The sequence below is a fragment of the Patagioenas fasciata genome, chromosome 2 (genome assembly GCF_037038585.1).
Source record: "Patagioenas fasciata isolate bPatFas1 chromosome 2, bPatFas1.hap1, whole genome shotgun sequence".
NCBI lineage: Eukaryota > Metazoa > Chordata > Aves > Columbiformes > Columbidae > Patagioenas > Patagioenas fasciata.
The window spans coordinates 95,276,088-95,564,445 of record NC_092521.1 but is presented as its reverse complement, the minus strand read 5'-3'; the positions used below and the strand labels follow the sequence as shown (position 1 = coordinate 95,564,445).

Sequence of the window (288,358 nt, the reverse complement as noted above, 5' to 3'; positions counted from 1 at the left end):
ATGCCCCCTTGTCCTATTGCTAACTGCCTGGGAGAAGAGACCAATCCCCACCTGGCTATAACTTCCCTTCAGGTAGTTATAGAGAGTGATGAGGTCACCTCTAAGCCTCCTCTTCTCCAGACTGAACAACCCCAGCTCCCTCAGCCTCTCCCCATAGGTCTTATGTTCAAGTCCCTTCACCAGTCTTGTTGCTCTTCTCTGGACCCGCTCCAGCACTTCAATGTCTTTCCTGAACTGAGGGGCCCAGAACTGAACACAATACTCCAGGTGTGGCCTCACCAATGCAGAGTACAAGGGAAGGATCACTTCCCTTGTCCTGCTGACCACGCTGTTTTTGATACAGGACAGGATACCATTGGCCTTCTTGGCCACCTGGGCACACTGTTGGCTCATATTGAGCTTCTTGTCAATTAGTACCCCCAGGTCCCTTTCTGCCTTACTGCTCTCCAGCCACTCTGCGCCCAGCCTGTAGCACTGCAGGGGGTTGTTGTGGCCAAAGTGCGTTGTTGATACAGGTACATTTAAAAAAATGACAATAAACTAAATAGTAAAGAGTCAAATAGCAATATTAGTATTTGCACCGCCCCAGCAGTGCTGTGACTTCTCTACTGCATACTGAAAATCAACTGCTGACAAGAAAAACATTTGTGCAAAATTGCTTCTTAAACCCAGTATTATCCTCTCTTTACATGTGTAGGTTGAACTGACAATTGATTCTTGGGATTTTCCAGGCTAGAAATGATGGATCAAGTTCAGGTGCAAGCTTGCATCCAAGTTTGAACGCAAACACTGTGGGGAGAAGGGGGTATGGTCTGACCTGGTAGAGTCTGGTTTGTCATGTGGTGAAATTCTCATGCAATGTCATGTCATTCAGTGATTTGCTGACAAAAAGTCATCAGCTGGTATGGAGGCAACTCCAGAAGTTCATTTTTGCGGAGTCCTTCTTGGCCCAAATACTTCTGCAATGATGCACTATTGCATTTCTTTCTTTATCTGGAAATATAAATCCTCATTTATCACTTACATTGGTGTTTGGTCTAGTAACTTTTGGACAATCCTGGTAAATCAGTTTATGCCCCATCAAGACAAAGGACTTCTACCCCCTCAATCTGAGATGAGGAGGCCAAGTAGCCAGGCTGTCTAATGATTTTAGAGGACAATGGATGCAAGAACATGGGCATGCATGAGGCTCCAGGGCCAAAGCAAGATTCAGAAGGAGGAATATGAGAGGCCCGAGAAATGCCCACCCCTCCCAAAAGGAGTCCAAGGAGCCACGATTGCCACATCAAGGAACTTCTTCAGAGATGCAGGGAAAAAGAATATATAGGGTCAATAGTCAGAGAGCCCCCTCCCCTACTGGGCTTTGTGGTGTTGTGGATAACCACATAGGGCGAGGCTAGGAAGAAGCTAATGAAGTGACGTCGTGGGCCTGCAGGCAACATGTATACAACACATGGAGAAAACCTCATGGGAGCAGAGGAGAAGCTTGAACATAGAGTATGATATGAGGTTCTGCCACGCTGAACACACCCTGAGGTGATAGTTGAGAACTCCTTTTTGGTTTCAGTACCAACCCTAAAAATGACCCTCTGTATGATTTTGGCCATGAAGGTTTACAACTCAAGGCCAAATTTCACCACGTTTTGGTGGTAACAAATCCTAATTATGCTAATGGCAGCGAGTCCACTGTATTTGTTGCCTGAAGTCAATTTGCTATAAATGCCAAATCAATACAGGCTATGGCACTTTGCCACTTGTCTCTGATTAGTTTACTCCACAGTCTGTTTCTCTCTACAGTGGTATTAAGTAGGGACAACTCCACTGAAGTCAGTAGAAATTTACTGCAATAAAGCCAGTGCAAGATCATAATCAGAGTTCTGATGTGTAACTTTGATAGGATTTAGCTTCATCCCTGAATTTGTCTTTCCATGCCTTTCTCTTACATAAATGAGCTTTAATAATGCTTATGACCATCAAATAAACTATTTAATTACTGGAATTTTTAAAGCCCTTTGAGATCTTTCAAAGGAAGATACTATGTAGTGACAATGTAATGTACAGAACCACTGAATCACAGAGTGATTGAGGTTTGTAGGGATCTCTCAAGATCATGCAGTCCAACTCCTGCTCAGCCAAGGCAGGTTGCCCAGGACCGTGTCCAGTTGGGTTTTGAACATCTCCAAGGGCAGAGCAATCTGTGCCAGTTTTCCACCACCCTCAAATGAAAAAAAAAGTGTTTTCTTACGTTCAGGCGGAATTTAATGTGTTTCAGTTTGTACCCATTGCCTCTCGTCTTGCCAGTGGGCACCCCTGAGGAGAGGCTGGCTCTGTAAACAAAGCTCTGTAGCAGCACCAGAATCCCTGTTCCATCCTGTGAGATGGCTTACAATTTCCACTGAAAGAATGTCACTTTCTTTTACAGACTTGGATATAATTTACAGAAATATCAGTTCACAGTGGATATATACAACAGCTTTTGTCCCATTTAAATAAAACCTACAGATCTTTTTTGTAACAGTGAAGCCCTATAGTAAACTGAACTGGACCAGTGCATGGCCACACACTCTGCCATGCAATGGTCTGTACTCTTTAATTAGTATCACACTCCCTTGGACAACCTGGTGAGCTAGCATTCCACCATGTAATCCGAATGCATTTCAGGGAACGGCACCAGACTGTTTCCAATATGCAGCATGAGTGAAACCCCTTGAATCTCACATATGGCATCTAAATGGATGCCACGTGTGAGTAACACTCTGTCCCTTGCTTTGCAGGACAAAGTTTGGGCTTGGTCCATTTTATTCCTCAGCACAAACAGGCTCTAAACATGTTTCGTAAGGCAAGGAAGGTCAGAGTCCATTAATTATTAATTGCTGTGATTGCTTCTAATTATTATAGCGTTTGAAACCGCTGAAATCAAATGGGAATGGATGCTGTCACTCCAAAGTAAATTGTACCTTCAATGAGAGATTGTCCTAGTGAATTCAGTGTGGGCCTGGGATTCAGCCTACGATTAGTTGTCTACTCTAAGACCTTTGAATTTAATGAAAATACAGCATACAAGTCTCTTCGCTTCATAATAAGTGATCTTTATGCATGTGGGCGAAGTCTGCTTGGCACAGCTGTGTAGGTCAGGGGTGTTAGCCCCACTCCTCCCATTTCTGGTGTTTATCAAGGCCAGCAAAAGCCCTAGATGCCGTAGATGCCGTAATACTAGCGATAGTTCAGAGAAACCCCATTATCTCCACAACCAAAAGAAATCTTCTGCCTGCATTTGCAGGGTTTGCTGAGTTAGGTCTCCTGATCCATCTACTGGGAAATGCTATTCAGTGTAGACAAGACCCAAACTCAAACAGAATAATGAAAGTGATTTAAATTTCTCATAAGAAAAATAAGGCTCTTTTCCCAAATGTACTACTTCTGCTTAACAGTGAAAGATCTTCATCACACATGTCCTGCAGCACGTTGTTCTTTCCAGTTAAGGAATTTTGCTGGGAAGTTGTGACACAGTTTGCAGGAGCACTTGCCAGCTGAGCAATGCTTTCACTACTGCTCACGACACTCCTCAAACACGCATGCTAATTATGTTACAGGCTGTCTGTATGGAGCTATATGAGGCTATAGTATTTTCCTATGAACCACAGTAAGGCAGTCAGCATGTGCCTTCAGTTGTGTCAGCTGTGCATCTGCTGTGACCATCTCACTACTGGCTTCTGTTGAAAAATAATGACAACCTCATTACGCATTCACTCTAGAGGTGTTTCTGGCCCTCAGAAGTGCTCATACTTTAAGATTATCACTGAACACCTTTATCAGTACCAAGGAGTTAGTGAGGAAAGTGTTCCTCTTTAAATTAGAAGAAAACTGAGCATGGATAAAAAAGTATGTTTTTAATGACATTTACAATTAACCTGCTACACCACAAATGGCTGATGTCCCGCTGGACTTCATGTCACTGATCACAACCCTTTGATCCTAGAAGTTCAGTCAGTTTTCAATCTGCTTCATTATCTTTTTAGCTAGTCTGCACTTCATCAGTTTTCTATGAAGATGTTGTTGGGACTCTGTCAAAAGCCTTGCCAAAGCAAAAATAACTTCTGTTGCTCTCCCCTCATCCACCAAACCAGTCATTTCATTGTGGAAGGTAATCAGGTTAGCAGAGCATGATTTTGTCTTTGTAAATTCATGCCAACTACCTTCAATCACCCTCTTGTCCTTCATGCATTTGGAAATGGTTTCCGGGATTATTTGCTCCATCATCTTCCCAGGCATCAAAGTGAGGTTGACTGGCCTGTAGTTGCCTAGATCCTTCCTCCTTCTTGCTCTTCTCAAAGACAGGACTGACATTTGCTTTTTCTCGTCCTCAGAAACAAGCTCCCCATGCCCCCATGGGTCTCAGAGGCTTGGGATTCCTGAGGCAAATCTCAGCAGGGAAGACCAAAGTGAAGAAGTCAATGAGTACCTCAGCCTCTTCTGAAGGAAAGTAACTGAAATAATTTACATATGCTAATTTCGGAAAAATCAGTGATTGCACCTACAGGATAAATACCAGGCATAAAGCCTGGCTGAACAACTCTTTCTTTCGTAACACAAAAGGATAATATGGCATCACTGCAGCTGTAAAAGGGAATAGCAAAGATACATAATGAGGTGATCTTAATTTCTGGCATTCTTTTGGTGCCGGTACTTCAGAATGGACACTAAGAAAGACAGAGGTGGCTCAGCAAGAAACCACAACTTCAATTACAGAAAATAGATCTTGAAGTAAGAAACTAGAGGATTTTGTAAATTTTCAAGATGACCAGAGTTGATCTGAGAGTCTGGCCTAGTCTGTTGGTACGTGTACATGGGGAAAATATTGCATATTAGCAGATACTGTAATGCACAGAAAAATAGCATAGTGAGCTCTGTGCGTGGAAACTAAAATTAAAATACTGGAAATGGGAAACACAGCATCAAGCATGGATGTTCCGGGGCTCACAAGTATCACAGCTAGCCTCCATCTCCTACTCCCCATGACAGTGCTGACCTTTTGAATTCAAAGTGCAGTGCAGTAGCTTCTTCCTTTCTTCTCAGCATCACATGCCTGCCACGAGGGCAAAAAGAAGACATCGTGCCAGGCACAGACAGAAGGCATTTGTTTTTGCTTCATTCTCAGTCCTCTGCTACAGGCATGCCACTTTCACAGGACCCATTCTCATCAGTACCTTCTGCTTCTGAGCAAAATGTTAATTATTACTGAACAGTAAACGGTGGGAGATGCAGCTATCTGTCTGAAGAATAAATTTTAATTGTTCTATTACACTGTTGAATCAAGTAGAAAAACCACCAAGTGAATTGTCTCTGTTACGCATATGAGAGTCATTACGAAGGGTCCTGTTTCATCTGAATATTTCTGTGGGAAATACCCACAGTGGCAAGGATCTCCTGGAACATCATCTGGAGTTCTAAAGCCTCAAGGCTTCCTGGAAACCAGACTCAAGGCCTCTCAACCTGGACATTCAAAACTGCAAGCACTCAAATGCTCTGCCTGCTGTGTAAAAACTGGGCCTCACACTCAGTCATACTGAATTATCTGGGACACTTGGGCAAAGAGATGTCTAAGAGCTCTGCTGGAGGCAGGGTGTTGACCAGATGTGTGCAACTTTCAGATAAAGAAGAGAGGCACTACCTCATCCTGCAATGTGTTTGAGGAGGGGAAGCCAGCCATGATCCTCCAGTGCTTCAGCTTCCAGTCACTAACAAGGCTTAGCTCATCTGTCTTCCAAAGAAGTCCATATCTTACAATCCACTGACTTCATAATTAAACAGACTTTCAGGCTCACATCTCCTGTGAAAGTCACCTCATATGATATATGATAATCCTGTACTGATCACTATGCCAGCAGATGTAGATGGACCCAACATGCATAATTCTGTTGTTAGAGGAGGTTTGCAACTGTGTGTTGAACAGCAGCTAGCCATTGAAAACATATCATATGAAGTCACAAATCAGTCTCATCTTTGCTATGGAGGGCAAAAAAAGAGAAGCTCCTTGTTACTTCTCTACATATACTAAAATTGGAAATTATTATGCAGAGCAGCTCCAGGTGGCTGGTACTGTGATTGCTCTCCTGTGACCAACCAGCTGCACATTTCTGACCATTTCTAACGCTGAAAACACACACCAGCCCTTTGCTCTGCATTCAGATGGGGAACCAGCTCAGAGGGTCCCAGGAGGGTGACAACATCAGTTTTACTGGGGGATGATGGGCAGGGAGGAGGCCAAGTATGGGCTCAGAGCTGAGCACCCCAGAAAGTCAAATTTCCACCAGAGCCCAGTGATACCAAAGGCTAGTGCTTTATAAGGAAGGAAGCATGACGTTTTGGGCCATGCCACATCCACTTGAAAAACGTTGGGGAGCATACAATCATAGAATCATTTTGGTTGGAAGAGACACCTAAGACCATTAAGTCCATCCATAACCTAACTCTAGCACTAAACCATGTCCCCAAGAATGTCGTCTATGCGTCTTTTAAACACCTCCAGGGATGGTGACTCCACCCCTTCCCTGGGCAGACTGTTCCAATGCCTCACAACCCTTTCTATGAAGAAATGTTGGCCAATATCCAATCTAAACCTGCCCTGGCACAACATGAAGACATTTCCTCTTGTCCTATCACTTGCTACTAGGGAGAAGAAACCAACACCCTCCATGCTACAACCTCCTTTCAGGTAGTTGTAGACAGCACTGAGGTCTCCCCTCAGCCTCCTTTTCTCCAGGATAAACAGCCCCAGTTCCCTCAGCTGCTCCTCATCAGACTTGTGCACCGCCAGCGCCGGGCGGCGGTTGATCCGCAGCCACCAACCAGGGCAGTGGAGGGGCTGGCGGGGCCGCGCAAGATGTCAGCTCAGCAGCTCAGCGGCCGCCTGGCAGCGGCGAGCTCCCACACGCTGCAGCGGCGCCGGGCTCGGCGGCCGCCCGCTCGGTCACATGGAGGCGCCATTTCCTCTGCCCTTGCTTTGACCTTAAGGCCGCTGTGCCGCCGGCGGTGCTGTTGCCGTGCCCGGCGCGGGCAGCTGCGGGAGGCCACAGCGTCCCTGTTTCCTACCGCTCTCCCGCCACACACAGAGCGTCCAGCCTGGCGCAGAAAGAGGGGTGGCTACGGCGGGAGAAAGGGCAGAGGGCGGCCAACTGCCCGGCTAAAAACAACCCTCTCCTAATAAAGCGATGGGGCCCGGGCCGCCCCGCGCCCTATAAATAAGCTCCGTGCGCAGCCCGCAGGCTTTGGCCGGCGCGGCTCTGCAGGCGGCGCGGTGCAGCGGAGCGGAGAGAGCGCAGCGGGCCCGCCACTGTCGCCGCCGCCGCCAGGAGAGCCCAGGCCCCCGCATCCCGCCGCCCCAGCAAGATGCCCCGGGTAGACGCAGACCTCAAACTGGACTTTAAAGATGTCCTGCTCAGACCTAAAAGAAGCAGCCTCAAAAGCAGATCAGAGGTGGGGGCATTGGAACCCAGCATGCTTTTTCTCTGCTCTCAGCGCCTAACTTCCCTAACCCTACCTACCTCCTTGCTTTATTTTTATTCCCCAGTCTAACGTAGCAATGCCCTCGCCGACCGAAACGCCCTTTGCGTGGCGGGGCGGGGGGGAGATGCCGCTGCTTCTGGGAGAAGGGGGCCGGGGTTAGGGAGCCTGCGGCGTTTCCCCCTCCCTTGGCGAGACGAGCCCCGTCCCCGGCGGAGCAGGGGGTGGAGGGCGCTGCAAGCTGATGCCCCGCCGTCCTCCCCGCTCCTCAGCAAAAATAAAAAGCGGGGGGGGGGGAGGGAAAATGTTTGCTCCTAACAGATGCCTCTGCGGATTTCTGCGGCGCTGAGCGGGGTGGGGGGTGAACTCCGGTTTTTTTTGGGGGCGGGGGGAGCTGCCTGCAGTAGGGGCAGCGATGAGCCGACAGCTCTGCCAAGGGGCGAGCTGGTTTGTAGTTCCGCAGCCTGGCCCGGCAAAAGCCGGCCGTGTGCACCGGCCGGCATTTTCACCCTCAGCCTCGGCGGTTGTGGGCGGTGCTGTTACCGAGTAACTGACATGCTCTTTTAAAAGAAAATAGTACTAATAAAATAATTAAGAAACCAAACCAAAAAAAAAAACAAACCACAAACCAAAAAACAAACAGCTGGCGAAGATGCTGGGGAGCACTTCCCATGGCAGAGAGTGCCCCGGACAGGGATCCCATTCCGGTGGAAACCTGGGGTGGTGGGGTGCGTTTCACCCTCACTGATGTCAGCCCCTGTGACCTGCCTACTGCTGCTGTGTGACCTGTGCCGGCAGAGCCCAGCCATCTACCTGTCACCCGGGCTGCCCAGGGTTCCGTGTCCCTTCGTTGGCCCAGGGCCACTGTTAGCTGAGATAGTAGTTATTTCTCAGCAGGGATTAGGAAAGACCCCAGGAAATCCTGCGAGGATTGTCTCTACAGAAAAGATGGCTGCCTCTGGCCTGAAGGTGCCTTCTTGTTTACCTCACATAACCTCAAGGTTAACAAAGGATTTAGTTTGACTAATAAAAGAATTACATTGTGCTGAGGGATGGAAAGAGGATTAAGCTTTTCTCCAGGGGAAGTGAAGTTGTGAGAGACTGAGACAAATCAAGTGAGGTAGAAAGACAAGACTGGGAAGGGAAGCGAGGTGGCCGTGTTTATTACGGGGCTACGGCCAGGGATTTTGTGGGCAACAACCAGGCAAAACTTTTTCCTTTTATGAAGGTCTAAGATTGGACAGCCCCCCTCAGTAGAAAGGTAATCTCTGGCTAGTCATTTTTAAGTTACAAAGAACGGTGTCCAGGCTGAGCAATTCCTCATCGTGTGCAATTACTGCTCAGAAGGCCTGTAGGCCCTTTCCGGCCATTTGCTTGGGGACCTACACCCTCTTTAAAATTCATTGTGCTGGCCTGGCAAACAGGTGGAGCTGTGCTCCAGTGAGTGACACATGGCTCCTTGAAGCGCGGTGTTTTGTATATTTAGCTTAGTGCAGTCTGTGGAAAGAAGGGCTGCTGGGAAGGGAAAATGATAGGAGGAACGCGAGCTGATATGGCAAGGTTGTAATGGGTGGCTCTGATGAACTGTTAAAAACATATCACATGAGAAAAAGTGCATGTCATCAGGGGGGTCAGTGGAAACCAGTGAAGGTTAAGAAATTGGACACCATCACTGAGGCTGTAGCAACAGGAATAAACAGTGTCTGTGCAAGCCAGATCTGAAATGGACAGCCCCAGCCTGCTTCAAAACAAGAATATAAATAAATAGTTCTGGCAGAAGAACAGAGGCAGCATACTACAGAGCCTGTTACCCAGCAAGCTGCTGCTTTGAAGCTTATATCAGCAAGCGTCTGCTCCTCTGGTGTGAATGCCTCCTTTTGCGCAAGGGTAGCTTTTTATGTAGTAACTGGGATTAAGTCAGCTTCTTAGAGAGGCACTTTGGAATGTTTGCAGCTCTTCGTGTAGGTCTGCTATGTTGGCACTTGGTTTTGATTCCTTGCACTGTCTTCATTTTCCACAATTGCTTTCTCTTTTTGAAAAGATATCATAAAATGTGAAGCTTGAATTCAGGTGTCAAAACTGGTTGAAGCAATGATTGGAGTGGGAGCAGCATTGTCTGTCTGTGCGGTCTTGGTACTCACGTAACCTGCTATTCTTGCCTTTGCTGGACTTGTCTCTCCAGGCTGTCCATTTTGTGTTCACCAGACAAGGACCCTGTAGGAAGTCCAGACATTAATTTAAATTTGTAAATTCAAATAAGTCCAGGGAGCTTTAACACAACAGTCACAGTCTATGTCCTAGTACTTTCATCTGTGGAAGGTCTACGTAGGAGTTAAAAAATCCATTTAATGATTTTCTTTCTAAAGAAACTTTTGCTATTGTTGAGTGATGGTGAGCAACCCTAGAGTCAGAAGTTATTTTGTTATAATGCATAGAACAATAAGCTATAAATTATCTGTTACCACTCAGGAAAGCGACAAAGAGATGGTCAGAAGTGCTACTAGAGGAACTAAGGAAAACCAGTTAGCTTTGCGATCCTCCTTGGTGTGTTCATCTTGAGTACACACCCCTGGTGATCCCTTCACAAGAACAGCATAATATGCTAGAACAGGTACAGAGAATGGTAGCCAGGATGATCAGCAGTATTGAGTGGTTTCCACATGAGAAGAAAACTAAGCGTACTAGGACTGTTCAGTATGGAGAAGAAACAGCTGTGGAGGATAGGCTAGAAGTCTGCGAAGTGAGGATTGGAATGGGAAAGGTGAAACTGGGAAGTGGCTGTTGATTTTTCTCTTACAAAATAAGAAGCAGGAAGCACAGAATGTCGTTATCAAGCAAAGGTCATAGTTTTTATGTAATGTATAATTAGTCTTTGACATTTATTGCTATGGGATATTGGAGAGGCTGGAGGTGTGAAGAGTTAAAAAAATTACAAGGTGAATTCTTTCTCCATGAGTGGCTATTTACCAGAATGGATGGGAGAAGACCTTTGTCTTCAAAGCATCAGCTTCTTAGGACCTGAGAAGGTAGGCTAGGGAAATAATCTTTCAAAACTTGTCTTGTTCTTATGTTACCTTCCCAGACATCTGATTCTACTGGCCGTTTGGAGAACTAGGGCACCACATAAACGTGTCCAACCCAGTGTGCCATTTCTTACAGAGCAAAAGCCTCATTAGGGGAAGCCCTGCAATTATCCCTCATAAATTTATACCTCATAAATGCCTTCCATTACAGTATTATCAGTTGTGTGGGTAATTGCATGAGGTCCATCTGGCTGACTGGCTAAAGGAAGTCATATGTGAAAAATCCCAGGAAGTAGAGGTGAGAATCACTGAAAGAGTAATGACCTTGTGTTCCCCTTGTAGTTTTGCATCTTGCCTCAGTCTTTTCTTCTTAAACATACTGTTCTTCTCTTCTTCTTTCTTAAGTTCATTTGAAAGAGACATTTTTCCTGTGGAAAACTGTAAAGCAGTGGTTCTGGTACATAGTCTGTATGTGATACTCTGTCCTTTTTCCCCTGGTTCTAGTTAATAAATTGCATTAAAAGTGAATAAAATACATTAAATTTTCATATTTATACCTACCTTCTTCATACAATTTTCTCATGTTATCTGCAGCTGAAATTCCCATAAGGACATTATATCATTAGTGATGGGTAGAGAATTAGGCCTCTCTGATAGTAAATGACAAGAAGGGTGAGTCTCCGTTAAGATGTATCTTAGCTTGTTCACCCAAGTGACCCTTCCTTTATACAAAATGAGAACCTGTTTCACAAAATACCACTGAGTCACCAAGTTCTTTCTCTTAACAAATCAGCAATAAACCCCCACCACATGAATCAATCAGAATGTAGCCTGCAATATGACAGTGCTCAAAGAATGTTGTCAATAAATAATCAAAGTCCTGTACTTTTTTATATTGCTTCCTTTCTGGTGATAGATTTCAGTTCAGGTCTGTAAATGTTCCTGGGCTAAGACTGAAGTAAGGAGTAATGAAAACTGTGAAAGAGCCTACCTTTTCACTGTTAGTAAAGAGATGAACCTTTTAACAGTTGTGTGGATTTCTAGATTTTTATTTCCCTTTTGCAAGATGCTAAGTAGAGCAGTGGGAAATGATCTAAATTTGGTATTACCTCTTGCAAATAAATGGGAGGAGCAAAATGCCCGATGTTACCATGATCATTTGAGGATGCTGAAGAAGGAATAACTTTGAAAGTGAAGGCTGACACAACTGTAAGAAATTAACTTAGAAACTAGCAGCATCATGGTTTAGTAAGCAAGGGTATGATTGCTTATATTGTATGGCAAGAGTACTGGTAACCATAGCCAAAGGTAAGAGCTGGATTTTGAATATTATGTTGTCATTTACATCAAAGATTGGGACGAAGCCCTCTATCCCCTGGAGACAGAGGGAGTTCCAGTTCTGACTTCTGCAGAATTAGGACTTCAGCTTGGGTTTCTCAGGCAGCCAAACAAGCAGCTAAGGTTACTTCTGTGGAAAATAATCCACGCTCCTCATTGCCCTTTCCTTTCCAACCACTTCTGCCTTGTTTGGTTTTGTTTTTAATTTTTATTTTTTAATATACATAATTTCTATTCTCTTTCTTGAGCAAAAATGCTCTTAAACACAAAAAATGTTATTTTACTTTTATATTTTCTTTCCTAGTTGTAAGGCAGAAGTTGTAACAAGGTAAATAAAATGAGGTAATAGTGAAATGAAAGGAGGAAGAACAGGAAATGTGAGGAAAATTAAGGAGCAGTGTGCAAGCCTGCTGTAACTGAAGTCAGTGGCAAAACTCTTGCTAGGCTATGATCAATTACTTAAGCGGAATGTGTGCCTATTCATTGCAGGTCGACCTCACGCGTACCTTCACCTTCCGCAACTCCAAGCAGACATACACAGGAATTCCCATTATAGTGGCAAACATGGACACTGTGGGGACATTTGAAATGGCTGTGGTTATGGCAAAAGTAAGTCTTGATTCTTATTTCTACAACAACTGGGGAGACACTGGGTGACAGTGAGCAGCCTTTGTTAATTTTTAGCTATGTTTGTTAGAGACCAGGGGGACATGAGTTAAAAATCCAGAACAAGAGATTGTAGTTTCACTGTGAAGCAGCTGTGCTTTTCCAGCAATACAGTTACTGGAGCCAGGGCACCAGATATAAGATAGTTTCAGCGAAGATGCTTGAGAAGCTTCTGTCGTGGATGTAGCTCAGCTTCAAGTGGAGCATCTAGAGCTTAGTTTTTCAGGTGTATATTGTGCTTCCTATCAAAAAAAAAACCAACCAACAATTAGTTGACAACAGTTTTTAAAACATAGGTTACTGGATAAAGCTGCAGCAGTCAGGAGTTGCTAGTTAATTAGCCTCTGGCCTCAAATCTCTCCTTAATCTCTTGCAGTGCTTAAGCACATTCAAAATATTGGCCATAACTTCATCAAACCCATCAGAAATCTGATCCTGAAAGGTTGGCTAAGTATGCCAAGTTACCTTTGAATAGCCATTTGGAGTTGCCTGGTCTGTTATTCACTGTTACTATTTCTTTCAAGTAGGATGAGCCTATACTTAAAATGGGAATTTCTGGTAACTTGCTAGTCCACAGCTGAGGGGAAATACAACTAACTTGGACATTAATATCAGTTTTCTTATTTTTGCTAGCATGCAATGTTCACTGCAATTCACAAGCATTATTCTTTGGAAGAATGGAAACTGTTTGCTGCCAATCACCCAGAATGCCTTGAGGTACATTTTCATACTGTAAATTATTATGGTTTATTGCTTTGTTCTGAACTCACATACACTAGGATCTCTTGGGAATACTGTTGTCAAGTGTGTTTTGGGGAATGAAGGTATTTGCTGTGCTTAAATGCATCAAGAGAAGTGGCTTGTCCTTGTTTAAAATGAATAGCTGTGTGAGTCCATTATGAAACTGCTTATATTAAGATGCAAAAAAGCAAAGTTTATATATGGCTGCAATAGAAGCAGAGAAGTACCCTGAACAAAGAAGGAAATACTTGGAAATAGCCTCTGTTGTTGTTAGGAGCTGTGATAGTGCTGGTGAGGGAGAAGCCCAAGACCGCAAGTGTCAGTAGCCTCAAGTAACCCAACCACGGGTTGCCCCTGCACACCCCTGAGCTAGGCAGGGTCTTTGCTATCAGGTGTGCTAGCAGATCCAGAGTCTGCAGGCACATATGTATCCTTCATCTACCTCCTTGGATTGGAGCTCACTCTGTGCTACTACTAGCTGTGCTGCCTCAGTTGTTTGCAGGGTCCTAGCCTAAGCCATTACAGAGAAACACCATTTACTAGATTTAAACATTGACTTAGATTCCAACTTTTTCATACGCAGATTTCTTCTGTGTTCTTCTGGCATGCCCCTACACCAGGAGAAGCAGTATAAGAGTGTGCTTGGCTGTCTCCCCTCCTCCTTGGAGTTCAGTTCAGTTTTGAAACTTTTTCTGTGTGGAAAAGACACACAGCTGTATTGTATCTTTACTTCTGGCACATTTTAGAATTATATTACAAAGACTATTGATTACAGGATTGTCTGAAAGCCAGCCTATCACTTAGGTTCATCAGGGTTGCTTATATGCCACTACAGGGTAGAAAATGCTCCCAGGAATATCCTGTGTCTGAACACTTCGGCACTTAGCTCATTTGTGGTTCCTAATCACTGGAGTAGGATCTTCTAGTGATTAAATACTGACTCGTGCTGTGACCCTGGATCTCTGCAGAGGTTTTGTGGGCCAACAGCTGTGGAAACTATTTCTCTATTGGAAAGAATTCATAGAAACACAAAGGAGGAAGTAATCTGCTTGTTTTCAATGGTAGCTGACCCTAGTTGAGCAAGGCAGTTGGACTATGCAGTCACCAGAGGTCCTTTCCAAACTCAACTATTCTGTGATACTCTAGATCAAGGGAGTGTTTGGTGAACTTAAAGATCCATATCCCACTCTCTCACAGTGCCCCAGGTTTTGCCAGTCTGCCTTTCTGGAAATATACCAAGTTAGGGCTTGTTTGTCTTCATGTGAGTAGGACTGAGCTCTCATCTGTCTCAGGTGATTATATTTGCCTATGAGAATCCACTTGTGAATGAAGAGCTGATAAAATGCTAATTTTGCTTTATTTTAGAGCCTTTAAACAAAATAGAAGTAACAAATTGATATTCCCATGAAGATATTTGTTTAATATTATATTGTATGATTTTCACTAGTTTCTAGCATAAATCCTCCCAAGCCTATGCAGAAAAAAACATACAAAGTATGTGTTTATCTCCGTTTTTACCAACTGCTACTCCATTTTGCTCTCCCTGTCTTTCTAGCATGTAGCAGCAAGCTCAGGTAGTGGAAAAGCTGATTTGGACAAGCTAACAAGTATTCTAGAGGCCATTCCACTTGTCAGATACATCTGCCTGGATGTGGCAAATGGCTATTCAGAACACTTTGTGGAGTTTGTGAAGTCTGTCCGTGCCCTGTTCCCACATCACACCATTATGGTAAGTGTGTAGAAAGGGCAGAGGGTGTGTCTGGGGGTATAATCTTGTGCAAACACAAGGGCCAGAGGTTTCTTGGTAGGCATCAGAAGCTCTGTGGTAATTCCATCAATTTCTGAGTCCTCATTTAAAAAAATGAAAAAGAGAGGGAAAGAAAGAAGGAAAGAAAGAAAGAAAGAGTCTGACTCAAACCTCTTGTCTTCCAGACAAATACATATGGACAGATACCCTTCTGAGAATAGAGGGCAGCTCTATTCATCTGCCCTTTCAGTCCAGCAAGATGTTGACTTTGAGCTAAATGATGACTGTTTAATAACATATTGGAATTGTCAGACTTCCGTTGTTGATAATTTATCTGGGAATGTTCACTGTGTGCTCTGATACAGCAGTTCGATGTGGGCATGACAGGGTGGGTGAATCTAATTTTTTTCCTGCTCACATCGTCTTTCCCACAGCAGATGTGACCTCTAATCATAAAGTGTGTAGGTTTATTTTGGTGATTCCAAGCTGAGGTTTGCTGTGGGAATGCGCCAACATTTCTGGCCAACTGAGGCAAATTACTTTTTCCACCTATCAGATCACTATGAAAGACAGCTGAATATAGGCTAATCTTTGCCTGTGATAAGAATTGTAGGGGTGCTGTGCAATTGTGGATGGGGTCGTCAGGGAGAAAAACAGTCAATTCAGGGGCTTTTCATCCCCTTCTGTGATGTTACTGTCACTTCTCACAACACTAATGCCACACTTCCTTCAGCCCTTTTGCACTGAGAGTAGGATGTTTGCATTGGCACACGGGACTCCTTGCAGTAGAGCCCTACTGCTCCTACTTGTTTCCCAGGGCCCTTGAAGAAATGAGTCTGAATTTGTTTCTGTGAGAACAGCAGGAATTCTTAATCAGGCAACAGATTCTTAATGAGGCTACCAGCCTTTCTTCAAGCCAGTGCCACAAAAAATCATGTGTTTAAGCAACACTTTCTCACTCTTTCATTCCAGGCACAAAGCTTTGCATATGTAAAATAAACATGGAGTATAAATGGTCATAAATGCCCGCTCTGACTTGGTTCAGTAGAAAACTGCACATTCAGGCAGCTCAGGGGAGACTATGTTTCTTCCTTCCATGCTGGAGGAAGGTGGTGTTCTTGCCTCTTAATGATGGTGCACTGGAAAATGGCAGTGGGCTGGAATGCTTGTGGGGTTCTGGGTTTCCATAGGCTAATTAATAGGCATCCTTCAACAGCTCCCAGCAGACATGAGAATCTTTTTGGTATGGCCATATTTCCTGTGGCTTTGGGGAGAGCTTTTGGAAGTGTGAAATGATAGATGTGGGCTTTTTGAGCTTCCTGCTCCGTGTTCACTGCAGTGAGGGAAGGAGCTGTTTCCTTGCTTTGGATCAGAAGTGTTGTCCCTAGTGATGTGATTACTCCAGTGTATTTGGCTTGAAGAGTTGTGGGAGGAAGGGAGCTTAAACCACACAGTTTAAAAAATTATATATATATATATATAAAAATAATCTTCTCTATCAGGAGTGGAAAGAACATTGTGTGTCATACCCTCCTCCACCTCCCCACAGAGTGCTGACTTTGCTGACTGAGGAGGGAACTCAACTGGTTAAGATGAATTGCCCAGAAGGTACAGGAGGTCAAATGTCAAAGTCAGGTATCAAGCACAGATTTTAGTCCAAGGTCCTTAAACCAGTCTCATCCACCTCCCATATCTGTTAAGCTACCTGCTTAGTTTCTCTGCTTCTGTGACTAAGGTTATAATTACTTCAAGTCTTATTGTCCTGACAGCACCACCTGTTTGAACACACATACAGACCTGACCTGTTCAGTTGCCTTCTCTGATTGTAGCTCCTTTCTCTTAACATGGTTTAGTATGGCTTATATTTTTTGTCTCCTGTGCGGGGATAATTTCCATTCCTAAAAGCATGCTAATAAACTTGGGGTGTTCAAAAACTTTTTATTTTCCAAAGCTTTCAGGGTCTGTGCAGTCCTTGAAAGTCTGATTCCGTTAGGGACACACACCTCTACCCTGCCTCCAAATGGGTTTACTTTACAGTGTTTGCCAAAATGGCCTTTTGAAGCTATTCCTGGCTGAAATGCAGGAGCTCGTCTAGGCTTCTTTTTATGGTACTCTGAAAGACATGTTCTGCATCTACCTGTTCTGTCCTCTTTGATGTCTCTGTGCTATGCCTGCAGTGTGTTCTCTGCTGTTGTGTCTTTCAAACAAAAGGATTAGCAGTTAAATAGAAGGCATAAAAATAAAGGAGCTTTCTTATACCTCAAAGTGATCTCCAGGACCTTGCAGACTGTCTTGTTTGCTTTCCTCAGCTTGACCATTCATTCCACAGTCAGCTGCAGTGCAGTACATAACAGTAACCCAATCCCGGGTCTCAGGGAACATGTATTTGCAGGGGCCATGTAACGGGTTCAGCTCTGAGGCTGAAAGGTGATGTGCAAAGCAACTGTGATTAACAGAGTACTCTGTGGCTGGTGCTCCAGTGCAGATGGAGGATATCTCTTGTGTAACAACCTTACAAATGCAGGTTTTTGCCTTTTAAAATATTTGCTTTTATAATCACATTACTATTTTCTTCTGCCTGGCTCAGACACAAGCTCTTTTCACTCCTGCCTTTCATATTAATTTACAAAGACCAGTTTCTCTGTGAAACACAAAGGATAGGGAAGACAAACAAGAGCAGAACAGTACAACATGATTTGCCTCAAACCACTCATTAGATGGAGGATGGAGGAAGAAGCAGTATTCAAATCTCCCGAGTGTCTCACCAATGCAGCACTGCCTCCCAGAATCAAGAGTAATGGTGGGGTGTTTTGTTGTAGTACAGCATTACGTGCTTGGGTTGTGCCTACTCACTGAAGTCTAAAGCAAAATTCAGTTCACCTTCAGGACGGAGGGTCAGATCCTTTATATTACAGTAAGCATAGTCCTTATTTATTAGTGTAATTGCAGACATTAGGGTTCTTCTGTTTAGCAAGGTAAGATATCTTTGCCAGCAAGCTTTGCCAAGTTTTTATCATGAATTTTTCTTTTTGTAGTGTTCTCTGTTCATTATACAGAAGAAGCCCAAGAGAAGGGAGCAGGGAGTGTGGCAGAAAGGAAAAGACTGGGGAGGGAGCACACTTGCAGATGCAGTAGTGCCCACAAGATGTGGGCCAGAGAGGAAGGCAAGCAGAATCGCAATGTAGGAGCAGAGGAAAACAGCAAGGGCCAGAAACTGTTGCTCCTCTTGAAGTCAATAGCAGAACTTCTCAGGAGCTTATTGGAGGCAGAATTCAGTCAGAGAAAGCCGTGCAGACTGCTCCCAGTTTATATCTGGAACAAGCAGCCATCATTGCAGTCATGGCATGTCCACCCTTGCTGGGGTCTCAGAGCAGGAGTCAGCTGGGATCTCAGGGGAGGAGACAGTGATGCTGCTGAGGCTGTCTTCGGTCAGGCACAATGCTAAGTGCAAATATCCACCTGATATGGCTCGGCCTTACAAAGGGCATAATCTCTCCGTCTTACGGTAAAGCACCTCTTGCATTGGTGGGTGGGAAGTGTCCTTTGGCAGTGTTCCTTTTAGTGTGGAGGCACAGACTGTGCTTTCCTCTAGGATACAAGAGGAAAGTTTGAGAACTGTTATCACAGACACTTCTCCCCAGCTTGATCCATTGCCATTTGCCAGCAGCTTTCAATCAGTGCAGCAGTGTTCCTGTCTTAGTCACTGTGAGTCGACATTTATAGCAGGCTTTTATGAGGCACAGTATCAAATGCCTGACTGAAATTCAGAGGCACTGCCCTACTGTGTTCACTGATTTTTGCATCTCTGTCAGAGAAGCTGAAGCTTTTATATTCCTGCTAGATGAAATCTTGATCCCATTAAAGTCAGTAGTGAAACTCCCTTTGACTTTTCTGAGCTCAGGACTTCCCTCAGGATTGACCCACAGTGCAGTCACCCTGGATAATGCCAGGGTGGACCAGGGTGACTTTCACTTGAAACCTCAAATGGTACAGCTGAATGTCACTCTGAGTGTATAAAGCCAGGCCCGCAGCCAGGGTAATTTGTTGTAGCCCCTAATAACTGACTGCATTGAAAGCATCATAGTTTATCTGAGCTGCAGGGACTTATCTGTTCTTACTGATGCTATTATTTTACTACCAAGGGTAGCAAAGTTAGATTAGCAGTAAGGTAGTTACAGGGGTATATCTCTTTCAAGAAAGGCAGCTCTGCAGCAAATTAGAAATGTATTGGTACCTAGGCTCATCATTAAGATGAACATGGTTTTCACTAATGCAATACTGCCAACAATTACTATGTTCCTTGACCACTTGCCCAAATACACTACAAAATGTATTGTCTGCAATATTGTCCATCTTCTTTGTACAAGTTCCAATTACTTTACTTGCTTTATGATCTTAGTTAATTTTAAGGGGGTTTCATCTCTGTAGTCTCAGTCTTTCTGTATTCACTTTCTCAGATTTTTTTTTTAGTTGATGTAATCTGGTTTTACCGTACATGTGTGGCTTTCAAAAGCCCTTTTGCCTCTATTTAGCTGTCATACAGGCATCAGTGTAAAGCAGGCATTGGTTTCAGTGCAAGTACAGCTCAGCTGGATGTGAGGAAACAGCTTTCCCTGCTCTTCAGCTGTCATACTAGGGTCTCTTCACACACAGATAGCTGTTTCTCTCGCAGTGTTTTTTGTCCTCTCTGAGGTCTGGAAAAGGTACCTAAAATAAGCAAGCCTGGCATCAGCAGGTTGAAGTCTGCTATGTAGAGCTCCACATTTTCCCTGAAAATTTGTTAAGGATCTGCAGATTCAGGAAGACAGAAACCACTGATGTGCGTACATGCATTCCAGGAAAAAAATGTATGCTGGGGACATAAGTGCTTTTCCCTGCTAGGATGAGCATTTTGAATCAACATATGCAGTTCCAGCATTCTCTAGTAGTAACTTAACATTAAACGTCTGGTTAGCATTTCTGAAGAGACAGTTTGACAACCCACTGTGCTCTGCTAATCAGAAGACACTACTGTTTAAGTTAAATACATATTTGATCCCAAATCTTGTGGAGCCACTGACTTGAATACTTGTTAGGTCCTATTTATGAATCTGTTGCATGAACTCCAGTATTTCCCCAAGTTGTAGTGCACTGAGTATCATACTGCACAGGTAGTCATCTGCCTTTCAGATAGAAAATGCTTCCTTAGTGTTGTAAGCAGCATGCTCACTGTCACCCCACCTTGGAGTGTACAACACTTAATATAACAAATTGCCACTGAGCAGAAAGGAAGCAGCACTTAGCTGGAAACACTATACCTTTTAAATATTCCTTATTTCCCATCTGTTCTATTTTATTTTATTTTAAATCAATATAATGCAGTTTTGAGCAAAGTTAAGTGGTCCTGTGTAATAGACCACAAATTGCTGCCTGACAGTATCATTGTTTTTATAAGTGCCTCAGGTGGTGGCTTATCAGCCGGTTCAGGCTAATAAAAGGGGGAAGTAAAATTTGTTAAAAATAAATAAATGGTGAAATAGGAGCCAAAAATCAGTAAGTGGAGAACAGGCCTTGCCCAGCATTCCCTGAGTACATTCTGTTGACTTCAGCAGGAGTTTTGTTTCAATAAAAAAAAATACAAAAATATTAAGGATTTTAGGATTTGCCTCCTGCTCTGCCCACATCAGTGCTACTATAAACACTCAATAAGTCCCAGAATATCATTATGTAAGAGGTTTGCTAAACATGTCTAGATCCTAAATTCAGATCTCCACAAATGAATAGCCCATCTCAGCACAAGTACAAAACAGATGATGTGGGCAACTTGACTTGTGCTTCATGCAAGTTTATTTTGTGCAGTTTTTCTAGTTAGGAACATGCCGTAGACATGAGACAAGCCACAAAGCTGAAATCCAAACCAAACTTGGTTTTCAAATGTCTGATGATGGGTCTGATGGGATTAATCCCAAAGTACTGAAGAAGCTAGCAGATGTTACAGCAGGACCCTTCTTAGTCCCCTACCAAAGGTCTTGGGAGTGTCGGGAGGTCTCTGCTGACAGAAGGCTAGTCAGCATTATTCAAATTTCCAAGAAGGGCATGAGGGAAGACCCAGGAAACTGCAGACCTTTTAGTCTAACCCAAGTAGCTGGAAAAATTATGGAGAAGATCATACTTGATGCTGTTGAAAGACATTTAAAGAACAATGCAATGTTCAGGCATAGTCAACACAAGTTCACAAAAGGAAAGTCCTGTTTCATCTCCTTCCACAATAAGGTCACCTGCCTAGTAGATGAAGGGGAGGTGATGGGTGTAGTTTTTCTGGATTTTAGTGAGGCTTTTGATACTATCCCTCACAGCATCCTTCTGGACAAGTTGTCCGGTGGTGAGATGAGCAGGTAGACAATGCACTGGCTGAAGGGCAGAGCTCAAAGTGTTGTATTGAATGGGTCTACATCTTGCTGGTGACCGATCACCAGCGGTGTTCCTCAGGGCCCAATTCCAGGCCCAGATCTGTTCAGTATTTTCATCAAAGATCTGGGGGCAGAAGTTGAATGCGCCATTAGCAAGTTTGCTGATGATACCAAACTGGCAGGTGCTGTTGACTCTTCTGAGGGATAAGAGGCCTTGCAGAGGGATCTAAAGAGATTGGAGCATTGGACAATCATCAGTGGCATGAAACTGAACCAGAACAAATGCCACATTCTGCACCTGGGATGAAGTAACGCTGTGCACCAGTATAAATTGGGAGAGGAGTGGCTGGAGAACAGCCCTGCGGAAGGGGACCTGGGGGTGCTGGGTGATAGCAGGGACAGTGTGAGTCAGCAGGTGTGCCCTGGCAGCCAGGCGGGCAAACTCCATCCTGGGGTGCATCAAAGACAGCGTCACCAGCTGGGCAAAGAGGTGATTGTCCTGCTGGATTCAGCGTTAGTGCGGCCTCACCTTGAGCACTGTGTGCAGTTCTGGGCCCCACCATTTCAGAAGGATGTGAAGGTAGTTGAATGTGTCCAGAGGAGAGCAGCAAAGCTGGGGAAGGGGCTGGAAGGCATGTCCTCTGAGGAGTGGCTGAGGACACTGGGCTTGTCCAGCTTGGAGAGGAGGTTGAAGCATGATCTCATTGCTCTCTCCGGCTTCCTGAGGAGAAGAAGTGGAGAGGGGGGTGCTGGGCTCTGTTCCTTGGGATCCAGTGCCAGGATGTGTGGGAATGGCTCAAAGCTGCATCAGTCAGGGGAAGTTCCAACTTGACATTCAGAAGCATTTCTTTACTGAGAAGGTGGTCAAACCCTGGAACAGGCTTCCCTTATAGGTGGTTAATGCCCCAAGCCTGTCAGTATTTGAGAGGTATCTGAGCAACGCCCTTAACACCTTGCTTTAACCTCTGGTCAGCCCTCAAGTGGTCAGGCAGTTAGATTAGATGATCATTGTAGGTCCAACACAACCTCTCCTCTCACTTTTCTCCTCTCTCCCCTCTCCCGTTCCCCCACCCCATCCCCCCCATGGACTCAGGTGGTTTCAGGTGAACATATAAATAGCAGAAATCTTCAGTCCTTCTTTGCAGCTATCTTGCAGGCACATAGGGACTCTTAGAGAGATGCATTTGCCTTTCAGTGGTAGATGGCCATCTAGCCAGCCAGCTCCTTGCCCACATCAGCATGATCAGCAACAACCTTCCTATTCTCTAAACGCTTCCACACTTCATTTAAAAACTCTGAGACCTGTATTCACACAGATCAGGGTAAAGCTGATCCCCACAGACAGCAGTGCCACTAACTGCATCACACTGACCCACCAATGTTTCATCTCTTGGAGCTTTTTCAGTGACAAATGAGCAGATTTGGCACTTTCTGCAATTAAACTTCCAAAATGGAAGCTCAGTTAGTGCCAGCTGTGGTTATTACCTTTCCTAGGAGGCAGATATGCATTGCTAAATTGACAAGACTGACACTATCAGCTTCCTGTTGAGAACCCACCTACACAGTGTGTCCGTTGCTTTCCTGGCTAGTGGCGGGCTGGATCTCCTGGTCATAAAAGCATGGAGCTGGACTCCAGCAGGTTACTGATGGGTGAAAGCCTCCTTAACACATCTCTCAGGTTCCACCCTTCATGCTTTGATGCTGTCAAATGTATGAAACAGTGAAGTTCATGGTGAGGTCTTTTGAATTTAGACTGCAGAAAACCATGGTTCAAGAAATGTAGGTTTCCTTGTCCACATCATATTCTGGATTTCATGACATCTGTGAGCCAGAAAAAGCTGTATCTCATGGTGTGTTTCTATAGCTGTTATACTCCTTACTGGTTGAAGCCCTGATAGAAAAGATGGCCCCTATGTCAATAAAGCATGCAAGAAAAACTGCAGAGTAGAAATAGGTAACACAAGGTCAGGTGGGAGTTTCTGCTCCAGTTTGGAAATGTGGGAGTAGGCAAATGTTCCTGGAGGCATGAGTAGATCACAGGGTGACTACAACCCACCAGTGTAATACAGACAAATGCATTCTTGTGTGTTAGGCAAGATATTTCCATAGGAAAGGCAAGAATTGTGCAAAGCCCTGGTGAGAACTCATTTGTACCAGTTATGGACAGTTGTCATTCCTCAGGTTCAAGAACTATAAATTCTGTCTTGGATGAAGGCACACAAAGATTAAGAAGTTGATTAGGAGTGTGGAAGGCCTACAGAAGAAATTGATGACTTGAAGGAGCAAAACAAAGGCTGAAAGGTCTGGCATCACTTTCAAGAAAGGTATCGAGGATGAAGGCCAGAGGAGGAGAAGGGCTATGGAAGTGCAAGGGAAAATGTGGTAAAGAACACAGAACAATTCAGGACTTCTTTCTGAGGTCTTACCATAAACAGCATGCCTTCTACATCTCTTCAAAGTTCATGCAGAGGGAAACAAACCCCTTTCACCTTTGGCATCTTTACAACCAATTAATGTATATAGTATAAATACCCTTATTTACGTAGTTTGAATGTACATACCAGTTTTGGCACCGAAGTACAAAATGGCAGAAATAAAAACGTTCCTTATTATTTCATTACTCAAAATACTAAATCTGGAAAAAGAAAATTTGTTGGGGTTTTAGATAAGATCTGAACATCTTCGCACAAAGTGAGGTAGGCAGATGGGATGGAGGGCTACAGACTGTTCAGGAGGGATAGGCAGGGCAGGAGAGGTGGAGGAGTTGCACTGTACGTAAGGGAGAGGTTTGACTGTATAGCCCCTATGGTTACAGATGATGTGGTTGAGAGCTGCTCGGTGAAGATTAGAGGGATGGCAGACAAAGCAGATATCCTGATGAGATCCTAAGGATCAGGGTTTTCCTGGGTCAATCATGAAATTCATTTGACTTGGAAATGTACCCGTATGATTTGTTTAATCTGTGTGGCATACACAATGGACATTATGGTGAACTATTTTCTTCCTGACTCTGTGTAGTTCAACTTATAAAATCTCTGGATAAAACTCTACATTATCACTGTTAGTCTTTACTGCAGTAGTCTTGAAATCTCCCATGTGTGTGATATTGTTCCTTCTGTCTAGGCAGGCAATGTGGTGACAGGAGAGATGGTAGAAGAACTTATTCTTTCTGGAGCAGATATTATTAAAGTGGGCATCGGACCAGGTAAGTCAAATCCAGGGAAATTAGGGTGACTTATGGTAATGTTGGTGGGGGAGTTGTCCAGATGAACCAGTGTATAATGCTGTTTGCTTGCCCATTGGGATGCCCAAACCCATGAAGGTCAATAAGATAACAGTGCCCTTGCACACAGTATATTTAAGAAATACAAGGACAGGGTGCTAGTGTTTCATGCTGCAAAGTGTTAAATATTCCATCTTCTGGCGGTGAAGATGACTATTATTGGAAGCACTGAGTTGCTGACAGTATCTGTGGTTATGTGTTGTGTTTAGGAACACTTTTTCTAGCCTATTGAGAAGGGGCTGAATCATCCCAGCCCAAAGGATACTGTGTTAAGGTATCTATTTCTATCAAGGAAAGATAGTTTTCTGAACAGCTTTATGATTTGTGTCCTGAGGTTGACCATCTTGTCATTGTCTTCAAAAATGAAATGGCATTAATCATGAAGCATGCATGACATTGCCTCTACCTGTTACTATTGCCTGGGAGCTATAATACTTACATTAATGCTATAGTAATGCTATAAAACTTACACTAATGCACTCCCTATCACTGTAATGTTCCCAGGTTAAATGGGAGGACCCTAAACTTCTTACAGGTTTTTTCCTACCTTCCCTACCCTAATATTGTCGTCTGGCATACATTGCCATATTGTCTTCCCTTTTTTCTTTCCCACTCTTGTGCATTTGTTCAAGTGCTCCTTCCTCTTGCTGTTTTCTTTATAGACTGCAGCTGGGGTCACCGCGCATAGGCTCAATTTTAAACTCGGTAACACAACTGCCACTGACAGTATAGCTGTGATCAGCCAGTGCAGGCTGGTCGTTTACTATACAGTGCCATATAGTTACAGTTCACGAATTAATTAATTTGAGCGTAGAAAACAATGTAATAAAGGTTGCAGTAGCACTCAGAAGACAGCAAACGACGAAATACTGCAAAAGCGGTGAAGAATAAACAATAGAGATCTGGTGCAATTGTCACAGGCAAATTCAGAATATAAAAGAAGAAATATTATACTTTGTAGCCTTGGAATGGACATAGGAGTAAATGCTGTGTAGCTCCCTCTGGAGATCTTCCTGAACAGATCTGTACAAGTTGAGCATGCAAAACCACAAGTAACAAATGTTCTTCACAGAAGATCAGATATTGAGGCTCTTTTCCAGATAATGGTCCATTCTGTGAAAATGGTCCAGATAATGGTCCATGCTGTGGTTTATTATAAAGCATTAGATATATAAGTGCATACCCTGTGGAGATTATTTTAAAACTAATCTTCTTCCTGCTTTGCAGAAATACTTCTCGGTGTTTTCACCTTGTCAGTTCTTTAAAATACCTTTGGAAACTTTTACTTTACTGGTAGGTCTAGTATACCCAGATATGAGCTGCATGAAGGGATCCAGATTTCACTGTATTTGGTTTAGAATCTGTTTTGAAATTCTTGTTATAATGCAGACGTTTGTGGTCTCTATCCTAAAATATAAGACTGGGACTGGCAAAAGCAGTCCTCATTTTGACTTTTAATTTGAGGAGAGAAATAGAGAAGGTATTCCAAAAGATCTATACCCATGTTACTATGTTGAACTATAACTGAAGTGATCAGATATAGCTAGTATATTTCCTGTAATATTACACTATGCAGCTTTCTGATGATTACTTATCTCACTTTTTAAGTGCTGTGTGCTGATTTTCTTGTGTTCCCAACTATTGTAATCAAACAAATATTTCTGTTTTAAGAACTAGGCAAAAGATGGGTTTCTCTCCCTTGTGGAAAATCTCCAGAAAAAAAAAAAAGAAAGAAAATAAGAGCACAAATTTTCCATCAGAATTATTTTCAAAACTGTATGTAGAAAAGAGATATATTTATTGGAAGAAATATTCAATTATTAAATGCTGCTGCTGAGTCTTATGGGTTGCGACTCTGGTCTCTGTTCCTTCTGTCCCCATTCCCTTCAGGCAGCTCAGTCAGATTCACATTTTGTGATATAGTAATTCCCTCACAGGGAAGCATTACTGATGAGACCTACACTGAGAATTGTGGCCCTGCAGAAGAACGGAGGGAAATCAGTCACCTCAATTACAGCTCTCATGAAGTGGTGTGATAGCATTTCAAAACTTAAGTTCCTATGTGTTCCTTTTATCCACGAGAAGCCAACACTGGCAATAGGGACTTCCTGAGGGAAACATAATACAGGTAGAAACACATTTTTTCCACAAGAGGAAGAAAACAAGCTGTATCTTTTCTGGCAGCTTAATGGGCCGTGTTTTTTTCCTTTCATTCTCTGTCCAGGTTCCGTCTGTACCACTCGGATTAAGACGGGGGTGGGCTATCCACAGCTAAGTGCTGTTATTGAGTGTGCAGACTCAGCACATGGCTTGAAAGGACATATCATCTCTGTAAGTAAATATCACCTACTCTCAGATTCCTACTGTGCAAATCGTTGTGGAACAGGTGAATCAAACGGTCCAGTACCCCACATGTTAAAGGCTATCCTGTCATCTCCAGCTGACCCCTATACTCCTGTTTGTGCCTTTGCAAAGCTGCTTCTGGCTCACTGAATGGAGTAAGCTGTTATGTGAACAGAATAGGAAGCCTGATAGTGTTTTCACATTGAAGCAAATAGTCATTCCTACAAAAGATTTCTGAAAAGTGAGTGAAATGTAACATGACTTTCCCCAGAGACTGGCACCGAAGGACAGGCAGGCAGTAGAAGGGAGTACAAGGTAAAACAATATGAGCTTATCTGTGCCCTAGTAGCTGGACTGATTCAGATAGCATCTTCACAGAGCTCTCTGTGCAGGGGCAGGAGTTTTTCAGAGCTGGCTCTGTAGAACACAGCTGGCACGTGAGCCACTTACGCTCTCACAAAGATCTGGGGGAATAATGGGCCTTTGGAGAAAAAAAAAGTATGTACCTGTATTGCCTGCTAATGACAGCTTTCACTTCACCAGCAAGATCAGATTCACCTCGCATAGAAAAAGTAAATCTGCACACATGGCCTCAGACTGAGCTAGGCTGCAGCCTGCAGCTCCCAAAGCTCCTGTGTGCTCAGGTTTACCCAGCCAGTCAGTGTGCCACTGCCTGCATCAGGCTAGCACAGTCTCTGCAGGCTGGCTGTGAGGTACTCAGGGAGGTACAGGGGCTAACCAGTGTGCTGTGCTCACAGGTACTCTCACAGCCAGCAGCCTCCCTCTGTGGTCCTAGAAGAGACTCCACACTGAATTTTAGATCTACTGCCAAGTGAAATCACTGGAAAGCCTGGATTTGTTCAAACCAGTTGTGACTAGTATCTGTGTAAGGAAGGGGATGTGTTGTGTTGTTGAGGAAAGAGGGGAGAGGAGAACAAACTGTGGATGGGCAAAGGGCTTGACTGTATTTCTTGGAGCTGTGGATATAATGGAACAGGAGAACCAGTATGTGTTACAGTCACATCTCTTTTGCTCTTTATTGTTAATGCATATGCATTCTCTCCTTTCCATGGCTCCCCTATTTGAATTTTGCAGAAAAAAAAGAAAAGCAGTCTGTGATTTTTATGACTTGGGCAGTATTACAAATGTTTATGCCTATAGCAGACAGCAGAACATGTGTGCAATAGAGCATGAAAGACTGACTCATTACTATGAAGGCTGGATATCTGTAGGTGTCATCCTAACAGTAGTGCTCAGAGACCTATCCTAGTTTTGCAATCATCGTTTTCTGCTAGCAACTCTCAGAGGAATGTTATTATCCTGATTTTACAAGAAAACAGGGGGTGTGTATTTAGACTGTTGAAAAATCAGACAGTTCTGTACTGTTCTTCCTCTTCTTTGCTGCTTTGTGGAAGTATCAGTTCCTGACCTGCTTAAATCATGTTGGCTTCAGTGAGCCCATGCCTATCAACCCCCTAGCCATTACAGGGGGAGCACAGGAGGGCAATTTAATACCTGTCTGCTACAACATCTGGGCCTTCAGGTGTAGCTGGGTCTCTAACACCACTGCAATTACACTCCGTCACCCAAGCTAAGGAGACTAAAGCAAGGCTGAGGACATTATGCCTGAATTCTGCAGCATTCTGAGAGGTATCGGTATGTTGATTGGAGAAAGAAAAGGCTGGACTGTATGGTCGTTGCCGAAGCTCTTGTAAGAGTATGACAAAAGAGAGATATCCTCCTGAGGGGAAAAAACCATATGGGAGAAAGCCTAAGTATTTAATTTTGTCTAGTGGCAACAAGTATGCATGGCATCCCTTAAAATGTCTCACTACTGTCATTATGTAGATTCAGGAAGGGGCACACCTTACCTGAGCCAAAGGAGACCCCTAAAGTCAGAGTATTAGCACATCTATGTCATTTTGGCAGGAGAAAATAGCAGTTTTTTATTACATTGATATGGAAGTGGCAGGAAGGATATGGGAAGATTCAAAGCCTACCAGCTATCTTCATGTAGACTGTAGCTGATGGTGTGATATGGGTTAGTCTCTTGGGACGCTTTCTTACATCCACTTCTGTCTCATCCGGTACCTTCATCGAATTGTTCCTCTTTTTTGTTGTCTCAGCTTAGGTGTGAAGGGAAAGGAGCCCCACTCATGAATGAGACAGTGATGGTGCTGAGCACAGTACAGGCACTACAAGGAACACAGCACACTGGAAGCCCATTCTCCAGTAGCTCTGCTAGGATGGCAGCACAATCTGGGATTTTAAACATGTTTTTATTGCTGAAGTGATCATGTATGATTTTTGGAGCTGATACATTGACAAAGAAGGTGACAGTTTTTAGGCAAACATGATAGTCCAAGTGAACGCCTGGTGTCTCTCTAGAGTCACACAGAGCAAGCGGAGGTGAAATTGCACTATTAATAGTTACATTCCTCATGCTAAATTATCTTTAAGACTCAAAACTCACCTCAGAAATGAATCTTTCATGACTCACTGAAAGAGGAGAGGAAAGCCTTGTCTAAGCTACAGGCACTGTTTCCCTCCTATGCTATTTGTCTGGGAGCCAATGGTCTCATTTTTCATTCCTGCTAATCCATTGGCCTCGGCAAGTTGCAGCAGTAAGTTACAGTGGAGAGACCATTTAGCAGGAGAGCTCCTTCAGAAACGCCCTACTTGAGATAAAGTTTCTATTTCTTGTAGGTCAGAGAACTGCTTTGCTGGATAGAGAGGCAGTCACGTATTCTAGTAAGCCAGCAATGTGGGGAATGGAGAGCAGCCTTCCATGTGTCCTCTCTCATTTGACTATCATTTGACAGAGATCCCTATTTCCCCTTCACCCTGTCTGCATGATGGCCACCAGCTTTCAGTGGAAAGGATGACTAAGAGGTTCTTCACCCAGCTACTGCCATACCATCTCTTCCTCCAGACAGAACACTTTCAACACAGAAGTATACCCAGCATATGTAGTTCAGAATTAAGCACCATATGTATTGTTTCTACTGCTGTATATGCCACATACTTTATATATCTTCTGCATTAAAAATACTATATTTGCTAATACTGTAGGAAGGGCTGGTTATACAGTGTATTATTATAAAGGTTGCTTGAAACACAGATCATAGTTACAAGCTTATTATAATTTGCATATAATATTAAATAGTCAACCAGTTCACACTGGTTTTCCATACTGTATTTTTTTTCCTCAGGCTAAATTTTGTTGTTAAATGATTTATCTGTTCTGAGAACAAGATTGGGGAAAATAACATTATTTTAGTCACATTAAAATAATTACGTTGATTGGAAAGCTATTTTCCTCCCTCCTCCAGCTTAGCACCCAGTTATCTCAGAATCATGCCCTCTGCAGTCCCCAAGGCCAACCTTTCCAGTAGGCTTACTTCAGGATAGTGCCAGTTCTGCCAAATTCACAGGGGATTTGTGCACATACATTTCCCTTGGGCTCTGAGGTAGAGGCTGAGCCTGCAACAAGCTCCATGACGGTAGCCCACCAGTTGGGCAAGTCATTTTGAGTCCACACCCAGGCCTCTCTTGGGACTAGCTGAATGCAGCAGAAGCACAATCTTATGTTCTAGACGGAGTGCTTGATTTTTCACATGGAATTAAGTAATTTAATACATAGAACTTTATTATATAGCATTTTCTGGCATTACTGCTTAGTATGTCCCCTTTTTGTTTCCCTTTCTGTGAATCATTAAAATTACCTGTTTATGTGAAGTAAGTGAACACATCTATGGATAAAGAAGTGCTGTGAATCATCATCATCAGTTCCTTTTATCTTAAGTGGTAACTCATGAGCTTTTGGGAAGTCTCTTAATCTGCTCAGCATTTTGTAATTTGTTGACCTTCAAAAGGATATTTTTTGAAGCTGATGATTAATGATTACACAGTAAGGCCTCCATCCTCATGGTACTTCTGAAAGCATAAAGCCTCCACGACTGCCACAGCTGGCTTAATTATAAAAGTCAGACACTGAGCCACCCAACAAGAGCAGAGTGAAACCCATCTACCAGAGAATATTCGTAGCCAGCCTGTCTCAGTCAGATAGTAAGAGTCAGGCAAATTCCTGACACTGCTCTTTGAAGATTGTTAGATCTCTCTACCTCAGGTCTTTCTCCCTTGACACGTGCACATACACTCACACCCTCCTCCAGGCTCTGACAGACCTGTCAGAGGGAAAGAAGTGCACAAGCGTAGCCCTTAGCAGGAGAGATTCAGCTGTCAGCCCAGCACCCCTTTCTGGAGCTGACAGCCAGAGTGTCTAGCTCAACAAAAGGCATAATATGCTAGAGGTTACCAGTAAAGGGAATAAAAGCCTTTGAAGTTCTACCACGCACTGTTTGCGGTGGGATCCCCTTTGAAAAGCCACTCACTTTTGGATCCAGCTGCTTAGTTTGTGTCTGAATCCTTTTCTGTGCACAGAGAGGTTCTATCACTCGGCTCTGCTGCCAGCTGCCTGCGAAAGCCATCTCTGAAATGGCTGATGGTGGGGGTGTCTGCCTGTGCTCAGGTGCAGGTCATACACAGGCATGTGTTTGTGCCAGCAGGGAGGTGAGATGAAGTAAAATAGCCACACGAGTCTGGGGAGTAGCTTCAAACACAGGATAACTGTTGTCAGTCTGTAGTGGACCCTGGGCGTCAAATGAATGGGGGAGCACTCTTGGTACAATGGATGTGTAGAGTAGAAGGATCTTTCGTCTGATGCTCAGACCTTTAAAAACCTAAAGAACCCCAGCAAGTGATGAGTTCTGCTATGTGCCATCCCTTTTTTATAGCCCTATCACACATACATAATTTCCCTCCCCTCAACTGAAACCTTGTGATCAGCCACTTCTTTGCTATGCTCTGAAACTGAAACGCACAGTTCTAAGATGTTAAAGATCTCAAAATGCTGTTTCTTAATCAAACCGATAGCCAACAATGAGGAGTATGAGAGATTCATTTTCGCTTAAGAAGGATTAGATTACCCAATTTGCTTAGAGATTATCAGATCAAAATCCAACATAGCTGATGGTATATTTCCTCACCCCTCCCACTGTGACCTTTTAATATATTGTAAACTGCTGAGAAAGTTATTTTAAAAGTCTTTGGTGGTTTAAGGTAGGGGTTTGTGGTACCTCTGCGTCACATAGCCTTTCATTAAAATGTCAGGGAATGATTCAGATCATCAGAGGAGTTTTTGTTTTCTACTTTATGGGACTTAGGAAATTACAGTCAGGAATTTGCATTTCTGCTGTTACAAGTGGTATTATCAGTAGACTATATGGTAGAGTAAATGAGCCTAAAGAAGAAAAGCAATAGAAAGGACAATATGGATTCCCTAAAAACTCAGCCAAGATGATGTGTGCCAGTGGAGCACAATCAGCTCTTGACATGCTGTTCCTCTGTTCAGGGGGCCATTCTGGGGCAGGTCTCAGAGCACCAGTGCTCACTTTGTCCCTGAGTGGGCTCGTTACCACTCACTGTCACCTTTTCTTTGTGCAGGACGGAGGATGCAGCTGCCCAGGAGATGTCGCCAAAGCGTTTGGTAAGGACGGCGCGTGGTGCCACCCGTTACTCCCCGCACAGCTCCAGCACCGTCAGCAGTGATGCAGGAGTCGATGTCACCCTGAATGCCTAATCAGCAGTAGGTTACATTCGTCCCCGTGGGTGACTCCAGTGAAATTAATACACGAGACATGAATTTGCTCTTTGGACCAGGCAGTCCAAATTCTACAGCACAAAATGTACAGTGGCCAAAGTCCTATTTAGAAACTATCTGCCAGGTGTGCATGGGATACAGCCTCTGGGACAGTAATACAAAGAAAACTGATAAGAGTTTCTTCTGAGTAGGGTTCAAAGATGCCTGTAACATTACCAGATGAGGCTGACCTGGGCCTTGAATGGATAAGAGATGGTGGAATGTGTGTTGGACAGAAGAACAAAAAAAAAAGGCAGGCCAGATCCCTGGAGATGTTCTTGGGATCAGCTGTCCACTTGAAGGGATGAAATTTTATTTATACTGTATCCCCTAGAGCTCAGCAGATACCTAAAACATCTGAGTTAATAATTAACAGATTTTGCTCTCATGCCAAGAGCTTCAGTGAATTGCACCCGCTCTCGCTAATAGAACAGAGAATTTAATCTGTAGGTATTCTTTGTTGGGCATGAAAGTTACATTGGTGTGGGTGGTCAAGGTCAGGATTGTCACTTAGCCATAACCTTGCAGCACCATATGTGAACCAGGCACTAAACACATCCTGGACTGACAGGGTATTTAAAGGCCTCCGCAAAATGCCAGACCCTTTGGAGATGTCACAGCGAGGTAGTACCTGGAATACAGTGGGAGAGCACAGTCTCATTGGGATTTCAGGGTGGTACAATACAAGAGCTAGCACATTATGCTACAGCATGTCTGCTTGGCAGGAGGCTTTGCAAGTATGGAAAATGGGGAGCAGGCCTAAACTCAGATTACAGGCCTGCCAAGAAAAACTCCAGGCCTCCTGGAAAGGTTGAAACCAAAATCTGTCTTCTAAGTTTGCAGACAGCTCCTCTTTTCAGACAGGTCAGATGACAAGGAAGGCTTAATTAGAGAATTCTAAGCATAGCTGTGGAGTGATTGCTACCAGCAAGGCATCTGCTTAGTCACAGGATTTCACAGCACCCTTGTATTACCCAGTGGGGAATGTGACATGGGGAATAGATACTTCCAGTTGGGGGATTCTGACATAGGTGAACAGTGGCATCCACCCTTTTTGACAACAAGGCTGTATTAAAAAAACACCCGACTCAGCCCAGCCCTTGCTGACATCATGCTGCCTGCAATGAGGCCTTTGTTCTGCCTGGCTTTTGCTGGCTCCATCACTTCGCTGATTATTGCTGGCATTGTTGTTGAGAGCTTGTGAACTGGGACTGTGACCCCACTGCATTCCCAGCTGCCTGCACAGAAATCTGGCCTGTGGAAAAGGTCTTTCTTCAACAAGTGTTTCCAGAAGTTAGAACAACAAGAACCAACTTCAAAGTGTTTCAGGTGTTTTCCTTTGTGACATTTATAGCAGGTCTGAAGGGTCCTTGTTGTCTCTTTGAGCTAACTGAACAGAAACTTGCATGAAACCTGTGAAAGGGCATATTCTGGCCTTACTGATTGTCAGGAAGCGCTGGGATTCACAGTGGTATGTGTTTGAAGGCTACCACGGGTTGTCCCTGGGACAGAGGAGCATCAGAAAGCTGAGATTATACAGGCAGTAGTTCTACCCTGACAGCAGGCCAGACAGATCAGTCTGACCCATGTGTCACAGGTACAGGGCTGGAACTGGTAGAGTTTACCCTGAGGCAATAAACTTACCATATCTGGTTACATATAATTGAGATAGACATACTGTCAACATCTGACTAGCTGGAGCCAGGTGTGCATTAGTTAAAGGTGGGTGGCAAAATAAGCTTCTAGATACTGTTATTACTATCGATGTTTATTGAATGCTGTTGAGGTGATTGGCTATGTAAGCCATGTAGAAGATAGCCTCCATGCCCAGCTTCTACAGGTCAAAGCCTCAATACCGATACTGAATTGTCTAGCACAGACCTCTGCACTTGCTGAGAGCCTCTTGGGGGCAAGGAATTGCATAAATATATTGGATAGCAGAAACTGTGTGTGAAAACACACAGGTGTACAGTTTCACCTGAGGATGGGAGGCCTGGACATAGCATGGACAAGGCACACAGAGAGGACTTTAGGTTAAAGTGATTATGCTATCTGGTTTTGAGGAGTCATTGTGAAGTCTTCACAAACAGGATGTTGATGTGTTCATAAAGCAGTGACACAACAGCCATCTGAATCATAAAAAGTGTAAGGGAGTCCCAGATGTGAAGACTAGCATGGAAAAACAGCTGAAGATGTGACTGGAGGAGGCAAGTTTGTGGGCACAGAAGGAGTAGAGGGTACTGAGTGCAAGTGAAGAGTTGTGAAGAACCATGAAGGAGATGCTGAGAGGCTTTACAAGTGGCAGGTGACACCGCTGACTGGTGTCCGGAGTCAGAGGCAGACTGGGTGTTTTGACAGGGGAAACAAGGTAGTCTAAAGCTGGCGGACAAAAATGCAGGAGTTACAGATACTTTGGGAGAGATTGCTAGAATTCTGGAACAGGTGGATGGGAACTTTGGATGGATTTGGGAAACTGAAGATGTCACTGCCATCTGGATATTGGAGATGATAGTGGAAAAGATGTAGGTTGATTAAGAAGAAAAGAGGTGTTTTGATGCAGAAATGAGAGAAAGCATCAAATAACTGTGTTGGGCTCTTGGATAGCTCCCATAATTGCACCTTTGGAAAGGCTGATAACATTAACACGTTTCTCAGAATGCCCCAAAGCAGCACTACTGTCTCCTTGTTTAAAGATGAGAAGTCAAAGCACAGAAATACTGAGTTCAGTTCCATGAGGTCACATACATTTTTGTGACACAGACAGGAACAGAATGTGCCTTTTGAATCCTATGCCAGCATCTTAAACACAACACTGCTGCTCCTTACAGCAGTGGTGAGAAGAGATAGAGGAGCAGGGAAGTAAAAGGAAGGAAAAATTGAGTGGAAAGGTCAACTGGGGACATATACTGGTTCCAAAAGATATGTAACAGATCATACTTTTTTTGTGTGTATTTTCAATAGCTGTGTGTGTGCATCTACTGTTGCAAATGCTTGCAGGCTCAGCTGGAGCACAGGTGAATGTTGATTCCAGGGTGAGCTGTGGTCCAGGCAAACTGACACTGCATCTGTGTGGAGGGCTGCTCAGGCTACAAATCCAGGCTGACTCCAGCTGAATTTGTGCAGAGCCTATCTGGTTATCGGTAACTTGTATTATCAGGTGTACAAAAGACATCTGAGGGACTCCATCCAGATCCAGCAGAAATGTGTGAGTGCTGCAAGATTGGGCTGGCGTCAGCACACATGTCCTGTAATGGCTTCAAAGAGAAGACACTGAGAAGTGCTAATGAGCAAAATCTGCCCATATGCAGCGAAGACCTCCCCAGCATCAGTGCATTGAAGTGTCATTGTGTAGAGAGAGTACAGGTCTTCCAAACAGGGTGAGCTGCGATGCTTGTATGCAACACACCCCATCCCATCCTGTATTATCTAGGGGGCTGTTGCCAGGTGTTCCTGGTCTCCTACAATCTAAAATAATGGCACATTGTCTATCTGTACTTGAAAATGAAAGACTGCAGGTGGGTGTTGCAAATGTCATACGGAATACCATGCAGAAATGAAGAAAGACCATGCTAAAAACCAGGGCTTCCTGGTTGGATGTTAACTGGTAGAAAAGCAGTGGAACAGACTTGAAACTTTCGGACATCTTTGCAACACTGAAGCAGGGTGGAAAGTTCTGGAGAGCATTGGAAAAATGTATCTAATGCAAGCTTGTCATTGCTGGAGCTGCAGGGCAGTATGCATGTGTCATTCCAGTGTTTAGACGTGCTGTGTCTGCTGTGACATGGCTGCTATCTTCTGGAAGAGCTTGATGAATTATGTTGTAGTTTGCAGAAGTTACTCAAGTTGGATGTGTTTCAATCCTGTAATCTAAACATACTTGCTTTCCTCCCAAAATACGCAATCAAAAGAAAAATAATAAATAGACATTTAAGTGCACAGGAAGCAAGTTCTGTGATTCTGAAGTGTAGATTTCATGTGACTGTTTTGCATGAATAATTTGGAGGCTATGAGACCCATAACCAGAGCCGAGACTAGAACTGGGAATCGAGGGGATAGTATTGACAAAGCAAAGAGTCCAGAGTGTCCTTTGGCGAGCCTGTGACTTATTCAAAGCCCCTCCTTGAAACCTTGATCGCAAATCTGTCCCTCCTTCCTCATGTTTTCTTCTACCCATAAAGGGGACGTAAACTAGGTTTCCCAGATTGTGCCAGGCAACAACAGGAACTCCTCACCAGTAATTAAGAATGTCTTAAAGGATGAGTGGTCCCTTCGTTTTTGGCAGGTTAATAGTAGTATCAGATGTGACTCAAACTGAGGCTTTAAAACTCAGCCACCTGAAACAGGAAAGCTCAGGAAAAATCTGCCAGGTAGCTGGCATGATAGGATGCCTGAATGGGTGCGTGGCTATAAATATTGCCTGTGATGTGCTCAGCAGTTTTGCACAAGCCTCATTTTTAATATCGCTTTACCATGGCCATATTGTTCCTTTCAAACAACAACTGGGCAAAGGGAGGTGAGATCAGCAGAGCAGCTGGGTGCTCTGCTCCCAGGCATCACTGCTAGGTCTGCTCTTTGGCAAAGGGATGGAGGGAGGGAGCTGACTTTTATAAATCAGTGCGCACTCCACAGTTGCCATGTATTCTGAGATCAAAATATTCCCAAATTCAGGTTTGTCTTTTCAACAGATGGCAGAAGCTGAGCAGATTGGATAATGATTTCACTTAGTCTTTGGATTTCAAGGCTATTGTTTGGATAGTGAAAGAGATCGGAGCAAATCCTAATTCCAGACTTTACCTAGCCTGGGCTCTCCCCAGAGTTCGAACATGTTCATAACAGGGTGTGGTTAGTTTGGGCTCATCTGCTTTCTGTGAAGTGAGGTTTATAGCCCTGGTTTTTTGCCAGTTCTGTGAAGAAGCTGAGCAGAGGGGAGGCCTGTTCTGACACATAAACATTGAAGAAGCAGAGAGTCTGAACAGGAAAGTGCTTTGTTTGAGGGATGGGTCACCACAGGCTCATAAAAGAGTAAAAGCCAAACTTTTCCAAGCAAGACGAGATATGCCAGAATATCACAGCAAAAGCTGCTGGTGGAGTAGTTCCAGCCCAGCTGGAAATATTGGAAATCAGAGTAGAAAATCGACAGTGATTCCAAAAACCATCTTCCTGATCTTAATTCCAGTGGAACTGACTTCATGAATTGCAAAGCCAAGGGAGATGGACAGACTGAACAGGTATTGTTGAGTATTCAGTGTTGTTATTCAGTATCTGCAACCTATTTAGGAGTTGTAGCTATGAGTTAGACCTCCTGTGTGGTACACACTGAGTACCACAGAACCCAGGGGTGATGGGCCTTAGCCCAGAGATGTTAAACAACAGAAACCAAATGCAGACCCATCCAGATCTCTTGGACAAGGGATCACGCAGACCTGCACTGAATGCATGTGGCTGATGGCTTGTTTTATGTCAGTCTTGGGAGGTGTACATTATATTCATTAGTATGCTTTCCTTCAGGATACATTCCTACTCACAGCTTGTAGCCTAGAAAGGTCTTGAAGTAGGAGCTGTCTTCTCTCTACAGCACTGAGCTCAAAAGATCTTAGCCCTGGGAATTAGGGCTTATGAGTACCGCACTCACAATGGTAGTTAATAAGGAACTGTGCTCAGATACTGTATGAGTAAAGGGTTAAAACTGAATTTGAAAATAAAGCATGTGTGGTGGAGGGGAATAATCTATATCTTTGTCATCACAACAGGAGAGGATTCTTTGCATTTTAAATACCAGAGAAATACAATTCAGCATGTGTCGGTTCTTCAGTAAAGCATTTATTGCAAGTTTGCTGCATGTATTACAGGAGGGGACTCTCTGTACGGAACTATTTAGGCCTGGCTATTTGTTTTGGAGGCCACTGTGTTCTTGCATTGTCTTTCAGCCTCTTCTCCCTTCCCTGCCTCCTTACCTGTCACTTTGCTGATCACAGGAGCTGGTGCTGATTTTGTCATGCTTGGAGGGATGTTTGCGGGCCATGACCAATGCGCTGGAGAGATTATAGAAAAGAATGGCAAGAAGGTGAAACTCTTCTATGGAATGAGCTCTGATACGGCCATGAAGAAGCATTCAGGAGGTGTTGCTGAATACAGGTATGAATTCCACACAGGCTCAGTTGCAGTGAGCCAGCCATCCAGTAATTTCTGGAGCAGAATTGTGCAAAAGGCATCTGTTGGAAACAGGTCCATGCCTCTGTTCCTGTTTAGGAAGCTGTTACCAACACTTATGACAGCAGATTTGAGGGAGGGCTGACATCAAGGGGGAGACAGGGATAAGGAGCTGGAGGTGACTATCATGAGAGAGAACAACCATGTTCACGTGGTTGCAGCCAGTGCAACATTATGTCACTGCAGCACTAGTGGTCTGGGAAGTCGTTAGGCACTGTTCTGACTTATGGAGTCTCTCGGGATGTGCATGAGTTAAATACTGGAACGTGGCATACCAAACTGCAGTTTCTGGCTCTCTGCTTATTCAAGTTGGGTGTCCTGGTGGTTGGTGTATGGGTTCCTCCTGGCCCATATGCTCCCTTCTGTTTGCAAAAAGTGGATGCCTGGTCAATTGGCAAAGCTCAGCTGGGGTTTCCCCAGTAGGGAGTTCATTTAGAGCTGTGACACTAATGAGGGCGGTAGCCTCAAGAGTCCCGTGTTTGTTGGGCAGTCTTCTTAGGCAGCAGAATCGTTCTGTACAGATTTCCCACCCCTTTTTGGGTAAGAGAGCACCAGAGTAGCCCCAGTTCATGCAGCATGTGAGAGCTTAGGTTTTAAGCTAAAATCCTCAGCAGTGGAGAAGGGAAGACAGGCCTTGCAAAGGAATCTCTTGTCCATTGCTATTTTACTCCAGAATGCACTGAGAATTTTGACTTTTTGACAAAACAGATGACTCGAGAAAACCTCTTTCTCTTATTAGTGGCAGGTACCGTCACTGCCTGTAGCACGGTTCATGCATACTTTGTTAGATAATGTTTCCTGTCTTACAGTATACACTGGTTTATTGAGGGGTCGCTTTTGATTCTTCTCTTTTGAGGTAGCTTGAGACTCTGGTCCCATCTGATAAGCTGCTGTTTGTTAGGGTCTTGGAGCCAGTGATCTTACCTACTGTTCAGACATTCAGGATTGATGGGTTTTCTTGCCCTTGTTCTGCTACAACTACTCCAGCATGTGGGTTCATCCCAGTGTGTCCAGCTGCTGCCATGAGTAAGAGTTGCAGCACTGTGAAGGTGACAGTGCAGAATGTGAAGTGGAATGGAATCCACAAAACAAAACACAACTCACACTTTGACACAGAGGCATGCTCATAGAACCATGACAATCCCATACATCATGCTAGATAGAAGGCATCTTTGATCCTGCCTCTTGTCCTTCACCCTGACATTAGGTCTTGTCGTGGTCTTTGTCTGAGATTTCTGAAGAGTTAAAATGTACTATAAAAATGTTCACTAGTTCACCTAGCACTTTACAAAGTGATAAGACCTGTCACTTTTGGCCTAAATTCCCCAAGCTATTTATTATGAGCACCTAGGCTGCAATAATGCTGGAGACTACGGAAGGCTAGTGGTAGATGTTGTGCAGGAGAGAAGCCTTTAGCTTTCCTGCTCTGGCAGAAAACCTAGGCTCTTTGAAAGAGAAGCCTATGTGAAAATGGGGAAACTGAGAGCTTGTGGACGCCACACTTAACTGATAGTCTGTGCCTACTAGACACAGTCTAGTTCAAGACTACTTTCTGAGGATGAGTTCTGAGGAAAAGAAAATCAGTTGGACATAGGGATGAGACATGATAGTAAAGAGTTTTTCAAGGGCAAAAAAGCTTGTGATGAGTTTTGTCAAGATCTAACATTCTCACCTTCATGATGACTGAAGTCTTTTTGCATATCTCTCAGCTCACTTGTAGAAAAGGATCGAGTGGTCACTTCCTCTCCTCCTTGTGTTGATGATGATACCCCTTGGCCATCATCTGCAGCATAAGTAGTCCTTCTTGTGACTCTCTTACAACCAGCAACTGATGCTGACATGGGCTCACCATCTCTTGATTTATTTCCAGAGTCTAAATGACTGTCACCAGCATTGGCATAATTACAGTGGCTGTTGTGGTTGCGGCAGCAGCAGTGGTGCACAGTGTGGGTGTGGTACAGTAGTTGCTTTGTTAGTCTTTGAGGCTGGAGAAGCAACAGTGTCTGCAGTCGGGGAGGCAGTGCCTTTGGCAGCTTTGCTCTGTGTGGGAGCTGGAGGTGCCTTGGCAGTTGCTGAGGCTGAAGAAGCAGCAGTCGGGGGGCAGTGGCTACGGGCACTGTAGCCGTAGCTTTTGCTGCCTTCCTCTGTGTGGAGCCGCCAACTGTGCGTCTTGCTGAGGCTTCAGCAGATGCCACGTAAGTCTCAGGAGTAAAAAAAGACACAATCCTATTTAACCTCGTCTCTCTTATCACTAGCACGAACTGACACACATTCAGCAAACCTGACAATACCAACAAAGTACGATCAAAGCTCCAGGGGTATTCAAAGCTCTCAAAAAACATCTGTAATCTGTCCCAATGTAAAAGGAAAAGGTATTGTTAGTCAGCTTTTCTATAGATTGGGTTATCCAATTAGAAAACACATAGGTGTATTTCTCTTTAATCTCTACTAGAGGTTTCTCTAGATACAACAATAACAAGTATAAATTCATTATCAGTTGGAGTATAATAAAATAAACCGTTATCAGCTGGAGTATAATAAAATAAACCAGTGCCAAATCACACAGTAAAATCATCACCATCGTCCAGTTTCCAGATGTAATAGAATGCACAAACCTATTAGTGAAATATGCCCAGCACAAATAAGGTACTGCAGAACACACTGTGGAGAGTAACTGATACAACTTAGGCCACAGCATCTTTAAACCAATGTAATTCAATCTGCTTTAATACTACTAGATAATGTCCAAAGCACACAGACCTGTATCTCAACCCTATGAGCTGGCACCATGCCAAGAAAATTCAAAGTCTATCACAGCAGTAAGAACACCAAAATCTCCAAATTTTACCCCTTTTTAGTGCCAAATTTTAATGCTTTTGAGCCCCACATTGGACGCCAATCAATCTGTCAGCGTTTACTGCAGGATGACAATAAACCGTGGCAGATGCTCTCTCTTCACCTGGCTCCCCACCCACCCAGCCCTCCCCACCAAGGAAAGGGAATAGGAGGAAAAGAGAAGAGAGAGACTTGCAAGTGGGAAAAAAGTTTAAAAATGCTTTACTAATGGTACTAATAAAATAGAGAAAATAATACAAAATATACAAAACAAATCTTGAATTTCCTGGGGCCGCTCAGCCAGCTCCGGCAGCTGCAGGGCAGGCACCCGGAAGTCCTGAGCTGGACTCTGCAGCAAACCGGAACTGGATTCAGGGATTCAGGGTCTGGAGCCAGGCCTCAGATCACAGAGACGGTAGGCAGGGTCCTCTTCAGATGCCGGCCATAGTCGAAGAGAGCGAGACCCTTGTGATCTCCCACTTTTATGTATGACGTGGATGGGATGGAATACTCAGTCAGTTTTAGTCACCTGTTCTGTTCGCCCCTCCTTGCAAATATGCCCCTCTCACTTACAAGATGTGCATTTTTATCAGTGACCTTGCATACCATTTATGTTATCAGCTCCTGTCTGCAAACACATGCATTCAAGTTCAGAAAACTGCAGTTACTTAGAAGAACTTAGCTGAAAGGAATATTCACTAAAAGAGAAACTGGTCTTGTTTTCAACAAAACCAGGACACCAGTAGATTGCTTAGGGAAGCAAACTGTGTGACTGGCTCCCCACCTGGCTGGCTTGCAAGGCTCTTTTGGCATTGTAGGCTGTGCTTGTGTTTTCAAGCACAAGTGCTTATTTGCAGAAGAAAGAGCTGCACAAGAATCTGTCTGCATCTGAGACAAGCTTAAACAGTGCACCAGAAAGATGTGCTGCATACGTCTGAGCTTTGATTCCCTTTGGCTTCATATGCCAGTTCCCAGAAGCAGTGCACAGTTTTGGGACCTTTTTTGTCCCCCAGCGAATCTGCTTGTCATCAAAACCTCTGAACAAATGGTCTGAGTAGATAGCACTGGTAGTTATCTCATAATTTAAAGGTTGCAACTGCCAGTGACATAGAGGTGCTGGCAACCTTTTATCTGTATTACGATAACTCACTGTCCCATGCTACCCTCTGCTTGTTTCAGCTGGAGCGATGGAAAGGCCTGATGCTGGTCAGGCAGGCAGTTAATGGCAACTCCCTGAGAGAACACAGAGCAGCACAAGCAAGCTGCATGGATCTCTGTGCAGCGTAGTCATTTAGGGCCTGGCCACCACAGAGCTAGTGAAAGTTGCAAGAAAGGTTTGAGAAAGCTTGTTATCCAGTGGGCCAAAGGACTAAGGCAGCTATTAAACTCTGCTCCACCTAGTTAGCTGTCTGTGTGATCTGGCAACAAACTTTTTGGCCAGCAGGAGAATTAGTTCACACTGGTCCCCCCTTAAAAATGAGATATAGTACAAGTCTTATGTATTGAGGAATAAAGGATGTACAAAAAGGTGCTGTATTTGACTCAGTCTAGACGCTTTCAATTCCTTTTTGACAATGCTGCACAAATTCTGCTTGTTTCATAGCTGTGTTTTCATTTGCATCCCGGTGCCCTGGGGATGAAGTTCTGAAACCTCAGCAACAAGGCAGTGGAAGCACCATCTGAAATTTTTAGTCCCTCTTGAGTTACTGCTGTTTTGTGCCACTAAAATGTAACGTGGAAGGAGCCCCAGACTGCAGCTCGCTACAACAGCTCCAAGCGTTAAATCTGTAAGCCTTGGCTGTTAACTGTGAAGGAGCTGATACTCATCTTGTTCATGTTGCACCACAACTCAGAGCTGACCATACCAACCTTAGTCTTGGTCTTGCTTGGCCTGTCCCAGCACGATGAGTGACACTGTAGTGTAAAAATAGCAACAGCTGGTTATGCAGCACTGTAAATGTGCTGGGCATTGAAGGGACAATTGGAAAGAGGGCAAGGCTTGGCTTTTAATTACTCTTGTAGGAAAAGCTACATGAAATTTAGTCACTCACTAGTTTAGCTCACAACAAACTTGAACCAAAAGGATTCGAACTCAACATTTTAAATGCTGCATACCCCAAATGGGTCAAGTCAGTGAGGCTTCTCTATGTGCATTTTAAAAGCGCAGCTGTAAATCTGTATTGGTGACCCCAATAAGCTGTTTTGCCTTTAGAAGAGCCCGAGCACTCACAATGTTCTATTCAAACAGTGGGGAGCTCAGTGTGGTCAGCCCCCCACAGAATCAGACTACTTGTCACTTAACTTCCTCTTCTCAAAATTACACATTTTGGCTGGAGACTCTGAGCCTCCAGCAAACAGTTGAATTAAAATTGACATGCTGTAGCCTAAAATTGAGGTGACTGTAGCAGGGAATAAAGTCATGAGAGTAATTGTTTTTGTAATGAATATGTCAAATTGATCCCATTTAATTTTGTATGAAATCTGTGTACCCAGTTTCATTACTTTTATGTCATTTATGTATTGGTTTATTTTTACCTCCTTCCATGAGGAACACAGATGGGAATTTCTGAAAGGCAATTATTAAGCTGCTTTTATGGGAGAAAAGAAAGAAGGCAAGCAGGAACAGAGACCACAGGCAGTATTGTTCAGTTAGAGCCAATTTGCTTTTGTTAACCCTTCTGAGATTTCACAAGTTTTGTGTGAACACCACAGTTCTGCTGTGGTCACTCAGCAATTCACAGTTGCTACTGAGTTTTGGCACTTCATAGTAGCTGTAGGGTAGAATTTGGGCCACAGAGGCAGAATAGCACGAGCAGCTGGCTGCTACTTACTGTCTTTTTCTGTATCCCAAATGATGGCCTGGAAGACCTGCCCCCAATTTCTGCCACTTCTTAAATGCTCTACTTCCATGGTTGCCTCAGGCCAGGGCAGCCTGACCCCTCTCTCCTGACCCACATTTGGTGGGCTCACAGAGCATAATCCCAGGGCTTCACCCCATCCACCCTACCAGGATTCCCACCCACTACGTACATCTCTCCATGCCAGCAGCAGGCTTGAGCTGACCAGGATGCTGCAGATTGGACCCTGAGTGAAAAATCTAAAGCAAATAGTTCTCTCTTTCTGGTCACATTCCCTGGCTAGTGAGAGACACAGAGTCTTTGCTGAGAGCAGGTGAGCACACCTTTCCCAGCTGTTGAGAGTCCCAGTTGTTCCATCTTCACCTTTCTGCAAATCCCTCAACAGTTTCTGCCGACTTGCTGATGCAGCCCTCTGCCAAATGTGCCAGCTTTTGTGATGCCCCTTGTAATCCACGCACAGCCAGCACACAGGCATTTTTTACTGGCAAAACAGTCTCAACTTGGGGATTTTTTACTTAGTTTCATTTATTGCCAACTCACACAAACTTCAGATCACTGGATAAGTAAACATATAAGGAAACACCTTTCTTCCCCCGCTTCTAGACTCCACTTAAGCCAGACACCTCTCTTCGCCCCTCCATCTCTCAACTACCCTTTTACCACAGGTCACACTGTCCCAGTTCCTCCAGTGAAGAAGGGGGTGGCACAAGACATTGTGGTCACATGTGTAGTGGTTTCTGTCTGCCACTCTTTCTTACTGTGTTTGCTCGTCATGGGTCACCCACAGACCACGGTTCCTTTGTGATTATCCCTGCTTTGGCATGGATCACCCAGGGCCTACTACTGTCCCTTTGGGAGTGCACACTTTTGGCATGGAGCACCTCCTTTTGGGAATGCATCTCCAGCTGCATGTCTTCTCAAGTGTGTCTCCTCTCCCAATGGCTGCTGCTATTTCTTAAATACACTTGAGCAGAGGTGTTATGTGCTTCCCCTGACTGCCTGAAGTCTTGGTGGTTCACACCGTTGTCAGAGCCAGGTGGAACTGTCTCTGTGACTGTCATGAAGCAGATTACGGCCTTCTCCCACACAGGTCATGCCAGCAGCCAAACTCTACCATATATGCCCAACACAGCACCCATATGTGTAACAACTGGGTGCCTATATGTAAATTAACTGGGTGCCCATGCATTAACAAGTTGGACACATGTGTGTGTACTAACAAGGTGCTTGGGCATAAGTTATGTAGGCATGAACTAATTGCATGCTTATGCAACAGTTAACTGGGCACTCATGCATGGATTTGTTCAGTGCTCATGCATGAATTAATTTGGCAGTCACACAAGAATGCAGTAAGCCCAGCAATTTCTGGCCTATGTGGCACTCCTCACCTCTGCAAAGCACACATCTTTGAATGTTAATCCATTGTGAACCCTTTCAACATCCTCACAATCTTAATGTATATAAGTTATAAACTCCACTCTTCCTCCCTTTGGACCAGGCAGTAGGGATTCATCCTGCGATAGTACACGTACTGAAATGTCACTCCTCCAGCATGGGCACCACGTTACAGGGGTTAACATCACAGTTTGGTTATATACTTATCACAGACCCCACCCCTGGACCAGACTACATCTTTGTTGCCCTGCACTGGACTCTCTCCAGCAGTTCCCTGTCCTTCTTGAACTGAGGGGCCCAGAACTGGACGCAGTATTCCAGATGCGGTCTCACCAGGGCAGAGTAGAGGGGAAGGAGAACCTCTCTCGACCTACTGACCACCCCCCTTCTGATACACCTCAGGATACCATTGGCCTTCTTGGTCACAAGGGCACAGTGCTGGCTCATGGTCATCCTGCTGTCCACCAGGACCCCCACGGCTATTTCCCTTACACTGCTCACTGACAGGTCATTCCCCAACTTATACTGGAACCTGGGGTTGTGCAAGACTCTACACTTACCCTTGTTATATTTCATTAAATTTTTCCCCACCCAACTCTCCAGCCTGTCCAAGTCTCGCTGGATGGCAGCACAGCCTTCTGGCGTGTCAGCCACTCCTCCTAGCTTGGTGTCATCAGCAAACTTGCTGACAGTGCACTATCACAGTTGCTTAACTCACAGCTCTGTTATTTCTGTCCCACTTCCATCCTATACTACTCCTTTTCCATCTGGAGCATCTTTTATTCCCAATATGTAGGGTGGGAGCATGGAGAATTTTCGGCCCTTTTTGACACTTTTTTTCAAGGATGAACTTAAAACTGAACTCTCGGCATTTTCTGTGAATCTCACACCTCTCTTCCAGCATGCTTCCCCTGGTATGGTATATATAGGTCACTCCTTGATCAGCAGGACATCACACCAGCTTAGATGTTACCAGAAGAGCTATAGCAGCTGTCTAGCTCTCAGAGCTTTGGGGGTGTGACATTAGTGTTCACCACTTTTGTAGGTTTTGATCTCCAAAGCCAATAGTGGCATCCCACAAACTCCAGCTTCCTAACACCACCATGGCCACTACAGGGACATCTCCCAGGGGCAGTGGGTGTAAGTGTTCCACATTTCTGTAATTCTTCTCTGAAAAAAGGACCTCCAAGTGTTTGTACTTTTGGGAGCAATGTTCCCATCTCTGGAGATCTGTTGAACCACTGTAACTGGGGCTGCTTATGTTTGCAATCAGCTGTCTGATATCAAAACACTGTAACTTAAGCCCAATATGCTGCTTGTGCAGAAATTAACGGGGCACTCAAGTTTGAACAGATGAGGCATTCAAGCATAAATTAAGTGGACACTCATGCATGAACTGAATGGGCAGTCATGCACAAATGCAGTAAACCCTGCTTTTCTTGCCCAATACAGCATGCAGAACTCTTCAGACAGCAGGATCTGGTAGATAAAATTTGAACTGGATTCCCCAATTCCCAGATGTGCGATGTCTCTCAGTCTCACAGGAAGGTTCCCAGAGGCCAAGCAGAACCTCCCAACTTGGACTGGAGGAGGTGGGCATGGCCAAAAACCAAGCTGCAGAATGGTAGTGTCATTACTTTCATGTTGTTTTGTGGACCAGGCCTTCTCTTCTGATGGCACTGGAGCTGAAAATAAAAACGTGTGAACTCCCAGCAGCACAGGCCATGCAACACACCAGTGAGCCTTACGCAGTCTTTGAGGGCAGTGGTACATACATTTTCCACTGGCTGCTTATTACAGCATTTAAGAGTTTCAAGAAAAGAGTCAGTTACTCATCAGATGTAGGGAGATTAATCATGGTTCCTTTTTCACATGGCATATTATCACTTCTCCTTTATTGTGTCCCCAGGGCTTTGACCTCACATTTAAACGAACAAGATGAAATATAGCCAGGCTCACACTGAAGTACCTCCACATAGCCACTGTTGCTGTTGTTAATAATTTGCCTCTAAACAGGCACGCCCGTTCTTTCTTGCCCTATTCCCTAGACAACTCGTTTAAGGGAGAAGTAAATAAAGCCACATTTACAATGATGACAGATCCCTGCCGTGATTTCTGCCTCTGTTTTGTAGGGGAGAAGAAAAGCAACCCACTCCCCACTTCCCAAACCTACCTCTCCAAAGAAGCCAGCATGCTGGGCAGAACAAGCTTACTCTAAAGCATCCTCGATGATCCTTGTGGGTCCCTTCCAATTCAGGACATACTATGATTCTATGAGATCTGCTGGTGACTGGGGAGCTTGGCTGCAGGAGGAATTGCTGAGCATGAGGCTGGAAGAAGCTGAAGGGGAAGGAGTGAAAGTTATTTGCCTATATTCTTCCATCATTTAGCTCTTCAGATGTGCTTTTGGGAACAGTGAAATCTGAGCTGGCATGTGCCCATACTTGACAGTATTGACAGCACTGCTGTTTTTTCTGGTCTTTTTGCCTGGCTCTGAACTGTGGTAGCTCACCTATAGCTTCAGGGGACAGCTTTGCAGTGGGTTTCCATAACAGGTTTCCTACTCCATCTCTGTGATCTCTGGAGAATCAAAGGTAGGAGACAGTGTCTGGTCAGTGACATGGGACAGAGCCCGGGGGCTGTGAAGCCTCTGTAGAGCTGTGCTGAGGGGTGCCTGCTGAGAACCAGCTCCAATATTTCTGCCAGTTGCCTGAGCCTGGCCATTCCTTTTACTTAAAACCTTGCAGTTCTCAAGGTCAAATTTACCTTTGGATAAACGGGAAGCTTGGCTTGCTTATAGACAGATAGTGGAAGGAAGGAAGGGGCAGATCTATACAGAAACTCATGGGCTTTTGGAGCATCTACAAGATTTGTCTGCCTCTGGTTCCCAGTATTAGTGGTGACTGGAGCTGAAACATTTCAGTGCTTGAGAGCTCCAGGAAGCAACAGGGAAACAAGCAGTAAAGCTGGGGCAATGTTTGTAAACTGCAGCATGCGGATTATTAAGCTCCACATTGCTCCAGTGAACACACTGTTATATTTTGCCTCTGGACACAAATGCAGTAACCAATCTCTTCTCCAGGGCTTCAGAGGGCAGAACTGTGGAGGTACCGTACAGAGGAGATGTGGAACTCACCATCCTGGACATCCTCGGGGGGCTGCGCTCCACCTGCACCTACGTGGGAGCTGCCAAACTCAAGGAACTGAGCAGGAGAACAACGTTTATCAGGGTCACCCAGCAGCACAGCCAGGTCTTCTCTTAGCCCAGGTCTGGGGGGAACTGGAGAGAGAGGGGCAGAGGAAAGGAGTAGGAAGGGCTACTGTTGTGTTTTGCCTTCTCCTCCATGTTCTGTTAGTGGCAAACTCTCCTCTCTCTCAGGATGGCAGCGTCATAGCCATTGGAGGGGCTATGGCTGGGATTTGGAAGGGGAAGGCTGTGCTATTAACCCAGTGCCATTGGTTCAAAATGCAATAGCCTCATCTTTTGTTGTTGTGCCTATTTTATTTTTCGATCATCATTTCTTCACCCGTTTTTTTCTCCCTCTGATAAATAGCTGCTGAAACATGGCTTCAACAGACATGGCTGTTATGCCTGCACACATAACACACATTCCCTTTTTTAAGACTGACTTGTCAGCTACCACCGTTTTTGGTGGTGCATCCTCCTGAAATTGCAGGCTGGGAGAAAAAAAGATTCAAGGAATTGTGTAGCGAAATAAAAAAATCAAATTCTGTTCATTTTTGTTCTGGCAAAAGCATAGATGTTTGTGGCATGTCTGCCAGCCTGCAGAGTGCCAGAGGTGGATAGTGGATGAGGCCTGGTTGCTGGTGACTTTACTGTGAGGATAAAAATGCCAGATCTTTTTCACACTCAGTTCACAGGGCTGGTTCTGCCATTTTTACTTCAGTCTCTCTATTCAATGTTTTTTGCCTTCTCAGAGAAGCTGGCATTGAATGTAGCCAACTTGTGCTGTCCCCCTTGCCCTCATCTGTGGAGATCATTCAGGAGACAAAAGCTCAGAGCTTGCCTGCTTTTTCGTGCATGCAATTATTGAATTACTTGGGTTCCTGCCTTTACCTGCTCTCTGTGAACAGATTTTTAAGACATTGAAACTCAACAACAGTAATCCACCAAAGGGAGGCTTCTCTGCAGCCCTTCCTGTTCCCTAGCCTCTTCATACGCATTTAACAAAGACATAAAAATGCTGCGACATGCATTGCCTGTGGCCAGGTGGCTGGGGCCAGAGGCATCAAATTTACTTTTGGTTATTTGGTACCACTCTTCTGCAGTCCTTGACACCATGAAAAGCAATATAGAGCTTGTGGCAGAATAGCCTGATTGCAAGACACTGGTAGGCTGAGATGGAGTTAAAGCATTTGCTCTAAAGGCAGTAATGAATGTTTAAGACTCTGGGTAACACTTTAATAAAGTGTAATGGCCCGCTAATTAATTGATAAATCACGAAGAAATTTCTTTGGAAATACACATTGCATCCACATGAATACCACAGTAGCTCGTTATAAATGATGTAAAAGTGAGCACCAATGAATTAATAATGCCTGCCCACTTACTTTAAACTGCTGCTGAGATCGTAACAAACACAGCAGATGTTACTTCAGTACTTCAGAGCCTTACTTTCCTCTCCCGTAGATACCTGTGGAAAGAGGCAGGCTTCCTTTGAAAAGCAAAAGAGTGATCTGTAGGAAGAGGAATAGCAAAGAAACTCTAGAATTAAATTTGTATGCTGGACTGCTCAAAAAGCTATGCACAAGGAGTGGTACAACTGACCATGCTGAGGAGCAAATCTAGGCCACAGGCTGATCCCTGCTGATTTTGAAGTATGTTGTGCACATTAGAAAAAGCACAGAACGTCTTCCAAATAGCCTGGTATTCTAAATGTCTTCCATTTTAACATGTAGGACATAATTCTTAATTGTGATATAACCCCTTCCTCTCCTTCGGAGGTGAATAATGGCCTTAATGTGAGCACAGGTGATGCTTGTGCTGGCTTTAAGGACCATTTGTGCTGTGCACATACCATAAAGCGACCTGAACACAGAAGAGAAGCAGGCCCTAAGAGCAAAATATTGGATCTCTATTCCCTCCAGCCTGAAAGCATCATGTTAAGAAGATGCCAGGCTGCTTTATCACAAACCCCAACGTGGGCCACACCCTGCTCTTACCTGCACTAAGCCCAGAGTATTAGTAACAGGCAGTATTACTACTCTGCATTGGTACAGCTGTAGGAGGTCACCGTTCCTTTATTTATGTGAGGTAAAGGGTTAAGGTACAAAGGCAAATGAACACCTCGGTCAGGAGTGGGGTTAGACCATCACACTGCAGGCCTGACCAGAGCTGTCTCTCCACACTCGTGCCTTCACATGTGGGAAGTGCAGCAGTCTGCTGGTCTCACGCCTACTCTCGCTAGTGCTTTTCTACATTTTTAGCTACATTTCTAAACAGAATTTAAGAATACATATACATATCTACAAATATATATATTTGTAAACATTTTTTTTAAAAAGATCATACGCACACTGAACAGAGCAGCTTCATGACATGTCTCTGGAATGGTTTCTTTTCCGAAGGGCAGGTGCTGGGGACAAGGGGGGCTGCCTCTCCACAGGTGTGGCACATGTGGAGTCTCTTCCCCAGGCGGGTTGCACCCTTACACAGCCAGCCTGGCCTGGGGCCTCTTTTAGACACACACTTTCCTTCCTCTTGCACACTTAACTCTGACTGACTGGTGATTCATAGGAATGGGTGGGGATAAGCTAATCTTATTTTGTCCCCCCAAATTCTCCAGGCTGTGAATGACATTAATGCTAAAAATAATTACTGATAAAGCTTTGAATTAAGGTATTTGGTTTTTCTAAATGGCAGCTCTTACCATAATCTGGATAAGCAGCATGTTTTCTTCTCCTCCCTCTAAAGCAAATGGGAGATAGAAATCAGCTGCATCTCACCTGTCTCACATTATATGCCAGTTTTATTCAGGGATAACCCTCAACTATGTCAGCGCTCACCATTTACACTGCACGTGTCCAGCTGTCAGACAGGATGGAAAATGGAAAAACAAAAAAAAAGATGAGCTGGAGCTCTCCTTTAACACCCAGTCCTGTGCTCTAGTAGTTGCTCTGATCTTCACTTAGCCCCAGGTGCTGAGCCCTGCTCAAGTCCGCTGCCACTCTCGCAAGGAACTGGGGGCAGAGAGGGGGCAGAGGGCATGGTATGCCTGCCAGGATGGTCCCTGCAGAAACCACAACTACTGATAAATGCCACGTGCCATTTGTAGATCTACCTCACCTCATTTAACCAGGTTCTTTATTACTTGGTGTCCTTCTGTGGGAAGTGTCATTCGTAAAAGCTTAGTGTTAGGTGATTGTGCATGAACTGGTCTTCTTTAATCCTACCACCCCAACCCCATCCTGTCTAGAGGAACACTGTGAACGTGACAATCTACGCCATAGGCTGAGCTCATGCCTGCTTCTCCCAGCCAGGCAACTGTTGAGCACTCGAGCAATACTGAGGTTCGGCCCACTGGCTCTGCAGTGATTTGGTTTAATGTACCAAAACCCAACAAGCAGGGTGCTGAAAGGGCCAGGTTGCATCATCAAAGCAATATCTGCTGAGTGAGTCCATCGCTGGCTTCTTGAAACATAAGGACTTGTAAAACACCCGCCTTCATTCTGGAGTCCCCTTGCTGCAGCACGTTGTGCAGGGTGGGCTGGCTGGTCCCTGTACTAGTGCAGCCCGGCTTACCTGAACACTCCTTGGGGAGGGAGTGCTTGGCACGGCAGCAGCCTCGCTCACGCCCAAGTGACTGTGTGGAGCACACCTGTAGACCTCCTCATGGGCATAAGTCCAGCCTGTTTAAGGAGTGGGCCTTTAGCCAGCATCCTGCATGCTGCCACACAAGCCAGGCAGGTCTCTTTGCTCTGAAAGAAACAAGTCCAGCGAGTGCAGGCCTCCCCCTCTGCTCATTAGCACAGCTGCCTCACCCCCATCAGCCGTGGGACAGGGGCTTTGGCGGCGCTCTTCTGTGCAGCTTTCTACTCACCTTAGGGCATTGCAGGGGATGGGGAGGAGTGGGGTGTGTGTGAATGCAGGATGAGCTCACCCTGTAAATGTGAAGAGTTGTCAGCAGAGCAGGAAGAGTCTCTGCTTACATTTGGAGGAGCTTTTTCCCATATGAAGTGTGCCTGTGTGTTCTTTTCTAGCTAGTCAACAGAGGGGGAGAAAGGATGGGGGTGAGCAAGAAACACAGCAGCAATTAGCCAAGCCCCACCGTGCTGGGACAGGGGGCTGGTGTTCTCCAGTCACGGACACATTGAGTTTTCTGAACCAAGCACTCCCTAGGTAATACCTGTTGAGCTCCACTGTCTTGAACAGACTTGCTGCTACAGCTTTTGGCCAGTGTACATACAGCATCTGTCCATCACCGCCTTCCACCTCTCCACCCTGGGGAGGTGTTGCTTTCTAGTTGCTAGTATCTGTTTTATACCGAAAGTTGTTTGTTGGACCCAGGAGGGCCTCTGCAACCAGTGCCAGGTTTGGCCTTGCTTGTATAGAATAAACCCCAAAAACCAAGGCCCGAGAAGAGCAGAGTGCTCTCTGCAGCAGCCAGAGCCAGCAGGCAGGAGAGGGCCAAGTGCTCCCCTGTGGGCTGCCCAGGTGCAAAGGGGCCGCAGCACATCTGGGTTAGATGCTGGCACAGCTCCACACTCCTAAACACAGCACGGACCTCCCCCTGCAGCCTTCGCTTTGCTTGCGGTCATGCAGATGTTAAAGTAAGCCCTCCCCAGCATTTACTTGACACAGTGTTTACCGGTTGAAGTTTTCGTACATTAATAAATCAGAGTCCAAAACTCCTTGGTGTTGCCTGTGATATCTGTCAAGCACTTCTGTGCAATCGGCCAAAAAAGAGCTGATGAGTGTTTGCTGTTTTCTGGCCCTGCTCAGCCCTGCCGAGGTGGCAACTGCGTGTGCACGGCACCTCTGGCACACGTGGCACCATCATTTAAAGTGTTTGAAAGTTGAAAATGGAAAGTTTTGTTACGCAATAAAGAGCTTCACTCTGGAAGTTTGCAGAGGGTTTTATGGCCCTGGCTGGGTTGCATGCGTTTCCACATTGTGACAAATAAAGGCAAACGCTCTAAAATGCACTGCTGATGGGGGAGCGGGGGGGAATTAAATTGGACAAATTACTTCCCTAGGAAAGCTCTCACACAGTTATAACTCATAACGACAAAACACGCATTTGCAATTGGCACTGTTATTTTATTAGTACGAGTATACTGAAACAATAAACTTGTACTGGTATACAGACAATTTCTTTAAAACAATTTTGTTCAAATTTTGAATCAAACATTGTTTTATTATAATAATGAAATAATTTCTACCTAGAAAACCTGCAAGCACCATCAAAGAAAGGGACCATAAAATTCAATAAACAGACGCGAGTGTATCCTACAAATAGACACACCACCATTAGAAAATAGAATATGAATTCTTCCATTTTTTTTTAATATTTGTTTTAAAAAAGCTAGTGCAAGTACAATATTTTACACTGGAATTACAGAGAGTATGCACGCATATGGAAAAAAGTTCTCCTGTCACAATAAAAGCTCTTAACTATGTCTGTATGCACTTAAAATCTTCTCCTCTTTTCAATAAGGTGCAAAACGTTATTCCCTCCCTATTTCTCCTTTGTACTGGCCATGTCAGCTCAATTTCTCCCCAACACAAAGCTGCGATATCCCTTTTACTGGGCCTACACTAAGGAACTACACTGGAAGTGTGATTTGCAACAACCAGACCATTTAAGAAAAATAAAAAAAAACACCAAAAAAAAAAAAAAGGAAAAAAAACACACTTTAAAAAACTACTGCTGTAGAATGGCTAAACCTTCACCCGGCACAGCCCCACGCCAAGCGCTGCCGCTGGCTGCTGGGAGCGGTGACATAGCTAGTACAAAATGATTTTCAGTAGCTCACCCAAACTGAAAAAGGTTGGGAAATCCTCCCCCCCTCCCCTCCCTCCCCGTTTTGTAACACTGTGAAAAGAACAGTGTTTGACAAGTTAATATATTATCCAAAAAAAAAAAAAAAAAAAAGCAAATACATACATTAGTGAGTTTCAACATTAGCTGACTGCTGTGAAGAGTAGCATCTATGCCTTAACAGATGAGTGACTTCGCCAAGAGGCCAGCCCGACGGCCAGGCAGAAGACACAGACCGAGCCCCCCGCAGCTGCCCCAGGCCCCTTTTTGCCCTTGGTTACCCAGACCCCAACACGACTGCCTCGGACAGGAGTGCCGCACAGCATGTTCAAAGGGTGAATACGTGGGTCCTGGACTTTTTAAAGCAAACACCAGGACAGGATGGCTGTGAGGGGGCAGAGTGGGGCTGCCCGGGGAGCCTGGTGGTCCCACACCAGCTCCATGCCGGTCAAGGATCTGGGCCCTGAAGTTTCTGCTCGTCAGCAATCCTGTAGTACAGCCATGGTGGCTTCAACAACTGCCTGACTAACGCTCGCCGTGAACAACACTTCCAATGCATACCTACTGCATGGTCAAGGCAAAGGGCACAGGAGCTTTGACCGCTCAAAATAGAAGCGAACAAAAAAGAAACTATCTTGGATGAAGCCTCCATAAAATCCTCAGTGGAAGACTTGAGTCCTTTCAGCTAACAAGAAAAAAAAATCCTACAGAAACCTTAGAGACTGTTATTGTATAAATACTACCTGTTGGCTGAATGCACTTCATTTGTAACACAACTGGGGCTGGTTTTCTGAGCGCCCCGGGGGGGTCACTTGGACAGGGCGAGTATTTTCTGTCCCCTGTGCTTGCGGGAGCCGAAGCTTGGGTTACCTCTGGGGAGGGGGACGGGTACAGCCTGAAACTTCACACCCTCCGCCCTGCCACTGGCTCCCAGCTGCCCAGCTCAATCTTTGGACTGGAAAAGGACCCTCTCCTCAGAAACTGCTTCAGGATCCTCTCCTTTTGGCTTCTGAAAAAACACTGGTCTCATCATCTGTCAAGACCACCACTGGAAACATGCTCAATGTGACTGACTGCTCCCCGGCAGCTCCAAAAGCGGAGTCTGGGGGAGAGGGGGCAGTGACGGGGCTCAGAAGGCCAGGTCGCCCGGAGTATCGCTCTGCTGTTAGCGCTGGGCTAGGATCCCTTGTTAGAAGCACTTCTTGCTCAGGGTTATACTCTTTGGATTTCGTCTGCAACAGGAAGTGCTGAAAAAACATGGAACAGCATCCCGGAGGGAGGAAAAAAAACGGGACCGAAAGGCTTCAGCAGGAACCAAGCAGGTTGCGCTCAACAGCCAAGGGCACGACCAAGGCCTCCCTCAAAACCAGCCTTGCCCTGTGGGCTGCCAGGGGCCTCCCTGGTGCAGGCAGGAGAGACTTAAAGCCAAAACGCAGCTGGAGAGCAAGACTCTGGTTTTGCACAGTAGCCACCCTTTGAAGTGCCTGGTAGCCGCACTGGAGAACTGCTGCTCCAGGGTGTATTTTCAGCACAGGAATAAACAAGTGTGAAGCGTGACTCCATTCCCCAGAAATGGGACCCATGTAATACGAACAGAAAATTAAGCACAGTTGTTCTTTAAGAGCCTTTTAAGTAATAATTCTTCCTGGCCAAGGCCAATACAAATCAGATCATCTAGACATGACATTTTCTATATACAAAAAACATGTAACTTTTCAACCTTTCTCTGCTTTTGTATTTAAAAACTTTTTTTTTTTTTTACAAACAAGGTATGAAACTCACTGTTCAAACAGAGCCATCTCTTTTTCAAACACTGAATGAATCATTCCAACATTCATTTTTCTTTTGTGCAATTTTTTAAAACATTACCTGTACTCCTCAATGTGAGTGCTTCAAAAAAAGTTTCTATTTTTAATAAGCTTCTCAAATTAGGTTTACATCAAAAAATATTCCCACAAGGTATAGTGCTACAAGAAAAGATCCTATCAGTAAAGGTAACACATCTGAAGCGAGGTCGTCTATGTAAAAGAAATTGAACTCTGGAGTAGAGGTGTGCAACGCGTTTGGAATTTCCCTATTGACACAAAGCAAGGCTGTCCTCAGGACAGGGAATCAAGTAGACATGTAGGCATACGTGTAAAAAAAACTCCACACATAGTTATTTGTGTGCAAACAGACACTCCCGTCTGTGTGTGCACGTATGCGTATCTGCATCAACAAATTCTCATTTTGCCATGTATTTTAGGATTGGGGGGGTGGGAGGGTTGGATAAACCAGAGGAAAGGAGATTACTGCCTGCACTCTGGTGGTGCACTCATCCCCCTTGCTTTTCACATCAGCACTGGCCAGAGCCCGGAGCAGGCTCTGCTGTCACCTGTGATGATCAGGAGGGAAGAAATGGAAATTATTTGTATGAGTGCATGTCCCATTTTGCCATTTGTTGAGTTTCTGGGACAGCAGAAGTGTTTCAACGGGCCAGATCCCCACCACCCACCTGGGACTTTCGCCCTGGTGAACCTGGACATCACCCAAGATTTTTCCAGCCGCCTGGTTAAGGTCAGGACGCGGCCCCAACTGAACCGAGCTGCGATTTCACAAAGATTTATACACGTGCTTCTCAGTGAGCTCCTGAGCAGCCTTTGCCAGCCAGCCCAGTCCTCCTGCAAGCACATGCATAAGTTTTTGCAGAACTGGGTTCCAGACACGCAGAGCACTGCGCCGAGAGACCCCCCCGTCTTTGAAATAACACTATTAGTGTTTAAAAATACTGAGGATTCGCTCTCCTTGATACAGGATTTTTTTTTTTTTTCAGCAGCTGCAAGTATTAACAGAATTTCACCATTTCCATTTTACTACAACAGACTTTAAAGTAAAATAAATCTCCAAATTTTCACGATAACCAACAGCTACAGTTTGCGCTGAGCATGCTGCTTTTGTATTGCCATCTAAATGAGATCTACAAAGTTTAAACCACAAGATGCAGGAAATCCAAACTTGTCTGTAACATTGTACATCCCTACTCCGGAGCAGTAAAAGTGCTGCTTCTGGTCACATCAGTGTACCACACATATGCCAGCCCCATCCCTGAGTAAAAGGTGTGAAAGGTTTCTAAATGTTCCTTGATTTAAGGGAAATGAGAGTAGTGATGTCACTTCCCCACGCCGAGAAAATGACGGGAACGACAGGTCAAACGAAGCGACAGCGGCATGAAGGAATTAAAGGAATAAAAAGAAAAAGGAACGCGTGTGTCCCCCCCCTCCTCCCGAGGTCTGCGTTTTTGAGGGAAAGCGAGCCCAAGGGCAACGCACAAAATGGTAAAATAGGTCAACTGCGACTCTGATTTGGGTCTCGATCAGAGGACTTGAGGTAAGTGACATCAAACTCAAATTCCCCATGATGTGGCCCAGACAAACTGAAACAATGCCTAAGTTAAACACTATAAGGAACAGTCACTTTATATATATAGATATATAGATAGATTAGATAGATGGACAGATAGCTTTATTTTTTTTTTAGAAATCCCTATAAAGAGGTTCTTGTTTTATTTTTCTTCGCCCTGACTAATTTCTTGGTGATTGTATGCATTTCGTTGTAAACTAAATAGGCCTGCTGAAAAGAAAGAAGAAAAAAAAAAGACAGAAAGAAAAACTACTGTCAGTTACTATTGCCAAGTGGACGCCGGTGCAGCAGCAGCAGCGTCTAAACCTCCTCCTTCAGCTTGGCCTCAGCATCTCCGTGCCCGCGAGTGGCACTTTTGCCTATGCCCGGGGACTGACGGTGCTTCCCGGGCGGGGGACTCGCTTCAAGGGATGCTCAGTGCCGGGGGGAGAGGCAAAACATCCCCCTTTTGCAAAGGACTTGGTCCCGGGGGGCATCTTTCTCTCCTCGGGGGGAGTCAGGTCTTGTCTGTGTGCTGCCCTCCGCCTGGTCTGCACACAGACGTTAATACATCTTTTTTTTCCTTTTTTTCCTTCCTGGATCTTTCTTAACATCAGATACACAAAGGGTTGGTTTTTCCCGGGGCAAGGGATGCTTCACCCTTAACACGTTATTTTGGATGGGAGGGGTAGGAGGACAGGCAGCTACTAATAGTGAAAAAAAGAACTAAAAAATAAAAAAAAGAAGGAACAAAGAAAAAAACTATTAAAAAAACAAACAAACAAACAAAAAAAACCAACAAAACAAACAACAAAACAAAGCCAGGGGAAATCAGAAGTGGGTATGAGATCCAGCGAACACCGCACGGGTGAGTCTAAGTTGGCACATAAAGTATTGCACATCCTACCAAAGCCAAAGCATGGAAAGGGACAATTGTTTGCAAAGAAGCAGTTATTTCAGAATTCCCCGGTCTGAAATACAAGCACAGAACTAATACATTCCTATTGCTCCAAACGTATTTTTTTATTATTATTATTTTTTTAGTGTTAGTTGAATAGATCCAGTCAGTTTAATAGCCGCTGCTTCCTTATTAACCACAAATGTGTATGCGTATGGTTTCACTTGAGATTTTTTTTTCGAGTATGCATGAAGTACAGAAATAGTGGTACGACTGTGAACTAAAATCTGTAATTCTTTCTATTCCTTTACCATCAAAGCTTAAAAACAAAACAGGAAACAAAACGAAACAATAAATTGCAAGTGCCCTGAGCAGAGTATATGGAAGATTAAGCAACTTCTCTGAGCAGAAATATTAACAGATAAGCACTAACTAAGCAGTGTGACTGTGAGAAGAAACCCACTCAGCTATTTGGTAGCCCGCCGAGAGGTTAATAAAATTCAAGGAAATTCAAGAATAGTTTCAAGCTATTTTAAATGTATTTCAACTTTTTGGTACACCCCAGAATATGGTATAAAAACAATTAGTTCTGGTGTGAGCTAATTTCAAGTAACAGAGTCAAAACTGGGGTTCGGGGTTAACATTTCTTCTCTTAAATAAAAGGACTGTATTTTAGGGGAGAGGGAAAACAAGACTTTAAATAACTTTTGTTTACTTTAGGTCGCTGCGTTTCTAATGACGGGACTTTTATATTTCCTCTTCTCCCCATCCGTACAGCTTCTCCAGAGCTACCCCAAGGATGTCGAGCTTGCCCACCAAAGCCAGGCCTGAGCGCCATCCCCGGGGCTGGGGATCCCGCCAAAGGGATCTTTCCAGGGGCAGTAACAAGACTCCAGCGCTCGGCCCCGCGGTGCTTCATCCCCGCACCTCCCCGGGGCTCCCGCAGGAGGGGGGTGCACAGCACCCCAAAGGATCCGGCCCCAACCTGGGGAAAAGGAAAGACTGAACGGCGTGAATCCCTCCCTCCCCACCCCCACCCCCCCATCCCCATCCTACTTGGTTTGTACCAAACTCTTGAGATCTCGCCTTTCCAATGGAAAACCATGCAATTAAAATAACAAATAATAATAATAATAAAATAACAATAGGTTTGTTTTCAAAACAAACAAACACCTTGCTTACGTATAGAAATGTTTCTTGTGGAAAACTCTCTCAGCAAGTCTGAAGAAAAATTCTCAGAGCTGTCCCAGTAGGACCTGGTTCTGTGTGGTAGATATGGTAGAAAGACCAAAAATGAACTCTGAAAGTAACGTAACCCTATGAAATGGCCTAGAGCATAGGCAGGTTAGTGAGTAATTGCTACATTTGTTTATGCTCTTTCAGACCCCCCCTAACCCACAACATTATTAGGTAAAAACTGCAGGAATACCACACAAATGATAAACTCAAGATGTGCAAATTGCAAGATTCTTTAAAGTCCATCTTTTTCAAAAACACTGGACAATGATTTTTTTTTCCTCTTTCCTTTTTCCTTTCTCTTATTTTTTTTTAATTATCTGTCAGCTCACATATGCCTTTAACTCTTTCTCAAGCATTAAAGTTTAAAAAGTGCCTCCTATTAAGTAGTCCTTTGTGGACAATGACTGTCACATACTAGTTCAATAATTCACATTCATCCCTTTGAAACCACATTAAAACTTTCAGCATCTTGCCTGTGAGAAAACTTTACATAGTTGCATGTAGTTACAGTGTTGAAGAGATTTGTTTGTTGTTGTTGTTGTTGTTGCTTTCTGAGCAGATTAAAGTGAGATACAGTACGTACTGAGTGCTAGACCAGGATGCTCAGTAATAAAGTGTGAACAGCATTTTAAGTGCTTAAAGACATTCTAGGTTCATCTCCAACAGCGGATTCCTGTGTCACACTGAAATCTGAAAAAAAGTGGCACCAGTTGTCCATAATCATGAACTCAAAACAGTACTAAAGACAAAGGATTTGCAACCTAACTGCGAACAATGGATGCCTGTGATCTCCCAGGGGCAGTACGTGTCTACCTTGTGGAAGCAAATGTCAATGGCGTAACCCGGTCGGTTTGTCTAACACTGCACAGAAACAGGAGCGAGCCTGAGCCAGGCGCATCTGAGGAGCTGGAGGCCTCCTCACCCACACCCACGCACACCCACGACACACGCACCCACCCACCCACCCCATCGCCGGCAAGGAAAACCTTGCAGGGCGACCGGAGCAGAAGCCTGTACAGCCTCCCCGTCTGCTGACTCCGGGCAATGGAACTGCACTAGCAAGCAGAAAGGAAATGTTGGTGTGGCAGTTGCTTTAGGAATAAAAATCAGTGCAGTCAGACCCCATGGGGGGAAAAATATATATATACATATACACACACACAAATATATATATATATATATATATATACTGTAGAGCCTTGATTAAGTGTTGGCTTGTTGTTGAAAACATCCGATCCTTTTCAAGATGACCCGTGGGTGGTGTCCTCAACATCCACCTTGGGTGAGGAAACCTCTTCACCGACCAGACACAGAACGCCAGTCCCTCCTTGGGACTGGTGTGCGCACACACACACACACGCACACGCACACACACCCCACGCCTGACACGCACCTCTGCTACAGTTCCCTTCTCCTCACCTCCCTCCAGAAAAAAACTAGAATGGGAACCAAAACAACAAAACGAAAACAAAAGAAACAGCGACAAAAAGGAAACATAAATCACAGCTGGACCCTGTCCTACACGAGGTGTTAGAAAACAGGAGCCATGACAACACATTCATTTCCACTAAGGGTGTGTGAAGCAGATACTGCCCCTTCCGTAGCTCTCGATAAACCTAGTCACTGACAAACACTTGTGGAAAAACATATGCACCAGTCTCCTGCATAATACCAGCTGCAACTATAACAACAAGGTTATAACATAAACCTAAAATAAGATGATAACATGTAAATACTGGGTTATTTAGTCTACAGTACAGTAATCTGGATAAAAATGACAAGGGATAGCCTAATTTCCTTTCCCCAAACAACTTTTACTTTCCTACGTTGGATCGACCTTCAATGCAAATCTTAACCTCCTGAGGAATAAAAGAAGGCTTGGGAAGAGTCAAAGGTGGCTCCTCTTCTGATTTCTCTAGTTTTCGTGTTTCGGGGGCTGACCACCTCCTCTTCCTCGTTGCCGGGGGCTTGCTGGGTTCTGTTTTGGTGAGCAAAGGTGCTGCAGGCAATCCTATTTTGTCCGGAAACTTCAGTTCACCATTCTCAGCTAACATCTGTGCGCTTCCCTGATTAATCCCGTTTTCCTGCTCCACACACCTGTGTCTACTTCCAGCTAGACTGTCATTCTTTGAATGCTTCAGCAAGATGCTAGCTGAGTCCACGGGCTGGCCCTTTTTAATAGAGCCATTCTTCAGGTTCTTGAGCGTGAGAGATATGCAGACGTCCCCCACCGAGAGTTTGGAGCATGGCAAATCAAAGAGATGGCTGGTTCTCTCGGGGCAGCAGGATGACCAGCCTTGTCCAAATACAAAAAAAGGGTATTCTACCAAGACTTCCACGCTGACCTGCAGAAAGAGAGGGGACAACAGAGAGAGAGACAGAGGGAGAGAGAAGGGAGAGCATGAGATCACCCCTACACCCTCACACACGTTGTGCGGCAGACGGCGCTCGCTGCGGGGGAGAGGGATGAAACCAAAATTGCAAAAGCGCTGCTCAGTTTCTGCGAAATCAGTGCATTGACCGGTGGACTTCACGCCTGTCCTTGTCAATCGAGTGTTAACGATTTCTCTGAGCTCGATGTTTCTTAGCACAAGACCTTGGCGGGAATCGAGTTTTACCTTTATCCAGCTGCTCAGAGAGGCATAAGAGGCAAAAAGGCTTTGGTGTCTGACAAACTCCTTTCCCCACTGTACCCTTGTGGTACCTAGAGTCTGTCATCTACACCTAAAGACACTTTCCAACCAGAGGATGGTTTAAGGGAAGCTCCCCAAGGCTGCAAGAGGCTCTGGCTCCTGCTCCCAGCTCTGACACACCATTTCCTAAACGACCACAGAAACATCATCCTGATCTCCACCCATACAAGCATATACTTACCAGCCTGAAACACATGAAGCATGCTGATGGGAACCATGAGCATGTACAGAGTTGCAGACGTAAGAGCAGTGAGTATGAACCCACCATCCCCCAGCAGTCCTGTTCCCAGTCCAGTTTCTTCCTTCTCACACCTGCTGTCCCACCCTACATCTGAGTTCACCTCCTTGCCCTCCCTCAGGGAAAGGATCGTATGTCCTCCTCCTCCTGCAGCTCCTGCACTGAGTCTCCTTTTCTGCCCTGTCTCCTCTGCCCCCCCCCACTCCAACAGCACATCTGGTTACGAACCCTATCGAACAGGGAGCTGCAACAGCCAGGAGAACAGACCACCAACAGCTACTCGCTGCTCCTTGACCTTGCAGATGCCAGGCCCTGAGGTCCCAAAACCATAAAGCACCTAAACACCCACTTATCTTTGCAGATGTCAGCACTGCAGTGCTCGCTGCACAGCACTGCATCTGCAGGCTCCGTCAGTTGATGTGGGCCCAGGCAAGCCACAGCCCAGGGGACCAAGCCCGCACTCGGTACCCACCCACGAAGGCTGGAAATTACGACTAATACTTTAAAAAAATTTAACACGCGTTTTTAACTTGCTGTGCATAACACCAATAAGGTCTGCACCTCCAAGAGGGTGGCTTATGCTGAAGGCAGGATCCTGGTCTGATGGTGTAACCACCTCCTGCCACTCAACCCGCCCAGCACAGCAAGCCACTGTACAAGGAATTTTGAAAGGAGTGGCTTAGAGGCACAAGATACTCCCCAAAACATCAATTTCTGTCATATTAAACCTCTTCTGACCAGATCTGTCTGCCAACAGCCAACTACACACATGGCAAGAGTGGAACGGGAACTGACTCTAGGCCTGGTTTATGCTTCGAAGTATAAGTGGGGTGAGGTAACCATCAAAGACCCATCCTTCAGTGTTGTTAGGTAGAAACACTTAAGTGCCAGGATTTGCAGAAATATTTGGCCAGAGCTTGGGACCCTATTCCATACATATTCCTCTCAGTAAGGCATCTGACTGGGACAAGTGGTGAATATCCAGTATCTCCCATGGACTTAAATGGAAACTGCTGTCTACACAGAGTTGTAGGCTTCTCTCCAGGCTTGGATCATCTGGTGGACACAGTTTTCTCCTTTATATTACTATGTCTCGCCCCTTTCTTTTTTCCTTCCTGCCTCCTATATCTTTTTCTTTCTTTTTATACTTCCCCATCCTTGTCGAAAGCTATTTGTATCTGTGGGAATCATGCATGCTTGTGTGCATTATCCTCACCGACACACAAGTTCCTCTTGATGCGAACACACTTCCACAGCACGTTACTTTTTTTTTTTTTTTAATGTGGCACCCAAAACACTTGCCTGAACTGTCAGTCACTGAAACAAATCCTGGAATTGCTGGTGGTGATCATGAATAATCCCAAGTAATAAAGACGGTGAAATGCTGTATTTTCCACAATCTGGTCACAGTCTACATGTACTACTACCAATTTGAAATGGCTTCTCTCGAAGATTATCAGGCGCTTTTTCAGCTGGTCGCTTCTGGATTCAGCTAACTTGGGATTTAAGGCAACCACTCTCTACAAGCAATAGCAGTTGAAGACCTTTTAAGTATGAAAGTTCAGTAAAAACACCCCCACATAAATTTTTTCTGTCCATTGCATTAAAACACAATTAATTTGAAAAGCTCCTTCCCTCAATATCTTGTCATGATTATTGTAGGAGAGAAAGAAGTGTGGAACTTGTTTTCCAACTACTAAGACAATGAAACAAGAAACCAAAATGCTGGTCCCTCTTCAAGCACACTGAGGCTCTACTGCAAGCTACATTTGTATTTCTTTTTCTTAAGAATGATTAGTGAAAATCCCCCAAACTCTTCAGTGCAGCCACTGAATATCTGCAATTTTTTATAACCCTTTATAACTGTATTTCTTAGTCAAACCCAGTAGATAAGGCAGGCAATTCAGACTGCTCAGGCAACTGTGGATGGAGCTGGAACACGGATGCTAAGTGCTGGAAGATCTGATACCCAAGAAATACCTTTTCCATCATTCAGAAACAGGGCAACGTTAGTCTCGGGGCTTGCTGCTGCAAACAACGTGACAAGCACTAAACCAAAAGGTACTTAATAGTAGTGGTTCATGTGAACTGTATTTCAATAAATGTAAATATACATTTTTCAATTGCTTTTCTCTCTGATATTATTAAAATGTGATGAAACTAGGAGTGGCAGGCTGGAAACAAAGGGGAGGAAGGAGTTCTAGAAACCACGTGCAATTAAGTGGTGGAGCTCTCTGCTGAAGGCAGCTTTCCTGTGGGTGCTGAGAGACTCCTCAGGTCCAAAACACAACTGTGTGGATTCGTGGAAGAGAAGCTCTCCCTCCAGCAGAGAGAAGACTCTGCAGTGCCGTCTTCCCACACAACCTCCCTTACTCTGAGACTTCAGGACTCCTGATCTTCCCACCACCCCACAAAACACCAGAGCTCTTATCTGCTGCACTCCCAGAATTCAGTAACATGCATCTGAAGACAGATCACAGCTGCCCCATCACTTGGAGGAGCAAGGATTTACTGCCCCTGTGACAAGGGGACACGGAGACCACATGAGGGAAAAGCTGGGAGAGATGTCCATCTGCAGCAGCAAACCGAGTCAACATCTTTCTTTCTGTGCCTGTTACAGTGCCAAAGATAATGAGCACTGAGTAAAAGAAAAAGTAACTGGTCTGCATGCATGCAGAGATATAAGGGGAAATCTAAGCTAGCTGATGATCTAAAAAAATATGCACTAAACTGAACTAGTTAGGGCTACTAACTACATGATCTAATAGGCCTTTTCCATCTCTGGTGTCTACGATACTGTTTTTTTAAAAAAGAAAAATTAAGAACCGTATAATGATATTTCCTTTTTAAGATGTACTTTAGGGACTGAATTGCAGGGATGAAAGCACACATTTCAGTAAACTTATTTTGTATCTCCTGTGTGTTTTGACCTTAACATCAATGGAGGCAAATGGCTTCCGCTTGTTCCTGGCAGCAAAAGAAAGGACAAGTAATAATGATGAACATGTTACTACAAGAATAATATGTGGAATTGCAAAGAGATGCAGATCTGTAGCTTTTTTCCTTTAGGCAACCTGAATGCAGATGAATAACAGCTGGACTTTGCGTTCTCATCCAGTTGATACTTGACTTCTTGCTAATCCAGAGTAGGGATGCTGTGAAATGGAAACCTGCCTCCCTCCAGTTATTTCAATGAAAAGGCATGTAGCTTTAGGTCAATTAACTTTCCTCTAGGTTTCCACACCTGGAAGAGTGTTGGATTCACGAAGTGACTGGAAGATGGGGAAAGGAGGGAGGACAACCTCTTTCAGCCCAAGTGCTGTGCTGGGTGGAGGGGCAGCTGTGGGCTTGCAGTGACACGATACAATAGCAGCTGTGCGGTGCCTCCCTGTTTACATTACAGTTGTATATACTGAGCTAAAAATAATCTCCTACCTATGTCCCTCAACTGGCAAGAAGATTAGCTAACGTTTGCAGAGTCTGAAAATACAAATTCATCAATATTATAATGACTTCCCAGAGATGGCTGGGAGGAGTACATAAGTGAGCCAAAGCTAATGATAACAATGCTATTTTTGATACGGCACTTACTCTTTACAACTTACAGTTCCTTGCTAATACTGTTTGAAAAGCTCCCTCCTTCCAGAAGCAAGCATGCAACTGAAACCTGATTGTAATGAAATACCTTGTGAAGCTACACGTGCAGATATATCCCCGCTGTACTCCGGAGTCAAGATATATTTAAGTGCAGCAGCACCGCAGTGCCACTGCTCAAAGCAGCACCACTGAATACTGTTCTTTCAACAAGGAGACTAAGCCCTCTTCGTGCAGTCAGTTTTTTAACGAGCAATGACTGCCACATGCCTGCTAATAAGACTAAATGCTTTCTTATGGCCACGTCAGGCTGAGGGTGAGGTCAGTGGAGGCTTCAAGCATGGAGAAATGATCTCTCTCTCTCAACTCAGGCAAGGAAAAAACAGCAGAGCTGTCCCCGCTATGCAGGGCCACAGCTGATCTGGGAAGAGACCCAAGTCCTGGAATCTACAGGAAACCTAAATTAAACCCCTGTTTCTAATCATATCTCTATGTGACTCGCCCTCCATTCTGGAAGCATCCCCCGTGGGAAACACAGCTGGGGAGTATTTTGGCAGCGATGATGTCAGCCTACTCCTGATAGGCAGAATCCTCCGTAAGGTGACACTTTGCTGGGTGAGACCCGTGGCCCTGGATTTTTACAGCCTCAGACTCGGTTTGCTTTCTGCCAGAGGATGGCAGTCCACCCCCTTGCAAAAGGCACTCCTCCCGAAGCCTGGAACTGCAACACATCCCCTGCGCTGACAGATCTGCGAACGAGACATGACACAAATGCTACCTGCTAATTTGTACCTCTTCTGCTGGTGCAGAGACCGGTGGCCCAGCTGCAGGGAGAGAAACGAGAGCAAGATGAAAATTGCAGATGGGAGATTGCTGCCTTTGAAATCTCATTATTCAAGGCACCGGGGCAAATTATAGGAACTGGTCCCGATCCAAGGACGGTTCCTCTAATAATGAAGCCTGAGATGCACCAAAATACAGTTGAGCAGTGGGGAAAAAATCACGTCTTTATATTGAAAGCACCAGAGGCCCAACTTCTATCAGCTGTGCAGATGCACAAATGTACATGAACAAAACCACACAGGGAATGTGCACATTTGACATGAGAAAGGCGATCTGTCACATGTAGTAATATACCATGTGTGCGCAACGGGGGAAGGACTGGCCACAGACTGCTGTGACTGTAAAGAATTTTTCGTGTCATCTGCTTCTTGGTACCACTGCTGTTTGTTTTTCTTCTTCAAACTGTCAGCCTGAGGTGCTTTACTACATGTGTCAGCGTCCAGTTCCTCCCTCCCTCTCATTCTGGTTCTCCAGCACTGAGAGTGCAGTATCGGAGTTGCAGATGCTGCAGTTCCCAGCATTCAAACCACACCAAACAGATTTGCAACAAGATTAGTTAAAATGAGTACCTCTAGGAGGCAAAATGCTATCCAGTGTATCTGAACTGCTCCAGCCTTACCACAGCAGAATCTAAATTGCTCAGAAAATAGACAGCATCAGGATAATAATGCTTTATGATCAGTATGTACTCACGCTCAACCTAAAAATACCTTTGGAAAGTTATAGGTTTTCTTCCTACATTTGGAACCAACGAGAAACAAAGGTCAGAAGCACCGCCTGCCCAGCTACCTAGATAAGTTTTTCTTTCCAAACTACCCTCAAACAAACAGTTTATGTTAACTGTGCAGTGTTTAAACTACTCACAACAGAAGCCTCAGTAAAACTCTGTAGTGCACATCAGTAACTTACATGTGTGATGGAGCCCTTCCCAGGCAGCTGCAAGTTTTTAAGCCATGGAAATTCACTGCCTTGTGCCCTACCTGTCTCTCAAGGGTAGGACTTGAGTTGAATCTAACCTGAGCTTTCTAGTGTGGAAGGTAAAAATCAACTATCAAAATGCAAAATATATCCTCTTGTACTGCTTATATAATTTTATATTTTAATGAAAAAACACGAAGAGCACGTAATTCTTCCTGTGGGTTCTCTGGCTATAAGAAAGACCCGGGTTATATCCAAGAGACTAAATTTATCATCAGTGTGACCTGATGGCACCCCTGGCATGTTGAGAGGGATGATTTTGGGACCAGAGTTGGTCTCATGGGTGGATGTAAACAACGAAGAATCAACCTTGCATGGACCCAAAGTAACTGAGATGAGCTGAGAAAAGCTGCACATGGGGGGGCCACAGCATGCGCCCCAGTCCAATCCCACCCACCCCATCATACGCTGCCATTACCTGTGCTCGATGCTCCCCCACCGCAAACTGTATCACGGCAATGCCTGGGCTATGGCTGTCTTCAATCCTCTCCACAGTGCTGGAGTCTATTTTCAGGTCATTGCTAATTTCCGCGCTCTGTATGAAGTCTTCTGTTTTCAAGTCCTCTACTTTCTTTAGCTCCCCGTTGGCCAGCTGAATGATCGACCCCTTCATGAAGTACGGGGGCAGCGTGGGAGGCGCGGCAGCAGCGGGGGAAGCGATGGACTGCACCACAGGCAGGTGGATCTGTGCCTGCACCATGGTGGCCTGGTAGGCAGGCTGGGTGGTGAGGGGCTCCGCGCTGAAGTTCTCGCTCTTGGGGACGGCGGTGGTGACAAACGTGTGAGGCACTGCTGCAAACTGGGGAGACGACGTGACGATGGCGGGCGCCACTCCTGACGGCTCGACGTCCGCGCCGCCGACCGGTATCAGCAGGGGCTGGGTGCCAGGGATCACCAAGTGCTGCGGCAGGCTGCCGGGGTACCCGATGGCTTGCTGCTGGCCGCTCAGGTAGCCGATCACCGGTGGCTGGGTCCCAGCGTAGAAGGCTGTCGCTGGCAGCCCAACGGGCAGTTGCTCGGAGGCGCTGTGGGTGGTCTGGATGACGGTGTGAGGGGACAGCGTGGCCACTGCCTTCACCCCCTCGTGGCCCAGAGCCTGCTGCGGAGACAAGGCGTAGGACCGGTGGGCTGGCTTTCCTAAGTGCAAGCTTCCTTTGTCATTGAGGGCTGAGGGAGAGGTCTCGTGGTTGGTGGCCTGCTGCACCTCCATGTCTGCTGTGGGCGTGCTGCTGTTGGGGACCACCATGACGGAGGTTCGGACACCTGAGGAATCCCGCACGCTGTACTCGGCGGGGCTCGAGTGGACCACTACGTGCCTGGTCTCGTAATGATGGGGAGCTGGTTTATTGCCTGCTTTGACCAGACCCATGTCAGCAGAGGGCGAAATGCCGTACCTCCGGCTCTTCTCTATCTCGCCGTTCAGTACCTCCTTGGCCTGCATCGCCTGCAGCCGGCTGCTGTCAGGCTTCTTGGGGGTATCCCTGGTGACAAAGTGGCCCCCTGAGTCCGTGTACTGCACCACCACTTGGGAGGAAGGGCCGAGGGCAAGGGCGTGCGGGATTACTGTCTGATGGGGGTGCAGGGGGACTGGGATGGTTGGAGGAGAGACATTTCTGACAGTGCTCTGGGAAGAGCTGGAAATGTGGACGTACTGGTTCTGCTGGGTGGGTGGAGGAGACCCAGGGGCGATCAGTCCAGGCGTCCTGACCAGGTGCGGCTCAACTTTGTGCCCTTGCTGGCTTAAGGTGCTCATGCTGGCCAGCAAAGTGGAATAAGCCTCCAGCTGGGAGCGCTGGGATGGAGTGGTCGCAACAGCCGTGGCCGCCGCCACAGCGCCGGTCGCAGAATTGGCTGTTGGGGAAATCAGCTGTGAGGGGATGAATCCAGTATACGAGCCACTGTACTGGGGCCCGACGAACTGGAAAGTGTGTTGCAGGTGTGTGTACTGCACGGGGGAAACAGGGGTCCCTGACTGGGAGAGGGCGGGCGAGTACACCGTAGGGAGAGTGGTGGAGGCTGGAACGGACCTGGGTGCGCTCGGTGTAGAATAGTCCAGCCCTGCAGATAGCGATTTGTGCAAACCCTGCGGCAAGCCCACCTCCGCTGACGACGTCCCCCCCGGCCGGTGCCTGCCCCCCAGGCTGCCCTGGCCGCTGGGTGTGCTGGGGAGCCATGATAGGTTGTCCGCACGGTGGTTTTCGTTTGGCAGGACCGGCTTCACGTCCGAAGGCAGGCTGGTAGCAGGGATTTCTCGCTTCTTAGGTGGCAGGCATTCATTGCTCCGCTCTTGGTTGGATTTCATCTTTCGCCGTCCCCCCTCCACTGTGCTGGATTCACTGTCTGGCTGGCTCTGATTTCAGTCTGATAAACGGAAAGTCACATTTGATTTCTGCAAGGGATCCAGTGACTTCATGAGGAATCATCTCCCTGTGAGCACGATTCTCTGACGGCTCCTCTGGATTCTGCAATGAGAGGGTGGGCAAGTGAGGAGGGAGTCACACTGTCAGTGCTGGGAAACGAGAACAAATGAGCAGACACCCTGAAAAAGCAAGTGAGTAAAAGAAAAACCTCTGGAAAAAACAAAACTGGTCATGCATTGTCGCTCTTGTGTCAAGGAGCAGCTGACAGCTGCACTGCAAGTGGCAGCAAAAATCTGCTAACGCATCACGAAAACAATTAAGACTTTATAGGCAGATCAGAAACTCTCTGGCCATAACTTGCCACATTTAGCAGTGGTCACTTATTTCCCAAGGCTCACTTTCTCCTTCCTCTGGGAAAACCCTCCATGTCTCTAAGGTGCCTGGTTCGCTCTTCCAGCCTCTCCTTCCTCTGCAACGATGACGTTGCCTTCACCCTGCTGTGTCCTAAAAAGCACGGGAGCATGGCAGGGTGCCCTGAGGAACATGCACACACAAAATATTTACGTTAGCAACAAGCAGCTATTAGTGGTGTGGAGGGAAGGTGGTGGGTCACTCCTGAACCTTTGAACCCTGGAGTCACCTGCAGGGTTACTTAATACCACACTGGGCATGGATTCGGAGGCAGCAGCTGCCCCTGCTGCCCCCCACCACGCCACGGCTCCTTACGGGCACACGTGCCCTTCATCTACCCGTCTGGCAATGAACCTTGGCCACACGATCTGTTTACAGCAGCAGCCCAGAGCCAGAGAGGGCTGTCAGCCAGGTTTTTAACGTGTGGGTTTTTTTCTGCCTCCCCCATGCTTTGGACTCCCTCTCTGCTACTGCCACATCACGCCCAGGTGCCCGGGCAGGGGTCTACACTAGGAGATGCCCCCCACCCCAGGCAGGTTGGTCAGAACCAGGCACTGGCACCATCTCCATCTCTGCCAGGATTCCATTCCCTGGTTTCTTTGTGACTGGCAGAAAAAGGGAGAGGCTGTGGGTACCGCAGTCGTGGTCACGGCCACAGGTCCAAACCTTGAGCAAACTCAGCTCTGGGGGTGCCTCTCTAGGACTGCTTGGAAAAGCACGTTTGGGTTTCCTGATCCACACCAGGAGCCCCCGTCACCGTGAAAGCTCACTGTTTTACATTGGCCTGATTTTGTCCAAAGTAATTGATTGCTTTGCAATCACTTCATTCAGTGACTTCACTAAATCACATGGTGCTTTGCAAAAAAAGCAAAAGGAGCTGACAGTCTCCCCCTACCTTCCTGAAACCTGCCCCACCTTCTCCCAAAGCGAACTTTATGCATAGTCAAACTCTTCCCCACCCCTGTCCAGCCGCCACTTGTCACCTGCATTTCTGGCTGTTTGGAAAGATAGGAATGAATGGGTGCTAAGAAACTGCACCTCGCACAAGCAGCATCCTAACAAGAAAAGCGTGCATTATTACATGAAAGAAAGATGGAGAGAGAAAGAATTAAGAGTGGATGAGAAAGAAGATGGAAATAGCATATAGCCCACTGTAAAGTGAATGCTGAGCAGCAGTAATGATACTTATGGCAAGTAATATTCCTTTGGGGGATTTCTTTCCCTGCTGCCTTGCTTCTAATGAACAATAAGCCTGATGTTTATATGCGTATGCAGTACTTTGAAATCATACTAGACTAAGATTAAACCTATCTTTAAGAGCACTCTTTACGTTTATGGTCCTCCAAGCTGCTGTAAGCCTGCAGGAAAAGTCCAAACCTAACGGTTTGATACAATCAGTCTTAAGTTAATTATTCTGGTTTTTTAAATATTGATAAACACCAATCGCCACAGAGCCCGTGGGGGGGGTAAAGCACTGTTTCAGGGCAGATTCCCTGGTTTTGAGGTGAGAGTGAGGACAAAAGGACTGAGGGCAGCTTCAAAAGAACAAAGGTCAGCAACACCTTGAGCAGGGCGGCTCAGGGGCAGCAGCACCCCTTGAAAGGGGGCTCGGCACCGCTACCCCGACCTGCCGGCACCACTGCCTCGGACATGGTCCCCGCTGTACCAGCATGGGTCTTCCCCCTCCTCCTAGCAGCTGCTCAGCGTGTCTTGGCAACAGCTAAAATTATTATATTACACATGACTTATGGATTTTTATTTTTAAGTTCGACTAAAAATAAAATCGCCGAGCTCACATTTGCGCAGTCATCCTTGGGTAACTTTAGCTGGCTGTTGCCTTTCTGCCCTGGGCAGTCAGCTTTGGCAGGGCAGTCAGCAGCTCCAGGCCCAGACGGCTGCCCGGGGATGCCATGGGGGGACGCCCTTCACACGAGGTGCATGTCCTGCTCCCCTTGTCACAGGGAGCTCACGCTGGGCTGGGATCCTCCTTCTGTCTCTCGTGGCAATGGACACGAGATGAAAACCCAGGATTTAAATACAGTCTCATGGGGAAGCCAGGAGCAGAGGGTTGGCCCCTCTGTATACAAGAGAGCAGGGAGATTGTACACATGGGAACCGAATAGGGACAGCCTCTGCTGTGATGGACAAACAAGGCTCTCCCAAACTAGTTGTTGCAAAAGCCTGAGGTGTCTGTGTTCAGCTTCTCCATGTCAAAAGTACTACTATGAGCTGTATGAAACCTGGTGAAGTTTCACTCTGCCAGAGCTGAAACAAAGGTTTTTTTCTGCTAAATAGCATTGAACCTCTGAGTTCTGGGAAGCCTCCAACGTCCAAGCTAACATCCTTCAAAACTACCAAATACTAAATCTTTCAGGGTTTTTTTTGTGCATGTGTAAATCTTTCATATGGCTGACTTCATCATCACTGGCAACAAAAGGGCTGCCTAAAATCTCCCGGAGAGTGCAGGAGGAATGAACAAGCTTAACAGAGACAAGGGATGAGACAGCTGTAGAGCGGTGAAGACTGCCCCACTTTTCCAAGCTCAAGTACTTCACGGTGAGACTTTGAACTCTAACAGACACAGGACTGGATTTGCAGAAATGCAAATGTGCAGCATAAAACAGCCTACTTCTACTTCGAGACTTAAAAGTAAAATGGTAGGTTTTCAGCATAATTCAAGTTCCAGCAACAGCAAAGATAAGACAGGACTGATTTTGCTCGGGAAGCAATGAAAGGGAGACAACCCAAACAGAGTGTCTCCAAGGCAAGAAATACAAGACCTGGTTAAACTGTTTTTTGCTGGCTGTCCTAGAAAGACGAACGCCCGCCTTCTGCAGTGTGCTGCACAGTTTGTTATTTGTACGTTTTGTTTTGTTTTGTTTTTAAATCCAAGTCATTTTTCTGACTCTCGAGATTTCTGTTCTCTTTAACTTCAGAGCTGTCGATCACGATTTGTGAGATACGCAAACGACAGCAAACAGCAGGTGATTTTTCGCTCCCACTTTGTACGTGTGTGGGTCACACGAATGCGTGCGTGTGTGCACGCCTGTGTAATTATGGCTGAGAAGGTAAAGCGGACAAAGAGATCAGGGACAGCAGCTGGACTTTGGTATCTCTGGCAGCGAGTACACATGAAACATTGCTAAAGTGTCTGGACAGCCAGTGTCCGCTGGCAGCCCGCCCACACTCAAATTCCTGGAAAGGCTTAAGGCAGAAAAATAATCACTTGGAGGAGTCACCATCTGGGCTTGCTCTGGTCCCAAAGGGTGTGCTCCCTGGAGCACAGGATCTGCATTTTTCATGCAAAACTCCAGCGCCTCTCCACAAGGCACTTTAAACCTCACTGTGTCTCTCCCAAAACAGTATTTTTCTGTTTATTTCCTCTAATAAATTTAAAACTCATGAGAGGACACTGGGTTACAGTTTGAAGGGCTGACCTCCTTTATTTATCTGGAGTTCACTGCAGCAAAGGTAAAAGCAGCAACGCAAGCCTCAGTCCGCACTGCAATTGCACACCACATCCCACCACCCAGGACGGACCCCTGGGGCGCAGAGGAGCTGGGGTCAGACTCCCAAACCACTGCAGCACCTGGCTATGCAAACAGTGGGACTTTCACTGCCTTCAGAAATCAGGTACTTTTTGCAGTCTCGTGAGGCAGCTATCATCATTTTTAGGTCTCTAAAACACCTTCAGAAATCTGGTCTGTCCTTCTCTCTGGTCCCTGACCTTTCTGCAGCTGCTAACCAACTCACACTGACATTTGCCACCACGAGCAAGGGCCGGGACCACACAGTTGGCTTTAACCCAAGGGGGGCAGCCATCAGCCTCCAACTTCAGGGGTATTCAATTCAAAACAGTTGCTTATTGTCAAAAGCTTCCTTTGATCCCAAACCCTAATAACACACAGATTGTCATTGACTTTTTAACTTCTACCTTCTGGCTCCAGGTATGACCAGTAAATTCTCACATGTATCCATGCAACAAAAAAAACTGGGTCTCCCCTCTGTCAGACACTGTTGCTGTGCCTGGCAAGTAGACATCAATGCAATGTTCAAAGAGTACACCAGAAAAATAAATCTTTCAATCAAGCCTGACACAGAGTTCTTTTATGTCTGGGGTGTTACCGGGCAGAAAAAGCAGTGCAGTCTGTTGCTCCCACCTCAAATCGCCCACCCCTCCTGTCACGATAGGGCGAGCAGGTAATTTCGGCAGCGCTGGAAATCAGTGGGAAGGCACTTTATCCCACCTCTCCCCACCCCTTCAAGGAGTTTGGCATCTCATAGGATGGGATTCAGAGAGATTAAAGGACAGACACACTGCAGAGGGCTCCACAGCTGCATTCTGGCTCTCAGATCTATATTCCAGCTTCCCCTGCTGCTCTACGCCCTGCCCGCTGCCAGTTACATATTCATAGTTGTAACTGCTACAGATTTAATTAGCCTTGCCATGTGCAGCTCGGCACACGCCAACAATAGCTATAGGAGTTTATTGTTCAATCCGACCAATTTCACAGCTCTCTGGCAGATTTCCCAGGAGGGCCAACTGCAGAGATCCATTAAGAAGAAACATGAAAACCTCTACTACAATGTGAAATTCGCCTCCCAAAACTAAAGGATTCCTGATCAACACCGCATCTGCAAGACAGATTGTCCACTGCAGTGTTAGCTCTTATTATGCTTCTGGGAGTCCACCACAGCAAATTGCTACAGGTTTCTGCAGAGCAAGCAGCTCTTCTGCACATCCCTCCTCTCCCTGGTCAGATCAGACAGCTTCCACACAACATAAAAAGCCAGCAATATGAGCAAACCTCAGCGAGCACACCATTAGATGTGAGATGGCCAATGGCTCAACATTCCCAAGAGATTTTATGATGCAAGTATGTAGGTACCAGAGTTGAGTGAGGAAGCTTTAGGAGGAAAAAATAGTGTAGGATACTATCCCAAAAGGATGGACAGATTTCAGGACAGCCATTCACTTGCTGACATTCATAAATGCAAATGATACAAACTGATTATTAGAAAGCTACTCCAGTGGTTAATTATCTGCTGCTTAGCTCCTGAATTTTCAGGATATGGGGAAGATCTAAGCAGGGCACATGCCTCCTGTAGTCCTGTTCTACTACAGTTACACTGCTGTTAGGTACACATAGCTATTTTGTGTGGTAGGTGCTGGTGATATGTACAAGAATATGGTGGCAGTATTAACTTTGGTTTTAGCTAGGCTAACTGCTGATTTAGGATTTGGAATTAACTTTCATAAGTTTGGAGGTTTCTGCCATCAGTTCATCTGGGTACCATCACCTGGTTCTGCAACAAGATGTCCATATTTTCAGGACCCGTGAAAGTCGTGCGATGCTCTGGATGTGCAGCGTACCCTTCTGTGCACATGTAAAGTGATGCAGTTACATGTCAGCCTTGTAGGACTGCTGAGCATCACGGGTGATCTGAGTAGATTCATAACTGCCTACTCATATATTCCACCTATTTTACAAAAAAGTTATTAGCAAAGGTGATCCCTTCTCTTCCAGCATGCTTTGCAAAGAGGTGGTACCACAGAGTGTAGCAGAATTGGGCAGGCAGGCAGGCTGGACGCAAGGAGGCATTTAATCCAGAAGTCACAAGCCAACCCCATAGCAGGGCTGTGTTGGAGGACTTTGGCCGTCCCACCACCCTCCCAGCCCACCCCGTGGGCAGCACTCTCGTTCCTCAGCACAGAAATCCCCTGCCTCGCAGTGCCAAAGCTGGGTGCTCAAATATCATGAGTCAGGCCCTGCTTCTTGCTCTTGAAACACACGATACTGGTTTCAAAATCGAAGATTTCTTAAAGTGATAACGGCAGAAGTTGTTTGCTTTTTCACTATTTTTACTTTTAACTTGACCTTCTGCTGTGTGAGGCCTTTCAGGCTCGAGGTCTCTAGCTTTTCTCTGTGACCCACAAAACCAGAAGCTTACTATTTTAGCCAAAAGTGGAATTTCCCATCTCATCATTTGACACCAAGAACTGCAGTTTTGTGAAACAGCATCAGATATCTAGAGACTAGTGATAAAAATGCAAGAGCTAACAAGGCTGATCACCGTGAAATTTCTTTGAGGGTGAAGAGCTGGAGCCCAGAGCCCTCTGCCCCTACGGAGGATGGGGGAGAAGGATTTAGCCACAAAGCAAGGGCCTGAGCCCTGGGGCAAAGCCATGTGAGTATGCACAACTTGATGCATGCACAGCAGAAAGTGCACCCCAGCTGACCCTACGAGAAGCACCTCTATCTGCAGCCGCAGAGGAAAGAACTGGGGCTGCTTGGGCCTGAGGTTTCATCTCAGGCTGACCACGACCTGGATGGTCCAGCAGGCAGAGCTGATCCAGGCGTGACACTAGAGGACATTCCAGCAGCTCAACACTTTACCACCACGCCATGTTGAAGCCTTTACAGCCTGACAGAGGTCTGCCAAGCCCCTCCAAAACCCTGATCCTGAAGCCTCGGAGGCGGCTGTGCCAGGAGCAGGAGGACCACCAAGTCACGATGTTTGGGAAGGCAGTGTCCCCCACCACCCTCCCCCAGCACCTCCGGGGGCTGCGGAAGCTGTGGAGCCAACACACACATTTTGAAGTGCTCCTTCAACCCCACTGACACCAGGATGGGAAGGTGGATCCCACGGACATGGGTCTGCAAGTGGCTGGGTGCAGCACCTCACCTTTTATCTCTTGCACTGTGCCAACTGCTGCCAGTGCAGGACAGCTGGTTTACAGGACCAGCTTGTCTGACAGAGCACAGCAATATCCTTTCCTCTTACACCCGTCCCCTAGAGGCGCTTCAGCAGCTTAAATGAGTGAATAGAGTTCATTTATAAACAAGTCTAATACCGAAATTACTTTGTTGATGTTTTTCATTTATCTAAAATGTGCCCAGCTACAATGGGAGCTGCCTACACAATTTTCCATTGAAAATTTCACATGAGTGACTATAAGCGTAGCAACACCCACTCGCCGCTCATTTTAACTTGTGACAGAAACTGTCATGCCTGTATGAACACATTTGCACCACAGATATGTCACACAGGTCTCCTTCCATGTGTCTGAAAATGCTCGCTAACGTTCTCTACTTCTTCAGCAAAGCAAATTAGACGCGTGGCTTTGCTGCCAGGAGACATGAATAAGACCCCCACGAAAAATTACAGGAACCGGGGGCGTTTCACCCCTTTGAAGATCCAGCCAGTACCACCACGAAGCAGCAGCCAACTTGGAGCAGCCATTTTACAGATAAGCACAGGCACTTACAGGGAGGAATGTACCTTTAAGCCCTTAAGATAAGAGGACGGTGTGAGAGCACGACTTTAGGGGCAGATTTGGAAAGGTCAGCTGCACGCTCAACGCCTTTCCTTGGAAGTCCTCCCTGCAGACTGCTGCTTTGGTAGATTCCACGTGCTAACAAATTAGGCTATAATTAGTTCATCTGTAAAGTGCGAAACATGAACTGATATTAAATGCCCCTTGAAATGGATTCCAACACCTCGCATTCTCCCAGGCTTCATTCAGCAAAGCTTTAACTTGAAGCAATTTTGCACAAGGCCTTGGTCATAGCCCCAGCACACACTCCGTGCCTCGCCTAATCAGGATCACTGACCGTCACCACTGACAAAACCGAAACGCCAGCAGCTCATCCCAGCCTCAAGGCACACAGCACACTTCCCCAGCACTGCAGAAGGCTGAGAGTGGGTTCAACATCCCCCCCCCAAGCCACCTTTCTGGTTTTTCTTTCTCTAATTCATTCATCTTTTTTCTTCTTCATTCAGGGTCAGCTATGTTTGGGTGTGCCCTGCAGACCTCCCCACTCATCCTGTGCAGACCCTCAAACCAGCAGTCTGAGCACGGGCAACGTCACAGGGCGTCAGTGCATGTATGAATGCACGTGGGCAAAATAAAACCCCATGCCAGACAAACTCTTCTGCACCTTCTCTCCCTATAAAATGCTGGTCCTGGCACTGCAGCCCACAAAACCAAGTTACTAGTTACTCTTCTGGACTCAGCTTTGCAGGGAGCCTCTCTCCTGCTCCACAGGGAGCGTGGCAGGCAGATAAAATGGGCAGAGAGAGCCAAATCCATCACCAGCGTCACTTGACTGAGGCCACCGCAGTGAGGGCTAGATTGCCCCGACTGCTCTATCTGACAAGACAAGGCAAAAAACAATTAAAAGAAAAAGAAATAATGCAGTTTTATAACAACATAGCAGGCTCCACAGTCACAGGCTGCAGTTGCAATTAAAAAACCCACCCATTCCAACTAAGAATGCAAATCATCAGTGTTGCTCTCAAGCAGGGAACGTTGACAAATGAAGGCGGTGTGCTAACAGGCAGTGCCAGAACTCTTAATTTAAGTACGTGAGAAACAAAGGTATGTACCATCCAGGACTCCCAGAAAGAACTCGCTTTAAACAGCAATCAGAAAGAACTGGAAGGGTTTAAAAATTACTTTTCTTACTAAAAAAAAAAGGTACATGAAAACCTTATGCTCCCCTTCTCCCAGACAACTGAAGAAGGCACGAGAAAATAAAAATCACACAGCTCCCATAAAGGTTATCTAGATAGGAGTTTTGAACTCAGGAACTAAAAACATTCCTCCATTGGACACGTGGGTCCAGTGAATCAGAGCTTGGATATCCAAATGGATCTTTCGTAAAACCCACTGAGCCACGAACATGCTTTCTCACCGCTGCAAGCACTTCTGTGAAAGCATCTTACCCATCTGCCACTGGAAATCCATGGCGCAGAGACAAGTGACTCCCGGACACCAGTGAAATGGACAAAAGGATGACAAGCTACCTGCAGCTGGTTTCAGGAGAAAAGACGAGTAATTATTGCAGCCCTCTCCTGTGGCTCATATGGAGCGCAGCATGGAGCTGTAAAGCGTTATGCAAGTCTAATGTGCTGCCAGATCTCTTAGAGCAGGCAGCAGCCAAGTCGCTCCCTCCCACCATTGGCTCAGCTTCATTAACTTAATCAGGTATTCATTCATTCATTCACTCACTCATTCAAGAAAAAAAAATTACACTAAGCCTGGCAAATAGCCAGCGCCGTGTATGCAAGGAGCATGCTCACATCAGCCACCGGGGCTGGCAGAAAAGGGTGATCTAACATCCCTCACGCTTTGAGAGGGGCATTAGTTCTGCAGGCAGCCCAGGAGGCACACGTACCTTTGCCACGGCCTCCCCAAAAGCACGGAGGGCTCAGGAGCTGCGGTGGGGTGAGACACCAGCTCTGGAGACCATGGAATTGAGAGCAGCCTTGTAAGTAAGTGCAGCCAGCAAGCAGCGGAGTAGAGTACTCCCCCAGAGCAATGAACTAATTAATTAATTTGATTATTTAGGGGGAAAAAAGGAATTGTGGCAGGATCAACTCAACTCGTTTTGCTGCAAGGTTCCCACCCTTTCTTTCGCACATACCACATACGTTGCAGAGCTTAATCCAGACAGAAGGGAACAAAGCAGAACAGAAAGAAAATAAAAGAAAAAAATAAAAGAGGGGAAGCATCACACAACCAGTGTTAAGAGCAAATGGTAATGGAATTCTCTGACTGACCCCCGTATCTGTAAACACAAGACCTCCCACAGGCCTGTAGCATTCAAGCATCAAATAAAGAGTCCTCTCCCTTGCACAGCTCTTGCACTTGTTTTTCTTATTCTTTACATGTAAGTTTGCAAAGAATGCTATTTCTTCCCTCTAGCTGTCATCAAAATGACTTTCACTGCATTTTTTTTCCAGCAAGCTACAAGAAAGCTGCTTTGTGACTACTCCAAAAAGCAGGCCTTGAGAGCCAGCTCTGACTTTCCTGTGAAGAGTTGCAGGTTGGGCATTTCAGACAGGGAGAGGTGTTACATTTCCCACAGCGGATCTGAGCAACAGCGTGAAAGCCATCAGCATCTCTTCACCTCATCCTGCCCTCTGCGAAAAAATACAGGGTGGCAGGTTACTCTGAGAAAGTCCATTAAAGTAACATGGAAATACAAAGCACTGTGACTCCTGTGAAATAGGTTTTATGGTTAAATTATGAAAATGATACACCCTGGTGCAAATGCTCAGCCACAGAGCTGGCTGACATGCCCCAAGAGCATCCGCACTTCCCGCCTTCCTCCAGTGATGCAAATCAGAACTCACAACCTTCCATCTTCTGTATTCATAGACAGCGCATGTTCCCTGCAGGAACTCCAACCACTTCTTCTCTAGCTACGCTCCATGTCACTACTCAGATAAAAAAATAACCAAAACAGACCTTTGAAGGCCACTGCCACAAACCATGATATAAATGGCAAATTAGACAAAGACTGTCAAAAAGGGCTATTACTGTAAGGCTAACATTTAGCTAAAAGCCTGCAGTTCGGATGCACTTAGAAAAAGTATATGAAAGTCCCTAAACCAACACCTGTGACTCTCGACCCTGACTCTCCCTCTGACCATACCACAGAAGCCCACAGTTAATTCCTGGATCCCTTACTGAATTTTTGTGTAGGTGTATGTACTGAAAAACCCCCAAGTACCTAGTAGAAAAGCAGACACACAGCTTCTGTGGAACCGGCTGTCAATACATATTAAGGGCTACAAGCAAATGTTAGGTATTGCAGCTTATCAGCAAGTGAAGTAGGGCTGAACATCGCCTCTTCAACTGCTACATGACAGCGTGTAGGATTTGCTGACTGGAAGACAAAAACTACTCAAGATGCTTTTACTGCATTAAAAGAATTAAAGAAGATAAAGAGATGAAAAGGTGTCTGAAGGTGACATGTTTCCTAGTTCTTGACCTTCGGCACTCAAGCAGCCTCAAAGTGCTCTACACTCAAGTCAGCCTCCTTCACCAGAAGGTCAGTCTTGAGCTAAGGGCCTTTAAATTATCCAAGCGCTTAGGCACTATGTCTCTTCCATTACCTCTGTCTCCATCCCTAACCTTTCTCTAAATGGCATCTGAAGCTTAAAGCTTTCTCTTCATTGCTTCACCTCCATTCTCTTGCGTCCCAGACAGAACTACTTCATTGAAGACACAATGTAAATCCCCTCCCCTGCCCATGTCACCAGTCTCAGCTTCCTCTCTCCTGCTTAAACAGCTGCCCAAGCCTTCCTCACAGCAGCAACCTTCCTTCCTTGCATCAGGGCAACAAACCTCTATGAGATTCCACCTTCTGAGCCTTTTAGTCCATACACAGAAGCACACAGCGAGGTATGATTTCTGACACAAGAAGTGCTACATGAGTTTTAAAGCAAGCTATCAGAAGAAAGACTGGAACATAATGGAACGGGAGAAGAAAACCAGCCCAGGGACACTATGAGTATTTTATTCCAAATGATCTGAACTTGGGCAGAGGTTTCAGTTTGGTCTAGATAAATAAAAGGGATGTGGTTTGAGCAATTCTGGTTCTTTATATGAATCATATCAGTTCTCCTTCTGAAAGAATCATTAGAAGAATGTGGGGTTTCATGATTCAAGGTAGGAGAATGAGAAGGCAATATTTCAGCACTGTGAAACGAGGCTTGCGTGTCTAACCGCACCGCCAGCTCAGAGTTCACTTCTCACAAGTGTCAAGTATATTTTCCCTTCTGTATCTCTGCAAGCCCTAGTTCTGTCTGTTGTCATCACTCATGGGATTTACCTAATCCCTGAAACGGCAGAAAAAAAATCATCTTTTTTGCTGGAGAAACAGAATCATGTCTCGAGCTCACATTGAAAAATTCAAATTGTTCATATTGTTCATTTTATCTCCATTCATCCACTCAGTGTTGACAGTATAAATACAAATGATGCCCATAACAAAATGCTGAACTGCAGTCCAATGCATTCAGTGGTATTTCTTAAGAGATTTCCACATGCTCTTGCTATTTCTCTGCTTACATTCCCCACACTTCAGCATATTCAAGCAGCTGCCTGTTTATACAAACACAGCCTGAAACAGAAATGTTGATTCCCTTCTTCATCAAAGCTGGTGGCTTTAGCTGTATCCACTGGTCTCAACTGGAAAGTGGGGCAGAGGCAACCAAAAGCTAGCAGTTCATTTGAAATCCGTTATCTCACGATTCAGCTACAAAGGGGGACTTCACAACTGTCTAAGCACAGAATTTCACCTTTCAGGAGTTTTATTTTGAACACTAGTAGACTGCAATGTTGACCTTTTAAATTCATTATATCAAATTATCCACGGCAGGTACAAGTTGCTGTACAGCTCCTTTCCTACACAAATACATGATGGTGCAGTTCCAGATTTTATCGGCACTCCTTGGACCCACGGGCGCAAATGTAGCTCCTGACTGTGCATCCCCTACTGACAAAGCTCTCCCACCAGCTAGGGCAGCCTCTTGCACAGTGCCCAGCGAATCTGCGTTAGCCCTTCCGTCATGACAGACACATCCAAACGCAGTTTGCCAATGCGGTTCAGCAGGTACTACCTACAGGGCTTTGAAGTGCTCCCTCCAGACTGGGGCTAAAGCAAGACCTAGTGCGAAAGCTTGTTCTCTAACGATACCTCGCTAATGACAGGATTTCAGTTTCCATGTCAGTTAAGGACCATTCAGAAGCACCATAACTAAATCAGGGGGAGCGAAAGACGTTCAGTCAGGGGTCTGAGTGCTCAAAACCTTTGTGTGTTCCTCTTCAAACTGGCGTTTAAGTGCTGTTCTCCCAGAGAAGAAAATAGTCAGAATAGGCTTAAATTCTCATATTGCAAAGCAGAACCCAATGGGGAGATTTTGCTGGGAGAAGAAAGTTCCTTAAAGCAGAACAGAAAGAAAATAAAAGAAAAAAATAAAAGAGGGGAAACTGCCTCATCTCACCAAGATGTCTGTCCAACCAGGATAAGCAAGGAACAGATACGATAAGCAAGGATAGACACGATGTATCCCAGTGCCCCGCAGCTACCCCCAAGGCTACAGAGACATCAGCATCACGGAATCACTTAGGTTGGAAAAGACCTTTCAGATCACTGTGAACCTAACACTATCAAGTCCACCGCTAAGTCACGTCCCGAAGTGTCACAGCTATCCATCTTTTAAATACCTCCAGAGATGGTGACTCCACCACTTCCCTGGGCAGCCTGTTCTAATACCTGACAACACTTCCCATGAATAAATTTTTCCTAATATCCAATCTATTCCTCCCCTGGTGCAAGTTGAGCCCATTTCCTCTTGTCCTATCACTTGCTACTTGGGAGAAGACGCCAACACCCTCGATACTACAACCTCCTTTCACGTAGCTGTAGACAGTGATCAGATCTCGCCTCAGCCTCCTTTTCTCCAGGCTGAACAGCCCCAGTTCCCTCAGCTGCTCCTCATCAGACTTGTGCTCCAGGCCCCTCACCAGCTTCGTCACTCTTCTTTGGACACGCTCCAGCACCTCAATGTCTTTTCTGAGGTGAGGGGCCCAAAACTGAGCACAGGACTTGAGGTGCAGCCTCACCAGTGCCAAGTACAGTAGAATGATCACTTCCCTAGTCCTGGTGGTCACACTATTCCTGATACAAGCCAGGATACTGCTGGCCAACTGGATTTGACTCCATTCACCAGAACTCTTTGGGCCCGGCCATCCAGACAGTTCTTTCTCCATCACAGTGTACACCCATCCAGGCCATGAGCTGCCAGTTTCTCCAGGAGAATGCTATGGGATACAGTGTCAAACGCCTTACTGAAGTCTAAGTACACAACAATCCACAGTCTTTCCCTCATCCACTAAGTGGGTCACCTTGTCATAGAAGGAGATCGAGTCAGTCAAGCAGGAACTGCCTTTCATAAACTCATGTTGACTGGGCCTGACCACCTGGTTGTCCTGTATGTGCTGTGTGATGGCACTTATGATCATCTGCTCCATATCCTGACCCAGCACCAAGGTCAGACTGACAAGCCCATAGTTCCCTGGATCTTCCTTCCAACCCTTCTTGTAGACAGGTGTCACATTTGCTAACCTCCAGTCAACTAGAACCTCCTCGGTCAGCCAGGACTGCTGATAAATGATGGAAAGTGGCTTGGTGAGCATCTCCACCAGCTCCATTAGTACCCTTGGGTGGATTCCATCTGGTCCCATACACTTACACGTGTCTATGTGGTGTAGCAGGTTGCTAACCATTTCCCCTTGGGTTATGTGGGCTCTATTTTGCTCCCTGTCCCTGCCTTCCAGCTCACGGGGCTGTGCACCCACAGAACAACTGGTTTTACTATTAAAGACTGAGGCAAGAAGGCACCAAGTACCTCAGCCTTTCCCTCATCCTTTTTTCACTGCTTCCCCCTGCATCCAGTAAAGGATGGAGATTCTCCTTAGCCCTCCTTTTGTTGCTAATCACCCACCACCGCCATTCTTACAGCGAAAAAGAAAACTTTATTTTTTTTCCCCCAGTTTTATTTACACTCATTTAGTCCTGGATGGAGCGATTTTCCAGCATACGATCTGTTTACCACTCTCTCTGCCTACTCTGATTTTTTCTTATGAATGCATAATGATTTTATGTCTGTTAATCTGCTTTGGTTTCCTTTTTATATGTGTTTTTTGACTTGCAGGCTCCGTATGGTAGATATGGAATATAATGTTGGTTCTTCTGTCTTTTGTTCTCCTTGTATTTATGAATGAATGTTAAATTTTCTTAGAAATGTGAAATAGCTACTGCAATAGATGATAGATAATCTCTTTGGTACAACAGACATGTTAGAAAAACATGGAATAACCATGACATCACACAGCTAGGGTGACTAAAACAACATAATCGTTCACAACTTATTCAGCTCCTGAGGTGGAAAAACATCAGTAATGCTCCACTATAAGGCTAGTGCAAATAAAACTGAGATAAGCTACACAGTCATTGTTGCCCTTGGGTCAAAATTAAGTAAGAACTAATGGTTTCTAATAGAAGTTGCAGGAATTTTTCAAGGAAAATTTACATTAGAAAATGCTTGTTTTCAAACCTGAATCTGGTCAAGTGGAAACTGTTGGAATACATCTATGGATGGCGAAAACTGCAGAAATTTCTTTGCAAGTATTTTCCCAGTAGTATTAAAAAAAAAAATCCATTTTCTGGGCTGAAAACAAAGGTTTGCTTTAAACATTTAATGAAGATGTAATTAAAAAATGCTATAATGCAAATGAAATTTGGTTCGAAATGAAACTATCTTCTAGTTAGAATAAAGAGCTATAGGCTTTGTTGTACCGTTTTAGAAAACATTTTTACCTATTATCTAATTTTAATTGTATCTCAATTTTTCAAGTTTTCTTCCCATTACAGCATGAGGCTTTTTTTGAGATCTTTGAAATTCTCAGGGACAGAAATATAATTTCCTCCCAGCTCTGATTTCTAATTAGATTTAAATCTTTCCTAGATGGGGTAAGACCTACCCAAGCATTCTGAAACATTGCCAGGTTGATTACCCATGTATATTAAAATTCACATCTTTGCTCTTGGCTGGCAAAAACCATGCACCGGAAAAAGAGTCTTTCTTCTTCTGTGATGGCATCATTCAAACTCACTCCCCAAGACTCCAATTCTGCCTGCAAAATCTTTCCTTTCGGCTCAGGTTGCTGCTGAAACAGTGTACTATCTTTTCTGATGTACAGCTGAGCTGAGATGACAGCTACCGCACTGGTTTAATGAGAGGGAAAAGTAGAAAGAGAGGGAAGGGAACCGCTGGCCTGTCTGGTGAGCTGGGGTTGAAGGACCTGCAGCATCTCAGCAGAAGCCATAGCGTTGGTCCATCCCGTTCAGTGGGGAAGGAGGGAGAGAAAACACATCTCCAACACATACATTGCCTGAGCTGTTACTGAACACTGCTGGCATGGCTAACAGAAGTGGTACTGCAACATTTCCTGGTGGTCGGGGTGAGGCTACTTTGGCTTTTTGATGTTTAGAGAGGTGGGTTAGCGAGGAGAACATCTGACAGTCCAAACTGCATTTCTTACATGGACTGTATTGCTATGGCTTTATCAGCGAAACCTTGTACAATTTCAGTTCACTAGTGGGCTGCTGGCAAGGATGGGAATATGCTTGTTATATCTATCCACAGAAAATGTTGGCAGACTCTCAAAAATGATAGATTCTAGCAGGTGATTCTGACAGCTATGCTCTGTGACACCACTCAGCACAACTGTGCTGAACCCACTCTAGTGAGGAGCTACAAAGGTGGGGAGTAACAAAACCAGTGACTCAGCTGTATCACCCAGGTCAGGATCCTGACCAGCACCCTAAAAGTGTTGTAAGCTGCAGCACAGCTGCACTACGCACCAGCACATAATGTTTCTTCCATTCAGCTGCACTGCCTACATCCATCAAAACCCTGTATCTGTCACAGATAAACTATGAGCTGACAGAAAACCAACAAAAAACCACCTGCGTACCACCTACTGCACACACCTAATGCTCCAATTAGACTAGGTGACTCTTTGCACAGCTTACTTCGTTTACAGAAACATTTCCAGTGGAAGATGCAGACAGGTCAGCCCTGGGATCACCAATAGCAGCTGATTCTTTCTCCACACAGAGTGTCAAGCAAATCAACAGAGACGAGCTCCTGCTCACATCAAAATCTCAAAGATGTGGATGACTACCCTGGTTAATTAAAAGACACAGGATCAGACTAGAGGAAAATTGTCGCTGAGCAGCTTAGACTCAAAATCAAGCTGGTCTGACAAGAAATAGCAGCTTTTCCAATTTTCAGTCTGTGGTCAAGTACTTTTTCTACAGTTCTGGTCTAAAATAATTTCCCCCCACACTCTGTTCTTTTCTGAACTACTGTTTTAGCATTTTTCTTCATTATTTTCCTAATTTCTGTCTTTCTTGCTTGCTCTTAAATGTTAGTTTCTGTCCTTGCTTCAATATCAGTTAAAATGCCACTTATCACTAACAGTGTGAGACTGAGTCAGAATTGAGACTGTGCACTCACTCATTTCTGACTCTAGGAAAAATTACTAAAAGCCAAAAGAAGTACTGTGGATAACGTTCCCTCTCACTGATGCCCAGAACAGCAGAACTGCACTAGTACAGTCTTTCATTGAAAAAGTACACAATAGCTATGAAGTGTTTGTTGTGTCACTCTTTATAAAAGACTCTTGCTCTGTCCTGTCTGTTTTGACCCCTTAAGTCTATGGAAAACACAGTGAGAAGGTTGGCAGGCTTGTATGAGCAATCATTCATATCTTCAATGTTTTCTTGAGGTTGATTAGTTTTGCATTACTCCCATTTTAACCACATAAACCAGTGGTGAAAGAGCCTTCCCCAGAGGGTTTTCTTGTACCATTGCATGGGAGGTTATTCTGTTCATGTTCGTTGCAGAGAATTCACACTTTACAGGCAGGTGAGTACAAAATTTCTGAAAAAACCTCAAACTGCTGATCTCAAACAGGGATTAAACAATGTTAAATATGCATGTGAATTAACATTTGGTTTGGATTTAATGGTATTAACTATCAGGCCTTCCTTATACCAGGAATTTATTAATAAGCCAAAGCATAGCGGTAGCACACAAGTGATGTGCCTATGAAAACAACTAAAAGAGCAAATCAGACTTTGGGAGATTTCCCTTGTAAAATGATAAGTCAAAGATTTCAGTAAGTGCAGGCCTAGTTTTGCCTCCATAACATCTCTAAAAAATCCAAGGACCTCAAGTTCAAAATTATTTGGGTATGTTCTTGTATCAACTGTTTCCAGACTTATTCAAAAGGACAACCTGAGCCAGTCTCCAAATCAAACCTGTGCCCTCCTTGCAGAGCAGTCTCTCTCTTCCTAGAAGCTCCACCAGCTCAAGCAATGCTGTGTGACCCCAAGCCTCTGCAGGCCATATATGCTCTTCCAAATACCCTTAACATGAGGGCAACTGAGAGCCTTGCAGTAAGAAATGAGATGGGTTGAAAGCAATTAAATGAGCAAAAACAAATTCCCTCCATGAAAAGAGGCCATATTTATGCAGTGGCAGTGGCTGCAGAACAGAGAAGACAAAGTCTGTCCGCCATCAGAAAAGAAAAAGCCAGTGATGAACAACAGTCTTTAAAAATCACAGTTTGGCAGTTACTGGAGTTTATCTAATTACCATCGCATTTAATATTATATGGCTTTAATAATTCTCTGTTATCATCAAGCTGCTAGCACTAAAAGAAAATGGGAAATTGGCTCTGATGCCTTACAGGGTAGATAATGGGAAGGAGAGGTTTGCCCTCTGGGTCCTCAGTTTGGAGTCAGCTCAGGTTGGCAGCTAAAGTCATTCCTGCTGGGCAGCCTCTCTGAAGTGAGCTGATGTTGTCAGGCTTGGTCCAGTTCCACATTCTGAGAATAAAAACCATCACCGCAGCAATGGGGGGTGCTGGAGGAAGGAACTCTTGAAAAAGCTTTGTCTCTTGCTTTTTGTTATCATGCATGCAGATCTTAGCATGGAACAAGGGTATTTATAGATGCATATTTACTCCAAAGCAAATCTCACCAACTTGCATGCACCTTATACTGGTTTAAAACTAGAATGACTTGCCCTGGAATAACAGGGGCATTTTTACCTCTGTGTAAACCTTGGTGTGGAGTGGCAAACCTAGAAACCAGAAGGACTGACAAGACTTCAGTAACAGTGATGGCTGAATGTGCATCTCAATATTATTACTGCTGTTGTTCTTAAAGTAGCTGAGCAATGCTCAACTTCAAGGCGCATCCTGGCTCAAGATGAATCTGGAATACCCCTAGCAGAAAAGTTTATAGTGGGTCTGTGTTGCCCAGCAGGTCACCTTAAATCCAGCTAAATGAATGGTTAAATCCAGTTCAATTAATACAGCTGCAGGTCAATAAAGAGCTGAAGAACTCTTTTTTTTAAGTTGGATGCTGTGAAGTCTAAGCTAACACCACATCACTTGGGACTGACCCTTCTCAGCAAAAGCTGCAGAACATTAACAGGGTAGAGCAGCTTGCACTGCAGCTGCTGTGCCTGCTCCATGGATTAATAGAGATTTGGTCCTCTGGGGCTGTTAGTCCCAAACCTTTTCAGGAGAAACAAAATCTCTGAGACAAAAGAAAAGAAAACCAGTACTGGAATTACAAATAAGTGTCTTTCTGACTTCCACATGAGACCTGAAGCATCTTCATTTACAATTTAATATTTTAGTAAGGACTGTGTTGGAAGAGACTGTGTAATGGGTTAATTTCCAGATGTCATTTATCTTTACTCACTGGGGATGACTTTCTCTAATTCACTTGAGGCTGCAACACTCACGGATTAATACATCATCCTCCAACTTGAGAAGATAAAAGCCTAACAAGCTCTAACCTGCTACACAGACTATATTTAAGTAGTACAGAGTAATGATAAGCATCTCCTGTAAAATGTGTTCTCTTCACACTTCCTGTGAAAACTGCTGAGTGAGCCAGCTGGTGAGATGGAGCTGACTGCCCTTGCTCGCAGCTCTGCCATCTACACACTGTGAAACCAGAGCTCCCCCTTCCCCAGTGTCCCGGCTGCCCACCAGTCTCTGCAGGTGAGGCCACTTTTTGTCACAGGCTGCTGGCACCTGCGGCTCTGCCTGCACCCCACAAGTGCCTCTCCCTCTCGCTTGGCAGGCAGGCAGGGAAAGACTGCTGGGGTGGGTCACCAGTTTGGTTTTCCTTAAACGTGCTCCATTTCCCGTGTTGGACTAAACATTTTGCAAACAAAATGAACACTGGGCGTCTCCCCAGAAGCACTTACAAAACACAAGGAATGACCGTAGCAGGCAGAATGGGGGCGATGCAGGAGCCAGGAGGAGTGGAGACCACGCAGTTGCACGCATCGTTTGCAGGGTCAGGATGCAAAATGAGTCACTTCTCCCTTCCTTCTTTTGCACGTGGGTGGTGGTAGATGGTGATAACCATACAACGACCTCACAGCATGGACACTCAGACCACTCTCCTGCATCAGGGAGCCAGAGGAGGTCTAGGCCAGTCCAACCACAGCCTTTTCAATTTGCATTGTCTCCTGGTGACCAGATGCTACCCCAGTGCTTTCCAGGACTGCTTTTAACATCACGAAGGTTTAACTGCAGCTAAGTACGACAACCTCTGGCTGGAGCTGCCCCTCCTGCCCAAGGCCTGAAGCCTTAGTGACCTAAACACAGCATCAGGATGTTAACCTAGCTCCTTAGCCTACGTGGGAACAACCTTGTATCTCCAGGAGATGATGATACTCAGCATCCTGCCGGCACCACCTTCATCAAGTCTTCTCCTTACTTTATCACTGCTTTACACACACTGATCACTCACATAACTCCCGAGGGGAACAGACGAACACGACGGCCCTCCATTTAGTTTGGAGAGAGAAACTCTGAGCAGAATTAACAGCCTGCCCTTCTGACATGCCGAGGAGTCCCTGGCTACAGCGGCGCTCCCCAGCCATCAGAACCTGGACATGTGCCACTGGGAACTGGAAGGGTAAACCATTACGGTTAAAAATTACAGTTATCTTCTACAGATGTAACACACATCCCACCACAAACTTCCTCATCTAATTAGTGCCGGAAAAGCAGTCATCCTCCCACCCACCTGGCCATTTTGATGGGCTGAACACATCAGCCATAAGACTGTTTCGAAACAGCCTCTTAGGATAAAAGGTCATTTATTTTGTTGTGTTAAAAGCTCCTGTGTTAAAAGGCCTTCACTAAGTCTGTCTATGTGGGAGCTGCAGAAGTCTCACTGTCATCTCTCAGGGATGTGCCTTCTTCGAGGGCAGCAAAGATCAAAGTCTGGTCTAGAAAAGACGAACTCACACTGGCCTTGCCCTGGGCCTCCAGGATTTAATGAAGTCCTCTCACCATGGTCGGCTGTGCATAACACACTCGTGTCTGCACTTCCCTCTGTCTCTCAAGAGTTAGGAGAGCACCAGCTCAGAAGCAAAACAATCAGATTAAGCCAGTTCTATCTTTTCCTGCTAATTCTACCTACATTTTATTTAGACTGTGCATTTGGATTCCTGAGGATATTTCTTCTCAGATCAGTATGACCTCAGGGTAGTTACCATTCAAAAACATCCCTGATAAGATACCATTAACCACCACTTTTTTTTTTTTTCCAAAACCACTTTACAGAGATGATGAATTCAGTTTTTCAGCAATGGCAGACGCATGATAAAACACTTGTTGCAATCATGAGCTAGTAGCATGGACTACCCTTAGCATTTTTTTATTTTTGTCTACATTTTAAAACATGAAGAGACGCAATAAGAAATTAATGAATGAAGGTATATGAATTAATGTGATGAAGAAGAAATCCTCATATTCTGCCATGTATCTATTTCCATTTTCTGATTTTAAATGAAGAACTACTGAGACAAACGGCTTTTTTACTGATTCTATAAATAGCTTTCTTCGAAGACAGAAGGAGATACCGGGCCACAAGTTTACAAACCTAGCATATTTTCCCTGCAACTTCATGCTGCACAGGTTTTGGCTTCCTTTTCTTGCTCTACCCATTTAGACTGCAAGCATTTGGTGAAGAGATGATACGGCACTCATTCTGCACAACACCTCCAGCAAAACAAAGTGAAGGCATTCTGGGTCAATTCATAAGTGCTCATACCACGACAGCGCATCTGGCCTCCCAAAGCTGCCTGTGGTGGGCAACAGCCAGTACGCCACAGAAAGACAAAAGCTCTGAAAAAAATAATGACAATGCTAGGCAGCCATAAACAGTGTAAAGCAACAGAAAAACAGAGTTCACCTGGCCTCTGCAGTTTTTACTCTTGACTGCTGACTTGCAATGCTGACATGAGTGGCAGCTGCACCAGCACACACCACTGAAGATCTGGGCATGAACACAATGGGGATGTGGTTTGCAACACGTCTATAACTCTTGCCAAGGAAAGGGAACTCATTCCTGCTTATAACCTTCTTTTTACATTTGCCATTTTTGGGGAATCACTTGCCTTGCCTCACTGAAAACGTAACACTTGTGAGCAGTGGGATGGAGACCCGAGTTCAGACTCTTTTTCCAGTATCCCTGTTGGTGGTCAAGAGCCGACACACAGTGGGAGACCAGAAGGTGCAGTCATCTCCCACTAGCGAGCTCCTATCCTTCTCAGGGTTGTGCAGCTTCATGCGATTTAGAAAGAGGGATGAAATCCTGGCCCCGGAGGAACAAAAGGTAAAACCCCTATGAAATTTGTCATGTTAAAGATTTTGCCAAATCCCATCTGGTCTACTGCTGTCAATATTGTTATGCAAATGAGAGTTGTGCAATGATACCTGGCAGGTTTCACCCCCCAAAAAAAGCTTTGTTAGGCACTGCATTAAGACACTGCTGGGCCACTAACATGGTTCTCCAGAAGACTGTACCAGTTTTCCCCATAAACTACATCTCTCTGTCTTATGATCAGGATGCCATTTGTGTTGGTCTTGGGAATAAAATAACAGATGGAAACCCAGTGTCCAACAGAAGACTGCATGGAACATGATACCTTCTAGAGAGCATCTTAGATTTCTGTACGGGAAACAGCTGTACGAAGAGGAAAATCTGGGCTTTAATAGCACATGCAGGGGACAATAATTTCTATGCAGTTATGAAACTGTTCAAAACATGGTTATATCCCTGTTTCTTAGCACTGGCTATGCTTGTTCCATGTAGATGCATAATGCACAACTATTTAAGCTTTGGTGGAAAAGCAAACACAATTTTGCACAGCCGTATCACCTCTTAAACGGCTCCACCATGTCCTTTTTTTTTAACAGCCCTAAGGAAAACTCTTAGGAATTTTTCTAGGGGAGTTTGCTGGGAGTCAGGTAGATTCATATAATAAAAATGCAGTTTGTCCTCAAAACTTGTATAAACAAACCTATAAAAGTAAACAGCAACCCTCAGAGTCTAAACAGAATGATTCTGATTTTAATTTTGAGATCTTTTCCTTCTCTACTAATGATTTTTTTTTTCCCTGCTGGTGCCCAAACACAATGTTTCTAGTATAGATCCAGTCACTGGGTTTCTGTGTGCACAAAAGAGCTGCCTGAGTGACTTTAACTCATTTGAGTAGAGATCAAAGCTGGTGTCTCTCTAGGTTGGGACCCAGCAAACCACTTGAGTGCCCATTCACTCAAAACCATGGGGAACCAGAGTGCATGAAGTCCTGTCACTGAGGATATTTAGTGACTTAGCTCAAAGGGCAGGATTAAGTTCTCTGCTGAACTGGACCACTGGGACTCCAGACCTGCCACGGTGCCTGGCAGGGGTATCTAAGGGAGGGCAGAGGCAAAAATCTGACTTAAGTAGATGTAGACTGTGAATCCACTGCGTTGCACAGTGAGTAGGTTCAATGCAATGCAGTGTTTATTGCTCTATGTAACTGGTCTTCATACAACCACAAGCAACTTCATACAAGCTTGAGCACAAGTTACATGCGATGTGCATTAGTGCAACAGCAAAGTGACAGACCTGTTCCCTGGGAAGCAAGAGAAATTTTGACTGATGCATGTTGTAAACTTGCTGGAAAGAGTACACGTTGGTTAGTTTTTTTAAGTGAACAAACATACGCAACAAATAACGTCTTTTCCATAGCACTACTTCATGTGATGCAGTACCGCAGATCGGGTTTCCAGAGAAAACCAAACTTTACAGTGAAAGGGCAGAAATGAACAAAAATGTTTACAGAAACTTGACAGCTCTAGGGGGTAGTTTTTGCTTCATTTGCTGGTATTTGCTATTTATATTTATCTGGTGACGCATGTGTTGTTTTTTAAAAATTTAATCCCTGCACTTAAAATACTTTCACTTTGGGAGGAATGGCTTAGTGGTTAGCCTCTGGACTCTCAGACCCTCTTTCCAACTCTCCATTTGCTCTTCAGGTAACAATACGGACATGTATCTTTAACCATACGGAACTTATCCCAAATTTTAACAGCATAACCTCATCACATCCCAGAGGAGTGAGACCTCTTCCTATTACTTCCACTTCATAGATGGGAACAAACACGTTGAGTTCTTTAGGAGATGCTGCGAACTGGCACTGGCAGCAGGTTGCATTAAAAGGTCATGTTGAAACTGTGGTGTTGAGGAAAAGGCACTTAACCCCTTCGAAACACCAGTAAAATGGACTGAGGGGAGATCAGGGAGGTGGGCTGTGGACAACTGGAAGCTGCTGCCAATTCAGTTACCAGCACTGAATTTCAGTCAATACCCTCATCGCTACTCTAATTTAATGTTCTTGCAAGCTTTTCAGCGCAGTAGCATGAGCCATACAGAAAAAAAAAAAACAAAACAAAAACCAACCAACCAACAACAACCACCAAATCACACCTTCATGCAAAGTAACCAAGTTACATCCATCATCAAAAATCATCATTTATTTTTTTAAAAAAGCATGCCTTTGCACATCATTTAATGTCATTATTCATTTGACTTGAAGAGGGAAGCAAGGTATTTTAAGCCCCTAAAACTGAAAAATAATTGCTGATTTTCTGTCTTCTCATAATAATATGGATGATGTCACTGAAAACTGAGTAGGAAACTCTAGCAGTTTCTGATTGACTCAGTACTTTCAGGGCAAAGCCATCTTTCAGATTCATTAATGACAGATTTTACTCCTGAACCTTGTCCCCTGATGTTTGCGAAATGACCCCGATCGCATGGGTTATCTCCCCAGTCCTGGCAAATCATCCCAGCTCCAGTTTGCTTTAACACTGCGTTTCTCTCATCTTCCACTTCAGTCGCGTTGTCCTCACATGACCCCGAAGAGCAACCAAGGAATTAAGAGGGATTCTTGGGGAGAGCAGAGATAAAACAGGAGGATAAAGGCAAGAAACTATTTGTCTGCAATCCTGTTAGTGAAGAACATGCTTTACGATGTTACCTTGTGGGGAATGTGCCCTGTCCAATAGTAAAATATCCTCTATGTAGCTGCTCTGTAAAATCCCAAAGCATAAAACACTTCTTTGAAGCCAAATTAATGATCCACAGCACATTGGAAAGCATTTCTTCTGACATTTCCATAGACGTAACATTCTTTCACCCTTCTGCCTTCCAGCAGAGCCTCAGGAACACACTTGCTCAGATTGATAAAACTTGGGAACAGAAAACACCGGCAGTGATTGCCACAATGGGAACTACAATGAGGAATACAGGGTGTATATTGTGCACACAGGCATTCTTTTTAAGGAACTCCAGGCTGAGATATAAAGGAGGTATTTTGTGCCCATTCTAATATGAATTACGAATAGAAATGACAAAGAATGCAATTATCTTAATCTGGTTTCTTAATGCTTCCTCTTGGTTTTATCTGGTCAGTGTTCCTTTTGTTTAGCAGTAAAGTTTCAATTTTTATAGTTTGGTCTGTGAAGAGCTTAAAAGATGGCCTGCAATTAGAAACTGCCAAACAACTTCTGCAGGACCTGGATGACTACCTTGAAACAATGGAAATTTTTTTAAGTCAAGCCTTGCCCCTCCCAGTAAAACAAAATCAATGAAAACCAAACCAGGAAGGCTAAAGAATAAGAGATAACATAACAGAGCCTATTCAGGGATCTGAGGAGGTACAAAAAGCTCTTAGCCCTTCAGCAGAAGCCCCTAATTACCAGTGTAGGCGTGGGCCCCATTGGCAATTTGGAGACCATTCCCCCCCAAGCCTGTTGCCTGCCATTCACTGGCCAGGCCCTTCCCTCCAGGTCTGTGCACACCTGCAAGGACCAGAGTGCCACCGATGGCAGTGCCAACAGGATCACCATTAATGTCCATGTAAAATTCTCCAAAACTCTTCATGCATTAGCAGGTGGAGCGCACCAAACAACTTTCACTCACTTTCTTCACATCTTACCTGGCCCAGTATCCCAAATAGTGAGAATTTCAGATATTGCTGTCCTGTGGGAAGGAATTGGTTGCACAGCCTGTTCTTACTTTCCTACCTACCTACTTACAACTGCTTTGGTCCCTGGAGGTGATTGCATCCGGGAGGCATGTATGAGGTTCCTCCTCAGTTATCGTGTTTCAGATAGAAAGGGCTTTCCAATTTACAGCTACTGTTTCTCTAAGGTGCCCAGATTAAACAGCTAGGATGTTGCTTCTTTTCTCTAAGGTCAACCCATAGCAGTTTCTCTAGAGGGTAAAGCACGGTGGCTCTAGGCTCTGCTCTGCAAAAGGAAATCCATGAAAGATCACATATGTGAAATCTGTGTCTAAAAGTATCTGAGACCCAAGGGATACTATAATGCCCTAATGCCACTGAAGGAGGATAAGTCATTGCTTAGAGGTGCTAGGGGTTGCTTTCAGTGCCTCTTAAGGCTGGACAAAGTTTGACTCGTGTTGTTTCACGTGATGCACACAAGGGCAGCCTTCGTGCCCTTGAGCTACTTGCCCAGTGACTGAGGATCTGATAATTTTTAAACAACCTCAAAGGAGCTTTAATTAAGACTCACTTCTGGTATATAAAATGGCTGAGAGTGATTGCAATGGTGACTTCAGACTTGCAGATAGATGGAACCATGGAACAAAACGTATTTATCAATGCACCTCGTAGGGGAGCACCAGACATATTGCGGGACAAATGCTGACCCCAATTGCTAGGAGATTTCTATCAAGTGTTTCACAAATGCCAGATTTAGACGACAACAGGTAACAACCTCAGCTTCTCAACTTGCCCTGCCTTAGGCTGAGCACGTGAATCCAGCAAGTGGACCTGAAATGTCTGGATGGCTCCCCACCTACAGCCGCTTTTGGCCTAATAAAAACCCTCCCCTCCCTCCACAGCAGATGCAAGAGCCTGCAGAAAGCAGTAAAGCACCACTGCAGTGCTTGGTCACCCCAAACAACCTCAACAGGTGCTTTGCTCCTGCGGAAAACACATGTTGCTCTGTCTCTATTAATACACCGGGAGTGTGAATGGCATATGAATGTTTGTTTGCTTGGGGAGCATGAATTACGGAGTTCCCAGGTCTGCAGTCATCACCTCTTGCAGTCGTAATAGCGCCGATTCTGGGGACAGCCCAAGCACAGGACCACAGGCACTTGGGCTAAGTGAGGAGTGAAGCCCTGGGGGTCAGGCCGTCATGGGAGGTATGTGAGGGCCAATCCAGGACACCATACAGCTGGAGGTCTCAATGCTCCAGTGACCAAGAGGGTTCATGGATCAGGGAAGAAAATAAGTTAACCGCGCTGCCTCCAGACTGCCTGGCTGAAGTCACAGCCTCCCGCACTGCTGGGTGGACAAGCTGCTTGCTCCTCGCACTATTAAGTACAAGGCAGGAGCTGCTTATTGTTTCATATTTAAGAATTCAAAATGGCAAGTCAAACTGATTCCCTGGGAAGTGAAAAGAAGACAAGTAGAGTCATACACTCCCTCTACTCAGCATCCGTTCTGTATTCACTGTAGCAAAGACATATCCCGCAGGGCTAAGAGCAGCGGGGTGACATGTCCCAGCAACTCTATTTCCGTCTGGATAGCTCTGGAGCCATGTATGGTAGAAAAACAAGGTCTATTTTTGTAGCAAACAACAAAGAGCACAGATCATGAACTCATGGACAGAATTCAGGTTGCCTGTAGAAGGCACAAAATCCCATTCCCTTCCAGTTCTTAGTCCGACCACAGCCACCACTTTCGAGCCATACCAACATGAGAAAGGGGGAAAGCTGATTAAATTAAAGTGCTTTATGCTCATTTATCTCAGGACCTTCCAGTTTTGTGTACAGATAGAGGAAATGGTGCCCCTGAAACCTCTCCCTCGTGGCTGGAAGATCTCTAGAAGCTGAGAAAGGCATGGATTCAAACTTCCCCGTGATCTTATTATATCAACCCATGTTTTAATTGATCAGATTCCACCACTCCTGCCACATTAACACCTTGGCGGAGCAGTGCAGAATGAAAATGGAAAACATGAGACAGGTAGAACTATTTTTCCCCCCCTGAATTCATACAGCTGTTCTACAAACCTGTACCTCCTCTACATTACTGATGCAACAAAGAGACAGAAGAAATATATACAGCCACCACACACGTCGAGTGTCCAGGGACCAGAGTGGAGAAAGCCTGCATCCTCTACATTCAAGAAGAAAACAATGACAAAGCAAACCAAAAATGGGAAAACAAAAAAACCACACAAACAAAACCAAACAAACAAAAACAGGAAAAAAAAAAACAAGAACAAAAACAAAAAAACAAAACACCACCACAACAAACCAAATCAAACCCAACATACTGTTGGCAGCTTAAGGGAAGGAATACTAGCTCTTTATTGCCCCAAAGGGGTTGTGCCTATGCGTGGTGAAACCATGGCCATCAGCAACAGAGAATACACGTAGGAAGCGTTACCACCCATGACATCCTTTGCAACCACCAGGGAGTCCAGACCTCACACACGGGTAACATATTTTTCTGCAAAGCGTGCTGGTGTTCCCACACCTTTGCCTGCTACTCCCCTGCCTTTGTAAAGGGATCATTCGTAGCACTTTGGGCAAACAATGCAAGAATCCGCTGTGACCATAACTGGTGACACAATACAAATGCCACTGGCCGTGATGAAAGAAGTCAACAATGAAATTATGTCTCTGTGCAGCCAAGTGCCCCTTGGCTGATGAGACCACCTTCATTCTTTCAGGGCAGTCCCAGATATCCCGTCTCACCTTTTGTTTCCCCTAGCTATGTCCTTTTCCTTGGGCTCCTGCTGGGCAGTCAGTACTGTAAGGCAGACTGCATGTGATGTGCAGGAAATCAGGGAAAACCTCTGCTCTCTTCTGCTTTACCAGACCTCTTCCAGATTTGCCTCCCTCTCACCTGTTTCCCATCCAAAACTTATCTCCCAAATCCCAGGGAAAAGCAGATATCAGGATGTGCCCACGCTCCTGCATGGAGCTGCAGTTGCCTAACACTGGTCCCTCTTGGTATGGCTGTATTAGCCAAGGCAAGCCTGGGAGGCTGCAGCCCAAGCTGCTCCTCACTCAACGTAGCACTAAACCTCTTTTTTTTTTTTTTTTTTTTAAAGCATAGATAACAATCAAGCAAAAATAAAAGAGAACTCTACCGTTATAGGTCTTTGGAAAAATAACTATTAAAGCAAACAAGGCAGGAACTTGACGTTTCTGGGGCAGGTCTCCGTGCCTCTCCACCTGCAGGCAGCCTGTCCTGCCTCTCCTCCTGTCTTCTCAGTGGGGTCAGCCATGGAAACACTGTGGTCTACGGGCCCCAGAGTTACCATCCGACTCTGCGTGGCAGCCAGCAGCATGTTGATTAACAGGAGCTGTACCTGTCCCCACAAGAAGATCCAGAGTGCAATACGCAGGGAAAGTACAGATTCGACAGGCCCATGCAAAACACTAGAGCAGGGGTGTCAAACTCATTTTCACCGGGGGCCACATCAGCCTCGCAGATGTCTTCAAAGGGCCAAATGTAATTTAGGACTGTATAAATGTAACTACTCCTACGTTTATAGAGCCCTGAAATGATATTTGGCCCTTTGAAGGCAACCACGAGGCTGATGTAGCCCCTGGTGAAAATGAGTTTGACAACCCTCCACTAGAGCATCGTATTGCTGCCTATGTATCGGCCCATTCCCTGCACAGAGGAAAAGAAAAGATGCTCAAAGCAAACTGCCTTCTGCAGGCATGACAGCTGTTACACCACTTTTTGGCAGGAGCCGTGGTTCATACTGCAGCCTTGTCACTCTCCACCCCTTTCCTGCAGCTCCTTTCCCTCACAGACCACCTCCAGCGAGCAAGCAACTTGGGAAGGCTGATGGCAGCCCTACGACATCTTGGGATGACTGCATGGCACCGCTTCCCTGCTCTATTTTCTTGATGCCTTCTGCCTGTTGGCCTCTTTTTTGGGCCACCTTTAAGCAAGAGCAATGAAAAAAAGGAAAGGATCTAGAAATGCTGGACTGGGATATAGTCTTTAACTGCTCATTAGTGGCACTGCAGCAGAAACAGGTAGCAGCTGTGGCTCTCAAGCCCTTGCCAACCAGCCTGCTAAGGCTTACACTCCATGCTTTCACACAATTGATTACTTTGAAAAACCTGTTTATCACAAAAGCATTCATTTAATTTAACTATCCACAGAGGCCTCAGATAACATGCTTCACAGGTCCCATTCTCAGACTCATAACGATCAGCTCAATCCCCTGCAGCCTCAAATCCCTTATTTAACAAGCACCTTTGGATACCAGTACAATATTACATAGTTGACAAAGCAGCAATTAAAGAGAAATATTTTTTAAAAGGTAGGGATGGTGAGAGAATAATTAGAGATACAATTGTCAGATCCTTGTGTTAACTAAGGACACCACAGAAGTACGGCTGATCCAGCCTCCTCACCACTTAATGTGAATAAACAGCTTAAGAGTGGGAGAGGCTGAAAGGGGAGCAGCCTCCTTCCCTGTCACGGGAGAAGGAATGTGATGATCACCAAGTACCAGAAAAGCTCCTGTTTCTGAAACCCGTGAAGGGAAGGAGCCTGCTGCTCCTCCCCACGGCTCCCTTAGCTGTGATCGTGAGCCGCCAGCACAGCGTTTCTCATCGTGCATCTCACGGTAAGTATCATTGTCATCTTCACAATGCAGAAACACAACCAGGTTAAAAGACAAAAGCCTTCTGATAGCCTGTTCTTTCGGATTCCTGTATTTCTGTCTGTATGGCCAAAGCCCTTATGCTTCTGTTTTCTGAAAAGCAGCCTTGAACCTAGTGCTATCAGCCTTTCCCAGAGCCACATGAGCGAGCCTTTGCAGCTGCAGAAACTACAAAACACAGTCCCAGCAGCTCAGGGAGGAGAAGGACCTTCAGGGAACACTGCAGGGTACCGTTGCAGAGCAGCTCCTCACTCGCGATGGGAGGTTTCTGCAGTGGACACGGGTGTGCAGCTGAGTCCCAGGTCTCCTGGCACGGCAGCTCCTCTCCAGCCGCTGGCTGACCACATGGCATCTGCCAGCCAGGGGCCCACAGCCGTGGATGTACAGCAAACTGCTGGAAGGAAGGGCTGACAGACCCTACCCTGTTCGCCCTACTGCTGGCGTCATTTAAATTAAAACACTGACCATTAAGTTTGGTCCCTGGCAGGCTCCGGCAAGGCAAGGCTGTATTTTTCAAGGCAAGGCTGTATTTTTCAGTTAGCTGTGGAGCAAAATAAACAGCACAGTCCTGACATGATGCTCCTCTTGCCAATAAAACCTAACCAGGGAGCAGAAGGGACAAAAACCCAAGCACAGATGAAATACAATGGAGAGCAACCCTCTCCCTCCGGCATGCAAGAGGCCAGCTGTTCCACTGCAGATGTGCCACCATCACCACCATGCATCTACAATATAAACGTCTGTACCTTGCAACTATAGGCAAGAGATGCACTGCTATCCTTAGTGAGTCTAGAGGCTTCCCTACAAAGGACGGTTTTACAAGGGCTGGGCACTGGAGAATGGTTTTTGTCAGTCCAACAAAGCAAGTTCTACTGCCCAGGTTTCACAGTGAGGTTTCTTCTCAAAAAAGCAGTGAGGAAAAGCACCTAAATTACACCTGAAGGATAGTTTTAAGGTAAGTTACCATCCTTCTAGTAAAAACAAATTGAAAAGATACCTATGACAATGGTACAAATACCTTATGCTAAATGACTCCTAAACAGTAAAATCCAGGCTTTTCTAGGAAGGGCTCAATATTGGACTGGGCTCTAGATCTGAAGTTTGCAGTGGCATCCCTCTCCATTCCTGTGTGCAACTCTGCTCCTAAGAGCATCGTGGTCACTCAGCTCGTCCCTCCCCCTGTGTTACAGGCCTGTGAATACAGCCACTCTTTAGGTTGGCACACACCACCCTAGCTTCTGTAAACAAACTTATCAGATGTTTAAAAGTAAACCAGAAAGGAAATGGGCCAGGAAATTATCCAATATGCTTCTGAATGAGTGTTTCAAGCAGCAGAGACCTCAAGAGTCCCATAGCTATCACGGTTGGGAAACAATTCCCAGCTAACAAAGACATAAAAAGACCCACCCTAGTAGGAGAAGGGCTGCAAAGCTAAGGAACTAGGAGAAACCATGAAAGAAAATATATTATTAAGGAAAAAGAAAAAAATCAAAACAAGAACAGCAAAGGGGAAAGAAATAAGTCTGTGGGATTATCAGGGAGAAGTACAGATTTAAGAGAGATCCATTGTGTGAGTACAGCTTTATAAAAGCTTACAACACAATGACCTTTAAAAATTGCTTTATTTCTATTGCCAAAGCACGACCACAACCTGCATCAAATAAAGTTGCAAACTGTCAAGGAGCTGAATGCACTGGCTTTAATGGGATTTCATGGTGCTCAGTAACTTGCAGGATTAGGTCCGTGCCAGAAAGCACTAAATTGTCTTGGAAAGAACACAGGAGGAAACAACAGTAAAACAACCCTGTAGGGTTACACTATGCACAATCTTTTACATACAACTGAATGCTATCAGCTGTTACAGCAATGAACACATCCAATACTCCAAATGGGAATTGCTACGCTGATGCAGGGTACTGAACACTTCTGAAAAACACACTGTTTTCCTTAGCTGTTTCAAGTGAGCTTACAGCAAACAACGAGGCTCTTTCTTGTGAGTTTTGGGGTGGCGGGTTACCCTTTTTTTTAAGTGACATTGCTTATGAAAGCAAGGAACGGTTATCGATGGCAATGGTTAGGATACCTCCTATTGCAAACCATTCCCCTTGATCACCACCTTGTAAAGCCCATGATTCCAAAGCACCTGCTCAGGGACAAGGTTGGTGAGGGTGCGGTTCCATCCCTTGTGCCTCAGGCCACACTCATATTCAAACATGTCCTTAAACCTGGGACTGTTCGCTTCTTAAGAGTAAAGGCTTGGCACCGAGTGAGACAGGCTGTGGGGTGACCATGGCATGGCTCACCAGGTACTGCCTCATTCACCAGTGAGACTCAACCAGGGGGAACAGCACAGACCCTGCAGCCAGGAAGGGGTGGCTGGTATCTGCACTGTGCCAGGCAGCACCGCTGAGCAAACCCCCAGCAACCTGTCCCTGCACAAACAAAGGAGGAACTGAAGTTAAGCACTCAAAGGCAGCCGACATTTGACATGCCTAGAGGTTTCAGGAGTTTCTTTGCAGTGGCTAGGACAATTTCTAAACCAGTTTTGGCAAGAAAAGCGCACTGGTGCTCCTGGAGCAGGGAGACGCCATCAATGACATTTTCATGAGCTCCTTCCTTCCAGAGGTCAGCTTGGAGAGGTAATTTACACATCACACTTTTCATTACTATGATTTTTTATGGTGTCTTCAAAGTACACAGTAACAACTACAGAGAAGAGGACTTATGCTTTAAATAATCACCTGGAGAAACAACTGAGCCCACAACATGCACAAAACCAAGTGAAGAGATGCCAGGTGGAAAGAACCGCCTTGAGAGCAAGCACGCTGTGCTCACCTGAGAAGGGAGGCAATGTTCTGGGTGTGGGTACCACTGCTGCTGGGTACCAAGGTGACAGGAATGGGGAAAAGAAAAAAAACAGGAGTCAGTTGCAATAGAGAAGATGGAATCATTTGCAATAATGAGGAAAGAGAAGACCCTGCAGATTTCTTGCTGCTGCTGCTGCTGCTGCTCAGTAGGCTGCCCACTTTCAAGCTAAGCCTGCAGTCCCATCGGTGAGCACTGTGGACCTGAGCTGAGTTTGAACTCCCTGGCAGGAAAGTTATACGAGCAGATCGGTCTTGTGGCCTTGCCTGCACGAGTGTTCATCACAAGGCTGACAATCCCTGCTCAAGGGACTTGAGACCAGAACCGAAAGGGAGGCTTGTAGGTCAGGCTTAATCCTCAAGAGCCTGTGGGTGGGTGAACAAAGAAAGGGTGGGTGTGTATGTAAAAATAAAAGACCACAAGACACCTGGTTCTGAGCACTGCTACTAGCCTATTCCTTCCAACACCATTAATAGCATACCAGACTTCACAGAAACAAAAGCAAGCAGCCAGGCTCTTCCTCCCTCAAACAATAAAATAGAATAGTAAAACAGAAGAAACAGAAGCAAAGACTGATTCAATTAGCCCAAGATCTTTTTTGATAAAGGTTACTCAAATAAGCCACATATGGAAGCTCTCTGCATCTACAACATTTCTGCACCATTATTTGTAATAATATGACACCTCAGCTCGCAGAAGGTGCCACACTGGATACTAATAGCACACTTATTATTAGATTTTCTGCATGGTTACATAAGCCTGTAAAAGGGGAAAAATGTAAATGATTCAAGAAGATACTCTTCTTGTGGTTCTCATGAAGTCTTTAGTATCTGAAGATTGAAGACGATCCCTCCTGGCAAGAAACAATCAATTTTTATGCTTCATTAAAAGAGTTCTTTTAGCACTTTTAAGAAAATGCTCAAAGGCAAGTCAACCGAAGAATATATACATTTTTTTAATCTAAGCATTCTGTGCTAAATTTTACTCTCACATCTTCCAAACTCTTCTTCTAAAATAAGATGAAGCTATGCATGCAACTTTGTGTTTATTTCTTCCTCATAATCTAACGATGATCTGAGGACATTTCACCCTATCTAAACCCAGCTGCGCGAGCATGCATGAATTTCAAAAAAAGTCATAATAAGGGCAAAAGCAAGAGAGGTATGCACGCTCTCTGGTAACACCAAGGCAAGAAGACTCCAGCCATAATGCAAGCTCATATCAACGTCAGCCCAGTCAGAATAACTTACCTGTGTCAACGCACCAGCAGTAGGTGCTCAAGAAGCCACTGCATGACCAAGAGCACATCTCTTCCATTATTCAGAAATGCACAGGCCACAGCAGTGATCTCTTAAGTGCGTGATGACCGTATAATCCCCAGAGGACCTTTTGCTTGAAATCAACTGGTGGCATACACTCATCCCCAAAGTCTGCTTTGGCACCCGTGGGATCTAACTAAGCCTGCTGACTTTCCTCTGGAAATAGTGTCTAACACGACGTGCCCACAGGAATGGCAGGATAAGCCACCGTTATTAACCAAATTTATCTAGTGTGAGTTTACAGGTCAGCCATATCACACCACCACACACAGGATCCTAAAAAGCAGCAGATGCAGGAAGGGTTTACTACACGCTACAGCACCCGTCCTTACCTATCAATGAGCAGAACACTAATTTAAGTGTCATGTTGTCTCATACTTCACCACTATGCAAATGGCACATAAATGCTGCTGTTACTGGTGCGCAGGGTCTGCTCACCGCTTAGATAAGTGAGATAAATCTAACACAAGTTCAGAGGGCTGGCTGACAAGTAGCTGTGAGCAGGAACCACCATTCTGCTCTCTTTAAATGTAAATGGGTATCTAGCAAACTTACTTTTTGGAGGACTCAGCGCTCTTGCCTTCATGCATATGGAACAGTCCCCAGCCCAGGGCAAGCCTCTGGCAGCAGCAGGGAACTAGGTGGACATCACCAACACAGCAGAAGGTTTTGCCGTTGCACTACCAGCTCATCTAACCTACCTTGAGGTCACTGAGATAGCACGACTGCTGGCTCACCTTGTCTCTGGTAAACATATTCCTTCCTCAACTCATATGCAAATACATGTAATGCCTTCTGAGACACTCACTGAATTGCCCACATCAGGAAAGTTTTAGGGTACTGTATCACCATATCTTCACCTACTGAAAAAAAAAAATTAAACATCAACTACTGCAAAATTGCTAAGCCTTTGTAGACAGAGTAAACTGTGACAAGGGTATTTAGATCCTGCATCCAGGTTGTGGTACAGGAGGTCAAATTCAACCTGTTTTCTTTACCTCAACTGCAGCTGGAAGGAGCTATCTTCTACCTCTGCGCCCCTGATAAGATGACCCACACCACTATAGCAAAGTCGGGATGCAAAAGGGTGCTGGTAGGAGGCAACCATTACATTCTAGGGAACCAAAAGTACTTTTTTAAGTCCTCAAAGACCAGAACCTGGGGCTTCTACCTCATGATCTCTGTTAACAAGAAGCAAAATGATTTTGGGTACCGTGGGTTCTTGAATCCCCTCATGAATTTCTGTAAATCTGTGAATGCAGCATTTTGAAGAAAGTCTTTTCTGTCCTGCACTGCTCCACGAAGCGCTGACTGTAAAGACAAGGGGCAGCTCTGCACAAACATGGGAGTACAACTGCACCCCTGCTCAGTTCATTGCTGAACATAGATGTTGTGTGAACCAGTATTTTGAACCTCATATTCTTAAGTTAGACTTCTAAATCCATTTTTAGGAACCTAAAAAAATGCTTGTTCTTTAGATGGGCTGAGCATCTGCATCTCCTTGTTACTTAAACAGAAGACACAGTTGTTCAGCACCTTTGAGTATCAGACCAGCTTTATTATATTTAGGTCCTAACTTTAGTCACTCACAGAAGAGCAAAGTGAGATGTGTATCTTTTGTAAAGTATCATGCTTTTTATACATGCAAGTGATAAAGCTGCCTGTATTAGTGAACACAAAACCCAAAACAGTGTACTTAGAGCCACTTGTACCACCAACATCCCACATCTCAGTAATTCTATTCAAATGTAAATGAGAGGCATTGCAATTTCAGGATTATTTACCACATTTGTTTAGCACAAGCACCTTGCAAGAAGTCTTTAAGTGTTTTATTTGCAAAGAGTTGCAAAAATTGCCCCTAGGATTGTGGATACAATGTGCCACATTTTGATTTTTTTGGAAACACAGAAAAATTGAAAAAAAAAAGCCTCAGAAAAACGTGCCTGGGAACCTGGAAGAGAGGTCTAAGATCCTTTTGAAAACGCAGCTCTCAAATAAGAAGGGAAAATGCTTGCTCACTCTTCATGCAGGTGGAAGCTACCTGCATTAATGGGAGTATAGGAAACAAAACAAGATAAAAAAGAGGACTAATCTGAAATGTCTTGACTAACTTAATATACCTAGATTGCATTTGTAAGCAGGTTATTATATTAATTATTTACAGTCTTGCCTTAAGAGGATGCAGATTTTTGTGTGTGTATGCACATTTGGAATTTTTTACACATTTATAACTGCTGATATAGAGAGTTTTGTTCTTTGCCTCAGAAGAAATGATCTGATTCTGCCTTCATTTACACTGATCTGACTCTTAAATCCAACAGTTACATTGCTGTAAAATTACTGTTATCAAGGGGAAGAACATTCTAAAACTATCCCTTCGGCTGACAGCATCAGTGCTTTCAACACCGTTTTATCAGGATAGTGATCTCGGCGCGGCTGGTAATGCAGCCAGCCAAAGCCATGAAAAGGAGCTTTGTGCCCGGCTGCACACCAGGCCATGTAAGTCTTCCAGCTTTTTCACTGGCCAGCGGGGATGTTGCTCTTAGTAACATGGCAAGATTGATTAGGTACGATTAAAAAAAAAAAAGGCATTTAGCAAGACAGCAGCGGAATAAAGTTCCTACTGTATGAAAGCTGCTACAGTGTATGCAAGCTAAAAATGTCAAGTTGTCAGAGATGCAAAGTGCTGAAACATTTCAGGTAGTAAATCAGCATGGAGATTCACAGATTTGTTTATAATGGGAGAAACCTCAGCCTTGTCTGATCCAGAATTAATGCAGTGTGATACCTCTGGTGAACCACACACATACCTGCAACCATATCTCCAGCATATGACCCTGCAATGGCAAACCCAACTACTCTCCCTACTGTTGTGAGGTTTGCACTCCAGATCTTATATTGACTTGTGCTGTACTTTGCACCCATGGGTGGAGGCTGGCCAGCACAAAGATAGAGGTCTTCCCTAGAGAGCTGCCCTCCTTCAGGAGACTCCGGCAGACACGTCCAGATCAGGATGCCAGGGAGCAGAGACAGATGGTTGCAGTGAACCAGTCCACTCTCTGATGATCCCACGTTCCAGCTCTTCCCCTTTTGGGTTGTTTCAGGGGTTCCAGGTTTGGAAACCTGCTTTTTTTTCTGGGAAGAGAGGGGAGGAAGGGGGCAGTCCTGCCGGCCAGCTGAACACCACAGAGGCAGCTCCTTCACAGGGTGCCCCCACAGTGGGCGGAATGGGTTAAGGCCAACATTCCTGTTGTACGCTGCGTATGGGAACACCGTGTACTTGAAAACACTTTGTTGGCTTTCCCATCAGAAACCTCCGCAGCAGGTGAGAGCTGCACTTCAAAATCTAACCTCGATCCACGCACATCTCTCAAATTTTCCCTGACACATTACACCGTAGCAAAAACTTCAGCAACAAATGTGCTGGTTGCAGACGGCCCCAAACTGGCAGCTAATCTTTTCCCAAGATGATTAAGAACTAATATCACAGCACTGATGTTTTCCTCATCTGTCAAAAAACATGACTCACCGTGGGCAGGTGGCGAGCACCCTACACCAGGACTGGTGCACAGCGGGGCTTCCTGACTCCTTTGGGCTGAGATGACAAGTAGCTGTCACCCTGCTACCTCCACTCTCCCTGCACAAAGCCTGAGCATGGCATAGTTGGTCCTGGCTTTTTCCTGGCTCCTGCCTGATCTTCAAACTGGGCAGGCAGCTGCCTGCCACAGAAAGTAAGGAGAGAGATGCTGGTCCTGAAGAAGAAGTGAGGTGGTGATGATTCAATGCTCCCAGTGCTCCCTTAGTCCACGAGGATGGCTTTTCCTCATTTCATCACTCCATGACATCTTCATGGGGTTCAAATTAGATTTTGGGCTGGGTAACCCCTCTTTGTTCCTTGGACTTTCCCCCTTCATCTGTCTTCCTAATCCACGTGCCTGTTTCTTTGCATTTATATAGCTACCCACAAATACACACTCAAATTGTATACACAAAGACATGCAGATCGGATCAGCTTTACTGCAAGTCCCTGCAGAGACAAGCCCAGCTCGTCTCCCCAGTGCTATAAAGTTTGCAGAGTTGCTTTAAATATCTCTCTTCTTCAGAACACAGATTGGCTCGGCGAGGTGGTATATACACATTACTCTGTATACTCTGTATGTGTGAACATATGTTTGATAGCTAGATCGCTCTATTCCGATACATAAAACTGCGTATACACTTGTTCTTTTAACACCTCGCTGCTGCTGACTTTAGCAGAGGTTCCCTCCAGGAATCTCGCTCCCCTCTGGCCCCGGGGGAAGGTTCTCCTCCAGCCATCAGCAGGACTTTGCAGCTGGCTCCAGCACAGAGCAACGATGCTGAGAGCATCAGCCAGAGGGGGCTGCGAGAGTGTGTTGTGAGATGCAACCGCCTGGGAGCCTGCCGACTATGCTAGAGGCTCTTCTCGCTTGCGTAAATCATTTCTTGAAATAATAATGCTTAAAATAGTTCAGCAAGTCTCCAGGTTCCTCACTTTTTTTATGCACGCAGAATTAGGCGGCCAGGACCAAACACATACATCTGCACGTCTGTCAGCTAATAGCACAAGATACCTGCATCCAAGACAGTATGTGAAATGCCATCCGATTCTGATGCTACTGAACTCATAGAGGATGCTAAACATTCGTTCGTCAAACCACCATCACCTACGGTTTGTTAGTGCAGTCTCTGTCATTCAGTGTTTTCTTACGCAGCTAGATGTTACCAGTAAAAAAAGGGGCCAGACTTCTTGGGATAATGCATTTGATGATGATAAAAATGTTTCCATGGAGCTTTACAGCAAAACAAAAATTGCTGCCCTTTATCTGATGTGCACACATTTCATACTTGCAATATGTCTAAAGTGATTTTATGACTAAATCCTGGGAAAAATGCAAAGAATGCTTGGCTAGAAGCATACTTTTCCAGTAAAAACACAACATGGCTTATTAACTGCGGCACTTGGAGGAGGCTATTCAGCATGAAGTGCATTTTTTAGCTCAAGACCGAAAACGTGTTCAGATGTACGTTTTCTTTGGCTTCAGGCAATGACTACATTAGAGGGGTTTCCAAGCCCTTTTAACATATGCTAGCTTCAGTACAAACGAAGGGGTATTCTATTCACTATACCAGAGTACTGCAGCTGAAGGCAAGGTTAAAACCTCCTGACTTTTTCAGAATACATTAAGCAGAAATAATAGAAACAAAAAGCTCCATTAGGTACCTTGTTAAGATTTTTGTAGTTGCTGATTAGCAACCTTGTTATGGCAACACTTTCCAAAGTCACTGCAAGAAATGTTAATTGTGGCGATGGTGGGGTGGGGACGACGCACAATGAACTGTGGGAGCAGTACTATTAGAGTTACTGTGAGAACAGATTATGCCATTTTCATTCTATCTTTGAATTCTGGTGGGTGTAGGGTGATGTGACTCTGAATGATGTCAGATTACCCAGCCTACATTTTTCTTGGAAAGAAGCTCCTTCCTCTACTTCTCTAGCAGGAGGGCTTGCGAAGACTGCACTTGGGAATCTCAGCTTCCTCAGGCTCTGAAATGATCCCCGTGCTATCTGGAATTTCTTTAATCAGACAACTGGAAGGCATACGCTTCTTGAATACCTAGAAACACCAGAATATGCTCACTAGGGCTTGAAATGGTGAGAACTGATAACAACAGGCCGTTTTCTGGACTAATCCCCAGGAAACAGGAATTCACTCTCCCCAACGTGGGCTGAAATCCAGACGATGGCAGACACATTTGTAAGCGGGTCACAATGTCACTCCTCTTCTCTCCCATTAAAATACTAATTGTAAAAGCTTTTGTCTCTAATCTACAGCTAACAAACCAGCAACGCTGCACAAATGAGAAGAGAGCAACTCAGTCCAACATGCCTGAAGGGTACACTATCTCCACGGCATGCAGCTACAATACACGAAACTGCCCAAGACAGAGCTTGTCAGGAAATGCAAATACGGGGTTTTGACTTGAAACAGCCGTGGATTTGCACCTCTCTGCTCCCTCCTCCCTTCCCAGTCTAGCACAAAGAGCCACGCAGTGGAGGGGTGGGTAGGAGAGCGGGGCCAGCCCAGCACATCAACCAGGGCTGCACACACAGCACCAGACACTAATCAGGTTGGCAGCCAGCAGCCGTCTACCGAGGTGCACGATTACATGCAAAAAGAGCGAGCAACTTTCTGCCCTTCCTCCCCCCCCTACACACACACAGGCTGCAGGATGGGTGGTCAAACCATGAAGCTTGCTCAGCTTATGCTTGAGACAAAGATAAAAGATTTTAAATCCCAGTCAAGGGCAGAACATGATCCCTCCTCTCACTCCCGAGGTGCTTTTCCCAACCATATGGATAAGGTCGTGCTGGCACTGGCTCCACTCAATCAGCTGATTTTTTCTCCTTTGCTATCTGCAGACTTTGCTTCTATGTAAGACTAGATCGGGACAGATCTTTTATAATCCCTCTTGGGTGAGGCAAAGAGACACTGGTCCGGTTCAGTCTATCACAATATACCAAGAGACCGACATTTTCCCCCACTTTAGCAGTGCATGTGAGAGTGGTTATGTTCCTCATTCCATATGAGGGAGCAACTCCAGCAACATTTAAACCAGTATAAACCATCTGGCAACAGACACAGGATCAAGCCCAGAAAGAAAACACTAAACTGTGCTTATTTCCTCTGCTGATGAATTCATACAAGACAGAGCCGGGACGAACTACAATGATCATCTCCTTGCACGCGAAAATCACTCGCACAACACTACTCTTCATACCATGTCAAGCAAGCTTCCAGTGATACTAAAAAGGGAGCAGAGATCTGCTGATGCTAGAGCTATGAGACGGTGCCCACGTTAATCATTTCACCTCCAGCTTTTTAAATGCTTTAAAAACAGCCCCCTCACACAATGAGAAAAGGAACTGCACATGCCATGTTCAGTAGCATTTATTTATTTCCTGGAAGTAAATGCAGGAACTGAACTGGTTCCTTTCCTACAGAAAGATAAGATGCAGTGTTGTGGTTTGGGGTTTTTTTGTTGTTTTTGTTTTGTTTTGTTTTGTTTTGCTGTGGCGTTGGTTTTGGTTTGTTTGGTTTGAGGTTTGTTGTTGTTGTTTTGTTTTCGTTGTTTTTGTTGTTGGTGGTGGTTTTTTTGTTGGTGGTGTTTTTTTGTTGTTTTTTTTTTTCCTCCCCCTTGGGCTAAGGCAAAAAGGAAAACACTCCACATCTGAAATCCAGAATTTGTCAAGTTTTTAAAATGTCTTTCCAAAGTGCACTCAAGCTCTAAAAATTAATTCTAAAACCCATGAAAAATGGTGAAAAAAAAATCAGGTTTGCCAATTGTTCCTGCAAACACACCTATGCACAAACTTTTCTATTAGGAAAGTCATGCACACAGGGAAAGAAGTCTCTCCCCAGGTGTGCACAGAAATCCCAGTCACACTACTGGAAGGTGGATGGATGGAGAGGCTGACTAAAGCAGCCTTCAGTATAGAGCTGTGCTGGGAAACACAGAAGAACTCAGCTCTTAACACAAATCTGAATATTTGAATGTGATGGGAAAGTAAGAGTAACACCATCTTTGAGGTGAGTCTGCTGGTAACTACAGATGTGTCAATGCATATGCGTGCAAAAGGCAAAGACTATGATACGCTGAAACATATTTTTATTCATCACAAGACTAGTGTGCGGGGCTTTCCCTCTGCTGAATAATTTTACCCCTCGCGATCATCACTTGGCTTCTTACATTTCTGCTTGCCTCCTCAATAACCTTTTGATGCCTGCTCTTTACTCCTGAAATACAGTTACTGCTGAACCATTTATATCTCATCCAAGACGCTCGTCTCACACTTGGCACAGCCAATGAGTCCTAAAGGGAGCTGCTGCCATGTGAGGCTGATTTGCTCTACGCTTAGCACCACCTAATCCATATCAGTGTCCCATTTACCTTTGCAGTTACAACCCTAACCCGCTGATATGCTGTCTGCAAATGTCAGGCCAAGCTCTGAGCTGTCTGTTGTTCACTTCCTCTGCCTTCTTAAATCTGTGAGGGAATCTCCTAAGAGAATATTCTGCTGATCCACTGCAAGTTTTCTGGTGCTGCTTAATTCTTCTATGCTTATCCTGACCTGCATAACAGCACTTTGCCCATTTGTTAGCAAAACATAGGCAATTCTCCTGCACGCATCTTCCTCTTCTTTCTTCCTCTCTGTTAAGCAACTTTCAGCTGAGAACAATGTCAGACTGACAGCTCTGGAGCCCAGGGTATTTCAGGGAGAGGAGTCAAGCACAACTCCCTTTCTCTACCAAAATCAAAAGGCCAGTTCTCTAACCTCTTTGCTGTAGTGCAAGAAACTGCATCCTCTTTCAGTCTGCCTTAGTCAGTTAAAAGTCCCTGTTCACCAAACTGATGTGCTGAGCAGGTACAAGACAAAAGCTGCCCACACAAACCCCTTTGAAGGACCAGGACTCAAACCCCTGACTGAGAGGGATTAATTTTACTGGTGAAGGGTTTGTTCTTCACTGCTGTACAGTCCCATACCTCTGCAGATGGTGAACAGAGGCGGTCCATGGCAATGTGTCTGTGCAGAAAGGCTTCGGCAAAGAGCTACAGAAAGTCTGGAAATACAAATTCTTGTGCTGCTGGCCAGGGCGAGGTAGAGCCTTCCTGGCCATCACTCCAAGCAGTCACACCAGCAGAAGGTCCCTGACTGAATCGTGCCCACACAGACAAGAAGCCCAGGTGAGAGTGAGCACCTCACTTCTCATGCCCCATCTGGGGGGCAAGATCCTACGTTTAGCCCTCAAAATGGAAAAAAACCAGGATCTTGACCTTCGAGTTCTGCTGCCAGCAGTACCAAACACCAAAAAGTTCACCTGATTCCTTAGGGAGAATTAAGTGGAACTAAAGGAGCGAGAAGGGCTGCAGCAATGGGAAGCTATCATCCAGAAACCATCCAAAACCTCTCTTACCAGTTAAAGGATTTCTCCACCCGAGAAACAAAAAGTATTTTCACACCCTAAAACATTCACCTTTTCAGAGATGAACAAGTTGGCTTCAGAAGAGAAAGTTAAGTGTGTGCCACAGAAACGTTGTCCCGTGCCCCTCTGTAATGGTTGCCGAGGAAGGCAGAACTGCAGTTGATTCATTAGGTTAATATTAGTTTATGAAAGGATGGGGGAGACAGGCATTTCACAGATTATTCTTGTGAGATCTAACTGTCATGGCAGACATGACCATTTAAAAACTATCTCAGAATCTGAGCCCAGCAGGACTACTTATAGAAAAGTTCAAGAAAATATAAGGAAGAAGGTATTTTCTATTGAACTCCACAGGACTTAGGAGAAACATGGCTCCTGTTTCTATCCTTCTTTATGACTGCTGCAATTCAGCTGCTTCTTGACTGTATTATGAATTTAAAAAGCAAACAACACCTCATAAACATAGCCCAAAAAAATCACTACTTTTCTCCCAGATCTGGAATGTGGGCTTTAATTCAAAAGGTTCCCAACAATTTTTGGACCATCTTTGTTTTCTACAATCATACACTTAGGAAGACACAATGTTGTCTGAGAGACGACCCTGACTGCTCCTTTGAAACAGGCTTACAAACAACAGAACAAAAAAAGCACATTAACAAGCAGAAGCATCCTTCATTATTTGCAGGCATTACTCAAGTGTCGATAAAGGCTGATAAAAAAAAAGAGCAAATCAGGCAACCAAACCCCAGTGTATTACTAAGTGACAACATAAACCTTTAAAACCTTGATTTTCAGGCCAAACCCTAGTTTTGGGTTGTTGAAAGCATCCAACCAGTCATCAGCAGACTAAGATGTACATGGTGACCAACTGCTACGTTGGTTCGCCAACATTCATCACACAAATTGTTTTAGTATAGTCTGCATCAGTCATTTAATACAGGAGAAATAAAGCCATTGTAATAGAATATAGTTTGCAGGATCAATACTTCCTGCTAAGGAAATAAATGCTTCAACACCACCTTGTCATATATTTCTCTCCAGCACCCCATCTGTATTCTAGTACTTAGGTGGCAGCGGGAAATCGTTAACCTTGCTTTTCAGAGACTCTGAAAACCGTACAAAGCCCAGCTGTGACAAGAAAACCTGTACGAAACCACACAAATCCTCCTCCCCTCTCAGGGAGGGAACTCTCTGAGAGGGAAAACACAGTAGTGAAACACCAGGCAGCTACAGATGCAGGATGTTTCCAGCCTGGTCCGCGCCTGCTCCCCCACCTTCTTAACACAAAGCAACCAAGGATGCAAGTCCTGCAAGCTCCAGGTGAACAGCCATCTCAGCATCAGACTCTTCTCGGTGACAACCAATGATAGGACAAGTGGCAATGGGTACAAATCGGAACACAGGAGGTTCCACTTAAATATGAGAGGAAATTTCTTCTCAGTGAGGGTAACAGAACACTGGAACAGGCTGCCCAGGGGGGTTGTGGAGTCTCCTTCTCTGGAGACATTCAAAACCCGCCTGGACACCTTCCTGTGTAGCCCTGTCTAGGTGTTCCTGCTCCGGCAGGGGGATTGGACTGGATGATCTTTCGAGGTCCCTTCCAATCCCTGACACACTGTGATTCTGCGTGTGTTATTCAGACTCTTCTCTTTCTAAAATTTCCTAACATGGACTTTACCTGAAGGAAGTGGAAGGAAAGGCAGTGATAGTTTTATCTCAGTTTATCCGTTGAGCAGCAAAGGGAATATAGCAACGCAAAGCCTTGCAGCCACAGCAGTGTGGGGAGGGGAAGGTAAACATTTCTTTTGCGTGCCATTCTTTTAAAGAGAAGGTGGTGGTAAGGAAAAACTATGGCGGACATGGTGCTGTGAACATAAGTAACATAAAAAACTCCTATAGGCTTACTACAGAAAAAAAAAAAAACAACACACAAAACCCTAGTTTTCCTCATATGTGTTGTAGCTTTCTAGCCACACACTGGAAAATCAGCTTTCTATCCAAACAAAAAAAAAAAAGGAAAAGACCAAGCCCCTGCATGAAAAGTGGAATCTAAGAACTCATGACTTGCTTGGATACAGCAGAGAAGTGAAGTGAATGAGTAAAACAGGCCTGTTCTGCTCAGTCATTCTCACTTGTAATGGCTGTACGCAGCTTGCCAACAGCTCTTCCTCAGCCTTCGAGAACAGCCCGAGGAGCCTGTTCCAAGTGAAGTATAAAAAACTTTATCACTAGGTAGTTTTAGAGTAAGGCAACTTCTCTCTCGTTATTTTTTCTTTTTTTTTCTTTTCTTTTTTTTTTTTTTTAACAAGTACAACAAGCAGAGACAGTTACAGGGCAGAAAGCTGAACAGAGAAGGATTTTTTTTTGTTTCCACAAGGAAATCCCTACTCAAATATATGCTAAAATACAGCGTTCTCAGAAATAGCTGTACGATCTCCAGCCATTGTTAGTGTTGCTACCACCCACAGATAACATGGAGAGGAGGGGGAGATGCCTCAAAGGTGAAGCTCGGATCCCTCTGCTACACAGGACCTTTCCCGTGCCATATTTGGGAGCTCTGCGTTTGTTTGGTCCAGTTCAAATGGCTCAAGTGGCGTGGATTTCACTCCATCCCACCGGGGATTATTCCACAGTCTTAACAGATCTTACCAGCTGGAATTGCCTCTGGATTTCAGCCTACGTTTTCGGTGCTGAATTTTATGCCACTACTCCTGGTCATACTGCTTGGACCACCTGAAAAAAATCTCCAAACTTGGATATTTATACCCTGTAGGACTGGTAGTTTTAACATTGCTCTGTTCTTTCACCTTCTTTCTCTCATTCAGACAAGCAGTACATATTTAATCTTTCTTCTCTTCTCTAGTCCATTAATCAGTTTTGTTGCAGCTGTCTGAATTCCTTGCAATTTGCCGAAGTCTTTCTGGTAATGAAAGACTCACACACATATGAACTTTGTATCTCCTAAAGCTCTGCCTGATAAAAGATACGGACTAATACACACGCACACAGAAACACACCAGACGTTTTCCAAATTCATTCTTTTTATAGAAAGAGTTTAGCTTCTTTCAGGCAGGAAGCAAAAGGCATTTTTCTAAGTCCCCTCACAGAAGTGGAAAAGCAACATACTGTACTTTTTTTCAGATAAGAAACTGCTTGACTCCCAGCTCTTTTCCACGGTTGCTCATTCCACCTTGCAAAAGCAGTGTATTTATCGATGCCTTCCTCTTTCAGTTCACTAAGGAAGCGCATGTGGAAATGTCATGTTCTGTTTTCCAGAAATTGTTTGACTCACCTTCAGAAACAGTTCAGCAAGTGCTTAACAGCACCCTACACCTGCCTCTCGCCCTCTCCTTGGCCTTCTTTTTGCTACAAAAACTGGGCAGTGGACAGGTTGCAGACAGGAACAGGGAAACCCAGTTCGACATTCCCCTTAGCATTTTAGAACTTCAGGTTGCTGCTGGATGATAAAGTAACGCAGAGAAGGGAAAGTCTCCTTTGGACCGCAGGACAAAACTCTTGCCACCCTTAAGTGCAAGTGCATCTTTGACACAGATTCTGGGCTGGTCTTGGCCAAGTCTATCACCGATCTCTGTGCAGCTGCTGCCTTATCCTGAAAAGGGCTTTTATATGTAATACATACTTCAACATATTCAACCCTAAATACTTTAAAGGCTATTCAGTAACTACCACCCATTGAGGAAGATTGCCTTCCTAGCTATAGTTTGGTGTCAAATATATATTAAAGATCATGATTTTGCAGACATGTGACTTCAAGTTCTACTTAACTGCTGCAAGAATAGGAAAACACAGGGGAAAAGAGCACATACAACATCTAAATGCATTTTAAACTGAACACTTCTTCACTGCAAGGCAGGGCAGAGGGAGAAAAAAAAACGTGCAGGTTGATGCCAAGATGATTACCCATAGGCAAGTTCTCTAGCATGACAACTGTGAGTATCTAGCATTAGAAGTCATTTTATTCCTTGCAAACGTCTAGGGTGTCCTCGTAGCAACAGAGTTGCAAAAAAAAAAAGGCACGCTCAAATAGCCATTGAAAACCTTACTATTTATTTCCCTTTGATAGTCTGTTTGCATGCTTACAATATCCAACACACATATTTATTCAGAAGTTAAAGTCGTCACCCAAAACTCCTCTTCACTCTCACGTTTCATACCAGCGAAACATGTACATGCAAATATCCTGAACATAAAGAGAAACTCTTAAAGTCATTATGACATTATTTGTACCCTGAAGCGAGTCATAATTTATATGCACCCTGCCAAGTACTCTCTGTCAAAGCTAAAGTAATTATTAGGAAGTATGAAAGCAGGTGTCACTTTTGGCAAGTTGGCTTTATATGGCTTTATATTCTCAGTTGCAATGGGATAAAAATGATCCCTAAAAAGAGCATAGCAGGCTATTACTTTACATCCAGTATATATGTGAAACATAACAGTTGCCGCCTGTACTTTTTTTTTCCCCTTTGGTATTTTAATTAAAGATTCAAGCTCCTAAAAGACAAAACCTAAAAATATGTGCAAAATCAATCCCATTTTGCATAATTTCTATTTAGTTTCATAACCAGCTGTCAAGCCATCTGACCCCCATTTGCATGTGCTATAAGGCAGGCAGCCGAGCTCGCTCCCACCGCAGCGAGACACAGACTCCGTCCCCGCTCGCTCCCACGTACCAACCTCCGGCTTCTCGGGTGAATCTCTGCCACAGTACTTCAGGACAGAGGGGACACTGATTGTTACGATTACGGGGCCAAAACTTTTCCAACTTGGGTGACTAAATTTAAACGTCTAACTCCATCTGTAGGCATCTGAATAAACAGCTAGTGTTTCAAAGGTGCTGGGCACCCAGCATCTCCTACTTGTTTCTGTCAAACTTGCCAAAAAGAACATCTGCTTTTAATTACTTTACCGAGAACTGCAGGTATGCAGGACCTTTGAAAGCCATCCCACTTATTTCAGTCCCTAAATATAAATCCAGGTGCCTACCTCTAGGCAGTCAACTTTTAAAATGCTGAAAAAAGAAAAAATGGCAGTATTAAATAAATAGATGTTTAAAAAAACCCACATGCAGATATACCCAAGGCTTTTGGATACTTGTTCCATGCTTGACATATGACGTGATGTAAAAGAAAGCAGATCTGATTTTGTTGGAAAGTAGCATTTCATGCTGTAACTAGAGTCTGTACACTGCTAATAATTAACATAATTATAATCAGAAAATGCATCCAGAGATACTTTCCTCAGCAGTTCCTCCTCTTCCTTGGATAAGTAACCAAGCAAACCAACCCCCCCAAATTGTTTGCATTTATGCTAAGACTTCAGGGAAATTGCAAATCTACTACTGTATTTATTATGCAAGTTTATTTTATTTTTCCTTCATTCATCCAGACACCCACATTCTTGACAGTGTAGAACTTGAAAAGATTTTTTTTTTTTTAATTTAAAAACTGCAAACAGAAGAAAAATACAGGCTACCACCTGCCTCTGCAAATCTTTCGTGTGTGCATTTGCGCTTCTGAGCACGACGCAGACTACCCCATAAAGAATAATATTCAAACACAGCAGCAATGTTCCAGCCTACAACAGGGCGTTGACTCAGAAGACAATGTAACAACACATGTCTGCATGCAGATAAAATGCCGTCCTGCATCAAGGAACAGTGATGCCATGCTGCAAGACCAAGAGATGCATTCCCCAGGGCTGACCAGAGAAGCTCCTGGTTCTGGAAATGAGTGCTGCCCGTTAGAGTCAATGGAGAGACTCACTGGTTTGGTGTTGCCCAATTTCTAATTAGGACTTGCCACATAAGTGTGTGCTTTGGATTTAAAAAAATTGCATGAAGCAAGCTCACAGTACACACACAACACACAGTTTGCACCTGTCCGGGGGAAGGGCTGGTACTGCCATACCTAAATCCATAGTTTCAGACATTGTACTATGGCTCCAACTGAGCCACCAGAGCCACAATACTCTCACAACAAAGCTGACGGAATAGTTACTGTTATTTTATTTTGTAAAACAAAGCCTCAAATTCCAAGGAGGTCAAATTTCTAGGTAAGAGAAAAAAATGCGTGGAGAAAATCCTGAAATACATTTATTGCAGCTCTACATAAGGTTCACAGAATCATAGAATTGTTTCGGTTGGAAGAGACCCTCAGGATCATGGAGGCCAAGCATAACCTAACTCTAGCACTAAACCTAAGAAACTCATCTAAATGCCTTTCAAACACCTCCAGAGATGGCAACTCCACGGCTTCCCTGGGCAGCCTGTTCCAATGCCTGACAACGCTGGCAAAACCTGAGGCCATTTCCTCTTGTCCTGTCACTTGCTCCTTGGGAGAAGAGACCAACACCCTCCATGCTACAACCTCCTTTCAGGTAGTTGTAGACAGTGATCAGGTCTCCCCTCAGCCTCCTTTTCTCCAGGCTAAACAGCCCCAGTTCCCTCAGCCGCTTCTCATCAAGCTTGGGCTCCAGGCCCCTCAAGTCTTATGTAATGAGAAGTGACAGGACAGTTGTCGACAAAGGTCTGGTTTATGCCAGGACCAGAACTGGGTCTGGCCCTGCCCTGATTGCAGCATCCCAAAGAAGCTGCAGTTTGCTTCATCAAGCGAGTTGCTACTCTTGCTGTCACTTCAAAACATCTCCCACTGCAAGCTCTGCAGGCACAGTAACCACATGGGCCACCACTTCCCTGCTGCGCCACGTCCCAGAGCCGACGGTGCCTCAGGCCTTAGTATGCAACTCTCCACAGTCAGGGTGACACCAGAGGACTTGTCCTGTCACTCTTCAGTGTGCAAACGCTGCATTGAGACTCTCACGCACAGCCCGCTCCTGGACATGCAAGGAACCACCACCTCCTTTTTCACAGGACCCCCAGCAGGCTGCAACCCAGCCCCCTTTGCAGCCCATGCCAGGGTAGGCTGATCCCCACACCTGCTCCAGAGGCACGTTGAAAATGGGCTTTTAATCTCTGCAGACAAGCAGTTGCTCCCTCCACCCATCAGGGCGCAACCAGAGGGAAACCTGACCTGATGCAGCAGCCAAAGCCATCACTCTCCATCAGCATATGGAGGAGACGCTCCTTCTGCTCCTCCTCATGCCATGTCTCAGTGACCCTCATGGTGCACATGGGAAGGGGAGCCGGGTACAAAGAGTATGTACCATGCTCCCTCTGCTCACTGCAACAGGATTTGTCTCATGCAGTTGCCCTGCCCTTCCCGCAGCACAGCTGACCTGCCAGAAGCATAAAGGGGCGATGGGGACGGTTCAGGGTAGGGGTGTCAAACTCATTTTCACCAGGGGCCACATCAGTCTCACAGTTGTCTTCAAAGGAATTACTGTAATTTTAGGACTGTATAAATGTTGGAGTAGTTACATTGAATGCAACAGAGAGGCTGATGTGGGCCCCCGGTGAAAATGAGTTTGACACCCCTGGTTTAGGAGAAGAGAGGCTGGTCTTTCCTTGGTACAAGAAGAAACATGGTGCATATGTGAGGGCTGTGCATGGGAGGATGTCCACCCAAGCATGGAGTGGGGGATCCATCTCACTGCCAGGGATGTCTCCTCCCCTTACTTCAGTTTGGACCCATGGCTACAGCTCTTACACTTTGCGGGGACTTCAGTGCAGCACAATCAAACACTCTACTGCTTTATCAAATAACCCCTTTATGGTTGTGCATACACGCCAGGGTAAAGCAACGAGTGCTGCAGATTGCCCACCTCACTTGGGAGGAGGCGGCTGAGATGGCAGCCAGCGGCTCTGCCCTGCTTGTCTCTGCCATGGAGAGCCAAGTTGCTCCTCCCTACACACAGCTCTGCAGCCTCCAGCACCGCTCTGTCTGGAAAGACCAGCTGAGGAGGCAGCGGTCCTCACTCTGGTGACTTTTGGGGGAGAGGCAGCTGCACTCTGGATTCACGTAGGAAGGCTGGAGAGCAGCCACCTACCTGCACCCTGCTCCTACCACAGCTGCCCTGGGCGCTGGGAGCTGGCCGGAAATTACAACACTTTGTTTTTCTTTGACATTCCCAAACTGAACTAAAAAAACCCCAGCAGCAGAGCTGTAGGAAGAAGCAGGGAAGGACAATGCATATTTATTTGCCTTAAATAATGCTTGGAAGAGCATTAGGCACAAGCAGCCATTAGTCATCAGAGCAGGTTTCTGCTGTGTTTCAAAGCGCAGCAATACACTTCATTAAGAGCATTAACTGGACACTGGCAGGAGATGGGTTTCTGCTGTGCCTCCTCTCCACCCCTGTTTGGATTTCATCAAAACATTTTCCTCATATTGCTTTGGTTATCTCTTGGAAGAAGAAATATTTTTTTTAGCACACAGGGCAGTATGATACTTTAGGACCTAAGGTGAAAGCCTCTACCCAAAACAAATGTGCTTCTGCTGTGAAATTCTCTGCCGCTGAATACTCAGATGAAGCATGCAAGACCAAATGTGTGCATACATCCTCAGCCCCACATCAGAGAGAAAACCTATCGGTGGTGGGACGTGCTAATGCAAACTCATGTGTCCTGCGTCTCGGTAGTGCACCAGGGAGCAGGAGACCGCAGGCTCAGAGAGGCAGATCCTGGTGCTGGTAATTTTGTCTGGGAGGCAGCAGGACTCCAAAATAGTGTTGCACGTTATTCCCAAATGGTTTCCATCAATGAAAAGTCTGCACACTACATGAAAAAACCAACAAATGTCTCTACAAGTGTCCCATTAACTGGTTGTTACTGGGAGAATGCACAGCTCCTTAGAGACCAGGCTGATGCCAAGAGCCCTGATACAGAGCTGTGCCATTGAAAGTGAGGAGACAGCACTTGGGAACTTCTGGTTTGATTCACTCCAGCGAATGTGCTCTCCAGCGAGGTTTGGGATGGAAACAGGGCTGCATTTCAGACGCAGAGAGGCGGCAAGCCTTTGGGAAGAAGCACTGATGCCTGCAACTGAAACAAACACAGCTACAAACTGGTAAGGCTGATTCGAAAGCCTCAACACCTAAAACACAGACGACTAAGCACGACCTCTCAGGTGCTTCTGCCAGCACTGCTGTCCCGGCTTCTCACGCCACAGGCTTGTGGTGCTCAACCCCGCGACCGAAACACCTGTGTTTGGTGCTGCAGTATCCTGTCACGTAGGGACAGCCACAAGAAATGCTCTGTTTGCGGGGAGACTGAGAGGCATCACTCCTCTTCCACCTGGTGCCCGTTGGGAACAGCAGAGAGCTGCCAACAGAACAAGGACATCGTCCTCAACGAGGGTATTCCCAAGGGTGCGTGCAAAAAATCGCAGGCGTGACCCTATTTTCCCTGCACCTTACTACCCCAAAAACATGCAGAGCAGCCACTTCGAAGGGGCTAATCCACCCACTGCAGTATTTCTGGTAATGACTCACAAAATCCCACACGATTCTGATACCATTTTCTTGATAAAATCAGCTGCCAAAATGAAACTATACATTTGGTGCTCAAAAAAAAAAAGGGGGGGGGGGGAAGACAAAACCCTACTAGTTGTTATTAGAAGCAAAGTGGTGGAACACAAAACCAACAGCATGTGGTGCAAGAACAAAGCTGATGGCTACACACAGATGCTCTGCAGAAAACAGGGGTTTGAGAGACAGGGCTCTGCAGCCTGCCACCAAGGATTTGCTGTCTTGTATGTTGCGACTTACACAGATGTTCGCATAATTTCTTGCACATGGACAGCAAAAGGAGCATTCATTTCAAGAATGACGTGATTGTCTGTGTAGTAAGGATAAGAAGGAAAAACTTTCAACATGTATCCAATGATAGAGCTCAATGAGAAGCCAAACTATTCCCAAATGCACAGAAAGGACTTCTCATGAAGTCAATGACAAAATTCAGATGAGATTTCACAGCATTCTTTCTTTCTTTCATTTAAAAACCCAAATTAAATTATACTTAAGCATCTTATGACGAGATTCAGGAGCACAAAATGTACTGTAGCATCACAGTGTTCACTCACCACCACAAAATATTAACTAAACTTGCTCTGAAGTATATTTAAACTATTTACAGAGAAGCCAGAGGGGGAAAGAAAAAAAAAAAAAAAAAAAGATACTTGCTGGGTTTGTGCTTTATTCTTTTGGTAGACTTCATTTGAAAACAGCCAAACTCCTTTCTGCTTCTGTAAGGCAAACAATCGTAATAACAGAGCACTGGGTGTGCTGAGGTCACAGGAAGAGAGTACTGAAGCTTGTGCTTAAATTCGGGACAGCCTTGTACCAGGTGCCTTGTCCAAAACCTACTGAACTCCTGCTTAAGCCCTGCCTTAAGGAGAGATGCTGCCTACCTACTGCCTTACGGAGAGATGCTTCCCTCAGGTTGCTCTTGAGCAGCTCTTGCGCGACTCCAGCCCAAAGCCCACTGCAGGTTAGTGGCTGATGCTTCATCTGCTTCATGGGATGCAGGATCACGGCATGGGAAATGAAAATACCCAGCATTTCTTTCGGGTGCCCAGCACCCCGCAAGACGGAGCTGTCACACAGCACTGATAACTGGGAAGGGATGCTGGAGCAAATTCACCCTTCTGACAAGTAAAGCATATACAGAAATTTTTATTTGGTCCATTTTCACACCAGAAAAGATAACCAATTTGTGTTCAAGTAGCAGGCTGGATAGAACATTCAGTATGTGAAGGCCAATGCCAAAAGAATCTAATTAATTTGATTTATCTTTATTTGATTTTTTTTTTTTAATTTAACATACTGAACTAATTCCTGAAAGAAGACTTAGATGAGGAAAAAAGCAGGTAAGGTCATTTCAGAGGTACTTCCCAGCAACACTTAGAAAATCATACATGTCTCTCCTATATAAAACAGACTGTGCAAAGGGCTCTGAAAGTTCATTTGCACATTGTCCTCCCTAGAATCGCATTATCATCACCAGAAACCTCAAGTATGCTCCCACCTTCCTTCTCAGTTGGGCAAAACAACATGTCTTAAGAGTTGCCATGGGTTCAGTGAACAAAAAGGCTCTGAAACTGCACCATCAGCTGCTTGTAACACGTCTCCCTCCCCTGTATATTGCTCTGATGAGCTGAGCACCCAGAACACAAGGACTCTTCACCACCTCCTCGTCCTGATGCTTCTAAACCAAAGAGCAGCAACAAAAAAAGCAAGAGGCCAAAAGGAAGTCACTTTGGAAAGTTGAGCAGCACCAAACAAAGCTGCTAACCTTCCTTTGGCAAGGTGAAAGATTTGTATAACACTTTTTCCTCCTACTAAATGTATTTACTCTTAAAAATCTATTTCCTCTGTCACTTTTTATTGCTGCACGTTGCTCAATGGTTCTGAGAAACTGCATGGAAAATCACAACGTTACACTTGTTAAATTGACCCTACAGGGCCATACCACCAGTGCACGCAGCATCCCAAGAGGCAGGCCTGCCAAAGTCATGCTGTGCATATCATCACTAAACCCAAGACAAAATGCAAATTCGGCTGTATCATAGCTGATTTGCATAGCTTTCCATTGGTTTCGTACAACCTTTTTACAAAATGCCAATTTACTTCACTTTTCTACAGCTTATTACCAGTGTGAGGCACTTACAGCTTTTATGCAAGGCAGATTTAGTAGTTAAAACATTAAAAGACATAATTAAATGCCTTTTGGAAATGAAACACAGCTTTCAATGTGACAACATAAGGCACAGGACTTTGACTGCGACACGGAAGTGTTAATGCCCCTTTGCAAAGGTGCAGACCCCTCTCTCACATGCTCGAGAGCTGCACAGCTTTTTCTGTTTTTTATCTGATCTGCAAAAGCAGAAATATTTGCTTGCAAACTATGAAGGGCCTGAATCCAGTTACTGAGTACACATTTCACTCACACTGATATCAGAATGGATGGCTGCCAGTTTAGTGTCTTGGCTGGCGTTCAAACATGCTGATTACTGAGCCTCCTTGGATTTGGAGTTCGTGATTTGAAAAAAAAAAAGTAAAAAAAATCCCTGAACACGAAACAAAAAACCCTCCACAAACATTTCTGGGATGTTACTGGGCTAATTTTCCCCTTCTTTTGTAAGCTCAGTCTCTGGAAGTGAACATGTACAAGTAGCACTCTCTGTCATCACAAGCAGCTAGGGAGTTTGGACTTTATCTCCAAAGCTACGACACAACGAACATTAGATCTTTCCCAGCCAAGCAATTTTCACACGTGTACCAAGGGCCAGCCCTCATTCAAGTCAGCAACAGAGGAAAAAAGATCTGTTTACACTTCCATATCTTAACTTGGGGGAAAGAAAAAAAAAAGGAGAGAAAGAAAAGCTTGAAATGTTCTTACGTGACAGCTGGGTTAACAGGGAACAGAAAGGCTGCCTTACACAAACCTATTTTTTTCCTTCTTTTTTCCTCGCTGCTTGCTACCAAAACCCACCAGGTTGAAAGGCAAGCCAAGAGCTCCTGGAAAGTCCCCCTGCTCCCCAACATCTTCCCCCCGAGCACACTGCTGGAGAAGGTGGGCGCGCTGTGCCAGCCCCGCTTTCCTGGCACGGCAGCAGACGTCGTGGATCAGGGCACTCAGACATTTCAATTGAACCTGACAGGTGTTTGTTAATAGGCCCTACAATACGTTTAGGAAGGGCCGCCTAGAATTGTAAAGTGGTTTATTATGACAGTTTAATGAGCCTCGTGCAGACAGTTCAGTGCATTATTTTCTGAGGCTGTAAGTGCAAGTGACCAAAATCTGAACTGTATGGCACTATACATATAACCCATAACTAAGCCAATTAAAGGCAAACGCATCCATATAGTATCTGTACAACTGGATCTCATCCTGTCGGGTTAGTCTGGGAACCTCTTTCCTCTCTGCAGGACCAGTCCTCCATGTATTTATCACAATTCACAGAAATCAGGTGTATCTGTTCGGTGATAACTGCTTGGGCTAATTATTCGAAATGCAATTTATGGTAATTTGCCTGAGGGGAGGGGAGCATAAAATTAACTTGGCACATTTACTTAACTTTGTATAGTATTATTGTTATTTAAAATTTATTATAGCATTGTGCCCAGAGGCCCCTGTCAGAATCAGGATCCCACTGTGCTCGGCATCCCACATATGTGTCAATGTCCTCCCAAACTAATTTTGAGGCAAAGGTCCCATCCCTGCAAACCGTTTACACAAGTGCTTGCCCCAAAGACTGGGAGCAAGGCCATCGAAATTAAATGCACATCAGTCTTGCTGAAGTGAAGCAAGTGCATTAAGCCACCACATCCTATCATGCACTAGCAGCCCACACCAAAAAGGTTCCTATTTTACAAGAAAGTGATAGTTGAGTCACTTTTGTTTTTACCATTAAACACATAGACACAAACATCCCCTCCTATCTACTGCTGCCTTTTCTTGCTTCTGTATTATAAACAGGACCATCATCAATTGAATGAAAAAAATCACGTGAAAAGACAGAAGACATTTGTCAGTAAGTGATCTGAGGAACTGTCAAAATCTCACTTTTTATTTTAGATGCACAATGTGTAACAATTCAGTTTTTCCTTGCAGTGAACTTTGAAGAATATTTGCCTGAGAAAAGCAGCTAGCTGTTCCACCTGCCTTCATTTCTGGACATAGAAAAGTCAACCCTGAAAGGTCACCTTTTGGATGATCACAGCCACACATCGTCCTTGAATAAGTTGTTGGGGTTTTTTTATATCCAAGTATGCTTAATCTCATTAAAAACTGTACTGGCCAGACAATATTACCAATATTATAATATTAATCAATATGCTATCATTATTTTAACTGAAATGGATTCAAATATTTTACAATATTTAATCAGCAGTAGGGAAAATGGGACATTTCTGAGTAAGTGCCTTAAAATTAAACTCTTCAGAGTACTGGTTGTACTGACATGAGGTACACTAAAGAGTGAAGAAAGAATTGCTGGGCAAGGGAACGATCCTTCCATAAATTATTAGAAGACCATCAGGATCAGGAGAACATTAGGATTAGATTACTGTCTCTTCCTCTGGTTCTTTGATGGTGTTTTAGAAACCAGCCATCCACACTGTATGGTCTTTGTGTTTGCTGGGGCTAAAGGGCACCACACGGAAGTCAAAGTGGTCTAACTTTCAAGAAGCTTCAGAGGCTACTCAGCTCAGGGGCAGGAGAGATGTTAGCAATACGCTTCACTCCCCGATCTTCCCCACATCACAAAAAGAACCAATATTAGCTCATATAAGCAGAGAAAAAATTGAAACATCAGAAAAAATATTAACCTGAGTGGGTTTTCCTAATAACCTCATTTTAGTACAGCATTTCAGGGGGGTGAAGGCAAACTCACCTTTAATGCTGCTCCTCCATAGCTTATTTGTCTCTCTGGACCCAGACACCACAAAGACCTTGGAGCAGATTTAAACCCCAAACTCACACACTGGTGTGGCAGGTGGAGTAAATACTTTTCCAGAACAGTAGGGTTTTATTTCAAAATATAAGTTTGGTGAATGTGTCTCCTGCTGTGCTTCTGTTTTCCTCTGCTTCTCCTTCTGCTGCAGTTCACTGGAGCTGTTTCAAGGTCCCATTAAAAATGCCAAGCCTGTGACACGCAACTGCAACCTTGCAGCACAAAGTGAAATGGAGGCAGATGAAAGAAAAAGAAACCATCACTTAGCCACACACAAATTCTGTATATTTTGCATATCACTCCTAACACGGACTGGCAGCCCACACCAAAAAGACTTCTGTTTGGGAAGAAAGTGACATTTGAGTCACTTTTGTTTTTATCATTAGACATGAAAACATCACACATCACCTCCTGCCTAAATGCCTCCTTTTCTCGCTTCTATCTTATGAACAGGGCACATGTTTCTGTGGTCCTTTACAGCACTGCCTGCTTGACTCAGCACCGTGACACTTTTTGGTGCGTACAGAACATCCCATAACTGATGGAGGGTGTAAGATGCCACCAATGGCTCTCCTGAGTTGCCATCCTGACAGGATGCTGTACCACTCCGGTCTGGAATGCCAGAAAGGTACATAAGGAACATGCCTATGAAACGCTGTTTATGCTGCCAGCAAAAAGCACCAGCTTTGCTTGCTGCTACCCATCCCCCTTTCACACTAGCATTTTCTGCTGAAGAAGAGGCACCTGAGCTCTGCCGGCTTTTGCCCTGTGGGCCAGGCTTTGCCCATGCTAGTCCCATGGATGAGACACCTTTGGTTAGATTATGCAGCAAGATGAACTTCTTGGAAGAGGGAATTTAGCCCTTTTAACCTTTTTCCTCCTTTCTTTTTAAATCCAAAAAAAACCAACCAATCAAACAAAAACCACAACAATATCCATTCTTTGACAGTAGGCCTTTATCAAGCCTAAAAAAATAAATAAATAAAATCAAACTAACCTGCTTACTTCAAAGTCTTACTCTCATAATTTCAGCTGGCACATCATGAACAGAACGGTCTAGAACTAACCTCAAACAGTCATCTGGAGAAAAACAACATATTTTCCCATGTCATCACCACTATAGCACATACTAACCACAACTATTCAGCCTGTCAATTTTCTGTTTATATTATGATAACTTTACCTAAAAGCATTTTGTGGTTCAAAAACAGCAAGTGCAATGCCAAAGAAACATTTGCTGAACTGACAAGCATGGCAGCGCTGGTGTGAGGAATATGCTTTCTCCAGAACAGGGAAGCACAGTAAAAAGAGATTCACTGGGGACAACGCACTTTTCAGAAACTCCCCAAAACACTGCTTCATGTTGGCTTAATCCCACAGTCTAATCATGGTAGCTTGTGAAGAAGGAGGCTTAGTTTGGTCCTAGGGTAGTGAATTTTCTACAAAAATCTCCAAGAACTGTTATGAATGGGAAAAGGACATGTGAATCTTTTTTACTTGCATTAGCCCCCCCACTTCCATGCATAGGAAAGTTTTTCACATCCACTGAGCATTTAAGAGAGGTAAAAAATTAGAGATCCATGGGAATCTGGACAGGGACCACATGAGAGGCACAAATGCAACACATTTTAAAATAACTTTAGCAAACACACTTCCAGTCTTGCAATCCCCATGATTCAGAAGGAACCAAGCATTATAGAGCCTTCAGAGACTTTCCTCATTTGAGGCAGGAGAAAGGCAAACCACTCATTAATGAAGCACTGTGGTTCAAATTTTATACTAAAAACCTCTCAACTTTGACAGTCATACACCCACACTCAGTCTTCAAAAATGTTCTCATGCTACAATGCTGCCTGTGCCACCACTCCAGAAGCAAAGCAGAAGTCACTGCATCACGCCCCAGTGATCCAGGGCAAGGAGAGGATGGTCATGACTGCAAGAACTTCAGCTGCATGCTTAGGCATAGACTGCAAACCAAGCAAAAAAAACCTAAACTAAATGAAAACAAACAAAAAGCCTTGAGAAACCTATGAAAACACTCTGCAACCTATGGCATTACTCGGGCCAGGGTGGTGCCATGCAGGCAGCTTTGCTTTTGTGGGCCGCAAGAGCAGCCTGAGCCACTTTGCTTTGTCTATACCTTCCCTGGCTCTCTCCTCAGTAGCACTGTGATGTCCTAAGGTGCAGTTCAGACACACCAAGGCACCTTTACTCCTGAGGATGAAGGGGAATGCTTTTCCCCTTCTTCGTTTTTGTGGGAGACACACTGTAGGTGAGACGCTTTCCCTGAGAATAGGCAATTTCAATACCAGAGGGACTCTAAATGACCTTCCTTTAAAGGGCTGCTCTGAAGCCAGGCATTGCTCCCCCTCCTCACTTTTTTAGGAATTACGAAGGATGTGTGTTCCTGTGTGTTCTCTACAGACAGATCTTCTGCCTGGAAGGAAGATGGAAAAAAAAGGGGCGAAAGACGAGGAAAAAGGGGTAGGAGCCCTGCAACAGAGCTTGCATTTATTTCAAAAGTGAGAGGTTATCCGACTGTGGTGCCCCACACCCAAGACTTACAGTCTGAGACGCAAGTTTGACCAGATCTTCCATGATCTCAGGGTGAGTGTGAGACAGACGGCATCCAGCTCTCACAAATACACAGCTGTACTCCTCCACTGCTCTGACAGCGATTTATGTCAGCGAATGTCCCGCTGCTAATGCGCAGTGAGTTCCCACTCCAGATGCCAAAGCCGTGCTCTGCACAAAGCCGGGACTGTGTGGTGCCCAGGCACAGCTTGCTATTAGCTGTATTTTCCCCCCATCTCGTGGAAGCTTTAATGGAGCCACTAGGAGAAAAACAGAAGCACTGCAAGTTGTGTGCAACCACCCAATAAACTAACCTCCTTTTTTTTTCTTAATGCAAGTATTGCAACTCAGCAGTTCTACTACGGGATTCCAGAAAGCATGAGACATTCTTAATTTAGCAAAAACAACTGCATACTATGTCAACTACTGAAAATCTCAGTGTACAGCAGAAAATGTTTTGAGTCAACAGACTGCAAAGCAAGGCTACTGGATTTTTGTTTAATTTTACAGCATGTTTGACGTTTTCAAGATGAGACCTAACGAGATGTAGTATCAGATTTGAAATCTTACTTCTCTGCTTGAATCTTCCATTATTTTCAGACTCTGCAATATGCTTTAGTTTGATTTTATTTTTAATATAAAAAACATGTCTCACAGTTGAGGTCTTATCATGTGCACAGCACTTAAACTTGCACCTAACTTTAAATCAGTGAAGGTGATTGAAAAGAAAGGAATAAAAGGATGTTAAAAAGATAAGTGTGCCCTGAAATGTTGTCCTGACCAGGAATTAGACGTAAGTATGTGGTTAGGTGTCTCTAAAATAGGTCTTGTCTAATAGTAAGCACAGATCACAACATACCTTGTGTATCAAATGGTAGTAAAAGCTATGCGTCTTGAGGACAAAGACTGAGCAGAAAAAAACTGGAAGCCTCTGCGCATAAGATGTGATTGTTTTATAGGAAGGAAGATTAACACATAAAGGCCAAGGATAAAGCTGAAACTCAAAAGGAATATGAGTCAGGGAAGTTGTTCCAGATGGCAGAGCCATGTGGGATGTGACTCCACCATCTACTGTGGAAATAAAAAGGAAGAAATGAAAACTTAGTGTTGAGAGAACGTATAGGACTGACAGGAAAACAAGACAGAACTGAAATCAGTAGAAGGAAATTAAAGGCAGAGTGATGAAATGAAGCCTTCAGAAATTCTGAAGTGCAGCAACACCACTTCAATCAGACAGTACAAAAAAGGCTCAGTCACTTTGTTTCAGATAAACCTAAACATCTCAACATTTCAGACAATCCTTCTCCTTTGGTCAAGACATGGGGTTTGACATATGAGGACAGCTTCTCAGGCACATCTCACAGCATGTACTGAAGGAACAGATGATGCACGGTAGCCCATTACTGGCTGCTTCTACCCCTTCTGATATGACCAACATCATAAATGATTAAGACAGAAATTTTTGAAAGTGAAAATTAGGCTGAATATAAGACTTATTAAAAACTCCTTAAATGAAGTAGAGGAAGACATGAGGTCTGAACGCTGGGAACTTAATAGGGCAAAACACTTGAAAACACATTGCAGGGAACTGTTCTGTCTTATGAGGAGAACAGACATGGTGCCTACTATATAAACAGGTCTTCTGTACGTCTTAACTTCAATGCAAACAGGAGGTACATAAGAATAATTTTACAAAATAATTTAAAAGTACGAGGTAACAGACAAAGATTTTAAACTATTCTAGTCAAATTCTCTTCGATTCGAAGATGAGCTTTTCAGCCAGAAGTTAGAGGTGATCTTCCTGGACTAGTTAGTCCCTTTACTGCACAACAGTCCAGGCTACCATCTGGCAAAATGACTGCTAAGGCGAGTTGAGTTGGGAGCCAATGTACACACTCTCTGAAATCTCCATTCTCCGCCACGCACACATACACAGGCATATTATGACCTCTTTGGTCTGCAGAGCTTTTTGTTACAATTTCTGTATTCAAACACCTAGGCAAAATGGGCTTTGACTGAGCCCAACACATCTAATGCCATAATAGTAATAATAATAAGTTTGATATGAGAGATTCTTATTTAAATGACAGAGAAGTACAGATCACACATAAAAAATAATGCCTGAAAAATAACTTCAGAGACACGTCTGATCTTGACTTTTTGTACCGAAGACCTAACCTAAAGTCTAGGAAGTCAATAAAACGACCTGGAGACTTCAAAGCTGACTTTAGGCTACAGTATTTTTCCATGACTGATGCTTTCCAGTCATGTTCCTTCGCAGTCATGGCTGCTCCATTCCAAAGCAAATGAGCTTTAAACTTCCCTAAACTAACACAGCTGAAAACAACTGACCCGAAGGCAGTTCGAGAGTCTTGGTCTTCATATCATTATCTTTTTAGAAGCCACAGAGCTTGTGGTCAGCTGGCTACTTGTTTACCTGTCCTTTCTTTCCAGTAAAAGGATGCTTATTTAAATATTCTTTTCTTTAAAAAAAATAAAAAAATAAAAAATTCAACTTGCAAATCTCTTATTTCTTGCAAAGTATAAACTCCCTCTTCCTAGTCACAAGAAGAATCTGATTGCTTTAAACTATCTTGGCTTTATCTGGGTGCATAAATGAGCCATCTAACTACTGCAGCCATGTACATCAACACACCAGACACAAAGCAGTGCTAAAACCCAGGCTGCAACTCTTGCATATCTTTCACACTTATTCTTTCAGCCTTGAGGATGTTTTCTTGGTTAGTCAACTTTAAATCTATCTATTGTGTATACAGCACTATTTAAAAACAGCACTCAAGTGTACAAGATAAACATGTGCTCCCACTGAGTTACTAAACACGAGATAATAAATTTGCGGCCCTGTGATTATTGCTACTACTGTGAAGCTGCCTCCAATGTACAGAGCAACACAAAACCAGAGTGCTGTGCCAAGTAAGTGAGAGGCCCTGTACAGAAAAAGGCCAGTGCGCTAGAGGCACAAACAGAGCTGTGCAAGGGAGAAATTCAGCAGTCACTGAAAACAGAGCCTACCAGACATTAAATGTGTATAATATGGACAAAGAGAGACTTTCTTCATGACCGTGGTAAGGTTTCTTCCACTTGGGATACATGGATAGGAGCCCCACCATTACAGGGAAAAAAAGGAGGCTCTCAATTTGTACTTACTGCTGAAGTAAAACGTGAGCAGCATGGAAGGGAAGGAACACAAGAGCTTTGCTGAAAATGCAAGATTCAGAGCTCCTTGTGGCATAGGAACCCAGCTCAGTGCAGAAGAGGAGTGGAAACATCTCAGGAACATGAGGAAGGCATGTTTCAAACAGCCAGAAACAAACCCACCACTAGGATTTCAAATGGCAAATCGAGACTGAGCCCTTCTAGTAACATTTCCTATTCCATGGAGGAACAGAGAGAGCAGGATTCGTGCTCCACGCCTCTGCCACCCCTCTGTTGTTCACCTGTCTCTGCACCATCATTCCCGCAGCACCCTCCAACAGCCCAGCCTTGCTGGCCTGGCACCCGGGCAAGGGCTGCCATGGCCTGCTGAACGCGGCCCTGGGCTTGTTGTGGAGGCAACAGCAGGGCTGGGCTGCCTCTTCCCCCTCGCTGTCGCACTAACTCATGCCTCTCACCTCCCCTGCCTGTTTAGCAACAACAAAATTTTTTTAGGAATTTAACTGTCTTTGAGACTTCTACTTCCTGCTGGATTTGGTAGGAATTAGCCAAGGTGCTCAGTGTTATGGGAGGAAGGGAATGGGGATGGACAAGCAGACAGACAGACATCACCAAACACACCTCACTTACTTGGAATCCAGGCTAAAAACAACCAGGCTCTGGAACAGAAATACTAATGAAAACATTTCATAATGCTTTACCAAGGAGTGATATCAGTACCATTATCTCAATTTTATGGCTGCAGCACTGACTGGTCATGACACGCCTCCAGTGCCCCATCAGATAGCTTTTCCTTCTGGCTCTGCCACTATGTCTCCTGCTTGCAAGTCCTTGCCCTAGCACTGGAGTCATCCCAAACCCCAAGTTGCAAGAGAGGAAAGGGCTGCAGGAGTAACACATGACTTACCTAAGCACTGGTTAGTCTCTTTGCAGGTGAGAAGGAAAGGCAAGAATTTTAAAGGTATGATAGAAACCAAGAAATGCAATTCTCCTTCCACAAGGTAACACCTGCCTCTACCAGGTTCAGTGCACTAGGAACTGTACATGTATTTCACGAAAAAGCAACGTAGGACAACACTGACTGCAGACAGCATATACCACAGAAGTGACTGCTTAAATTAAGAAACAAAACAGAATCGAACCAGAAACCCAAGAAAGTCTGACTAACGGGGAAGGTGGGATCTGAACTCCCACTTTCTGATCAGGCATCTACCATATCTGTCTCATGACCTGAGCTAAACGCTTTGATCCAAACACCATCAGACCTTAGCTCGGATCAGCTTTTGGCTCTACCCACTCAAACTCCTGTGGCAACCACTCTCAGAAACCTATAATGTTTCCACTGCACTCCAAATTTAGCCATGCTTAGAATTATTTGGCTAAATCTGGATTTTACCATTTTCCTTTGTGAAAAGATACAGTCGTCAGTATCAGTCAGTAATCATTTAAATTATTCCTTATTTATGAAAACAATACAACTTCCCTTGTCTCATCCCTTAGGTATCAAATTTTACATATCAGAATTACTTCCTACCAAGGGAAGAAAGTTCTTATTGTTACTAAGTTGCATCTAAAAAAAATTAGAAAACAAGAAGAGAAGAATTATTTAATTTACTTTTGAATATAAGAAATTATATGAAAGAGTAGTGTGAATTGCCATTTTATTTCTCTAATTGCCTACTCCTCCTATCTCCTCCTTTCTTACTGTTTTCAGGTGAAGATCAAGCATACAATTTCTCCCCTGCTCCACCATAAAACAGAAGGGAAGTAATGAGCCCAGCAAGACTTGACCTCTGCCATCAGCCTCCTACCTGCTGTCAGCCTGTTCGACATCAGCGGGGTAGAAATGCCTCAGACTGGATACCACAAGCTCTCCCACACTGCTGTTATTACTCCTCTTAAGACTGATGGTCCACACAGATAATTACATTTGTAGTGACAAACACTGCCTGAGATCAAAGTTTTTGCAGTGTTTGTTTTCAGCTGCTGCATAGCTACCACTACAAGTTATTGCACATTAACACGATGTACCATGTGGTGATGTCAGGACACACCATTGCCCTAATTTTGTGACTTCCTTCCATCAAGGTATCGAATTCTCCTTCCTGGTACACCTTTGAGCTACATGAAAATAAGTCAAGTGGAAGGATGCCATCAGAAGGAAAAGACCTTCAAGCACACAGTGATTTGATCCATGGGAATGGTTCCCCAAATGAGTGCTCCTCTCCCTCTGCTGCAAATATTATCATAGCATTTGTTCTGATCAGGCAGGTAGGCTGGATGAGAGCCACGTAGCGTCTTCAAGGGTCAAATACTGTTTATATCAGCCACTGGTCTGACCAAGAGCCATGAGAAAGCCTCCTAAAATCTCCATTCCAATAAGACAGACAAACAACCATCAATCTGCAACTCTTCATCCCCCACACCATCTTCACCAAAACCAAAATGGAAAGACAAAAAAATGCAGAACCAAAAAGAGATGCTTTAATATGAGAAATCTTTTCTATCCCAAACCACTTGGGTTTTCCAGCACAATACAAGTACTGAGACTGAACTCACGCGAGCACAATTTCAGTTTCAGCTTGCACAACCAAAATCAGATAGTCTGCTTTGCTCTTTGCAATATTTCGAAGTCCTGAAGGAACGTTTAAATAGAACTGCCTTCATGGAGCTTAAACACATTATGCCATAAGCCTGAAAATACGAACTGTAACTCAGTTAAGGACCATCTATTCCATTCGCCTTTCTGAAGAAGCAATCACCACTGCTTTACACTTTACATTTAGCACTGGTCTCATCAGACAATGGGCTTTGTGTTGGCATGGTTTCCCTCTTTGACCATGGATAAACACCATTCCCTAATGTTTCGAGGCTCTAGCCCTGGCACACCAGTCAGTCTTAAGGTCAACAAGCAGGATCAGGGTTCAAGTCTGTAATAGAAAGCACAGCTACTGTAAGTCTATGGGGGCCATGGGGTGCAAATGCTGGGATGTGTCCCCTGACATCACTGGTCCAGTGCTCTTTCACCTGCTTTTCTCCTCTTTCAATCCCAATGCAGTCTTTTTGATGAACAAAGCTCTTCCCACTCTTACCAAAACATTTTTATGCACTTAACAGGTGCAGATCTAGGAGTAAACTGGAAAATGCCATTCCCAACCTGACCAAAGAGCAATATTAAATCTGCAATTCTGACTGAGTTGTCCCGTTAAGGTATTCCTGGCAAGATCTTACTAGGTAGCTCGAGTGAAACCAGTAACTAATACTCGTGACTTAAAACTGGTGAAATACCCACATTACAATGAAAAAATATCTATATTTTGTTTTGATGTGTGGTTTACACAGAACAGGTTTCCTCTAGAAAATGTAGAGTACAGCTCAGTCTGAATCAAGCCTTATATGTGCTCCTGGGGTGCAGAGCCTGCACACATCCCTTCGCAAGAACAAAACACGTTCTAGTATTAGACACACTGAGCCAGTGTTTACACACTGATCTGCTAACAAGCAGACCCGGGAATTCCAGAACATGAGATTTGTATTTATTACTATTTTACATTACCACAGTACGTGCCAAATTTGGGCACTTGAAATTATGAGGGCTGCTATCGCACATTCCCTTATCAGTCTTTCACACAACTGCATTACTGAAGCATCCCGATAAGAATGCCTAAAATGTCTGCTATGTTTTAAAACAGCAAACTCTTCCTTTTCAGCTCTGACCCAGCCATTTCAGTCAACAAAGCTCCTTCTATTCTTTCAAAACACCTTCTACTCACTTAATGGCTGCAATCATACTGACTGTCTTGGAAACTGCTACTCCCAAAAATAATACAGCACAGCTATTTTTTCATGGGTAGTGGCTTGACGTGATATTTTGAGGACTACCATTTCGCAATATGGAATGAAACATAGACATCCATCTTTTTTTACAAGAGATCTAACTATCACACTCCAGGTTTCATACACAGAACATTAATGCACCTTTAAATGAAGAAAATCAGGAAACCTTGCAACTAAAACAAACAACTTGCCAAAACAAGCATATGTTTTTGCACTTACTTTTACATTTCCAGGCTAAGATCAATGTATATATAGATAGGCATGTGCATATATATGTATACATATGCATTCATTCTCAATAGTATTTCTCAGGAAGGTGCCAGTCAGAGGAAGAACAGTCAGGAGTGTAAAAAGCCATTTCTACTGCCATGAGAAAAAAATAGTTCTAGTTGTTGGGGTTTTAAATTTTTGTTTTCTTCTAAAACCTGTCTTCTGTAAGTTCAGTCAATGTCTTTGAAACAATATTTAATAGAGAACTTACCTATATTGCAATAGGTACAGGTAGAATCGAATGTTAAAACACCGAATTATGAAAGTCACCTACCCCTGCACTCATTTTCCTTCTGCAAGAATCCCACTTGGGAAGGAAAAAGAAAGGAGCAGTGGAGTGGGACATGCACAGCTAATTAGCAAGGTTTCACAATCTAATTCAAGCTGCCAACCCATTTTTCTGACAGTCCTGCACATGTAAATAGAATGAAAAGCAGAAAGTCCAAGTTTTTCACACTTTTATTCCTCAGTCCCACCCTTTCTGATTGTCTGCCTGGGTACTTCTGTCCTCTCACCACCCTCCTCTCCCTTGGAGCTCAAGACTACCACCTCCAGAACCAGGGAAGTCATTCACATGCAACAAAACGAACAGAACAGAAGACACCTTGCAGCAAGTGTTTTTCTGAGAGCAAGGCAGCTGCATGCAGTTCATTGTTCGAGATCTTCTCTAACACGCAGTACCTTTAGCGCAGTCCCAGCAAGCCACCCAAGGCTGACTGATTCTTGATAGCACATACAATAAAACTTCAGGGAAGACTTGTACTGCACAGCCACACAGCACAGACTCACGGGCTTGTGCTGAGCAGGCTCGGACATTTATAGGGCACACTGCAGGACAAGGCTGTACAGACACACTTGTTCGGCTCTCAGCAGTGCCAGGCAGCACCCTGCTCAGTTTAATTAGCATCATCAGAGAAGATATAAGGGGAGAAGCAGGGCTAATTAGCCTGAGCAAAGCACCTTGTCAGCTTGGGAATCTCTGCACGAGGCTCGGGTGCACAAATAGGTGTGTACCCATCGTGACTGAGCCTCTCTTACTCCCTGCAGTCAGCAGGTATTTCATTATGCCCAAGAACTACTTACTGCTAGAGCAACATGTCATCTGACAGCAGAGCCGGGTGATTCCTCAGTTCTTAATGCTGCTTTTTTGAAGTGAAGAACTGCAGGGGTCTTACAGACTGATGTATGATGCTTTCTCCCATTGCATGTGCTTAGGAAGACAACAGTCTTCCTTTGCATAATCGTTTTTTGAGAGAGGAGGATCCCGTTATGTTTTTCATGTATTTGTTTTTTCTCTTTCCTTGTGTAGCATTCTAAATAGTTGAAGAGAAGGAGAGGAAGAACACTGTGCTAACAATAGTTTCACTACTTCATTGTACCGTCCCCATTTCAAAATACTCTCAAGATGGAAAGACTTGATTTGGAAGAAGGAAAGAAGAAAGCTGACTGAAGAAAAGTGATAATTACATTAGTATAATAATAACAAGAAGAAAACCTTGAGCTAATGAAGACTGCCTGCTTCATCTAATTTAAGAAGAGACTTCAACCTATAATGAAAACATATAAAGCTCTGCAGCTCACTCACCCTTTCTGTGGATGTCATCAGGAGCAGTAGGACTGCTCGCTAAGCCAGACCCCTTCAGCTGAACTGGTTTGACTGGTCAACAAAAAGGAAGTGCTTGTACTTAAATCTCCTTGATCACTCTGCAGGCTACCCCTCAGGTTGAATAAAGATAGCTATACAAACATTTTAATGGATCCAGTAAAAGTAAAAAAGAATCTTGGTTTGCCCTGTGGATCTAATGGACATGTCCTTAACTCAGAAGTCAGTTAGGAGAACCTTCCCGCTTCAAACAGCAGCAGTGCATGACACAGACTGAATGACAAAGAGGCATTATTTTGCCTTCTTTCTCCATAAGAAGCTGATTCTTTAGCAAAATTGCTTGCGGTGCATAGTTTTACAAGAAAACAAACAACACTCCTTTCAAAAAAATGTAAAATAGATCCCAAACACGTTAACTGTGAATGTGTTAGCTCCTCCAGTGCTCTTCCTGTTTCTCCACCCAGTGTGTCAAACTCACTTTTACTTCATCAGAGGTTCAAGTTACCTGAGGTTTCTTTTTGAGAACTATCTGCATCAGAAATGCTAAATCAAGCTGTTGAGAAGAGAGGTTTTTTCTGCCAGAGAGACAAACCGCTAGCAGCTGAAGGCTTAAAAGCACAATTTGCCTGCTGCCTCCATTATGGACATCTCTCTGTTTCAAGGAATCTCTGTAGCTCTGGTAACAAATGACCACCCATCAGGGAAGCCAAAACACATTTTGCCCAGCTTCTTTCAACTGGCACAGCTTTTGTAATGCTTTAGCAGGATTCTCTGCAGTCCAAATCCTGGAAGTGAGAGAAAGGGAATTCATAAATCACCACCCCAATTCTGACTGAAGGTTGCCTGGCACAGAAATCCATGAAATAACCCTCCTCTCCTTATCTAATGAAACCCACACTCCCCAAATAGATTTATTCTATTATTAGTGCAATAACTTGCACCAGTGCAATAAACTTGATTTGCCATAGTGGGGAGGGTTTTCTATTATTTAGAGAGCTGCCAGGAGAACCCATTAGAACTAAATAAAAGACTACAGTATCTCAGGTTTCCTTAGCCTGTCTCTAGTTCTGACACCTCAACAGGGAAAGAAGCTAAGGACAATCCCAGTAACTGGCTGCTTTATCTTCTTCCTCTTGACCTTTTGCCATCAGGCGCCTCTGAAACATTCATCGGTGTCTGCAGCTGGAAATACCAATGCTGATTAACAACCAGAAACATAAAACTCACTGAGAAAGAACACTGATAGCATCAATGCTGCCAGTTTGTCTAAAAGTACCTAATATTCCTTCCCAACATAAGCATCCAGGGTCAACATGCCTGGCAGGCTGCAAACAAACCTGGAATAAATATGAATGAACTAGTGGTTCAGGATAGTATTGTGCTACAAAGGGCTTGTGATCCCTTTTAACTAACCTAGCAGCCACAGCAGCCTTTCCTTTTGAATGCACACTCCAAACAGAAAATGGAAAAAAACCCCTCCCCTCTAGAAGAGCTCCATTTATATTCTCTTCCTGCTGCTTCCACCAACGTTATCAGCTTTGAGAGACGATGCATCTGCAGGCTACTAGATCCTGCTAGGGTCATCATGGACACAGCAAACCAGCTCACCAGTGATGCTCACTAACAGAGCAGCACAACAAAGCAGCAGTAAAACAAAGGAAAGGCAGAGGAGCAGCAGGAGAAATAGTCTAATGGTCACAGGACACCTGTGTGTTGATCAGCTTCACCTCAGACACAACCTGCAAATACTAAAGCAGCTTTCACACCATGTTCAATTGGTGAAGGTTCCCGATGCTGCTGCTTGGTTTCACTGAAGTCTCCTGGACCAAAGAGTGCTGCAAGCAAGGACCTGAAGTTTCCCCAGCCGACACCACCAAGTTAAACATAAAAACAATCATAAGCTACGCTGTTGAACTACAGGAGATGCTTCTCCGTCATGGACCACACTGCAACTGCCCTGGTATTATAATCATTAACAAACGCATTCACTTGCCTTGCTTGCTTCGTTAACTCACTCTAATGCACTAGTACTGCCTGGACTTCTCTAACAGCTTATCATGAAACAAAGCTGACAGCAAAAAGCTGGGACAGCAGTTGAAGTGACTGCCAAAGAGAAATCTGTTTGCTCAGGCAAAAGCTGTTCTCAGTCCAAACATGGGAGTCATAATCTTACAGCCATTTGCTTGGAAGACAATGAAGGGAATGCAGAACAGACTGGGAAACTACAGCTTGCCACGGTAAGAGAGGAGAACAATCTTTGTGGCCAGATTTCTTTGCTCTGCAGGATAAGTTTTACAAAGCTGACAACCGGTAGCAACATGTAGTGGCCCCAGGCATCATGCCTGCCTATCAAAGACTTGGATTTTAGCCCTGGAGAAATTACAACTTCTCAGTTCTCTGGAAGCTATATCGGCCAAGAAGAAAGCAAGAGAGTAATGAATGACCTAACTAAAAATTATTTTAATACATGGATTGCATACTGCAAGCCATAAACTTAGGGATGCCTGGGGTGTGGGAAGCACTGGGGGAAGACAAGGAGGATGAAGACATGTTGTGTTAAACATGAACAGCATAGCCACAGATTACAACAGCAACCAACTGGGGCTGCTACAACGTCAAAGTCACTTACTGGAGTGGCAGAGGCTGGCACACCGAACGGAAAGTATGGATCCAGCAGATAAGCAATGGAGACAAAGGAGGAAGAAGCTCAGCAGTCTAGGCTGAGAAGGACAGCAGGGAAAACACAGGTTATGAAGTCATGAGTCGAGGACACAGCCTGCAGGAATGCGGAGAAGAGAGAGGTAAATCCAGCAAAGCTGCACAGATGTGAATAAAAAGGCATTTGGCCCTGCAGTGGTCCCCAGGTGCTTGTGGTTTATAGGCTTGTTGCGGCACATCCCTCTGCAGCACTTGAAGCCAGCCTGGCCACCACCTGCTGGGTGCCGGGGGAAAGGAACCCACCCCAGATCTTATGTGCTGTCCACAGGTGCCAGTGCACTGACCGTATGGGGGATGCCCCCCTGCCCAAACAGCTCAGCTGCTGCCAGCCACCCAAGGGAGGTAGGTTCACCCCATGCACACTCAGAAGACAGTGGCTTCAGGGCCTGGAGAGGGTGTGAGCCTACTTGATGTGCAGAAACCCCTACAGAAGCACAGGCACAGCATCTCTGCTGTATTTCTGCAACACCCATTTTAATCCAATGTTCATCAGTTAAAACAAACTGCCAAACCAAAGGCTCAGAGTTAAAGTCGGAGACTTTTTTTTGAAGCGCTGAATGAGACCCAAACTGCTTCAGCTTCCTCTCCTAAATGTCAGCCTTGAGCCGTTCTTCTCTGGCCAGCGGAAGCATGTGACATGAAATAAAAGCCAGGAAATAAGACTTTCTGAATAAACATTTATTTTGTGAGAAATACTTCTGATTTTTGGCAGAGAATGTCAGAAACCTGAAGCCCTATGTATAGCATGCCTACAGAGTGCAATTTCTGTTTAATGGGAAGCTGCAGCTGTCTGTGTAGCTCTTAATGAAGAATAATGCCCGGGAATAAATTACTGCCGTTTCTGAGAGACATTTCTCAAATGACAGCAATTCTTTCCTTTTTCCCTCTCCCTATAAATACCGAGCGGCATGTACTGGGCAGTTGTTTGGAAGAATGGACACATGCAGCTCTCTGTCGGCAGCCTGGCAATTTCCGCAGAAAACTACGAAGTGGTTTAGCGTATGGATACCAAAGCGATTCAAAAGCAAAGATGTTCAGGATCATTAAGCCTGCACGTGCCAAAACCTCCCATCGCTGTTCCAAGGAGTGCACAGCTCATCACCATTTCAACAGACACTGCACATCACTTCCAACCGTGCTGCAGACCCGGCGCTGAGGCTCAAGGTGTGGGAGACAGCTGCTTGCAGAAAACCGCTGTAAAAGGCTCACTAACATTCAATTTTCAGTGTTGGTGTATGACTCCTCTCCAAGGGGCTGCCGGAGAAGGTGATGCTCAGAGCAGCGGGTGTGCCCAGGCTGCTGCTGGCGGCTGAGGAAGCAGCACTGACATCAGCTCCATGAGCTCTCACCCCAGCCCCGAGGCAGGTCCAGGTGCCAGGAAAAACAGCCAGCGGCCAGAGGAGGAAAACGAATGAGATAGGACCTGGATGAAGGGAGCAGGGTGGGCCAAGGAGCGGTGAAAGGAGGAGGCAGCTCAAAAATGGGACAGGACCGGGGCTAAGCCTTGAGTGGTCACGGTCCCCAAGACCCTCTCCGGGGTCAGCCCTTAGGGTGGCAGGTTCCCACCAAAGGCAGGCACAGAAAGCTGTCTGAGCGAGCAACAGGGATGTTCACTGTCCTGCAATCTGTAGTTTGCCCAAAATAACAGCTATAGATATGAGATCAATTGAAGGATGTTTCAGCTATTGACAGATACTGGATTTAAATATTTATTTTCCATTTCCCACAAACTATACCAGAGGTTTTAGCATAAACACACACACAAAAAAGAAATGCCTGTGAGTGAGGAACACGAAGGGTTTATTCATCGTTCCTGTCTGAATGTGTTTGTGCTTGCGCGGCTAGCACTCAAAAAAAGCTGTGGCATATGTTTTCAGGATAGAAAAAAAAGCACCTCAGGACACCTAAATTCTACCAGAAAATTACAACACTGTATGCTGGAAGTCACAAGGTGCCCTCATGCAAGAGCAAAGGAGCCTCACATCATTTCATTTTTACCCCTTACTAAGTGAAATAAACGTTCCTCCTTAACGAATCCTCCTGACATCCCTTTTCCTCTCTGCAAAAGAGGAATATGGACTTGATTTGTACCAGCTCTGCTATTCCAGAAATGTGCTTCATCCAAATGAGGAGAGCAGGAGAAAGGAAGCAAGAAATTTGTACTGTTTAGTAAACAAGCAGTTTCTAGGTGGATACAAGACACTGGTCCCAATTTACTGCCCCCTCCCCACCCCCACCCCCCAAGTCCCCCTTCCGCTGAAATTTGCCTGGCTGGCAGGAGGAGGAGGCGGAAAGGATGAGAACAGCTACTGCTTGCAACGGGAAAGGTCTGACCCCTTTCCGCACATCTTAATGTGACAACACCCTGCAAACACACACTGAAGGCAGAGCTCTATTTCTCAGTAAAATAATGGTATGCCAGTGTTTCCTTTCAGCACAAGCACCATCCCTCCTCATCTCTGGTAGTCCTGTTGCCCCAAGAGGGTAAAGGAAAGAGGGGAAGGGAGCATAGGAGCCTTGGTCAACTGCCTCCTCTTCACAGCATTGTCCTTCAAGTAGAAGCCAGGTGACAACATACGCTCTCACTGAACTTCTAAAGAGCTCTCCATCATCTATGAATGACCCCCCAAAAGAAACTGGTGAGAAGAGCGGTGCCTTTTCTGCACAAACTCAGGCTTCATGAGTGTAATTCGGGGTTTTGGCACTGCAACAGTAGACCACCATGCTGTACTTTTAGTAGTGCCCATTTTAAACCATTTAGGACACAGCAGAAAGTAATAATCACACCAAAAGCATCTTCAACAGATACTCCATCCCCTGTAATGGCTGATGATTGCCTCCTTCTGTCATGCAGTTTATCTGGCTGATCTGGCACACCACATACCTTAGAGGACCCTGGGAATGCTCTCCTCAGTGTGAGGTGGTGCTGCTGCTGTTGCAATCAGTGGAGGTGGTTGCAACATCTTGAACAAACATCTCCTGTTATCCCAACAGTTTTGCATGCTAGGACAGTTTTTCATTATTATTATTATTTAAGGCTGCCCTCCTCTGCTCTAGGATGTCAGTGCGCAAAGTAAGCCCTTGTGGTTTCAAATAAATCTTTCAAACTGTGGGAATGAGCTGCTATGGCCACGTCTGCTCAGATACACAGACAGTGAGAAGCTCCAGGTCTCTGAGGCCCCTTATTCATCTTAATGAGTTACTAACTTGGCAGCTTAGTGGTACTAGTAACTAACAACTCCAAACGTCAGCTTTGTTAAGTATTTCACTGTAGATCAAAGCACGTAGGAAAGGGGAGAGATGATGAAGATTTTGCAGTGTCTTCTCTAACATTTATTTTGCATGTGGCTCTTGGGAAAGCAGCACCACTTAGACTCTGGCCCAATCTGCTTCCCAAAGCCTGAAAACAAAGGGAAAAACAGAGCAAGAGAGGGCATCCACCTTCCAAGGAGCTAGAAGGCATGTCCAGAAGTCAGAAAATATATTTATATGTAATGAATTTATAGAAAGTGCAAAAACTAATCTGCTCAAACTGGAAGAATCTGCAGGTGTTTTATCACTACTAACATCCCGAAGGACCACTGCATACTTTGAGCATAAGAATTTAAATACTAACTCACCTCATTTTTAAATTCCCAAGGTTCCTTCTTAAGACAAAAATAAGGCTTACCCTCAAACCTGGGAGGCAGCAAATTGTTTTCCTCTCTTTGTGAGGATGTTTACATTTGATCTGCACATTTTAGCCATGGGAACAGTTTCTTTTATTAAATGCCACAGCTAGATCAGAGTTTTAGTTATGTGACTGTGTTTCCCTCTGAAAGGTGTGCTACTCCAATTCCCATGAACACAAACCTCCAAGAGAAGCATTTGTGTTGAAAATACTCAAACTGATAAAATGAACTGATCAAAGCAATGGGAGTTTGGAATACTAGGTGCAAATAACAACATTGGTATTCCTCTAATTCGAAAGTGGCTAAATAATTCCAACCATTGTATGAGCATGTATAAAACTCCTAAATCTGACCTGTAGATTGGTGAACTGTTATCCACAACATTTTTCATTTTTGTTAGGCTACACAGTCACAAGGCCTTCAAATGCAGGCTTACACATTTAATTAAAAAGTGATAGTAATATGTTAAATAATTGTAGCAGTCCCAGGAAAAGAATATTCTGCCCTTGAAGACATGGAGGGAGAGAAAGGGAGAGAAAGGGAGAGAAAGGGAGAGAAAGGGAGAGAAAGGGAGAGAAAGGGAGAGAAAGGGAGAGAAAGGGAGAGAAAGGGAGAGAAAGGGAGAGAAAGGGAGAGAAAGGGAGAGAAAGGGAGAGAAAGGGAGAGAAAGGGAGAGAAAGGGAGAGAAAGGGAGAGAAAGGGAGAGAAAGGGAGAGAAAGGGAGAGAAAGGGAGAGAAAGGGAGAGATTCAGGTCTGGTTTTGCAGTCCAACCCAAACACATCTGTCTTTGGTTTCAGCAGAGCGAAAAGATGCTCAGTATATCACAGGGAAAGAAGCAAACACTATAGTGCAGCTATTGACCCCCCGAAAGACACAACTGCAAGTACACATCATCGCAGCTAGGAACTCACAACATTCACTATGTTCTTTTTCGGGGAATTCTGGATTATCCTGTAGCATGAAGAGTTTTCAGAAGCTTCTGGGTTGCTCACAGGTCCTCACTGGTTTTCCTCTTTCAAATGAAGCAAGATAGAGCTGTAAAATAAAAGGAAAACAAAATAAGAAAGGAAACTTCTTATTACCAATAATTAAAATCCAGTTCAGAGTTGCTGAAGCAGATACATAATTATAATAGTTATCGGATATTTCTGTTGCCATAACAAGAGGAAAAAAAAACTACTCAGGGTTGTTGTTTTGAAGAGTGTCTGCAACCAAAGCCCACAGTGTGCAGAGAGATCCACACAGATTTTTGTTTTCAATGAATTTCCCTAAGGGGATACAAACACCTATCTATTTCTGCAGTTATCTGTAATATTGCAACAGAGGAGTACTGAAAACAGAAATACACACACACACTTGCTATTCCTCAGCAGAAACTATTTTTCACATCTGAGGTTTTTAATATTGTGTGGTTCTTTCATCCTCATATTTTGATACCATTTCTTTGAGGACCAACTCTTCATTTTTTTGACCTTCTGTACATGGTACCAGACTATCCTCACCCTTTTCACTGGTGTCTGGTGTGCTACATTTTTATGTGAGTCCAACACAGAATACTGATAATAGACTGTGTTATTCCACGGGGCCCAAATTGAACATTTTTTCCTTCAACCAAGTTCTCATGCTCTACTTGTGCTTCCTAAATTCTTAGTTTCATTTTGTGCCACAAGCATTTCCTACCTCCTTGACATAAGGCTTCTTAATGATTTCACATATCATTTCAAGACTTGTGCACCTAAGAGCACTATGGTAGAATCCAGCTCCCTGAATCAAAAACTGGTGCAGGCCAAAAGTCTACACCTGAGAAAGTGCAAGCTCTCTTTACTTTCACTGGAGGAAACTAGGCAATCTAGAAAATGATTAATTTGACCCATCTTAAGCATCTGCTTTAGGACAGAGTGAATCACTCTCTAGAAAGGTCTGCTTCTCTCCCCCCATAAAGTAAGTCTAGACACTGAGCTCAGTCAGATTAGATGGCTACAGATGAATGCAGATGAACCTCACTCCACGTGAAGGCAGGAAGTAAGTCAGACAGACGGACAAGAGCAATTAATTGGTAAAGAGCAGAGGGAAGGCAATGCAATGATAGTAGGCAGAAGAAACTACTCAAAGAAGTTCACAGCCCTGAGACAGTCTGTTTCAGTTGAACATACACAGCAACAACTCTAAAAACCTCCAAACCCCAAACCACTATTTGCTCAGCTGATCCTGCTTTGGTGCAAGACTACTCCTGGAGTCACTGGCTGAGGCTAAGCCCTCACAGAGCAGCGTCCATGAACGTTTGCGATCTCCTCCAGCTGGCTGAGACTCTCCATGGCAATGACGATGACGAAGTTACACGCAACTTTGTCCTTTCCCTGATGGATTGTAGCATTGTAGATACCTGTTACTAAAGCCTTCCCAGCTTAAGAAATTCTGAGCTGGAAGTACAGCTTCTGTGTGACACAGACACCGCAACCTCAAGATCCTTCAGATACCCAGGCCCTACCTAGAGGACTCTAGTCAACCGATCTTCTCCTCTACTAAAATGGGACTCTACTGCTTATCTGACAGAGAATGCCACCCTTGGATATCATCTCACAAGCTTTTTAACTTTAGAAAGCAGACCAAAAAGAGATCCACCCCAAACCATATTTAAGTCAGCCTTCAACATTTTGTTTAACCAAAACAAAATATCTGCAAGATGTTTATTTATTTAAATTAGGTGAAACTCAAGATTGAGGAAAAAACCTCAAAAAACTCAAAATATTTGTTTCTAGATGTTAAAATGCAACATGTTGGGATTTTCAAAATTACCAACTTCTGTTTTTTTTTTTTCCAATAACTTGGCCACTCAAAAATCTCCTAAAAAAATTTTCAATTTTTCATCTTCGTGACTTTCCCCAAAAATCCATCAAACACTTCTCTCTTGTCATTCAACGTTCAGGGCAACCTGAAAATACTCTCCAAAAGACTAGATGAAAATATTTAACATTTCTGCCAAAATTAGATGGCTTCCAAGTATTTTTAATCAGAGCTGGGAAGTTTACTTCATGCACACTTTGTCTCCCATACCAGCTTTGCAGCTCCTGCTTGCATGGACTCCTTTGAGCCTCCCTGGCAAGCCAACTGCATCTAACACCAGGCTGGAACCCACCACATGCAGGGAAAGTCCTTCCACTAGTTTCAACAGGCAGGATTAGAACTTGGAATCTATCCAAGTTAAAGAAGACTCCGATTGCCTATACCAGGGCTCTGATCACCGAAACAGGAGCAAGTGTTGTGTCGTAAGCATGCAGTTATCTTGCTATCGGTCTGGAATTCATCTTGCAGAGCCCTGCCAGCACGTGGACACAGGAACAATTCACAAGCGGCATCTGTGCAATACAGTGCAGGGGTGCTCTGTGGCAGCTTTCCTTGTCCATGTGTTCTTATTTCACGGGAAACATAGTGTTAAGCAAGGTATCCTACTCCTCTGGGGAAAGAAGGGCGAGAGACCTTGTATTCACCGTAGGGTGCCTTTGCACCACGCACACAGCCAGTTATTATGGAGCAGATGAAGTGCTGTAAATTCACAAGCTAGTTTAATCTGCTACAACTTGCTCACTTGACCTTACCCGTAGGCCTTTCTTTCTGCAAGGGGCAAGACATGTCTGCCTACAAATGCTCCCAGACATGCTTAAGATTTAAAGACAGCACAGCACAAACTCCAGGATGCACTGGGGGATACCCTGATTCTTGAAGCACGATCCTTGCCTGAGGAGCAGAGCACTCATTCCCTAATTGAGACGACATTTTTGCTACATAGATCTGATGGGCTGCTATGATGTGCTCCTCTTGGAACAAGCAAAAGTGTCACACCTTGGAGGGACCATCAAGGAAAGCGGGTTTGCAGTACCACTAGGTTTTAGCCAGGTTTTGCAACTGAAGTTACAACATGATCAATGAATCATTATAACATACACAGTTACCATCACATCTCAGCTATAAATGGGAAATGTTACGCTAGGAAGCTGTTTGTCATGGCCCCACAGCATTATGGTTATTTAAATATCACAGCATAGCCCTGCCTTTGAGCACTAAAAAGGACATGGAGTTGACAGATTAGAAGTGTAATTGAGAGATGAACAGACCTCAAATCAAAAAACATGGAAGTACTTCTTGGGAGTATTCAGATAGTAAAATTGGACCCCAGGGCAATCAAGAAATGAAAACCACAGCACAAGCAAGATTTGCAAATTGGCAAAACCGAAAACCAGAAGTCAGCTCTGTGCAACACTGTATTTATTCCAAGAAAAGGTCATGCTCTCCATCTTGCTTTGAAGAGCAGGCAGTGAGAGATCACCATTTTTCCAGTCCTTTCCTGCAGGTTTTTAATTGCCATTCCTTGTTCTCTTGCATCATATAATTTGGTTTTCCTAATTCACAAATCAGCATAAGGTAATAAAACTGTTTAAGAGATGGTAGCGTTGTTCCCAAGTTGTTTCATTGTTTGCTATTATCCCACAACTAATCCTTCAACTCAAATAAAACCGTAATTCGTTTCCTCCTTTATCCTCCCTCTGCATGAAATAGTTTTAGACAGGTTCAATCCTGCCCCACCGCAAATGGGAAAGGCGAGGTTGTATCTTTCTGGAGCGTGTGCGATTTCAATTACCTAATGCACATATCATCTATCATGTTAGGAAAAAACTTCTAAATGATTTTCAACACATTTAGTTGATTTTACACATGTAGAAGACACTCAAAAAAAAAAAAAATCAAGAATTAACTATGTTTTAGATTTCAAGTTAAGAAAAGCTCCTCTATAACAGCCATGCCAAACTTTACCCGCCTGAAAATCTACTGCCGTTTCGTCTATAGTGTACAAAGGTTGCTCCTGATGGGGCTGAGTCATCTTTTCATTAATTGTTCTGCTAGTGTAAAAGAGACTTAAATCACAATTATGCCTACTTTTAAGGCTACGGTGAAGGAATATAACTTTTGCACAAAAGAGGTTTCCTTTACATAAAACAGGCAGGCATGACTCTGATTTCTGTTTGGCATCCATTCCTCGTCTGAAGCTTGATTCTCCACAGTTTTGCCATGTAAACAAGCACTTCCCATGGCTTTGCGTGTGGTCTATAGTGAAATGCCCAACTTCACAAGGTGTTACACCCACTTTGTGCAGGGTAAATAACTGTATGTGGGTGTAAGGCAATACTAAATCAAGTTGTCAGCACTTTGCATATCATATCCTGCAGGTCCTAAAAAAAAAACCAACCAGCATGCCGACCACGGGGTTCACACAAGGATGCAATCCATCCTGCCCCATAATTTTTAGTAGGGGGAAGAAGATATATGCAACCTTCCCCAACTCTGTGAACACATCTATGGGCTGTCCCAGCCCTGAGCATCTTCCCTGTGTAAACGGCATTTCCAGTGCGAGCACTCACTCACCGGGAAAGTGAAGGATGGGCACATCTGCCTGCAAACAGCAGACAGACAGGATGCTCTAGCAGAGCAGCCACTACTGAGAATGATGATTGATTCTTCACACCTAACGTTGACTGTCAGTCATCTAGAAATCAGTGTCCTAAGATTTAATCTGAAAAAACATGATTCGTCATTATTTCATCCGCAGCAGGTATTTTTTCTCCGACTTAAGGCTCAGGTAAATCGCCTCTGGTTTTGGCACCAACCTATGTAAGTGGACTGGAAATGGGCTTTCTCAGCCCTACTCTGTGGGCCTTCAAAACCTCTTGTCTGGAAACCAAGGAAGCAACTTTATTCCAATCACTGCCCTCCAGAGTGGCCCCCACTGCTCTCATTAGCCATCCCTTAACACAAACACCTTTGAACAAGCAATCAGAAAACAGATGAAGATCCATCACCACAGGAACAGTTGTAAATACAAAAATATGCACACCAACTCAAACTTACACTCTCTGTTTACACAATGACGACTAAGAACACAAACACAAATCTGACCAGGACCTCTGAGACATCACCTTCAGGTAAATAACAGCAATCACAACCATACTTGTTATTTGTACTTCAATAATATCCAGTTTTGCCAACAAGACTTGAAGTTATACTGTGTTTAGCCCTGTTTTTCACTTACTGTGTTTAGTTTCCAAGCTCTACAAGATTTTCCCCACAAACAGGTTGAAGTGTAAGATATTGCAAGAGCAAGTAAAGTAGGCAGTGGGCACAACACACAGTGCCACCAGGGGAAAGGAAAAATAACAGGACAATGTCTAGGTTGTTTTGTCTAAGAAAAAATAGTATATTAAAACTGGAAGAAGGAAAAGAGCACACAAATACCTCCTATGAGATGTCAATGACATATTTTTTTAATAAAAATCCATCACTCCATTAACACCAGTCCTCCCTATTTGCCACTTTCTCTTGGCTATCAAAGCACAAATAGCAGGAAGAAGGACGGGGGATTTCAGCACTGATTTACCTTTCTCTTAGCATGCCAAGTTTCTTCATTCTCACACAGGTTTTAAGAAAAACAACTCTATCACCTGCATGTTTCTAACACAGTCATTCCTACAGGTCTTTTGAGCAGAAGAAACAAGAAAAAGAATGCAAATGGTCCATAATAATTCAGGTTCAGAGGCAGTAACGTTGAACAGATATAAATAATAAAAATAACCACTCTGGCTGCTTCTGTTACATGACATAAATATTTTTCTTTTTCTTTTGTGGAACTTATTATGCAAAAAATGCAGCTCAGCCCAGAGTTGAGACAATGAGCTTCCTGCATATTTGAAGACGTGCAGAACTCTTGTTACTTGTTACAGATGAGAATGAGCTCAAGGGCTTGGCTTTTGTTAATCGTACAGACATCTTAGAGATGACTGCCACAGCTCTCCTGTGAACAGACGGTGTTGAAGAGGGAATCCAAACTCTGAGTCCCAAAACATAGCAGCACCAAAACCAACAGCTGAGGTTTTGCTTATTTGCCGTATTAACAAACCAAAGAAACACCACCTGAAGGAGAGAGCTCTGTAGACTGCAGCATTAACAAATGCCAGCAAAAAGGCTTGATCTTTGGCAGCAGCAGCAGTAATCCCAGTGGATGCCCACCATACCAGTTCCCTGGTGCTGGTAAGATACGAGCTAGTGCCATGGCCTTTGGCTCACTGGGCTCAGCCGCAGGTTCCCCCAGCTCTCCATCTGCCACCTCACAGAATGCTTTCAGAGAGTAGTTTCCCCATAGCCCCTACCCGTGCAGCAAGTTGGGTTGAGGAGGACCCGAGGAACGCGAGCTGCCAGGCTGGTGACACACACACAGGCACAAACAATGCCACCACGTGAGTTTCCCTTCCTTAGGAAACCAGCCCAGAACCCACCCTTAACTTTCTCCCCGCTTCCAGCGTGGCCACATCTTCTGCGCTGCTAATGCAATGAGAAACAGAGCTGGAAAACAAAGGCACTATTGACTAACTTTTTTTCAGGATTAAGATGACTACGCTGGCTTACAACAGAGATTTCAATGATTCTGACACTGAGCACTAAGTAACAGGAACACGGCTTGGCAATAAATCCAGAGATTACCTGTTGAAACATTAATGGCAAACACCTTTTGATGTGGGCTGCTTTATGTGGTGCAAAAGCCAGCTCTGTAATTATGCATTTCCTTTCTATGAATCTAGCATTTAAAAGCAAGTATTAAATTGCTTGAGGGGGGTGCGCACGCATATGTGTGTGTATGTGCATGTGTGTGTGCGTGTCTGTGTGTTCCAGGAAATACTCTACAGCTGAGCCTGCGATTTACCACTGTCGCTGCACGTAGTAAATCTGCAACAGGGGACCTCAGCTGTTTCATTCATCGTGCACCGAGCAGAGGGCTAAAACAATTGCCACGCTCAAGACAAATGCCAGCGTGAGTCATACTAGCCGGAGTGCAAACATGTTTGCTGTTGGGTGAGTCAGAATATCACATCCTGAATTCACAAACCTTCCTATAAATAATAATTTCCGAAATTGTTGCATTTCTTTAATACAATGTAATTTTAAGTGTGATGCCAAATCTATAAAGCTTTTCCTGATTACGAAGAAAACGTTTTTCTCCTCTTCCTTTTTGCTCCCGATTATATGTAGCTACCTACAGTAGTAGGCTGTCTACAGTGACTGGAGCGGTAATTGCATCGATTCATACTTAGCAAAATGCAAACATGGCTCAAAACGGGTGACAAATGAGAGACACACACACAAAAAAAAAAAAAAGACAACAAAGAACTAAACCCCAAGCATATGGACCTCTCACTTAATGTATATGCTTTCTATATCAGCACTTCTTTGATGCTCTAATTCTGACATGCTTTAGCATGTTCAGCATTCAGAGAAAAGGAAAGTCACACTGGCATGGGACACAGACCAGCTGAGAAAAGGGGTGAGAAAAGCCGGAGAAGTGGTGAGAGGCTGTGGCAGGGAGGGACAGGGCTTGCCCCCGTGCTCCATCGTGTAGGTACACACAGCAAAAGTAGGGTCGCCGCTTCAAGAAGCGCTCAGCCTCAGCACAGCACACAGTCATCACTCTTCTCTGAGAATAAGAACATACCTGGTAACAAAATTAATGCACCGGAATAATTGGTAATGATAACCCACGGCTGCCTTCAATTCAGGAAAGCATCTGAATCAGAAGTCATGTAAGTGCCTTTTGAAACAGGGCTGAACTTCAGGATATGACCAAATCTATTCAGGAGAGTGCTGATAAAGATGTGTGATGTCTCTGCAAGCAAGGCAAAAAAGCTGTGATCTTGTGTAAAGTTGGGAGGGGTGTTTCTAACTTGATTTTCAGTTAGGAATGTATTCTCATTTTACACTAAAATGAATTCATACACATACAAATCTCCTTACACCAAATCAAGACAGACTTGCTTTCTCTTAACTGTTTTGTGGAATAACCACTCCGAGGTTGATCCCTGTTACCTTTCTCAGGTGAAATAAAAGGCCTTCAGAAAAATTTTATTGCTAAAACAATGAAATTCTCCTGGGAACGACTTTGTTATGGAAATGAAGTGACAGCTTCTTTTATCTAGCCAAGCAGCAAGTCTGCATTTATAAAAGGCATTCTGTGCACAGAGTACAGTGAGTGGGAGGACATGAAAATGCTATTTTTAATCCAGATTTCAGTGTTCCTCCCATACAGATCTCCTGGAATAATAACAGCAACAACAATAATGATAATTAATAATGCCAAAAGAGGAGTATCATCTTGAAGGTGAGTGGCATGCAAGAAAGGAAACTGTAGTTAAGGACTTGTAAGATTTAGAGACAAATGTAAAGTTATTTCAAATTAACTGCAGTTAATGACTTGTAAGGTTTATGGACAAATGTAAAGTTCTTTAAAATAAATTGGCGTGATGCCATGAATTTCACAGGATTTGAGATTTGCCCCCTAAATTTTATACTGCAATTATTTTTTAAAAGGCAATAAACTATCATTATGTGCAACATATGCTGCATCTCTACAATTTTTTTTTCCTGCACCAATGCATGTTTTCAGCAACACCACTAAATGAGAAGTTAACTGTGGAATTGATGCTGTCATCATGTTTGATTAAGTGACCATGACAGCTTTTAGACCTAGGGAAAATCCAGGGCCAAGAGATGTTTTCAAATGCAATGAGAACACGGGTTGGATGCAGACTTTGGCCCAAAGCTTAAAAAAAAAAAAAAAAAAAAAAGACACTGGAAGGATCCTTCTCTGCTTTGCTGACCTTTGGACCTGTTCCTCAGGGCGCTGTCACAGAGCAAAGATGGTGAAGTAATGCACACAGAGAAAGTATGGGCCAAAGAATATCCTGGCTCCAGTGAGCCTGGTGTGTAATTATCCAAGGGTAGAAGTTAGCCTTGATTATTCAAAGATTGGTATTCAGTTGTGCTATCATCAACTAGTTGTAATTAGGACAAGCTTTTGCATTTCACACCTAATAAAAATTAACAAGAATGAGCAGGCAGTAACAAAATACATGGGAGGCACACGCATGGCGAGGTGCGACATGAAACCTGCTGGCGCGATCGCACTTGGAGTAACCCCACCACTGGAAAGGTCCCGTTTCACGTGAGATTAGAGCAAGCTGGAGAAATCACACAACGCCGTCTCTCCTTCTTACAACACACAGAAGCACGTCGGAGTCTGGCACTGCGTCGTGTTTCAAACTCAGGAGCACCCCTCAACACACACCCTGCACAGCTCCCATCTCATGCTGGTGCCATGGAGCACCAATCTTGTTCAAGTGATTTCCCTCCTGGCTTTTAGTCCACTTGGTTGCCAGTGCAAACCCCTGAGCAGCAGGGGCATGAAATGCGCAGGAACCAGCGCAGCACCCTGAGCATGCCACCCCCTGAGGGAAAAATCAGCCACCTAACTAATCAGGTAGGGTGTGTTTCCGGAAGCTGTCACTTAAGGACCATTCTGGGCGTGCTTGGAAGCACTTCCACTCTCTCACAATCCTACAAGATGAATTTTCATGCCATTAACCTTTATTTGCCTTTTATACAGCAAAATTTAAGTCTATTAAAATACAGAGTTCCAATTTGATATTTTGATCACTACCATCTGCTTCATGGGAAACATACAGTGGTAATAGAGAGAAAAAGAAATATGTAGGACTGTTATAAGTTAGCCCGATTTTCCTTTTTTATCCATAGCTTGCTGTCAAACACACTTGCTGCTGGTCACTTGTCTAGCTCATTGCCAGCGAATGCTCAGCTGGGCACGTCACCAATGTTTAACCCTCAATAAAATTAAATTGCAATAATACTTTGCACTCATTTAGGGTTTTACATATTACAAACACTGTACAAAAAAGCCCTATATTTAACTGCACACTCTGTAATATGCCTGCAAGGTGAGTATTATTATTCATACCCTATACAGAGGGGAATTTCACCAGAGAAGGGATAATTGACCTGCCCAAAGCTATGCAACAGAGGTGCTCCTGTTTCCTGGTTCTCCCCCTATTCCAACAGACCTGTACCCAGGGATACAACCGGTATGTGGCTAGCGTGAAAGCGGTCCCTGGTTGCATTGGCTTGTGGTAGGACCAGACTCAACTGGACCTGTGGCACTCCCATTTCCACCTCCCTGTGGCAAGCGGGGATTAGCTGCTGGGAGAATTTTGGTCTGTGGGAACATTATGAGCCCTTTTCACTAAAGACAACCAAGTTTTAGTCTCTGCAGACACCTTCTAGTACCACAGGGAGGACTCAGCAGTGTACATTACTGCACACTGGTCCTCATACTCCCCCCTCCCTTCCCCTCAACTGCAAAAAAGGGTAAGACTGAACAAATACAGGTTTTATCCAGGATAAACAGCGGCAGGGCAGGAACAGTGCCCACCGCCTGCTCTCGCAGGCAGCAGCCACCCCTGCCAACCATTGCGTGGCAGAAAAGGCCACGCTGGCCTTGCCTGCAGCCAGTGCTGCTGCTGGTGTGTCAGATGGACCTGATTTTTTTAACCACATCTCTGAGGTGAAAACCCTCATGTCACAGGCTGGACAACAGAGTAAAGTAGTCAGAAATCCTGTTACAACATCAGCTGTTCATCCTGCGCCGCTGCCAACAGCCACAGTGTAGGTGGGACCCAGCTGCACTTACTACGTCAAATATCACAGTTTTTCTACCTGTAAAAGATCTGTACTCTTATGTGCAGTGACACGATTAAAGCAGAAACCTTACCTGCTAGTACTGCGGATGTAATTACCCCAGTTTAATAAAGGGCTTTTAGTGGTAAAGCTCATCCCAGTGCACAGACAAAGCAAGACCTACCTTTGATCAAAGCAGTTAGACTGGAAAAGCACTCGAACGTGTTGATCAGCTCCTGAGCTAAGACAAGGCTTAAGCAGAGGGGTTTATCTCACCTAACCTCTCACTTTTAACCACATTTGGTTGGGTCAGGGTCAACTTAGTGTAACCAGATCCCCAGCCCTAGCTGCAGGGCTTGATTGCCCTGAAGCACTAGCTCAAGCCAAAGCCTCTTTAGCTATCCCACCTAAGAGCACTGCCACCCCTGCAGATCAGCAGATGAGCTCCACACTTTAAGTGGATTAGCTGTGCTGAACAACTCTGCTACATCCAGTTCTTGTGTCGGCAGCACCCGAGCTTCCATCAGCGATGATCTTATACTCTGTTGCTCCAGGAGGTTTTGCTGCAGAGGACAGAGCTGGCCTAAGGACAAACCTGAGCTGTCCCCAGGCCCTGGGAGAAAGCTAGGCTTGCGGCTTGGGCTCAGTGAGCCAGAGGTGTCCACAAAGGCTGATCCCTCCCGTGCCCTCTCTGGCACCAGGGTTTGAGGCTGGCTTTCCACTACAATGAAAAATATCAGCCTAGCATGCCACACACCACCTTGTCGTGGCTTCTGCAAATTCCTCATCCGTGGCAAACAGCAAAGCAGTGCTTAAACCCACACAGTAACAGGATGCCCTCCTGATCCCACCTACCCTGGCCTGGGAGGAACAGCCTCTGCCATGTCTTAGCAGCTACAAAACCTGGTTCCAGCAAACTCCTCTCAGAAAGCAATGAATTGCAATTTCCCAGGTACACCATATCCTCCTCTCAGCCACTCCTCCAAAAGGCAGCAGGCAGAAGCGCCACATAACATAATCAGCGTGAAGTTGTAACAGTGTGGGAGAATGTGGCAATTCATGGAAAATGTCATCGACCAAAAGGCAATTAGCAGCAAGTCTAAATGCAGAAGCAGAAGGGAGTGGTTTCCTAACAAAACGCGCCTTGTTAAAAAAAAACACCACACACACACACACACACACAAAAACCCAAGACCCTAAAACTTGCTTTCGTCAAAAAAGCAGCATTCTCAGGAGAAAGAAAGCATGTGGAAAAATACCTCTGTGAAGCTTTCTGTAAAGATTATTCTTTACAGACAGATTTGGCAGCCGTTCCTGCTCTGTCTCCTAATGCTATTGAATATAACCATGTTAAGTCAATAAGCAAAGCCACTCAAGGGTTTTTTCTTTGAGGTTTTCTAGGCCAAGAGAGGAAGCAGTGCGATAGGAAAGTTTTCAGAAGTGGGAGTTGTGCCTGCCTTGCTTCTAATTGTAGTGAAACTGTCAACCTCGGCGTTGTGTTTCAAGACTTTACACTTCAAAATCATTCCCTCTGTGGTTTGAATTGCTACACTTTTAAGCTAACTACTTCTAAAAGTGCTGTTTAAAAAATGACATCTGCAACCACATTTAGCATTGAGAATAAATCTAAATTTGCAAAGTCTCATTGAGTCCCTGCAAAAGTGCAGATTTTATCATCGCACTTGACAGCCGCACTCTTGGAAATTATTTGTGCAGAAATTTAGTTTCAATTACTTCATATCAAGACATTTAAGAGAAAATGTGGTTTTCTTTGTTATAATCTTAATGTAAAAAGAACATAGTTTTTAGCTTAAAAAAAACAAACAAACAAACTAACAAACAACAAACAACACAACATTCAAGCAGCAAACAACACTGAAACCAATTAGTAATCTTACAACCTAAAAATCCTACCTACGTGCAGGCATGTATTAATCGTATTTCAGAATGAGCTCCAGACGCACGTGGCTAAAAAAACGGAACCAGGCTGACTTGCTCTCTCTCTTAGTACGCTGCCAAAAGAAAATGTGGGTCCACGTACTACAGTGAGAACTACGGGCACTCACTGCCCTTGGAAAGATGTTCTCTGCCTCTGAGCTCTAAGCTGTAGGAATCACCCTGTCAATGTCAGAATGGTAAATTCATAGATAAGCCAATCTGCTAAATTTGTCTTTAGTGCCCAGATCTGATCAAGTGAGGAGACAGATACCTGCCAAAGTGCAGGGGGCTGAGGGAGCCCTGTGCTTTACAAGTGCCCCTGCAAACATTTGAATTTTAGGATAATTAGGAGGCCATGCTCCTTTTCTGCTGTCATGAAACAAATAATAGCCACATTGCTTTGGCTGTAATGATTTTAAAATACAAAAGATCTTTTCAGGAGAGTAAAGACAGGTTCAGTACAGCTGGGGTGTATTTACACTTTGTTGCTCAATGTGGTAAAGCCCATTCAGGGTAGATGTTTACTGCTAAATATTTGGGGAGATGGAGAACAGGCATGTAAGCAGCTCAGAGTGTGCAGGCTCAGAGTCAGCTTAGCCTGTACCTATCTTCTAGCTAGCATGACAGTGCCCAGCACAAGGAAGCCTCAAGACTGATGCCAGTTCCTGAGTAATACTTTCATCAAACAGAAAATTATACTGTACCTTGTAGGGCTGAACAACTTTGAAGTATTATCTTGAGGTCTGCCAAAGTTCGAGGTGTTCCAGATGCCAGGTTTCAATTTAAGCTAATCTATTTTTCATATCCTTCTCCCAGATTTTCATCTCTCTGGTTTAAAGGAGGACAGCAGAGTATTCAACCCTAAGAAAAAAAAAGCTCCTACCATTGCTCGCGAATGACTCCCCCCTCGAAGCATTTGGAGATCGCATTAATCACCTTGCAAGGAAGTCCCACCCCACTCCCCCGCAACACTCACCGCACAATGGACACCTGGCTGGGTCAAGCAGAGGTGCTGCAAACAAGCTCCCATGTTGGCATTGGTTATTTTCACGCTTGGGAAGCGGGGAGATGTGGCCTTCCCTCTGTGCTCCTCTCATCACCATTTCTCCATGCATGGATACGATTCCTCCCCAACTCTTCCCAGCCCAACAACAACAAAAAAAGGCCTTAACCGGACAGGGGCAACGTTGGCAAAGCACCTTCTACTCCAAACTCCAGTACCAGCTTGGGCAAGAAGTGAGGAAACGCAGCCATGTCACATGGAAAACAGCTGAGCTATAGCAAACAACAGCCAGCAATCTTTTTGACTAACCAGAAAGCGCCCAACCCAATTCCAGTTTGCAAGTGGCAAGACTGCCCTCTGCTCCCTCGGTAGACTCCAGCAGAGCTGGATCGCCTTCTCAAACATCCCTCACCCGTCACAGCAGTCCAGCAAACATTACCATCTAATCGTTCCCACAGCACACAAATTCCTTCCTGCCTTGGCCCAAGGTAAGTACACAGATTTTGCTAATCTTGCATTTATTTTAATTTTCTCCCCCCATGTTCTCCACGTTATGTGAATCATCCCCGTTTCCCAGCATCAAAGAGTTAATGGAAGAAAGAACCACCCCAGCATGTGCTTCACGCAAGGTTAAGTGGGCTGGCCAGCTACCAAAGCAGATTGTAAAAGACTGCACTGAGCTCCTGATTTTTTTCCCTCAACTGCAATAAAAGTAAAAATTGCATGTGGACATAAATGTAAACCTAGACCACATCTGCTGATAAAGCAAAGCCTTTGTACTTGCACAACTGCTGTTAAGTGTACACAAAATACTTAAATTTCATGAATTCTCCTACATTCAAAAGCTGACCTGCTGTCCGCCCGAGGCAACCCATGTGAACTGCATGCTCAGCAGAATCGCACATTAAAGGCAGAGGGGAAACAGATCATGCTATAATACAAAATCAGACTGCTAGGAAAGTGAATCACTTGTGCAGCTGTTAAATGCTCAGAGTAATCTGGGCACACTTCACCACACCAGATTAAAGCACATCTATTGTGGTTCTCGTCTGAAAGGCAGCTCTAGGTCACAGGTTTGTGTTATTTGCCCCTTTCATCACAGGCACGACTGGTGCCCTCAGGACTCGCTCATACTCCACTATTAAACTTTTATTTGGAAGTAAATGAGGCTACTCTGCTATTTGAAGATTTTTACATTCCCACAACTTCATTAGTAGCTTGGAGGAGAGTGTATGCACATCATTTCTTCCCAAAATCTCTCAGGAATCTTCAACTGTAAATCTTGGCCATCAGCATTCACTCTTCTTCTCAGAAGATAACTGAAGCCTGATACTGTATTCTAATTTTAACTTATTTTTTGGCAAGATACTCCCGCCTTACGTTGCATACATGTCAGACGTGAACTGTGTTTTAGTAGAGTTCCCTTGGTTAATTATGACCAAATCATCTGAAGGTCTCTCCATCACAAACCAGGTCTAAGCAGTTAGGACCTACCTAGCAGAACTCCATCTCTAGCCAGTTTTATTTTAAATGGCATAAATGACCCTGGGCCAGCTTATTGCCATGTTGGCTCATACTCTGCTTTACCCAGCAGGAAGACAACTCAGGGACCCACTTGTCCCAGACCCACTCATCTTCTTTTTTAGATTCCTTCCTATTTCAAGTCTACCATAGCTGACCTACAGGTATGAAATCTACCCTGGGATGTGACAAGCAATCCTTTCTACAGTCTGTAATACCATTACTATTTACATTAGCATTATGAACATTGTTAACAGCAGCAAAATATTTTAATTTACACTGCTAGCAAATTCAATTTTCACATCTATAATCAACAGAATTATGCATACAAATAGACTTTTACTCTTAAACGCTGGACTTGGAGATACAAAAAGAGGAAGTGTATTTTGTAGTTGGACCTATGGCATCTATACCTAGCACTGCTACCTCAAAGTTAAGCAGAAGTCTAGGGTAACCCAGCCTATTTTTGGTTATCCAGTACTTTCTTAGTTCATAACCAGTTAAATTTAAAAAAAAAAAGGAAATTAAAAGCTTATTATACAAAATTTATATCTAGATTTCAAAGACCTGTGGTGCAAGGTGCACATTAGTTTGTAGTTGGAGTGTTTCATGCATAAGGATCAATAAAGACTTCTGGGTGCCTCCACCCAGGACTGTTTAACTTTTCACATGGAGGGCCAAGGCTAACAGTAAAAAAAAAAGAAGCCCTGCAACTAGCATGTAAAAATGAAAGCTGATTGTTTGGGTTGAGAACTGCAGTGATTTTGCACAGGAATTGCACACACCCCATCTACTGGCTTTTCTGAAGACTGAGAACTGTAACAGCAGCAAAGGCAAGTTTACCTTTTCATTTTTTACGGATCAATGCCCCTGAGCTCAGTGCTTGATGAAAAAGGGAGAAAACCATCTATCTCAGGTGAGCCACAAAGCAACCCAGAACTGACAAACCAGTTCAGAGACTACAATGGTAAAAACACAGGTCACAGGCTAAAAACAAACAAACAAAAAAATAACCCAACAACAACAAGAACAAAAAAAAAAAAAAAAAACCAACAAAAAAAAGTCACAAGATCGTCAGAGCATCTTGCATGTTACAACAGAAAAATAACAGACGAGTCAGAGGAAAATGATATCCCAGCTGACAAAGGTCTGGTTGTGCTGAGTGCCTGCTGTGCGGCCTGCCTTGCTGCCCTTCCAGCAGGTGTAGGGGTAGTGTCGAGCAGAACAGATAAAGGCAGCAGAGATGCACCCACAGGAGAGACTTCGGTCAGTGTTGCTGCTGTGCCACCACTGCAGCGCTAGGGGAGCAGAGCCACTGTAATTTTTAATTCAAGAAGGTTGCAAGCCATTCCACTAGAAGAATTCGTAAGAAACTTCACTCACCAAGTCAAAAAGGGAACTCAAGTTAGGCTGTGGCAATCAGGATATTTGATCATAGCAAATCAAAGAATCCACTCAGCTCTTCTGAAAGAGACTCAAAACCAGTGCCATCTCCCACTCCTCTAGTGTGCAATGCCTAAATAGCAGATGGCAAAAGTACCAAAACTAAATGCAGTGCTAACAGCAGCTGGGAACACTGATAGTTTTGCCACTGGAGTGCCTAATTGTGACACTTTTTGCCCAACAAATCAGTGAAGTTAATATATCCACACTGCAGTGCCAAGGGTATCAGCCAGAGTTTGCCTGTTCATTTCCAACTCCATAGTTGTAGGCAGGGGCTCACAGAAGCAGTCAGCAAAAACCACGATGTGGATCAGTAGCCTGAAGAGACTAAATACGTTAAAATCTGTCAATACACTCTATCTTAACGTGAAACTTTTATAGCAGGTAGGCTGTTACTGACAGTTGTACTAAAATACATGGTGGACCATGATGTGGTTTAGAGAGACTCTCAACCCCTTTTCACTTGTGACCTACCCTAGATTTCAAATGAGTTTCTTTAGGAAGCACTTGGTATTAATATGCCAGAGCTTTGTCACACAGATGAACAAGACTTCCAGCAAAAGCTGAAATCACAGAAGTTTTATTTGCATTTAGGGTCAGAACTGTTTTGAAAACAGACTTTTCAGTCATCTCTTATGTTTGGAGGAACTCACTGTTGTAGAAAGAAAATAATGTTTTTCCTCCACTTGCTACTGTCCTCATCATGGACCAAAGTCTGTTCTTGTATTCAGTGCAACTTCAGTAGAGGGGCCTGGGGGTAAAAGTGATGTAATGCATTAAGTGTCCAATTTTCAAATAAAGGATCAAATTTCTTTTTAAAAATACTCAAAGCATTTTAAACCAATCATTTGATAAAAAGCTACTGTTGCTGTTGACCCCTTGTTTCCATTTTCTGTGCTAAAGTTCTGGAGGTATAGTGCGGTTTTAAGCTGTACACCAGCCAAGGAGAGCACAGTGATGTGAAACTGGTATTTGAGTTTTGCCAGTACTGGCAAAGGTGTGTCTGCACAAAGCTGTGACAACTGTCAGCACCTCAAAGCAATTTAGATCTTCGCTCATCTATGTGCCAGGCAATCTCAAGAGTTGCAGATCTCTCGCTTCAAAGCGCTAATATCTCAATAACTTCAGCTATATAAGCTTCCCAAATTAAAACAGCATATTCATCAATTTCTAGGAATACATCACAGTCTGGATGGCACCTGATTCCAGTGCTCAGTTCCTTCTTGACACAAAGGCATCCTAGAGGTCCTAAAACTCAGCCCTTCCTCAGCTCCAACTGGATCTGGACCAAGTGTCCAGCCCTGGCACCAGACCCACTGCAGTGCCAGAGCATTTCAGAAACTAATCCAATAGCTGGGGAGGTGTTTTAGGAACCCTTTGCAGAAGACATCTCTGCCAAGAAAGTTCAATGAGGCTTCTGCTGGTGACTTGAGAAGACATATTAACTGTCAACTGGTATGTCTATCTTCTTTAAACACTGAACTTCCTTTCAAACAACACCTAATAGGGCAGATGACTGGTTTAATACTAATGGAAACTGATCAAAAGACCCTAGATTATTTGGCTGGCTCACCTTAAAACCTTTTCCTGCCTTAGTTTCCATGCAGAATATACCAAAAGAGTAGTCCTATCAATGGACAGCCTATAAACTAAGCATTTAAGGAGATGGGGGAAACTACATTTAAAACTCGATTGTGGATAAAAATGCCACTAACACCCCAGACCAACTTAAAGACCACCTCCACAGATTTTCACAAGAGCTACTTTGGAAAATAAAATTAGGGAACCATGTTATATAAGGACATTTGGAAATGCTATTCCTTATCTACAAAGGGCAGTTTTTTCTCAGTTAGTACCACGGTTCATTTGGCTAGGTACAAAGGCGGCTGGCAAACGCATGTAAAAAAGGAACAAGTAAACACTGGCACTTTAAGTAATGTCTCTAACTGAAGATAAACAACAATGGTCAAATGACAACCGGCCAGCTCTCTCTCTGTGCCTATTCGAAGGGACAATGGCTGGGAACCACCTGGACCAAAGCCGTCAATCTATTTAAGTGCAGAAATGCTTTCACGATTTCAATGCAGAACAAATATTTATTTTTGTCTGCACACTTTTTGGAAAACATGAACAGTAACTACAGAACAGAACATAGATGCCTATTAACAAAGCCAACAACAATTACTGCTATGTCTAAGAATCGACAAAAAAACCCACATACCAGTGTATTCCAAAGGCATTCGCTCACAAAGCAAACTCACTCCATGCAAGCCCCAGCACAGAAACCTGATAGTATCTCATGATTTATGTTCTCTCAGCAGGTTGTACTGGGTCCTCCAGATTCCGAGCTTGCCTTTGAAAGCAATTAAGTTTCTAGCACTTCTGGGAGCGACAAAAGCTCTCACTATGAAAACCTGCATGCTGCGCCCTCGCTGAGTCTGCAGCCTGGCAGACTGAAACAACGGCACCGCGAGAGGTGTGAACTCCCCCCACTTAACTCATCTGGGAGCGCTAGTACATGAACAGCCAACTTCGGAGCCATTTCCAAATTATGTCTTTGTCCAGCACCCGAACATCCAGCTGCCGCTGTGACTTGCAGAACATTTGCAAAGCCCCCCTCAGCCTGGAAAGAAAAATCCCTTTCCTCACCAGCCCACACCCAGGAAACTCTGCAAGTTCAGCTAGTGTGAACTATTCTAATTACTCAGCAAGACGGAGTACCCTTCTTACATTACAGCGTGTCCAGAAACAGCAACAAAACCTGGGTCCTGCTGTGCTATGCACTATACAAACACACATTAGGAGACGGTGCCTGTTCCATGGAGTTTACAACTTGCACAGGGTCAGCTGTACCTAATGGAAGGCAAGGGCAAGAGGCACAAGTACAGAAGTGAGCAACAGGCATTTCGCACAATTAGTGTGTGAATACTGCTTCTGAATTATTATAGTACAGGAATGCTGTCTGATCAAAAAATAGATCTGTGATACGCCCCTGGCTGAATAAAACAAATGGAACAGTAGCATAGCCAAACTACAGAACACCCCGGCCCCAGCAACGAACACCCCAACACTGTTCAAACATCAGACTGCCTGGACAAGGCACAACATCTTTACCTCCTCAAGATAAAAAACAAAGCAAAAGCCGTTTCCCATCGCTGTGCTTATTCTAGCCGTAATACAGACAGAAATGATCTAATGAAGCCAGAGCAAGAGCAGTGAGAGGGGCTGACACACACGGCAGTGGGTGCACAGCAGGGCATACCCTGGCAGGGCTCTGCAAGAGCTGCCCCGACACAGAATCTCAGTCCTGAGCAAAGGCAGAGAGGGGGGCAACTCCTTCCAGACCAGGGGGCTGCTGCTCCACCTCTTGTTTACAAGGCACCCCGGTGTAAGGGCTCACACAAGGGCAGCTACCGAGGGGTCGCTCCTATGCAGGGAGCTCACACAGTTTGCTCTGTGGCAAACACACTTGCTAAAACCGACGTTTTCTCACATGCCAAGTTGTTTCTGAGCCTTAGACTCTGCATGATTGCTTTTCAGAGTTGCTGAATACTCATAAGTCTAAATGAAACCAGCTGGAGTGATGCACACTAAACACCACAGAAAGTCACCAACAGGTATTCTGGTAATTTTATTTTTTTACTTACTGGTGTATCTGTTTTCTCTGTTACACAGCAAGACACCCAACTCCTTGAACACAGTGCAAGTAAGAGACACGGATATTTAAAATAGTGTCATTTTCAAAATTATTTAAACCTAGTTATGAGTGTTAACCCAGCTCTATTTCCTCACTGACAACATCTGTGGTTTCATAACTGTATTCTTTGTGTACCTCTCACTGACCTGTTGCTACGCAAGGAGAGAAATAAATTGATTTATCAGAGAGACATGCAAAAAATGACTTGACATGATTTTCTATCAGATTTAGAAGACGTTAAGTTAGAAAAAAAACCATTTATCCTCTTACCTCCTTAAATTAAAGTTGCAGTCATTTTTAACAACAAGAGGTAAGCACTTTGGAGACAGACACGTGCTTAAAGAAGCATACTGGCAGAAGTGTAAGATGCTTTAATGGCCTTTAAGTCCTCTTTAAACTGCTTAACATCTTTGGAGAGAAAGTACTGAGCAACTGCAAACTTGGTCACAAACAGTTCATTACACATACAAACATGTCAAAAAAGTGAAGAAGTAAGAGACAAGGAAACAGCAGAAATACAGCGAATTGTGCAACATTTCATCTTCTTTCTCAATTTTATGATCACATGGGTTTTGGGTTTTTTTGTTTTTTGTTTTGTTTTGTTTTGTTTTTTTACAGGAAATGATGCCATTCATGATATAGTAGAGCTGGTGTTACTGAATAAGCAACACTCAGTAGTTTGCTTCATTCTCACTATTAAAAATGGTCCTAAACCTCATGCTTTCAAGACAGAAAAAGCTATTTCCTTATAGGTTATTTTCTGGCTGTCACCATATTACCTGACTGCCTGATATACTAAAATTAGTGCATGTTTGCAACACCCCTGTGAGAAGGTTTTTTTCCCCATCACACAGGCAGAACTGAGATCCAGAGAGACCGAGGTTGTGGACAAAGGTATCTTCCAAACCCAGCTAGTCCACTTGATGAGTTTTCCCTCCCACACACGTGCTCGGCACCAGCTGCCTCTCCTGTGATGACTGTCTCCCTTCAGAAGTGCTAGCAGTCTGGTGTAAAAGTGTTTTGTAATCCATTATGGTGAAAATAAAATGGAGTGGCTACAAACTACTCTTTACGCTCTTTTATGCTAAGCCAGTTTTGCCTCTGACCAGCTGGGGAGTGCTCACTCCACCCCAGAGCAGGCTGAAGAGGGTCATTTCCAAGGGGAGGTGCAGCAAGCAGATGAAAGCTTGTGCTGACACAGGCAGACCCAAAAGAGGACATCTGCACATAGCTACAGGTCAAAATCATTCCCGGGACTCAAACTTCGAAACACAAACAAACCAACCTCTTTCGTCGGAGCCACTGAGATAATTGCAAGCAGGAACGAAGAACTGGACTTCAAGTGAACCAAAACTGCAGGGTTAAGACACAAAATTTGAACTCACAGATAGCACAGGGACAGCAAGACTAATGTGTAGGAACAGGTGAAAATAGGTGCATCCACATGAGGTACTACCACCAGCAAGATAATTGTTGCATCCTCTTGTTGGAGATTGTTCCACCACCACAGAGCTGCTTGAACGAACTGCATGAATGCTCCTCATCCGCTTTAGTGCAAATTTAAGACATTTCGAACAGACTTGGCAGCATTTTAAGCTAAAGTGTGTGGTTTCACACCAGGGTTTTTGCACTGAAGCAGAGGTACAGCACCTGCATAATTCATCTGCTGTCTCAGTTTGGCTCCAGGGCTGTATCAAGTACTTGGACTATAACTAATAACTGGAGGTGGAACAGTCTTGTTATCTTCTCACCAGACAGGACAAGCAGCATCCAACTGCAGCCTCAGGAATCACAAACTCCACCCCAATATACAGAATAGAGATTTCCCCCTGACTTTCTCTTCTGTGGTCTGGGCAACCAACAGCTTTGCTGAAAACATGGGAGGACAATCTCCTTCCTTTTGCTTCCTGTGCCTAGGAACACGGCACTTCCTCAGGAGACAGATGTAGCAATACCAAAAGAAATCCTTCAGCTTTAAAATACAGTATGCTCAGTGCAGTGCTACCTAACAAGCTCCTGCAGTGTAGGTACAAAATGAGACATTTCAGAGTTTATAAACTGATTACGGACATTTTTTCCTGCAAATGAGAAGGGAGATCCCTAATACCAGGGCAACTCTACAGACAAATTTCAAATATCCACCCCCAAAAGTGAAGGTGCTACACAGCTACTCAGTGAAACAGCTTGGCGGTAGCAAATTCGACGAATCCAGACGCCGGCATAAGCTCTTTGATCGAACGGGCGGGCCGGGCGAGAGTAAGGAGTCTAATTCAATGTGAATTTACCATCCGTACCCTTTAATGAACTCTTAAACAACACTGAATATCAATGTCCCCGAGACCACGTTTTTCCAAGCCTTATATACTCTATACCAAAAGGCCATGTGGCAAGCGCAGGCTACAATTGGTTACACTCACAGTCACTCATGCCCCCCACTATGGTGATTGGCTGCAGGGCACTGTTCACAGACTCTTCATGCGCAGCGGCAACGCCCCTCCTGCAGCCTGGGTCGAGAGCAGAGCGGCTTCTGTTTACTGTCCTTTTGTCTCTGGTGTCTCAGGGAAATCCTTCCGTGTAGCACAGCCGCATCAAGCCCTGGCTTGTTCACAGCACACAGCCAGAGACTCTCCACAACAGCTGGCCTATTTTTTAGAAAGGTATAAAAATGTGGAGGTTTGTATCTTGTTTTCAAGACAACCTGAATCATTCATGCCGAAATGTAAAAAGGAATTAAAACAAAAACCAAAAAACTAACAAACCACAACATGAAACTGCCACTGAGTTTGGAAAAATGTCACTTCAAAAGGTTATCCTGAAAAAATACTAAATGTTGTGCAATGCTGATTGTAGGCAGTTCAACCAGCTTTTCTTACATTACTTGCTATTTCCTACAGTCATTATTGAGAAAGTCTCTTAAACAAATCCACAATGTGGAATAAAAATGAAAGAAGATTATAGGCTTCAGTGATGTCTGGACATATCTCAACAGGAGAAACACAGACTGCAATAAAGATGATGCCTATTAACGAGGCAATAGATGGTGAATGCAAAAGACAAGACATCTTTGTGTGCAGAGATTTTTTGATTCAGATATGCAAGAGACAGGAAATCCAAGTGTCGCAGTCACAGCCTATTACAAAAATTAGGAGGAAGTGTTGATTGGTTTCTATAGACACAAACATTGATATTCACACTAGAATCAAACGATTGTTCTTATGATTGGAAGAAAGGTCAAATTCTGATCGTTGTAGTTCAGCAGACTCAGAAAGATAGCAAGAAAATCCTGTTGATACATAACCTTCAACATCTAAGAGTCAGATGATTCAGCTTCAAGTAAGCAAATAAAATTACTTTAAAACAAACATTTAGCTCTTTCTTCATAAAAATATGTAGCTTTTCAGCAGATGACTCAAATGTGAAAGTTTGTGGTCTTTGCTCCAGCAGGCAGGTGTGCTGGGTTCTGATGTGCTATGCAAATGACTCGTGTTTTTCATTTTCTAGGGTGCCAGTTGCACTCCTGAACCCACTGCAGAGGGGACCACCGCTGCTGCCAAGCCTCAGAAGAGAGCAATGGGGCATGAAGAATTCTTCCCCCAAAGGTGACTACCATCTACTTCTATGGCGTAACCGAGAGGAGTTGTAAAGTCACTTTCTCCTCACATACTGAAATAGAGGCAAAAGGCCTAACTTTACAATTTTATTGAAAGAGATATACACAGTTAGATTTTCCCATGGATCATTCCAAATTTGTGCTTTGCAGATCATCCTTTCAAGACTGATGCTAGACCTCTTAGATTAGAAGAAATTAGTACAAGCAGAAGAAGGACGAAAAACCTAAACCAAGTCCCATTTACATGGAATCTTTCCCTTTGCTCGATGGGACCTTCCTATCAGGACAAACTTCACTCACGAGCCTTGGTGCTTAGTACATATTCTTTTCCCTGCAACAGGATGCAAAGCATGTTTAGTTGGAGTGATTTAAGCAGAAGGAAAAGCCATGAAAAGCAGCAGGCAGACAATCTCCAAACACAGTGGTGGAGTGGAGCTACACATGGGCTGATCTCTCAGGCCCTCCAGGGGAAACCAGTGCGCTGGGAACAGGTCTTCAAAGGGACTTAAAGTACTGCTGAGACTTTCCAAAAGCCTCTTAAGACAAAAGTCAGGGATCTAAGCCCCATCGTACTATATGACACACATTTCTGTCCTGTTCACATATTTTCAAACATCACAAACCCCACCTATTTCTAGTGGTAAGTGTAAAAATACCTGACTTTTACTGCCCTTAATAAGTGACATCTACACTGGGCAAGTATGAAGCATTACTGCTGTATCTGTGGAATCATGATGAGAAATCATCAGCCTGTGTATTTTTTATCCCACCTAGATACAGCTTTAAGCTGCTGACTAATGTATTAAGTTGGATTTCCTGGCTCTCACCTATCTGAATCAAACAAGCAAGTTCTGCAAACAATAATGTCTTCTATATTCACCCATTATATGGGTCTATTATGTGGACCAACCTGAACTTTTTCCTTCACTGGACAGGTAAATATACAGGGGAAGAACTAAAATTCATGTAGTGCATGTTACCAGGCTATCCTGGTAACTCTAAAGAGTAAGACGAGACCAAAAAATCAGCAAGGAAAAAGGAAACCTTCCTCCAACTGGAGATCAAATGAAAGTAAGCCAAACCAAGAGTGTTCTGCTCTATGGTTTCACAGTGAGGTCTCTGTCTGGAGAGCTGTATCACTCCACTTAGTGAACTTATATTTATTAGAAAAAAGTAATGAAGTACAAGGGAATGCAGATGCAACTTGGCACCAGTGCCAGGCTGAGTAACGTGTTCAACCCAAATCCTTCTGCTTCCAAGCTGAACTGCTGCAAGGAAGAGCAAACCAAGTACAGAGATAAGCTTATTTTCTGAAAAAGAGTAACTGTTCAGATCACAAGGCAAGACATAGACTTGTATGGCCTGGCTTTCATTTCACGAGGCATACTGTCATTAGTTCTGACTCACATACATTTTGGATACCCTGCCTAATAACTTTTACATCCTCAGTGTCAGGCACTTAACACAATAGTTAAGGCAGGTAAGTAATAACAACTCACCCTTCCATGTCCTTAAAATCATCCTGATTTTCCTTTGAGTCTTCCAGGAAAATCAGATATACAGCTCCCTCATCCTGACAATTCATCAGTCTCTAGACTACGCAGCAAGTCCCTGCAATGTTCCACTCTGGCTAGCAGAGCAGCAAACAGATGTGGAAAAAAATTAACTGACTAGTGAAGAAATTCAGGGCAAGAAAATAATCCAGAACTTCCTGGACTGTGTCCAGGCCTCTTTACAGCTTTGTGAAGAGGATTAGGAAGCAGAGGATACATGTTTCAATTTGAGAGACCCACCTTCCTAAGCGCAGTATGAAAGAAACACAGACTATTCCAGGGGTGCGAGGAAGATTTCCATCACCATAATTCAGCAGACAGTGCTTTGATACAAGCTCACTTGAGTTTTCCTAGGTTTTCCTAGGTATAGTAACTTACTCTTCCCTGCATCTTACGAAACACAATTATTTAAGGTTCAGATGCCTACAGCCTTGCCACAACAGATACCTTAGAACATTAGTAAATTTGGAATGCAAAGTCTCAAGGGACAGCCTACCCAGCATGCCTGAGACATGTGCAGGGCAGGAGAGCAAAGGGCTCTGAAGAAATGGGAGGTTTCTGGGAGTAGGAGTGAGCATTTGGGAAAAAGCATCCAAAAAAGCAAGCAAAGAGAGAGAAATGGTTAATGTAAAGGGTCATCTGAAGGTCCTGAGTCTCCTGACAACTTCTAACTAAAGTTGGAAGATGAGGCAGTAGCTGACAGAGGAAGAAGGAGAAAATAAAAAGGAATTTGCCTAAGTGGAAGCTTCATGGACAAGTCATTCCATTTTGTTTTGAAACAACAAAGCAAATCAACCAAGTGCAGAAGTGAAATCCAGAGGGCGCGCTGCAAGTTAGCAGATTGGACTTTAAGAATTCATACACAGCCCTGGGGCAAATTTCACTCTCTAAAGCAGTACTCTAGAGGCAGAAAATGTTCAGTGACTTGCCACTGTCTCTGAATGCATAAACCCTCCTAGTCATGGATGCCAGTTAGCTGAGGTAGCTGAGCTGCGCTGTGACCAGGCTGGAAAAACTGGAGCAGAGAGAGCAACAGAACGACATTGGCACCAAACAGAAAAACACTAGGGAAGGATTCAAGCAAGAGTGACCTACAAGACAGAAAAGTTGCCCAGGATTTGGGAAACTAAAGAAGTCAAACCTCAACATTACTGAGGTTTTATGAGCCTGTCCTTCGGCCTTTCTGTACCTCATCTGCAAAAGAGGGGTAAGAGCAGTTGCCTACCTCATACGAAGCTGTGCGAAGGAAACCAAGAAGGAAAGCAGAGCACTCAGGCGTCAGGCTCACAGCTCAGCGAAGAACAATTCCCCACACAACCAGAGTCTCCGCCTGCCAAAGAAACTTAATTTTTGAAGTGGTTGCACCCTGCTACAGAAGTTTGCTTAAAAATGAAGACACATGCTTAATCCCTGAGGCAGAGAGTGTGTGTGAGAGATTTTATGTTTCCTTTGGCATGACAGGATTAATTTCCTTGTTTTCATGATTTTCTCACAATTTCAATTATCCACATCTAGATTTATTGCACACTTAGAAAAGCAATACTGTAGAAGGACCACATCCACCAAAGTTCTTATTTCTTCCCCCTGAAACCTGAAATTCTCACTAAGGCACGGCATGAAGGATTTCCAAGCATAAGGCCCTTTGCACATAAAGAACTGAACAGACTTTAACATCTTAACTGCTTTTAACAGACTACAATATCTTACATGTTAGGAGTCCCTAGACATTAAGTAACATTACCCATAAGCAAATACTGTAGGAAAACAAGACCTGAAAAGTCCACAAAACAGGGAAATGTATTTCAACAATGCAAAGCACATGCTCGTTGAACTCAGAAAAATAAATACTTGCTCATAATATTCATTACTTTCAAACAAGCTACTGGAGAAACTTCTGTGCCAAAGAAAACTGGAAAATACAGAATCTGACTGATCTATGTCTCTATGATTTCCCAAGATCAATTAATTTCAGTAATTAATTAGTCAGACTCTTAGTCACTCTTTTGTAGTCTTCTTCATTAGGTAACAAATTCATGCAAATTATTAACTTCTTCCACTACTTTCCGTAAGGATCTGCTTGAAGAGAAGTGTCTTCCAAGTTCCTCAGTTTAATACCTATATTGCAAATGCACCAGTCTACCAAGGAGAGAAACAAAAAATTCCAAAAAACTCTGACCTGAAACAGCAAATTCTAGGCCAGACCATGCATCAGTAGTTAAGAAAATACCAACACTAGAACTAAAAATAGATCTTCAACCATTTGTCTTTCCAAACCTCTTGGTTTCTTTTCAGGATCCATACTTCTCATAACTGAATGCTTCTTATGCTTTCACTGGGGTCTCTCAGAGCCTCCTTCCACTGAGATAAAAATATGTCTTTTTCTCAACCATTTTACTAACAATCACAGCAAGTAGGTTTATTTCTTTTTCCTCCATGACCTTTCTTGAGTTCTGCCAACTGTTTATGTAAAAGCAAAACCTGGTCAATGCTTACCACTTTTTTCTTTTATTAGGTATTCAAATGAAATGAATGTGATGATACCTGTTATTCAAATGTATATTCAAGCCATCTCACTGGCAAAACTGTGCCATATATTTTCCTCCCATCTACCAGAATTTCTCAGATCACATTCATCTCTACTTTACTTTTTTTTTTTTTAAATGTGTGACTTATTACCAGAAACAAATGTTTTCCTTGGGCTCACAAAAGTCAGCTTTTATGCTACCCGAATGTAAATTGAAATGATGGCCAAAGCAACAGAGCAGCAAACCCCATCAAAAGTCACCTGTCAAAACAAGAGTACATAACTGCTGGTAAAAGTCAGTAAATGCTCTATCTTTTGCGACATGCTGGTGTTTTGTTATAGTTATTCCTCCCCAATAATTAACAGATGACAGTTTAGTTTTAAAACAAGGGCACTTATTTATAATAAGTGACCCATCTATGCTGCTCAACCATCTGACCTGTCTCAAGGTCACTGTCTTCAGTCATTGGGTAAGAATTACATCATCTGTCCTACTACAGGATGACAATTACATCATTGATCAATACCTGAGATCTAAGTGTTATCAACAAATTCATGTTAGGGATGAGTTACAACTGGGCACATACCACAAAATGAAACTCCTCTTTGCTTCAAGCCACATCCTCATTAAGACTACATTATAAAACTATCAGCTCTATTACTATTATTTGTATCACAGTGCAAATGGAGAGCAAAGTAAAGATGGGGTGGAGAAGGTGCCACAGCAGCACGCCCTTTGAAAAGACAGAGAAGACGGTCTTTGGTTTGAAGAGCTCAGAGCAGCCTGAAGTGACAAGAGCACCGAAAGGTGGAGGAAAGAGGTGTAAGCAGATGGCAGCAGACCACATGTTATTTCTGTAAGCTTTTGGTGGCAGTCACATGTTCACCTTCAACAGCATGAAGTATTTTAAGCTATTTTAGTTTCCTCTGCCTTGAAACAGACCTGGAGCAAGCAGGCAGCAAGCTACCGTGTCTCAGTGGAAGTTGCACGAATGGACAGCCCTTGGGTCTTCTGCTCCCCTGCAGCTGGTTGGGGAGTGAAACATGAAGCCCTGCACTCAGCAAGGAAGACATCAGCTGAATGGAAGGACAGCGAGTGAAGGTCTGACCAAAAGAGGATGAAGATGAGCCAGTTAAAAGTGAAGTTGACCAAAAGAGGCTCAGACAAGAGCAGAAAGCTGGACCAAACAACAAATCAGGTTAAAGCAGAGTAGATCTATATGCAGTTTGGGCCCAGAGTCTGTCTTGTGGCTGCTTTCGCCATTGTGCCTCTTCTGGTTCAAATCTTGAGGAAGGGGCAACTCCCTTGCTCCCCCTTATGGGAACCTGTTAAAGAGATGGAGCTTGCTCTACCACCTTTGCTCATCCAGGGCCCAAGCAGCCCTCTCAGGGCTAGCATAACCCAAGCAGAGCCCCAGCAAAATGCTTCAGCAAAAACACCTACGTTAAGATTCAACAGAGGGTGATAACTCAGCCATGGGTGAATATATCATGTACAGTAATACCTAAAGGCACTGACCTACTTGGCTTCTGTACTGGAATTCACTGAATGACAGCTCCTGTCTCAAATACAGAGAATACACAGAATGAGAGTTCCAGGGAGAGATAACACTAAGCCAACATTTTCAGCCCTGGACACACTAAATTAGGTACCAATCCATACTTCAGTACTTACACGGCTGGCCTCCTGCACAGCAGTGCTGTGTGCACCCAGAGGCCCATTAAAGTGAAGCGGAAGGTTGCAGGTGACCTGCCTGCTCTGTAAATCAGGCCAGGACTAACCAGATTTGATAGCTCTGACCTTAACAGATACAGTTGTGAAATGCAGACAAGACTTCAGCACCAGCATGGGAATCACATGGGGTTTCTAAAGCATAAATTAGATGTTGAATCTTACAAATATGTACACTGCAGCTGCATGTCCTGAAATGCCTCAAAGGGCAAGAACTGATTTGGCCATTTAAAATGCTGGATTTTAAAGCACTTGATTATGCACGCTATAACTCCATAACCTGAATGACAAGCAACCTTCTCGTTTTAAGCAGACCTCTACTGTCAGACACAAATAGTGGACACTTACTGTGCATTGCTCCGTCTTCTCCCTTTATACACACAGACAAGGAGTGGTCAGTAAAAGCATGGCATCAGAGAAGAGACCACGATGAACTCATCTCAGACAATATGTTTTTTATTGCAGGTTAGGACAGGCTAGTTAATAATGACTGCGTTTTTCTGGTAGGGCCCACTCCTGTACACCTCTCACCAGGAGGCAGGCAAACTCACTGCCTTCGGAGTAAATAGGAATGCAAGATTTGCCTCCGTGGGGCTCATTACAGGATAAGGGCATTAGTCCCTTTTTCTTGTTATAAATTCCTGGTGTCTTTGCAATAACAAAATATTGCTTTCAAAGTTTTCTTTTGAGTATTTGGAGTTCAAAGTGTTCAATGCCTCAGATCACATTTGCAGCAGATTCAATAGGGCAGGGCTGCTGGCCTCCAGAAGGTGCTTTTTACCCTTGCAGACTAGAGGATAATCACACACAGAGAGTCTAACTCTGCCATCCCCTGTGCCAGGTTTATGCTGAAATAACTCCACTGATTGATGAAATTAAGATGGAATGAGGCTGCAGCAATCTAATACTGAATCAAGCCATAAAAAATAAAATCTGCTTTGTCAAAAATGTAGTCCACTTGAGAGATTTCCTTCCTCATTCCCTATGCAGGAAAGCTCTCCTATTTTTTCACATGAGGAATTTTGAAAAAGCACGGCCTGTAGGATTCTGGGCTCTTTTTTTATTTGGACTGTAATGTTGTATTCCCTGGGGAAGCTCATCACAAAGTTAAGCGCAAATTCCTCACAGGTAACAGGAAATTAAAATGCAATTGGAAAATAAGCTGTCCATACAGCTTACTATGTAGCTTAACAAGCAGATAAATATGAAGTCAAATAAAAAGTTAGATGCTGCTTCAGTTTCATGACTGCAAGCTCTTTATCCCTGTCTCTGAAACCAGCTGTGTTCTGTGTAGGAGGAAACATGTCAGTGCAGCAAATTCCACCTGCAATGAAAAGCAATTTATTGTGCCTAACTGTGAAAAGCAAATTGATAAGATCATCTAAGAGTTTGTATCTCACAAGGGTTGTTTCTGTAATTTGCCTTTCTTTTGGAAAGAGCTAAGAATAATAATGCAAAAACTTGCAACTAAAATTAAATTAAGCTGGATTTCATTAAAAGTTGCTAGATGAGAAAGGTTGGAAGGACATGCATGTATGACACAAAAAAACTTACAATATGGCTATGAAAAATAAACCTATTTAATTGCTAGTGAGATAACCTAGTCTCAGATATCACGAGAATTCCAAGAAAAATAACCTTTTCCTCTCGAAATATGTTTCTAGTAAGACTGTTAATTTAAGAAAAAATAAGGAAAGAACAAAAGAACTGGACATTATTTCTTCTGTGTTGTCTGAAAAAGACAACCTGCACAAGCACAGCTGAGGAAGAAGGGAAGGAATAAACTGGAAATCTAAACGACCAAACTAAAAATTAAACCTTTACCCTGAAGTGCCTTACCATTGGATTGCTTTAAAACACACTTCAAAGTACCATCACTTTTCCCAGCAGCAAGGATGACAGTATTTGCATTTTGCTGCTGGAGCATTAGCTGGCTATGGTTAAGAAAACTCAAAAGCATGGGGTGGGACATGGGCTAGGGCAGGAGTTTGTACATCTCTGAATGTTCCCATTGCTTTACAACTCCCGTGACTGTGTAAGAGGGACAGAAGACAAGACGTTTCCAACAACTGGCTTATGTCTGCTGTGGCAGATCTCCCCACTTCGCAGCCGCTCTGCTCCCAGAGAGGTAAGATATAAAAGCCTGAGCTCTTATTATCCCATCAAGAAGAATAAACTTCAGTCTTTTACACTTCTAAAGTATTATACACAACTAAAGAACCTCTTGCTCCTCAGACCACTGCCAGCACCTTCTGATATGCTGGCTTTCCACTCTCACTCCTTCTCATTTTCAGCTATCCCATACACACTTTACTGATGTTCTAGCTCCCACCTCCTGTATCTTCCTAACCCAATCATCAACCTGTAGCTTCTTCCCATGTTACTTGGCTTTTCCATTTCTTTTCCAGATGCTGGTTATCATCCTGCTACTCCTTCTCACAGATGATAATCTGTTAATAACAGATTATAAAAAAAAGTAGCAGGAATCTATGGAGCTGATAACAGATTAAAGCATCGCCTTTGCCTTTACTTCCTTCAGAAGACAGGACATGAAAAATACCATCAAAGGCATAGATCAAATTTATAGAAGTTAACTGGAATTGGTTTTCAGGACAGATGGCTTGACACCCCTTCTTGTCCAGATAAGCGGTGGGTTCACAGTACCTGGCTCTTACTGATTTCAGGAAGCAGGCACCTTCTTCAGCTTAAAACTAGCAGATCTTTAAGCTTCATTGTTCAGAACAGAGCATGAAAAGTGCCACCCAGCTGACTCCCGCAAGAAGCTTTCCCGCATATAATGGGAGCGGATTTAAACCTCACAGTGTAAGAAAAAGAGGAAAAAAAGGCACAGAGTGATTAAACGTAAAGCCCCCAAATGAGACTGCAAGTTGGCAGCAACACCACAGCTACAGAGAATTTGGGGCTTCTTGCATCTTGGCAACATCAAGCTGCTAAGGTGAGAGCTTTTCTCTTTCCTTAGTTGTGAAGCATGACAAAGCTGCATAAGGCAGCTGTCCTTTCCGACTTAACTACAGACCTTGGTTAAAGCCAAAGCCAGAGAACTGTCCTCTGGAGACATTTTCTTCTACTGAAGTTGAGGAGCTGGGCTCTTCTGCTGCCACTTTTTGATGAGGGTTTCACGCTAGCACATCTCAACAAATTGCAACCTCCTCTCCCAAGTTAACCTTCATCACCGAATGCTGAACACGTTGATGAAGATGACAAACTGTAAAGTGGTGCAATAACTTAACCGATGGTTGATAAAGCAAGCGTGTTACATTCCTTCAGTGAGAGCAGCTTGCAGGGTGGAAATTACTCTTTTCACCCTTTGTTCCCTCCCTCCCTCAAAATGAGCAACTTCCACTTGCCGATACGGCAAGAGCAACTTTCGGAGGGAAGGACCCGGGAGAAGGCAGAACTGCACACTGGCAGCCACAAGCAAGAAAGAATTTGCTTTGCAAAATGTCCAGGTCCCCGAAGTCCCAAATGTGATGGGGCACAGACAGAAATACTACTAATGTGTCCAAGGGCACAGAAAGGCACATTGTGCAGGCTGCTCTGAGGGCAATGGAAAACTCAAACATCGCCAAATAACACTATGATAGCCATTGGCGTAACAGGTAGGGGATTGGAAAAGGCTTGTTTTTAAAGAGAATGCAAGGCAAAGAGCACTCTGCAGGGAAATGAAGGTGAACAAGGCAGAATCCTCTTTCAAAAAATAGACTTGGATGCTCTGCATTGCTGGGGAAGAACAGCTGTACCCGCGTTATACACACAAGATGTCCAGTTTTGGAGTTCAGTCTGATCTCCTCAAGTGCTCCTTCTCACTGCCAGCAGCAGACTGCAGCACAAGTACCGCTTGTGCTTTCTAGCAGCGAAAGCAGGACCAGGTGTAAATTCAAATACGTACTGATGCTACACGTACTCTCAGTTTTACTCTCCAACAGCAGAAAGTGGCAGCAGTCTGTAAAGGCTTGTTAAGCATATTCAAATGAAGTCAGAGCATTTCTACATGCAATTAATCGTCATTTATTTGAAGGCACTCTCTTAGCACTCCCTTTTTCTGCTTCCTGAAACTCCAATTAATGAGGGCCAAGCCTCCATCTGAAACTGTTCTATGTCATGTGTTGAACAAAAATGATGGAGAAAAGGGGTTATTATCTAAACCAATGTGTTCTGGGAAAGAAAAAAAAAAACCTTTGCATCCTTGAAGAGAACAAATGTCTTAAAAAGAGAGGTTGGGCAAACGATTAAATAACTATAGCAACTTCGGAATTTGGAAGCAAACCAGTTTTTATTTAATAAGAAACTAAGTGGTGCTTCTGCCATCACTGCTATTAGTCCTCTACTCTCCACTGTTCTTTGTTTAGTGTCTCCATGTGTTATGGTCTCAGAAAACAAACTAGTTAACAGTGTCTCTGAAGCAAAGGAGTGAGGAAATAAGCATACGTTGTTTGTGATAAATTAGCTACACATATTTTTGAATCTGTACTTTGCCTGCTTAAAAATTATTTCCAGTGGCTTTTTTACATTTAAGAGGGAGAAAACTCACTTTAGTTTTCCCTAATATTTCAAGTCAAGTGCTTAGGTATGAGAAAACCCAGGTTATTTCTTAAACATTTTAATCTTATTTAGCAGGAGATGGAGTTGGTGGCTGCATGGGTTTCACTTATCTCATCTCACATCTACTGAAACCGCTCACCTGTCTTCACTGAAGAACTTCACCCCATTACTAAGGGTAGACCCTCTGCACCCAATCCATGGAAACAGACCATATCCATAGACTGTCTTGTACTCCAACACCTACACAGAGTGAAAACAACTGATCATACTGGCCTTCAGGTCACAGGTATCTCCTAAAACAGAGCAGGGAGCTGCTTTTATGGGTATATGCTTTCATGGTGAGATTTCTAAATGCTGTGTTTTGACACGGAGTAAAAATCTGTGGATTTTTTAAATACTTTCCAAATACCTTCTACTTATATCAGTCAAACAAAATAGCTAGCTATACATAACTCTCACTGCATAAGCAAGTTCTTTTCAAAATATACTAAGTGCTTTGATACGATGCTGGTTGCCACTTCAGACCCTAAGCCAGGTTTGTTAAAATCTGTCCAAATACCACATACAGAAGATGAAGGAGCTGTGCTACAAATAGAGTAAGTGCAGAGGCTACAGTCCTGCCCACGTTCACTCTCATGTATTTTTACACAAAGCCTCGCACTGTATGATGTGGGTGCCAGCTATAGCTTGTACCACGCTGCCAACAAAACAGGATCCAAAAACAGACAAGAAGGAAAATTCTAGGGCAGTTTCCCTGTAATATGAGGAATAGAATTTGTTAGGGTTTTTTAAGAATCACTATTGTAAGATGTTTCACAGACACTGAAAATATGGATGCAAATGGCACTACAACCATCAGTCATAAATCATTTCAAACTCATCATCTCCTGCCCTAGACAGATTTTTTGAGTAAGGTTCTGCTTCAGCTTCTGCCCCCAATACAGACAGTAACATATCATAATCCAACAATGTCATGACAGATTTATAAAGCAAATTGGACTTGACTATATGAACAAGGTCATTTTACAATCATGGACACACACTCTGTTCCAGCTCTGCTAGAATGCACAGTCCCAGCACACCCACCCTTAGCACCGTAAATTCAGCAGCACCAAAAAGCTTTTCAGGTTCATGGACACTGGGGAAAGGCTTTATGAGGTAATTTTCCAGCAACATTCTGCAGCAGCAAGTTTGACTTACTTCTTTCCTCCCTCCAGGCTTTCTGAACCCAGAGAAACACCACCTGGTTGTTCTCCTCATGACAGGAACAAACCATGTTCTCTGTCACTCAGACTTACCACAGTAAACTTCTAGATACTGACACTAGAAGACAGAAAACAGAACAAAAAATGCCACATAATCTTGTGGAAGAAAAACATCCAAACTGTTTGCAATTTAAAGCCTTGACTTTCTATTTCATTAAACAATAATCAGATTTTATGTTAGAACAGAAATTTACAGCTTGAGCTGCACATCCCGACTGAACCCGCTGCAGACTTGTTCAATCATTTACTTCTGTAGGAGTTTGAAAGAATTGACAGTTTTGTGACCCTGCAAACATTTTTGCCTTTTATTTCCCTTTATTCTCATAGGATGACACTGCGCTCTAGCAACCTTCTGCTTGGCAGAGATACAGAAGCCTTACGAGTCTATTTGTGCTGTTCTGCGCGTATGCTGAGAGCAATGTGACATCCCCCTCCCGGCTCCCCTGGGGTAAAGGTGCTGTCCCTGCAGCAGCCAGTGTCCTGGCTGAGCTCCTGCTAACCCAAGGTTCCTCCACCTCCATCCTGCGGTGCCATGGCACCAGTTGGCACCTGATAAAACGTAGGAACATGCAAAACCAAAATGAGGGGTCGAGAGGAATATGTGACACTCACCAGCCTCTGAGCAAACTAAGGATCAGAGCATGGGGTTACAGAATCACAGAATGTTAGGGACTGGAAGAGACCTCAAAAGATCATCTAGTCCAATCCCCCCACCGGAGCAGGAACACCTAGATGAGGTTACACAGGAAGGTGTCCAAGCGGGTTTTGAATGTCTCCAGAGAAGGAGACTCCACAACGCCCCTGGGCAGCCTGTTCCAGTGTTCTGTCACCCTCACTGTGAAGAAGTTTCTTCTCATATATAAGCGGAACCTCCTGTGTTTCAGTTTGTACCCACTGCCCCTTGTCCTATCATTGGTTGTCACCAAGAAGAGCCTGGCTCCATCCTCGTGACACTCAACAGGGTCATGCTAGAGAAAGCCATCTCAGCAGCAAGAAGGGTGTCAGATGCAAAACTTTGTTACAAAGAATGCAGCAGGCCTCTGGAAAAAAGGATGCCCAAGCAAACTGCAGATTTTTACTACGTTATTTCTTTGCAGATTCTTACCACATTATTTATGTGCGTGTTCATTAATATAAAGCAAATTACGACACGTCCAGGAGATTATTAATCACCTCAATAACATAGTGTAATGCCATAACCCTTTGAACCCTCAGTCCCACACTGCAGTACTACTTTTTGGGCTTCCACGTTGTAGTACAAAATGCAATATGGTGAACAGAAAGGAACATGCAGTACTTTCATAGCAGATTTTAATACTCTGGGTTACAGGCCAGAGAAACAGTTGGCAATACATCTCCTCTCCCCAGTGTGCATCCAGAGCCGTCACCAAGGAAACTTGTCACCGCTCTTCCCCGATGCCACTTCGATGGTGCGCAGAGCACGGATGGACACCTTCCTCACTATGGCCCAGCAAACAGCATCAGCTTTCAGGCCAAACAAAAGTAATGACCCCTCAGGTGAGTCATATAACATATCACCATTTATTACCTAAGACAGTGTTTTAATAGTATTACACTGGGAATTCAGCTAACCCATCCCACAGACTGGCTTTCAATGATGTTTAAGTTGTTGGCTTTTCCACCAAAGGTTTGAAAGAGTTGGTAGTTTGTGGAGGTTTTGTTGTTTTGTTTGTTTGTTTTTATTTTCAATAGCCATATAAGAAATGTCACTATACAAAATTTATGGCTGGTCCAATGGCAAGTCTGGGGTTGGCTTCTAAGATCCCTGACGAGCCTGACTTCTTTAAAAACATAAATTTAAAGAAAAAGTAAGACAACACAGAGTAAAAACATTCCTAGTAGAACAGAGAAATATTTTTCCTCTATCCAGAGATCAGGCTTACCATACTTCAAGGTGTACTGAATTTTTTTAAATTGGAAAGATTTCAAACAAACCTCCTTGGTCCTTTTTTTTTTTTCTACTTTTGACAGATTTATTTTCTTTGTTCGGTTGGTTGGGGTTTTTTAAATTTTTCTGCTTTCCACTGATTTTTAAAGACTGTGGCTGATAAATACTATCAATTTCAGTTAGTAGCTTAGTCCTAATCAGGTCATATCACAGTCCACTGCCTGGGGTTCTGCCCAGCAAGCAACACTGGCCCAGCAGAGCCATCCTCCATCCCTTGGTTGCCATAGATACTCCTCCATGACCTCCTGACACGTTTACTTGGCTGGCAAACAGAAACTGTCATCGCGTCAAGTGCTGGTCCCTCTTCTTGCTGCTATTAATACCCCTTCTTTTTTTCCTGGTGGCACTGAGGAGATGGTTGCATTCACATTCACTCAGTGAAATTGCTGTACAGCCTCACGGTGAAGCGTGAACCGCTTCAAGCACAACCCCTGCAACTCCACTTCAGCAACTGAAACCGCTTACACCAAACCCAGAACACACGCCGAACCCTCGTACAAGACATCGTGCCACTGGAAGGCTCCAAACTAGAAATCCAATGTCAAGACCAAACCACAATCACAAAGAGTTTTATTGCATTTGAGATTTATTAAGGAAGTCCCTTAAATTTCTGTTTTAAATTATTTCTCCCAGCAGGCTAGCTTTCTTTTTACACTGCCTTCCTTTCCTTCTAAGGCATTTTAAGATCTTTATTTTTACTATAATCTGGAGAATAAAAGAGGTCACTAATACCTTTTACTTGGTTTGCAGAGTTGGAGAACATCTGGATCACAAATTGACAACAAAAGAAGAGAAATTAAAAGAAGAAAAAAAAATCACAGTACCTGTACCCAGAAATCAAGGGTTTACTTTTCCTAAGAATATCCAAGTCACAACAAAGGAAAACTACAGAAAATCAGAGTCTTCCACAGAATAAGTGATTCAATTTTCAGTCATAGAAAATGAACTATATTTAGAAAGGCTTAATATGCTTTTTCTTCTGGTAAATTCAGCGGAATTAAGAGAACCAGATGGTCAAATATCTATGGAGTATTCAGATCTATTACACTGATGCAGAAACATTAGAGAGGAAGAAATCCTACACGTCTTGAGAGTAGCCTGTGCAGACCACATAATAACAAATGAGATCATTATGCACAGCCTTGAAGCAAATGGTCTTTTGACTTTCAACAATTTCTGTGCGCCACGGCATGTCAAGTTATCACCATTTTTTTCTAATAAAAAAAATTTCCTGAAGCGCTGTTCCTTCTGATTTGGCACAGAGATTACACAACGGAAATCCTCTACTCCCAATAAATAATCATTTGGTAACTTCAGTGATCACAGGATGTGAAAACACTGGTGTTACAAAACACTGGTTTACTATTTAAGTGCAAGTGAAAAATGAAGAGCACAGCTCTGAATCCCAGATTGAAAAAAAACAACACACCCACCACAGCATCACTGATGCACACAGCAAAAAGCCCACATCCCAGCAAAGGGGAAACATTATCACCGCTTTAACACTCTCCAGCAAAGAAAGCTTCCTGGACAAGTTGTGTCAGCAGCTCCACAGCTGCTCATGGTGGAATGAGTTTTACTTGCGCAAGCCGAGAGCATTGAAGAAGCAGGTCTACGATCATCTGCACTCAGTATTGAACGCATCCCAGGTCTTTTAACTGCTGAGAGCCCTTGGGTGGACATGGGAGATGCAGATCCAGCTCCTGCCATCCCATCCTTCGGGCCAGGGCACCAGCCCACCTCCAGGCTTGATTTGGCCACCCAAGCAGTGGGTACATTTACACAGTCCTAAAATTACATTCGGCCCTTTGAATGCAACTGCAAGGCTGATGCAGCCCCCCAGTGAAAATGAGTCTGACGCCCCTGTCCTAAGATCATCCCTGGAAAGCGAATCCTGCATTGTTGTATTCTGCTCTTCACCAAACAGATAACTAAAACTGGAGGGGATGGAAGAAAGAAGTGGGTAACTTTGAATTTAACATACACAACAACATTCTGCCAGCATTTCCACTTGAAAAAAAAAATCACTGGTTTAGATACACTCCAAAAATAACAGTAGTTCTAACTTTATGGCTATAGTTATGGTAACATTTTCAGTACCACCATGTTTCTGAAATGCAATCAATTATTACTAGAAGTTTGTGTTAAAAGAATTTTGAGGTGAATTCTGACGTTCTGTTTTCTTAAGCTGCAACAAATGTGACCAGCAGTGACGTGAAAAGCATTTGGACTGTGCAACCACTATTTTTCTTCTATATACACTAAAAAGAAAGCACCTACCAATGCAGCCATGACTCGGTCTAGCTGATTACAAAGTATTTCAAGCCCTGTCTCTATACATTGTGTTAAAAATAATTTAACGCTCTGTTTTATAACAGGGAACTGAAAAACATGATGACAACTGAAGTACCATATGAAACACAGGCTCTGTTTTTAAGAGACATTCATGGCGTGAAGGATCACAAGCACATTTTCTAATAGTAATCTCCTTTTCTCCCCCTAGAAATTTCAGTGTGAGAATGTCCTACAGTGACACCTCCCCTGAAGGATTTCCCTCCTGCTTACCCACAAACTGTCCAGCCCCCACAAAACTGAACGGATTGCACATGTCAGCCTAACTAATTAATTCAAGCTTACAAATAGCTACCCATTCATTGAAGGATATGTACCTACACAGTGTTTTCCCACGCACATTTTACTTGTGCATTTTATGTTGACAGCCTAAGATATTAATCAGTGTGAAAAGGGCAAGAAGCCTAAATTTAATTAGATGATTTATACCTGGTTCAAGATATTTTTACTTGCCTTATGTGTATGAAAATCGAGACCTGGGATTTGTACATTTTACATTACTGGTGGGAAAACCCTGTGCTATACTGGTGGGCTTTACTTCAGTGGTTACAGTCCCCAAGAAGGAACGCATCTATCTTTACAGATGTATAGTCCCAAAGCCCACGAGGTTCTTCAGTCACTAGATATTTTATTCTAGAAGACACTGAATCTGCATTGAACCCTTTAAGTCCTGAATAATTCTCCCAAGAACACTACTCAACTGGAGCTTAAATGTGGAAACAGTCTGAGGATTAATTCAAACATGGTCTTTCTGCCCTGCCGCATGCCACACACTCCCCCAATTTTTTATTTCTTTTCACAGTTCACATATCTTTTCTCAATTCACCGAATTGAGCTTTGCAGCAAGAAAACACAGTCACAAAATTCAATTGTGATTAACTGGTAGTAACATCACAATTATAGCCAGTAAAAAAAAATATAATAACCAAACACTACTTAAAGCTCACTGTATTTTTATCTACACGTATGTGATTACAAGCGACTTCTTTGACACCATATTTGTCATGTATTCTGTGTACATCATGACAGCTTCAGTCATGAACTTATCGCCACTCAACCCTTTCAAACAGAAGCAAACTGCTATACTAACAAAACAAAACCAAAACCCAGAAATCAACCTCCTTGTGGTTTCCTTAACTAAACAACAGCATCTTGCCCCATGCAGGGGAAACCTCAGTGTTCACATACCATGAGTTACTTTTTACGCTTCTGCAGCTAATTCAAACACTTTCCTCATCCACATCAGCCAAGCTGCCAGGGATCAGCCGTGCCAATGGCTCACTCAGGGACAGAAGAGCGAGCATCTTGCCTACAACCCTACACACACCACACGCAGCTGCGTTAACCTAGAGAGGCCTTTGGTACACATCTGCAGAAACCTCTGAATTCCTGTCTCCGTGATGCGGTAACGTGAAGTGCTTTATCACACACACTCTGTACACTGGACACCAAAGCTGGCTGGAAAACAGCTGCCGGCACCACCCTTAGCTCCACGTTCCCATGGTCAGCAACCTCTTGTAGCCGAAGACACGTGCTTCTTCTCAGCAACATGTGACGTGTCACCCAAAATATCAGCCTGTAAGGGGAGGATCAGCATCAGCAAGACAGGGGGGTTTGGTTTTTTGGACTCTTTTTTTGAGCCAGTTCTGACATATGACGATGCTAAAGCACCACCACTGATGTTAGTGAGTCCAGTGCAAGCCACTGTGTCAGCTTTGGTGTTCTCCCTCTAGGAGAAGGATCCCTTAACTGAATATCCAACACACTAAATCTACTTTAAGTAATGTACTAGAAAATTATAGTTAACCAGAAGGCCCAGGAAACAGCTCTGTATCTCAATCACAGGCACAGCAAAAGCAGCTGCAGCTCATGGTGTCTGCAGCCAGTACCACCAGCAATTTGCAGGCCTGGAGAGGAGAGCTAAGGTGTCATTCCCACCCTCTCCCCTACCAAATGTTAAGCTTGACAACAGAAATATTCAGCCAGGAAATGAAGAGACTAACAACTCAATTCCATCAAATCCCTGGGCTATAATAAAAAGAGGTCCAATACAGGAGGTCAGGATTCAGAGCTCACTTAAAGATTCAGAAATTAGAGTAACACACATGATGTCAGAGGTGTTACAGACAGGGGAAATTTGTCCTTTAGCTATTATCAATTAAGATCAAACACAAACTTGCAGTTTGGCATGGAAAAGCCTCAGCCACTGGGGAAGAGGTCACCAGTCAGTGTCCCTCAGTTAAGCAACCAGTGAATTAGGCCGAGAAGGTGTCCATGTATTGAATTCTCTTGTATGAAGGATAAATGTAACAGGTAGAACAGACAGACAGCTATCAAAGTTCCACAGATAACCCTCTAGCAGTATCACCCACATAAAACACAGATACTGGAAAAGCTTCATAGACAATAGTCCTGGAGCTCAGATACCATAACGCAGTTAAGATCCAAAGAAGATGTTTTTAAAGCGGCACAGATGACTGTCCATTTATTTCACAAGAAAAGGCGAGCCACATCTGACAACACATTTCACGAACCATTAACACAGTGGAATTAATTTATTGCTTCTTATTCTCAGTATACACAAAGAGAAGGAATTAATCAATATCATCAACCGGAACAATACTACCTTGCTAAACGGTGATCCATTTAATTTCAAAATGCTGCTCCTGCTAAAATTTACCAAAAACATTGTCCTTCCTGATCACTTCTCAAAACAGTCTCCATAACAGCACAAAGCAGGCTGAGGCAGCTGAACTGACCCAAGCTGTGATCTGCAGCATTATATGTTTTTTTAGCAAGGCGTTTTGAACTCAGAACCAGAAGGAAGCATATCTGAAGCACAAATTCACTGAGCAGCTCACACAAAAAAAGGCTGCAATCCCAGACTTTATTTATAGACATTTAAACCTTCACTCTATTGTTATAAATGCTGAATAGACACCCTTTGCTCCACACGGACTTGCAGGCACGCACACGTGCACACTCACATGCACTCAGTGTCACACCGTGTACTTCGCTTCTAATAGTAAACCCGGCAGAAAGGAATTTTATTTTTATGCTTTCACACCACCCACTCCTAATTAATGTCAATCAGTGTCTTCTGCATAGTACACACTGCAAATATCCATGGCCTTATTTGTGCGGGGGTGGGCTGGCAAAAATTTCCACTGTTTCTAAAAACAAACCGGGCTCTGCGTGATGGATTGACACTGGAAGAACTTGGAGACGCACAACCCTCCTGACGGGTCATCAAAATGCTCTGACTTTTGGAGGGAGGTTTCTGTTGGTTGGTTTGTGCTTCTTCCCTCCCCCTCCCAGATACAAATAAAAAGTAATTCTCCAGTTGGGAAGAGCCAGTGCAGCCTTCCTGAAGTGCAAGAGGAGGCAGGGACTTGCCAGTACATCTTGACAGCTGCCAGGAACAGTGGCAGCAGTGGGCGGGACAGCAAGGGAATTTTGCTGGTAACTTCAGTGGAGCTTGCATTTCAGTCCACGCTGTTCAGACAACCACGGATCAGAGCCAGACAATTAAAACCACTGTCAGCTACTGGGTATGTGCCTATACTTGCACTCTCCAGCTGTCCCAATAACCACCACAGCAGCAGAAGGGAGGGTGGGAAAATCTTGTCCCCCAAACCCAAAGCAGACAAACTCGGTTTCCCAGCACACACACCACTCCTTTTTATAGACTGCTCTTCTCTTGGATGCAAAAGTAAATCCAGCTCAGATGATTTCCCTGCTATAACTTTTGTACGAGAGGAAGACAGAAAGCTAAAAAAAGAAAATTAGACACTTCATGAAATCCATGATTAAGACACAGAAACTAACAAGACAGATGGGCTGAAACATTCAGGGAGCTTCAGTTCATCAGCCCATGTTTTTGCAAGATCTACTGTAAGCTATTGTCTTCCCCATTTAGAGTTTTTAAATCCTGTTTTTCACTGCAACAATTTAACACCATTTCTAAACTTGGAGTCGCCTTGTTGGGTAGTCCAAAATATACCTCAATATTTACTCAACCGGCACATGGACCTAGAACATAGCTATGGGGTTTTTTCCCCCCTTCCTTTGCCTTTTTTTTCAGGTGCATATAAGAGCCACTGCTGCTGGCTCAGAGAAGGTGAGCTTGCTGGGGAAGCAGAGCAGGGCAGCGGTGGATGGGGGAAAAAGGCAAGAGGCTGCACCTCACTCTGCTCCGCCGCACACTTTGCTCCCTTGTGTGAGCCCGCGGGAGGAGCTGCCGTCACTGGTATTAGCTGGGTTATTGCCGTGCAGACAGAAATACGAGGCCAGCTACGCAGCTAACTCCCTCCTACAAGCGTTCATCTCCAGGGGGTAAGAAGGGGCAGTCAGTATTACGTGCTCTGAAATGAAGAACAGTCTGCTCCGCTGCAAGCTCCCTGCTCACAAGGGCTCAGGCTGGTCTGCTCTCCCCCTGCCCTGCCTCAACCTCTTCTTCCATGAGAAATTAAGTCCTCTTTTCTGCAGGGGTGCACAAAGCAGCCACTCACCCAGGGGAAAAAAAGGAGGGGGGCAGGGAGAAGAACAAGGAGAGAGAAGGGGGGAAAAAAAAAAATTTAAAAAATAAAATCTGTGACTCCGCACTTGGCAAAAACCAGCGATCAGCAACAACTGCTGAATGCTGAGTCACTTCTTTCCCTTCCACCTGGCAGGCGGCTGCCCAGATCCATTCAGCAGAAAGCCTCTTTTCATCGAAACTGGCATAAATCTGGAGTAATTCCCTCCGTTTCAATGGAGCTGCTCAGGATTTACGGCAGCATGACACAACAAGCAGAATCCCGGCTGCTAAGAGCTCCAAGCCCGGGTTTTCCGGCAGAAAAGCGAGCCGCTCTGCTCCCGCAGGCTGTGATGCTAACCATGCGACGGCACGGATGCCGCGGCCGCTTCTGTTCTTCCTGATGCTGTCATCTCCAGCAGATGCTCTGCAAGCAGGACCTTTGGAGAAATCACCCTCTTTCACACATTGAAGGAGCATTTTGACAAACTACAAGCAGAAGAATGTTTAATAGTTTGAATTAATTATATTTTTGCAGATTTAGCTCCTCCCCCCAACCCCCCGATTTCATTTAATGTTCTAATTTGGTTTTGCAAAGATTTATAAAATTATTATTTCTTTACATCTCACTGGACCATGTGAAACAGAGTTCAGAAGACAGCAGAAATATCTTCTGTGCAGCTGACGTGTTGAGCAAGGAACGAGATCAAGTTTTACGGAATATCAATCAGCTTTACCAGACAATTACTTACTCTATTTCTCTTCTCAGCTCAAGAAAAAGCATTGCTAGAGAATTCATTGCATGCACTGGGAGGTTTCTATAAGCAGAGAAAGACCCTGAAAAACTACACATACTCCCTCCCAGCATGCAAAGCAGCAGCAACCAGAATAACAAATGGCAAACTAACACCAAAAAAAACACCTTTGAAATGGGACTCTTTCAACAGAAGAGAGTTTCTGCTTTACTATAAACACTTATATATTAAAAAAATGCATTCGCACATATATTGAGGGACTGACAGGGTTTTTTTTTAAAAAAGGCAATGAGTCTTGTCTGTCCTGGTTAAGTACATGTACAACATGCCAAGAAACAGCAGCTTTCATGTAGTCCTTCCAAGATGGGGAACACAGTGTGCTCTACAAATATTAATTTAGCCTGAACAACCAGTGAGGTATGCAAACACTACTCCCAGCCAGGGAAAGTTGGGATCTTGAAAATCTACAAGTGCTTTCGATAGTCCCACCCTGACCAACTTCCTAGACAAGCTGTAAGTCAAAGCCTGAAAATGAAGCCATGCTTTTTCTCTTCAGGAGACACAGAAGAGCAAAAGTTTTCTGTGTCCTGACTGGTTACACTGCCAACATCAACCAGGTGGTGTGTGCAGGCCTGGGTGCATCCCATGGCACCTCCCAGGGCCTGGCTGGGACATATTGCCATTCCTTTGCCATCCCCATGCTGGAGCTCCCTCCCCATGGAAACCCAGCGGTGGCAGCCAAGCATGCCAGTTTTGCCCAGAAGTAAGGTGAGGCCTGCAGACAACCAGAGACAGGACCTTGACTCATTACCTGGAAAGCAGAGGGAGGCCCACTACTTTTGACATGGTCCAAGAAAAGCCACCGCAGCCTTTTAGCCAGCCAAGAGGAACTGCAAACAGACCCCTGTTGGGTATCGCTACTTCCACAATTGTCCAAAAAGCACTGATGGGTTAAAAGCAGAGCAAAGCAGCAGGGACTTCAGCAGCTGCCAGTGCCTTCTTGTTATTTTTTGTAGGAAGGACGATGCTGAAGAACCCCTGGAGCTCAAGTGATGAGGACAGGGCCAGGGCATGACAAAGCCCAATGGGCCCCGCTGTGTATTTTGCCTTTTCAAGTTCCACCTCTAATCCAAAGAGAGGAAATACATATTTGTGAAGTCCAAGAAGCAGACAAGCAAAAGAGAGCTGAAACAATGCAGATCTAAGTGACCTGAAAAGAATGATCTCCTGAAATCATTTTTTCTACCACTCCACAGAACAGCAGCAAAGTGAAAGGCAGAGAAATATATATCTCAAGGACAGGGTATATAGTGCTGTAGCTGGTTCCACCTGAAGACACCACCTTTAGACCAGCAGCCCAAAGAAGGTGGTTCTCAGAGCAACCACGGCACTTAAGACTATTCAACCCCTTCTGTCAAAAGCCTTGGGTTTAGCTTTTTACAACTCTGGCAAATATTTTAATTAACAACTTCCATGCTAACATCTACCTCAGACTGAGGTTTTGTGGGAAAGTTTCAGCAAAAAAAATTCAGACATTTTGGAGAGAGTACGAAAATGCGTATGTAGCTCTGACTGCATTAATTTTACTTCTGCTGCTGCTGTTGTTGCAAATTCATTGAGATGTAAAAATGGTTTCAGGCTCTGCAGTAAGCCAGAAAAAAATGGCAAAATGGTTATGCTGATCAGATATATGTTTTTAGCTAGTCCTGTTAAAAAATCACCTATATTTGGTTAAATTTTAAATCCCTGGGTGGGGGCAGGGGGACAGAAACTAGCAGCTAAAGTATGCAGACCTCTCATCAGTGTAAGCCTCACACCCCAGGCTTCAACTCAGCACCATTCAGGCCACGGTATCTGTGAAAGGGTCTGTCCTCATGGGGTTTGCTGCAGAATAGAAGACTGAGCTCTTGGCAGCTTTGGGACTTTGAAGTCAAGAAACCAGTCTTAGTAAAGAAAGACACAATTATTTCAATATACTATTCTTTACCTGAGTATATACAGAAAGAAGGAAGAGATACAGAAAAGCAAAGAAACACTTGCACCTTGTTAGTTTTGGTTTTTTGTTGTTGGTTGGTTGTTTTGTTTGTTTGTGTTTTTAAAGGAAGTAAATCCATACAAGCAGTAAAGTGCAATCACTTAAAATTTCCCCAACACAGAACTTATCAGAGTAAATATTTTCTAGTAATCCAGCATGCCTGCACTGAAGATTTATGGTCTACAGTGCTCTGAAGTATTCTTCTCTTTCAGGAGCAATACTCAGAGAGGGTGACACTGCAATGCCAAGTTGCCCTGCCTGTACTCCAAGGCACCTCCACTCAAATGCGCCCAAATGCCATTTCTTCCTTAACTGAAATATTTGTTAACAAATTTCCCTTTTTTGTGTGTGTGTGAACTGTGCTTTTCTTTTTTGTTTGTAAACAAAGAAACAAACAAAAAGCCAGAACGTAGAAAGGCTCTGCCAGAACTCAATTAATAAATAATGAGCATCGAGTGGTTTTGATCATTTCCTTCTGTCTGAGCCTCACAAAGTGACAGTAAAACAGTGTATGACCCTTTACAGAACAATTTTACTATCACTTTACATCCTCACTGGAAATTAAGCAGCACAAATTAGACATTTTGAATGGGAATGGCTTATCCAATTTGGTGCAGTGTTACCCACTGGGAAGTCCAGAGAGAGACAGGCTGTGAGTCTGTACGGTAGATTTGCAATGCATCTATCCAGTCACACAGCAAACCCTCGCGCGACCTACACCAACTTCTTCCCCGACTCTGCACTGCAGAAACGTAACTAACACTTCTCAACTCACAGAGCCGTACCATTTTAGCTGGATTTTCTGTGTCATATGGATGAAGATGTAACTTGTGCTTGAGTTTGAGCAGTTCCTCAGGACATGTGAATCCTGAGGGCTGGGTACAGAAAGGCAAGAAAGGAGTAAAGACACCTTGTCCTACTGCTATAGCTGGAAATGTAGGGATGGGAGGAAGTTGCTGTTGTATTCAAAATGGGAAAAAAAAATGGAAATAACAGGAGTTTAGTTTAGAGAAGGGGAAGATGGTGAGACCTGCTGGAAAGGCATGTTTGGTCACCTGGGAAAAAAAACATTACTAGAGGACAGCTTTTGCTACAGAGACAGTGTAAGAGAACAGAAGAAAGTAATATGCAGAGACAACGACACAATTTCCATTATTTTCTTCAAAAATAGTGGCCAGGAGGACAGATTGCCATTCTGCTTCTGTTGGCATAACTTTACTTTATGGAAATATGACCATTTACACCATCCATACACCTGCCCCCTCCCTTTATAAGATACAGGAGACAAAACCAGTGTTAATAACATCTTTTTATGTCCTGGTGTTCCAGAGCACATAATCTGTTTACATTTGGAAACTGCAATGAGTGAGGTGCCCACCACACATGCTGAATTGCCAGGATTCATTAAGTCGGTGAAAAGGCAAGATTTCCATGACTTCAGCCCTAATTTGACTAACACCAGGACCAAATGATCTCTAACCAAACGTAAAACACATTCCTTATAAACATCTTAAATACCAGTACTTTAAAGGCATAAGGGTTTGTGTGTTTTAATCTCTCTCAGGACTAAAATTCAATCACATCTACAAAGAAATCTGTTTGCTGGCATGTCACTGAAAGGAAGCAAATAATGGCTCACAATGATAAGAAACCTGATGACAAATGTAAGGGAAATAACCCTTTGAAGAATTTGTGCATGACCCATAATTTTAATGAGCTACAAGGAATACAAACTCAAGAGTTTCATTTTGCTGTCATACCAACACTTTTTATATATACATATACATATTTAATGCATACTTATCTTCTTTTTTTAATTCTTTGAACTGGTTTAGGTGCAAGAGAAGGACTGGATTTGACCTCTTGAATGAATCATGCACACAAGCTTTCTCAAAAAAGGCAAATGGAAAATTAAAAAAAAAAGTTCTTCCCCTGACTCTTTGAGGTACTGCTGCCTTTCAGGCAGACAGTGAATGCTGCATTCAAATAACAGAACATGGATTTCTCCTAGTAACTGCAGCTATAATTGTAGCTACTACTTATACTGCTTTCATCCTATTAGTGTTAAAATTGTCCAAAGCATAACACTCAACTGAATTGTCGTAATTTCTGATAAATGTCTAGTTTTTAAGGTAACAGAAAAAAAAAAAAAAACCACAAACCAACATCTTCAGAATGTTACTCCTTTCCTCCGTTACCTTATTCTCCTTCTTTGGCATCAAGAGCATTAGGAAGGGATCCTGCTTTCCATGTCTGGCAGCCCTTTCTTAAACCAAAACACTGATTCAGTGGATGCTCTGCCCTCTATCACAGAGAACATACCTTTTCCAAACCTGAGTCTCTTGAGGACAACGCAGAGTAACTGTATTTTTAATAATTCAACAACTAGTAACCCATTTAGTATCTAGTAAGAATTGGCTTTTAGCATTTTCCTCTGCTGTAAACAGTATCTGCATGCGGTTACTAAATATTATACAAAATAGCAATCAAGACAAATGGCCTGTGCTGTTGTATTTACTCATAGACAGAGTACGTATCTCAGGCAAGTGCACATTTTATCTCTCTTGTATTCTCATTATGACAAATAAGGCACAGGCATGAAGAGTTCATCCTTCTGCATGGAAATAGCCTGTTGGGCAAGGCAGCAGCAACAAGAAACCCGGATTTACCGACTCTTCTCTCCCTATACCACCAAGAAGAAAAAATTCCTGCAGAGTCAAAATGCTAGACAAATCATATCATTTAATGCAATCAGTTCCTCCTCTGAGGCTTCTGTCCATTTCACAGTAAAGCAACTTTTTAATCGCATTATTAGCACACCATGATTTAATCTTACTCACTGTTGTTCATCTAAAAGTATTTTTGCCTCTTGCCTTTCCTTTTTTGCTTAAAGGAAAGATGGTTCAACAAAAATTTAATGAGAACAAACAGCACAAAATACAACAGCTCTGATTTATAGGGTCAGATGAAGAGAACAGAAATGTCCACTAAATACAAATACTACTTTCAGTCTTCCTTCTTAACCGGTTACTGTTTTGCATATTTTCCTTTATACCCTTGCAATAACATATGGATAGGCCAACCATATCACACTTACTTGCTCTTTAAATAGCAGATTCCTGCTATATTATCATGCCATACTTCCATAGTTGTGTGTGTTCTTGTTACCCAACCACAAAAAAAATGTCAGAACAAGGAAACAGACTTTGGTGTGCAGCTCTGTAACATTTTGGCAAGTTTAAGAAAAACAGGAAAAAGGAAAGAGGAGAAAAAAAAGACAGGAGGATAACAGGGGAAAAGAGAAGAGCAGCACTTATTTTTTGCGTGGGAAAGTACATGAAGAAGACAACCACAGTGCTTCACAATAAAGCTCAAGAAATCGAAAAGCTCTGCACCAAGCAGGGTGCTGTGCACAGATCTGGGGTGCTGAGCACCTGCTGTTCCCACTGCAGACACAGAAAGCAGATCTTTGCCTCGCTCAGGATCGAGCTTTCTGGATCACGGACCATCAGGTTCCCTGAAGCACCCAGCATCATGAGAGATACACCAGTTGTCATCCACAGGTGTTTCCAAGCCCCTTCCTCACCAGCACCACATGCAGACACTCACCTACACCACACAATGTAGAGGTGACCACACAGACACTGTGGAAAACGTCGGTCAGCTCTTCCACCCTGACACGCAGATCAAACACAGCAGCAATAGAGAAGCTGTTGTTTTAGGGACACAATACTAAGAAACTCATAGAAAAAGCATAAACTTACCACCTAGTAGAACTAAACCCAAGTAAATCTTACCCCTCCACACACTGAAGGAGTAATAAGCACCCTCAGTAACTTAAGTGAAGCAAGCCCTTTACAAAGTTACCTAATACTCGTAAATATTCCTGGAAGCTTCGTGAGCATCATGGGAACAGCTGAATGAAAGTGTTAACCTGCACATTGAGCACACCTGCTTCTTCTCTCACAGAAATCAGCTGTCCTCAATTTGAACCGTAGGAGACCTAGGCCTCTTCTACTGCTGTGTTCCTCATCAGAGCTCTATAAATGTCACGCCTTTATTTTATTAGTGAAAGACGTATTTTATAAATTGACAATAAAAGTGTTTTGTATGTGAGGTTTTTTGGCCCCTGTTGCGACTCTGAATTCTTGAAGGTCAGATAAAGCGGTCCGTAGAAAGGAAGAGAAGAAAATGCTCTGCAATAGCCTTTTAAAGAGCCTCCGCAGTAAAAAGCCAATAAATAGCTGATTTGTTACATGGCTTTGAGGGCAGCCACGAATGCTAAGACCACAGCTAAATGAACCTGGCCATGAAAGGAGCAGCAGCTCATCCAGTACTGCATCTACATTAGTTAACTCTTTTTGTGATTCAAGACCAAGACTCAGTATTGTTCTATTTCTGCCTGTTCCTCTGCTCTAGATTCCCTTTGTGACACTTTTATCAATGGAAAAATCGAGGGAGGTGTTTCCAGCTGAGAGCCCAACAATAAAAACAGGAGGTTCAGTCTGGTTTTCTCACTTGTGCTGCAAGAGCCATTTTAGCACCAGTAATAAAAGAAAAACTACACAAAGAAAAAAAAGACATGACCTGAAATTATTTTATCATCATAAATGCTGCACTGCTCTTTAGTCTCTGGTATGGCTAGTCTCACATATTGCCACAATAATTTGCTAGCTTAAACAGGGCTCCTTGCAAATAATGTATTAGGGGACAATGTCAGCTAGAATTCCATGGAAATGCTAAGAAAAAGTTAACACTGCTATCAGTCAGATCTACTATTTGTCATGCCTTTGCAATCTTTACAGATTTACAGCTGCAACGTCACAATTAAAAAAAATAAATAAATAAAAATAGCCTGCTTGTGACCGCTGTGAGAAGAGGGGAAAACACACTCCAAAGGAAGGCAACTGGCACGCTGGGAGCTGTGCCAAATGGATTTTGCAGAGGCACATCTGCACGGCTACACGTGGGGGTGTCACTACAGCAGCCGTGGTGCAGGCACAGCCACAGCCAGTTGAGTGCTTGGAGTTGTAACCTTAGAAGGTGGTTTTGAAAATTAGATCATCTGCCATAGGAGGATTTTCAAGGTAAGTCAACGGATAGATTTTGGTCTCATTTAAGATCAGAGAAGACTAAGAATCGTATGTTGGAACATTACAGCAGCACAGATCATTCGTCTTGGGAGGCACTTTGTGTAGCAACAGAGCTCACATAAATGAACAGGAGCACTGCACCCAGGCGACAGGCTCCTACAGAAGCTACCTACTGTACCTATTTTCACACACCACCAAGAAGCCCTGGCCACCACCATCTTCTCAAACAAAAGAACAGATCCCTCAAAACCTTCACTAGGCAACTATAGCCATTTCAGCCTCTGCAAGTGTCCAAAGACAACCAAAATCTCTTTATCGCACATACTATGCCTGAACGAGACAGCTGTTCAGGCCACTGTGCCTGTGATGGCTCTGCTGAGAAAAGCACCTTTAGATACAGGTGAAATCAAGGCTGCTCTCACCAGAAGGCAGCAGCTATCACCCCAATTGCCTAAGCCTGGCAAAGCTGCAACAGGGCAAGAGCAAAGCTGAAAGGAAACTACAAGGGTGGACAAACAAATGCAAAGGCTGTCTGCTTAGACATGGAGAACACTTAAAGATGTGTCTTGTGATCAAAGAAAACTGTGAGTCAGGATCACCAAATAGCCCAAGAGTTCAGAAGGCACCTGAGAGAGCATGGTATGGTACCCAGTCTCCCAGATAGTCTAATTTTAGCCTGTTGGACAACTTTTAACAATATTTTTGTAAAGTCATATGGATCTCAGATACCTAAACCACAAAAAATAGTAAAACAGTAAACCTTGAGAACAAACTGCTAGCATTCACTGGATCCGTACCGCAGACCTGTTACAAAGAGCAAGTGTTATGGGGGGGACTCAAGTATCAGATATCTGCCCTGTAGAGATCCCTACCAAGGGAACACCCCAAGAAAGACGGGTTTTATAACACTTGCAATGTTTGTGATGAAACTAGTGAGGAAGTGCCTTCATTCCTAATGCTACAAAACCCAAAGTTATTTAAATGGGCTGCTGTAAACCCAGCTCTGCTTTACACTGAGCTTTTTTACTGTTGGTTATGTCCTCCCTAAATAAGTACATGAACTTAACCAGTGACTAGAGCAAATGCATGGATCTGGGTTATGTCTCCAGCTCCAACCATTTACTTTATTGTCCTCCACAACATACAGAGCAATTCTCCTTAAATAGTCAAATGTGAAGTAGCTCAGTAGAGAGACAAGGAAATGCCTAATCCAAAACTAATCTATGGGGCAAACTACACGTGGGAAAAATTACTTTAACTTGGGTGAAGTCACAGGAATTAACTGAAGGAAGCCTATATGGTCCTAGCAGACAGGACCTATCCCATATCACAGACAAAAGGGACAGGAGCAAATATCCCTGAAAACATTTATTCTCAGCTCCAAATCTAGAAATCAGCACATGGGTACATCACATTAATCAAGCCCATCAAAGAAATCTCTGTATCATTTCTGATCACCACTTCGCCCTGTCTAGGGTCTCACCTTTCACTGTGGCCAATCTCTGAGAAAGACATCAGGGAAAAAAAAAAAAAAGAAAAAAAAAAAAAGAAAAAACCACCACACCCACAACTCAAACCTAATAATTGAAAAAATGAAGTGGGGGAAAAATCATTCTCTGTCCCTGCAGGTAAGGTTGAAGTCCTGAAGCACTATATTTGCGAATAATTAATCAGAGATTGACAAGTTAAACATCCTAACAGGGCATTTTAAATCTATAAAAAATTTTTTGCTTAAATCACATTAATTTTTCAGAAATGTACAATAATCTTCGTGGTTTAAAATGACTTTGTATTCATTTTTAAATAGAGAGTATTTTTATTCGTCTAATACATTATCCTTTCAAGAAAATTATCATACTTGACTACAAGTACTTAATGAGCCGCTAATTAATACTCGTATTTCTCCCCATTTAAAACTCCTTTGAGAAATGAGGTCAGAAACCTGGTCTTAACACACAAGATGCTTCTCAGAGGCTGAAGGGGGAGGGACCCAAAAGGCACCTGTCACTTTCTCCGTGGAGGGTATCTCCCCTTGAAAACTCAAGCCCAACAGGATGGTGATTCCTCCGGCTGGGCACACGGCTGACGTGGCCGGGACACACTGGCCCAGCAGCTCCTCCCCAGCTTGTGAGTGACGAGAAGTCATTCTCAAAACTTTTGTTTAACAGGCAGAGTTTTACTTTTCCCACTCTGGTCAGTTTGCAGCAGACAACCTGCCCGCCTCTCCCTGGGAACGCCGCTGAAGGGCTTTTTTGTCCTACTACATCGTGCTCCTGGAGCCACTAATTCCCCCGTCTTGCCTCTGCCAAGTGCAGCAACACAATGATGGGCAGTTCCACCTTCCTCTGCACAGAGGCCCAGGCTGAGCTGTGGCACCGTGCCAGCAGCTCCAGCCATCCCTGTGCCTTGCCAGGGGTGCGGTAGGCAAATTCAGGCTATGAACACCTCCTGGAGCAGGAGCGGCCGTTTCAGACTCAAGGAATTGCTGCAGGTTTAAAGAGCAAAAGCAAAGACCGAGTGACAAGCGTTTTTGTAGCTGCTGGGAAATTTGTAGATACCCGTGAACCTCACTTCTGGGTTTGCTCCGCATTGTATACTAATTGCAATTATCTAAGAGTAGCTCCACAATGGGAGGAGGGGAGGAGAGGAAGGCTTCCTTTTGGCACAGCTTCTTCAGAGTTCAAAGGACACATATGGCCTGCAAACACAGCGCAGGGGATAATGTAAAATTAAAGGAGGGATAGGAGGAAAATGAGAACGCAGCAGGGATGAGCAGTGTTGTTCTAGATCTGCTTGACTGGAATTTTAAATAAAGGAATGGGGGGTAGGGGGTAATCAATCAAACCCCACCCTTATTTTAATTCCACGGCCAAACAGAAGGAGGGATTGTGGGAGGGAACCCATCTGAAGGGAAGACCTCTGAAGAGCAGCACCCGAGCACTTTTGCTGGGCACAGAGACCCCAAGCCCACGGCCTCAGCCGGGCAGCAGCACCCAGAGGACTCTGCCCAGAGAGCAGGACTGAAAGCGGCCAGATATACAAAGGCTTCAGGAATTGTACTGGCATCACCTCCAAAGAGACGAGAGGCATGCATTTCAGAAGAAACACATGTACAGTACCAAACCTGCAGGGAGGGACAGCATGTCTGCCCACAGTTTAAAGCAAGCATGAAAAGGTATGTGAATAGCATAGGTCATGAGTTGCCCTGCAGTATTCATGTAGCTACGCAAAGGGAGACACATAAAACTCAGCAGGTTGCGAGACAGTGCCTGTGCCCAAGCTGAATCCCTGCTCCTGCTTGTGGCCCTCTATTAGTTAGGGTAGATACCAAAACCCTGCTCCCTGCCACTTGCAGGGCATGTCAAGCGCAAAAACAAATAAATAAATAAACAAAACAAAAAAGAAAACCATCCACAATAATCCTTGGTTGTAATTTCTACATAATTATTGCACAATGACTGCCCATAATGAGAGAATGAATTTATAACCACACACAAACTATATTTACCAGTGGACTGGTTACAAAGCAAAACAGCAGGAAACCACAATGTGTGTCTACATATTAGCTTCTTGGTTATGGTGCAGAGCAGGGCTGTCTGGGCAGATGAAACCCAGGTATGCTGGCCAAAGAGAAGCACAGCCCTGTGGGAGGGAACCTCGGCCCAGCAGGGCACAGAGATGTCACCAGGTGTTCAGGAGAAGCTACATAGAGATGCGGCTAGAAAGACCTGCTTGGCTTCAGAGTTAAATAATTGGGCATCCAAACAAAAACTGAAGGGAGTCTCACCTCCCAACTTTCTCAGCTTCCACAAATTTCCATTCCTGTGGGGAATTACAAAACAAACAAACAACAACACAGAAAACAAACAGAAAAGCCACCTCACAACTGGAAATGTGGCCCCCTGGGCAGTCAGGACACAGAAAGTTAATTGTTCTGCCCCTTGGAATGAACAGTCCCTCCCAGAGGGCACTTTGTCCTCTTCCCTTATCTGCTATTCAACAGCTGACACCCAGCAAAATGCGCAACATTCAACTCAAACTAGGGCAGCGGGACTGCATCTCAGAGAGGAGGCCTCGTGAGGTCAGCAGCTGAGCCTCTGATGACAGCTTTCTAGCACTGGGGAGAAGTGATTTGGGTTTGTCTGCCAGCCACCATACATTGCTGAGCTCGGGGGGGCCTTCACACCTTCAAATGCTGCTTTTCAGGCAAATTTGGCCAAAACTGCCTCACAGCTTCGGAAGTTACTATAAATGTATATGGACTGACGGACTCAAGGAAAGACAGGGTCATGGGAGCCCCATTTGCTTGGGCAGACGCCACACAAGCAGGCAGCGTCCCTGCTGCCAGCAGTGCCCCTGACCACCTCACCCCATACCAGTATGAACCCTCGTGCTTTCCAAGCTGGTGTGAGAATGATGGTGAGCTAGATCCACTCAAGATCCTGCTGAAAACATACCTTCTTTTTTTCTTTTTTTTTTCCTTATTTTTTTTGGGGGGGGGAATTATTTTTTACTTGAATTCTTTCCCAGGCCTGGCTGAAAGCACAACTACACAATGCTTATGTCAGCACAAGGAAGCCATCTAATGAGCACCCAAGAGGTGGGGGGAGCAGGACTGCTGCCATCGCCATCCCAGCTACCTTAATGAGCTTGTAAAACAATGGTCTACGGACAGCGGGTTAAAAAGTCACAGAGCTCCAGTTAACCCAGAAAGGCAGATGAAAAAAAAAAAAAATCAAAAACCACGCACACACAAGTTACTGACTTGCTGCAATGTCAGGCTGTCAAAACACAGCAAAAGCACAGGGCCTTCCCTCGGGGAAAAGAAACCCTACACTCAGGTCCACAGCAGCCCCAATGCAGAAGGGCTCCTGATACACACACAGGGGAAATCTTGCTCTTCACTAGTTCCTAAGTAGGATACACAGCAAAAAAACGCACCTTGTAAAACACTGGTATCTCAAAATGACCCATCCTCTTATATTTTTGGCTAAGCATTCTCTCCCTGCCCTGCTCTGTCCCTGGACAGACACCGAACAGCTCAGCCCCAACTCCAGGTGGAAGCATAAAAGCGAGAGAGGAGGGTGAATGGGGGAAACAACTCTCCTTGTCCATGAACTATGGGTACAAACCCACTGCAACAAACAGCATAACCCTAAACACACATTACGATGGAATCCATGATTGCCATTTCTGCTGTTTATGCTGACCAGTGCATTATTATTACTCTGGTGGTAATCAGTGAACCTGCCACTAATAGTAAGTATGCGTTGGGCTTGCTATCAATCCTTGAAATGCCTGAGGACAATCATATGGTCTTGAAATGCAGCCCAAAAGGGCACCATTATTCCAGAATTGAGTTGTTTTTGGAAGATCAGTCAAAAGCAGTTCCACATACTTAGATGTCTTTTTGAGGTTGCTGACAATTTTTCCCGGCTTTACAGCCACATGTTCTGATCCTTAAGGCATTTTCTTTCCCCTGTTGCTGAAAGAGCCACACAAAGAGAAATCTGACTATGCCAGGAAATCAGGTAACTGACTATACACAGAGGGCTGTCAAATATGCACAAAGTAAACGAACTGAAATAATATTATTTTTTCCCCTGTAATACCCTGCATTTGTAGTCACTGTAGGTGTTACATGTAACAACAGCAAGTGGAGCAATTTCATACAGCACTTTCCATATTGAGACAGCTACTCCACACCCCCCTGTGCAGTAGACAGTTTCAATAGCTCACTCTATTATGGCAACATAGTAAGGCAACTCAAACCCAGAACAGTAACCATTTACTAGAACCAGGGCTAAAACCTAGACTAATGAGTGGCCATGTCTATAGCCAGACCAACTCTGCCTCCCAGGGGAAGCGTGGACATCACCAGTGGCTGGTAGGCAGAAGCAGGTGCCTCTGATGGCACAACTCTTGCCTCCCAACAGAGGTGGCCAGCAGCATGAGCAACACATGTGCACATTGTATTGGGATGGCACATCTGCAGGAGAGATACTAGATGCTACAAGGGGTGAGCTCCTGCTTGTAAAGCCTTGGAAAAATGCTAGGTGAGAAGTATGTATGTACTGCTATTAGCACAAGGCTCATGGGGGATGAGCAGAGGCCCTGACTGACAGCACTGCTCCCCTCCCATTGCTCATCAATGGGAAAGAAAAAACACTGAGCCGAAAAACAAACATGAAACACACCCAACTCAACACCATATCCAAACCAAACAACTAAAGGCAGAAAAGAAATTAATCCCAAGCACCCACTGTATTTTATGTTCTTTTTGTCATCAGTTACAATTCCCATGATGTTAATAATGTGTATTCATACAATGACAAATGGAGTGCACAGCAAGACACGCAAGGAGGAGAAGGTCGATGCCTGCCATCAGACATGACATGTCACAGACACTCAGAAGGTAACAACACTCAACGGATTAAGTATCATTCAGTGTCAGTCATCATATTATCGCATCCGAAACTGGGCCCAAAAATACATATGAAAACACACATTTCAAACGTGGCTAAAACAATAGTACGAAGCAAAACATATGATACTAATTCAAGTGTTACAACAAATTGTCCACTGTAGCTGGAAAACAGAGAAACACAGCCCTGACAAAGGATCTTAACAACACCCACCTAACAATTGTTAGCTGTTCATATTTAGCATACATTCTAGCATATTCCTAAACCAGGCACTTCTGAAGGAAGGAAAAAATATGAGAGAACAGGTTAATCAGTTAAATGTAAATAATAAAGAAAATCAAAGACATAAATGAGAAGAAATTTCAGCTAACAAACATGAAAAGAATTTATGTGCACATGCATGTGAAATTCAACGTAAGTCCAACTTCAGGTCTCCTGGATCACATCTGTGTTTTTCAGATATCAGTTTCAGAAGTTCACTGTTTTTTTCACACATAGTTTCAGAAGGACTGCTGTCTCTAACAGTGACATTCTGCCCTCCAGTTCACACAACATCTTCCCACTGACTCCAACCAGTTTAAGGTTAACTACAAATACAACAGAAAATCTGAGGTACCTTGTTGCCTTTATTTTCCTTTTTTTCTGATGTTCTATTAAGTTATTCATAATGAATAACAAATTGATATGTTTTTGAATTAACAATTAGTACAAACAAACACTCTAATATTTTACAAACCTATTTGATGCAAAATACTAGATATGTGTTCTAGGCCTCAATTTTTCAGACTTTTATTACTGAATTCTGACTTCTTTTAATTCCATTAGCACTCTCAACAGCTTATTAATGTAAAGCAGAGCCTTGTTAATTTGCAATAATGTTCAAGATACCTACTCTAAATTAATGGAAGAAATCAATAAATTCATCAATCAACAAAAAGGAACAGAAAAGAAATACGACAAAATGCATTCTGTTCTATTACTGTGGCAATCCTAAATGGTGTTTTAATTATTCATATAAATATCTCTAATGCAGTAGTAAATGTGTTCTACAGCATAAGGAAAGGAAAGGAAAGGAAAGGAAAGGAAAGGAAAGGAAAGGAAAGGAAAGGAAAGGAAAGGAAAGGAAAGGAAAGGAAAGGAAAGGAAAGGAAAGGAAAGGAAAGGAAAGGAAAGGAAAGGAAAGGAAAGGAAAGGAAAGGAAAGGAAAGGAAAGGAAAGGAAAGGAAAGGAAAGGAAAGGAAAGGAAAGGAAAGGAAAGGAAAGGAAAGGAAAGGAAAGGAAAGGAAAGGAAAGGAAAGGAAAGGAAAGGAAAGGAAAGGAAAGGAAAGGAAAGGAAAGGGATCTTAGGTCCCAGTTCAGGAATGTGGTTCCTTTGAGGAATAGAAAGGAGGTATCTGAATACTTTTTTGTATTTCATTCTACATGCTCACATGCGGTTCTGTTTTGGATCCAGAATACCGCAAGATTACTTACTTGCCAGCAGTCTCTGCAGAGAGCAGCACCATACAGAAAGTCAGACAATATCGCACAGCCTGTAACAGACCACACGACACAACCACGGGGCAGAAGCACCTCTCCATCGCTCCTGCCGGAGCCAACAAGCAAATTCCCAGAGCTGCAGCTTGACAGGGAAGGCAGCCAATACCCCACATCTTGACATCCCACGGAGAAAATGAGGATAAAACAATAAGCTAGTGAATATCTCTGGGAAGAGAAGCCAGGGTCTAAGTTCTGGGCCTGCTTTGCCAAGCCACTCCTCCTTTTTCATCAACATGTAAAACTCCATGCATCTTCTGTAGGCAGCTCCCTGGGCTGTGCCATTCTCACTCATTCACAGCCACGTTCAGGCTGCCCACCCAGTAGCTACGTGCAAGTAGTAACTATCATTCTTGTCCCAGGAGAGACACCAGTAGCACAAAGAAAGCTGCAAAACCTCATGTAAAATTCTGGGTAAAAGTGGAGTTTCTCAAACTATGACAGTGAGCTTCAGAAGGGAGACTTTTAAGTGCACACAGCTTCAAAAATGTGGCTCCTTTTCATGTCGGCATGGCACATGAAGGGTTAACATCCCACTACTGCTTACATTATTTATTAATCTCACCCTTCCCTTATTTAGCCATTTCTTCCTTAAGTCCTGGCATCGCTTCTGCATTTCCCTTACAATTTTGGGTCCTTTTCCTCCTGAGATTATCATCTGCTGGAGGCTCCTCCTCCCCTCCACTGCCCACATCCCAATCTTTGTCTTGGTTCCCTACAATGCTTCGTGTCTGGCCAAGCTCCGCGCTCACTCCAAATTTATTGCTCTCCTCCTCTTCCAAGCTCACAAAGCAGGTTTTCACTCAGTTGCCCTCGCCTGCCAGGATGAGGAGCAGCACATGGAACCTGGAAAGAAGAGCCGATGAGCACCAGCCACCAGGAGAGCAGGGCTTTGCTACTAGAAACCCAAGGTGGGAACACACACCGTGTGTCTTATTTAGTGCCAAGCCGAAATGTTTCTGTCTAGGATGTCTGTTTGTATCTCGAGTCACAAAGAAGCCATTAGTACCAATAATGTGTCATTACGGGGGCGTCAGCACAGATTCTGTAGCTAAGGTTAATTTGAGACGCATAATTTAAAGCAGAACTAGAATCCCTCCATTTCACACTTTAATAACTGAATTCAAATCATTCTTCAAATTTGACACAGAAGCTCTTAAGGGGACACTTGCACTTTTTCCTTTTCTCTTTTTTTTTTTTGGCCAATTTTAAGTAAAACACAAGCTATCTATTGCAGAAGAAAAATGTACTGATCCTCCCTTTACGATCACTTTAACATTCTCCTCTCACATTTCTTTTCAGCAGCTTCATACAGCATCATGCTTCACACATTCATTCTGACATGTCAGAATATGCCTGATACAGGCCACTTCTGCAATTAAAAAAAACCCTCAAAGTTAAAAATCACACTTATCATAACCCTAGTGATTTTGCCAAGAACAGCTGAGAACACTGCTTATCTTAAACACACCACATCACTTAGGTAACAGTAGCACCCGCACAATTCTCTGTCCTTAGTATTTCTACTCTCAACATCCTGCCAAAATACATAAGAAACATAATTCTTGTTTTTCCACACAGAAAACTGAGGCAAAGACAGAAGGATGCTGTGGTTCAACAAGTGCTTCAAGCTGGTCCAAGTCTCCCAAATCCACTGATAATTTGTTTTGTCAGGCAACTTCCCTGAGAACAGTTGATAAAACACGGGAAAAAATTAAGCAAATACTCATCACAACAGATCTCCATGCTGCTCAAGCAGAGATACAACACCCTTCTATCAAAAGCCTCCTGCCTTTTACTGTGGATTCTTCAATGACGCTCACGTAACATTACCAAAATGCATAGAAACATACAACAATTTTTGTCATCTGACACAACTTGATTTTGTTCTGAATTTTCAAGAAATCACAGTTCAAGCACACAGACATTCTTTGGAGGACTGCCCTTCATGCTAAAAATGGCAATGGAATTGCACAAGGCGGGTGGGTTGTGGGGAAGGGGGGGAAAAAAAATTCCAAGAAATCTTTGACTCATCCATTGTTATTCATCAGTTTTCTGAAGCAGAGAATGGAATGCTGTCAAGCTAAAATTGACAGTGCTATTTTCTGATCTCTCGGTGATGTCAATCCTTCACAAAGCCACAAATGCTGAGAAAATTTTTCTCCGCAAAAGTCTAAGAATGACTCTTAAATTTTATTAGTTTGGGGGGAAAAAAACCTCCAGAGCTAGAAGAGGTAGTTGATATTAAACTCCTACGTAGGTGTGCTTTTGAATACTGAGAGTATTAGGCTTCATAGCTTTGTGCCATCTGTGACTCAGACTTGCTGCCACAGGTGTCAAGAGACCTGGGACCTATCTCGAGCTCTGTAGAAACCTGCTGCTTTGTGATTTTACTTTTTTTTTTTACTATAGAGTAAAAAATTCACCCTCAAAGACAGAAAAAAAAGCAGGCTTTTGCACTCAGTACAGACCTGAACCCTTTTAGTCAACATGTTTTACTGTCCAGTTAACTTCCATCTAGCAAAGCAGATTTTTCTGCTGTTTAATTCTCAAGTTTTTCAGAGCAACACAATGTCTACTAAGTTTAACAGCCGAAATGGCTTTGATAAAGTTCTGAGAATAAGGTATCTATTCTGGCATGCCAACACATTATTTTTAATTGTAGCTCATTAAAGATGTAATAGAAGAAGAATTATATTCACTTTCAGCACTGTTCTGTCAATGCAGTGAGATAATCATGCTGTTGTATCGTACATAAAGCAATATTTATGCATAGTGGCTTAGGTAATCTAATGGAAAGGCAGAAAGCAGTGATTCACTCCTTGTTCAATCTGTTGCTACAACATGGCTTTTACCTATCATAGGATCTAAGCAGGCATAGAGTGATTGGTTTCAAATGTTAGTAAAACAGAGACCTGGAAAACGAAAAGACAAGTCAGTTAAAATGTCAAACAAAAAACAAAAAACAAAACAAAACAAAGACAACTGGACTGCAGACGGGAAGTACTTTACAGAGCAGTGTATAAATGTAGGCCTCTGAGGTAATTTAAACCAAATGCAGACTGAAACTGAAGTAGTATGGTGAGTCAGCACAGTAAAAGGACACTAAAATCACACATGAGAGAAGTGCAATCCTTTTTGTATACACACTGTATCTTATTCCAAATTTACCAGAAAACAAATTACTTGTCTCCTTTATGTTGTACCTTCTTTGCCTCCTTCTGGACCCGACCTCTACCTTCCAGAAACAAATTGTGTACAGGCTGACTAGCTGTAAATTCTGATGTCTAGGACTCTAATTTCCCTTTCACAAAAACTTCATCTCCTGACCACGACAACGTTAATAATTGTTGGCACGAATGCTGCTGACCATCTTCCAAGCTACAATTACTTTCCTCTGGAAACAAAATTTTTTTCAAAATGAATACTTAAAATGAAAACTGTGGAGAATCATTACAAGCTCTGACAATTTTAAGTGCCTCTCAGATTCTGCCATCCCAGAGGTTTCAGCCACCTATGGCTTGGTGCATACCAGGACTTAGCACTAAATACACTTATCACCAATCAAAGAAAGGCTTAGCCTTCTATCTGCCTCAAACATTTTTAAAACCATTGCCATTTTTAAACTTACAAAGCAATTTTCATCTTCATTCTCATCTCATTCTTGCCTCATACTTCCACAAGAACGTAATTCTGTGAAAGCCACAACAATTGCTTGTTCAACAGAGACTGCCACTCTCTGAAATGCTTTCTGAGATAGATTTGTACAGATAGACGTGGGTAGAAATGAATAATCCAAAAATATCCACAATAGATAATGAGCACAGTCTAGAAAAAAAAAAAATACCACGTACTGCAAATGCAGCCCAAATTGGAACGAATGCCTACAGTAGCAACAGCACAGTAAGAGCAAAATGTTATTGAACATTACTGGCGTGCAGCCCGCAATTACAAAAAATACTGCAGTATTCCACAGTAACAGCATAAAATATTATCATTTCAAACAAAGCAGCTGCAGCACCCGTCCCACAGCAACCACGCCAGAGAGAACCCGGGGAGGAGAGGGCGGACGGCTGCCGAAGGGCTCCCTTGCTGCTGATGGTGGGTGGGCCATGGGGTCCAGGAGCCCTTGGGACGGCTTCTCCTGGCAGCCACGGCTTCCCCCAAAGCCAGGGCACGAAGAACCGCGGCTCATCGGTGAAGGGCTCCCACATGGGCCCCAACTGCCAAGCCCTCCTGCAGAGGGGAAGCACACTGACCGCTCTGTCTTCGGGCTTTTGCCCGTAGTCAGCTTTCGGATGAATTTGCGTTTTCACAGTGTCATGGATTCAATAAAATCTTCCCCATTCCAGCACCTCTGCACTAACCCCTGTGTTACCCAGACACCTCTAACACTCTGCCAACATGTTTTAACTGGGCTAGCAAGAGGCTCCCAAGCATCAAGTAACATACACTGCTGTTAAAATGGCTATTATTCACTTCCCTAGGGTTGCTCTGCTACATATCAGCAAAACGGAAGATGATGTGCACATGATTTTATTGGCAATGCTCTTCTCAGCCTCTCTATCCAAGGACCACCAGCACAGAGCACAGTCTCATCAGGGCAAACAGAAAAACATGGGAAATTACAATTAAGTTCTCCTGCTCGCTGTCATGCACAGCACAGAAATCAGTAGTCCTAGCTCATAATTTGTAGAAATAACATTTATCACATTTGGTTTCTACACTGGATCATGAAAAAAGACCAGCTAAGGAGTCACATGTTTTCACCAAATTTTATGCACTTGCAGAACTAGCAACCAGAGGAAAAAAAACGCAGAACCTTGAACAGTGAGGTTAGTGGAGAAGGAAACTGTTCCAATGAAAGATGATGATGGCAAAGGAGTGGATGTGGTCTATCTTGATTTCAAGCATTTGACACAGTCTCCCACAGCATTCTTGCTGCTAAACTGAGAAGTGTGGACTGGACAATCGGGTATTGAGGTGGACTGCGAACTGGCTGAAGGAAGGAACCCAGAGAGTCGTGGTCAATGGGGCGGAGTCCAGTTGGAGGCCGGTATCTACTGAAGCGCCTCAAGGGTTGGTACTGGGACCAGTACTATTTAATATATTCATCAACAACTTGGATGAGGGAATAGAGTAACTGTCAGCAAGTGTGCTGATGGCACGAAGCTGGGAGGAGTGGCTGACACGCCAGAAGGCTGTGCTGCCATCCAGCGAGACCTGGACAGGCTGGAGAGTTGGGCGGGGAAAAATTTAATGAAATATAACAAGGGCAAGTGTAGAGTCTTGCATCTGGGTAGGAACAACCCCAGGTGCCAGTATAAGTTGGGGAACGACCTGTTGGAGAGCAGTGGAGGGGAAAGGGACCTGGGGGTCCTGGTGGACAGCAGGATGACCATGAGCCAGCACTGTGCCCTTGTGGCCAGGAAGGTCAATGGCATCCTGGGGTGTATTACAAGGGGGGTGGTTAGTAGGTTGAGGGAGGTTCTCCTCCCCCTCTACTCTGCCCTGGTGAGACCACATCTGGAATATTGTGTCCAGTTCTGGGCCCCTCAGTTCAAGAAGGACAGGGAACTGCTGGAGAGGGTCCAGCGCAGGGCAACAAAGATGATGAAGGGAGTGGAGCATCTCCCTTATGAGGAAAGGCTGAGGGAGCTGAGTCTCTTTAGCTTGGAGGAGACTGAGGGGTGACCTCATTAATGTTTATAAATATGTAAAGGGTGAGTATCACGAGGATGGAGCCAGGCTGTTCTCGGTGACAAGCAATTATAAGACAATGGGCAATGAATACAAACTGCAACACAGGAGGTTCCACTTAAATACGAGAAGAAACTTCTTCACAGTGAGGGTAACAGAACACTGAAACACGCTGCATATTTACTGCCATACTAGATACTTCCCAGTTCACCAGCACTTTGCATCTTTCCCATACCGGCTTTTCTCTACCAAACATAAAGGGGACTATAGTATTTTTATACAATATATATGCAATAAACTGCAGTAATGCATGCAGTAGATTGAAATACTGCATTTTTGTATCCTCATAAGCCATTCATTGGCTTATGGATTCAAAGTCCAACAAAGAGTGCTGCAAATCCACATAAAGTCTCTGGGTGCTGGATTTGACGTATCTAACAGATGTGCAAAGTAACACGTAACCAGATGCCTCACAGAGAGAGACCAAAAAGTCCTAAAGATGTTGTGGCAAAGGAGAGGGTGAGAATAAGAACAGAGTCCCCTATGCAGCAAGGAAAGGTTAGGCTTTATTAATTTATTGTCTACAATGCTGTAATTTTTCACATCTGTAATTCAGCTACGTTAGCACGAGAGAGGGCTTTAGAGGAGGTGGCGAGTTCCAGCCACTGTGGCCTGGTTTGCTCCATGCCAGGTTGATCAACTGTTTCTTGGTGTCTGTGAAACTTCAAGGTCCTACCTCCAAAGAACTTCATCCAGAAGGAATGGGAGGTCTAACTCCTCAAAAGAAAAACTCCTCTGGAAAAAAAGCATACGGCTGTATAATAGTAATCACTTCAGAAGCCCCTCTCCACTCCATAAGTTGGTATGTCCTGGCCACAGTGACTTGGAAAAAATGGCTGGTGTGCTTTTACAGTAATCTTCTAAAGCAGAGGTGAACAGTGGGTGAGAAAATGGCATGAACTTGTTTAAAAGCCTCAATTTAAAACTTCTGGCTACTCCCAGTTTATGGAGTAAGTCAAAACCACTCTCTACCAGAAACTGTGTGAACCACTGACTTCAGATCTGGATCCTGCCTTTTGCAAAGCTGTTGGTGGGCTTGGATCCAAGGCTTTAGTTCACGCTCTTATCTACTCCATAGTAAAATGACTTACACCATACGTCCTTTATAATAAATAACCTCACAGTGAGGAAGCACAGTATTGGCATGGTTCATATTTACATCACTCTTTTGAAAGCCAATGCACATGGTTTAAGGAAAGTGTTGGAAATATTACGTTTTTCCAACATTTTGCCTTATGCGGTTTACAGCCAGCATAGTCAATGGCCACCTAAGCTTCACCCATTTTCACATGATGTGCTAAGCAGCACAAACCCCAGGTAATGCCCACCAGCGCTGAGCAGAGTGGGCACAGCCACATGCCACCGCAACGGTGCCCCAGGCTGTGCCACTGCACACTCCCGGTTCCCTGCAGCGCAGGTCTCCACTCTCTGCCCCTACCGCCTCCTCTTTACAAAGGCTCACACATACTTACAGAAACAAATGAACAATTCCATTATGTGCCTGGCAGCCCGTGCACTTTCTTTCTGATTCACAATAGAGGCGCCCCGCTGAAAAGATCCATATACTGGGTGGGGCGGGGGGGAAGAAAAAAATCTAAGCGAGTCTCCAGCAAGCAAACATATTATCAAAGCCTCATTTCCACTTAACACAAGTTGCTTTGGGAACTAATGCAGCTGACTTGAGGAGAAAACACAAACAAACAAACAAACAACCTCTTTTTCCATTAGCCAGAGGGAAGAAAGGAAAAAAAAAAAAAAGAAAAGAAAAAGAAACATTTGAACCAGTGCCATCTTTGTTGAAGAACTCCACTAAACTAATGCTTTAGAAGAGCTGAAGAGCATGGGCAAGGGACAATTTGTGACTGATCACTGCCGTCTGAACATGGCATGCTGACAGCTGAAAGAAGAGCAGAGAAAGGCAAAATATAACAGGCATGTGTTTAACCCAGGCAGGCTCAGTCCCCCATATTCACTCCCTGCGAAAAATACAAGGCAAGAGAAAGTCAGTCCCTCTGCCCGCTCAGCTCAGCGCCCACATAACTCCCTGGCACACATCACAGGACCTTCCCCAGGCATATAAAAGGAGGCATTAAAAAAAAAAAAAAATCAAGAAAGGGCAGGAGTAGCGGTACAATTTAACAGATATTAAAAAGCTTCTCTTGCCACCAAGGAAATCTCCCTTTCTTTAATGATCAGCCAATGAGCTCCTGCACCCTCCAATACAAAGAAAACTAAACAAGATTCAACAATTTTGTGACTGCAGAGAGCTGATCAAATTATTATAAAGGCCACAGAGATGCTACAAAGATACCTTCCCCTGAACTTCAACACGCACCTCCTCAGAGAGCAACAAGAAGGCAGCTGTGAAAGGAAAATCACACGCGTTATCCTTGTCTGACGTCAATGAAAAAAGACAGGAATAAAAGTATTTTGATTTATGCTCTACAGAGCTGAAAAGGAACGCGTGCCACCAGGAGAGTGGGATGGAGAGAAAGCAGAGGTGGGCTGAGCGCGATCACATGTGGGTCACTGTGGGGCACCTCTCTATCTCCCACCCGTTTGGCCAGGACTGTCACTCTACACCTGGATAAGGGCTCGCTCCAGAGAGGAAAGTATTTCCCCACCTGAACCACAGGGGTGGATGCAGAGAGGGGAGGGTAAGGACCAGAGCCCCTGAAGGCTGTACAGCAGCAGTTTCAAACAGATTTGCATTAATGCCTCATTTCACAACTATAGAAATCACCTCAGATTCCTACTGAAAGAGTCTTGTATTCCTGTTTGGGCTCACAGTCCCTAGAGCAAGACCTGCACAGACAAAGGAGTTGGCTATGCTGATCTGTAAAAGTTTGGAACTTTTAGGATAAATCAGTACAAATGCCTACAGGACTATTACAATTTCCCAAGAAATGGCTCTTGTCCACTGACCAGAAAGGAAATATTTAGCTCCCTGCAGCGAGCCCGTTGATTTCAAAAGAAACTTAATAGCTCTGTTCCTACAAAGCAAATACAGAGCAGTCACCAGGGGCCAGCTATGCTCTCCTCTCTTCTGAAACCTGGTAAGCAACAAATGTCTGCAAATGCCACCAGCCCCAGGGTTTTGATATTCTGCAGGTTTATGGGACTGTATCCCCTGCTTCTTTATGTGGGTCTTTTTGATTCTGCAAGTTTCTTACAGTAATTTTGTCTCCTTCAGCACACTTATGGGAGAGAACAGAGTAAATACGTTGATTTTTTTTTTATTTAAGAAAGAGACTGGTGGTTTTTAGGTTTCATTTATGCAGCAACTTCAGTGGTTCTAAGTTTTACAACTGTCACGTTTTCTCTTTACTAGACAAAAAAGACTCGGAGGTCATTCTTTCCTAATGAGTGATGAAAACAAAAAAAAATGAAGACTGGAGGGAAAAGGTGAGCTTTTCCCTGCAACTCACAACGGCCTTTATTTAAAACAAAGTCAGGACAGCACAATTTGGCCTCATCAGGTAACTCTTAGTTCGGCTGCTATTCAAATATCCAAGCGTAATTTGCAACTCTTGTTATGAAAGGGGTCATTACTTTCTTTATACATTTAATTCTACTTGTTCAAGACACACTGATGAAGCAATTAAGGCGGACGTATTACTAAAGCTGCTGTAGAATTTACAGGCTCTGTTAAGCACTTTGGTATTTCAATGAGGTGCTTAAACATAAAAATGAGAACTGTGTATTTAATACAAAAATATCAGTTAAGAATGCTGTAAAATCAGATTACTCATGACATTATCACCAACAGTAAGAGACTTGTATATGCATTTTTGTGGCTGTGCGTTGTACATTCTTCAATAGCTTTCTTCTGCAGAGTTGCCATATGATAGAGATTCCAAATTTGGAAATATTCAGGCACATACCTAACTTTCAGGGAGAACAGTCTCATTAATTTAAACAGAGTTTAACCCTTATAAATGTTAGAATGATTGCCTGTTTTCAGAATTGGACCTCATGGGGCCCATTTTCAAAAAGTAAGTGCATTACATATTTTTACTGCTGTTTCTGGGTTTGCTATTAAAGTTCTCTCCTTCCCTCTCCCATCTGCTTTTATTGCTTTTGACAGAAATATCACGACAGTCTGAGGTAAATAATGATTAATTTAATTACAAACTGACTGTAACTTATGATGAGACCCTCCAATCACTTACCTCAAATCATGAGTTTTCCAACATGCAATTGTAAATCTTTTTCCCCCTCTCTCACAGGAGATGTTGCAGCCTTTTTCTGATGTTTTGCATTAAAACTCTTTCCCTGTGCTCCAGGATCTTAAACAAAAACAAAACAAGAAAACACTCAGAATGAAAATGTCAGTTCAAGTGATTGGTGGGTGGCTCAGGGGAAATCCCTGACCTTTCTGCAATGTATATTTCATTATTTAAAGCAAGTGTGATAACTCTCCCCAGCAGAAGCAGCATGAACACTCTTCTGTGGGTTGTACTTAAAAAAAAAAAACACACAAAAAACCCACAACAAAAACAAACACCAAATCCCAACTATTTTAGACCACTCGAAAACATGTTATTTTTAAAATCTGCATGACAGCACACTACAAAGCATTCATTTAAACGCACAATCCAGTATATATCAGATTCTACAAATTTATGAAGGTGAGAAGCGAAGAAAGCCCTGAGATAGAAATCAGAAGAAAAATCATTGTGTAAAGTATCAAACTGTTAAACGGGGGAGCAATCATCGATTTGATTATCATTACTACCACTCTTATTACCACTAATAATATGTATACGGCCAACTCCCTAAATCTTCACTGAGTTACTGTAGTATTTCTGTAGTAGCAGCATGGAGGAAGTAGTAGCCGTGCTGGAGCAGCAACACGGCGTTAGCACCACAAAACCCAGCCCAGCTGAGGAGAGAGGAAGGAAGGGAGGAGGAGCGACCAGGCCAATGAGTAAGAGAAACTGGCAGGCCTCTAACACAATCAATTTTGACATTCTCCACCATCGCCAAAAAAGGTCTGAAGGGTTTCAAATTTTCAGCTAGTGCTGCCACCACAACACTTTCTCACCACCCCCCTGTTTCGCCCTCCTCCCTCTCCCATACCTGCAGCAAGGCAGGCCAGGAGCTGGTCAGGCACAGAAGCCTCCAAAATCAGGCTCTGGCAGCAGGAAAATCCCCTGGCTACCAGAAGCAAACGCTGCCAGCCAGCGCAGAGTTCACTTTCCCTCTGAGAGAGCAGTCTGGCATTTGCGCGGCCCCTCCGGATTACAGGCATCCCAGTTATTTCTCTACAAACAATTTTGAGGATCAACAACTATATTCATTCCTGCACTGTAAAAAGCCTGAAAGGCAAATCATTCCCAGGGCTACACCTGTGACTATCGCCACTGAAGCCAACAAACTTTGACAACATGGCAAAGAGCAAGATTTGATCTTGCGTACATGTAAGCCAGCCTGCTTTGGTTTTCTTCCTCTGTTAGGACAGACAGACGGCTCTGAATAATAAGTTCCATTGCTTTTAAGAAAGAGAGACACTATCCACAGGCTTCTGTCGCTGTAGGTACTTCAGAAAATACAACTTTTCCAAAAGCGATCAGAAATCCAGAAAGTACAGCTTTCTACATCACAGTTTATTCCTACACACCCCACCGGAAAAAAACACAACGCAAAACTCAGAGCAAAGACCAACACACAAATAAAGGGGAAAATGGGCTTCCCTTGACACGTGCACAGAGGCTGTGCCTACGTCACCACTGCCCAAAGTTGCCCACAGTAGAAACAAATCCACAATACTCCATTTAAATGACCCTGCTCCCCCACTCCACCGTGCTTGTTCTCACTTACATGGTGTTGCTGCCTGCTTCGAGGAGCCTGCTCTCACTCCACGTGAATAAAGGTTGCAACAGCCAAGCCTGCAGACTTGCAGGAAGAGGGCATAGCCCTCTGAAGCAGTGACACAAATCCACCGAAGGCTGGAAGTTCAACGTGAAATGAGGACACTCCATCCATGACTCATGCCACCTAGGAACCATTCTTAATTTAAGCAAAAGTGTTAAAGGGATTATTTTATGGAGTGTCACCCTGCTGAATCAACTAGGTTCTGCCTCTCATTTTTTTTCCCTGACTCAAATACAAGGTGCCCAGGGATTCTATTTTAAAATCAAAATCAGCATAAATTCCTCCTGTTCTCACTTACATACTTAGATTTTTAATGCTCTGTTTAAAGAGACAAACAATGTCGTTTGGGGGACAGATTCCCAGCTATTCTCTAGGCTTTTTGCATGACCTATGGGCAAATGCTACACAACACTTCCTGAAGGGCTGAAATAGCTCTGAATGACACTCAAGCTTCTATGGTGCAACTAAAGGGGCAACTGAAGTTTGGCTATTAATGCACATTGTCACTTAACCCAAATTTTCCTGTGCCTCAGTTTCCCTTTCCTCTACAGCAAAAATAACAGTATTCCCCCATTTCGGAGGGCTGACATGAGGAATGCAACACCCACGCTGATTTAATGGATAATCTGGTAACGTGGACAAAGTTAAAGATCTCTTAACTCATGTGGGACTGAAACTTCACATCCGCAGAAAAAGACCCTGTGAAACAAAACAAGGAGTGAGTCACCAGCCCGTCCCTCAGATTGTTTTGCTGGATAGTCATTTCAGTAGTACGACTCCCTTCTCCTGGGTGCTCCCAGCAAGCGTGGGGGAGACTGAATGGATTCACTGTAGTGACATAACAGCTTTACAGCTGCTGAAAAAAAGGCCTATTGTAGCCCTGCATTTTACTATCTCGAGTAGCATACATTAATTTGCTGTACAGCTTCCATTACCCATCTGATCCTTCTAGAAACAGGAGCAGCAAACGAAGGTTTGCCAAATGAAAATATATTTAACTGTAATGAAGGAAATGTTTGATTTTCTAAAAAAAAGGTAGCAATTTATATAGCAGATGATAAAACACTAAAGATCCAGTGTAAGAAACATACTTATAACCAAACTGGTTCTGCTTTTTTTTTTTTTTCCTACGTGAGCCAAATTTCATGATCAGAAAGCAGTGGCACGTCTGGCATATGCACGTGTGCTCTTCCTGCAGACCCTATCTACTCGTGGCTTGCACCTCTGTGCATTTCTGGTATTTGCTCAGTAACCTGAATGGTTTCAAAAACAACTGTGAACTCAATACAGAACTACTCAGTCACACATACAAAGCCTCACTCAACAGTCAAATATGCTGGACTTGGCAAGATCACATATGAGTAGATTTGACAGCTCATTTCTAAATGTCTTGATTTTTCTCTGTAGTGTCTGGACTCAAGTCAAGGAGGAAGGACAGTCCTGAATTAGACACATTCCTCACAGCATCCACTCTCCCCCTTCTGGAGAAATGAATGCAACTTCAAACAAATTACAGGAGCATTTTGTTAGCTCTTTCATTTTTCCCAGTGCCATAAATGAGGCAGTGCTTGGCTTCTCTAGCCCTCAGCAGAGCTAAATGAAATAAAAATCTCCCTTCCTCCTCCCATACAAGTAACATTAACCCTGCCAGCTGCAAAGCAGCTGAATTCAGCCAAGGTCCCTTGAAAACAGCAGCACATCACACCTGCAGCATGCTGTACTACTAACCCCCAAGAATTAAATGATGCTCGATCAGCACGTCTCCTCAAAATGTGGTACTTCCCTCAAAAGCTACAAGACTGGACAAAAATCACAAGGTCTTTTTGTCTGCCTGCTGGCTTCGGAGCCATAAGAATGCAACAGGTGTTGTGCTGGTATGCACTCAGAAGGCTGAAATATTTTGCTTTTCAAGAAAATAAAACCTCAAACATCACGACAATAGCAGCCTGATAAAATGTCACCAGTGGAATCCCTCTTTCCCCCCAGTCTTCCTTCATTTCGCAGTGGTGCCTCTCTCAAAGTGCTAATGGAGCTGAACACACTGAGCTGATTTTCCGTTCTAGTCAACTTTTATATTCATTATGTTATTGTGACTTGATTCCAGTCAAAGTCCATGAAAAAGCCCAGTGGAAACAAAGAATCAAGTAAAGAAAAAAAATAAAACCACAGGACAAACTACATCGAAAGACTGCTTATACTGTTGGATTTGGGGCAGGTTTGCCCACCTTCAAGCCTGGGCAGCTGGTGGGGCTGCCAGTCTCCCTCACCATCCCCAGGGCAAGCAGTTCTGGGGTGGCCCTGGACTAAACCACCGTGGTACTACCATATGTGACAAGACAGGGCCAAGACCAGATCAAAGCGGAGTGCTAAAATGCAATCTCATTTTGAGACTAGCTAGGAAGGACGTACAAACAGCAGCACTGGGTTCTCTGCACAGCAGCCCATCATGGGGACAGGGACTCATTTCCCCAGTCGTGCAGAAATGGGCCTGCTGCCCTCCCTTGCCCCTGCCAAGGATGTGGCAGGCTCAGGCACATGTTCCCACTTGGTATTTACTCTTTTTCTTGCCTTCTGCTCATAAACACAAACACCATAAACTCCCCTCTTTTCTTAGTAGCCAAGAGTGACTACATCAAACGATTTTTGGAGCAAGGACTGCCAGCACTCACTCCCTACCCCTATGCCTCATGTCAGCCCGTTTATCATTAAAAGGTGACACAGAGCCACACTCTCCGGCTTGCCCAGAGGGGTGTTAGGTCTTTCCAAGTCGTAATCACACCGGCCTCACCAGGCGCTGACCTCAGACTCACCTGGCACCCTCTTAAGTGCCTCCATATCTCAGCATCTGAGCACAGCACACAGGTCTGAGAGACTGACCGCAGTGCAAGCCAGCAGCTCCCTCCCATGGCAGGTGACCCTGCCACACAGCCACCTGCCCTCACCAAGGCACAATTGTCCTCTGCTTCCCAGGAGAACTAGAAGTCCCAAGAGATGAAGCTGAATACCCTCCACCCAGACTCTCGATGGCCAAGCCAGTCTGGACAGTAACTTCCTTCTGTAAAACTTCAGTGTTCTGCCCAAGAAAAGCAGCAGCTGCGAGCGTCTCTCTGCTAAAGGGCTTGTATAGTTCAGAAAGAGATGTTAAGAAAATGCAGTATGGCATGATTTGCAATGTGCAGATACATTCTGGGTTCTTCAAATGAAGGGCTCTAGAAAAAGAGATGAAATTTCATGTCTTTTGGGAGAGATGAGTCTGCTATTTTTTTCCTGTTACCTTCTGCTTACTTACTCAGCTCAACTACCTTCTAGCTATACAAGGTTGCACTTTGAGATGTAGTTGTTTGCTGTTATAAAGAACGAACAATCAATATTCCTTGTACTTATCTCCAGCACCACATAGTACAGGACACTTCAGCAAAAACCTGTGGTGACCTTTGTTGCAGGAAACTTTGGAGGCCTCACCATAAGCTTTTTTTAGAACAAAAATCTGACTAAGTCACAACCAGCTCGGCACCACTGTAGTTTGGTTTTATTTTTTGAGATCAGCAGGACTATGCCAGCAGCTTGGCCAGCAACCATAATCTCCCAGGCAGCAGAAGAAATGTTGTCCTCTGCCTGGATCCAGTGGACTGGTTGGCTAGAAAAGCTATTTGACTTTTGTAGCCAAATTTACTCTTCCAATCAAGGAGACAGGACACTGAGAAAGATGAAGCTTTTATGTAAATCTACTTCTCCAGACTTTTTTTTTTTTTTTTAAAGTTGTACCACTGATTCTGTTGTTTCTACTCTTACTTCTTCAGCACAAATCATAACATGAGCATTTTGGCAAATATGAGGTTTGGTAGTAGGCTCTCTGGGCTGTCAGCTGTCAGATCCAGAAAGCAGGACTGTCACATCTGCCAGACTGGCTCTCACACCTACTCTCTAAGGTAACATCATATATTTTTCAAGTCATGCTAGCAATAATATGACACTGCATCTCACCATACCGTATGTTCCTTCTCTGCCTCAGGACATACACCAAAAAGAGCCTACACACCTTGAAATAAAGGACGCCTAGCCAGTGTCTCACAATAACTGCCTCAATTCATTGCCCACCCTCTTTAATTCAAGGGCATAAGTACTGTCTCCAGTCAGCAAGTCAAGCACAAACTGCTAGACATGGGTCATTACCGGTTAAGCATCTAACATACACTTGGCATTATATAAGCTCCTTAAAGAAGATACGATCCTTCTTTCGGTAGAAGATTTCTTTCTAACTTCTCAAAACAGCCTTCCTTCTCTGATGCGTACTCACACCAACCTTCCCCTTTCAGCAATAACTACAAAGAAAAGGGAAGAAAGAACATTAAGAAAGAAAAATTATGAAATGTGTTTTACTAACAGATACAACTACAAGATGAGATCGCTGAAATTTGCCTTTCTTTCCATCCCTTCATCCTACAAGGTCCCTATAGGCCACAGCTACCTTAGCACTTTTGTTCACATCAGGGATGCAGCTTTTGAAGCAAGTCTCCAGATAATCCACCTTGCCTGGGCTTTTAATTGCACTGTGGGATGGTCCTGGAGCAAGTGAACTGAATCCGCCTTGGGAGGAACTAAACTAGAACCATTATGTTCTCCAGAGCAGGCACTCAGTAGCACCAGACTGCTCAGAAGGAAAAGAACCCTGAAATGTGCCTGGTGTGAACCTCAGGATCCCAGCACCAAGTTTTTCACTATACAAATACTCTACAGTTGGTACACACTACTTGCTAATGTGGGCATAATCATTTAAAAAAAATATATATTCTGCTGTTATTCATCTTTATGCCACCAGATAATGATATTATTATATTCTTTTGTAATATTGCAACAGTGTAATAGTGACAGCAGCAAGGGCATCTTGAGGTGAACAGAGAGAATAGATCAAAGTAGTTTCAGCTACAATAACTAACCTAATTTCTGTAGTTTTACAATGAGTTCTTCTGCTCTCTAAAATACTTGCTCTTCGTCTCGCACCAAAATAGTAAAGAATGGTTATAGAAGGGAAAAGGCAAAACAAACCGAATAAAAAGACATAAAAAGTACTACCTTTCCCCCACTAAACTCCGTGAAAAATTACAAACTTTAGGCATTAGTAATAAAAACAGCCAGCAGAAAATTTTAGGCAGTAGTACTTTTTTAAGGTGACTGTGTTGTCATCTGAGCTTGTCAAATATCCCCTGGTATTTTTTCTCACAGCGGGTCTTATGTTCTCTTTCCAAATATCATTAAAAAGACCAAATATCTTTAAATTTCTCATAACTCAATCATGTAATGACAGTCATCACACCTTTTTTTCAGTGCAAGAAAAGCTAAGAATCGTATGACATGATGTCTAAATTTCTCAGTTACCATTTGCCACCTGTTAAGAAGTACCTGCTGAGCCTATGGAGGTTTGCAGGCCACATGGAGGTCTGTAGGCCACTGGCTAGAAGCCATCTGCCTATACAAGCCATCACATTTGTTGAAAACATTATCAGGAAGGGGAAAAGGATCTTTTCCTCATAAGCTGTCTGTATTCAGCAGTAACAAGAGTGTAACACTCAAAGAACTTCACTGGAAGTTGCTACAAAATACCTTATGATGGAAACCTCCCTGTGCTCCAGGTGCAGGAAACCAACTGTTCCAATTTCATTAAACAGTTCTGGACCCGGTAGCAAATTTGTGAGCAAGAATGACATTGACCACTGCACTGAGGACCTGGCCAAGGCCAAGTGAAATGCCTTCCTAGTACTCAAATACTTCCTGAAAACTTCTCTCTTCCTTCATGCGCTTTCCACTAGCCCTCCACGCAGGAGAGGACTGCAAGCTCTCTGCGAGCAGGACGCCCAAGCGCAAAGAAGTATGTGTAAAATCCAGTCTCACTTTACCACCACTGCCTATTTTCATGAATGAAAAAGTCAAAGTCTGTAGGGGAAGCTGGCCCCCTGTCACGACTGCTACCATGCTGTTTGTCCTCTGTCTTCAAAGCATCGTGGATCTGTGTTTGTTTCCTTTAAAGACAATTGTTTCTATGCGTTAAACCAGGCAGAGGCATGGTTTCTAATGAGGTTAATTTTTAAGACAGTGCAGTTTTGTGCCTAACTCCTTGTCTTGCATTTTTGAAAGCCATCTGAGAAGGTCTAGGACCTGTAATACCTGATCTGTGTGTTTGCATCGCATTCACTAGTGATTCTACAACACACAGGACAGAAAAAGCAAGTGGTACTGCAGGCTGGGCTCTAACCTCCCAGCTCAGCTGCACAGGCCAGAACCACATTATGCCTCCCACACAGCCCTGGTCACATCACTTTGTCAGGCTGCATTTGCCTTCCGCACAACATGGGAAACAAGAGTGAATGTGCTGCTGGTTTAGAGCAGAGGGAAGCTGGAAACATAAAAATACGACATTTATTAGGAAAGCGCAGGAGAAGTAAAAGGAGTTCGTATTTTCTCCCTCTTTAAAAGACCAAGTAGTCCCATAAGCAGAGGAGTCCACAAAGGCTGGTTTCTGGTGGCTTTGCCTCTCACAGGTAGGTGACCCCATGCACAGCGAGCAGCACAGTAAGTGACCACAGCCAGCCCTTCTCTGGGAGCACTCGCAACTGCTCGCACCCCGGTGAGCTGTCACATCTGTGATAACACGGGTGAGCCTTTCCTTTAGAAAGGTCACTAATTTCTGTCTTTGTCCTATATCCAACTGCCTGTTTGATAAACCTGCTAGGAGTTTCATGATCTCGATCCATCTGTTCAATTTAGCTGGAGCTGGCCAGTGGATTCCATTGTTACTGCAAGGAGACTGGGAGAGATAGCATGCTCCAGAAAGAACACAAACTAAAATATCCACCTTGGCCCATGAAAAATTATGTGGAACCGGCAAAAAAGGTAAACAAATGGATCTGATGTTAAAACTCAGAACTGCAGTGCCAGTTCTGCAAGATTCATTAGTATCAAATCCAAGCATAGTCTTACCCAGGGAGGTTTATTCCACTTACGATGGTTTGAAATATAGCTTTACTTCTACTTACTGTGAATCGCATTCTGCTTATGAATAATATTAGGCATTATTTTCTAAGGAATTAAACTGTAATCTTTCCACTGTTCCATTTCTTTAACATATTCAGTTTACTACTAACTTGTTTGTGATATTACTAAATTGCAACTACAGAAACTGGGACAACATTTTGTTCCTAAGCAAGACAGGAAAAGTGTATCTGTAGATTTAAGTACAGATAACAGACTCAAATTTGCTTCAGATGACACAGGACAAGTAGGTGTCTGGGGTTTTTGGGCAGAAGTGAGATAGAGAAAGGGGTTTTCCCCTGGAGGATCGAAACAAGGTTATTTTTCCTTACTATGATTCACAATATAAGATAGATAATGACAACATCAGGAACAAAGTTAAGTTCGAGCTAAGTTAGGTTTATGGAACATTCACAATGTTGCATATGGCTACTTATGTCTTATTAACTTCGGTGAACAGGGTCCGTAAAGAGACAAAAAATAAAATAAGAAACCCTCTAGTTTATTTTGGATATTGTGCCTCTCTATGTACGCACACATGAAATAACACAGGCTGCAGTGCAGTCTTATCTCTCCAGCATTTATTCAGACCTAGGATGAAACTGCTTTCAACCTGCAAATATTTGTCATGACAAAGCTAGCACTCAGTTTCTTTTTCCAGCACCAACAAGTTTCAATTTTAATATTATACCATCTTTTCCAACATTCCTCAATCTTATACCCGGAGTTTCCCTTTGGTGTCTACAGCTAGTGAATGCAACACCACGTAACTTTCCTATCACCACCATCCTGCAGAAAAGCCAAGTAACACTTCACAAGGCTCTGCAGGATGACTGAGGTTTGCAAGGAAACCAACTGCACAACTTTCTTGCAAATGGGCAAAATAGACAACATCCCGCTTTCAGTAACTGGTGTATTACTAAAAGAAAGCCAGTGATCATTACACAATTGCTTTAAAAGAAGTAAAGCAATGTCTAAAAAGCTACAAACACAAGCCCCTTGTACTAGTATGTGGACTTGCATTTTATGCTAAAATGCATGTGCCCCAACATACAGGTATATATTTTAATACAATATAAAGCAGATGAATCAACTTAAGGTTTTAAGCAAAAATTAAGATACTTTGAAAATCGACAAAGGCCATTATGCTCCTTTAGTCTTATGTGAATCTATATGACAACCCATCCAATTTCAGCCTAGAATCCCCTCCTCAGTGGGAATCACCCTTCCATTGCATACAAGTGAGCAGCATCGAGCCCAAAGATTTGCAGCACAGCATTTTCAGAAATACATCCAAACTCTATAGAAAGATTTCATCTACCCATGACTATACTGCTTTCCTAGGCCTTTGCAGTTATCACTGGGATCTTCTCATTATCATTAAAAACAAACTGTTCTTCATGGTGAAAGACTGAACTGTTCCCCCTGTTCTCCCAAGTTTCAATGAGTATGATTTTCACCGAGCACTGACATGTTTTTACTACAGAAAAATCTTTAATTAAAAAAGAAAAATCTTTCACTCCCATTTGAGTGTTCTTTTCAGCACACGTGAGTGCTTTCCACGTATCTTAAAAACTTCCTTAAATTAATATTTGCTATTTAAATTTTGTGCCTTTGAAAAATAATGACAGCTGATCTGCACACAGAAACATGAGATATTTTAATTTGATGCATCTTTGAAGATTACTGGCATACATGAACAAATGGACATGGATTCCCTCCACTTCACATCCCATCAACATCACAGGCCACCCACTGCAAGCAGGAAAAGACTTGTAATTTGGGGTTTTTCCTGCTTCATAAGGCTTTACTGCAAACTCGAAAGAATGAGCCAAGGAGGTTCTTTCAGGCCCCAAACCATTTACGTGTTTAACTGCAGGGGCTTCAGGAAGTGAGCAGGACTGCTCAGATTTGCAAGTTAAACACAGCCAGAACCGCCTGAAGGCCCTGAACGTGGCCCCTCTGTTCCCCCAGTTCGCCCTCTCTTTGTATTTACAGGAGCAAGAAGAAAGGATAAACGGGCCTTCTATTAATACTATTTGTACTAATCACCTGTTAGTCACAGTAGGCTGAAAGGCAAACTGACACATCCACTCATTTTACTGTTTCTAGTATTTATAGTATTATTTCTCCAGGACTGTGGAGTAGCTGCCAATTATTACTAGAATTTGGCATGCAGAAGCTCATGTATATGAAAAAACATGATCAAACAATATGCAGCTCATTAAAGGAAATTTATAACTCTGTTCCCTGCCCTAATACTTTGTTTTTATCTCCTGGAAATATTTACCGCACCACCTGATTAGTTTGAGATGCTTATGTATTTTGAAAATACAAATTATGCCATCAGTCATTCATTGCATGACAGTAAACTTGCAATTACACAACTCCACAAGCTCACGCAGTAGACCAAGGCAGGCACAACCCAGCCCCAAGTGTCGGCACAGCACAATGAGACTACTCAATCTTTACTGATCTTAAAAGAAAACTTGGATGATAAAGCAGCTCACGGTCTGAAGAACAAAGCTTGGACCTGGCTCTAACCCTGCACCAGTGAGCAGAGTCATGTCTCTCCAGCTTCCCACTGCAGGCAAGGTGAGCGGGAAGCGCTTGCAGAGGAAGGAGCGACTGGCACATTTTCCCAGGTGTACAACAGTGCTACCTTCAGACTCATTTCCCAGAGTTGAGCATCTATGCCAAAAAGGTACTGGGTCCCAAACCTATGTTAAAACCTACTGTCATTCTTTTTCTTCCCTCTCCTCCAGTTTGCTTTTGAGCCTACAAACCTCACAGAGAGGAGCACTGAGGATTTGGTCCTTCGCATGCAGAAAAGTACATCCGGGGTGTCACCCTTGGCTGCCACTCTTTTGGACAGCAAGGGTTCAATATAATTTGCCCTACAACCACCAGGAGAGACAGGCAACTTACGGACCTTGAAAAATCTACCCTTAAACTTGTACATTCATCCTCATTTCTATCTCTGCTATCATACTTTGAGAGAAGCCCCTCCCTACCCAAAACTGGCAAGCAGAAAAGTGCAAAACTACAGTGTGCGTACAAAATCCACACAGCTCAGTATTTCAGTCTCATGTATCTACCGTAACACAATTAAACAGTTCCCCCAATGCTAAACAGCTGGCTTCCTCTCTGCTGATGTGATACACTATCTTGACTCACATGACACTGGATTCGCCCAAGGCTGCAACTCATTCAGAAAGCTAGCACAAATGCCATGTCAGATCTAAACAAGGCTTTAAAACATTAGCCTAAATGTGCACAACCCTCATGCCAGACTCCTCCGGAGCAGAGAGGAGCCTTTCTGAACAAGCCTTTCTGCCCCCGGAAGTCCCAATCAAACCGGTCTACATGAGAGGAATGGGAGAGGTAGCCGCAGAGGACTGCTCTTCTGCATCTCCTCGTGATGCAGAAGGGGACGGTGATTGGTCCCGCACAGATCTGTACGGTGCCAGTGATCTATTTATACAGCTCTAGTGGGCTGAAATTCTGCACAGAAACTGCAGACATCTCTTCAGCTCTCAAACTGAAGAGGGGTGGATGTCTCTAACTCTGATTCCCATGGTGTGTTCCCTGCAAAAATGACAATCATTTTAATTTTGCGTGGGGGAGAGCTGCCGGCATGTTTTGTATGTCTTCCTCTACACCAGCTTCAAGATTCTTACACCTCAAGTATTATCAGCCTTGTCACGGGGTTTTAGATTCCATGTCTGCAATTTATAATATGGTCACTCAAATTAAAACCAGGATAACGCTGCTCCACTAGGTCCATTTAGTCAGTAGGTACTGTGATGTTCTCTATTCTCTGTTTTCTTAAACATACAACAATAATAAAACAACAAAAAGAAGTCACTTAAGAGTTATATGGTATCCAACTGGCTTTTGTAAGACTATACTGTATCATTAGTCAGAGCTTCTGGTGACAATATAACCCACAGGACTGAAATTTGAGTGGTTTATACATGTCATCAGACCCTTAGATAAAAATCCCACTTTAGAAAGTGGTAGTATTTAATTTTTTATAATACTTTTGTGCTAGTATAAAGCATTCACTTAATTTACATCAGTGACTTCTTTTCTTAAGATATTTGTATCTGTTTGATCTTTTACAAATCTCTAGTTCTTTTCTTCAGACCTAATAGCGCTGAGTACTTCGAAGATATTTTGCTAAGGCTTATTATTGAGAATTCCTATGAACCTTTAGGGGTTTTTTTGTCTTTTTTTTCCCAAACAGAGGCATGACATTGCAAATGCAAAATTGCAACCCCCCATCCCCAAATACTGAAGTATTTTTATGAAAAGGCATGAATTAGTTATGTTAGTTGGTAACAGCTGCATGGTGTAGTGGCTGGTACTAAGTATCTGTACGAACACATGTCCACAGGCTGTAAAACAAAACCAGACAAATTCTCCATTCCTGTAGAAAGGCTTAAGCCCATTGAAAACTGGCTGTGAAGGAATGTTGTGACTCAAATTCATCACAGCCGTAACTGTGGACATTACAACTAGTTACACAGTACTAGTAATTACACACCAGAACTTGATTGCTGACTTTCCTAGTATTCAAAATGCTTATAAAAATTGAAGAATATCAGAGCAAAACCCACTTAAAAAAAAAGCACCACTGGAATGAAAACTGCAAGAGCCAGTTCATTTTATAGCAGTTTCCCATTAGCTCATGTTGTTCCAGTGTAGCTTTGCTATTCATGGATGCATCCATGCACACATACGCACACATAATTCTGGGAAGTAGAGGACAAAGAAAGAAATAGGTTTTATGAACAGCCAAAGAAGTAGAAATTAAAGAACTGATTCAGCAGACCAATTCAGCACATGATTAATTTCTGTTATCTTCAGTGGAGCTTGACTCTGGTTAAAGTGCTTTGCTGGATCAGGGTCCTCAAAACACAGTGCTCTTCAACCTGTTTATCTGATCATGGCTTTAGGTGAAATGAAACACTTGAAAGGAATGAAAGGTAAGGAAACGCTCAGGTTTAGCAACTGAAGCCTTGTAGGAATTCTACTAGTTCGGAAAAACACCATAGTGGCTTCATAAATTTTCATCACCTCTAGCAGTTTTTGAATAATGCAATGGTCCTTTTGGCAGCTTCACGAAGCTGTAATCCGCACAAGAAGTTCTACAATGTCTCAGCACTTCCTGAGGACTCAGAGCAGTAGGATAGCCTTGCAACACAAGCAGAGATTAATCATTTTCTAATGCACAGTAATAAATAATGTATCCCCCATAGTACATAAATTAAAGCTGTAATTCCATCCCAGTTCTGTGATGACACCAGAAACCCAAGATGGAATTTCAGCCTCATTATGACCAGTCAGGATACACATTATTCCTTAAATTATGTTCTGAGAGTTGATAATGAACTGAGAAGTTCTGAAGACATTACCAAAAAGACTAATGTATAATTACAAGCAGAAAACAAAATTATTAAGTCAGATATTGTTTGCAGAACTTGCTGAAGTAAGCAGTAAATCTCATCCCTGAAAAACTCACTCAGCAGATTTGTAGCAAGGCAAGCAACGATCACTACTACTATCAAAAAACTGGAAGTTGTTTTAGTACCAGAGACCAATGCTCCGATCATGATAAACAGAAAGGAACTACACGTTAGAGATTGGGCTTGTACATTCCAGAGTCCTTAAAACACTGAACATAACATCTCCTACAACAATACATGATATTTCACTCACAAGTCAAAGAGTCCTACAGGTACACAATGACAAGCAATAGAGAATATCACCAGGAAGTCACAGCATGTCCCAAATTCACACTCCTACTTGACAAGAAATCTGCTGAACAAAGCAAAATACTCTGGATGAGTAGTGTTCTGTCCTTCTGATTAATACATATACACACAGTTTACATACTGTAAACATTCTAAACCATTTCCATGAATAACAGGATCCTAATATTGTCCTACACACAATTTCAAGAAACCTTATGAAGATTCTAAAGACATTTTACAAGTCTAACAAGACACATTTTAATGGAATTAAGTTCAGAAGTATGAAGACAGAGAGCCAAAACAATAATCTACCTACAGTTAACTGTATTCACCCTGGATTTTTGTTACCAATTCCCAGGATTTTTAGCAAATCACGCAAGACTTCAAGTAGGTCTGGAGTCAGCTTTCTTTCAGAGACAAGAAAAAAAAATAACCTTCTGACCATCTTACACAAACAAGGCATGAAACTTTACAGGATCTCCTATGGTCTGGAGTGGTTCCAGTTTTGGAATTTTTTTCATGGTATTATTCACAAATTTTTCTCCCCCCATTCCCTCTCCCACCACATTCTTGACAATGTGAGACTAAGTGAGGCTCACTCTCTCTTCCTCTCCCCCCTTAGCTGTCAAGCTTACAGAACTGTAAAGAACAGTAAAGAAGGGGTAGCCTGAAGACCATGACAAAAAGTCAAAATGCTGCAGGAAGTTGATATTTTAAAAAGCTGAATATGTTTAAGCCTAGAGCAACTGGTTTTGAATATCTGAGGCTACCCCACAAACCACCGTATTATTTGTTCCTTACCTCCTAACTCTTCCTCTTTCCACTTCCTCTTTTTATAAAGTTAGATATAGTGTGTTCAAACCTGAATACCTGGACTTACATTTCTTACTTTCGTATATGAGCACCTTAACAGGAATAGTCTCATATTCAAGAGACTGCTCACCAGGAGATACCTAGTGATTTTTCCATTCTCTTTCAAGCACTTTGATAAGGATCAAAATCTAAAATCTGAATATAACTATTTCTGAGTCTACATCTGCATTTAAGGATACACATTTTCCAAGAACCCATTTTCTTCCCTCTTGTCTTGCATGACTATTGATACAAAGATGTACCAAAAACCATGAGGAAAGGTCAAAGCAAGCAAGACAATCAATGCCCAAAGCTCCTTGACTCCATAGTATCTCCCCAAGAAACATATCATCACCTCTAAATAGCAACCTGAGACCTAGTCAAGAGACTTATGTAAGTCATGACTCAAGAATTTAAAGCAATGAGTGTCAAAACATTCAAAGACACAGTACCCTCTGTTCCTAGTAGTAAAGGAGTAACTATTGAGGATACGCAGAGGAGATCCTTGCACTGGAGAAAAAGAGCAGTAAAAACATCTTACAAATTCACAGAATCACAGAACAGTTAAAGATCATCTATTCCAACCCCTCCCCTGCCGTGGGCAGGGACATCTTTCAGCAGATTAGGTTGCTCAAGGCCATCCATTCAAAACCATCCACACAAGCTAAGCTACACACTTCAGCAACAGCGGTAGACCACTAGATAACTTCAACCAGATACAGTCTTGGAGGTTTCTTACATCTCAAATAACTGATATAAGCTCCAGAAAAGGTGATAACCTAAGACCCAGTGGATGCCTCCATCTGTCTTTTATTAATACTAGGGACTCAGAGAAAGAGATGGTTTTATCCCAGATCTCTTAGCTAGCAGGTTATGCTGCTTGTGAGATGTTTTTCATAAGGGATGGCAATCTAACACAGAGACTGAAAGGTGACTCTGTAAACATATGTCAGCTATAAAATCGAATACCTCTCCTGGTCTGAGCTGAACAAACACTGCTATATTGACAATGTAAGCAAAATGCTGAGAAGAGAAATACATCTGCAATGAAAAAGAAATAAGAAAAAAACCTCTAGAATTAAGCAAGAGCGAACAGGAAAGGGAAAGGCCACATGGCAAACTCACACTAGTACAAGTCTGACCAATTCAGGCTTTTCCCATGCTCATCGCCACACCATCTAAATATAAATTAGAAGGGCTCCCTATCACATTTTCTTTCTTTGTCCATATAACATATTCGCATTCATATATTCCGAGGACTATGTGACTTATTGATTCAGAAATGAATCTAAAATGATGCGTATATAATACCCACCATATTGATTCATAATCTCATTGCACTGGACATACAAATACTACTAGGAATGCTCTTCTTCTGATCTGGGAATTACATTACAACACTTGCACTCTAAATTTAAAGACATCATGTACACCAAAGACCAAGCACTAGCCTAGTTAATGGGTTTTCTTTCCTTGCTCATTAGCTGAATACACAAGACATAGATGAGGACTCATACCAGCAGCAGTGAAAACTTCAGGGCCTTCAACCCAAGGAGAGGAGCAGGACTTCAGAACTGTGTAATTACAAGAAGGAAGAAAAACTATGACTAAAGAGTCCCCATTTCTGATGCAGCACAACTCAGAAGAAACACCAGCCCTTGTCACAACAAACTGTGTGGCAAGGACTTCCCCAGCGATACCATACCAAGAGATCTGGGCTTTTTAACACAGATAATTCAAATCTCCCTCCTGGTAAAATGAAGTAGGAAGAAAGATGAATTTTTTCACAACATTTTAAAATTATTTAACTCTACAAACTTAAAAAGACTCATTGCCAGTGAGTTACTGGGTTGTTCCAATACAGGCATTAAGAGTCCAAAAGCAGAAGCTCTTGCTGCCCTTGAGATTACATGGTGATTTCTTCCCGGCAGAATATAGCACAAATGAACATGCTGCTGATGCATACTGTGTTAATTATTCTGCAGTGCCATGTAGCAACCCTGATGGAAGTTCAAACGAATTGTGACGGATACAGATAGAAACAGTATTATACACAGTTTAAATTTGTCCTCTGACAAGTTTGCAGCTATAGCAAGCAAGGAGTGCCCTGTGAGGCTGCACTACTGCCTCAAATAATCTCACATTAAATACTCCTATGAGCTAAAACACTGTAGACAGGTGAAGTTCAGAAAATCTATTTCAACGCTGTTTTGTCAATTTCAGTATAGCTCCAATTGTCTACTATTGATACCAATTCAATGAACCACATTTACATTGTAAGCACACACCAGGTTTGGAAAGTCAACTGGTTAGTGCACAGCACCAAGAGCACCATAGGGAGGGCAGGCACTTCCAGACAACATGCTGCCAAAACAAAGCTTTAATTTAGAGGAAAAAAATCTGGCCTCTGGAGGTGTAAGATTCTCCCCGAAATAGGAACTGGGAGTACGTGGGTAAACAGAAGCAATGCCATGAGTCTGCACAGAGTGATTTCCAAAACTCACCCTCCTGTGGCTTCACCAAAAAGCAGCTTGGTGAGCTGAGCAGCACCTGCAGGGCCCTGAAACTGTGCAAAACCCCGCTCGCTGCTCAGCCCAGACACTCCTAGCCTACAGTCTGTGGGCCACAATGCTGACCTCCAAAACACCGGATCCAGCCAGCCGACTGCTCACACCCACCCATCTACCCTCCGGCATCCTTCACCTCCAGGGAAACGCAGCAGGGGCCGCGGGGCCCTGGGGCAGCTCTGCGTCAGCTCCTGCAAGCCCACAGCAAGTCGTGGGGTGCAGTTCAAGCGGGGTGTGATATAGAGCCTCTCTGAACACAGCAAACACCACAGCAAGATCCCCACATCAGAGAAGAGCCAGGGTTGAACCACTGCAGCTCACGCTCCCAAAGGTGACACAACAAACAGTAAAACACATAAATATACACATAAGTTCTCTCAATAGAAACACATTTGCATGCATTTACAACATACAGTCTTATTTTTTGACATTGAAATTTTGTTGCCTCCCCCATGCTCACTGAAAAAAAAACAAACAACGAAAAAACCCATCTCTGTTTGCTTTCCTCAATCATTAATCATATTAAACTATTAAACATTCTGGCACCAACAGTGTTTAAACAGCCTTCTCTCCACCCAAAATCTACTGGCAAACGTTTTCACATCTAAGATGACCATCCCACACCCTGGTTTTGAATGCTAATCTAAACTGAGTCCTCCAAGCCAGCAGGATAAAGAGTTACTCTTTGGGAGGGGGAGTGCAGAAAATAAATGGGAAAGGGGCCTCTAAGATGGAATAAAAATAGACTCCCTTGATCCCACCATGACACGGCCCAGACAGTCTCCCTGTGGGGGAAGAAAATGTTTCTTACTGCAGTGAGAGTTTTTATAACATTTTCTTCTTTTTCTTTTTTTTTTTTTTCCCCTGTGCAACTCCGCTTCCTGAAGAATGTTTTATATAAAAGACATGACATTTGGCAACTCAGCTCTGCTGCTTTGTGAAATTCTTCTGGCATGTGCCCTACATGCTGACTGCATTAAGTACATCAGTTTATTTATTTATTTATTTGTTTCGGCAGAAGTCAGAGGGAGCAAGCCATACCATTAACACACAGAACGGCACTGTTTAATCAAAAAAAAAAAGTGGGAGAGGAGCTGGGGAGGGAGGGGCCAGAGCCTCTCCTTTTGGGAAACCTCATCACAGGAGAGGAGATGGTTCCTCAACCTCAAAGTGTTGCTGCTGCTCTGGGGCATACGCGGCGATTCTTGGATCTCTAGGCATTTAGCGAACATCAATTAATTAATTAATTAAGCCTCAATTCCACAACAGAGCCAGGTATCATTACACATCTATTTTGCATATGGGTAAAACGAGCCGCGGAATAAAGCTAAGCCTGTGCCGACCTTGCCCAGTGTCCCGAGGCAGGAGGTGAACTACCTGGCTCTGGCCTGGGCGAGAGCCGCCCAGCAGCCCCTGGCAGGAGGGCACGGCGCCAGTCACCCGCACACCCACGCTTCCTCCTTCACGCCCCCAGTGAAACCAGAAAATGGAGAAGTCTCCACACGCCATCGTCTTCCCAAGGGTACAGCCACGGTGCGTGACTACGAGGCACACAGACCCCTGCCAATAAGCACCCGTGTCCTCTGAACCACGTTGTGTGCCCGTGACAAACCTCAGCAACATCTGCAGCAAGTCAGGGACAGCACCATGTATACATATACACACATATCATCCGTGGTCATCTCCTTGCAAAGGTAAAACCTGCAAGGGTCAAGCACTCAAATGAGCTATCTCCATTTCCTACTCGGATGCCACACGTTGGGCGAGAGGGCTGTACATTTGTGGTCTGGAGTTGATACTTTAGGCTTACAAGAAAACAAGATGCTTCTCAGAAGCAGTGGAATATTTTGCTTACAATCATGATTAGCGCCATCTATTTACACCAGCACCACGAAAGTCTGGCAGCACACCGCCAGGGACACCCAGCAATAGCAGTTCACACAGCCATGGAGTTTTCAAGCTGAATAGAGTGGAGAGTTGGAAACGAGAGAGGACATGACACACCTGCTCAGGGACTGAAGCCAACAGCTGGCCAGTCCCACAGGCCTGGAAGGGTAAAGCCTCTGCATTCACTGCATATCCCCTGATATCTTCAGGCCAAGCTGCTAGCAGCAAAGGGCCAAATCCATCCAAGTCATTGTTCAGGCACACACATCACCACAGAAATGCTGAAACACAGTCTGGTTCCCCACACAGGAAGGAGCTGCCAAGTCTCTCACCAATGGGTCCCCCTGCAGATCAGGTACCGCAAGGACTTTTCTGCATCTCAGACAGCTGAGACCTGACAGGACAGTCTGCTCCACCAGCTGCTGCTGCTTCAAAAGCTACATCTGAGGGCAAAGATAAACCTGCAAGGCAGCTACCCTTTGGAAAAGTTTTACACAGCCTGGCCCAAAAAGATGTTACACGTTTAACATTAGAAAGGGTTTTCTACACACAAGTCGAAAAGATATACATGTGCATTCTCACCATCTGTATGCACCCCAATAAAAAAGAAAATTCCTAGAAAATTGACACAGCAATCTAAACCTGCCTAATATTTTGTTAGAAGAATATGAGGAAAACTATTTTTTTTAATTAAAAAATCTAGCATTACCCCCTTTTCCTGTTCTAAAGCTTTTTCCTAGAACTTCTTCATTTCCAGGCGAATTTCTATTATATCAAAGTAGTAACATACAAGTCCAGTTCGACAAGGTTTATTCAAGGCAAACGGATTTCAACTAGACTGCCAGTCTTAGCAGAAGTTTGACGTGACCAAGGTTCAGGACAGTAAGACACAAAAATCAGCAGCACTTTAATCACGTGTACTAAGCAGAGCATAGACAGGCTCTCTGAAAAGGATTTAGGGATCTCAGCACTGCAAAGGGTCAAAGGGATACAAATCTCTCCAAACGAAATCACTGGCAAAATTCCCCTCACCAGAAGCAAGGAAATACCAAGCCTTCAGAAGCACAACACAATCGTTCTCTTCAACCTGGAAACAACACACTAGAATTTGAAGCAGGGATTTTAAGCTCAGTGTACTGAGTTACCGACTGCCCACACAGGATTCACACCTTGGTCTACAAGCTGATTCTGGAAGTACAGGCCAAGAGCAACCAAGGGTAACCTCAGCACAAGTTGTCTGAAGCTGTGGTCTCATCAGTCCAACGCACATGCAAATTTGAAGTCAAAAGAGCCTTTGGATCTGTGTGCATATATTAAATAAGAAAATATGAAAGATGCACATGTCCCAATACAAAATTTCACAGCAAAACATTAATAAATACACCTTTTCTTTAAATAGAGAGGAAAAAAAAAAAAAAATTCCACCAAACACATCTGTGAAGGCAAGTAAGAGGAATTAACATAGTTTAGGACAGGCCTGACAACCACAGGCCTCAGGTGAACAGTGCAGAGATACTATGAAAGACAAAATTGCACAGCTTAAAACTTTGTTACAGGTGATTTACTTGAGCAGAAGGGCAAGATTATTACAGAGGGACAAGACTTGGGGGTAAAGGGTAAGATAGGACAGAACACGTGAGAGGGACAAGACTGGGTTGGTTTTGGCTTGACACTTGCCAAGTGAAAAAACAAGCGTGAGTCATAGTAAAGGTAATTCAAAGTGTGATGTGACTGTAATGGGAGAGCTGAGCAGACCACACTGCATGAGTCAGCAGCGCAGATAAAAAGGGTGATAAGAAACAGCAGATGGGGCATGTCTTTACTAAAACAACCCTGCAGGACACAGGCCTCTTTTGCTTTAATGAAATGGTCATGCCAAGCTGCCACGCGCTGGCTCGCACACTTGCGATCCTCTGAATCAAAGAATGCCGTGCACGGAAGTTAGAAAAGCAGCAGGCAAACAGGTGCAGACAGATCCACGTGCAAAAAAAGCACAGAAAAAGCAAAGCAACAGCACCCCCCCTGCACCCCAACACACACACACCCTGACGAGCGCCCTGAGACACCACCCTCCAAACCGCTCAGGCAGCCGGGTGGGGAGGAAGAGAGGGGGGAAGGAAGCTGTCGCTGGGATCCTGGCATTCAATCCGGCCGACAGCCAGCTTCTCCTGTTCCTGCTAGGCAGAGTCTGCCTTCCTGGTGGACACCAAGGGCAGGAGACTGCAGTCCCAGCAGCCCTTTTCTGCCTCCCCAGCACACACCTGCAGAGCCGGGAGGCAGCCGCAGCCCCACAGCTCATCCCTGTCTCAAGAAGCCAAAAGGGCAGCTGGAGACTATTTGGGAACTGGTATACCTGCAGCTCAAATGGTTTTGCAAAACTCAAGTTTGAAGTGCCATCTTTCTGTTCAGGATCGCAAACCCCGTTCTGCTTCAAGAGCAGCACATTTAGCCCCAGGAGACCAAGCACCATATTCTTGGGTAGCAGAAACCACACATTCATACCCAAGGCCACATTATTGCAAAATGCAGCTGCTGCCCAGACCATATAAATGACCTGCAATGGTGGGTTTTCACTGCCAGGATCCCTACTTGCTGTGCTTTTGAACCTGGTCAGGAAAGACGAGGGCCCTCTGTCACCAGCTCAAAATGGGACAGAGACATAAGGCAAAGCTCAAATCGCCTTTGATCTCACTTCTTGGCTGAGAGAAGATTATACTCTGCCTGCAAGGGGCAAGATGGAAAGTAAAATGCTCTATTTTTAGACACAAGATCCTGCTTCATCAGGTTCAGCTAATTTCTAAGAAACAAGGCTTGGCAAAGGTCTGCATTTGAAGGGGATGAAAGATGACTTGTTTCATTTTCTTTTAGTGCAGCTCATAGCATGACTAGCATAAATCTAAGCAAATCTGCTTTAGTCACATACACATGCCAGCTGTTCTATTCAGGAGAGATAGTCCCCTGTATTCTGGCAAAATATATACATATATTTCATTTTTCCCAATCTGCCCTGCCAAAATAAGCATGTTGTGTCCAAGTATTTCAATGGAGTTAGAAGGTGTATCTATTCACCCTGCTCCAAACAGCCTTATTTATAGATTTCAGAAGTTGGCAGGTATGCCGAGGAAGAGTAGTGGCTGAGCCTAACACACCCTGCACAGCAACAGCTCTGTTGTAGCATATTAACAGGCACAGAGACAGAGACAGGAAAGAGCCATACTTTCCTTCTTTACACACGTCCTTGCTTTCAAATGCAGGCTTTACGGAGATAATGGCAGTAACTGCACATCTAAAATAAAGCTGGCCCGGGCGCCAAGGCTCCTGCAGCCACACTGACAGCGGAGCTTGGCTCTGCACTTTGGTCACGCACTTTTCTAACCCGAGCGTGTGCCTTCCAAGAAGTAGGTAGAGGAACTGCTCTCCTAAGGACATGGCGAGCACTAGCAAAGGGGGAGGGCGGTCAGCCTGTAACAAAAACAGTGAAGTTTTCATTTCCTGTCAGTTTTAATCTTGTCTAGAGGCTTTGCTAGCTGCTACTTCCATTTTCTGGCCTGCCTGCAGAGGAACTGCTTTCGTTACTCGTTCGGAGAAGGTCCCTCTCAGCTGCCTGTAGTCAGCGTCTCTGGTGCTCCTGAAATCCACCCCACCCTGCCCACCATTCACTGGCTGCAGCAGCAGCGAATCAGTCTGCAACCACAAATCACTGTGTTGGCCTCCCCCTTGTAACTCTACAAACACACTCCTGATTACAGCTTCCACTGTTTAGAAAAAAAAAATAAATGCCAGGACCCATGGAAGCTGATGCACAGCTTTCTTTTTTTCCACAATCTAATCTTTCCATTACCTCTTGAAGGGTCCGGGCCATGCAGAAACACCCTGACATGCATTTCACTGCTGATTTTCACCAGCACCTGCTCTTTTCTTTGAACTCCAGATGCAAGTCCTTCTATACATTCTGCAGGCAATTCCTGAAATGCACTGCAGCATCTGCATGTGGACACAGAGTGCCTGCTAACCTAAAGACAATTAGCAACAAATTATGATCAAAACTCAGACACAAGCTCAGCAAGGACTCCCTTGCACTCAGCCTGGAGAAACTGCTGCATCTACATAACTCCCATCATGGGCCTCTCAGGCCCTCAACGCTGAGGCTGCTGAATGGTGACAAATCGATGACAAACTATTACTGATAGTTCTGTAAAACGGTTCCTACATCTCTTGGTCACAGCCTCCTGGCAATATACACACTTCTGCACATCTGTTTGCAAAGGGAGCCCTCAGATGCACTCATCCTTCTGGCCCAAGACACAAGACACAGCTAAGCGAGGGTGACATCCTGCATCAAAGGTGGCTGAGGACAAGTGGCGAGCTAGGAGAGCAGAAGTCAAGGGTCTAAGTGACAGAGCGCAGAGTTCATGTTGCTGAGAGTTAACCAGCATGGTATGTGCCAGGAGCAATAACTTCTCCTGTGACCAGGAGCAATGCCAGCAAGTGTGTGCATCAAAACAAGTCACAGCTAAGGGAGATGGAAGAGGGGGAATTGCCTGACCCTCCACCCATATGCATCTCTGAAGATTTATCTCAGCACCACATCCTTAATTCCTTCCCAGGTTTCCAAGAACCTTGGAAATCTGTATGCCTCTCATACACACATCAGAGAAATAAAAAGGCACTTGTCTAGTATCTTTACATCCAGCTCATGTCTGCAAAGCTTCCAGAGAAGAAAACCACCAGACTCCTCAAGTGATCAGTGTTATCGTACCCGATCCACATGTGCCTCCAGCTCGCTGCCCATCATGGCACCCACAGCCACCGCTGCAGTATTGAAGGGACAGTGGCAGGAAACGTTAAAGCAGCATTTCGCTTGCCATTTCCTGGGAGAGATGATGTAGGTGTAGCACACTGGAAGGCAAAATTACTAACTTTATTCCTAAAATCTCAAAACAGCGCTCAGTCTCACTTCCTCGTTTACAAAAGATGAATTCGAACAACAGGAGTTGCTGCTGAAGTCTCAAAGAAAATCAAACCTTGGAACTGACAGCAGTTACTGACTGCACTTCTTAAACCAGGCCTGACTGACATACTATATCAGCTTGCAGTAGCAGCCTCTTCTTAATTTCAGTGCAGTCAGAAGGCTGAGTTAAATACTTGGCTCAAACAGGAGAACGGAACTGGAAGATGTACAAGTAAGAAAACAGGAGAACAAATAATTTCTCAACAGAAGTGATGTGCAAGAGTCCAGGATATATGATTTCCAAAATCCCTGTAATGTAACAACAAAAAAATTACTTAAAAACAATAATGAACTTTTTTTTTTTTTTTTTTTTAAAAACCCTTTATTTTAATGCCAAACAAGATTGGATTTTCTTGTGGTTTGGGGTTTTTTTGTTGTTTGTTTTGTTGGTGGTGGTTTTGTTCGGGGAGTGGTTCTTTTTTTTTGGGGGGGTGGGGTTTTTTGTTTGTTTGTTTTCTTTTTCTCCCTCCTATTTCCCAGCTCCTATGTTAAGGAAGCATTTAGCTACATAACAGAAATGTTTCAAAATCTCTTTTTCGTATTTTTTCTGGACTTTTTTTCATGTGAACATAACCTGATACAAGTCACGTGCAAAAATATTATCTAGTAAACAGTGGACAGAAAACGCACAATTGATTTAAAAAAAAATAGTAAAATTAGATGCCCACAGAAATCTATGTTGGACCAGATAACTGGTGGAATATCTGTAGAACTATAATGTAGTCTAAGTTTAAAAAATTATATATAAAATTATTTCAAGTACTGAAAGCATTCCCTTCTTTAAATACAATAACTAAAACCAGTAAATGCAAAATGAGATTTAGAAGCTGATTACTTTAATAAGTCTTCCTGCTTGTTGATTTTAGTCACAATCGAAATCTGCTATTTCAATCCCCCTGAAGAACCCTCCACAGGAGAAGCAGTGCTGATTCATTTCTCACGAGATGGGACACTCAAGATCAAGAAAAAGAATGTCAGTCTGCTGATGCATGGCAGGTACACCGGGAGAGAGACAAATGAATGCTAGTATTTCAAATTTTAAAAAAAGGCAAGAGGACAAAAAATGTGCACATGTGAATACACGCCCTCATTTTTTTTATCACGCTCAATCAGGACACAGACCTGCACAGTAGCAGACTAGGAGGAAGCTTTTGCAAAGCACTAATGGTCAGCAACTCTCAAGTGCTCAGGGCAGTTCTTCCAGATGCAGAAGCACCAGGACCTGCTCAGCAGTGGGTTTCTTGGTGTAAGCACAGCTCTGTGGGGCCAGAGCTGCAGGGCCGGGGACACTAACGTGTGGTGATGTCTGACTGCTCAGGGATAGCGTGGATCCTGCCAGGATTACGGTAAGCCTTGCTAAATCTGTGCTGGGCATACGGTGACTCTGCACCATCCTCTGCCAGTGCTCCTACTCCCAGGATGACAGCGACAAAATGCCCCTCAAGGATGTCAAGGGGGGAGCTTTGCTGAGCAGGAGACAAGAGCCGGGCTGTTCTCACCAGACCCAAACTGCCTGGCCCTACCTACTCAGGAGACTCTCCTACAGGGGTCCTGTAGCACCTCCCCACCACCCAGGTTGTTCCCATGGGCTACAGCAGCACAGACCTCCTCCTCCCTGCCCTGCACAGCAACAAGGACAGGGGAAGCTGTGTTTCAAAAAGAAAAATACTTTTGTGCTCTAGCAGAAACTGAGTTACAAGGCTTCACGGGACCTGCAGAAACTGGTGAAGTCACAGATGCAATTCTCCAGCAAGAGTGAAAGGAGGAAGAAAGTATCTGTGTGGACTTTACAAGCCATGTCTCAAGGCAGAAGGTTACTCTGTGGGGAAGAACCTCTCCTTTTCCCCATGCCATCCCCATACGCTGAATGGCAAACCCACAGGGAGATACAATCATGGTGGCTACAGGTGCTGCCAAAGTGCTTTTTGGCTTAAGACGGAAAGGACAAGTTTGAAACTTGTTCTTGAACTGCTGCCTCATGCACTTAACAGGATAATGGAGAAGAATAACTCATGTATATGGATAGCAATGAGGTAATTAAAGCCTTGGTCTTCTCAGCCTGCCCTCGACTCAACATAAAAGAAGTACACAAGTGCACGAACATCTAGGTTGAAAATGCAACATCAGACTCTAGAGTAAAACTCCCGTGCTCCATGAAGTACTGTTGGCTTTACTACGGCCACGCTGTGTATTAGTGGGTACTGATTCTGTTCACAATATTTCAATAAGCAGAGCCAACTAACATGACTTCCTCTATTTCTGTATAGAGTAATATATTTACAAGAAAAGGCTTTTGAAACATTCCAGTAAAATTAGCTTACTCACAGATTTTTGTTTTTTGAACTAGAACAGAGAGCAGAAGGATAATATCATCATCGGGTCTTGTGCATAAATCAGCTGTCTGTTTACCACTGATATGTTGCAACAATGAATTACCACTATCTTCTGAGTTATTTGTTGGGTTATTAGAGATTACCTAAGTTCACAGGATCACACACACATAAAAACTTAGTATTTCCTGGGAAATGGCCTTCAGAAGCATGCCTTCCACCTTCTTCCCCAAAGCAATTCCGAAAAGATTCCTGGAGGAGGTTTGTCTGTTTGATAAAAACCTCTAGTGATGATGCTTTCACAACTTTCTCAAAGGCAAATGACTGTAGCACCAAAATACCCTTATCACCTGAAAGCTTTATAAATGTTTACCTAAGTCTTGCCACCTTCAAATGAAGCCCATTTCTTCTCAGCCTAACCCAAGCAATTGCGCAGCACAGTTTATTCCCTTCCTCCCTGTAGTAACCTTCCACATAGTTGAACACTGCTATCACATCTGGTACTGGCCTTCTCTCCTGTAGACTAAACAATCCCAATTCTTTCATCTTCTTTCCCAGGTCATGTTTTCTAAATCTTTGATCATTTTCACTGCCTTCTCCCTGGACACTATCCAGCTGGCTCTTGACTACCTTCTGCCCCAAACTAGATGTTGAGCCATTTCCAACACTGAGTGGACGGGTTATTTTGTGTCTTTTCTTCACATGCCCCAAAACCAGTGCTTGTCTGAGGGGCAGGGATGGGGAAATTTTGTTCCCTGCATGATGCCTACAATCTCAGGTCTACGATCCCCTTCACCTTGCACACACAGATCAGGCCTGGGAGAAGCTGAGCTGGGGCTCTTCCCTGATGGAGCTGCCAAGGCTCCAGCTCCAGGGTGGGAGCCGAGGCAGGCAGGGGAGGGAAGGAAAAGCTGCCCGCTCAGCAGAGCGCTGGCAGCCCAGCTCCCAGGGGACAGGAGAGCAGGACATGCTGTAGGCTGCTTTATGCTGGTGGTCCGGGAACCAGCTGTGATTTTTTTAATACCCTATTCAACTAAACCAGGCCAAACTGCCTCCAGCACAGCCCAACTCCAGCTCACAGACCTTCTTCTGTAGGACCACTATTGAGTCAGCCATTCCCCTTCCTGTATCATGCAACTGGGTATTTCTGTCTCTGCACAGTGCTTCTAAGTTTGTATCCTAGTATTTTTTTTTCCCCAAACCATTCCTCCAGTTAGCCAGGGCCACTCTGAACTTCAATCCTACCTTCCTACAGACTCCTACCTTCCAAGGAGTCTGCAGCCCCCCCTCCATGCTTCTTACCCTATGTAAATTTAATAACTGCTCTCTCTGCTCCATCAATCATTTCAATAATGAAAACAATGAGTATTACCAAAGCCAGGACAAACCCCTAGGGAATCTCACTCACTCCAGTCTTGCAGTTTAACAGCAAACCATGAATAACTACTTCAAATAGTGCCTGGTGAAAATCTGCACACCCACATTACAGACCGGCTGACCAGACACTTAGCCTGCTGCAAAGAAAGCCGTGTTAGAAAGCATACAGAGCCCCCCATTAAAGAGGGAGTAATTTCTATCAGAGAAGTCCAATTACATTGTCATAGGCACTGTTGGAAAGTCTTTGCTAAACCCTGCCATAAAAATGTAATGCATGCTGACAAGAGGAATAGGAGGGTTGACAACCAAGCTTTAGGATGACAGGAAGAACTTCAGTTGAACAGGAACCTGACTTTGCTTCCAGCAAGAGAGAGGCTTAGAAGAAGTACACTGAAACACAGTATGAAAATGACAGGAATTTTGTACCTGCCATCAATGGCTGCTAATTTATTGAGTTGTAAATTATCAGGTCAAGATGACAATATCACAGAGGTGTGGTTTGGGCTTTTTTTGTTTGTTTGGGGTTTTGGTGGTGGTGGTGGTTGTTCTATAATAAAACAGAAACATTTCTTAGGTCTTCCAGATGTTTTTAGAATTGCATTCCTTACCTCTCCCCAATAGCATATCCTGCACAGGGATCACAAGCAAGTCAGACAGACAGCTCCCAGAACCCTGACTTAATGGTTTAATCAACCACTGAAAGCATCCTCAGCCCCACACCAGCACTAGGAGAAGCAAGTGGCAGTGGCTGGTGCCTGAAACAGGGAGAAAGGGTAAGTTCCATGGAAAGTGAAAGGTGAGGCAGCTTTCCAAGGCTGGCTCCCTCTGCTTGCCAAAATAGCAATGCCCTGCCCACGCCTCACGATGACTTCTGCGGAAGATGCACTTGCTTCCCAGGAGAGTTTATTCTCGCAATGCAGATGTGCTTCACTGAGGCAATCGCCTGCTGTTGCATAATGCAACCCGGAATTAAACAGTATATGCTATTTGTTGCATTTTTAAAATGTAAACCAGAAGTTACTGCGGAGCTTGGGGATGCTGCCAAGAACGTTAACACTATGATTTTAGCAGGAAAGAATAAAGCATCTCCTCCCTCCTCCCACAGCTTACTCTTGAGTTGTAATTTTGCTAAATCCTTTTTGTACTTGTCGGTAAAACCCAAAGTCACGCATCTGTGAGACTTCCATTTTGATCTTCGGTGGCTGTGGGTGCCATCACCTCAGGATCTAATGCAGCCACACCAGTGGCAAACACAAGGTAGCCCTGGGAAGAGCCGGGCAGGTAACTGCACTGAGGTGCACAGGGTTGAACAAATAACCTCATGTCCCACAGAACTGGGGTTAAAAAAAAAGAAAAATAAAGGAACGGAACCCACAACCAACCATTTCCAGACCACTACATGAACCAGGAGGAACAACGCTGCAGATGCTGAGGCATACTTTGAATACAAATACACACACATTTAGATTCTTCTTATAGTTTCCAGCAGTTGCACCACGCTATCTCTCTTCAGAGGAATACAGGTCTTTTCTAAAATACATTATGCATAACCCAGTTTTCCATAGTGGAAGCCTCACCAAGGGAATACTGTTTGCTCATACCAGAAATGTACCCCAAAATTACAGTAATTTACAGCCTCATTTTAATTGACAAAACAAATAATATCATTCTCTTCTGACAAATATCATTACACTGAAAAAGTAATAAATGCCTATGAACAGGCATCAAATAAAGAAACTATCAATCACTGCAACGAAATTTTAATTAAAATCATACGTTAAGTAGAAAAAGACTGAAGTAAAAACAAGCCATATAATCTGAAATCAAAATAAAAATCTTTCTACCATGTCAAAGCAGCAAAGCACAATTCAGAGCACTAAAATACCACCACCTGTAAAAAGACAGGTCATCTAATTGTTATTTGTAAAGCTCCAAGTACGCTAAACAAAGCCGAACATAGAGATTCAGCAAAGTACTTAGGCATGTGCCAAAGTACAGCTGTATTTTAAAAGCATTTTTTATTTGACAGAGAGCTTAAAACTCTGGAGTTGTTAATGTACACCTCTACAACGATTTCTTGTTAAGAGACAGAAAACACTCAGAAAGCAATCTGCACTGTCCACATTTTAGTATTACAAATCAAATCAGCATTCAGCCTAAGCTGAATACACATTTCTGGAGACACATCAGAAAGAATCCTGAGGATTAATCCTAACACAAAAGGATGAGGGAGTTGCCTGCTGTCATTCTGCCAGTTTTGCGGAACAGAAGAGCTAGCAAATGAGGCATGAAAATATGTGAGCAAAGGAACTCATACCTGCAAAAAATGCGGCAGTATCAGGTGTGCAAGAAAACGACAGTAAGTAGTATCAGGCCCAGTCACAAGAATTGCTGACCAGCTGAAAGTCCTTTTGGCATCAGCTGGAAACACTTAGCACCCTTAAGGCTAGTTAAACTTATAAGCCATCCTAATTTAATGCTGTAAGTTGTTAAATTTGAATATTCAGCACTTAACTTTTTAAAGCTCTGATCTTCAACTTGGATCAACAGTAAGGCACCAGCACTAACCGAAGCTCTGGCTACATCTGTGCGCCTCCATTTCTGTTATGGTAAAGGATGCAGTTCTCCCTTTTTTTAATTCCTTATAGTGATAGCAATAGCAAATATACGTATCTTACTGTTTTAGGGAAATAGGGAAAGCCCTGTTTTGGGCTTTGAAAATCTCTCGTTAATGCAGCTGGTGGCTTTCAGAGCACAATGACAAAGGGAGAGCATTATTCAAGTGTGTGGGTGCATGCACACACATGTGCAGGGAAAGTGAAAGAGGGCACACACTCTGTATTGTAATTCTACAAACCTCAATACAGTAACCACGCACATTTCGTGCAGATGGACAGTCATATTATGAAAATACACAGCTGACTCAATGCTACCACATCTAGCATGGTGGGCTGACAGGTTTCAAGTGGCAAAGGTTACCTCTGGGTGAGGGGAAAAGCTGAGGTGGGGATGAAGAGTTCCACACCTGCCTGGAGATACCTTAAAAGTGGCTTCAATTAAACTGATACACAATATTCATTAAAAAAAAAAAAAAACCAAACACAACAATTAACTGCAAGAACAAAAGGCTTAACTTACTGAATAAGACACCGCTTCAAGAACTTTCCCCACTTTCCCTGCTGAAATGCACTTCTGAAAAATTCAGTCACTGAGCTACTGCTTTTTTTGACCTTTTCGCTGAAAGAGAGCAGAGTAAAAACAGGAAAGAGCTAAAATGATCTGCAATAAAGATGCTTCGTGTTAGGAAAGTCTTTTGAGTCACTGTTGCAAATTCATTCCATGTCAGATTTGCCACTATAATGCTGGTTAAAGACTATCTATTAACAGCACCAGCAGTCAAAGCGAGCATATCGTATCTCAGCTGTTGCAGCAACACCATAAACACCACACGATGCAGCTATGTAGTGTTTGCATCTGTTGCTAGTTTTTCACACCCAAAAGCTCACTTCATGTCTTATCATTAATTTATAATACCCTGAGGCACAAGGAGATTTGCTTTTCTCATTACCTTTTTCTCAACAATAAAGCAAATAAACATGGAAATAAATCTATTGTCTGATGAACCCTTCCACTAATTTTGTTCTTTGATGGTTTGGTTGATTTAGTAGAACTAGGAATCAAGAGCAAAGTGGATTGTAGCTTAGTATAGAGTGTGGTTAATCTTCACTTTGCATAATGCCAGTACACTATGGCCCAAATACCAGAGTTTTATTTGATGTGTACATGCTTTCAAGCATTAGTAAACAAGTTGCAGCCCATTATGAAAGAAGAGCAGATTTAAACAGTTCTGAAGCTCTTTATATACTAGATTGACACTGGAAGTGCAATATACTTACATCTGCATGTGTACTAGCTTTATAATTTTGGAGACTATTTTACCAAGAATTATAATTTTTCAGAATATGACTAAAAATATGGCTGAGATCGTTTCCCATGTCTTGATACACTATTGTGTGAAGCATGACAGAACTGTCAGACAGAGGTAAGGTCTTTCTTTAATTTATTTTATTCCTCATAACATAGCTAAAAAGAATTAAAACCTATACTAAATCCTCACAAATGTATAGACGCATTAATTCCCATTAAGAAAAGCTGATCTCACTTCTCATTTCTTATCCTTCCATTACTTTAAAGAATATGCTGCTGAACATACAGAAGTATTCTACCAAATATCACAGAATTTTTTACTTTACTAGACCTATCAAATAAGTTATTATCCTACATTCTGTAACAAAAACATTTTCATTGTTGTTCATGTACAAATTAAAACAAATTGGTCTTTCAGAAGGTGTCGTAAGAGCAAAATTTTAATTTAAATAGAAACTATTTTTAATAATGAAGTTTCAAGCAACCGTACAGTGGAAGCACAAAAGTTATTTACGTGTGGCCATGCTCCCCAGATAACAGACCTAGTGTGAGGCTACAGTATTTTAAAACACTCAGGCAAAGCCACCCAAACTGGACTGTTGGGTATTAATAAGCCATTCTCACAATACGACACCAATTTCTACCTAACAGAAAAAAAAAAAAAACAACAAACCAACATGATCCCACACTCAGGCACTCGCTTTAGACAACAGCACCTAACTCCTTGCCCTCTCACACATAAGTGATTTTCAGCAATTCTCCCAGTGTTTATACTACACTCGCTGACCTCCCATAGAGGCCACAATTGGACACTATCAGTCACTTGCTGTGTCAAGGCCTAGGTTTTATCGTGTTCCATGCTGAACACTAACTTCAAATGACTCAGGAACAGTTGCCTCTGTTTTCTTCCCCCATAATAAATGAAAAAGCCACGACAGTGGCAGAGAGAAAGCGAGGGCTGGAGGAGGAAGGAACTTTCAGACAGCAATTCAGCTACAGAGGTATGGAAAACTCCTGGAGTGGGCTCTTCAGATGAAATCTCAAATCTTGGTGGCAACTACCAAAATGGAGGTGAAAGTGCATGCCTGTGAACAAGGTGCTGTGAGAACAAACACATCAGTGATTGAGAGACACCAGGATACCACAAAAAAGTAACACAGTAAGACGAGAGGATGCCAGTGTCTCAGATAAGCACTTATGGCCATGTTTACTTAAACTGTTCTGCTGAGTTGTTCCCATTTCAGGCAGAAAACTTTGATTTAAGGAAGAGACTTGCAGTTCGGTCTTCATTTTTTTTTTCCTTCAAAGCATGAAATAGCTTCCTTTTTCAAAACCAAACAAACAAAGTTTACGTCCAAACCCTCTCGGTCCAAAAAATCTCAAATTTGAACTCTACTAAAAGCAGCAGTTAGTGCAGCCAAATGTTCCAACAATATATTAAATAGCCTGTAATATTTCTAATGCCCTACTGCCTGAAGTCTATGATCTGGAAAACCAGCCAAGCACACCCATCCAAGAGCCATGACTGCTACAGGGAAGACTCCCTGATCTCTCTCAGCTATGGCCCCTTCCACCAGAACTGCCATGGCCAGACCAGGGACCCTCCAGCTGCAGAGGGCAGGCACACAGAGCACAGTTCTGGCAGGAGGAAGCCTGAAGTAAGCAGGCCGATTAAAAATGAAAAGTTGTGCCAAGAATGTAAGCACGGAGCTACTCTTTCAAACTTAAGGTCCTGCAGCTTTATGGGTGTGTTTTATTATTTGATTTTATTGGACCTTCCTTCTCCAAGCTTTCTGCTTCCCTCATATCACTTAGGGTTCCTCCCATCCGTTCCTACTTCACATCCTTAAGGCTGCAGGATTTCTGAGATCACTTCCCCAGTTTGACTGCGAATAAACTCAATGGAAAAATTTCCTTGATGCCAGTGAGGACCAGACTCAGCATTGGCCCCGAGCTCGGGAATGAGCACCCTGCGCACCCAGTGGTACTTTTCCCTACTCAGCCTAAACGATGCTTGAGAAAAGCATTTTGATGCAGATTTCACACTTGCTGGTCGTAACACTGGAAAATACAGTTCACGCTGTCTCCTGACAAAAAGCCTCACCACGTGTTCTTCTATATAAGGTCTACATGTAGGAAAGTAAAAGTACATTTTCTAGTAAGTTATGCAAAGCAGAAACAGCCTCCCAGTACTATTACAGCTGACTGGAAGTAATGAGGCAGTTCACTTGAACTCCAGCAAGGCTCCATGAGTCCCAGTGGGAAGAACGCTGCCTGAGCGAACCCCAGGAGAGCACCTCCATGTCACCACGTGTGGGCAAGGGCCACCAAAGCACCAGGGGAGCAGAGCGAGGAAGGGCAGGCAGGCATGGTACAGGAACAAGGCCGTCCCCATCTGAGCCAGAATTTACTCCCTCCATGCTTCATCTCAGACTTTACTAAGCATCAAACCTCTCACTGGAGAGCATTTTCCACCCTCCTGCCAGCCTGACTTCTCAAGGTTAAGCAAAGTTGGGGATGACTCTGCAGCTTGTTCCACATTCTCATGCCCGTGGGTTGCTGTGAATTCACGCCGAGGCGAGAGAGGCACACGCTCAGATAGGAACCAGGCTGAACTTTCAGGACTGGTTTCTTCTGTTTTGGGCGCATCTACTTGGGGGTGTAGTGGAATCTTTAAAAAGCTGTCAGAGATAGCTCAAAAAAAGGAAAAAAAAAACCTATTATTTGCATTTATCTAAATAACTAAATGAGGGTTTTTTTTGCTTCCACACTTCAATATCTCAAAAATTGCCAGGGGAGGATTATCATTTACTACAAGGTGTGACAAATAGATGGATTCCCACAAACATTGACAGTAACAGTTTATTCCCTTTCATAAAGAAAACAAGCAGAAAATATTTTACTCCAAAAAACTATTTTTCCTGCAAAGTCTCAAGTTCTCTGAAAACAGCCATAACTACAACACTGCTCACAGAATGTTTGGTAACTTAGAAGATGTTGTACATTAGACATTAATTTTTAAATAAATTCACCAACCTACCGTACCATGTTTTCAGAGACACCCAGTTTAATTACTTTATTAGTTCAATAAAGAATTTTGGCATATTAAAAAAACGCACACATATTCAAAGAGAAAGACAGAGATATCAATCAACTGAAAAGGTACAGGAAAGAAGAATGAAAAATGATATAAAAATAATAAAATTAATAATCTACAAAACAATCAGCACACCAAAAGGTAACTTCACTATCTCTACCTGTGGAAAGGCTGAGCAAGCTTCAGCTTGCTTCTCTCAACAAATGTTCTTCAGGCTGTCAGCTGGTTCACAGACCACAGTCACTGGTCACTGTAGCCACCACAAACTAAAAACCACCATTACATTGTAAACCAATTAACCAATGTAACCAACAAGTCTCTGCAGGATGGAAGCCCCAGTGAAAACTGCAGTAATACTTTCCCGCAGTTAGGCACTGTTTTATCCACCATACCATGCTGTATCCAGTTACCCCAAAGGGGCAACACTCCTAAAGGACAGAAAATTTGGGTTATAGACATAATGCAACATTTGGAATGTATTTAAACAAAATCCAGGCCTGGCAGTTAGTTGGCTTCAGTATTTTCTGGGCATCCTGAAACTTTATGGAAGGTGTGCAGGCCCGCAGGCAGCCCCCATGTGCCTCATCCCTTTTTCTGCCCTATGCCCCAGCTGTGCCACTGGCATTGGGCACCCACAAGCATGCAATTGGGTTAAATCTGACCATGAAGCAGCAAGGAGTAGTGGAAAAAGCCCTGTGAGAAGCAGCCACTGCTCCGATGCAGCGTGAACACCCAGCACGGGCTGGTCCCACAAGCAGGGAGCACCTTGCCACAGGCCCAGGTAGCACCACTTCAGGAGACATGGTCCCCCAGACCCTCCTTCAGGAGAGGCTTGGCCGGCCCTGCCACCAGCATCTCCCCCACCCAGGAAAGAGGGAGATGACAGAAAAGCCAAGGGTATCATTTGAGGGCTCATGAGAGCTCACTGAAAACATGGTGCTGCTCGCTCAAAGGTAGAGTAAGGGCAGGAAACACCCCTGCCCTGCAGTCCCCTGGGAAACTCGAATGCCCAAAATGTGGAGGACGTGCTTAAGGCGGGGGATGGATTAATCTCTAAAGCTGGTGGGATACCTACAGGAGTAAGCTACAGGTATAGCGGATGCACTTCTACTTAGTGTTGCTCTTTATCACACAAAAAACCCATAAGCACCATACAAAAAATTAGTCAGCTTCACCAAACGCGACAGCAAAGGCTGGGCAGGGGCAGATGGGAAAAAGGAAAATCTGGTCGCCTACCACCAGGCAGTTCCCCATTCCCCAACAGCACAGAGCCTGGGGAGGACCCAGCTTTCAGAGTCTCAGGCACAAGACCTCCATGTATTCCCATAACCCACCCCCCAAGTCTCTGAAATGTCCCCCCAGGAAGGAGAGACATCCTTCTAGACTTGCAGGTTTGAACTCCTGCAATACACTGAGACAAGAGACATAAACAACTTTTTTCTCCTTGGGCAACTGACAACAGGTGAAATATCCGCAGATTAAACTAAATTAGGCTGTGATTTTGCAAGCACCCCTCCCTAGCTACCACTGTTTCTAAAGGGCTGAGTACTAAACTGCACTCAGGGAGGTAGGCATTCAGCTAACAGTACTCAGTACTTCACATAAAGAACACGACAACAATAATGGAAGGAAACTTTCTGGGTCACAGTCCTGACTGCAAGGTTTTAAACTCACTAGCTGGGGAACCCACTCCTCAACTAGCGAATGATTCAGCTTTGAAAGCAAATGTTTAATAATTACTGAGTAGAGGGAAGTTGTGGACAGTTACACCTCGGGGTGTTTCCAGAAATGACAAGTATTTTAAAATGCAAATTCACAAATTCTGCAAATTCTGCAGCATACGTAATTTGAATATCTAGTACACATCCGTGTCATATACCATATTGCTAGCAAATACCACAGTGCAAACAGTTTTTCCAAGACTACATATGTCCCCAGTGACATATTAGAACGCAGTTTTAAACAATAATACAAAGACAAAAGCATGTTGTATATGGCATAGTTTGGAGCAGTTACCATATGCTCTGCCAATAATCTATGGATTAATAGGGCCCTGATGTACTATAACACGTTGGCCACTCACAGCTCCATGGAAGATTCTGCCATTCACCATGGAAATTAGCTGAGGATTGGACGTATGTAAAATTTTTTCGCTTATATTTTCAGCTTGGTCAGCTCGAAGATACTATGGTTGGGGTTTAGGGGTTTTTTATTATTCTTCTTCTTTAAAGGTCTGATCCTAATTCCATTAATTTGCACTAACATCAAGGGAGCAGGTTCAGGCACTAAATCAGAAGATTAATGCTATCTTAACAATTTACTGCTGTCCCTAAGAGCAGATATACTAGAGCATAAAAAAAAAAAGAAATTCATTTAATCTATTATCCTACAACTGACAACAGATGCAGCTGATACTTTGGGAAACACTTGAAGAAATCAAGCATGTACAGGATGTAAAAAAAGTAATTTGTTTCAGTATGACTACTCTCAGTTTGTGCTGTGTTTCTGGGTAGTTCAATATCAAGATGCTTTTCTAAATCTTGGTGTTAGGAATAGGCAGTAAAATAGATGTATATAATCACCTGCAACAGCAACCCATCTTGTTACAGGCCAAAGTCTCCTGGGTATTTTATTTTCTTGGGTTTTATTTAGAACAGAGATCTGGATAGTCGGGTGAAGAGCTGGCTACAAAACAAAATGTCATTTACTAGTTACAACCTAACCTCAGGTGTGGGAAAGTCACCTTCCACTCTTCATAGCTCCAGAGGCTCCTCACACAATCATCAGCATTTGTGCCTGGGCAAAATGACTTCAAAATAATAACAAACTAGAATGCTTCCAGGACAACATTTGCCGTTTACTCTATACATGCTGTGAATCACCTCACAAACAGCACAGCCCTGGAGAGTAAAATCTCAACTTGTTACCATCTTGTCCAGGTCTCCTTGGTGAAAATGAGATGGTCCCTAATGATTCAACAACTCTGATGGACTAAAACATCATTGGCATCGTCTGGGGGTCAGGAGTTTTGCTCAGTTTCCACAGGCACAGCAGCAGCAGTGATTTTGGGTTTCTTAATAAAATTGCTGCTGTTTCACCCTTTGGACAAGAATGCTGATGACTGCCAGGGATCTGGGATTCCCCAACATCCCCCTGCAAAAGGTACCTCAGTGGGGTTGTTCCTGTGTAGTCACCACACCAAGACATAAAGGCACTGCAATGGTTCCAGCGACCTGCCCAATTTCTCCTCCTGCTTAGAGCAGGTAACATACGGCTAAAAGGAGCTGCTCACACTTCGCAAAGCAGAATGGTGCAACTTTGGCATAAATATCTTGCAGCACCTGCAACTATGAATATATAAATATTTCAGAAGGTAAACTGTATTCTGTGTTTGTTTTTTAAATACATACCTATCTTTTTAAATTGTCTCATAAGCAGTTTGAGCAAAGAGGAGTATTATACAGTGCAAAAGTAAGCTAAAAATTAACTTGCATTCTAAAGATAAAAGCTACCATTAATCACATCTGAAAATAAGAGAGTCTGAAAGGGCACAATACACTTTAGAAGAGAAAAAGAAGTCACAACTACCAAAACACTTTCAGAAAGGAGGCTGACAAACTTTTCCTTCCTGTCCTCCAAAACCAGAAAACTCCTTAACTAGCTCGCACAAAACTAAACAGCTAGAATCAAACTGGCACAACCTATGCCAGCAGTACAATGCCAAAAATGTGTTCTACATGCTCCGCGATAAGAAATTTTGGAAAGCACTGTACCTATCAGTGCTATCATCAGTTAAGTGATTTACCAAATCATCTACATAACAACATAATTGCCAAAAGCTATCAAGAGATTCATCGACAGTGGGGCACCATCCACAACCGCACTGCACTGCACAGAGTGACAGAACAGAAATATTATTAATATATCCCTGTTCATCACATGGGTTTGGCTTTGGCTGGCCTCTTCTGTTTGCAAAGTATCATTAGTGATTTTCACCAGTCTCCATCTTTATTTTGCATCCTCTTTGGGGGAGGTTTGTTACACTGTGAATACAGAGGCAATGGGCCTTGTGCTCCATCACGTAGGTAGGCTGCAAGTTGCTGTATGCTTGTACATGAAGTGCTGTATTCCTCTGATCTCACCACACATTTTTGTAAGAATCCACAGTCAAACGTTGATGTTACAGAAAATAACTTATATCTCAAGTGATGAGAATTGATAGACAAGACTATACATCCCTATGCATCTCTTCTTGAACTCACATAACATTCATGTATTTGTACAAGTGAATCCAGAACACTTTGTAGCCCTGTGCTATTAACCTTTTTGAGACAGTCTTTATCAAATGGCAAATGGGGGAAGAGGAGGGAAAACAGAAATAACAGAAAGAGATCTCTCTGCCTCCAACTTTACCTGTATAGGGACATTCCCAAAACTGGATATAAAATGTCCAATCCTGAAAAGTAATCTTGTGCCAGTTTTCATATGGCATTTTTTCAACCTATGCTTTAAAACTTTTTCTTTCTTTATCTGATCAAAATGCTGTCTTTCCTCCTGCAGCCCTGGCATTCTTTGTGGTAAGGCTGTTTCAGTATCAATATTAATATTCAAATGTCAAGTTTGTGAAACTACATTTCCTGTGCTATTTAAAGCATTCAGAACAATTATTATCTATGAAATATTAAACAGTAAATTTTTGCTACCTGCTTAAAATTTAAGCAACCCTAGCTGTCACAGAACAGCACTTACACCAGTCACATGCAATTTTACATAGAGATGTATTGTTCAGCTTTTCTAGCAGTACTCATACATTTCCCCAAATTGGTTTCTGTTGTTTTTAAAAAAGCTACACATCTATTCTTTTTCTGGAACACAACTGAGCACTGAAAATCAATTGAATTTATAATATTTAGTATTTCAGACTTTTGTTCCACACATATTCCCTATCTGATGGCAACTTTAACATATAGTGAACCACCACTGAGCGCTTTTTTTATATATATTTCTGGAATAGTAATTCTTTCATCATTTCTACTGCTTAAAAAAAAATCTTTTTTTGCCTTTTTTTCACCCCACTTCAGTACTTAGTTGAGTCTCTTTCTTTTGTAATTAACTAGGCTGTGGTTACATATCTTTAGCTATAAGGGGTATTTTTATTATAACATGCAGATATCTAAGAGCAAGCTGTATCAGAGCTGCACAGCTGAGAACGCGCAAACTGCCACCCTCTCCTACCAAGCTGCCAAAGTTTTGGGGAAGCTTTCATATAACAGTACAAACTGAAAATAACAAATGGCTATTCCCATGTTCAGAAAGGTGTACGCTAATTAGGAGGGTATGTTTTTCTCCTTGCAAAAGAAGAACTTGATGAGGAATGCACAAAAACATATCAAGCCTTCCACTAACAGACAACACTACAAGCTACAGACCAAAATTAAATATCCCAAATACCTCAAGGAAAGCTTTATTTTCAGTGTATGGCCTGATCATGACATAAAGTACTTCAGTATCATTGTACTGGTCAGTTATTTCTGTTCTCCCCTCTGAAACTGGAGGCGGATTTCAGAATGTGCACGCTTCTTTCAGTCTTAATTAACTTCATTCCAAATTTGAGCCAAAGGGGTCTGACCCAAACCCTCCGAAAGTCGACAGGAGGAACGCCAGTGGGAGCAGGGCCTAAAACAACATGTCTACAGTAGTCAACAACTCTGAGTTGCATAAATACTTGCTAATATCTCTACACTGACTGGTCATCAAGCTTTCCATTAGAATCCTTGTACTTGGGGACGCCTGCATATTGGATGTTATTCATACTTCTCTCCAGCCAGCTGTAAGGAATTGTTTGTGAGTGATACAATGCAATCCTTCTCCTTCGGGAGGCCTGGGGACACCTGAAAGAACCCTCATTTGTCACACAAATCAACAGCATCCTACCCTCTTAGGCTGCAATCCAGTTTACCCGCTTTGCAACAATGTGTTTTTGCAGAGTCACAAATGGAAGCTTTGGTCTTGTTTCAGGAAACCAAGGGCTACAAGCTTTTTCATGTAGTATGTCACGATGTGAAATAATCAGGGCTAGAAATGCAACAACGAGGCTTAACAAAAGCTCATGAATAACGTGCCCTGCAATTCCTCATCACTCTGTTTACACTGCATTGAGAGTTATAAATGAAGTCATAAACAGCAAAATCAAGCCTGCCAAAATAAGAAGACTGTCACAGATGCTTTTTAAAATAATAGCAGGGGTAATACTAACATCACAGTGTTCTTCCCAATCTAATCAGGAGAACCATCCTTGAATTTGATCTCCTGTTGCACCCAGGAGGACAGCTATGTTTGTCTACAGAGCCACAGCACTATTACGGCACAACTCATTATTTTAAAGTGTTTGAAGAACCCCGAGCATGACAGAAGACACAGAAAAACAAATTCCATTGGACAATATGCAATTCATACTAATGTTAATTAATTCACATTCACAACACAAGCTGAAGCTGTTCCAAAAAATCCATTATGGTATATTCTGAGAACAAGTACTAGCAGCAAAACACAAAACTTGGCTTAGTTTAAGCAACCTACCAACACAGCTTTATACATCTGTCTAAAATGAGCCTGAATCTTCCTTCCTGTTCCTTGAGGGATAGTAGTTATTAGGCACACCAAACTGGATTTCTGCAGCAATCAGTTGTTAAGGGGACCAATATTAACAGGTTTTAGAAGCAATGCGGGTAAAATGTGAGTGGAATTGCTTCGTGCCCTAGTTGAGAGGCCTAGCTGAAGAAACGAGCATACGTGTTGCCCTGAGCTTATATAGTAAAACATGATCGTTCCTTCTCTCTCCCCTCCAGGGCTCTGCCGCATCTACTCGTTCACCTTCAGGCCTCCCTGGGTGTCTGGAAGCTGAACCACGCGATGGACTGGCATTTGCAAAATGGTCCTACCGCTGCTCCTCCCTGAATTTCCAACCACTCACCCAGGTAAGAGATAACCCTGCTGAGGACAACTTGCTCTGAGACCCCAGAGCTGTCCACTCTGCAGAAACTGGGCCAGAAACAGCATGATGGACACAGCACTAGCTAGGTGAGGTGAGCCCCACGTGGAGGCTGGTAGCAGGGTCTTTCTCCATGGACAAAGCTTCTCAGTGTTTTGTCTGAGGTATGAACATGTTGAGTTCATACACTTATGCTGACGGGTGAGAGACCTTTGCTCTCAGTAGTAACCACAATTTCTTCTGAAGTCCTGAACCAAAGTTAAGAGATGACCCAGTTCAAAATTCACAAATCACAGCCTTTTTCAAACATGAGAAGGAATAAAAACAAACCAAACAAAAAGCCCAGCTACAGAGTAAAACCTCACTCACACACGCCACAAAAGCTCTTATTTTCCATGTCCATCCAAGAACACAAATTGTCCAGAGACTGAATACCAGCTCTCCACAAAGGACCTCTGAGCCCATCAGAGCATCTCCGCTCCCTGCCAGCTCCCAACAACTGGGCACTTGGCCCATTACAGAAGTGCCCTCAGCCAGCCACAGCAACGCACTCAGCATCCAGGCAGCAGCTCCTTTTTGTTGCACACCTACTTGCTCAGCAATCTGTAAAACACACACACAAAAACTTTACTAGTACGAAGGGAAAGCAGTGGCTATAACCGCAAAGCGCTGTGCTGCTAGCCAGAGACAAAAAGCATGCAATCCCACACTGAACGACTGCCAGCAAGGAGGAGTCTCCCAGTTTAAAGCCTCAAAACCAGTTGGAAAGCCGTTGCCTGGCTGATTACATCCCTGCTGAGAGGGTAAGGCTTCAGTGTGAGCAGCGGATGAGGTGCACGGCTTCCGTGCATGGCAGCAGAACCTGCCCATCCAAGCTGCCACACGTCCCCTCCAAATACAGCCTGGCGCGTACTCGTACGGCGATGTGCCTCTGAGCTCCACGGTTGTAAGAATAACAGCCCCATCAGTGAAACCATAGTCCATGGGCAGTGACCACAGTACGTGCTGAACTCCCTCTGAAATGAACCGGCCCATAAGAAATTTTTTAAAAAAAGAAGTGAAGGATATGGTAACGCTCCTATCAAAAAAAAAAAAGTAAGGGCAGTGTCTCTTTGTAAAAAAAGGGACAATTTGGCATTTGCAGTGTGTACAAGATGTCTTCATACACTTTCCTGATTCCTTGCCAGTAACTATTCAAAAAAGACCACTTAACAAGCAAACAGGTCTTCAGCACAACAAATAATAAAAAAGAGAGCAAAGCTTGTGCTATTTAAATATCATGAAACATTCTGCTAATCATGCACAGATGGAAGTACAGACGCTTCTGCCAGACGCCTTGTTCAGAAACTTTGCTCTATTTTTAATTATTTGATGCACAGAGGACCTGTTTGCTGATTAAAAGGGCACTGCCTTTAAGAGGACTCCATCAATATGGAGCCTAGTCTTGTTTTTAATGGAGAATTTTAAAAGTAGCAACTCACACCTCTGAGCTCTCTGCAGCAATTTTTATAATCTTACAAGCGTGCGATTAGGTTTTTTTTCAGATGCATCTCTCACCTCTGGAAATCGTCTATGTACAGGAAAAGTGAAACTAACTCTCTGCAAGCTATTGTTAAATACATCGAGTAAATCCATTTGGAAAATGTGTATGTCCCTCTAACGCGCTTTAGTTTGTATCTTTTTTGGTGTTACCTATAACAAGAAGACGTATCAATTTTCAGATAAAAGCATTATTTTTGACAATTTCCTTTCAATCAAAAGCCTAGTTTTTTGAGAAAACATATTGTCTCCAAAATTATCAATGAAAATACGATTTTTAAATCTACTATAACCACATTATAATTCCAATAATCAGTTCTTGGCAAAAACACAGTGATACAAAAACAAACACACAAGACAAACCAAAAGACAACACCACAACTCTCAAGTTTTTTCACTTTGTACCTTCTGTGAACTTCACTCATTCAGTGGTACTGTGCTCCATTCCTGTACTTCTCCACAGCAGCCCAGGAATTTTTCCCTCACTGAAGTGCCTCACTCAAAATGCATACCATGTTCAATTTCTTTTCTTTTTTTGAATGAAGTGCTTTTTAAACATTCCTTTTCGGTTTAGTTTACATCTTATCTTGAAAGTTTTGCAACCTGCTTGTACAGAACTTTGCCACTGGGACAGAGTCACAGTATGAAAATGACTGGGAACCCAAGGAAAACTGCCCAAGCTGTTGCTTTTGTCCCACCACTATGACACGTGAAAATTACATTATGTTTTTAAAGCTTACTAACGTTAACAATTTGAAGTGCTGCTATTAATACAGTAAAATAATCCTTTGATTAGCAGATCACATGATATGATAATAAAGTAACAGTGACTCTCTCATTATATTATGAACAAATGACCCAGGGGAGTGGCTCTCAGCTCATGCTCAGGTAACAGAGAAAAGAATGGGGGTTTTTTTGTTTTTTTTTTTTCCTAAACATTGAAAGTATGTAGTATTATACAAACAAATATATGCAACTGATTTGTTAGAGACCAGCTGAGAAGCTTGAAAAGCAAGATGCCTGCTGAAGAGACACTGCATCTGGAAACCAGGGAAGACTGTCAGGGGCATGTGGGACTAAAAATCCAACGTTCAGCCAGGCACCCACAGTGAAGCTGCAGAGAAGAAATAAAGGGTTTTTCCCATAAGGAGAAGGTGAAGGCTGTATAGAATGAAAGGCTTGTCCAGGCAGATCATCTCAGGGTTGCAAAGCTCAGAACCCAGCTATGACTAACGAGGAAGGAAGAGAGGTAGATGAAACAACATTCAAATTTGCAGTTCCGCAGAAAATTACTGAGGTACTGAAACTCTCTGAGCAGAAATGGATTTTAGACACAGGGCAACATCCACAAAAATCAAGCTGAAGAAAGGGCCAACACACAATCAAAGTATCAAGCAGGTAACGAACCTGGTGACGGAGCCGTACAAGTAGGTCAGATACGCAGCAGTGAGAACAGCTGAGCATGGGAGAAACTCAGCAGAGAACAGGCAAGAAGAAAAATTAATTGGCCAGCAACAAGAGAATAAAGTCTGGAAAAGGTTAAAATGGGACAAAAGGATGAAAGAGTAAGATACTGACTGGTCTATACAGAGAAAGATTGGTTCATTTAACCAACACATCCACACGAGGCACAAAAATGAAAGAAGACTGCTAACCCTTGACTGAGGAGTAGTTTTCATTCCCTCTTTGCTTGGAGGAGAAGCCAAGCTAAAGCTCAACTGCAGCAGCACCAAACAAGCAGCATCTCATCAGCAATGCTGACCTGCCGACAACAACTCCCAGCCCAGAGGGCCCTGACATCCCCTGGAGACCCCAGGCCAGATCCCACGCTCTGTCACACCACATTTACACCTGTGTGGCTCCATTTAGACCATCCAACTAAGTAACAGAGGTGGGAACCAGACCCCTTATTCCACCACGGCCTTGGGCTGAGCCCCTCGGTGTGACACACAACATGCAAAGTTCACGTTAAACCAAGTAAGGAGCATAACCTGACCAACCTAGTGGCCGCCTATGATGGAGTAACTACATCAGTGGACAAAGGAAGTGCTATAGATGTCATCTATCTGGGCTTCTGTAAAGCCTTTGACATGGTCCCCCCACAACATCCCTCTCTCTAAATTGGAGAGGTATGGATTTGCTGGGTGGACTGTTTGGTGAATGAGGAAATGGCTGGACGGTTGTACCCAGAGAGTAGTGCATGGACAGCAGTGACTAGTGGTGTCCCTCAGGAGTCCATACTGGGACCAATACTGTTTAATATCTTCATCAATTACATACACAGTGGGATTGAGTTGTGCCCTCAGAAAGTCTGCGGACGGCACCAAGCTGAGTGGTGCAGCTAAACACCTGAAGGATGGGATGCCATCCAGAGGGACCTGAACAAGCTTAAGTGGGTCCATGTGAACCTCACAAGTGCAAGGTCCTGTACCTGGGTCAGGGCAGCCCCCAGTATCAAGAGGCTGGGGGATAAAGGGCTTGAGAGCAGCCCTGCGGAGAAGGACTTGGGGGTACTGGTGGATGAAAGACTACATGAGCCAGTGATGTGCGCTTGCAGCCCAGAAAGCCAACTGTATCTTAGGCTGCATCAAAAAGAGCATGGTCAGCAGGTGAAGGGAGGTAATTCTGCCTCTCTGCTCTGGCGAGACCGCACCTGGAGTCCTGTGTCCAGATCTGAACACAGGCAAGACATGGACCTGTTGGAGAGGGGCCAGAGGAGGCCACCAAGATGACCAGAGGCCTGGAAAACCTCTGGTATGAGCACTGGCTGAGAGAGTTGGGGTTGTGCAGCCTGGAGAAGAGAAGGTTCCAGGGAGACCTTATTGTGGCCTTTCAGTACTTAAAAGAGGCCTATGAGAAAGATGGGGACAGACTTTTTAGCAGGGCCTGTTGTAAGAGGAGAGGGGGTGACAGTTTTAAACTAAAAGAAGGGAGATTCAGGCTGGACATAAGGAAGAAATGTTTTACAATGAGGGTGGAGAAACACTGGCCCAGGTTGCCCAGAGAGGTGGAAGATGCCCCATCCCTGGAGACATTCCAGGCCAGGCTGGACGGGGCTCTGAGCAACCTGATCTAGTTGAAGATGTCCCTGCTCATTGCAGGGGGGGTTTGACTAGATGACCTTTGAAGGTCCCTTCCAACCCAAACTATGCTATGACAAAAACATGGCTGCTGCAGCAGAGGCTGCACAGCAATAGTGGTTTCACAGAGACACTCTGGCTCAGCTGTACAAACAGCACCAAACGCCACAGCCAGCCAGCTGACAGCTCAGATGAACGCGCTTCGGAGCAGAGCTGCACACGTAGCAGAAGCGTGTCTTAGTTTGCATTTCTCCCATTCCAGACAGCCAACGTGACATTCAACAAGCTTGACTCCTTAGGTAACAGGGGTGTGTACTTGACTGCTGCTGTTTAATGTATTTCAGATGCTTACTATAAACCTTCTTCTACCCACCTCAATTTTCCTTAGGGCCCTTTCTGGCTGTACTCTAACAGATAATAACATCTGGATTGCAGTGTCATGTAACAAATGTCATACTTCCACTCAGGAGTTACTTTAATTCACTCAGTCCCTACACACTGTATTCCCCCTGAAGCCGCTGCTGAGCTGCAATCAAAATAAACTGGCCAACAAGTGGTAGGACGTACTCATATTGGTTTATATCATTCTCATAGGTGAAGACCAGGCACTGGGACCAAGTTACTCTGTCACCTTGTGCAAATATGGAACAATATACAGATTTTTACTCCTTCTTCAATCCTTCCAGTATTGTAGTATCACATGTATTTTAAGTCAACATCTATCCAAACAAACACATAGTGCAATTTTAAACTATAGATTATTGGTCCATAAGATCCATCATCATCCTCTTTCCCCATAAAATAGAACGCAGACCCCAAAACATGTTACAGAGACTGCAATGTTGAGTCACTTATCTCCCCACAATTTAATTCATCAGCTGTCAAGTTCACAAAGGAAATCACAAGTGATTTCCAAGGCTGTATCATTAATAATAAAAATATCAGGCCAGATCACAGCAGAGATCCAAGAAAATTTAGCAAGACTGGTAGGAGGAAATCTGAAAATCATCCCTGATTCAAAGAGGAGATAGACAAGACCTAAGCAAAGAGGTGAAACAGCTTCACAATTCTGCAACCCAGGAAATGCAAAGATTTGCCCAGATCCACCAGTTCATCTTTGACTACTCCATCATCAAGTGTTGCTCACAACAGAGTCAGGCTAACATGTGTCAGGGTAGCTGGTGGGGAAAAAGGGAAAGAGAATCCAGAGGAAAGAAATACAAAATCTAGGATGTTAGTTCTCTCATTTGTAATAAAGTACGGAGGAAGGTACAGTTTCATTTGGGTGTCAGGGAGACAACAGCAGTTATCAGCAGAGAAATCTCTACCATATGTTAATGAGTTGGTTTTAAACTAGATGCTCAAATCTTAAGCCATTAGTATGAAGTTAAAATCTTGTAGTAACTGAATGGTCACGGTCACAATATTCATATGGTAGTCTTTTACCTGCACAAATATTGATAGAAATATCTGTGTCAGCATCTCTGGGCCCAAACATTTTACTCAAAAGTTCAATCTCAGATGTTCTCACTAAGAACATTGCCTCCCCCTGTTGAGGCAAGAAAAAACCCTGAGCCAAATCTGTCGTCCTTGGGCACAATCTCTTCTGAAGTCATAGGCAATGCTGCCTGAGCCAGTCTTTGGGGAAATGCTGCTAGGTCTGAAGAGGAAGGTGGACAGAAGGTGGTTGGGGCAATCCACAGGCAGACACACCACCTCTGGGCAGGTGGGTGAAGACCAGGCCGATCCACCTTCTAGCAGCAATTTGGCTGCCTCTGTAAAATGAATCTGACACTGCTGCTCGGGATACAGGTCCCTCCACAACAGCTACAATGGTTTGTAGAACGATCTGTCAAGGGACAATTCCCAGGTGTGTAAGTGAACCTTTCAGATGGCAGGTGGGGCATTTTGCTCACGGTCATATTTCTTTACCGATTCTTATGGAAGATTTGTTTTCAGCAACGTGTATAACAGCACTACCTGAGATATCTTGAGTCACTGAAAAAAATACACAGGATCAAAAATAAATTAAAAAAAAAAAAAAAGAAAAATGGTTCAATGACCTTCTGTTTGCTTTCAGTTTGTTACTTTACTATCCTCCTTACTTAACTGTATTTTATTAAAAAAAAAAAAAAATCAAAATTTTATCTTTTACCTTCTTATATCTTTGCTTTTAAAACGTGACACATTCTGTAGAAACAAAAAAAATCCAAAAAGCAAAATACAACTTGGTTTTGTATTAAAAAAAAATTAAAAGCAATCACCCAACCTACAGCAAAAATACAGACAGATAGAAAGCAGCTGTGTTCATAGTCGAATTCTGTACTTTAAGCCATATTTGATCAACTTGATTAATATTCTTTTCAAAAGATTTTATAGCTGGTGTACTTCATGAACACAATTAAAGCAGATTAATCTGTTCTGAATGCTGTGTTTCATAAATTACTGTTCCTCTGATTAATTTTAGAAAAAACACATGTAACTATGTAAAAATGCATTTTTCTCATTGATAAAACAAGCCTGTGACACAGCTTCAGTACTGGCCAAAAGATATCACTGTAAATATCTAATAAATCAGCAAGCCTGATGATGCAATGTCATGTGAGCTAATACACAAAATACTACCACTTCTTACTCAAGTAGAAGAAAGCCCAATTCCCAGCTTACAGCACCAGCTTGGCTTAAATGCAATTCTTCAGGTAGCAGCATCTATGGAATAATGCCACCAGCTCGTCTAAGGGACTACAGCTGATCCACAAACCTGCCTCTACTGAAGCCAATAACAAAATTTTAATCAAATTCAAACAGCACGGTTTCACATGGCTGAATTTCAGAGATGCTGGGTCTGAATGGGACCCATCCGACTCCTGATCTGCAGAAGAGACTGACTTTGACCTCTCCCCAGGACTGCCATGAGCAGCCCGAGGTCACTTCACCCCATAAATCCCCTCGGCTGGCGCTGCAGCTGAGCGCCGCTGAACGCAGGTACCCTCTGGGAACACTGGGATGCTGTAATTAGCAGCGAGACTTGCAATGCATTCCCTGGCTAGAAACAAGGGTTGCTGTGGCCACTAGGGTAAAAGAATGTGAAAAGGGACTGGGGAAGAATTAAAAAAAACCCAACAAAACAAACAGGTAACAGTAGAGAAAACACAGTGATAATCTATTTAAGCATAATAACTCATATTAAAACAACACAACAACTATCAGTATCAGCTGAACTGTCAAAGAGGTATTACAAGAAACAGCGGGGGTTTTTTAAAGAGTAACATTGCCTTTAAATTATTATTTCAGTGGAGAGGAGAACTGATACACAGGAGATATCCCTGACACAAGCTTCTGCTTCTTGATGTCTAAATTATGCTAGGGTTTGAGTTGGGGTTTTTTGGAGAAATGAAGTATTTAACATCCTGTTTGCAGTGCAACACTAATCTAAACCCCTCTTTTATTTTTTGTCAAATGCTGCATCACTCACGTTAAGCTTACCGTTAACTGTGAGCTGTTAACATGCCTTAGTGCGGTTTCAGTGTTCCTATGGCAAGGCTAAACAGCATTTAGAATACAATGATATCCCCAGGCCTGCACTGTAGTTTCTGAAGCACAGATTAAGCACGGTATTCTGCTCAACAAGCTCATCACTGTTAAGTAACTCATCAGAAAATAAAGAGGGAATTATCAAATGGGAATTGCCAAGTAATTAGTTCTCTGAAGCAGATGACATACAACTGTTAAAGGGAGGGGCTTCCCTGTTAGTCATATGTCAGAGTAGAGCCTACTAATTTGTAAATAAAAATGTATTACATATGATTAGTGCTATGGGTTTTTAACCGCTAGTGGTACATGGAGAACAAACTTAAAACTTCTTCCAGTGCATTAATCTACTAGGTTTGGTTTTTTTCCTCTTGTATACAGTGAATTTTCAAATCATTCTGGATCTACTTGTTGTCAAGAGTATCTGGGGAAAGCTCTTAACATGACACAGTAACAGGAAGGGGATGAGCTCAGGGGCTAAGGAAGAGGAGAAACACTTTTACTATCATACTAGTTTGAAAAATCAGTCTCTACTCAGTTACTATCCTTAGCACTGAAAAGGAACAGCACCAATGAGAAAATGTTCACTACCACAAAAATTCCCAGCACAGGAAAGGAGGATTAAGCCAGCTTTTTGAAATTATTCTTCTCTGTTAAAGCCTAACTTCCTCTAAGTAGCTGGCCTCACAGAAATGCTACATTTACAAAACTACAAGGGCCTTCACGCGTGGGTACCTGACAAACAAAAATGTGGTAACAGTCACAACCACGCTCCAATGTGAGTGAGAAACATTTCAACATTTGCACTTTTTATAGAGCAAAGAGTGACTCAATAAATCCTTAAGTCAGGTTTGCAGCTAGTCCCCTGGGTTGATTGCTGCTAAGTAACTGATCAGAAAATAAAGAAGGATTTTTCAGACTTGGGGGTTGCCTCCATCGCAGCATCTCACCAGGAGAAACTTTACAGCTAACACACTCAAACCCAGACGCTGCCAATCGGGTTAACTTTCAACCAAAACCATACCTCTGGTACCAAGGCATGGCAAAACCAACTGGCACGACCCTGCCCAACACACACAGCCGAGGGGAGGGCGGGAGGAGGGTGCACACGGATGCTGAGGCTCATACACAGCCAAATGTCGCAGTGAGTCATCTCACCGCCTTCAGCCCCCAGCACCTAGAAGTTCTCCGTCTCTCTGATATACTACTCTAATATCCAAAAGACCATGCTTTAAAGTAACACCAACAAGTTATAGCACTTGGGACAGCAAGTCTCTTATTCCACTTGCAGACATATATTTTTAAAACAGAAGCTGGAAGGTGAATCAAACCTCGGATCTTGGCTTACGTTGTTAGGAACACACGCCTCGTGTTTTTATGTAGAAAGAACACTACACCCAATTTCATTTACACTTTAAACTGTGTTACAAAACTGACAATCAGTCAGACATCAGATCTCCAGTATCTGCTGAAGGAACAACAGAGCAAAAACGTGAAAGATCAGGGCTGAGGTGATGTAGCAGGGCTGAGGGGATGGCAAAGCCTCATTTCTAACATGTCAGTCTGCACTCACATCACCTCATATAATTTACCTTACAGGTATTCACTTACACACAAAACAAACAATTAAAAAAAACCCAAACAACTAATTCCTATACAATTATACCTAGTTCATATCACTTGTGCTACTAATAATTTCAAAATCTCCAAAATGTACCCTCTTTTAGCCCTACAGCCATTGTAGTAGGCCTTAGTGAACAGTATGAGAAGGAAGAAATCAAACCAGCTCGGATAAAAGGACATCAATGTTGCAGTCAAAAAGCCACCACTGGACACACTAATATAGAGATGGATTAGCTCTTTTTATGTTCACTACAAAGTATTTTAAAAGCACAGATTGTTTTCCATTTACAGAGAGTAGTAGCCAGAAGTCTGCAGGAAAGAGAAATTATGTCTTACATAAAAAATAAGTCACATTAGGTAGTGTACAAACTTACTTATGGAAAATTCAGCAAAAAAAAAAAAAAAAGTTCTTACAAATGGGCTGCAGCTGTAAATTCAACCCAATACTATAGTATGATTAACAGATATCAAGTGACTCAACAGTGGAAAAGATTAATAAGAACTCTTTAGTTGTTAAAATATCCAGTGTCTCACACAAAATCCTGTCAACACAACTGTTTAAAAGAAAGCATTGAGTCCTTTGCCTACGTGGAAGGAGGAAGTGCACGCTCTGAACGAATAAAAATAACTCTATGTTTCATAGAGCAGGCTAAAATCAACTAAAGTCATGATTAAAAAAATTAAAAAGCCATATATCTATTTAATTAATTAATTTTACTTTTACTGATCCTGATGTCCTTATTCAGGCAAGATGCTTAGAAGGCTCTGTAAGGAGGCTGGCTGAACTGGAAGGGTGACCACACCACCACACCTGGAGTTTACACACAACAGCGACGTTATTCCCTAAAGCCATGTGATTCCTCAAGCGAGTAAAGCCACAAACACACATGTAGGGCCAACAGGCCCTAAGTAAGGTTTCTGAGATTTGATTTTGCATGCATTCAAACGCGTCTCGTGTTTGGTCCCTCAGACAGACTCTGTGGTAATAACCCAGGTCTGCCTGAAACGGAGAGGGGCTGTCACGACCTTCACCCTGAAACAAATGCGAAAGCGGGAAGTACAGTGGATCTGAGCGTGTGATGCTCCATCTGCAGCTGCAGGACCTCCCCGTGGCTGCACGGCACCTGGTCACGTTTCTTTCACACGTCACTACTGTGAACTCCCACCTGGTACACCCAGTGACGGAGAGATTTATAAGCAGGCAGTCTCTATCCCAATAACTTTTATTTCACTTATTTGTCTGTACAGTGTGCCTTGATCATTCTCTATAGAAAATTAGAACTAACAAGGCCAACAGAGGTACCCCAAACTCAGCGACTAAAATGTCCAACAAGAAAAAAAAGAAGCCAAAACAAATCTTATCTAAGGTCCTAAAATGCAACACTGTACTTCAAGCTGCACTGGTACAGAAAAAGGTGGTATAGTACTACGCACTTGTCATGCGTCTGCACCTGACTTAAATAGGTTATACTTTTATCCAAAATATTTGCTTAACATCTACTACACTCTTTCTCAGGCAATCACAGGAGATGCTAGATGCTAAAATACTCGAGGTGACTTCGCAGTACATTGTGGATAACACGATTTGATTATTCATAGGATCTGACCAATACACTATAAACTATTACTTCTTCTAATTAAAAGAAAAAGGCCTTTCCTGTAGTAATCACTTCTGCAAATAAATACAATTTCATACAAGCCAAGAGCTAATTCTGGAAAAAATGAAACGCTTTGGGGGAATGATAACGTCATAACAAAAAGCTTTCTTCGATTTAATCTCTCAAGTCAATAGCTGCTACCAAGTCAGTTTTCTTCCAAAATGGAAAGACAAACATGTCAGCGCGCGGGCACTTTGTCTGGTTTTTCACTCTCAAGAAATTCTTATTGCTCCAAAGAGATATAGTGGTTACAATCCACCCCCACCATCCAAGCTCATTTGTAAACCGTAACAGGCATGACTTTGCATGTAACTACTTGCTCAGGCAACTTCCCTTTAAAGCACAGCACCCTTCCCCACAGCCACAATAAAATGTAATTTATGTGTCGTCTACTTTTCTATGACATGCTGTATACATTAAAAAGTTATTCTGCAATGGAGACCTTCTGATCACCCCCTCATAAACAGAATGCTACAGTAATTAAGTTTTCTGGCTGTAAGTAGAAAAAAAAATTCCTTTGATTTTCTGCAAGCAAGCACTACTTTTCATTTTCTTTTTTTTTTTTTTTTAAGCATTAGTAGTATTGCCAATCCCAAGCACTCAAAAATCATATAACAGGTCCAAAAATCCAGGCTGGCTTAATGACAATCAGATTAAAGAAATAAAATAAAAATTTATGTTCTTTTTATTGGCAGTATGATCACTGAGCCTTTAGACTTGTTTTTTTCAAGGTATTCTCTGCAACCATATGGGAAGGAGAGAGAGAGGAGAAAGAGAGCAGATTGATATATGTGCACTATTGCATCCTGTCTGGTTACGGCATTTAGGGGGAAAAAAACAGAAGAATTGAAAACATTCCTCAAACCAGAGTAAAAAGACATCCAGGCATGTCAGTATGACTAGTTATCCTGGGAAGTATCCTTATGCCAGACAAGGTTTAGTGCACAGGAGGAACTCAGGACACTAGAATAGTCAAGAAACCTGCAAGCAACAAGAACCACTGAAAACTAACATAAAAGTGCAGGGAGGATTTATACAATTTTACGCGTGGCATTTCACAACAAAAATCAAAGCCTGTAAACTTTCTCATTCATACTATCATCTTTTAGTAACTGCATATGCTCTGACCTGAGGTGAGCATTAAAATCACTCATCTGGAACCCACTGTCCTGTAAGTCACCGAACTGAGTCACCAGAGTTAATGGAATTTTTCTGAGGAGAGTTTCTCAAGGACCTCTACTGTCAGGCAAGGGAAATACAAATCACGGGTAGGTAACTGTACAGACACTGGTAAGGTGTCCACACTGATTAAAGCCCAGAAGAGAAAGTGTACGCTTCTTCGAGGAAAACAAAAAAGCATCATTTTCTCACCTTATTGGCAGTGCATATCTGCGTGGTGAAGACAAAAAGGAAGGTGGTCACTGTCTGGCAGGGGTCAAGAATAAATTCACAGCTTGTATTGCTTGCCCATCTGGCTTGGCCTGCGATGTGGCTGTTGATCCAGGAGTTGAGGAGATGGAAACCAAAATAAAAAGAAACAAAACCACAGTTAAGCGTCAAACAATTTACAACATGCTAAGACAGCCCAATGAAGACTGACAGAGACTGCTTTTGCTATTACTCAAGCACAAATAAGCTATAGATTTAATCCTGCAGACAGAGCACATAGAGAGCAGAGCCCATTTATTCAAACTGAGTGCTCTTTTTCTAAATGTGATCTTAATGAGGTGAAGAATCATAAGCGAGTTGAGATGACTGTCTTCCCTGCCAACAGAACATGTTTTATTTAAGGAGGGGCATCATCCAGAAAACATATTGCTGCAGCTACTACTATTAGGTGAAAAATAATCAGCTTTGGGAACATGACATTACCTTGCGCACTATTCTGTCATTAATACCAGCATCCTAGAGTCAATGCATATTACTGCAAATCCCCAAATAATATAAACAAAGGAAAACTCTACCAATGTTATGGGTTATTTTTTCTGTTTCTATATTTTTCCTCAGTAGAATTACAAAGAGCCGGCACCGAATTTCTGCTGACATCACATATTAAACAACATACATTTTGGTTTTTCACTTGGAATCTCACCCAATATCATTATCACTCTTGGGACAATAAAAGGATTTAGTAGGACCATTTCTCCCTCACCAAGAAGCATTTTTGTTGTTTTAGTTCATAAGCATACTTACTCGTTCCTATTTATGGAAGGATTTACACACACACTTAACTCTAGATAGCTTCTTTAATCAATCCTCATTCAGCAAAACCCTCACTGGGACACGTACTAAACTAACTTTGCAGACTGGGACCAATACACACACATACACAGATTTGCCTGTGCCTGTGTTGCACAACCACCTCAGACTACAGTTTCGAGGGAAAGAAAAAAAAAAAAGCAGCATTATGTTCTCAACACATGCACTGAGATCAAAAAGGAAATCTGGTCATCAATGGGGTTTTTATCTTTTTGCAAAAGTCAGGAGTCAGCAAAGTTCCTGACATTTTAAAACATTAGTCATGTATCAGCTCAGCCAGAACCAAGTAAAAACCTTCAATTTCTTTAAACACAGAACGTGGAACACTGAACAAGACTCCAAAATACAGTGCCTTTGTCCAAATACCTATTTATTTATTTATCGTGCTTAGAGTCTTGCATAAAAGTGAAATGAAAGGATGAGGCCAGGATTTTCAGTTTGCAAAGCACAGGCTACTGAAGTCACTGGAACACAGCACATCATTTCTTCGCAATGAAATATTTACCTGTGCCCAGCCTGCCACACTTTTGCTTCTCACACTAATTATATTCTTTATTTCTTAAAGCAGAGCTGGTTACAGCCGTCTCAGAAGTGCCCTACGACTAAACCTGCTACCTGTGCCCTGTGAATGGCACTCGCGGTACCCACACCATCCTCCAAAGCTGCCAAATCATGCACAACCCCGAGTCTGTCACGCAGCCCCACAGCTCCCGAGTAGCACTGGCGCGAGCTGCCTCACTTCAGACCATCCATGCAGGTCTGACAGGCCTTTCCTTCAGAGCCTGCCACGCTGCTTCGGCGCATTTCCCCTCCAATTAGCGGCCCACAACAAAAGCAGCACACCGTATGAACGGCGACAGTGATAACCGTGACTGCCACCTGCCAAGATGTGCTGCTAAACTCCAGCGAGGGGAAGAATTAGGCCTTGATTTTGTTTCACTGGCTACGTTACTAAAACGATTCTTTTTAAATTCTGAGGTTTATATCCTTAGTTGCTTTTCAGGTGGCTGCATATAAGTGTCTATTTTCTTAATTAACAGGAAACTAGGCCACTGGATCTATTACATAAAATTTTTTCTTAAGTGAAATTCCAGGTCTCTTGTAAATGCTTTTTAAAACAAGAGTAGTTTTTTCAACTTTTATAAATAAATTCAATCAGGTCAGAAGGGCAAGGGAGAAAAGATGCACTGTTTATTTTCAAAAAGTCTTTTATCTATGTATATATGGCCTTTTTGAAAATAATTACTTTCTAACGCTCTTAGTCACACAGGTAATTTGTCTTAAAATAAAATATGCATAAGCAGCATGCAGCACACAAGGGCTCACTCTACAGGAGTCGTCCTGCGTACGATTATTCCACACTCTCCAGCCCATCCTCCTAACAGGCTCTTCTATTTCAAGCCACCTCCTCGGTATAGAGGCCCAAAACGGAGGCGGCTGTGCTGAGCAGAGGATCTTCTCTCCTAAGAAAAAGGGCCAAGTTAGTCGAGGCACTGAAAAGCTGCACTTTGGGTGTAGGAAACTACCCACAAACTCCCGGTGCCCTTGCCCCTGTGAGGAGAAATGCCTCTGCTGGGCAGGCGGGCTGAGACCTGCAAACTCGTCACACCGAACCCGAGACCACCAGCTGCCTGGCACCGCGAGAGCTGAACCACCGACAGGCGTTTCTCCTCCAGCTCCGGTGCTCTTACCATCAGAGCGATTAAATATATCTGTTTTACTGAGATATTTCTGGATTGCATTATATTCCACCCTGGTACTACAAACGCTCGGGAGCTGTGGGTGCTGATGATTTCTCATCACTGAGACACGAAATCCTCTGGGCCAAGTTCAATATTAGTGTAAGTGCCTGCAAGATTAGTGACTGGAATACGGGTGTTAACCACTTCTGCAGACACTTAACGCAGCTTCCTAATCAGGAAAAAAATCCTATTTAAGCCCACAGTGCTTTTTGCTGTAAAAAGATATAGAGAAAATAATGGTGATACGCAGCAGATCACTTTCTGAGCTCTGTTACTCTACTACATGCCTGGATTAGGTCCAACAAATGGAGTTATTCTAGATATACACCATGTAAGTGGCTCACAATCCTGTCCCCTGGAGTCACTCCAGATTTATGACATTACAACAGAGTGCCAAATTTGGTGCCTTTAAAAAATTATATCTACGTTTGCGAAAAAATGGCTCAAAAGAGAGGTGTCCAAACACCGTGAATGAAGACAAATACACATTCCTCAGTTAAATATGTTTTTAAGAGCGGCACACAGTTTGAAGTTAATCAGATTGCATATTTTTTCAAGGTATTACTAACTTTGTGGTAGAAAGTCTCTAATCTATGGCTATAATATTTTGATGAGCACAAATGAAAAAAAAAAACAACAAACAAACTAGTTACTGATGAGAAAATGTTTTTAATAGTATATACTTATTTTTTCATCAATAGAAAATCAAGTCAGCTTTCACTTAAAACAAAAAAGGGCCTAGACCTTGCTAATAACTACAGAGAGACTTAACAAATCTAAGTGGCGATAGTGATATCGAGTATCACTGATTTTAATTTTACTGGCCGGATGGTGTAAAGTGCAGTACACGGGTGGAAAATGACAAGCCTGTGGCCTAAACTATGAATGTTGGAATGGGAACTGTTACAAACTCACAAACACCGTTACAGCCACCGAACAGTTAAATGAGCCAGGCAGAAAAAAAAAAAGAAAAGAAAACTCCAAAGAAACTTTTATGCTTTTATAAGCCAAAAGCATTTTTACAATGTACCACACCTTCACTAATTTGCTAGTAAGACACGCAAGTGGAACTGACGATTTGGCTAACCTGCTAAGCGTGCCACATACTGTCCCATCCGCCTGACACTAGAGTAGGCACACAACACCCTCCGCGAGCAGCTCAGCCGTGAGGAAGCCAGCGCTGGCCCTCCAATTTTCGGCGAGCCCGTGGCGGCTGCAGCCGTACCCCAGTGCGGCGGCACGGCACTGCACGGCGCGGGCAGGGCTGGCAGGAGCCCGGTGGGTCGCTGCCAGCCGCACGCACACCTGACTGGACGGTGAATATCGTCTGTTACCATGGCAGCCTGATCTAATTACATGACTGATCAAGGCTGGAGTAAGCGGCGCTGAAAGCCTACACCGCTGACATGTCGCTACACGATGGGAGAGACAGACAGACAGGCAGGCGAGTGCGGAGGAAAATCTATCGACCTCTGCCTTATGTAAAAAGTGAGGAGATTACAGCCACCCTTTGAAAAAACTGCTGCCCGTAAAATACCCAGATGGTTTTACGAACAATTTAGGTGCAATACCGTGCAATTACAACTTACTATTATCTCGCAGCATCACAAAAATAACTACGGCGTAATATTTTCCCCAGCCATTCTCAATTTCCCTCTCCCTCATTCATAACCCTTGCTCCGTAGCATAAAACTGAACTGTGTCCATCACCCGAACAGAAATATATTAACACGAAGCTGGGATTTTCCTTCAGGGGAAGGCTTCATTCGAAACTGAAATTAAAAGTCCTTGACTTCTCAGTGCGGAAGCAGAGTAACTCACTACGCCTAACCACATCTGACACGTAAAGTAACCATTACTGCATAAAATACATAACCATGAGCGTTAAAGGTTAAAGTGTAACCTGCGTTATAGAATATGTATTTTTTTTTACCATATGAAAGGGAAAAGGTCTCCGGCAAAGGTCATCTACCTGCACCCTTGCCGATCCGTACACAGAAAACACTTGTAAGGATGACGGTTTTACAAACCCGGATTTCTTCATCTGGGCACAACAGGAACGCTTAAAATGTTTCCCCCAATTCTATCTGGAGTTCGGGCTCTCAAGGGAGAGATGCTGCTCTGAGGAGTCCCTATTACACAGCATACGGTAAACAAAATAAAAATAGCCTGTCGCTCTTGTTATCTACACAGTGCATTATATAACGGGCTTCCGACTTGTTTTCTTTTCTATTATTACTCTTCAGTAATTCCTCCTCTTCAATAACATGTAAATCGCTCCCAATTCTGTCATTTTATTATTATCACTATTACTATTACAGCAGGAGCTAACGTTTTCCAGCACGCTTTAATTTAGACTTTAATATCCTTCGGAATCGCATTGACGGATTCAGCACCCACCAACGTACAAGCAGTTATTTATTTGTTTTTCTGCCGGTAAATTACGATGCCTTCAGCAAAATAAAAGCAATAAATAAATAAAAATTAAATAAATAAATAGAAATATCCCCACAACCCAAACCACCCAGCCCGACCGAAGCCAGCCCCGAGGTGGAGGGGGGAAGGGGAGGGCGAACGGCAGGAGGGCAGTGGCCGCCGCTGGACGCGAGCGGAGCCCCGGGGCGGCGGCGGGGAACCCCGGCCCCACTCCCCGCGGCCGCCCCGGGACGCCGCCGGCCGGACGCCGCGGGCAGCGGCCCCGCCGGAGCAACCCCCCCGCACCGCCGGGCCTCCCGCCCCGTCCCTCCGCCGGCGCTGCCCCTCCCGCCCCCGCTCCCCGGCCGGCAGTACCGGGTGGCGTCTGCAGCCGGCCTGGGCCCTGAGTGAAGCGGAGCGGGGCCGCTGCCGGGCACATCCCAGCGCCGCCTCCTTCTCCACCGCCGCCTCCTCCTCCTCGCTTCATTCACCCTCCGGCTGCCGCCCAGCCCCGTACTACATACGCCGTGCGGCGGCGACCGGCCCTGCCGGCACCCGGCCCCGCGCTGCGCCCCGCCGGGCCCGCCCGGCGCACACGCTCCGCACGGCCCCCCCGCACCGCGCAGCCACACACACGCACGCACAGACACACACACACACACACACATACATACACCCCGTGTCGCCACACGCACGTCGCACAACACACACACACACAGGCGCAGTCTCACACCCCGAGACCGCCGCACCGGGGGCAGCCGCGGCTCGCAAAATGTCCACCGGCCCCGCGGCCACCAACACCCCGCCCGGGCCGAGGGGGGGGTGGGGGTGGTAAGGAAGGAGGAAGGAGCCGGGAAGAGGTGGGGGGGCAGCGCTGTACAAGCGGCTCCCGCTGCGGGGCCGCCTCGGCCCCAGTGCCTGTCCCCGGCCCCCTGCTCCCGCGGCGGGGCTCGCCGTGCGTCCGCACCTCCCGCTCCGCTCCCTCAGCCGGCGCTCTCGGCCATTTCGCGGCCGCTCCCCCCACCCTCCTTCCCCCGGGGCCGAGCCCGGCGCGGCAGCGCCTGCGGGCCGAGCCGGGCCGGGCCCTGGCGAGCCGGGGGCGGCCGCAGCGAGGCGGACTGTAGCCCCGCAGCGGGGCGGGCAGTGCGCTGCCCTCCCTCCCCGCGACCCCGTGTTTTTCCAGCTGGAAATTGCCGGCGGTTTGCAGGCTAAACAAGGGAAGAAGCCGGGGGGCGGAGGGGGAGGCAGAAAGCAGAGGAGGAAGAAAAAGCCACTTACTGTAAAGTGTCAGTGGAGGTGCGGTTGGCGGGGGAGGGGGGGGTCAGAGGGAGACTCACAAATGTCTTCCTAGCTGATCACGGGGCTTGGGTCTGCTTTTTTGTTTGTTTGGTTTTTTTCCTTCCCCCTGCAGTGACACAGGTCCGGGATGTCTCCACCACTCTAGTAGAAATGATGTCTGCGGTACAAGCGCTCGCTCCCTCTCCTCTCTCCAGCATGTAAATGGGTAATAGAAGCCAAATATGGAGCAGTTGGCTGCCTCTGCAACAGCTCAAGGATCCTACTTCATGCAAAAAGGGGGGGGGGGGAGAGAGAAGGGAGGAGGAGGAGGAGGAGGAGGCAAGGCAACACTCTGGCAGGCGGCCAAGAGAGCCACACAGATTATTGCATACGCACAGCACCGCCGGGCCAAGCCGGCCTTAACCCTTTGCGGGGCCGCCGCACGCTGCCCGGGGGCGATGGCGGCGACGGGCCCGGGGCAGCGAGCGGTTGGAGGTGGGGGCGGGAAGGGACGGCTCGACTCTCCACTTACCTTCCCCTTGTAACACTTCAAAGGCCAGGGTGGCTCTCTACGGCGGGATTAATCCTTGCGAACACCGCTGTTCCACAGAAGTCCCTGCTCCTGTGGCAGGCTGCGTCGCCGGGTTCTCAAAAGCACTTTGCAGGCAGGCAGAAATGAGTTGGGGAAGGAGAAAAACCCCAAACCCGTGTTATTTAAACGGGGAGAAAGAGACAGCTAGCGAAGCGTGCTGTCCTTCAGAAATGGCAGGGAATGCTGGTTTAAGGGATGCATGAAATCAGTTGCTCAGTCAAGGCTGGTCTGCCTCTCTAAGGGAGGAAATAAAACTGTGCTGGAAGCCAGGGAATGCTCTCCAGCAGCCTCTGCGAGAGTCAGAAGTGGGTGATTTTATTTAAGATGCCATATTGCATTTCGCTGTGGAGAACTGTGAAGTGATTTAGAGCAAAAGCCTGCATCCCACTCCCTTTTTCTGAATTAGTTTTATTTATCCGGATCCTTGGCATATGCTTGAGTTGCTTTGTAGAAAGTACCTTCCACTTCATTCAGACCAAAGAGGCTCTGACTCATACCGTCACTGAACTACAAGACAGGCAGGGCTGAACCACGCATGTTTGGGTACTAACTCCCTCTGGATTCCTCAGTACGCATCTCATCAAAGATCCCCTCGCATCTCTCCCAGCTGTACATAGTCCACTGTCAGCCTCTTCCAGACTCCCCCTCAACTAAAGCAACTTCCACTTCCCCAGCGCTCCAGCATCAGCTCATTACTCTCTTTACCTTTCTCAACACGGGTAACTGCAGTGCCATAAACTGCAGTGATGGGCAAATAGCAAGCACAGATGCAAACCGGAGACAGGAGGCAATACCCTTCTTCTGGACTGGCTCACTCTGTTCTTCCAACTCTTAGAAGAAAAGACAAAACACCAAATTACCAAGCTAGGTACAACTTAGGGAAATAAAACAAATTACAGAAGAAATGAATGGGAGGAATACAGTCAAAGGACAGCAGGCTCCTGACAGTGGTCTATAGAGTGCCATTCACTCTCTGCTTTGGCATCAGGAAGGGAGGTGCACCACAGAGAAAGCCTCTCCCCACCCCAAAGACGTTGCAAAAACTCTTGCATAAATACCAAAGGCCATTATGTACCAGCTCCATAGAGCAGATGTGCATTCCCTGCATGGCCATCCAGACCAGGCTGTTTATTGCAGTTTGTACCAATTCACCACAACAATAAGCTCCAAGGTACTGGGTTTCTAGTGCAGGTATATCTCCTATGTGTCCCTTATGTATCAGCATTAAATCTTAGCATTAAATCTAGCATTAGAGTCTAGATGCCAAGTACCCTAGGACTCAGCCTGTCGTTATGCAGATCAGCAGTAGTCCCTTCTATAAATGACTGTACTAGTTCACTGTAATTGCTAAAGAATGTAATAATAACATTGTGAACTGCAGCGCTCTTGATTTGGAGTTGATACCATAATACAGACTAGCTTTCAGAAGCATAAGGATCTTTTACCACAGCACCATCTTTAGTTCAGGTTCACTATGAAATCCAATGTCATTTACCATTTTAGGAGTGGTCTGGGGACAGAAGCAGGAACAGGCCAAGATGCCTAGACAAACGTGCCACTCAGCACTACGAGACGGTTAATCTAGAGCTGCAAAGCAAACAGCAAAATTACCTTCAACCCAGCTAATGCAAGGTTCGGTGATTCAATAAAAGGAACCAAGGGAGAGAGATAGAGACTGGAGATGCCTGAAAATCAAGTGAAAGCCCTGGAGAAGCTGCAACCCCATCATCAGGGTTCAATTCTGAGTGCGCGGCGTTCTCCTATCTGCCACCTTTTTCATTGCAGTTGTACAGAATGTTACCTCAGGAGAAAGGAATCTTTCCTTCTCAAACGTTCACCTTGCCAAGAGGTGTGGCATGCACAGAGAAAGAGAAGCCACATTCATGCTGAAGCAAGCTTTGGGCAACTTTCCCTTCTGCAGCAGGCTCACGTAAGAGGTTGTGTATTCCTCCACTCTGTGGCTGTGGTGGTTGCCACAGGACCCGCATTTTTTTGCCATGCTCCAGGCTCTAGGCTTTTAAGTCTTCATCTATGTTTCTGTTTCAGAGTTGAAAAGAGATTCCTAAAGTCTCAGTCCATTGTAAGTTGAAGCAATACTGTTTTCCTGAGGCATCAGGCAGCCTTAACCCATGGCTTTGGGAAGTGCCACAACTGCCACCAGCCATGTCAGGTTCATAAGCCATTCCTCACCTCCATTTTAACTTGCTGTATGTTGATTGCATTAAGAGATGAGAGATGAGGGGACTATTCCTCCATAGACATTGCCTGACACACAGGATATACTACCATGTCACAAGATGCCCATGTGCCTCTGCAGCTCCCCTGCTCATGGCCCACACCGGCACTCAATATATTCCCTCCACAAACAATACCACAAAATATGGAGGTGCTGGTGAAGGCAGAGCGGGTGGGAAACAGCACCTGAACATGAGCTTTGCTGAATGGCGAGGACAAAGGTCCCTTTGTACCTATTAAAGCAGCCTATTGACCCAGAAATGCAGAACTAAGCCAGAAGAGAAGGTAATTTGCTGTGGAAAGTAGACGTGATTTTACCTGCCACCAGGACAATTCATACAACGGGAACGGAGAGAGGCAACTCAGCACTGAAGTGGTCAGATCCTGCTTGAGGGCTACTCCAGATACCTGCAGTGCACTCTCACAGCAGCTAAGAGCCACCCTAAACCCCATCACCTTGCCCCTCTGGGGAAGGCATACAGCAAGGGATGCAAACATAAATGTAGCAGCAAACTTCCAAAACAAAAACTCTTCCACTGCAGACCTTCCTGCCCCTGGGGAATGACGGAGAGCAGAGATACATGACAGATGCCAGGCAGGTGGCTGAGTGCAGTATGGACAGGGGTCCAACACCCCGGTGGCGAGTGGGACACAAGAACCCACATCGACTCCAGTATTTTTATTTGCTGCTGGTGATGTGCTGAAACTGAGATGGCTCCCAGATGAATACAGTCTTGACCAAAAGATATTAATCAGTTTGACATGCAAGATGCACGCTGTCTAGAAGAAATTTTCAGTCCACTAGTTGTACAGTATCATCTACACTGCATATTTTTTACAATGATTAGTATCTACAAAAAGTGGAAAAATAAGAGGCCTAAGCGGTTGTTGGTTTGGGGGTTGGTTTGTTTGTTTGGGGGCTTTTGGGGGGTTTGTTTTGTTCTTTTTTTTAAAACATTAACATTCAGGGAAATCCACTGATGAACGATGTATTGAGTGTGAAAAGTAAATTAATAACTATTGATCATATGGTCTAAGTCTTCAGTTTGTCATAAAATGACATTGTTGGTCTCATTACAGCCTCTAGTGGACAGTAGTAATCCACTTCACAGATCTGTCATACAATTTGCTCAAATAACAAGCATTACCAAGGTGGAGGTTACTCCGAGAGAGCATGAACATACAGTCATTCTTATCCCCTGGCAGAAACGATTTTTGAATGCAAGCAAAGGTTTGCTGTCATTACTTGTAAGGTGCCTTGCTTTACGTTTCAGGTATTAACACTGACTCGTAAATAAACAGAGAACTTCTGCTATTCATTTCAGTTTCAGACAGCTTTCATGAAAACTAAATTAATCTCAAATATTTTTATAACAGAAAATATTGGATGCCATGTTTTTGGCTTAAGTAAGATGTTTTTATTCCAACTCAGAATCTGCCGACTGTCCAATCCACCTCCTATCTATTTATAGCCCTCTCGCATTCAGATAATTTTTGCTAATGCAGTTATTTTCATTATTATTTCAGACATATGCAGCTGATTTAAGGCATTTTAACAGCTCTAACAAATAAGAAACTATAATTTGGATTACAGCTGGCTAATTAAGGTATGCTTTCCTCAGGGAAGTTAAAAATGTACAGAATCTGAACAATAATGTATTTGGAATGTATTCTTTCACTTGAAGTGCCACTTGTGTGAGCATAATAAAATATGACTAACGTCTTTACTTTTTGTGCATTCACTTAGAAATGAGTCTATCTCCTGTCAGAACAGGGATGTTGATGATGTTTTCCAGAACTCAGTGATAATTTTCAGATGGAAGGAAATTAGATGGGTAGACATAGAGAGCCAATGCTGTCTCTTTAAAGCCACAAGTATCTCATGCAAATTAACATTTAGTGAAATGAGAGCAAAGCATTCATGAAAACTAAGCAAGTATGTAGTACTACACTGTGACTCAAAGAGAAAAATCTTATGGTCTAAAATACTGAGGTCCTTTGCAACTGAATTCAAAGGAATGTCTGCCATTAATTTACTTAATTTTCCACACTGTGGTTAGGTATCAGTTGTAGGGTCACTGAAAAAATCAGCATTTGTCATGCCTTATTATACAGGTAACGTGATACTTAGGTTAAAGTAATGTTTACCTTATAATTCTTTTGCTTTTTCGAAAGAAACAATCAAGTTCCTCTTTGAATAACAATAGCTTTGATAGTTTTAAAATAAAACAGGTCCTTAGAAAGATGCAGATCTGAAATAAGATGCTTTTCTTGTTGTTTTTTTTAAACAGGGAAAGCAATTCATTAAGGGATTAAGAAAACTGATGAATCCTCTGAAGCCTTACAATCAAGACTGATTTAGTCTTTTGAATAAGCTGTCAGTCAGTTACAGGTCATTGATCTGGAAGGAAGACCAGCTAACCTACCAGTGACCACACTATGGTGCACCACAGCCACGGGTAGCCCCATCAGCTGTTCCAGCAGTGACCAGCAGAAAATAAAAGTTCTAGGCCCTTCTCTAGAGGTGCTTAAGTAGCCTAGGTGCCTCTCAAGTAATAACTGCTGTGACCTGTTAGGTGCTTCATGGCCTGTGGTCTTAAGCTGTCAGAGGTCTCCATCCATGTCCTGGTCTTCACGAATCACCTTTGACCCTGCAGTAACCCCAACGGCTGGTGTGACCAGAGCGGCCAAGCATGAATGGAAGCTAAAATTGACGTCTTATTCCTAGACGTGATCGCTTATACTGGGGTCAAAGTATGCCAGCAGGGAAGCTTGGTGGAGAACACCTCGTTTCCAGGGATGTCAAGGTAGTGCTGTTAGCAAGGATTAACACTCAACCAAAATGATGGTGCAGACCTCAGGAGAGTTCACCAGCTGCTTTCTGGGACAGGGCTCTCAGCTGCTAACAGGGAGCAGTTGGAGGCCACAAGCCCTTATAAGAGACACGTGTTGTCCCTTTAAGTCATACCTGGTACAGAGACTTATCTGGGAGTTCAGTTGCCACGTTTTTTTCTGTCTGTTAAGGGCGTTATGGTCTAGACAGATTAGATTAGCATCTATATTGCAAACATTTAGGGTTGGGAAATAACTCTTGACTTTTCTTAAAGCGTCTTACCCACATATAAGGCAGTGTGGTTTCTAAAGTCTGTTACAGTCTCTCTGATCAATTCTATACATATTTTGATAAGTGAAATGAGCATTTATGGGAGGAGGGGAATGGCCTAGAGCGGGATGCTTACCTGTTTGAAGAGACATAGGAACTGAAAACATGGATTTTTGACTCCTAAGTCCTTTAATGGCCCCAACTGAGCTGTTCTGGTCTATTGAACAAACCCTTCCTACCTCATGGATCATTGACCTGTCAGACCTTCAGAGCCAATGTGCTCAATCCTGCTGCCAAATCCGCACGTTTTGTCCATGCACTGAAAATCTTTATCTTTTATTGAGAAAAGGTGCAATATATGAATAACAGATATTTTCTGCCCTCATTGCCTCTACATCTTCACAAAATATGACACACAGGGGTCTTGGTCCCAAATGTCTCATGTAAATTCAGAACTGAAGTTTACCCAATTCAGCCAATACTGGTAGATCTGGGCTCCTGCCTTGGCTTCAAGACAGGGATAAGTGCAAGTTGCTTTATGCCCAAGACCAGAGTTATTTTGTATCTACCTTTTTACCAGCAAAAAGAAAACTAACACAGTAATAACCAGAAATACAGTGATACTCCCAAAATATAGACATCTTTCACACAGAAAAGAGCTATCATTTTTGTTTTCAAAAGTTATCATATGCAACAAAACTGCAGTCACATGCAGCACAGGAATGGCAACTTTGAATGGTGCATAAAAATCAAACAAAATTTTAATTTGGATAATTTCGGTACAAAGGAATTGTTATATCCCCTTGGATTTGATCCATTGTCATGGTCAATTGGAAAATCCTCAGGCAGAGATGGACTGCAGGTGTGACAGTGAATTACCTGGAAAGTTAGAAGTCCTCAGCCTGCAAGGCTTTGACCAAGAACCTAGGTGAGCATGGTAAACATTTACCTTTCATCCAACTCCAAGTTGAAGTGGTATTTTTCCTGTTTTTTCTGCAAGGTCACAGGGATGTGTCCAAAGAACCCTGAAACTGTAGTTTAGAAAAATGCCCTTCGAAGAAGCGACAGGAAGCCTGAGGTTGGATATTGCTTTAAACCAGAATTATTTCAGCTTGTGCAGACCATTTTGTAAACGGACTGGCATAGCTTTGACTTCTTACTGCACAGAGGAAGCATCTTTCCCTCAGAGATTTTTCCAGATCCTCACGTTCTCTCTTTACTCTTCAGCAGAGGTCTTTCTACTCAAGGCAATAATTGTTCCCCTATTGGTTAAAATGTCATATCATGTCTCTCTCTTTCACCCTGCCAACTTTTTCCACAGGGGAGTTCCCATTTATATGTGTCTTCCTACTGCTCTCCTATCATCCTCATATGATGTTATTAACTTATTTATACTTAAGGTAATGAAAGATATCTGTTCAAAGCTCTAAAAGCCCTGGCACATAGCAATTACAAGAAAAAGACAACAGTGTGAAAGCAGTTTTCTCAAAAAATAACTTAGGCGGGCATCCAGGTACACCAGAAACACCTGCCCACTGAAAGTACATCTTCATCCTTCTCCCAAATGTGTGTCTTTTGCCACAGACCCTCTCCAAAAATCATAAAATTTGAACCCTTGTGAAATGTAGGCTCTGTCACAGGGCTAGACTCACTCGTGCACTTCTGCCATGGGGTCAAGTATAGCCAAGACAGTGGAGTGGACACCTGGGAGCAGGACCACCTCATGGCAAGCTGTTCCTACACAAGAGGTGCTAGTTCTGAAATGGTTCCTCGCCATACATTTTGCACAGTTTATGTTCTCATTTTCTTTGCACAACAGGACGTAAGAATGGCTAGACAGTGGCCAAAGGACAACAGTTGTCATAAGCAGATGCTTAAGCAGACATGGGCATTATATTGCTTCCTCCATGTACTCTCCAGCCTCCCACTATTTTCAGCTCAAAGGACTTCCTGAGCAGGATGTGGTTTCTGCCTATTTAGCAACCCTCAGTGGATTTACCTCCAGAGACTTGACCAGCCTCCCCCTCAGCATGTGTGAACTTTAGGCATCCACAGTCTCCTAAATCACACTGCATAGGTCAAGTCCCTGATGCAAGAAGAATCACCTCATCCTGCCTGCTTCATTCCATGCTCTCAGCTCTTACACTGAGACAGAGAGCGGCCAGTCCGTACTCATACTCTCCATCCTACCCAGAAC

At 43.8% G+C, this 288,358-nt stretch overlaps 2 protein-coding genes across 12 annotated transcripts; one reads left to right on the top strand and one right to left on the bottom strand.

Moving 5' to 3' along the window:
* Positions 1 to 6,989: 6,989 nt before the first annotated feature.
* GMPR (guanosine monophosphate reductase) lies at positions 6,990 to 54,116 on the top strand. Its single transcript, XM_065830674.2, has 9 exons — positions 6,990 to 7,476; positions 12,354 to 12,473; positions 13,164 to 13,247; positions 14,827 to 15,000; positions 24,531 to 24,612; positions 26,915 to 27,021; positions 32,539 to 32,581; positions 38,710 to 38,869; positions 49,115 to 54,116. The coding sequence occupies exons 1-9, from the start codon at positions 7,390 to 7,392 to the stop codon at positions 49,293 to 49,295; spliced, it is 1,038 nt and encodes a 345-aa protein (XP_065686746.1). The 5' UTR covers positions 6,990 to 7,389; the 3' UTR covers positions 49,296 to 54,116.
* Positions 54,117 to 62,342: 8,226 nt separating this feature from the next.
* Positions 62,343 to 281,109, bottom strand: ATXN1 (ataxin 1). 11 transcript variants are annotated; one of them, XM_071804587.1, is made up of 8 exons: positions 280,232 to 280,517; positions 273,909 to 274,029; positions 218,578 to 218,694; positions 148,462 to 148,585; positions 132,268 to 132,536; positions 129,643 to 129,914; positions 69,314 to 71,357; positions 62,343 to 62,894 (listed from the first exon to the last, which is right to left on the bottom strand). In XM_071804587.1, exons 7-8 carry the CDS (start codon positions 71,195 to 71,197, stop codon positions 62,364 to 62,366), a joined length of 2,415 nt encoding a protein of 804 aa, XP_071660688.1. In that variant the 5' UTR covers positions 71,198 to 71,357; positions 129,643 to 129,914; positions 132,268 to 132,536; positions 148,462 to 148,585; positions 218,578 to 218,694; positions 273,909 to 274,029; positions 280,232 to 280,517; the 3' UTR covers positions 62,343 to 62,363. The 11 variants fall into 11 exon arrangements, with proteins under 11 accessions (XP_071660688.1, XP_071660690.1, XP_071660689.1 ...); XM_071804589.1 differs by lacking the exons at positions 129,643 to 129,914; positions 132,268 to 132,536 and adding an exon at positions 250,230 to 250,328; XM_071804588.1 differs by lacking the exon at positions 129,643 to 129,914.
* Positions 281,110 to 288,358: the final 7,249 nt, after the last annotated feature.

Excerpts from the sequence above, each read along its gene's own strand:
- GMPR (XM_065830674.2), top strand. The coding sequence starts at position 7,390 with ATGCCCCGGGTAGACGCAGACCTCAAACTGGACTTTAAAGATGTCCTG. Across the intron at positions 13,248-14,826 it reads ATCACCCAGAATGCCTTGAG|CATGTAGCAGCAAGCTCAGG; the intron begins GTACATTTTCAT and ends CTGTCTTTCTAG. Across the intron at positions 38,870-49,114 it reads GGAGGTGTTGCTGAATACAG|GGCTTCAGAGGGCAGAACTG; the intron begins GTATGAATTCCA and ends TCTCTTCTCCAG.
- ATXN1 (XM_065832247.2), bottom strand. The coding sequence starts at position 71,197 with ATGAAATCCAACCAAGAGCGGAGCAATGAATGCCTGCCACCTAAGAAG. Across the intron at positions 62,895-69,313 it reads TGGGGGAGCATCGAGCACAG|GTCAGCGTGGAAGTCTTGGT; the intron begins GTAATGGCAGCG and ends CTCTTTCTGCAG.